The sequence below is a fragment of the Mesoplodon mirus genome, assembly GCF_964341445.2.
Source record: "Mesoplodon mirus genome assembly, chromosome: 2".
Lineage (NCBI taxonomy): Eukaryota > Metazoa > Chordata > Mammalia > Artiodactyla > Ziphiidae > Mesoplodon > Mesoplodon mirus.
The window spans coordinates 32846793-33135150 of record NC_138977.1 but is presented as its reverse complement, the minus strand read 5'-3'; the positions used below and the strand labels follow the sequence as shown (position 1 = coordinate 33135150).

At 39.9% G+C, this 288358-nt stretch overlaps 1 protein-coding gene and 1 long non-coding RNA gene across 4 annotated transcripts; one reads left to right on the top strand and one right to left on the bottom strand.

The window, feature by feature from the left end:
* Positions 1–50076: 50076 nt before the first annotated feature.
* On the bottom strand, positions 50077–260406 carry PDGFC (platelet derived growth factor C). 3 transcript variants are annotated; one of them, XM_082611653.1, is made up of 7 exons: positions 259823–259909; positions 153357–153417; positions 141400–141595; positions 105356–105536; positions 64319–64526; positions 59446–59663; positions 50077–52210 (listed from the first exon to the last, which is right to left on the bottom strand). In XM_082611653.1, exons 3-7 carry the CDS (start codon positions 141501–141503, stop codon positions 52094–52096), a joined length of 828 nt encoding a protein of 275 aa, XP_082467779.1. In that variant the 5' UTR covers positions 141504–141595; positions 153357–153417; positions 259823–259909; the 3' UTR covers positions 50077–52093. The 3 variants fall into 3 exon arrangements, with proteins under 3 accessions (XP_082467779.1, XP_082467780.1, XP_082467778.1); XM_082611654.1 differs by lacking the exon at positions 259823–259909 and adding an exon at positions 259421–259663; XM_082611652.1 differs by lacking the exon at positions 153357–153417 and having other exon boundaries at positions 259823–260406.
* Positions 260044–268590, top strand: LOC309798914. Its single transcript, XR_014293252.1, has 3 exons — positions 260044–260132; positions 261169–261344; positions 267196–268590. It is a non-coding gene; the product is annotated as an uncharacterized lncRNA (long non-coding RNA).
* The last annotated feature ends 19768 nt before the right edge of the window (positions 268591–288358 follow it).

The following is a 288358-nucleotide window of genomic DNA, read 5'->3' as shown; positions in this document are numbered from 1 at the left end:
TTTGTTTTAGAAAATAAGCAAAACTTCCTTTCACTTTTTTTCCAGTAACATTTTAATATACAGTGTTTTGGAAATTGGATGTCAAACATCTTGGCATTTTAAAACGTAGAAAATTGTAGTCAATGTAAAAGAATGCCTTTTATTTCAATTTGAATAGGGCATACTCAGAATTTAAACCTAAAACTTCCCGTTCACCATTAAATTAAAAAAAAAAAAACTGTAAGACATAAAGTCGACTTAGTCAGACAAAACAGGAACTCTAGCTGTTATGTGAGTAGCTAAGAGGATGTGGGCCTCACATACCAGTTCGGGATCCCCATGCAAAAGCACGTTTAGAGCACATAATTATCATTGCAGCACTGTATTACTTGGTGACACATATGACATTACCAGAAAGAATTTACTAAAATTCTGAGTCAGAAATTTAAGCCACAGATATGTATTTGATAATAATATTTTGGTTTTGTATGGGGAGCTATTAAAAGAGTGCATGGATTATGCTCTAAATTTTTGAGAAGTTGAATTAACATGAATTTGTGTCAAAAAAAGTTTTGAAATTTGGATTGAATACGAAAAAATATGCCCTAGTGGAGAAAGAAAATTCAGGCTTTAATTTCATGAAAACTGAGTTGATGAGAGAAAATGATTTTACATGCTAAATAACATGATATGCCCACCTCTAAGAGCACAGGAATTTAGAAGTGGAGAAAGTAGTCTTTGAAATTGTTAATATAGAAGCTATTTTTTTAAATCACATTAATTCACTTTGGGATAATAGTCAGATCATGCCTTGTTCGAATTATCCACAGACTTGTTAATGGATAAGTAGGAGAGGGCTCTGTTGCCACTCTTTAAAATATGTGGGTCTTAATTTAATACTGAAAATATTCCCCAAGTTATTCTGGTTTATAAATGACCTGAATGTTATCTCCACCTGTCTCAGATTGCGTCCCATGGAAACGGTCTGTGAGATCCAGAGGGGCATGTGGAAATTTACTAGGGAAGCTTTCAGAAAAAGGGAGGAGGGCAGGTTTGGCAGAAGGAGACACTGAGGACACCACAGCTTTAACTGAGACCTTGGACAATCCTACCAGGAGCTGTGTAGCTTCAGTGGTCCTTCTGAGTGTCCCAAATTGAGGCAAGGGGTCTGGTTTTTTATGCCCACCATTCGCCAGTAGTGCCCCCAACCTGCCCCAAGGAAAGAGTGTAACTGGAGATGAGGCAGCTCCTTGGGGCTGAGCAGAAAGACTGGGTTGTGAGAAACCAGGAGCTGATACAACAAGGAGCACATTAGCCCTAAAGATGGGTCTGAGTCAATGATATCTCAATAACACTGAAGAAAGAAATAGGGAAAGAAAGAAAGTGTGAGAGAGGAGAGAGAGAAAGGAAGGAAGGAGGGAAGGAAGGATGGGAAAGAGAAGAAGGGCAGGAAGGAGGGAGGGAGAGAGGGAAGGAAGGAAGGAAGGAGGGACGGAAGGCGGGACGGAAGGATGGGAAAGAGAAGAAGGGCAGGAAGGAGGGAGGGAGGGAGGGAAGGAAGGAAGGAAGGAAGGGAGAGGAGGAGGGAGGGAGGGAAGGAAGGAAGGAGGAAGGAGGGATGGATGGAGGGAAGAAAGGAAGGAAGGAAGTAGGAAGGAAGGAAGGAGGGAGGGAGGGAAGGAAGGAAGGAAGGATGGAGGGAAGGAAGTAGGAAGGAAGGAAGGAGGGAGGGAGGGAAGGAAGGAAGGAGGGAGGGGGAAGGAAGGAAGGAAGGATGGAGGGAAGGAAGGAAGGAGGGAGAGAGGGAAGGAAGGAGGGAGGGAGGGAAGGAAGGAAGGAGGGAGGGAGGGAAGGAAGGAAGGAAGGATGGAGGGAAGGAAGGAAGGAGGGAGAGAGGGAACTAAGGAAGGATGGAGGGAAGGAAGGAAGGAGAGAATGAAGGGAGAGGAGGAGGGAGGGAGGGAAGGAAGGAAGGAGGAAGGAGGGATGGGTGGAGGGAAGGAAGGAAGGAAGGATAGAGGGAAGGAAGGAAGGATAGAGGGAAGGAAGAAAGGAAGGAGGAAGGAAAGAAGGATGGAGGGAGGGAAGGAAGGAGGGAGGTAGGGAAGGAAGGATGGAGGGAAGGAAGGAAGGAAGGAGGGAAGGAAGGAGGGAAGGAAGGAAGAAGGGATGGAAGGATGGGAAAGAGAAGAAGGGCAGGAAGGAGGGAGGGAGGGAGGGAAGGAAGGAAGGAAGGAAGGAAGGAAGGGGAGGAGGGAGGGAGGGAAAGAAGGATGGAGGGAAGGAAGGAAGGAAGAATGGAGGGAAGGAAGGAAGGATGGAGGGAAGGAAGGAAGGAGGAAAGGAAGGAGGGACGGAAGGGAGGGATCTGGGCAGAGCAGGATTGTACAGCTGGACTCCCTACAACCCACCCTGGCACTACTTCTTGGAGGGAGTCAGAGTATGTCTGCCTCCCGGGAAGAGCCCCTGGGCACTTAGATGAAATGGGTCCAGCCCAGGCACAGCAGCTGATTTCCAGGTCTACCTCTCAGCACCCTCCTCCACCACTCACTCTGAACGTCCCTCATGCTGGGCTGGCAATGCATGTTGTCTTGCATCAGTGAATCTGAGCCCCTCCTCAGGCCATGGAGGCTCTGCTGTCCATTTACCCCTAAAGTGCACATGAAACACCACAGGAGGCCCCAGGGGTCCCCTGGCAGCAAGCATCCTCCACACACCATTGTGTCATGGTGGCCCAACTTTCTCTTGATAACCTAGTTTTCAATAGCCGATGCCAGTAGGATCATCCATTTCCTTGCCTGCTGGTCCTTTGGCACAAGAAGCCTGGAGATAAGGCAACATATTTTGCTTAAAGTTGAATGAGACTCTTCCTGTGTAGGCAGGACCTGTAGACACACAGAGCCTCAGGACCACAGGAAGCCGATAATGGGTCACGAAAAGGAATGATACCATTCGCGCTTCCACTCTTGTTTCCTGGATCCACGTACTCTACTTCTGGGGGCACAGCATCGTGTAAATGTCCATCTTCTCCGAGTCTCACCTCACAGCTGGTGACAGGTGCCCCCTCAACAGACCGTCCTCTTTCTCCATCAGGACTGTAACTTACGGGTGGTGAAGGATGTGGTAGGTTTCTGTTTCTGCTGTACTTCCTTTGCCCTAAAGTCGGTTCCTTGGTAAAATGCGATGTTTTGGGTGATCTTCTGTTGGCAGATCAAAGAATCTACAAGCCCACCAATACTTCCATTGGCTGAGACCCTGTGTGCAAAACAAGCAGACTCATACTCAGAAGAGGTGTCAATCCAATCAAGATGCTTACGGCCCCTCCAGGTGGGAGGGTCCAGTACTGTTTGCACCAGTGGCTGGTTGGTCTCAGAAGGTTCTGTTCAGGGGCTAAGTGCTGGTCCCTACAGCTGGCAGCTTGAATGCTGAGCAGCAGCAATGGCCAGATTAGACTCGGCGAGTGGAGTCCAGGCTGTCAGGCTCCATTGCCACCCCCCTGACGCCTCTCCAGCCCTTATTCCAGCACGGGAGTTGTCACTGACACAGGCTAACTGGCCAGGTCATTCAGTCTACTTGTGTGTTTAATGTCTTTTCAATGGTGGGTGCTTTCCAGTGAGCGTTTAGTCTGATCCCAGCACAGGCGTCAGGACAAGAACTTGTTGCTGCCTAAGCATCCCTCAAGATCCATCCCCATGCCTTTTCCCCAGACCTCCTGGACCAGATCTTCCAATCTTCCCTATTCAGGCCCCTGTTTGATCAGCACCAACACCCATGGTCTGTGCATATTCTTACGTTGCTCAGCTTGTCTGTTCATATGCAGTCGATGGCTAAGGGGCACCTCTCAGAACCCCACCCAGTGGGAGGGTTTCCCCTCACCATGCTTTTCAGGGCCATCCTGGGTGAGACTGCAGTAAGTGGCAGTTCCTTCTGGGCTATCACTGATATGCTGAGCACGCTGATGAATGAACCGAGTCAGCCTCTTCCTCCTCATCAGACGGTCATAAGGGACCTCAGTTGCCACAGGAAGCCAGAGGGGAGAGGTGGCAGATGGGATGGGAAGGGGGTTGCCCCACCTGCTTGCACAGCTCATTTGTGTCATCTGGCCCCACCTGTGCCTGGGGCTTGTGGCATCACTTCCTTCTTACACTGGAGCCCTGCTGGGCTTGCTGGATCTTGGTGGTTCAGCATCATCTTGTTCAAGATGAAGGTCTTTGACCACATGAGGCTAGTCACTTGATGTTCCATGGTCAGTTCTCTACAAAAGACCAATGACATTCCAGTTGCTGCTTTCTGAATGATGTATCATTTGTTGCTGCTGCCTAGGTCTGCTGCAGACCTCTTTCCTGCCTGGGGCCCTGAGGAAAGCTGGCAGCTTTTCACATAACCAGTTTAGTTGTTAGAAGAGGATTTCCAAAAGTAGACTATGTTGTATCCAGAACCTGAAAGAAATTAACCTAGAGTTGTACTTATTCGTGGTGGGAAGTGAGTTATGCCAGAGTTTGTCCTTCACTTTGGAAAGGATGTCCTGAATTCCCCAGGCCACTAACCTCCCTACACACTTGGTTGATGTGGTAACCCCTGAACCTTCATGGGGTTTGTCTCCCACCCGACGGGGTTCACGCGTCTCAACACAATGCACACACTTTGTGCTCATCTGGTCCTGTTAGCTTGTGGTCTTTAATACAGCAGACCAACATGACACCACAGAATGTCAAGCCCAGGTCCCCTTTGACTGTACTGTCACAGAGAGTAGAAGACGTAACATAGACCTAGAGCAACACAGTAAACGTCTGTCCTAAGTAAGGTTCAAACAATTCCTATCCTCTTTTGCAATATGGATGGAAAGGAAGGCATTCATCAGGTCAATGGCAGCCTAGCAGAGGGCAGAGTTTTGTTAATCTGTACCAGCAAAGGTACCACATCCAGCATAACAACTGCAATGAAGGCTCCTATTTGATTCAGTTTGTGGAATTCCACTGTCATCCATCATAGTTCTGTAAAAACAAGACTGGTTAACTTAATGGGAATATGATGGAGACCCCCTTGGATTCTGTGAGCAGGACACTCATCCCTGCTGTTCACTCCTAAGACACAGGATGGATTTGCTGTCTTGAGAAGGGGGCAGTTTTCCTGGCTTCTACTTCCCACTATGATAGTCCTTACATCAAAGATCAAGAACCAGCTAAGGCTTCTGTCAACTACCAGGGAAGTCCCACCACCGAACTTTTTTAAGTTCTCAGGTGCACTGGAAAGTTAGTAAAACCTTGTGGAATCTGCATTAAGGCAAGAAATGAGATTTTATGATGAAAGCTGAGATAGTCCTGAAATGAATACACATATGCAAAGAACGATAATGATATCAACATCACAGACTGTGGATGAAATCAAACGTGGCATTTTTCTTGGGCAATGCAATTAGGGCATCACGGAAAGTAGAAACTTATGAGGTCATTTAGGTCATTTTTTTTTTTTTTTACCATGGAAACCACTATTAGATTATTCCAGGTGGGCTATAATCCCTAGTGTTTTCCCAAATTTCAAGTGCACACCACCAGCACTATAGTGGATTGTATGATGAAGGCCACAGAACACTGAAGTTTCATCTTGGAATGCAGGAGCCTGAAATTAATCAGGTAGCAACAAGCTAAGCCTCTTCTATTACAGAGTTGCTTTATATTAATTCCAAATTACTCTGGTGGAAATATAGGTAGAAAAAAATATTAAGAACCTCTTTGATAAATATTTTCTTTTAGAATCATATTTGCTTATTTTTCACTCAGAATTTTTAGGAAAGTGAAAAATATTAGAGTTAGGCAGGTAATCTAATAAACTTCATCTTACACGTGAAAAATCTGGGGCCCTAAGGTCTGCCTTAAATCAGATGTGTCTCATGCAAAAGATTCATTATTCCCAATGAGATATGCAATTTTGAGTTTTCTTTCTCAAAAAGATGTGAAATTGACATTCTGACATTCTGACATTCTAAGATGGTAAATGACTTTATTACACTATACCATGTTTTTAATGATTTCTCAGATATCCCAAGAAACCATGTCACAGTTTTCTTAAAATTTCAGAATTTAATTCAATGTCAGCCTAATTAAGGAGCACTTACGCCTAAGCCAAGAGTGAGGAAAATGGGGTCCTATGTTTTAGAAACTATATTTTTAGAAAATAATGGTTCCCTGATAAAAACATAAGATCAAATATTAGAATTTTACTAAATATATAGCCTCATTACATATCAGTCTTCTATTCCCTTATAACTGTGAATAACTTTCAATTATCAAAGAAGATAAAGTAAGGTAACTCCTTTTGGCTTTTGAAAAAATAATGTGTTATATTAGCCTATGTTCTGAAATTTGCTTTTAAAATATACTTGGTATCAATTTACCTCAAAATTTACTTGTCTGGAATATTTCAGAATACACAGTCCTTGAACTGGTTTTTAAAGTTTCTCAATAACAAAAGAGTATAAGAGCCCACTAACCTAATTTCATGTACTCTGTACTACACATTTGGAATTCTTCTGTAAATTACACGACAAAAATTCACAATAGTACTTTCAAATGAAGGAATAGAAACTCTACCAAACAAAAGAAGAGAAAGTAAATCTCCAGTTGTCATCTTCAAGGGATTTAAAATGAGATTGATTTTCTTAATTTTATACTTCGACCTCACTTTAGATTCACATTTGATCAGAATTCTTTTGATAACTCAGTAGCTACAGAATCCTAGGGTGAGAAACACAAGCTACTCATTGCCCCTATTTTAGCCAGAAGCATTAGGAACCCAAGCAAGACGATTCTCTTAAAAACATCAGTCAGAGTGTGTGTTTTTGCTGGCTTCTCTAATAAAAGTGATTCTGAAACCAGAGGCCTTAGGTGGTGACATGTTGATAAACAGAAACAATTATCCAAGTACTGATAACTCATTTTTTAATGTGAAAGTAAATACTCACTACATGCTAACAAATTCACGCAGGAATCTAAATCCTAAAGACAAAACCTGGTTCCAAAAACACTCAAAAAGGGCTTCCCTGGTGGCACAGTCATTAAGAATCCACCTGCCAATTCAGGAGACACAGGTTCGAGCCCTGGTCCAGGAAGATCCCACATACCATGGAGCAACTAAGCCCGTGCACCACAACAACTCAGCCTGCACTCTAGAGCCTACGAGCCACCACTACTGAGCCTACATGCCACAACTACTGAAGCCCACGCACCTAGAGCCCGTGCTATGCAACAAGAAAAGCCACCACAACGAGAAGCCCATGCACCACAAGGAAGAGTAGCCCCCGCTTGCCACAAATAGAGAAAGCCTGTGAGCAGCAACGAAGACCCAACACAGCCAAAAATAAATAAATAAATTTATAAAAAACAAAAACAAACAAACAAACCCCTAAAACTAGTAGATCAGAAAATGAACTCATGGCTTCAAGCATTAGCAGCAAACTCATTCTTTGGAAGTGACGATCTGTAAAATGGGAGGGAGAGAACAGGGTGAAAGATAGAAACCACAGCTCCAAGTACCATGACAGCTGAAACGGACGTGAGGGAAACATGATTCTCAGGACTGAAAGCTGCATTAACTTCTTTCTTCAACACTCACTTTGCTTCTTTAATAATACTAATTTTTAAATTTTTATTTTATATTGAAATATAATTGTTTTACAATGTTGTGTTAATTTCAGGGGTACAGCACAGTGAACCAGTTATATATACATGTATCTATGTTCTGTTTTAGACTATTTTCCCATACAGGTTATTATAGAATATTGAGTAGAGTTCCCTGTACTATAGAGTAGGTGCTTGTTGTTTATCTGCTTTATACACAGTAGTGTGCATATACACAGTAGTGTGTTTATCTGCTTTATACACAGTAGTGTCCAATCTCCTAATTTATCCCTCCCCTAATAATATGAATTTTTTTAATTTTTATTTTATATTGAAGTATAATTGATTTACAATGTTGTGTTAGTTTCAGGTGTACAAAACAGTGAACCAGTTATATATACATGTATCTATGTTCTTCTTTAGGTTCTTTTCCCATATAGGTTATTATAGAGTATTGAGTAGCGTTCCCTGTGCTTTAGAGTAGGTGCTTGTTGTTTTTCTGCTTTATATACAGTAGTGTGTATAGGTCAATCACAATCTCCTAATTTATCCCTCCCATAATAATATTAATTTTTTAAAGGTGATCTCCTGGGAATCGTTATTCATGAGATAATTGCTCCTGTGCTGTTTGCAAAGTCTCCTTTCCCATAAAAAGCCAAGAACGTAAGCAAGGTAAAGAAGAGGTTGGAGAGACTGGAGTGTGTCCTGGGACAGCGAGGCCGAGCTCACAGGAAATGATCCCAGGAAGAGCCCGGGCCTCAATTGTGATGCTCCACACCCCAGAGGTCACAGGGCAAGGGCCAAGGCCATCGTCAGTGACTGCCTTCCTCTGTCACCAAAATGAGGACCAGGCAGAGAGGTCACAGGGAATAACTCCAGCGAGCGTTCCTAAGGGCTTAGGCTGGCACATGAACTTTTATGTTAAAAACATTAATATGTTTGATTTTCTCAACAACGCTCATGAGATTTAGAGGTGAGGAAACCGCTTTGCAGAAAGGTGAAATAATGCATCCAACTGGCCCAGGTAGTTGGTAGCAGGGTCAGGATTTAAACTCCAGGAGTCTGGCCCTAGACCTGCACTCTTATCCACTATGGCAATACGTCTCAGGAAAGTGTGGTGTCCTAGAAACAAAGGAACAGGTAGACAAAGAAATAATTGGTGAATCAGTCTGGCAAGGGGTGTGTCTATGTGTGTGTGTCTGAGTGTTCATACACATGCTCACATACATACACACATGTACGTATAAAAAATACATGTCCACTAAGACGTTGGTTAATTCTCTGTTATATTTCAGTGGGCAGGTACTGGTTGAAGAGAGCATACAAGTTTAGATTTCATAGTTTCTAACTCTAGTTTGAGAGAATCCTAAATTTAGATCCAATTTAATATCTTCTCTAAATCCGCATTCTTTCTATTGCATGAGACATCATTTAATCAAATCCCTCAAGTAACTCGGTGAAATTAGCAATTACTCCACAACTCCAGGTGAAAAGTCAGTTAACTCTGAATTTAAATCTAGAATGGGTTACATAGCACATTGTCCAAGTGGAACCATCTTTGTGTCTGGTCTGTAGACAAGCCTTTTCAGTAGCCCCCTGGTCTGCTGAAAGCATGGCTTCCTCGTGGCTGGTAGGACCCTTTCAACCCTCTCAGCCCCTCTTGTTTGTGATGGGAAACTGTTACTCAACAGTTTTGTGTGATCTCGTGTGATCTTGTGTGATCTTGGGGACCTCAGAGCCCCCCACAGAGCTCCACCAGGTTCCCTGCCTTTGACCATCCAGGCTACCATGCTCTGCTCTCTCACATCTGGGAAGAGGGCTGGTAGGGACTTCTTTGGGAGACCAGTACCCCCATCTTCAACCTAGTAGTGAGACCTTGGGTGCCCACCACAATATCTGGGAGATAATCTCCTCTCCTTTACCACCTGGCAGAGCTGACCAGAGTAGCACTGTTTTTTTCTGAGGCCACACCAACATCTGCCCCTGCAGTGGTTATCTTTTCTCTTATCCCCCCTCCTCTCCCAAACAGTAAAATTTTATCTCCTTTTGGGAAAAAGTTCCCTCTTATATTATGATTTGAATTCTACTCAAATTTGTAGGCTATAGATAAACTATATGTTTTGAGTCCTTCATGCTTTTAATCTTTGAAAACACAAAAATTTGATTTCTCTCAAAAGACGGTCTCTTTCCGGGAGAGCAAAACTGCTTTGGCAAATTTAACTCTGAAGCTAGACTGTCTGTCCCTCTCTAGCTGTGAGGTATTAGGTCAGTTGCTTAAATGTTCTGGAACTCAGTTTCCTCATCTTAAAAAGATAATAATTACCTAACTAATAATATTACCTAACTCATAATCACTTGACAAGGATTCAGTGACTCAGACATGTAAAGCATTTGTAACACAGTAGGTACATAAAAGTATTAACTAATATTATTATTATTACTATTATTTTATCATTATTGTTATTTTTATTAAGCAAAGAGGAAGAATCTCAGATCCAGAAAAATGCAGGGAAGAAAAGGCTGACTCAGTTCTATCCTGACTCTATTAGCTGACTCTAATAATTCTATCCTGGCACAAATTTTTCTCGCTTACTCAGAGTAGCTTTGTAAAGCAGAAGAAAGATTGTTTATTCTCCAGGAAAAAAAGAAGTAGACAAATTTTAAGAGATTTACAGATGTTGTCAATGTCACTAATCTAGAGAAAGACAAATATTAATTCAATTCCTTGATTTCAAGTCCACTCTTATTGTCAACTAATCTATGAGTAGGCAAGGGGAAAACTTTCTAGACTCAATTGGATAAAAGGAAGGAGATTTTATAATGCTATACAAACTAAGCCTAGTGAATATTCAATTTTTTGACAAATATTTCCTAGGAGTCTTACTGTGTACAGCTCTATGCTAGACCTGCTGGGACGTGTCTAGCATAAAGCTAAACATGGGACATGCTAAAATGAAGATATATTACACTTTATCCTCTAGGAGTTTACAACATAAAGAGATAAACAGATATAGGCACAACTAACTACTCTTTAGCATAAAAAGCTCTTCTAGGAGTCCCAGCTTGCTATGGGAAACAGAGGGTGCATTTCATACTGATTTAGGCAAGATCCAAAAAGACTTCATGAAGGATGTAGCATTTGACTAGGGACTTAAAAGAAAGATATATGCAAAAGAGTGCTGGTAAATTTTTAACAACTAGTTCTCTAGAAAAAAAGAATAAATATATATGTGTGTGTCTGTACATAATTTTATTATAAAAATAAATGATATGGTATAACTGAATCACTTTGATGTACACCTGAAACTAACACAATGTTGTAAATCAACTACACTCCAATAATTTTTTTTAAAAAAATGAATGATATAGATATACATAGCCCACAATTAACAAAGAATGACTTGAGTAATCCTCTTTATTGTAATTTCCATATAGAATGTTCTCACTTCCATTGATTTTTGCTATACTTTTGTGTCCGTAGATGACCAATGTTTGCAATTAATGAATGAGTGTAATTGCAAATGTCCTATGTTGGAACTTCAATAGTTTGTCAATGATGTGAGCAACTTTGCAGGATTAGTAATAGTTTTTATATTTCTTCAATCTTTCATGCTATTCATTATGCAAGAACATGACACACTTTTAAGCTTAATCCACATTCTTGACATTTTCTTCAATATTTTCTTAAGTCTAGAGACAACCAACAAAATGATCAATCAGACTCTGATTTTTCATGCTTGCTGATTTCCATGGTATGAACACTTCACCATGTCTGATCTCAAGCTACCGAACTACATGAAGTCAGTGAAAACAGAGTTGAGAAGATATTTGTGCTTGCACAACATTACGTTATAGACTTAAGGGGCAGAGAAACCAGAAAATGGGAAAATGTAGTAAAATAATTGGGAAGTGATAAGTTCTGAGTATTGCTTGCCTTTGGTTTTCTATATAATATGATTCTTTTAACAGCTGTGTTAAGAACGGTCCCATAAGACTCTTGCAAGTTATGACTCCACCACCCCAGTTCTACAGGGGCTCTAGCACCCACTGGATGTCTTGTTTAGAGAATACGTATATGCCTGGATCTTAACCCTAATTTATAGATGAAAAAAGAGGGGATCAGGAAAGTAACATGTCAGGGTCATTCAAGAACTAAGTGGTGGTGGTCAGACTTAATCCAGATCTGTCTGATTTTCCAGGAGTTTTGGTGGTCCAGGAATTCATGGGGTTGTGTCCAAAAGAGTTCTTACTTTTCTTTAGAATCCTGGCCCCTGCAGGATCACCCCAAGGATATGCTTTTCCCACATCATGCCATGAGCCAGATTGTTTTGATGTCTGTAGTTTACAGAGAATGACATAAAAATGGGGTCTTTGGCCACTCTAGGCAAAACCCCACCTTCTAGGACTGTTCAGCCAGCCCTGTTCCAGGAAGGGCAGACTCACAGTCGGCCACCACAAATGCTCCATCATTGCCGTCTTAATCAATACTACACATTTTGCTAAGTAAAGAAGTGAATATCAGGAAAGCAGTATTGTATTAGCATATGGATGGAAGGTGTGTGATGTCATAGTTGAGATGGTGTGGGTTAGCTACATGTGGGCCCTCCCTGCTCTTGGGTGAACCAGGTGTAAGGCCACCACGGTGCCCAGTGTGGCTTCTCTGCCGTCCTCTGCTCCGATGGATTTCTGGAGCCTTCCTGCTACTCTACACAGAGCAGAACCTGTGCTGGGACACTGCTGTCCTTGCCTTGAGGGAACTTTTCTTGCAAGATGGCAGTTGGAGCACTGCCCTAGAGACGGGATATGCATGTACTGTTTCATAACTCCTTGCTAACCAGTGTGTGTGTGTGTGTGTGTGTGTGTGTGTGTGTGTGTGTGTTAAGTGTATGTGAGGGACAGCATTTAGTCTGAGACTTGTGTTCTTTAAAGTCTGGACGTGGTATGGGTGGGTGACATCTGACCATCTTTCACCCTATGGCTTGTGCTAGCTCTGTAAAAGAACAAACAAGTTGGCTTCAATTAGTTCTCAACAATGAGCTTCAGAATTGTGATCAACAGGGAAAGAAGAATTTCACAAAGAGGAAACCAATTCTGCCAGAGTCCGGAGGTGCCCAGGGGAAGCAAGGAACAAGCCAGCGTGCCTCGAAGAGTCTGTGCCCTCTTTGGGGGAGAGCTTGTCACCTGTCAGGGGAGGCAAGGACCCAGGACATTCAAGGGGATTCTCCCAGGCCAGGCGAAGCCTAAATGCTGGTTTGTAGCAAACCACTTAATTCAGTTCTTTTCAATGTGTGAAAGTATTCTCCTGTTTTTTGGTAAACAGGGAATTCGCAGGCGTGTCTCCAAAAGAACTGTTTTTCACTAGGACCTTGGCCATTGAATGTCACCCTGGGCTTTCTATTCTAACTCATCTGTCACTTTGCTTCCCAAAGAACATCCCTGCTGGGGCTGTGCCGTCAACCACTTCATGCAGCTGCTTTTTCATCTGTTCCACTGAGTTTCTCAGACATCAAATAGGGTGACCCCTCCCTAGATCCTAAAGCCAGTGAATCTTAAGAGCCCCTTTGTCCAGCACCTGTTTTCATCTGATAACCAACCCCTTTCTTCTGGCCAAGGATGGAAAACCAGGGACTACAGGGCAGCTTTAACCTTTCCTCCTCCATTCAGACTTGTTCGAATTTTACTTTCATTAGCAAATTTATTCCTCAATGAATTAGATTTCCTTCTCTGAGAGCTTGCTGAAGGCCTGGACCCCATGGGAGCACAGAAGGCTCTCCAGTGGAACGACATGACCAAGCTGGATTTCAGAGACAATTAGGATGGCAGCATGACCCATGCTTTGGAGAAATTGGAGGCAGAGTTGGGGTCAAAGGGCTGATTCAACAGTTCAGAGTGACAATGATGAGGGCTGAGCTAGTGTCATAATACTGCATCTGGAATGAGGGGCGAATAACAATATTTGAGATTCATTCTGCAGTAGACAGTCAAGGGCTCCGGGATTGATTTAGAGTGGGATGAAGCCGCTGAAGCAATTAAGGGGTGAAGCCAGGGCACAGAGGAAGGAGCTGGTGTGCATCACAGGAGAGATGGGTGCAGGTACCGCGTGTGTGTGGAAGTGGCAAACAATACCTTGAAAAAGCAGATCTGGTAAAAATAGAAATGGAACTGAATGGGAAGGAATTAATTTTTTTCTTTTTTTTTTAGTGCAGTAGTGTAGTCATCTCCAGCTGAGAGGAAATTATTGGTATTTTAGGAAGACCTCTAATGGTTGCCTAGTCCATCCTCAATATGTAGTAAACTAAATGAAACATTTGTAGGGACACAGGGATGTGTCTAGAGGAAGGAGAAATGAATGTGACCCCATCAGGGTCACTGAGAGACTGAGAAGGTCACTAACAATGATATTGAAGTTCAGAAAATCTTTGCATCTTGTTACTGTTTTTGATACCAAAACTTTGAACAAAACGAACCTGTTAGGATTATAGCTTTAATTATCCTTGACGTAAATTGAATCATCTCATCTTTCTGCTCAGAATTCATTAACTGTGTTCCATCACCCACTGCAAAAATCTAAACCCCTTAGCACTTCCTACAAGACCATTCTTGATCCCGTCCCTGTCAGCCAGTCCCACTTCTCCACCCACAAAGCCCCTTGAAGGGCTGCGGAGCATCAGGTACAAATCTGTCTTCAAGGATTAACCCATGAAGGAGGTTCTAAGTTCCTCATTTTCTTACCCGGTGGCTTGTTCATACTCAGGCTCAGAAGCATGCTGAATGAAAAAGAATTAGAAGGAATAAAAGAGAGAACAAATGAGCATTTTGGTAAACGAAGCCAAAAAGATAAATCCTTTTGCTGAGCTACAGAAGAATAAGAGGAAATTAACTATCAGCACTTTAAAAAAAGAAGGAAAGATGGGGCTCTGATGTCTAAGGCAGAACCACTGCAGGCATCATCCCCACTTGAGGTGCTCTATTTGCTAGCTCTCAGCCCTTCTTGTGGAGGGTGAGAGCAATTAAAAATAGAAAGTTGGGAGTTTCTGATTAGATGCAAACTATTATATACAGGATGGATAAATAACAAGGTCCTACTGTATAGCACAGGGAACTATAATCAATATCCTGTGATAAACCATTATGGAAATGAATATGAAAAAGAATGTATATATATGATTCAGATATATATATATATATATATATATATATATATATATATCACTGTGCTGAATCACTGTGTGGTATACCTGAAACTAACATGACATTATAAATCAAATATATGCAATAAAATATTTTTTTTAAAAAAAGGACTCAAAAAAATTAGAAAGTCAACAATCTTTCTTCTGAGAGAACTTTTAGTTTGGTAAATAATGTTGAAATAAATGTATTCTAGTTTTGTGAAGTCTTTGAAGAGTCACATATTAATAATGGGGAGAAGTAAAAAGCCAATGACCATTAAAAAATGACTGACAATAAATAAATAGTGATTATTTATTATCAATAGTAATTGATAATAATTAATTAGTTAATCGGGCTTTTTTTTTTTTTTGCTTCAAATGTTGTTTTCTAACAAACCATTAAAAAGTTTATAATTCTGAGTGGTAAAGTCGCCAGGCCACTTGGTAACACCAATTAAACCCCCTACTTGTAGACTCTAGTTTCTTCTTGGACAGTCTACTCTCATCAAAGAAGAGTTTTATTACCAGAAACAGAAAGAAGAATGATTTTTAAGTTAATAAGAAAATACAAAGTTCCTAATGTTGATGTCAATTTTTATTGCTGTGGAGTTTGATTTTCCATGGTTGGAAGAAAAGAAACAAACTCTACCTCCCTCTAAGTGGACTCTATTAAAATTCTCTCACTTAATTTTCACCCCATGATTGTTCTCATTTCTTAGAACAAGGAAACAGAGGCTTCAAGATGTTACTGTCCAAGATCAGACAGCCGGTAAGTAGTAAAACTTGTTTTGAACCCTGTTTTAATCCTTAAAAATCTACCTCCAAAGTCCATGTTATTTATTTCCAAATAACTTTACTTCCAAAAACTACTTTGAATAAAAGAAGCTAGCAGAAGATGGATAGAGAATGCAGCTAAAATAATGTCTCCCTGAAGGGTAGGATTTCTGATAACCCCAACATTATAATTTAAGTGATTTCCAGTCATTTATACATTTTTTACACAAACTTTACTAAATTAATTTTTCTAAGGTGATGACAGAGTCTAGGATCCATTCGGCTGCACATTTTTTAAAGACACTAACTCTTTGTGGGGGTGTGCCATCCCATCCCAAGCTGAAGCCAGGTTCCACCCCGCGGCCTCTCCAGAAACTGCCCTCTGCTGAAATGGGCAGTATTACTTCCTGGGGGCGGCCACACCTAATGGCTGTTGATTCAGTGCAGGAGAATATGAGCCTGGTCTTAATGTAAGTCTGCTCTGAAGGGCCATCTCCCCTCCAGAGCTTCCCGCAGAGTGGGCTGGGGTCTCTGTTGAGTCTGCCCGGAATGCAGCGCCCTCTGTCCAGTCCTGCTTCCTTCCCTTCCCCTTAGGTGTTGAGCCCAAGAACTCTCCACAGTAAACTTCCTGCATGTCTGTCTCTCTGGGAATCTGCACTCCAGGGACCAGACCTCCAATATAAGTCAATCTAAAATACCCAGTAAATGAATACTTTTGCTGGTAACGTTACTCTAGCAAGAAGAGTTAATATCACTTTCAAAAACATTCACCAAAAAAGAAGTTTAATGAGAAAATTTAAGCTTATTTATTTTAAATTATGTAATAAATAGAGAGATACATTTGGCAAGTTTAAGAAACTCTGGATCAGAGAGATAGTTAAGACAAGAGTCAAAATTTCAAGTGTTCTTTTCCACTATGGTTTATCCCAGGATATTGAATATAGATCCCTGCACTATACAGTAGGGCTTTTCTGTTTATTCATTCTATATGTAATAATTTGCATTTACTAACACCAAACCATATATATGTGTATTACTGAGTCCCTTTGCTGTACAGCAGAAAATAATCAACTGTTGTAAATCAATTATACTTCAATTTAAAAAAATTAAATTCAAATACACGCAAAAATATCTTAACTTTTATAGTGACCATTATTTTTAGACCAGAATAAATCGGTTGATTATTTTAAAACAAAACCTGAATATTAAAGTATTCTTTGAAAACAGGATTATAAAAGAGGGAGATGTCAAATCATTAAAAAAAAAAAACTACACTTTTTGGAGAAGGAGGATGTGAAGAATTGCCACACAAAATGCCAATCTTGTCTCTGTTGGTAAGTAACCTGTTATCACTGAGGAAGAAAACGTGCCATGTTTCAGTTGAAACCTGTTGCATTTGCAGATTGAGAACAGACTTACAGACTTAGAGGACAAACTTATGGTTACGGGGGGGGGGAAGTGGTGGGAGGGATAGATTGGGAGTTTGGGAACGGCATGTACACACTGCTATATCTAAAATGGATAACCCACAAGGACCTACTGTATAGCACAGGGAACTCTGTTCAACATTATATAACTACCTAAATGGAAAAAGAATTTGAAAAAGAATAGAAACAAGTATATGTATAACTGAATCACTTTGCTGTACACCTAAAACTAACACAATATTGTTAGTCAATTGTACTCCAATATAAAATAAAAATGTTTTAAGACAGAGCAGTCCTGACGGGGGAGCATAGCTGTGGACATGAGCTCACCCATCCCGTCCAGGACCGGTCACGACCTGGATCTTGGCAAATCCTTTCTGTTCTCATCTGTCTCAACTGCAAACACCGCCCTACGATGCAGAGAAGTCAATTAATTTGTTTTCATGCAACATACTACTTCACAGAATATCCCATTTCCTAAATTTAACTCCAAAACAAAGAAATTAACCACAAAGATATGCAATTCTATTTCTCAATTCTGATTCAATATTCAGCAAAATCTTTACTACGTTCATTGAGATTTCCAAATAATTGTCCTCAGTGAAACTGCTGTAAGCAGTGACATAAGCAAACTAAGATATTTGGGTCTCAGAAGAGCCCAACTTTCACTTAATTTTATTTTATTTTTTAAATCCAGTCCAAAATCTTTATTTGATATAACAGAAACACACTTGGAAGTCCCAAAGTATAAAATGGATGCCCTCTGGTATTTGCCATTTTAGCAAAAATACATAAATGATTAAAATGTAAATATATATTTATGCCAATGAATTAATGCTGGAAAAAGAACTTAGGCTCAAAACATATTTACCAATTTCTGCAAATGTTTCCTTCTCACAAATAATCTTTGGTGTTGATTTATGCTAATTCAGAACTGAGAAAGTACCAAGTAAATTTATGTCATTTTCTGACTTAATCTTCCAGAGAATCTACCACCATGGCCTAGATGCATCCACAGGTCCAGGCTTCTGAAAACATGCTCTTCCTGAGACAGAAACCTGGGTGACAAGGGGAGTGACAGGGGCTCTGCCAGGTGGCCCAACCTTCCAGGAATTATTTCTCAAACTATAATGACCTTAAGAGAATTTAGAAATGACTTAAAGCTAAACATTATTTTAACTAGTTTAGACTAACTAGAAAGTTTTTCAAAAATACTATTACAAACGTGGTACAGAGCACGATCGATTTACACAAAGGCAGGCAGAAGTGTCCACTTACTGGCTGTTATTTGAGGAGGTGAAAAGCTCCTTCTCTCTCCTGTCCTCTCCCCCGAGGTTTGAAGGGCCTTATTAAAATGCAAATATTCTCTGAGTGGATCATCTTTCTCAGAAAAGCCTTGAGGCCAAAGGAAAACAAGTGGCTGAAAGAGCTAAACTGTCTATCTTCTATTTCAAGCAGGGAATTTCATAAGCCCATCTCCATCCCAAAAGGAAATATCTGAAAAAACTACAACAGCAATAATATCATTTACGTACGGATTGCAGTGTGCCAGAGATCGTGCTAATGCTTTATGTAATCTCTCATTTATTCCTAACAGTACCCCACCCGTATAGGTATGTAGCTGCAGGTCTGGGAAGCTCTGAAATGTAGAAAGGTGAGTATTCTGCCCACAGTCACAGGAAAGACAAAGAAGTAGCAGGAAAGACAGTGAATGAACTCCACTTCAGTGACATCGACCATGACACAAGCTGCCAGTCAAGACATGCCTTCATCTTCTCTTTGTTCTCTCCTGACTCAGAGGGAAAGACACCAACATGTTTCCTCTCCAGTGGCCATCTCCACTTCCCATCCCATCCTTCTGACCTACAATGGGATAATCATCCTGTATCTCTTGAATTTCCCCTCCTCACTCCATTATACTAATTCAGTACCTTCAACTGATCCTGTGAACACCTCCCTCCTCTCTGCTTTATAGACCAGCAAACATACACACTCACCTCCACTGTCTCTCCATTTTTATGAATTTTATTGAAGTATAGATGACTTAAAATGTTGTGTTAATTTCTGCTGTACAGCCAAGTGATTCGGTTGCACATATATATATTCCTTTTCATATTTTTTTCATTATGGTTTATAACAGGATATTGAATAGAGTTCCCTGTGCTATACAGTAGGATCTTGTTTATCCATCCTGTATATAATAGTTTGCATCTGCTAATCCAAAACTCCTTTTTTTATTAATTTTTATTGGGGTACAGTTGCTTTACAATGCTGTGTTAGTTTCTGCTGTACAGCAAAGTGAATCAGAGCTATAGGTATACATATATCCCCTCCTTTTTGTATTTCCTTCCTATTTAAGTCACCAAGCTAATCTCAAACTCCTAATTTATCCCTTCCCCACCCCTCCCCCTTTGGCAACCACCAGTCTGTTCTCTATGTCTGTGAGTCTGTTTTTGTTTCCCAAATAAGTTACTTTGTGTCATATTTTAGATTCCACATATAAGTGATATCATATGGTATTTGTCTTTCTCTGTCTGACTTACTTCACTCTGTATGACAATCTCTAGGTCCATCCATGTTGCTGCAAATGGCCTTACTTCATTCTTTTTTATGGCTGAGTAATATTCCATTGTATATATGTACCACATCTTCTTTATCCGTTCCTCTGTTTACGGACACTTAGGTTGCTTCCATGTCCTGGCTGTTGTCTTTTACAGCCACCTTCCTATTTCTGTACTTATTTCCTTTGATGATTTCTCATATAAGTATTCTAAAAATGTAATCTCCATTTCTCATGGAAGTTTAAATGGTTTACAGAGTGATTTCCAGTGACGGCGGAAAGTAAGGCTGAGCCCTTACTGATGATTCTTGACTCCTAGTGAGTCGGCTGCAGACGATCGGGAACCATGGTCTCCATCATTTCCTTCATAAGCACTGCTTCCCTTTATTTCTGCTGTGGTTACTGGCCTTAATGTGTTGCAGCTGAGTTTCCATCTCAGCCTTTAATGGTGCTTCTGCATCTTGTCTTTTCCACTTCCAACACATATATAACACCTCTGCAGAATGTGACCCCCTAGAATAGCACTTTGCTCACCTATCTGCCTTGTATCTGAACTTGCCATGTACTCGTGTGGCCTCAGGACAATGTAGAAACTCTTCCACCAAATCCCCAAAGCTGTCAAAGTGTGAACTCCGGCTCCATGTTGCTTTTCCTTTCCTTCTTTCCTTCTACTAAGCTCCTCTTCTCAAAGTGCTCCTTCTCTCCTGGTTTCTTCCACCCAGGAGGACACCTCCACCTTTCCTGGTCTTGTGCTCAGACCCCTGTGTGCTCCACATGGTGTCACTTCCTCAGCATTGTTCATGTCCCTTCTGCCACCTCACCTCCCCTCTGCCACTCCACCTCCCATGCAACTTGCTTTCCTCTGAGGAGTGTTGCCTCAGTATTTCATCTAGCTGGCTTTCCAACATCAGACTTTTACAATTCATTCAACATTTTTTAAATTTCCTGTTATCACGTGGTCATGAGTATATATCTTGCCTCTTGAACCAAGAGGCAAGTTAAAATGCTAACCAGACTTAGCATTTTCTTGAGAGTATTGTAGGATGTGGGCCATTTCCTTTATGTCTCTGTCTCTACCCCATAGTGTTGAATACAAAGTTTTGTCCAAAACTATGTATTAGGTGAACAAATGGTAGGCAATATTTAGTCAGGATTTTATGCTAACTCACTAAAGAAGTGGCAACCATCTATCAATGGAATTCTTTAACAAGAAAAATCAACTTCTTATTAAAATACTTTTCAGGTTACAAATGGTTGGATTTGCTCCATCTTCCTCACCCCCACCAAATATGGTGTGTTTCTTTCTTTTCCCACATGTGCACTTTATCAGGAGACCTTCTGGGAGCTTAGTCTCTGGTAAACAACTTACTGCAATATTAATAAAAGGAAACAGATTCAGATTGCTAGAAAATTAAAAGTCTCAGTTACCTCAAAGATGACTCCACTCTGGTAGTAAAAATAAAATAAAATGCAAACCTATAAACTTGTTCCATGAAGGCTTATATGAATACAAGAAACAATGGTCTAAAAGTGAAGCATGAAGCCAATTTCTCCAAAGATAGGTTAATACTCTTACAAATGTTTCCACTTGTTCCTTAAATAGTTCTTCATTTCATGAACTGAGGTGTCCAAGTGCTAACATCACTCCATCATAACAGTGCCAACTTACTCTTGGCATGGTTAGAGCTTAATTTTTGAAAGACTGCATTTTATATGCTCCATTTGTAAGGTGAATTTAGACAAAATTAGGATATGAAAATTAGCACAATGAAGAAGAATATGAAGAATAAGAGATCTGTGCATTCAAAGAGCTGCAATAGATCCACAGGTATTACTTCTCAAAATGAGTTAAACTGGACCAAAGAGTAGAATTCTGGATGGAACTCTGGATGAAAAATTAGGAGCTGTTTTCTAGATTTTCAGCTCACCGTGAGCTCATGAGGAGATTTACTCCTTGTAAATCACTCTTAGGAGAGTGTTAGAGAACTTGAAATAGAGTCAAACATTACCACAAGTAGGGATGTGTCCAATGAGACCATCAATTCTTTTCAGGCAAGTACATTAACATTAAGTCTTACAGAGTAGTGGGACCACTGGCTTCTTTGACTGAATGATCTATATTGGTTCTGCAAATTATAACAAGTATATTAGATAACTATTCAAACTTTACTAGTAATTGGCATAAAATAGAAAGAAATATTAAAGTACTCATGATTAAATAATTAAGATCATCATTTTTATTGAAAAAAGTTTTTTCTGACTTCTGCTTCTGGAAAGATGGAGTACATATAATTTCTCAATTCCTCCCAGTAAGTAGAAGTAATAATAATGGATATTGTATATAAACAAATATAAGAGTACTCTGAAAGGTGGAGAGAAGAAAGCAAAGTAGATTAGGACATCGGAGTCTGAAGAATGACACAGTGGTGAGTGCCCTGGATTCTCTTTTTGCCTAGAGTCCCTTAGATGGGGTCTATGAGGTACTGGAGAAGCAGACAACATGGAAATGCCAACAGGGACAGATCAGAAAAGCCCAAGCAAAGCCTGCTCTCAGCAAAGGAGTAGGAAAAGGACATCCCAGAAAGATGGAGATCTTCTATAACATAACCACTCTGCTCCAGGCAAAACCAGAGAAAAAACTGTGGCCCTTCCCCATCCCTGTCATCACAGTCCACATGGGGAGTCTAGACTCCACCCTCACCAGACTCTAACAAGAATCCTTCTCCCCACCTCCCAGTGTGGTGTCAGAGAAGCAGGGAGCCTGGAATCCCATCCACCATTACTAATGAGGTGCCCCCTCATCCTCACCAGGTGAGCACAGGAGGCCCAATGGAGAGTCAGGACCTCAACCACAACCCAGTGGTGAGGTGATGGAACCTCCCTCCACAGTGTAGGGGACCATGTGAAAAGGGTCATGAGGCGTCCCCTCCTTCCCAGCCAGTGTGTTACAAATGGAAGCCCCTGGAAAATGTGATAGCCCACCTCCTTCCAGCAGTAGAAGGAGCCCCCTTATCCAGGTGTCAGTGGAAGCAAGTGGAGGACCTAGATGTCCACTCCAACCTGGCAGTCCTGAAGCAGCACCCTCTTCCTTGCCGAAGAGGACTCCGGAGAGGTCTGCTAAAACACATGATTTAAATAAGACCCAGACTCTCATAACATTATACCAAAATTATCCAGATTCTAATCAAATGACTCATCTTACCAGGAACCAGGAAGATCTCCACTTGAATGAGGTAAGGTAATCAATAGATACTAAAACTCAAGTGACACAGGTGTTAGAATCATTTGGCAAGGATTCCCAACAGCCATCATAAAAACACTTCCAGAACTACTTATGAACATGCTTGAAACAAATTTAAAAAACAGAAAGTTTTAACAAAGAATTAGAAGATATAAGGAAGAACAAATTTGAAATTTTAGAATTGAAAAATACAAAACTAAAATAAAAACTCTCAAAACAAAAATGGAAATTACCCAATCTGAGAAACAGAGATCAAATCAACTGAAAAAAAAAAAAATGAACAGGGGCATGGGAGACTATAACAAAAATTCTAACTTTTATGTCATCTGCGTCCCTGAAGGAAAGAAAATAGAGGATAGGGTTGAAAAAGTATTCAAGTAAAAAGTGGCTGAAAACTTCCCAGGTTTGGCAAAAGACATAAGACTACAGATTCAAGAAGCTGAACAAACACTAAATAAGATAAACCCAAGGAAACACACACCAAGATGTATAATAGGCAAACTTCCAAAAACTAAAGACAAAGAAAAAATCTTAAAAATAGAAAGAAATTACTCATTAACACATAGGGTAAAAGCAATCTGAAGGATAGCAGATTTCTCTTGTGAAAGCATGAAACCAGAAGGAAATAGTATAGCCTTTTCCAAGCACTGAAAGAAAAGAACTGTCCACAGGAATTCTACATCCTCTGAGATTGTCCTTCAGAAATGAAGGATAAATCAAGACAGTCTTAGATGAAAGAAAACTAGGAACCAAAAGTAAAACCATCAATAGCAGACCTACCCTAAAAGAATGCCTAAAGGAAACTCTCTAACCAGGAATAAAATGATAAAGGAGGAATCTTGGAAAACCAGGAAGAAAAACAGAACCACAGAAGGAGTGAAAATATTTCATTCTCATGAGTTTTCTAAATTGTATTTGATGGTTGAAGCAAAACGTATAACACTGTCTAATGCCTCAATGTATGTGGAAGGAATACTTAAGACAATTATACTATAAATGGAGGAAGTAAAGGGATGTAAAGACAAGTAGATTTCTACCCTTCTCTTGAACTGAAAAATGTTGACACCAATAAGCCATGATAAGGTATATATATAATAACCTACAGTAACCTAGAGCAAAAAAAAAATTGCTTAGAGCAACAGTTATACAGATAAATACTATAGATTTTCTATAGTAGAAATACTATAGAAATACTCGAAAATACTATAGATCTCCAAATGTCAAAATCATATAGATGGAGAACAGATTAGTTGCTGCCAGGAGCAGGGAGCTGATGGAGAGGTGTGGTGGGGTGACCATGAAAGGGGAGAAGGAGAGAGGGCTCAAGGGGATGGAATAGTTCTCTACCTTGACTGCAGTAGTGTTTGTGTGGATCACCACGTGTAATACAGTGACATCAAACTAAGCGCACACATTGTGTCAATGCATTTTCTGGGTTTATACCGAATTCTAATTATGAAAGGTGTAGCCATTGGGAGACCCTGGGACAGTGTATATGGGACCTTTCTCTAGTTTTGCTACTTCCTGTGTGTGTATAATTATTTCAAAATAAAAAGGGTTTTATAAAGGACAAAGTTATACAAGACAAGCTAAATCAGAACTAACTGGCTACAAAATAATAATAATAATAATAATAATAATAATAATAATAATAATAATAACAATAAAAGAGGTTAAAGCCAAAAAAATGAACAAAAATTTGTTGCAACTATTTAATTCTTACAGCAACACACATGTGTAAAACTTCATAATGGTAGCTTGAATGTTAATGACACTGGCAAATGTACCTAGAAAACCATAATTTTTTATTCTGTAAGACTGCCATTAATTAGAAAGTGCCTTTGTGAATAAGCTTTTGATTCCTGTTCCTCTGTAATATCATCAATCCCTACTTACTACCTTGCGTCTGTCAGGATAGGCTAGGTTATGTTGCTGTTATAAGCAGACCCCAAATTTCACTGCCCCAAAGGTACAAATATTTCTCTCTCTTTCATGTTACCATAGACACTGGGTTGCCTGGCATCATCCTCCTGACACATCTTGCTGATGTAGAAACAAGGTTCTCTAGTGCTGCTGGTCATTCTGACAGAGGGAACCAGAGGGGAAGGTCACCAGTGTCTGTGGCCCAGGCAAAGCTTTGGCTTGAAGCCGTTTGTAAGCACTATCACCAATGCCCACCACTAAGCCCTGTGTTAATTTCATCCTCTGTTTGTTTCTATGCCGACTACTGTTGCTGGGGAAATAGAATAATCAGGGTCCATCCTGGGAGGTATGATTGATATCACTTCCAACCAAACCTTAAAATGTAGATGAGGAAAGCCCGTCCCCCAGCATAAATCCAAGGTACTCTTACCATAAAGAAGGGGGGATTAATTCTAGAGAGTAAGTAACAGGTGTTCACTGCATCAAAGAACTACGGTGAATATTACATTGCAGAGGGATATCTCTTCCAATAGAATAGGAGGCCCTCTATACCTGAAACAGTGAGGTGTTTACTTATGTTTCCCAGGATAGATCTCAAGTCTGTACATAGTAGGTAACCAAGAAGTCTTTGTTGAAGGGTTGACTGAGTGAAGTAAGGAATGGAAGGAGGGAAGGAAGGGAGGGAGGGAGGAAGGAAAGAAGGAGGGAAGGATGGAAGGAAAGAATGGAGGGAGGGGACTTCCCTGGTGGCACAGTGGTTAAGAATCCTCCTGCCAATGCAGGGGACATGGGTTCGAGCCCTGGCCCGGGAAGATCCCACATGCCGTGGAGTAGCTAAGCCCATGCACCACAACTACTGAGCATGCATGCCACAACTACTGAGCCCATGCTTTAGAGCCCGTGCTCCACAACAAGAGAAGCCACAACAATGAGAAGGCTGCATGCCGCAATGGAGACCAACACAGCCCAAAATAAATAAATAAATAAACTTACTTTTTAAAAAAAAGAATGGTGGGGGGAAGAAGTATAAAAGGGAGGGGAAAACTGACAATAATTCACAACTGAATTAGAATTGAATTTTTATTTTTCTACTTTTATCATCTTTTATGTCTAATTTTATAAAACAAAAAATATTAAAACAATGTTAGTAGAAAACAGAAAACATAACAAGAAATACATGTTAAAAATTAATTTCATTTGAAATTAATCCACTAAGACATATAATTTGTGTGTTACATCATATGTTTAAGGTAATAATTATCAGGATACTATTCATTTAAAAAATGAGGCTTAAATAAGCAAATAAATAAAGCATCACGTTTGCAGGATGGAATACTTGGAATCCTTTAACCCTTGGATTTTGCATGCAACAGTTGCTCTAATATCACAAATACAATTAAAATAAGTATCAAAGTTAATAACTCAAATACGCTTTTTTTAAAAAATTGGTACCACCCAGTAGAGGCTACCTGCAGAGGAAAAGGTAACAGTGACACAAGCAGAGAAGAAAAGAACATGAATCTTTGGCCCTTGAAGAGGGTTCATGAACAACCTAATATCCTTTGGTTCGATCCTTTTCTGCTTACACTAGTCAAAAAGGATTCTGTGGTTTGTAAGGAAGAATCTTGTGGGACACAGAGCCTCCGTGAGCTCTGAGAACACACGGGGCCGGGCCACTCCCAGTGCACCTGGACCACCTTGGTTGTGCACGTGCTAGTGCTAGTGTTTTACATCCTTGCTTCTCTTTTTTCCCTCCTGAGAAGGAGAATGAGTCAAGTACATGGAAAGTATACCTTCCAGGCATCATCTGTAAACCCTTTTGTGTTTACAATCATTTAAACCTCAGCTACCACACTGAAGACAGTTTCCAAACTCCGGCCCCATGATGGAGTGTTGTTTTTATAGCTGTGACATGTCAATGCTGGTGCCACGGAGCAAAATATTTATGCAGTGAGTCTTGTTCGTGGCTTTTGTGTGGAAGGAACGCTGCCCTTACTTCTTTAAGGACCATCTCAAAATGCCCGGGAAGGGAATTACGCTGTACTTTAAACAAACATCGTGCTTTACATTTTCAGAGGGGCAAACATATGCATTCGTATGTTTTAAAGGGCAAGCACCAAAGGGACTGTTTTAAATTAAAGAGTCTTTTTATCTCAGATCAGTAAAGCATGCTTTGACTTATGTGGATTTAACTCAAGTGTGCGATTATAGGGTGATTAGTGTAGAGGCCGACTTTGCACCTCTTTCCATGCCCTAAATGTGCAGAACTCCAGGCAGGTCTCACTCTGTTGTATACATATAATGACTCTCAAAGCATCTTGCAACAATTATTTGTCCTTCCTAAACTATTTTCTGACTTTCCATCAGACCTGTCACAAACCTTATTGGCTACCGTTTCTTTCCTTCCCCACCTGGAGAGATCTTGAGAGACTGGTCTTCCAAGAGACCTCTCCAGTCTCCCTTCTCTGGGACCAAGATGTGTAACCACCTGAGTGCTGATAGGCGGAGGTCCCGGGTCCGCCTCACGCAGGTTGGGCTACCGGCGGGGCATCTGCTCTGGACCTGCGTTGGTGGGCGCTCTGGTGAAGCACCAGATCCACAGCCTCAAGACTGAGGCTTGGCTGAGTCCTCACCCTGTGCTTGTTGGGAACTAGAGAGCCATCCCCAAGAGCACCCCTCCCTGCCCTGCACCCCTAAGATATGGGGCATGAAAGCTCAGGCCCCTGGTGCCAACTCAGGACAGCTGGGAGGGCACCCCAGGTCTAGGGTTCCCAGAAGGGAGGCTGAAGCTTTGACCATGACTGTCTCACAGCCTGACCCTCCCCTCTGCCCAGCGCTGCTGCTTCCTAATTCTCAGAGCTGTTGAACCACCTGCCAATGAGCCACATTTTATGAATCTCTGTCTCCCAGTTTGCTTCCTGGAACATGATTGAATGAATCGCTGACTTGGGTGGTCTGATTTCACATAGAATCTAACCTTATTGGGATGTTTGTGTCTTGGGAATTTAAAACAAGAAACAAAGCAGGAAATAAGGAATCTGTGATGGACCAGAGAGTTTATGAATATAGAGAAAGGCATGGGGACAGCTGCACTGAACCACGTTTTAGAAAAATAAGCTGAAGAATCATTTGAGGAAAAAGAAAAAGGATGGACTGGATCCACCAAGAGAGACAGTGATGGGAGAAGTCATGTGTCCCCAAGACATACACTACTAAATGTAAGGTAGATAGCTAGTGGGAAGCAGCCGCATAGCACAGGGAGATCAGCTCGGTGCTTTGTGACCGCCTGGAGGGGTGGGATAGGGAGGGTGGGAGGGAGACGCAAAAGGGAGGGGATATGGGAACATATGTATATGTATAACTGATTAAATTTGTTAAATAAATAAATAAATAAATAAATTTTTTTTAAAAAATGTATCTTCCCCTTTACGTCCCTGGGATTCCAGGATAATATTACATATTTTTTTCAAGAAATACCTGTGAGTTCCTGTAACTACATAACTCCTTTTCTTCACTTGAGCTTGCTTGAATCCTTTTTTTAAAGAAACTTTCAACCAAAGTAACTTTGAGTAAAATACTATCCATATATAAATATTGAGTTTAAAATTTTTGCAAAGCTCAGGGCAAAGAAAACATTCCATGCTCTCTTTTGGGGTCAAAAATTAACTGAAACAATGATTCTGGTGCAGGTAATTTATGAAGGACCATCTCTCAGGAGAACCAGTCCAGGAGGGAATGAAGAGGATACAAAAGAGGAAAAAGCCACACAAAGGGGCGATTTTAGATGAAGCCCTGGCTGTAGCCTGAGCTCAAAGGGTAGAAATATACCATAAAGTTTATTTTGCCAGTGGCCACAGATTGCGTGTGTGTGCGTGTGTGTGCATGTTGGTGTGCATGTGTGTGTGCGTGCTTGTCACATGAAGAGACTTCCTCTGGCACCCTGGCTTTCTGTATGTGTGAGTTCAGTGACCAAACATGGCAAGTGAGAGCCTTCAGCAGCAAAATGGGAGCTGGGAATGATGCACAAAACTAGGAAAAGGGGTCTGAGGGGTTCTGGGTGGGGCTTCAAGAATGGAGCTGTTTTTCTAGTAAAACAAGACACCAGACACAATGCTCAGAACTGGAGGGACCTCTCTGTCGTTTTTTTAAAAATATGTTTACAGTTGTTGCTATTCCTTCCTTCAAGAAGTGAAGTCTGGTGTTGCCATGTATATGGAAAAAGGGACATTCTGTTCCACAAACATCTTCATAGTCAAGCCAGAAAGTATTGGTTTGGCCAAAAAGTTCATTCAGGTTAATGAAAATAAAATACACATTTTTCATTTTTACCAAGAACTTCATTGAACAACGTAGTCACTAACTGAAAGAACTTTTTGGCCAACCCAATATATTCTCCAAAGCTACCCGGTCCTGGTCTGTCCTAACCAGACACCAATCTGGGCCAAGTCACCAAGATGGCAACCATGTTTCACCTCATAAACCAACTGTAATTCATTGGTATGGGTGTCTGAGCTATTCTGGGAAGCTGTGCTGGGAAGGATCTTGAGGCCACATTTTGTGGGGTGGGAGGAGTGTTGTGATCTCTTAGTAGTACCTTCCAAGGGGATTGAGCATGACAGATGTGCCCAGTTGCTTGCACTACCTGGGGAAAATGAGAGGGATGCTGTGGAGGAAGTGTGATCCCTGAGCAAGGAAAACAAGGGCAGACATAGAAGCCTGGAAAAGTGTCAAGTTCAGATGACCTGTCTTCAAACCACACACGTGTTCTTTGGTGGCTCCCAATATGAGTCACAGTCTTATTCTTTCTGCTATTAGCTTCTCTATAAAAGCTCTCTTTCCCTTCCGAACTTTCTCCAAACCAAGGCATTCGTTCACATGCAAATCATCTTGTTATCCTTACCATTAAACCTGACAGTCTTAAAATTCAAAAAAGAAAAAAAAGGGGGGGGGGAGCTTAATTCTCTTTTCTGAGTCTGAGTATGGCTGGAACTGGCCACTCTGTTCTAGAAAATACAACAAGGCAGAAGTGATGGTTTGTGATTTGGGGTTGAGGCCACAAAAGGCAAAAATGACTTCCTATGGTCATTCTCTCTCTCTCTCTATCTCTCCCTCTCTCCCTCTCTCTCTCGGATTATTTGCTCTGGGGAAGCCAGCTATCATGTCATGGTCAAGAGAGGCCCCGTGGTGAGGTGCTGATGACTCCATGAGGATGAGCTGGGAAGTGAACTCTCCAGGCCATTCACACTCAGACTCGGCCTGTGTCCTGACCGAAAACTTGCAGACACCCAAAGTCAAAACCTCCCAGCCAAGACACTCCGGAATTCCTGACCCCCAGAGACTTTTTGAAACCACAAATGTTCATTGTTTTCAGATGCTAAGTTTTGGGGGAATTTCTTCTACAGGAAGAACTAATACAGCCTCTTAGTATCTTCTTGGTAGGTCTGGCTTTCTTTAGGTCAAGGCAATGGCTAGGTCATTTGTTTTCAAATAAAATGCAGCAGAGCTGCAAGAATAGGCTGAATATTAAAAAAATGCAAATAACTCTAGCTCCTCTCATACCTGAGAGTCAAAAACTACCGCCTGCACCTAAACATCCCGAGTAGGTAATGTCAGGCATTAAGCGCTGTCAGGAAGAGGAGAGAAAGTACAAGGCCACAGAGTTACCTCCAAGCACATGGAAATGAGAGAGAAGAAGTAAGATTTGACATCTGTCAGTGTCGCCTCTCTGGTGACAAAACAGCTGGACTTGAGGTTGAAAGGTCTGTGTTGGGAGGAGTCCTGCCTGCCGTGCTGCTCAGTACCATCCTTTGATCACTTTCTCTGTTCCTCAGTTATCTCCCCTGCCAAATGGGACTCAGAAGACCAGGCTGCTAGGCAGCTGTGAAGGTTAGAAGTGTCGATGGTTCGCACGGGAATCTGAGGGCATTCGGCCAAGGTGTGGTGGCGGGTTTTGTCGACAACATGACTAGGGGAGCCCTGCCGACTTTTAGTGGAAAGAGCCACGGGTGGTGGCCCTTCAGCAGGGGCAGGAGAGGGCCCTGCAGGGCAGCTGGTAGACTTGGTCAAGGTCCACAGGGATCCAGCCTCCTGCTGCCCCATTCACGTGGAGAGAAAGTCACCGTATAATTATCTGACCTTAGAACAACTTCCATTTTACATACCCTTGCAAAGAAGTCTTAATAGATTCATGAAATACTAAATTGTTCAGGAAAACAGTTATTATAAAAATTATACATAAATATATTTTTTAAAGGAATTTTACCAAGGGTTGTTTGGTATTTTGGAAATCGTGCCCCCTTGGGAACATCGTTCTAAGCGTGTCTATAACCAATAAAACATCTTTTTTCTGTCTACATTTGCAGCTGGCACAAACATAGTGATTCTAACCATTTGAGCAGGTATCAGACTACTCATTGTATTTTGTAATGGGGTAGAGTCTAAACATTTACATGTTGTTACATATATTCATTTATTATGCATTTATTTCCTTTTATTTCTGCCCTATACGTTTGGCCATTGCATTGATTTTTAAAAAAATATTCCTGTAGAGAGATGTATTATCCATGCTTTATTTCAGACGTGTAAAGAGAATATTATAAAGTAATCATATTAGAAAAGAGTCACTATCTACTAAAACGGAGACATGATGATTCTGGGGGGAAAAGATTTTAAAACAAGAAAAAGCTATGCGAAGAATCTATTACAAGAAAAAAATCTGAAACCCAGAGGACTTTTTAAATTCATTAAATTCCCAAAACCTGACTTGAACATAGCTTAATGGGTAGAAACACATAACCTGAGGTGACATTTGGTTATTTAGAGAATTTATTTATTTATTATGTACTTTTTCATACATTTTGCTACAGAAATTTTAGCACAGGCTCTGGACGCGCAGGCTCAGCGGCCATGGCTTATGGGCCTAGCCGCTCCGCGGCATGTGGGATCTTCCCGGACCGGGGTACAAACCCGTGTCCCCTGCATCGGCAGGCGGACTCTCAACCATTGCGCCACCAGGGAAGCCCTGCTGCAGAAATTTTAAAGTATTTGAGTCTGGTGCGGAATATTTCTCACCAATTTGCCTTCCAAAAATCTAAAATATTATGAATTCCAAAACATGATGGGCTCCTCGTATTTCAGAAAAGAGATTGTACAAGTTGCTAAGGTGCTGCCTGGCTTTCCTGTGTAGGTTTTTACCGACAAGATGTAATGCTGAATTTAATTCTAACTTGATGACCTAATTAGAGAATATCTAGAGTACCTGACATCTTGAACAAAGCTCCTCAACAGCTTGCAGGAATGGAACATATTCAAAAGATAATGATAGACGTAGCTAAATTGTTGGTATATTAAGATCGTAAATTAGAAAGGTACATTTTCCATAATTTAATGAGTAAATAAACCACAGTGTGATTTCAGAGTTTTTCTTTCTGTTTTGTTTTCCCAACCAACTCTCTATTATGTGTCAGGCCCTGGGGACCAGGTCCTGGGAATAAGACCTAGAAATCATTTCGAGAAGCTTTTAATCTATAAGGGATGCATCACAAAAACAAATGCCTGCCCTTGGATATGCTCAAGGAAAACATGGGTCAGGTAGGTCACGAGCTGGTGCATCCTGGAAAAGCAAAGGACCAGGTAACTTAAAACACACGATTCTCATCCAGAAAAAAATGTAGATTGCTTTTCTTCAGTTTGAATCCTTATTTTTGGAAATAAGCCTTTTTGACATTTTAATACATCCTAAAGATTTCTTTTATGCATCCTAGTTAAAGAAATTCCCTGTTCCAGAAACCATCTATAGTTCAGTATTAGAAAAGTAATAAGATGTAAGGTTAAAAGTGGGGATTTTTTGGGCTTCCCTGGTGGCGCAGTGGTTGAGAGTCTGTCTGCTGATGCAGGGGACACGGGTTTGTGCCCCAGTCCGGGAAGATCCCACATGCCGCGGAGTGGCTGGGCCCGTGAGCCATGGCCGCTGAGCCTGCGCGTCCGGAGCCTGTGCTCCGCAACGGGAGAGGCCACAGCAGTAAGAGGCCCGCGTACCGCAATAAATAAATAAATAAATAAATAAAGTGGGGATTTTTCAAACTGGCTCTGAGAACGTAAAGGTTCTCAGGGAAACCTACCGTGGTGTGATTGGTAATGCGACCAACCCCTGTGCTTTGTACGTCTCTGCCTGGCTTTCTCGGAGGCCACAGCCAGATTCCTCCTCATGTAGTGGTCCTGAAACAATTGTCCAGGGCTCTCGAGGATGTGACTGCATTTTTTTCCCTCCTTTTCCTTTTGGCTTTCCTTTTCCTTCCCAACAGATGTGCTTGTACCCATATCTTGCGAGCATCAGGCCTCATTCCTCTATTCAAATTACCCCATGGCTTGTCTCCCTCCAACATGACTTAGAGCTCTATGGCCACTTGGAACAGAGTTGATTATAAACCAAGATTAGAAGAAGGCGTCTAAAACCCTAGAATGAAGGCTCAGGTGTGTTGAACTTTCACCTTCCTATCGACCATAGAGAGCTGAGATGTGGGTACACAGGTCATCATCTGTGGTCAGAAGAAGCCCCTCCAGGGATGGGTGAACAGGAAGCACCTGCATTATACGCACCAGAGCCCCAGGAGGAGATCTGCAGTTGACCGGAAGGAGAGCAAGTATGAGAACCTACAACCCTAAGGATAACACTCTAAGAAAAGACAGAGTAAAGGCAGCAATTTGAATCCAATTAATAACAAGATAATAATAATAAACTATCATTCTATCATCATATAATTATTGTAGTAAATACATACATTTTGCATAATTATATACTAATTATGAGAAGAATAATCGCTCATGTTTACTGTCTGTGTAACAGCATTCCAGGCACTCAGTGTTTCTCATGAGTGTTCTCATTTAGTCCTTAAACGAATTGGAAAGGTAGGTATTGTTGCTACTCCTCTCCTCTTCTTAGTTGAGGACTCTGAGATGAAAGAGGTGAGGTGAGCTTCCTGAGGTAACCTGGCTGGTAAGTGGTGTAGCTCGTTCTAAACCAATTCTCTTTGGTCCTTGAGCCCTAACTATAAGCCTCTATGCCTGTGGCCTTTCATGATAAGTCACTGGAAATATCTGCTTGGGATGCAGAAATGACTACAGGAAACATATTTTCAGAAACACAACAATGAAATAGTAATGCATAGACAGAAGCCAGAAATCACTTTTATGGAAATCAGACAGAAGTGAGCAAGACAGTGAATGCAATTCCACCCTGAAAGTGCATTAAGAAGGTAGCTTCGTATATGAAATGCAGATTTCAGAGCTCAAAACTGTTTTAACAGAGACTCTTTCTTGCTTCCAGATTTTTCTTAAGGGAAATGAAGCAATCCTATTTCTCATTTAGGTACAAAGGAGCAAAGGAAATTCTCTTAGAAATACAATATTAACAGTTTGACTCCCTATGGTAATATGTAGTAATGAACTGCTATAATGGAAAAAAAAAGTATCCATTTTTTTCTAGTTAGAGAGAGTTCCTCCCCAAACTAGAGCACTGAGAATCGAGAGTAAAAGGAGTTAAGTGGGTCCAAAACTTGAAAAATGTCTCTCTTAGGTCTTAGAATGTGCCAGCAGGATTTAAGATAGGATATAAACACATTACAGGAAAGAATGTGAGATCTAGTGGGAGACGACAATATGAAAAATGCCAAAGAGATAAATCTTGGATGCAAAGTGAATCTCAAACACTTGATCTAATCTGTGCGTTTGATCCAGGGCAAAATTTAGTTACTTAAGATAAAACACAGATTCTAGAGGGTTTTGTCAAGGACACATAAAATATGAATGTTTTACAGCATTAAATTTATTTACTTTGGGTATTTGCATTTTTTTATTTTGTTAACAGTTTTTCGAGGTGTAATTGATGTACGAGAAAATTGCACAGGGTTAATATATACAACCTGATGGGACTGAACAGATGTATATGCTGAGGAAACCATCGCCACGATTAAAGTGATAAACATATACATCAACTCCAGAAGTTTACTCCTGCCTTCCCATTTTTTTTAAAGGCGAATACTTGAGATCATTAAATTTACTTGCCTTGGGTATTTAAATATTTAAACTTTTATAATATTCTTCATTTATGTTCATATTTTAATTTACTTATTCGATTATTTATTCAATGACACATACTCATTAAGTGTCAGACACAGTTCCAAGATGTATTCAGCACTTTTAGAAAACAATGTTCCATATGGAATCCCTTCTTTCTAAACTTCACAGTATGTACCTTTTGCTATCGTGTACACGTATGTGCAAGCAGTGTGTATATGTGAGCATGTATGTGCACATGTGTGTGTCTGGTCAGGTTCTATGCATGGAATGTTAATAAATTCACAAGGTCATGATGCAGTTCTTATTCCTCACTGCTGCTTCTTCAAAATACTGAGATTTCCTTGGCATGAAAAACATAACAGTGTGTGAGTGCAAAGTTGCCAAGAATTTTGAAGGGAGTTTTTCACAGCCAGCGCCTGTTTCTCATTGTGGTTGAAACCCTCTTTCCCCTCACTCTCTTTGAGGTTTTACAGTTCGTCTCTGTTAAGCTCTGATAGACCTTTTAAGTGTAAGTTGTGGGTCTTTAGTATAACTGGCTAGATTAGGTCTATCCATTGCTACAAAAGCTACACAAATACAGAATTAATTCCTTGTATGACACAGAAGGCGAAGAAAGCATCTTCAATAAACTAGGGAGAATACAGGTAGTTTTACTCCTGTATTAATGGAACAGTGTCATGAAAAGGTCATATTGCCAGATAATTTAATTTACCCGATTTTATTAAAATAAGAGTAAAATGATATAAAGGAACACACAACAGAAATAGACCCACAGACATAGAGAAAAAACTTATGGTTACCAAAGGGGAAAGGAGGGGAGGGATAAATTAAGAGTTGGAGATTAACATACACACTACTCTATATAAAATAGATAACTAACAAGGACCTACTGTATGGCACAGGAAACTATACTCAATATTTTGTAATAACCTATAAGGGAAAAGAATCTGAAAAGAATATATATATATATATGTGTGTGTGTGTGTGTGTGTGTGTGTGTGTGTGTGTCTGTATATATATACACACACACATATATATATACAACTGAATACTGTACTCTACACCTGAAACCAACACATTGTAAATCAACTATACTTCAATTTTAAAAGAAGAATGAAGATGTGAACCCTAAAAAATGTAATAATAAAAATCATCGAGCTGAACAGACAGCAAAATCAATCTAAAGCTCATTTTCTAAGAGACAAAAAAAGGAAATCATGTATCTGGGTTAACACTCTGCATACAAGAAACATACAGATTATTAAAATTTAAAATTATTAATAATAATTAATAATAATTTTAATAATCTTATTAAAATTTATTTAAAAAATTAACTTCCCATATAGATGGAATCTTTGTGCAAAAAAGATCCTCACAAAAGATCAGACATATATACACTAATAAGTATAAAATGGATGACTAATAAGAACCTGCTGTATAAAAAAATAAATAAAATTAAATTCAAAAATTTTAAAAAAGGGGCTTCCCTGGTGGCGCAGTGGTTGAGAGTCCACCTGCCGATGCAGGGGACACGGGTTCGTGCCCCTGTCCGGGAAGATCCCACATGCCGCAGAGCGGCTGGGCCCGTTAACCATGGCCTCTGAGCCAGCGCGTCTCGAGCCTATGCTCCGCAACGGGAGAGGCCACAACAGTGAGAGGCCCACGTACTGCAAAAAAATAAAAAATAAAAAAGAGATCAGACCACTTTATTTTATTACCTCCTTGATATTGTGCTGATATTGTGCACAATTCAAACTGTAGAAAAAGGGATTCTGCCCATGAGTAGCTTGGACTGAAAAAAGAGTCATAGAAGATACCCTCCCCTCCAAAAAGGTAACTGGATTATTTGTTTCATTATTACTACCAATAAATCACACACGTAAGTTTTGATATAACTTATTTATAATGGATTTAAAATCCAACCACTATCATATTTTTCATAGGAATAAATTCACCAGCAGACTCAAAGATGCTTACCTAACACAAAAAGTTACAAATAAAATTTTAATGGAAGGAGAAGATATCACTAAATTTTGGTGTATCCCTGCATTGGAATATGATGAAACCATTCCCTTAAATTATGAAACTCTGATGACATGGGAAAAATGTTCATCATACAATATTACAAGCAAAAAGTACGGGGAACATGTATTAACATTATGAGACTGAATTTATAAGACATGAAAATAATTACGCCCAAAGATACCATTAGGAAAAATAGTTTGTTAATAAAATCTAGCCAACACTTCTGAAATTTTATCAAGGGAAACTCTTCTCGCCGTTGTCATGTTCGCTTCACATGTTGAAAAATGAAGTATCACCTGTAAATTTTATGATTCAATGGTTTTGAAGGATGTGTGTGTAATTTTTGAAACAAATATGAAACCAAATTCTAACTGGGATAATATCACATCAAGGACACAGCTTACTTAGGATTAAGAACCCTACTGGTGTCATGCTCCAGGCAGGAATTCTTTTCCTATGTTACCCTATTGTAAATCAGGGCTATGTTGCTTGGGCCGTATGCTTTTTCTCTGAGCACCCGGTGAGGGTTACTTTCTTAGGGTTTTGGAGGCTGGGAGGGGAGGGTCTCGACATCTGAACATGTGCGCATTAGGTGGTCACAGTGCTGGAGGTGAGTCCAAAATCGACCAGAGGTTAATGTGCTTAAGCTTTTGGTGTCCTCTGTCATCTTTCCCATAATTTCCCCCAAGAAGGTTCTGTTTTCTTTCTGAGTAATTATCACTGACATACATCTGGCAACTTAATCCATGAGAGTCTTTTTGTAGTTGTGTAAGTCAAATTCACCTTACACTGAAGCATCCTTGAACTTTAAATGTTAGACGTAGTCAGGCTGTGAGCCTGGTTCCCACGGGCTCTGATTTGTAGGACAGCTTTCACGGGTGCTAAATACAAGTTAACAACTGCAGTGCTGATAAAAGAGACGATCTCTAAGTAAAACATCCCACCTCCCCCTGTGTGGCCTTTTCCAACAGATCGAGTTTACCGCATGTTTTACCCACAGATTCCGGCTTAGTCCCGCCAGCCACTCTTCTGCAGAAACTGAGCAGTGTAAAAATCATCACCACATTGTCTTCCAACTCCCTCGGTGATGTCATTGATACTTAACCTTTTTTGGATCAAGTCCTCTGATAGAGTACGTGTGTTTACAAACTGTCCACATATAGCACCACGAAGTTCACAGGGAATTTTAAGTGCATTCATGGACCTCAGTCTAAGCTTTTGCTCTAAGCACTAAAATATATAACCAGATTTCTGTAGTAGACGCTTGGAATAAGGACTCTTTCCAGTTGAGAACTCTGTTGATTTTCTGAGAAAATTCTATTACTGAATTCTATTTTCCCACTGATTTACATTGTTATTTCAGTGATGCATATCTAAATAACTTGTTTTTACGGAAAGATATAATAAAAGGAACTCAGACACAAGCATCCCTGAGAAACAGGGACTTTCCAATATCACGTGATTAATAAACAGCAAATTCTGAAATTAAAAATAACCGTTGAGATGCAGGATGAGGAAATGTATCTTAATGGAGAAATTCTCCATGGATTATTTTTAACAAAAATCAAATTTGTTCACTCTTCACCTTCATACTTCCTAGGATATCTACCTCAAAACACATCTGGATATACACCTCTCACAAGGACTGGAAGGAACTCTGGCAGGTGATGTGGCAACACCGTTAGAATAGCTTGCAGCCTGAGACAGCAGCAGATTGAATAGAATCCTTTGACAATTTCCGGTAAAGGGACACATATGCCTTAGAGGGAACGTCAGTGGAGCAAGTGCGGGGGAACACAGGTCAGAGTATCTTTTTGACTGAAACACCTGTACATGAATACAGAGAATATGACCAATAAACAAAATGAGGATTGAAATCATAAAGGACTGGGAAACACAGTTTTATGACTATGACAAAACTGAGCACAATGATGTGGATGAAAGGCACATGGAAAGGCCGGGGTATACTTTGTTTAAAGAAGCAAAAAGGAGAGTACTTGGGTGAAAAAAACAGAATGTCAAAAGGAGCACGTTGCTGGACTATGTTAAGGATGGCTGTGCCGTCTATGGTTCTGAGAATGTTCCCTCCTGTAGAGCGGTCAGGGAGCACTGAGGCAAAATGTAAGGTTGAGGGGCTCTCAGTTCAACAAATATTTACTGACTGTCTCTTCTATGGTGAGATCAGTACAAGCTGCAAATGCTGTCCATTGAGTGAGACCAGTGCCTCCCTGAGGTTGGCCCCTGACCTGCTAAGGGAGAGAAACTCAGCTATGATGGTCGCTGGTACCCAGAAGGGACAAATGACTACTCCACACCTATTGTGTACCAGCCATGTGGCATCACACCTTACTTACCTAATCTAGTTCTCAGCAGTGGTTCTCTGATCTCTGCATCACACAGGAGCAAAGGGGGAAATCAAAAACATTAATAAATGGTCTAAGGTCATGTTGGTAGGGGTGAATTGACCCCAAAGCCCTGGCAGAACAACCCAACCTCCTGCTGGATAAAGCAAGGTGTGAAGCACATATTTTTGGAAGCAGTAAAAATCTGTGAAGGCATTGCAGGGCAAGTGGCATTTGAGCTAAGTCTGGAAGGATGGATAGGATTTTGCAATAAGTGAGAAGGGGAAAGGAGTTGAAAGCAGAACAAAGGCACCTATGTAGGTAAGGAGCTGAGACAATGCATGGTGAGAGAAGCAATGGGAGAGCAGGTAGAGTGGACCGTCTGGACCAGGGTCACCAGAAAGCTGTGGGAGCTTTATCGCACCAGGTGACAGAGAAGATTTTTGAGGAGGGGACGGATCTGTGTTTTATTTAATTGCCTCTTTACAGAAATACAATGTCCTTTGTGTTTGGTGGGGGGGGGGCTGGAAAAAGAACAGAGGTACTGCAGAGAGAGAAATCATGTGCAAGAGGAAAGCTAAATTAAGAAATTGACAGTAAAACTTGAAAGACAATGGGAGTCTAGGCTGGAGCAGTGGGAGTGGATCCAGAATTAGCCGGTTCAATGGTGAAACTGGGTGGTTGATAAGATGCTGAATGGAGAGAGATACATTCAGGATGCCTCTCAAGGTAAGAACTTGGTAGGTACCACTCACTAATTAACAGAAACAAAAAAAGAGGAGGATTGGGTGAAGTGAATTCCATCTAAGTGGTACCCACAGAACATTCAGGTAGACGGTCTAGGTGACCAAAGCTCGAACTCAGAAAGAAGAGCAGGATTGGAGGTGTGGGTGTGTGAGATGACCAGTCCTTGGGGAATTGAAGTCAGGGAAGTGCAGGGGTTGGATCAGGAAAATCATATAAAGAACCAAGATGAGTGAACAGAATTCAGCACAGGAGACTGAAGGAGGTCCTGGAAGAGAACTAAGAACAAAGCATCCTGGGAAACAAGTACAGAAAGAGTGTCAAGAAAGAGAGTGGTTGGTAGCATCACATCCGTTTACTGATGGCTATAGCATTATAATGATGTAATTTCTTTTAGCACAATACAATAATATAATATATATATTTCTTTTTCACATGTTGGTTCTGTCTGTTGACCACAGCTCAGTATACACCAACACCTAGAGACCTCTACCATGTCAGTGCTTCTCAAACTTTATGTGGACGTGAATCACTGAGGAGCTCGTTAAAATACAGATCCCAACCCAATAGGTCTTCTGTGGAGACCCACTTCTGCATTTCTACAAACTCCAAGTGATTCTACTCGTGCACGAACCCCATCTGTATTTCAAGGTGCTAGACCAGCTGTTGCAAACCTAGGCTACTTTAACAAGAATGCCACAGCCAGGTCAAAGAAAGTTCTGGCCTCAACAGGCTTTGGGGATCAGGATGCAATTTTAAGACAAGTGGTCTACACACAGAACAGAATATGAAGCTGTGACATCTGAAGTTTGGTATGAGCACTGGCAAGCTTCACTTGCAAAAGGCAACTCAGAGAAAAAATTGGCAAGTTGTCTTCCAATATGTGAAGGAGAGAGCCTCAGTTTTTACAGAGGTCAAAACCTGGACTAATGGGTGGAATGTGCTGGCAAATAGATTTGTTTTTTGAACTGTCTGAAGAAATCCTGACCCAATGAGTACTGTCTTCCCTCACTGAATATTTTCAAATGAAGTTTTCTCTTTAAAAAATTTTTATTGATGTATAGTTGATTTATAGTATTGTGTTAGTTTCAGGTATACAGAAAAGTGAATCAATTATACATACATATGTATCTATTCTTTTTCAGATTCCTTTCCTTATAGGTTATTACAGAGTATTGAGTAGAGTTATTACAGAGTTGTGAGTAGGTCCTTGTTGGTTATCTATTTTACATATAGTAGTGTGTGTATGTTAATCCCAAACTCCTAGTTTATCCCTCTCCCTGACCTTTCCCTTTGGTAACCATAAATTTGATTTCTATGTTTGTGAGTCTACTTCTGTTTAGTAAATAAGTACAATTGCATCATTTTTTATTAGATTCCACATATAAGTGATATCAACTGAAGTTTTCAATGTAAGAACAGGGAGAAATCTCAGAAGGCATGTAGTTTAAACTATTCACACATTTAACTTATGAGGAAAAGCGGTAGAAGTTTATATGTAACACTCAGGTTATATTCGAACACTGGTTATTGTATTGGAGACTTGACTTCAAAGGCCATTTTTAACTGAATGATATTTTACATTCATAAGCTTGAGCAATTATGTACAGATCTTCATTCTAGGAACTAATTTTACAGTCAACTTGTTAAGCAAACAAAAAGGAAATTTAGTGGATTTTTTTTGGGGGGGTTGGGTTTCTGAGAAATATCAGGAATTTGCATCTATAATAATATCAGGACACTATCTAGGTACTTAAACATGGGTTACACGTGATTAAATAGCTGTGAATCATCTTATGGACCAACTGGAACCATGAGAGGTGATAAGAAAGTAATTTGGATATTGACTTTTAAATTTATTGCTTCAAAATTCATTGAACAAGTATCGTATGTGAGATCTTAGGGTGGTTCTTGAGGCTATTGATGAATTTACTTCTATGGCATGACTGTGGGACAGAGGGCTGCCTGTGGAACCTGTGGAGGAGAGGGCTGGGCCGTGCCCTGTCAAAGCACCTCAGAATCTTTGAGCCCAGAGTGTATCAGCTGTAACTGCAGGGTGACAAGTGGGTCCATTAAGGACTTTAGGCACCCTCATCATGTCTGATAGAAATAACGGTAGCCTACAGCAAGGTATCAGATCACACCAGTCAGAATGACCATCATCACAACGTCTACAAACAATAAATGCTGGAGAGGGTGTGGAGAAAAGGGAACCCTCCTACACTGTTGGTGGGAATGTAAATTGGTGCAACCACTATGGAGAACAGTATGGAGGTTCCTTAAAAACCTAAAAATAGAGTTACCATATGATCCAATAATCTCACTCCCGGGCATATCTCTGGAGAAAACTCTAATTCAAAAAGATGCATGCACCCCAGTGTTCATTGAGGCACTATTTACAATAGCCAAGACATGGAATCAACCTAAATGTCCATCAACAGATGAATGGATAAAGAAGATGTGGTACAAATACACAATGGAATATTAGCCATAAAAATAATGCTATTTGCAGTGACATGGATGGACCTAGAGATTTTCATACTGACTGAAGTAAGTCAGACAGAAAATGACAAATATCATATGGTATCGCTTATATATAGAATCTTAAAAAATGGTACAAATAAACTTACAAAACAGAGATACAAAGATGTAGAAAACATTGGATTGACATATATACACTAATGTGTAAATGGATAACTAATAAGAATCTGCTGTATAAAAAAATAAATAAGATAAAATTCAAAAGAAAAAGAAAACAAACTTATGGTTACCAAGGGATAAGGGGTGGGAGGGATAAATTAGGAATTAGGTATTCACAGATACACACTACCATATGTAAAATAGATAAACAACAATGACCTACTGTGTAGCACAGGGCACTGTACTCAATATCTTGTGATAGCCTATAATGGAAAAGAATCTAAAAAGAATACATATACATATGAATCACTTTGCTGTCACCTGAAACTAAGACAACATTGTAATCAGCTCTACTTCAATAAAAAAGTGATTATATAAGAACAGAAATAGCAGTAGTCTGGCGATGGAGGCACAGGGCTTCATGATCTGTTTTGATTCCAGGATTTTGCTGAGCACCCACGGTCTATGTTTTCCTAAACAGACATCGGGCAACATCTTTGATCAAGTTCAAGAGTAAAAGTGAAGCTTGTTTTACAGAGAGAAGAACACAGGTTTTGTTTATTCACAGGCTAATTTTAAAAGCAGATGCAAGTGCAGACACAATAGTTGCCTTCTCCCAGGAAGAGAAACCAAATATAGACCTCATAATTGTCTTCAAATGTTTTTACATGTCTGTGTGTGATGCCAAGTAATTATTCCGTCATGGCACATTCTCACTTCCTGACTCAATCTCCAGCTGCAAACATCAAGATGAAAAACTTTCCACAAAGGTAATCATTGCAAAGTATTGAAGTAGTTTTGGATAAAAGTTTAGAAACAAATCACTCTGATTTATTACCGTGTCAGTTGACGGCGGCAAGACATACGTCTTGTTAACAACTATTTGTTTGCCTTTATTCCACGATGATGACACAATATATTGTCAAAGCAGATATGCCTTATGCAATACAGGAAAAATTTGATTTAGCAAATCCCATACATTAAGCCATCCAAATATACGATGGCAGTCAAAAATTCATTGGTTGAATTATCACATCTTCCAGAAGACTTCTAGAAATATTCACCATAGGATTGGTCAATATGAGCCTCTTCATCTTCTGCTTTTTGCTTCTGGTCAGTTTCTTCTCAAGGTAGTCAAGTCCAGTAGCCCCTCAGGCTCCAGGGTTTCCAGGAGCTAAGCTGGAAGTGATCCCAGCTCCCTCCCTCCTGCTTCTGCTCAAATGCTGGCAAATCATGTTTTCAGATCACAGCTTTGGGACTGAAAACAAGGCACATCAAATCTGGTCAATGAATTATTCATGTATTTCCTGTTCTCTTTGTAATAGATTTCGTTCCAGATACATATGATACATAGTTGCTGATCTCTGAACACTCTGAAATTAAGACTGCCAGTCTGGAAATTTAGAAGATAAGCCCTACCACACATACTATCTTGAAGAAAATAGCATCTGCATTAGGAGATATTAACTTTATTCCTTGTGCAGGTTACTTGGAATGCATCTTATTTTCTGGATTTTTGAGGGAATTGCTCCTTAAAATTTGTCTATTGCTTATTTTTATTAAATATATAGACATTTTAGTTATACCAGAAACTAGGTTATTTCATATAAATGATATTTTATTTACATCTCTCTATCTGGGATGTCATTGGAGCTAGTTGTCTATTGGTAAGTCCATCAGGTACTTCTTTAAATAACTGTACTAAAATTGATAATTTTTTCCCCTAGGATTTCTTTTAACAGGAAACTCATATAGTGTTTAGTGGGTTGTCATGGGTTTGACTTATATTGGAGGTGTCACTTAAGGAGGTAATACTAAGCTCTTTAAACAGAGTAAAATTTTGTACTTCTTAGTAAAGTATTTACTGATTAAATGGATTGAAGACCATTACAAAATTTATAATACTTTGGCTTTTTCCTAAACAGGAGATTAAAAAACACTTGTACAGGGCTTCCCTGGTGGCGCAGTGGTTGAGAGTCCGCCTGCCAATGGAGGGGACACGGGTTCGTGCCCCAGTCTGGGAAGATCCCGCATGCCGCAGAGCGGCTGGGTCCGTGAGCCATGGCCGCTGGGCCTGCGCGTCCGGAGCCTGTGCTCCGCAACGGGAGAGGCCGCAATGGTGAGAGGTCTGCGTACCGCAAAACAACAACAACAACAAACACTTGTACAGAATTTCAATTTAACTTAGAAAATAGTTGTATTTTTTTTCTACCTGACTTCTGTGGAAGACCTTGAAATTAGAACAGTGTAATATCTCAGTCTTTCTGAACAAATGGGCAAAATATCCCACCCACCTAGTACTGAGTAGCATTAATAATTTTAAAAATTAAATCTGCAGCAAGATTTAAAGACAGAGTTCAAAAGCTTTCACATTTCATAGTCATATAATATTTAGTTTCTACATATAAAATGGAAATAGCTTATTTCGGTAGCAAAAAATATTTAGGCAAAAATTAAATGATCATTAGAGTCACGATAATTTATGGTATTAAAACAGTTTCTAACACCAGGATAATAACAGTTAAGGGGAGCTTAATCTCAGAAACAAAATTCCAACAAAAAGTTCAGTTGCTAGTAGCATCCAAGAAAGGGATATATTCCTGCTACATGAATGAGAATTTAAGAGTGAAAGAGGAGTTTATGGTGAGGCTTAGTATAATCTCCATTCCAACCCCTCTTTCCAGATACAGGACTGAGGTAAAATTCTAAGCATCCTCACAAATATGGCTAACTTTATAGAGAAGCAGTCAGAGGAGGTAGCATTATATTTTCTCTGTTGTGAGTATAAGGGCAAGGAGCAATGTTTTCTGGGGAGGCAGATGAAACATGGAAATCGGAGAGTGGGGGCTGATGCCCTCAGGCAAAAGGAGAGACTCAAAGTCTTTGCATGAGACTTGAATACGATCTGAAAACTTCCTCTCTCCTTTCCCCACTCCATGAAGAGTGGATGCTTTTCCCAGAGTGAATCCCAGCATGAGATATTTTACGAGGGAGCTGAGCAGAATTCTTTCATCAATACCACACTGTTTTGATTACTGTAGCTTTGTACTACTGTCTGACGTCTGGGAGGGTTATTCCTCCTGCTTTGTTCTTTTTCCTCAGGATTGCTTTGGCAATTCTGGACCTTTTATGGTTCCATATAAATTTTGGGATTATTTATTCTAGTTCTGTGAAAAATGTCATGGGTAATTTGATAGGGATTGCATTAAATCTGTAGATAGCTTTGGGTAGTATGGCCGTTTTAACAACATTAATTCTTCCAATCGAAGAGCAAGGGATATCTTTCCATTTCTTTGAATCGTCTTTAATTTCCTTTTTTAATGTCATGTAGTTCTCAGCATATACACCTTTCACCTCCTTGGTGAGTTTTATTCCTAAGTATTTTATTTTATATTTTGATGCAATTTTAAAAAGGATTTTTAATTTACATTCCCTTTCTGATGCCATCAAAAAGAATGAAATAATGCCATTTTCAGCAACATGGATGGACCTAGAGGTTATCATACTAAGCGAAGTAAGTCAGAAAGAGATATACAAATAACATATGATGTCACATATGTGGAATCAAAAATATGATACAAATCAACATATCTATGAAACAAAAATAAGACTCACAAATATAGAGAACAGACTTGTGGTCACCAAGGGGGAAGGGAGTAGGGGAGGGGTGGACTGGGAGTTTGGGATTAGCATATGTAAACTGTTATATACTGGGTGGATAAACACAATGTCCTACTGTATAGCACAGGGAACAATATTCAATATCCTGCGATAAACCATCATGGAAAAGAATATGGAAAAGAATGTATATCTGTGTATAACTGAATCACTCTGCTGTACAGCAGAAATTAACACATTGTAAATCAATTATACTTACTTAAAAAAAATCTGCACATTTCTCCAAATGCTTTCGACCTCCTTCCTCCACAAGAAAAAGAAAATTAAATAGAATATAATACCTAATCCTCAGACTGTAGTTCTGGTTGGCAAACAAGTTGTAGAAAAGTAAAAAAGGAGTCAAGAATTTACCCTTCCCACACAGAGTAAACAGTATTCTGGACGTAAACTATACATATGTAAATAATCAGAAAAGAATTAAAGGCATGGAGATTATATAAATAACCTAATGTTTTATAAAGAAAGAGGAAGGAAGGAAGGAAGGAAGGATGGAGAGTGAGAGAGAAAGTTTGTAAAGAAAAATAACCTAAAGAACAGAAGAAAATTTCCCAAGAGGCTTTAAATTATACAAGAGCTTATTAAAAATAGAAACATTAAACATTATTATTAAATGTTTCAATGTTTTGTATTAGTTAAATGTTTATTAAAACATAACATAAATAATAAACTACAGTGAGAATGGTTACTGAAGAGGTGGACCACATTGTCCAAGAGCTTATTTCCTCTTCTTAACAGCAAAATGATAGATGCTGACTGAACTAGAAGCAAGTGCTTTGCAAGTGATTCTATGTTTTTAACGTTTTCAAGAACATTTTTTCACAACTTTAGTGGGATTGTTTAAGCAGATTATATCTTGTGTTGATGAAACATTTTCCAAAGTACATATTTTTCTGTCCCATTTCAATTTTCTGTCCATAAGTTTCAAGTGAAGGTATACAGGAAAGTTTCACTAAAAAACAGCAAGTATGATATGACCTCCTTTTAAATGAAATACCTATTAGTCACTCTCGCCAAATAACGTTGCATAACAAACACCCTCAAGACCCCAGCAGCTTACAGCAAGAATTGTTCGTTTCTCACCCAAGTGCATGTGGGTTGCCTGGGCTCAGCAGGACTTGACCCCATGGCAGGGACTGGGTTCAGAAAAGCAGCAGGAGTTCTGGTCCAGGGTGCTCTCTGGAGCACACTCTTCTCCTGGTGTTGGCAGCAAAGACAGCAAACCATCTGCGCCAGCACATGGCACCTGTCATAGGTACTTTCCTCCTGTAGGTTAGAGCAAGACATGGCAAAGACCAAATTCAAATGGGAACATATAGCCATGGCAAAGGTACAGACATCGGCCACTACTACTGGGGACACAACTGAGTCCAGTAATCCCCTCATTCCACCCATTCACTTATCTATGCACTGACAGGCATAGATAGAAATGGTGTGGCCTAGGGTGATAGATTTTTTTTTTTTGAAGGGGGACTTTATTTCTTAAATGCTGCAGTATATAATTTTAAAAAAATACTGCACTTGTAATTAAAAAATAACTTAATTGAGATATAATTTGAACACAAAAATTTCACCCTTTTGAAGTGTATAACTCAGTGGTTTTTAGTATATTCAAATAACTATCACCACTATCAAATTTCAGAATATTTTCATCACTCCAAAGAGAAAACCTGTACTCACCAATAGTAACTGCCCTTTTACCCCCTTCCACTAGCCACTGGGAAAACACTAGTCCACTTTCTTTATGTATAGATCTGTCAATCCCGAACATTGCATATAGATGGAATTATACATTTTATGGCCTTTTGTGAATGGCTTCTTCTCCCTAACATAATGTTTTCAGGGTTCATCCAAGCTGTAGCCTGTATCAGTACTTCTTTGCTTTTTATTGCGTAATAATATTCCATTGTATGGATACACAACATTTTGTTTATCTGTTTATTAGCTGATGGACATTTGGGTGGTTTCTATTTTTTGACTATTATGAAAGATGTTGTTATGAACTGTCACGTGCAAGACTTTCAATTTTCTTGAGTATATACCCAGGAGTGGAGTTACTGAGTCATATATTAGGTTTGGGTTTAAGGTTTTGAAGAATTGCATCACTGTTTTCCGACGTGGCCACACAATTTTACAATTTGACCAGCAATGAATAAAGCTCCAATTTCTCCACGTCCTCACCAACACCTATTACTGTCTGTCTTTTTGATTCTCACCTTTCCAGGGGTGTAATGTGGTTATCTCATGATTTTAATTTGCATTTCCCTAATGACAAATAAAGTTAGCTATCTTTCTATGTGCTTCTTGGCCATTTGTGTATATATATATATTTTTTGAGAAATGTGTATTCAAGCCCTTTGCTCATTTTTCTATTGAATTATCTTTTTATTGTTGAGTTGTGAGAGTTCTTTATACATTTTAAATGTAAGACCCTAATCAGATATATAAATTGCAAACATTTTTTCACATTATGTGGTTTTTCTTTTCATATTCTTTACGATGTCCTTTGAAGCACAAAAGTTTTTAATTTGATAATGCCCAGTTTATTTTTTTGTCACGTGTGCTTTTGGCATCATATCTGATACATGATCACCTAAATCTAAGGCCCTCAGAATTTTCTCCTATATGTCTTTCTTAAGAGTGTCATATTTCACCTCTTACATTTAGGTCTTTGATTCACTTTGAGTTAATTTCTGTATATGGTGTGAGGTAAGGGTCCAAATTTATTCTTTTGTATGTGGATACCCAGTGGTCCTAGCACCATTTGCTGAAAAAAGAATACCCTTTCACCATTGTATTGTCTTGGCAGCCTGGCCAAAATCAATTGACCATAAATGTAAGGGTATACTTCTGGGCTCTCAATTTTCTGCATGTCTAAATTTATTAGACTTACCACACTATTTCTATAGCTTTGTAGTAAGTTTCAAAGTTGGGAAGTGTGAGTCCTCTAAATTTGTAGTTCTTTTTCAAGATTTCTTAGCTATTTTCTGTCCCTTGAATTTTCATATGCATTTTAGGATCAGCTTTCCTATTTGTTAAAAAAAAAAAAAGCTAGCTGGGATTGCATTTATAATCTTTTAAAATAATGAAGTTATTAATGTTAAAAGCTATATTTCCTACCAAAATACTAAATTTCTTCCTCAAATTTTATATAGATTTAAACTGAATAAAAATTACTATAATGCCTTAGGAGTTACTAAAGAAATTGGATTTGGTGTAGGTGGCTGTTCAAATGCTTTCTGAAGCAGAGTGCAAAAGTGTATAATGAACATTTTAATACACATAGGAGGAAATTATTGAACTAGATGAGTGCAGAACTATTGTTCCGTAAAGAGTGCTAGCACACGAAACAGAAAGACTCACAGACATAGAGAACAGACTTGTGGTTGCCAAGGGGGAGGGGGAGAGGGGAGGGATGGATCGGGAGTTTGGGGTTAGCAGATGCAAACTATTATATATAAGATGGATAAACAACAAGGTCCTACTGTATAGCACAGGGAACTATGTTCAATATCCTGGGATAAACCATAATGGAAAAGAATATGAAAAAGAATGTATTGATACACATATGTATAACTGAATCATGCTGCAGTACAGCAGAAACCAACACACCATTGTAAATCAACTCTACTTCAATAAAATAAATTAAAAACAAACAGTTGGAAATGCTGGATTGAACACAGTTCCACCGATCACTGCTCTTAGATTTCAGAGCCTCTTGACTATGCTAATGAGAGTTGTCAACTGCCCAGAGGGAGAGGCAGTGTAGACCTTCCAGGGGAGCAGTTGGGCTGTATCTAATCAGCCTCCAGGGGGCTGCAACAAAACTATGAAAATAAGTCAATAAGACAGAGCATGTATTTTCACTTTTTATTTGTCTTCCACATGGTTGGCCGCAGGGTAGGACTGCCTGGTGGAAAAGTGCCGGAAAGGGTATTGCCTTGGAAGAAGAGTCTGGGACCTAGATGGCTCCCGGGCAAGTTCAAAGGCAGGGGTCAGGTGTTGAAGATACCAGCCTGCATAGAGATCTACCTCTGAAACTGAGGCCGCCACCTGGAGGAGTGTCGTGTAAATTGTGTGGATCCACATGCCACATGGACCTGGGCTCAGCCCCTCTAGTATCAGCCATTGGAAGTGAAGACAAGAGTGGAAAGTTACAGGATCCCCGCCCACTGTCAGTTTCATACTACCATATAAGTTATCATCAAGCATTTCATTAACCACACGCAACTCCAAGCCATCTGCAATTTAATTTACCAACAATTACTATCAAGATGACTGGGAAAAAGAAAACTACTGCTCAAAAGCACTGGAGTCCAGGGGCAGGAAAGTCTCACCAGAAATGGTCACTTTTCTGCCTGTCTTTTCAATTGATACCAGCTTTTGCATAATAAAAATCATGGTAACACAAAAGTCTGTCGCTTTTATTTTCTTGGCATTTAGAGACAAATCTTTCAAACACACACTCAGTTTCTCCCCGAAACAGCCGCATTCTTTTATTTGGTGATTCAACACATTTTTAATTCAAATAGTCACCACTTAACCTAGGCACAATATTAAGCATTTTACAAGCAAAGGATCTGACTGATTTTCTTTTTAATTGCCAAAGAGTATAATAAGTGAATCGGTTAAAGGATATACTTCTGTACATAAAAATATTCATGTATTTATACAAGTGTATGGAACAGAGTTTAAAGACAATCTAACCGGGACATCACAATAAATAGGATGTGGTCCTGCAGGACAGCCAAGCATGCTTTGTCAGGAGGCTGTCAAGTCTCTTTTTTCAAGGTGCTTTATGTTCTACTGAGCTAGGCTCACATTTCCCAGAATAAGGGTTAGGGGTTAGTAATTCCTGGATCTGGATGCCTACGGGAATATGCTGCTTCTCGCTGGCGTCTCCAATAAGAGGAGTGGAAGATGACATATTTATTTATTTTCCAAGAGTCTTTGCAACTTATCAAATTCTATCCATTTCCCATGTCAATATTTTAAAATGCAGACTGATCTAAGCTCTAGCACCATACAAGAAGGAAATACATGTATTTTTTTTTCAGAGCAACAATATTTTATATCATCTTTGTCCCTCTGGCTATAACCATTCTGTTTAGAAAAATTTACCAAGCTAAAAATAGTTGATCTAGGTTGTCATAAAAAAGAATATTAAATACCTTTGGTAAAAATAGATATATTTAACAAGATTAGAAAAGCAAACAGTTATAATGTCAAAAGGAGACTATAAAAATGTACACAATAACACAAATAAACCAACTTATAAAGTGAAGATAAGGCCACTCTTCTTCTCAGGTTTTGTCTGTTCCAAACCGTGGATGGAGGTCTGTTCTTCTAAATGGTAGATATCTGAGTAAGAAATAGGGAAAAATCCAGTCTTTCCTATCAGTGTGACACAAGTTTAATTCATGGCAACACAGTTCTTTTTTAAAACCCACGTTGGTAGAACTTAGAACACTCTGGCTTATGCATGTGAATATGAGAAACAATCCCAGATTTCTGTGATTGTAGGCCCAGAGCAGGGGGCTTTAGAGTTAAGCAAGGTGACAGAACCAGGGGCTTAGGGGCAGTGTTTCCTGTGCTGACATGAACCTAGGCCACATCCAGACAAGAGACACAGACGCAGCCAAGGGCCCACGTGAGGACTTTGCCACTAACTAGGAATCTACAAGTTTCATCCTTTCACCGGTAAGGACTTTTCTCCTGTCGTGGGGCCTCTCCTCCAAAGGGCCGTTGCACAACCCCTAATTCTGCGTGGTATCTCCTCTCTCAGAACACGCTGTAAATCCTGAAGATGAAAGGGCCCTGGAAGCAACAGCCAGCCGGGATTGTGGATGGAGATAAGGCACGAGTTCTGTCGCAGTGGCAGCCCTGAGCCACCGCGAGGCATTATCCCCCGGGGTTCCCCCTGCACACGCAGTCACACTCTTCATGGTGCTCCAGGGCCACGTCCGTGAGCGACTTATGCAGCCCCCGGACGCCCGTCTTCGGTCTCAACTGAAGGACCTGAAAGGGAACGATGGAAACCACCTTTAAAATCAGGCCACGTCTGCAACTTCTAATTTCACGGACAAGGTCAATTTCAGACCAGAATCTTGGGGCCCAACAGCGACCTACACATTTTAATTTTTAACTACTGAAGGCAGGATGAACATACTCCCCCACCCCTCAGAGAAATCAGAAATGATCGTCATCACTGTATGAAAGGAAGGACCTTTTAATACCAACGATTTGGAAGGAGGCTGCTCAGAATAAAGAACAGTCCTTACACAGAGAACGGACTTGTGGTTGCCAAGGGGGAGGGGGTGGAGGAGGGATGGAGTGGGAGTTTGGGGTTAGCAGAGGCCAACTATTACATACAGAATGCATAAACACCAAGGTCCTACTGCAGAGCACAGGGAACTATATTCAGTATCCTGGGATAAACCATCATGGAAAAGAATATGAAAAAGAACGTATATATGTGTATAACTGGATCACTTTGCTGTACAGCAGAAATTAACACAATGTTGTGAATCAACTATACTTCAATAAAATCAACTAAAAAAAAAAAGAGCCGTCCTTAAATCAAAGACCCACCATGCCATGTCCTCTTTCCTTTATGCACCTAACTGTATTAGAAAGAATTTCACCTTGGTTAGGTGTCTTGGAACCACTAACACGCAATTCATTTTTCTGTTTGTTGGTTTCTTTCACTCATTCATTTATTCACACACTTAGCAAATATTTATCCTTGAAGTAAGGCAGGCAAGTACTGCGATGCTGTGAAAAGAAACATGGTCTGTAGCTGAGTCTGAGTCAATTATGCCGCTCATTAATGCCCTTGGCTAAAGGTCAAGTCCTCCATCAACTTGATGAGACGGATTACATGTACTTGGTAGACATCAGCCTCGGTCACAGCTAACTTTCTTCAGCTGGGTCCTAGTGCACTGTAGACGGTTTGGCAATAATAACAAGAATGTCTCTATTAAATGAAGTTATTTGCAGTTTGGATGGTTGAGATTCTTAACCAGAAATATAGCACAACGGACACTGATACTAAACACACCCTTTTCACACTGTGATGGAAGGACATGGCTATGTACTCTATAAGAGACTATCTGACGTATCTGATAAGAACTAACTACTCAATGAGTATTATTACATTTTAGGTCTTAGGACAGAAATGGTAAAGTTTTAGAAATTATGTGGCTTTGGCTATGAACAAAGCCTAGAACAGAATAGCACAGAATAATATGAAGTTGTCCAGTTTCTCTGCTCTCTGGGTCTGACACGGATAACCTCATAGAGCAACTTCTAAAAGATATCATTGCTGGAAATATCCATTAATCCAAAAAGGCAAAGGTCAGGTTTTATGACTGTCTTACTTGAAGATTTAAAAAAGAAAAACAGAGACTGGTCCCTCATTTGGAGTACGTGGTCATATCGAAGGTTAATTAGCTAACATTTTTTGAATGCTTATGGGTGCCAGGCGCTCTAATAATGTTTTTACATACTTTAACTCACAAGAATTCTATGAAGTAATTTACAATTATTACCCCTATTTTACATGTGAGTGAACAGAAGCTTAGAGAGAATGAGTGACACAGCCAGTATCTGTACTTTTGCCAAACAGAAATGATTAAAGTAGCAGTGATGGATACTAATTTCATCAAGACTCAGAATATTACTAGTCATACACTCTATTTATTTAGTAACTTTCTTCCTAGAGAGATAAACTGCAAAATCTTATGATAACAATGAGAAACAGTAAACTTTTAAAGATTTTCTATTACATTTACAATTCCAGAATAAAAATTACTAAGACTATTATGTTAATGTGAAACTGAACCCAATGAGTATTGAATATAGATCATGGGTTGGTACTGATTTCTTGTTTTTGACCAACATAAGGCAGTGTCAAAACCAACTTTTCTTAAGATGCTGGTGCTATACCTTAGTAGCACACTCGTGCTACAAATGGCTTCTGGAATGAGGTTGGGTGGAGATACACTGTGATATTGGCATAGATAATGTCTTTAATTCCTATGTCCACCTGTATACATTTTCCCAGTTGGCAGGGGAAAAATAACTATGAAAGGTAATGGTTAGAGAGGCCGCCATATACAGCCCTGACAGTCAGTGACACCAGGCTGCAATCCTACAGTCTTTCCTTCCTCTGCAGTGCTTATATAACATGCATTCACCAAATAAACGTCCCCTCCCCATGCCCAGTTGTCATCCACTGATACCTGTGGATATTTACAAATAGCAGAAGAATCTCATAATGTTCCAGTGATGTTAAGGTCTTCTACGTGGTGTGGAGGGGTGGGTGATTATTAGTGTTTTCTCTCTTAATTCCCTTTGAAAGTTTGGATTTTGGGAGACAAAGAGAGACTTGGAAGATGACCAGCAGGTCCCAGATAATGTTGAAGAAGAGAATTTGGTTTTTAGGACATAGCTTATGACACAGAAAAGAAACAAGGTAGAAGCACATCTCACAAAAATGTTGAGGAAGAGGTTCAAACTAAAATTACGAGTCCATGAAAAAATAATCCAGGGGAAAGCTAAAACCGGAGACTGCGGACAGAACAGATCAGGCACAGAAAGACCCATCAAGGAATGATGCCCAAAATTCTGGGCAGCATAGAACCTTGAATGATGGGACTCACTACTAGAATAAGGCAATTGAGTGGTATGTTTATTTCCCCCAAACAAAGAGATCTAAGCAAGAAAACACTACGTGTTAAGGAAAGAAGTGAAACTAAATATACGAGGATATAAATAAGGTGAAACTCATCATGCTGATTCAGAATGGAAAAAAGAAGCAAATATGTGTCTTTTGTCAGAGTCTCCTATAGATCTTTTTGCCAGAAAGGGAATGCCTTCCTAACTCTGGGCAAATTCATTAAATCTTTATTGATCATTTGCCATACTTTAATGAGGCTAGAACAGGGAGGAAGTAAAGATGAGTGAGACAATCACTAGCATATACTGAGGGCTTGAAATATGCCAGACCTCCTTCTAAGCCTTATTCATAATAAGGCGCGAGGGGTGACAGCTCACTTAACAGATGGAGAAATCGAGGCCCAGGGGACGAAGTAATTTGCTCCAAGTCACACAGTTAACAAACGTCAGATTCAAACTCTGGATGCCCAGCCTTGGAGTCCCTGCTCTTGAGTGCTACACTGTGATGGGATCTTTACTCTTAGTTCTCAATTTGGGAGAAACAAATACAAATAAATAATTATGAAATAATAAAAGTTATCTTATAGAGATATCTTTAAAGTCCTACACATTCACAGCGGAGGAATGAGTTATGCTGGGATTGGCAGGAAACTCAAAAGTGTTTCAAGGAAGAGGTAACATCTAAGTTTATACATATGTAAAGCTCCTGTCTTGCTTTTTTAAGAATTCCTATTTGGGAGACTGGGAAATTAAGAAAAAACATTTTTTTGTTTTTGGCTAAAATGGCTTCCAATAAAGAGTATCTGGTGACTGATACAAAGAATCAATCTTAATGATACTATTATGCTATAATATTATACGAAAACACTACTACAGTAATATCATTATATTTTATGAGAATTTTAAGTCTGTAAACTTATTTTTGATACAATGGTTGAACAAAACGCAAGGAAAATGCTAAAGGAAAGCAAAAGAGGGAATAACTCAGTTATATTTGTAGTGATACAAATGGATACACCTCAGCTTAATATGCAGGGAAACTGGTATAATAGAGCTGGATGGAAGAGAGAAAAATTAAAACTCCTAAGCTCTATCTTTGCTTCTGCCTTGTCCATGAAGTGAGATAATCTTTAAACTGAAAATTGGAGCAATGATAATTAAAAAGAATTAAAGCCCAAGATGGGCTTAACTTTGAATGAGTTAAATCTCTAGATCCAGATTAATAGTTTTCGATGACTTAAGAACTATTTTGAGTTATGTTTTCAAAAAATTTCACTTATTTAGGAGTAGTACCAGACTCAGAACTTACTTCCAAAATATAAGACTGAGAAAAAGCTAGGCCTCAGAAATCATGAATTACACCAAACAAGGAATCATTTTGTCATAGGGTAATTTGATGGTTAACAGAATAACTATCACAGAAAAATTTATAATTCCCATAGAAGAGAACTGAGATGATTGGATTGGAGATGTCTATGAGAAATATGGAATAGGTAACCATGTATATTTCTGCACACACACATTAGGGATATTTGTGGGAAACTTGCACTACATGGACATACAATTAGATAAGCACCTGAAGTTGTAAGTGTGGACATGCAGATAATACATATAATCAACCCCACCTGAAGACTGGAGAGGCTAAATCAATACCATTCTGGAAGAAGGTCAGTGAGTGTCCAAGCACTGACCATGGCCTTTCCCTGCACAAGAACTTTATCTCAGACTTTAAAACAGATACTGCACATTCTGGGGCAACTTTCTGGAGAACCCTAAAACTAATGGTATTTGAAAAGAAATTTACAAGTATAGGATGGGGGAGGATACACTTGATCTGAGGACTGATTCAGCTGCCCCAGAAGCATGATACCAACTCAGTATCTGATAAACTTGTTTAGAAAAGCTCTGGGTTTTACAGGTCATAGCAAGGTGAGTCATAAACCCAAGACTTGTTGGCTAAATCAGGTCCCCAAATACACCTTGCTTAGTAAGTCCCTGCTTTAGAAAGTTCAAAATGAAATGATTTTAGGTGGGGAAAGATCACCCCCGCTTAATTCCTACTCTCACCCTATTCTTTTACATTATGCCAACCAACTCTAAGATCTGCCTACCCTTTAAGGCCTTTTAACTTTCATGCGCTTTAGGGATGTCACTGAGCTGGACCCTGGGAGGCCTTCCCAGAGCAGACCTCCTGGCCTGCCTGGCCGCATGTCCTCTGCCTGTCTTTTGTCTGTAGAAAAACTCTAGTCATTTAATCAGAGAAATGAGAAAACGCAGAAAGAAAGGAAAACAGTATGGCAAGACAAAATAATAACAGTTTAGCCATTAAGCAAAGTCAAGGACCTTTAGTTCCTCCTCACGGGCTACAGATGATTTTCTGAGTCAGGTCCCTAGAGCTGTTTTGCAGATACTGAAACCACCACCAGGTGGAAGAAGTTAACTGCATGCTGCACACAAGCATGTAGACCCCAGCCTGGTTGGAACCAGAAGGTTGATGATGTGGACTCTTGATGACCTCACCACCAACCAATCGGAAGAGTGTCCACCAGCTGATCACACACCTCACCCTGTCTTTAAAAACCTGTCCCTGAAAGCCTTTGAGGAGTTTGGGTCTTTTAAGCACTAGCTTCCTCATCTCCTTGATTGGCACCTGCAACGAATACTGCACTTTCCTTCACCACGACCTGGTTCAGCAGCTTTACTGCCCCAGCAAGCAGACCCGAGTTTGGTTCGGTAACAAAACTACCACGTTAAGGGTTTCTTCTTGACTAGACTCCCAGTTCTCAGAGTAGCAACAAGCCGTCCTCTGGGCAGAGTGGAGCTGGGGCTCCTGCAAGCTCACGAGGACCTCCTCCTGAACAGGAGTGCAGGCCGTTCCCAGCACAAGGATCTTTAGACGTGTGTGGTGTAGAAACGAAAGTGGAGTATGAGGATGGCAGTCAACAGTCCTACTTTTATCCCAGACTGCCAGTTTTGGATGTCATTTTCTAAAAATTGCCATCTAACAATTGTCAGAGAATAACACCTTTAGGAAAAACCTGAGAGATTATCATAGTTTGCACATATTTTACAAAGGTTAAGTGTCCTGTGGATGGTTACAAGTTAATGGTAGATCTAGGATGGAAACAGGGACCTTGTCTGGAATCCACTGTTTTTCTCTCACTTAATCAACTGCCAACACAATATTGGGGAAGAGATGGGCAATCATGTCACATGAGTGCAGCTACCTGTTCAGATTACACAACAGATGAGGGTTTCACCGACATCTTCACTCACAGGAAAAATCATTTCATTTATTAAGTGGGTATTTAGTTTGTGTTATTCTTTTATTTAGCAGAAAAAAAATGAAAATGAATGAAGCCATATCCAAATGAAGTCGGGAGGTAGATTTTGGTTTGGTTTTGTGAAAATTAAAGTTTGTAAAAAACATTTTGTAAAAATTGAAGGTGAGCCATCAAGAAGGGATTGTTTCTGGATGTATGAAAGCTAGGTGCTTCTGGGGAGGACTGGAGGGGGGTGGGTATCACCGGGGATAATGAAAATTTGAAATGTATAAACTCTAAGTCCCCAAGGCTCTGAAAAACAATAATTACTAACATTTAATATTGTATTTTCCTTACTTCCATGGAATAAAGGGAAGGATGAAGAATCCATAAAAAGCTTAACATACTATTTGGGGCACCATGAATAAGAGAAAGTTATAAATGATGAAATAACAGGAAGTATAATTATGAATATGTCCCTTGGAATTTATGTGCCCACATTGCCCCAAATGGAAAAATAAATATTAAAGATCTTTATTTTCTCCAAAATAGACCATAATTTACCTCCAAGTTTGTCTTTAAAATATTTTCCCTTCATATTTTGAAGAGGTGAAAAGTTTCACCCATGTTCCCCCCTGGAAAAACACAGTTTCTTTTTTGTATGAGACAGAAAACCTCCACTGAGTACCCATGATGTGCTATCAGAGGACAAGCTTTCTAAATCCTTGATGTCTGGTTCCCTGAGTCAAGGTCCTAACTAAAAAACAGGGACTTCCCTGGTGGCGCAGTGGTTAAGAATCCGCCTGCCAATGCAGGGGACACGGGTTCGAGCCCTGGTCTGGGAAGATCCCACATGCCACGGAGCAATGAAGCCCATGCGCCACAACTACTGAGCCTGCACTCTAGAGTCCATGAACCACAACTATTGAGCCTGCACTCTAGAGCCCACGAGCCACAACTACTGAGCCCGTGCGCCACAACTACTGAAACCCACGTGCCTAGAGCCCGTGTTCCGCATCAAGAGAAGCCACCGCAATGAGAAGCCTGAGCACCGCAATGAAGAGTAGCCCCCGCTTGCCACAACTAGAGAAAGCCTGCGCGCAGCAATGAAGACCTAATGCAGCCAAAAAATAAAAAATAAATAAAATAAATAAATTTAAAATAATAATAATGAATGAAAACTTGAGCTCTTTGGTAAACCTTGGTTTTGTCTGCTCTGGTTTTCATGAAGACGACATCTCCCTTCTAAACCAAAATCCACTTCAGAGAGGCTGGTCTGTCATCTTTCGGGAAGGGAAAGGCTGTCCGTACCTCGTGATACTTCTTGGTGACTTTGCTGGGGACACACTGACACTCGCTGCAGGTATGCAGGCAGCACGCGCAGTTCCCGCCGCAGCGCTTCACCAAGAGACAGCCTGGCCAGAAGACGGTGTCGGTCCTCTTGAGCTCCTCCCGGATGGACACGGAGAAGTTGCGAGGCGTGCAGCTATAGAGCCGCACCTCCTCCTTGAGCAGGTTCAGGCCCAGCACTGCACAGCACACAGGGGAGCAGAGGAAGAGGCGGTCACGCTCTGAGCCTTGCGATTTCACCAAGTGCCCTCGCTCTCTCTCTCTCATACAGAAAGCTAGACATCTCCCGAACAATCGCCCCAATAAGAACCCTGATTATTTAACTAGGTCTTAGGGACATGCAGCTCGCAGGCTGGGCTTTCCGTTTTATGGCAAACAGAGCTTCCTTGTGACCCAGGGACGGATGAAGGGATGGCATTGTGCAGTGTTGAGGACGGAGCCTACAGAAGAGTTACCAGCTACAAACAGGAAACTTTCTAGAGAAAAAGGGGGCTACACCTTTTAACCTTTGGAAAAAAGTAAATGGGGGGGGCGTGGGAGGGAAGAATAGAATGTAAAACGAAAGCTTTGATGAAAAAGCAGATGCGATTTTTAGAAGGATGACAAGCTCCCGCAATGAATGAAGAACAACATACAAACACTTGTTGACAGAACCTTCTATAATCTTCCTGGCAACAAGAATCATAGAGTGTGAAAAGGAAATGAAGCAAATTAATTTCTGAAGACGGCTGAGTAGACCAGGAGTGGGGAAAAGGGCACGTTTTAAAGGAGCAGAAGTTGTTGGAAAGCACTGCTTCTGGCGTGTTGAGAAATTTTTGGACTTGGAAATTGAGCTTAACTAGACTCCTTTTCAGATTTCAATTCTCCTGGAGGGCAGAAGAAATGTCTAATTTATAACCACTGTCTCTATTCTTTTAGTAACTTGCTTAACTATGCTGTGTTTTATTCTTTAAGAGAGTACCTACATGTGAAGACCAAACCAAATATCCTTTCATTAGATTGTTGCAGTATATTCTAAAGGACCATTGTTATTAACTATAAAATGACACTGACTCAGTTAAATTATATCTAAATAACACATCATGTTTCACATGAGCTTATATAACATATGAAGTAGCTGATAATTATTAGGATAAGCAATTCTAATATGATTTTAATTTCTGCTTTATAGCTTTGTCTTTTTTCCCCTAGAAATATTCAAATCAAAGCAATTCCAATAAAAGTGAAGTTTTGAATAACATATAATTCATCAGAGCTTTCTTCCTTCAAAAACAAAGTTTTTATTAAAATTTAGGAGTACTATCTAAAATATACTAAATCTGGTTAAATACCTTTTCAGTAATATTGGCAACATTATAAATAATATTTTCTGGTTAAAGATAGCTTCAGATAATAATAATCACTACATAACCCAGTCTTAAAAATTAAGTGCCAACATTTTTAAATACTTTTAAAGTGACAATGTAATTAGGAATCAAATGCTTGTTTTCTTAGCTAGGTTCTTCTTGGGTATGTGGTCAAGTTTTTCTAAAATGTCAAAGGAAGCCAATGTAAGTATTTTCAAGAAATATATTACAGCTTATGCAAATGCAATTGTCAATTACAAGCACACATAAACCATATGGTTGAATAAAACCTTGGTCAAGTAAGGGAAACATGGAGGAAATGCTAATTCAATAAGTTCATTTCAACATCTTATTCAGCTAGAAATTATTTTTTCCAACTCAAGAGAAAATCACTGTTTTATTTGAGTATCTAAAGATTTCCCTTTCATCTGAAAAATGACCCTGTGACAGTAAAGCTTTTAAATATTTAAGAGGAAAAGAGTTCATTCTTTCGAGGGCCATTAAAGTGAAGCTTATCTCTAATAAAATTAATGAGATAATTAGGTTAAATGATGTCACGTATTTTACCTCATTTCATTTTGCCGAACCCTAACCTATGTCTATATACGTACTGCTGTTTCACTGTCAAAGCTGTATATGAGCTTCTTTGAATCTTTTCACTAGAAGTTAACATCTAGGCAAGGAGAGAGAAAACCTAAAACAAGCACACACATACAAAAGCCAGTTGCCAAAGTTTTTAATGCTTATTTAAGATTTATACTTCTTTAGAATGTGAATGAAGCTCTTAGCTTTCAAAGGATATTCATCTACCTTAAAGAGTTTTAAACATACTATTTCATGAAACTAGAAAATGAGTCTGTATATGTTAGCTTTAAAGTGTTTACTTAACCACAATAAAAGGTTAGATGGATTTCCCAAGTGAACCAAGTTATGATACCTGCTACAATGTGAAAATTTAAACAGACTTTCAACTTAGCTTCCACTCATCTATCATGTTTGACACAAAAGTCAAAAGCCCTTTTTAAGTACTAGTTAAGCCTGACTTAAAAAATATGGGTTTTTCTTTTCTGTAGTAGTAAGGTATGAATGAACATGCTGAACCAGAGGAAGAAAGGGAAAATAAAGAAAAGGAAAGACATTAACACAGTCCCCTCTGGGCTAAAAATACAAGTAAGGACTTTACATTTAGCATATGTTATTTGAAATTTATGCTTCCTACTTCTAGGGCTTCAAACACATCTAAGCATCATTAGAATAAGTCACGTGACTATGATTGGTGTCACAAATTCTCCAAACATTGGGTAGAACATCTAGTCAAAAAACAAAGAGAGAGAGAGATAGATCATGCACCAACATATACATTTTAATAACTTAACTGTAATAATGTGGAAGTTTCCCTCTGCAAAACATTTGTGAAGTAAACTTAGCCTTCAGATGCTTTATTTCCTTTTCATAACAACCTCCTAAGACAATACATGCATTAGCTTGTCTTTCTAAAGAATGAAGATTTGAAGCCTGTCGTCAATAAAAATTGTTTTTCTAATGCCTATTTTCTTGTTCAGATTCATAAACATTGCAAGTTTTCCTAAAGAGAGTAATACTGATTGAAAAAAAATTATGATCACATTTTACTTTGTCAGTGTTCATTCTTTTCAGAAACTTAGCCCAAGGATATTCTATTAACGTAATGCAATCTGAGGGTGGTCTTTCTAAGATGAATGTGGTAATGCTGTGATATGTTTATTCTGTGGAAAATCTATCTCAATCTCTAATTAGAAGCTTTTAAATGTTTTACTCCTCCTTCCCTTGTAGAAAGACTCTTGGGGGGGGGTTGGTTTTGTCTATAGAGATATTATCCCACACCTGCATTTTAGTTTATGTAGAGTTCCAAAAATATACACTGCTTTGCTCACACTTATTTTACGCTTAAAAAGTTAATAGTTTTGGCAAACTGCAAAGGGCTTCAATTTGGAAAGCGTTAAATGAATATTTGAAAGATCTGGTTCAGAGCTGGGCCTTTTAAATACACCCTAGCCTCTGGCCAAATCTTCACTGAGCACCATGTAAGAGGTTCAGGCATAAAGGCAGGGATAGAGGGGAGATTTTCAGGCTCGTATCATAAGATCGGCTGTCAAAAAACTAGATCTGAGCTCAAGCCAGTTGACTCCCTCTGCTTCTTACGGATCCACGGGATAATCTACCTCAAATTTGCTAACAAAGGCTCTATTCAGGGGCATTTCAGCCAGCCTTGCAAATCTTCATCTTCCCGTTCCTAAGTGGGAGGGAAAGGAAGTGTTGTTGTTGGTGAGTTATTTATCACGATCACATCCTATAAATATGTAACTGTTTTCAGCATCTGGACAAGATTCAGCTGCCTCTGGACAAGAACAGTGATTTCCAATATCGCTGAGAGGAAACCAGGGCTGCTGGTCCAGCAGAATACCATGCTGGGCAAGTCCAAACATGATCTGCTGAGATGTAAGTCCTGATCAGAAGGGCTGCAACTCTTAGCAGGAGAGGGCAGGAATCGGGTTTCTTTCTGACCAGTCTGATGCAATCTGCCCCTGTGAGTCGCTCAAATTAACTAAAGACTGTGCTTTCTACAGACTTTCTGCAGACTGTCCTCCATTCTCTAAAGGGACCCTGGGTAGATTTCAAAGTTTCTGACAGACTGAAACAGATTGTCTGAGAGCTTTATAACTACCCAGTTACATTTTCATTTGTGTTTGAGAGGGATGATTTCTAAGTTTAGGGTGACTAGGAAAGTTACCTGACCTGAGAACAGATTCAGCGAACATTATTTCCAATCTCTTGACCATGTGGAATTAAGTTTAATTATCAACACTTTCACTCTTGAAGGGAGATGTGCTCATAGAATCAAAAGTGATCATTTCAGAAGCATATTTACATAGAAAACATTATCATGGTGTGAGTTCCTTTAGAGCATTATTTTCTCACAGTGACTTCTGTCTTGGAAACTACAGTTCTGTTTTCTGGGGAGCCATTGTTATTTTTCATATTATTTAGAAAAGTTTCTAGGCTTAGGAAATGGAAATTGATATAATCCTGACTCATGGGGTCATGGCGGATACGGATTTTAATAGAGCTTCCCCCTTTTCTAGCCCTAAACCTGGTTTAGCAGCTACGATAATCTCTCTTGAATCTCTGAATCAATATACCCCAAGTACTAAGTTTGAATAAGCAATGTTTCTTGTGAAATGTAGCCCAGGACTTCATCAAAATGATATTTCTGAATGAAAGAAATAACAGGAGTTTTCAACAAAAGCATCTCTTTTAATCTTCCAAACCCTCCTTTTATTTGTATTCTTACTTAATATGTAAATATGCTCAAATGTTAAGAAGGTGGATTATTTAAATTTATCGGGGAAGAATTTTAAACTCTCCTCATTAGAAGATATGGCAGAAGAATCTGAAACATTAGCTGCTAAGAAACTTAAATGAGGTTCTAACCTGAAGAGAGAGCTTACCTCTGGATTTTCTTCCAAACACAAAAGCCTTGCCCAGCAGTTGCCAAGTGGGCCTGTATAGATCTTCTAAGTCCAGCTGCCATCTATCTGGTTCAAGATACCGAATAAGATCTTCCAAGGTGCTAAAGGCAGTTACAGCGTTGTTAAGCAGGTCCAGAGGCAAAGCTGCAGCGGGCAGCACGGAAGGACTCACAGCTTCTGTCAACTGCTGAAAGTAAAACGAATCCAGTGTCAGACGGCAACCGTTTGAAAAAAGACGTGTTCCTTCTGGACTCACGCACGAGGTTAGATATAGGCAGACTAAGGCCGCAAACACCTGGAAGTGAAATTGTATTCAACCCCAGTGAGGAGTAAACTACTCTGCAAAGACTTCATGCAGATGAACTTGGACGGAGTTTCTGTGGGAAAAGATTTTCAATGGGCAAGACATTCACTTTCGTTACCACAAACCATGGTTGGTGTGGGTATCTGTTGTTTACACAAAACAGAAGATGCCTCTGTGGTTCAGTTATGGACTTAACAACGGAAACCTTAAGAGAGTTTCCCAAATTTTTCTTTTGTTTTCAACTTTTCATCCTCCTCATTCTGGAAAATCACCTGGGAGTTATACAAATGTGTGTCAGAGGAATTAAAATTTTAATGTAAAGTAATTAACCCATAAAGAATAAGAAAAAAAGAATATAAGTGAAAAGCTAAAGCATTTGACGTTGGAGAAGAAGTTGTTAATCAAGGTAGAAAACACCCAAACCATAAAAGAGAACTTTGATAAATTTGCCTAAATTTTTTGTAATAAACAGTTAAATACAGACACTGGGAGAACACCTTGGCAAACCATATACCTGTCACAGGACAGAGTATACGGAAAAAAACAAACTCAATAGAAAATGGACAAATTCCAGACAAGAAGCTTGAATGGCCACTAGACATATGAAAACATGCTAAAATTCATTAGTTATCAGAGAAATGCAAAACAAAATGTGATATTTCACATACAAAGAAAGAGATACTATTTCACTTATAGGAGATTGGTGAGCATTGAAAGGAAAGGATTGCCAAGGATGTGGGTAAATTAGAAGTTTTCTGGTCTGCCTGCAGAAGTGAGAATATGTTGGTATCACTGTAGTTGATGTAACTGATGTACACAGGATACTAAAGTTGAAGATGGATATGTCCCATGTCCCTGTAATTCACTTTTGAGGTTATAGCCTTTTATTTGTGCACATGGAAATATGTGCACATGAATATCAATTCATCACAGTGTTGAAAGGGAGAAACACCTTGTTCAACACAGTGTTGAAAGGGAGAAAACCACCTAAATGCTCAGGTATAGAGCAATGGATTAAAGTACACTATTTTAAAAGGCAAGCACCAAAAGGAGGTAATAATTTCAGGAAAAGTTCATTAAGAAACACCCTCCTCCCCTCCCCGATTTTCAAAGTGGACTAAAAGTGGGGAGTGGTAGATTAGAACTGAAATCAAAACCGGCAAAATAAATCCAGGAACAAATGCTCCACTTAATTTTTAAAATTTATCTATTTGCTTATCTGCAGAAGAAGAAGAAAAGGGAATAGTATGGAATAAAAGATTTATGTTGACTGATGTTTATTATAGTAATGTTTATAATAACAGAAAGTTGGTCACAATCTAAATTTACAGTAGTGGAATAGTTAATGACCCTGCAGTCATAAACTGAAATAGTGGGACAGGCATTAAAAACGAGGCCCTCTAGCAAGATGTGGAGCAACCTAAATGTCCATCGACAGATGAATGAATAAAGAACATGTGGTACATATATACGATGGAATATTACTCAGCCATAAACAAGAATGAAATAATGCCATTTGTGGCAACATGGACGGACCTAGAGATTGTCATAGTGAGTGAAGTCAGTCAGAAAGAGAAAGACGAAAACCATATGACATCACTTATATGTGGAATCTAAAATATGACACAAATGAACTTATTTACAAAAGAGAAACAGACTCACAGACGTAGAGAACAAACTTATGATTACCAAAGTGGAAAGCAGGCTGGAGGGGGAGGATAAATTAGGAGTTCGGGATTAACATATACAGGATATTAGATATAAAATAGATTAACCAACAAGGACCTACTGTATAGCACAGGGAACTCTATTCGATACCCTGTATTAAACTATAATGGAAAATAATCTGAAAAAAGAAGATGTATATATATGTATTACTGAATCACTTTGCTGTACAGCAGAAATTAACACAACATCATAAATCAACTATACTGCAATAAAAAAAATGAGGTCTTCTAGGATTTTTTTATTAAAAAAGAAATGCCTAATATGTAGTAAATGACAAGAAATTCAAGCTATGTAAACATAGCATTATTATACCATGATTTCAAAATACATACATTGAAACAAAACAAAGAAAAATCAACAGCACCTAAAATGTGGAGTGTTCATCTATGGTTTTAATGAGAATGGGTGATTTTCACTTTCTTCCTTATACCTATCCATATTTTCAGCATTTTCTATAATAAGTATGGATTCTTTCTGAGATCAGGTAAAAATGATAACATTTGCTATAATTAAAAAAAAAACTATCATATCAGCTCTTCCTTTTCATCCTCATTACTCAGATACAGGGCAGACACTGAAAACAATGGACTATATTTAGCAGTCTCTAACTTTGTCTCCCTGCCTTTACTCTTTCTTATTCCTTTTATTCTATGCTGCATAACCCTGGGTTAATCTACCTAAAATAAGTTATCGCTGATCACGGGATGAATTTGGACAAATGCCTAGAGTGATTTCTCATCTGGAAGATAAAATCCAAATTCCTTACCCTGCACTCAGGATCCTCACCACCTGACCTTCGCTCACCTTTTGCATCTAATCCTCCACTCATCAAAGACAGGCACATTTTGTCCCAATCAATCTAGTCTCCTCACTGGCTGCTGCACATGTCATATTCCTCTGACCTTGACCTTGCACTTCTCCCCATGCTAATGTTGCTGCCCCACTCCCATGGGCAAAACTCTCCATCTTGTGATCCGCATAATAAATCTTTACCATTTTTAACAGCCTTTCTTGAAACCCAATCCATCCATGAAACCTTCCCGTGTAACAGGGCCATTGCTTCCCCAAACACCTCAGTTGGGTCAATTTGGAAAAGACCCTCTCCAGACTCTCCTGTGGGCACATGGCTTGAAAAGCAGAGGCTATTTGCTTTTCAGAAAAAAATCAGAAAGAAAGGACATCCATTCTCTGGGGCAGACACAGCCCCTGCTGGGACTCATGGCTTTGTGGGTCCCGAGCCCCTCTTGCCCATGGTGGTAGTGGGGCTTATAGAGGATAATCAGCAGAAATGAATGTGGCAGCTTTGGTCAACACTGATTTCATTCTTATTTTAAAGATCTACTTTCAAGAATGTCAAGATTCTGGCTAAAATATTAGCACTAAGATGTTTTTCCATTATTCTATCCAACTTTTAAGAGTAGAAAGCACATTTAATATATTCCTCTTTACTACCAGAATGTTTTTAATTGTCCAAGAAATGCAATATTGCTTTGATAGAGAGTACTATGATGACTGATAAGTATAGTTTGGATATAAATAAGCAATTCTCTAATAAAAGTGTTCATTACTAATTTAACCAATTTGGTTAATATTGATTAAATTTATAATGTGAAAAACTTGATGCAACGGTTTTGCAAATTTTTAAACTATAAGCCAAAATGTGTATGTTTATGTAAAGCAAAAAGAGTCAGTATTATTCAAAGGATAACTGAGTTATGACCGTGATGATACAAAACAAATCAAATGTGTCAATCTGCACACAGAGGGTAAGTGTATAGAAAGCCTATACAAAAAGTATACAGTATTCATTAAAGTATCAGAGTGCAGATGTATATTGTAGGCATGATATCAAATTGTTATTTATGCTCTGGGGTTGGCTTAATTTTGCTTCCACTTCTGTTGGAAATGTATAGAGCATTCCTTCAAGAACAATGAAAGTTCCAACTGAAATGAGGATCCCTGAGATAAAGTTTAAAGTAGTTACACAGAAAAAGAAAACAAAATAAGTCTGTAACGTTGGACAAACAGAATATGCCCATCTTGGGTTCAATGAAGTATCAGAATATCAATCCCCTCAAATGACAAGGGGAAAAAAAAAACAACTTGGCAAATGTTACTGCATGCAGATAATTGGCTGATGTTATAAATCTCCACACTTTTAAATATTTCAATTAAAATAAGACAATGCTTTAAAAAGATAACCCCATACACACATACACACAGGCGCACACACAGCAGTCCCCACCCAAAAGAAACAGGAGGGGAGAATTAACTCACTTCCTCTGGATTCAAAGATTCAATCCCGGGACAGAACAGAGGAAGCAGTGCTTTTCTTTTTTAAGGGCTTCCTCATGACTGTCACCCACCCACTGGTTCAAGGAACAATCAAGTTGTTCACTTTTGAAGTTCTGCTTTTCTAAATTGTCTAAAGGGATTTTTCAGAGAAAAGGGGGGCCTTGGAAAAAAAAAGTTAGAGGGAAAAATATCTTCTACTTTTTTTAAGCCTTAATTTCTCCTCTAACTAAGAACTCCTCTTTCTGGTACAAGCCTAGAGGCTTTGCTCTCATATTTAGTGTCTAGAAAAGTCTACCGATATCTTTGCTGTGTAAAAGTACTTACGATTGGGCTAAGTGCCTCGAATTGAATTGGATTTGCCTATTCCCCACTCCCCAGCTCTCTCAGTTGCCATGAAAATAGATGCTTATCACTAAGCTATGGGTTGTGCTGGCTATATAGTGGCTGCCAATGTTCAGGAAAAAAAAGCAGTGTTTCTTGGCTTCTGTAATGTACATAGCTAACTAAATCAATACCCCTGCTTCAGTAAGCCAGAGAAAAGCTTTTCTGCTATTCTCTTCAGTGCAGCAGCAATAACCTGGGTGGATAACCTAATCCTAGTCTAGACCCTTTTGGCTATATGACTTGGTAAGGACAGATCCTGAAAGAGGAGAAAAGAGCTGTGAAATCTCTATGCAATGAGTTGTCCTGTCAAACAATTTCTAGAATGTCAGGACCGTGTGTAATGATCCTATACAAGATGAGGTCTTTTTAATTCCTTGGTGAGGATCATTCTGAGTGCCAGCATGACACGAGTGAAGAGCCCTGATCAGGAGTCGGGGAGCCTGCACTTACCCCTGAAGCTACTACATCAGGAGAGGGAATTTCAGCAAATACTGTAACCCATGTGAGTCTCAGTTTTCCCCTCTGTGAAGCAGGGCTGCTTAAACCCAGTGACCTGTAAGATTCTCTCCATCTTTTACATTTAAGAATTCCATGTAACTGTGGGATACAAGAGGGTCCGTTTTCTCCACACCCTCGCCAGCACCTGCTATCTCTTGTCTCCTTGCTGACGGCCATCCTAACAGGTGTGAGGACATATCTCACTGCGGTTTTGATCTGCATTTCCCTGATGATGAGTGATGTTGAGCATCTTTTTCATGTACTGTTGGCCATTTGTACACCTTCTTTAGAAAAATGTCTGTTAAGTTTCTCTGCCCATTTTATAATTGGATGTTTGTTTTGTTTGGTGGGTTATTGAGTTGTATAAGTTCTTTATACAGTTTGGATATCAACCCTTGTCCAGTACTTGGTTTGCATACATTTTGTCCCATTTCACAGGTTGCCTTTTCATTTTGTTGAGTGCTTCTTTTGATGTGCAGAAGCTTTTTTAGTTTGATGAAGTCCTACTTGTTTGATTTTGCTTTGGTTGCTGGGCTTTTGGTGTCATTTCCAAAAAGTCCTTATGAACCATTAGTGGGAATGTAACTTTGTTTAGCCACTATGGAAAACAGTATGGAAAGTCAGCAACAAATGAAAAATAGAGCTACCATCTGATCCAGTAATCCCAGTTCTGGGCTTGTAAGAAGAAGAAATTTGTAAGAAGAGGTCCTTGAAAAAAGAGGAAATTTGGACACAGATACGCACAGAGGAAAGACCACATGAAGACACAGGGAGAAGGTGTTCGTCTACAAGCCAAGGAGAGAGGCCTCAGAAGAAAGCAATCCTGCTGACACCATGATCTCCAACTTGCAGCCTCCAGAACTGTGAGAAAATGAATTTTGTTGTGCAAGCCACCCAGCCTGTGGTACTTTGTAACAGCAGCCCTGGCAAACTAAAACATGCTGTCATGGAATTCCCAACTTCATATCGACCAGAGCAGCAAACGAAGGTTAATATTATACCGTGTCCATTAAGTCATTTTACAAACATTTATTAAAAAGCCCATCATGTGGGTGCTGTGAGAAAACCGACCAAAATTCTTGCCCTTGGGAAGCTTAACCTTTACAAACCAAGTATTTTGTTTCACAGGAGAGACTTTTTCCCTTTGCCAAAACAAAGCCAAACTGAGAATTTGCTGTTACGAATCACATAAGCAACTCAGCAAGGATCAAACAAATCCTGGTGAGTGTGGACCATAAAAAGGGAACTTAATATGAAAGAAAAACTGAAAAACAAACATATTTCTACTTTTATTATTGAAACATAATGGGCAGCCCATGTGTTTGGACAAAGTAAAGGCCAGGGTGAATCGGTGTTACAAGCTCAAGACAGCAAGTAAGTTTCTCTGTTGACTTCTCCAGGTTCATTTAAAAAATCATTAGTGGTTTTGTATTTTCTTACGGCTACGTAGACACCTTATGCATTAATTATCATCTTCTTTTTTAGAAAAAGAAAAGCTGACTTCCTATTTGGAATAGTACTACCCGAACTGCTTATAATTCCACAATAAATACCCAGCTTGAGAAAACCGCAGCTTGTCTTTCTATTAGTATTTCTGCGGTGAGTGCAAATTTAAAAATATAACATTGACAATGAAACTTCCCTGGACAAATACACACACACCAATGTTTACCTTGAGTAGCATAGCAACTGCTGCAAAATGTTTAGGGCCTACGGAGATTTATGCTGCAGCTTTCCTAGCCAAGGCATACAGGACATGTCAAACTGATAAGGGGGCTTCACTTCATTCATACCTAACAGAAGGGTTAGGAATGCGGATTAGGTTTTACTGTTGTAGTTATTGAAAACAAAAGAACAACAAAGCAATCACCCAGGTGTGGGAAGAGAAGAAAAAAGAAAAGTTCAGCCTTGCAGCCTTGCTTTACATCACTTTGAAAGGTGTCTCCAGTCTCCGTTACACCATGTCAAGCTGATATATTGAATATAGGGCTGCCTTTTAAAGAGCTTAAGAAGCAGACAGGGCCTGCAGACAAAAATTTCTGCCAGGAACGACTGACGGGCAGTGCTGTAAAGACACAAGAATGCTCTGGAACAATTCATTTAAACACGCTTCTTCCTCCATTCCCCCTGCTCTTATCTGAATCTGTCCCAAAAGTTATCTGGGTTATGTTTTTAAATGATTTTAAAGCCAGCAAAGAAAATCAGATGCTTGCATTACTACTCCAGAGCAGATGTTTTAATACTGTGTGGGTGAGGCAGATTATATATTTAAGTGAGAAATCCTAGGGAAAGTGGCCAAGTGTATTCATGTCGTGTCTTAACACTGAGTGGCGCTTACTCAGAGAGCATGGCAATGGAATAAACCTTGATTTGTCTACACAGCTGATCCCAGCGACCGTCCAGGCTGAAAAGGGAACTATGTTTACCCTCCAGCACTTAAAAGCTGTCACGTCAAGGCTCAAACCTGAAGCTGACCTTCCCGGAGTTTCAGGGTTTCAGGCGAACCCTGAGTAGCAGCTGTGTTCTGTCTGGGCCCAAATATGGGGAAAGAGATGGCTAGCTTTGTTAAAAATTTCAAAAGAAAAAAAAAAAAGACGAATGGTTATGTTATAAGCACAGTTTCTTACTAAATTAGTGGATGAGACTGTTACTGGCCCAGAGTTCCTTTCAGTGCGAAACTTGAGATCCACTGCCATCTGACTAGACTGTACAAATTACAACACCATTACCCAAACTCCTGCCCACCTAAAGTTCCTGGCCTGAGGTCACCCCATTTAAAGGGTGGAAGGTCTCCTGGAAACCAGCGCTTTCCCGGGACAGCTGACTGCGGGCTGGTGAATCAGAGTCAACACACACAGTTTTCCACTTCCTAGGTAAAACTGTGAATTAGCAGTAATGATCCAGACTGAAAGCTAGGATTCCATGGGACCAACTAAATAACACGGCACCAAGGACTCTTTCCACAGTGGCATCTGCAGGTGAAGCCAAAATGAAGGGTTCTTTCCTACTGAGATTGTTGAAAGGATTCCTCTGAATCAAAAAATGTGACAGGCCCTAAAAAGCTACTAGCGTTTGACGACAAAGCACCACGCGACTTTTTCCTTAATCTTGTTGTATTGAATGCTTGCGGATTTGCTTTGTTTCAGTGCTCAAGAAAGGACCGACAGGAAGGCACTTCACAGGAGACAGAAGGTGAGCTAAGAACTGTTAGAAGAAAAACACGCCTTCCTCGAAACACTAGAATTAATGTGCACCTCAAACCATAAGATTAAGGCTCTTTCTTACAGAAATTTCTCTTGCAGCTCCATATTTATTCAATGCATCATTTAACAGCCATTAAGGGAAATTTTCGGAATGCTGGGAATCTAGCTGAGAAATGGCGCCTGTATTGGTTGATATTTTCAATTGTCTATTCAGTAAGCTTAATAGTCAGAGAAGACCCTCAACCTCATTCAGATTTTATATGGGTGGAAGACTTTATTTGGGGCAAGAAACAATAGTATAAGTTATTTATTTTAAAATGGCTTGTCAATATAAAGAGTGTGAGCAAGTAGCTGAAACTGGGAATAGTAATAAAAAATCCCTAAGAAAGTTACTTTGAGGGGAACAATAAGATAATCTAATGGAAATAATTACCATGTACATAAAGTACGAAGGTCCCCGATGATGCCTCACACCTCAAGGCTGAATCTAACAGTCCATTTTCTGTCTTCAAGCTGACACCAGGCTCTGCAGACTTGCTTCCCACTTGGACAGATGCTTCTCCTTAGCTGTGCTTGCTGGGTCCACCCCACCTCCAGTCTGTCCATGCTTGGACCTCATGTATCTTCTGTCTGCGTTCCTTCCTTTAGTGACCTCAGAGTTTCGAGGCACTCCCTCCAGCTTACACTCTACCACCATCCCCCTCTCTGTAACCTGTACCCTGTGCTTCCTCAGTAAATGGACCCCATTGTGTGGAGTTGGTCTTTGCTCCTCTCCTGTGCCTTCACCCCACATCCCACCTTATCTCGGCTCTACCATCAGACTAGGGCTAGAATCTGTGATCATCTGATTTATTGTAAGAAATATGGATTTGGTCTTCATCCTGCTTCTTCAGAGTTCCTAAAGCCCTTGGAATTGCTGAAGTGATGAGAGCAATAAGGGTGTCTTTTGTGGTGTTAAGGAGATGACTCTTGACTGCACCTAAGGATGGGGGCTGGTTGCCAGGAGAACCAATCAGGTGAGAGGGGTTTGAACTTTCAAGTCTCTGGTCACCCCTCCTGCCCCCTTATCCACCACCCCCCCCATGCCCCGTCAAGGAGGCAAGAGGACCAGGTGGGTGAATCCAATGCCAATGGCCAATGATTTGACCAATCAAGCCTATGTAATGAAGCCTCCATGAAAACACAAAAGGATGGGGTTCAGAGAGCTTCTGGGTTGGTGAACAGGTGGAGATTTGGGGAGAGTCGTGCCTGTATGGGGCACAGAAGCCTGGAGCCCTTTCCCCATATCCTGCCCTGTGCATCCATCTGCCTGTTCTGAGTGATATCCTTTTAAAAATAAACTGATAATCTAGTAAGTAAAATACTTCTCTGAGTTCTCTGAGCCATTCCAGCAAATTAATGGAATCTGAGGAGGGGGTCATGGGTCAGAGCACAGGTAGCAATCTGGATTCATGACTGTCAGCCGGAATTGGAGGGGATTGTTGGAACCTCCCATGTGTAGCTGGTGGGTCAGAAGCCCAGGTAACAGCCGGGGCTTGTGCCTGGTCTCTGAGGCCGGGAGGAAAGCAGTCTTGTAGGACTGAGCTCTTAACCTGAGGGGTCTGAGTTGAGTGGAAGGTGGTTCCCCCAGCTGGTGTTGGGACACTGCTGCCAACACTGAACTTGGTCTTGGGACCCCCCGAAGAGGATCTGAGCGCTTTTCACCACTTCTACTGCTGCCATCCTATCATCCAAACCACCACCTGCAATAGCCTTCTAGCTGGCCTCCCTGTTTTCTTTTGCCTTTCCCTTTGCTGACTGAATTTACACAATTCTACACCAGATGGTCCGTAGGGTATAGTAAAAATACTAATTTTTAATTTTCCAGAAATATATATCTGCTTTTAAACATTATACTTTTACAGAACAGCCTTGTTTGAGAGATGCAATAGATTACTCACAGTGGAGCCCAACGGGAGAGGTTTGTACAGATTCCATAAACCTCTGTACACTCCTTACGCCTCCTGAAATCTGCCCCTCCCCTCCCCTCCCCTGGCATCCTTCCTTCCATCGGGTGGAAGGCACTCCCCAGCCCTCCTGCAGAGAGTAGATGATGGAAAAGATGGTCTCTTCTTCAAAGGAGGGGAGCCATACCCACCGACCAAAGAAAATGGAGCATTTGCGTAAATTACACAATGAACACTTCCTTTATGTGTTTCTCTGTAGGGGTCAATGTTTCAAGCAGGGATGATACTACCTACCTCAGAAAGTTGTTTAAGAATTAAGTAAAACAGTATCACTAAAAATTTTAATAAACAATTAAGCCTTGTACAGACTTAAGAATTATCATGTACATTTTAACTGTATATTTCATCATCCCCACTATGTCAGTTTTACTCAAGATAAATAATTATCTTTAAAAGTTTAGTTCCTGGGGACTTCCCTGGTGGCTCAGTGTTTAAGAATCCACCTGCCAATGCAGGGGACACGGGTTTGAGCCCTGGTCCAGGAAGATCCCACATGCCGCAGAACAATGAAAAACGTGCGCCACAACTACTGAGCCCACGTGCCACAACTACTGAAGCCCGTGAGCCTAGAGCCCATGCTCCACAACAAGAGAAGCCACCGCAGTGAGAACTGCACACAACGAAGAGTAGTCCCGGTTCACCGCAACTAGAGAAAGCCTGCAGGCAGCAACGAAGACCCAATGCAGCCAAAAATCAATCAATAAATCAATAATTAAATTATAAAATTTAGTTCCTGATTTATGTTGTTTTGTGCTGTATGGAGTGACATTAGCTATTTAGTCCATGTTCATTGATACCCAGCCCAACACTCTTATAACACTGACACGGCTTGCCCTGCACCACAGGGAAAACCTTTGCTCAAACTTCTTTCTCTCCTAAAACAGATTTATATTCAGTAGCTGTTCTGGGGAGTGAAATGGACATTTTAGAACAACAAGTTCAGTAAATGCACGTCTAGGTATGTTCATGGCCATGAAAAACTCTATGCTGAGAAACTTTAAAAAAATGCATAATAATGTTCGTAAGTAACATCTCTAGTTTTCAGTTTTCTGAATTCATATTCCTTGCCGAAAAACTCTTTATATGAAATGAGACAAATAGAAACCCCACGAAAAGCACAGGATTTCACTAGTCAGGCCCACCGTGTAACAGTATCTTAACTACAGTGTATGGCCTTGTATTAAAACAAACTTCTATAAAGTAACTAGTCAGCATGCAGTGTTCATGTCAGCCATGGAGGAACATGAAGAACAATTATTTTATCGAGTGTGAAGTCATTGTCTTTCGCAATTTTAATCACTCCGTGACATTCCTATTATGCTACAGTCTTCAGTGACTGTTCACACATCCCAACATCTCCCAAAAATAAAAGTATAAGCAGTTATATGTTCTTTCATCATATTCTTTAGCGTTGGTCACTGCACTAAAATGAAATTGTGTCACGTGGTCAGCATTCTGGGCAGGTCAAAAAAAGAATCACACAAGGCGAAAAAAAAATTGTGAAAAGTTGCTACCATCATCCCCAAATACACCTGAGATGCCTTTTCCTTCTGTTGATATAAGCAAGACATAGCTTTGAAAATAGGGGCAGATGAAAGTAACATCATTCTGCAAACTTGACTGTACGACTCAGGTGATTTCAGGAAGTGATGAAAACGAACAGCCACGGAGCTTCTGATGGGCAAACCTACGTCTGTGCGTAAGGACTGCAACACCATTTAAAAACTAAGTGCCAACATATATACAGTGGAATATTACTCAGCCATAAAAAGAAACGAAATTGAGCTATTTGTAATGAGGTGGATAGACCTACAGTCTGTCATACAGAGTGAAGTAAGTCAGAAAGAGAAAGACAAATACTGTATGCTAACACATATATATGGAATTTAAGAACAAAAAAAATGTCATGAAGAACCTAGGGGTAAGACAGGAATAAAGACACAGACTTACTAGAGAATGGACTTGAGGATATGGGGAGGGGGAAGGGTAAGCTGTGACAAAGCGAGAGAGAGGCATGGACGTATATACACTACCAAATGTAAAATAGATAGCTAGTGGGAAGCAGCCGCATAGCACAGGGAGATCAGATCGGTGCTTTGTGACCACCTGGAGGGTGGGAGGGTGGGAGGGAGGGAGATGCAAGAGATATGGGAACATATATATATATATATATATATATATATATATATATATATATATATATATATATATATTTATATATATATATGTATGTATAACTGATTCACTTTGTTATAAAGCAGAAACTAACACATCATTGTAAAGCAATTATACTCCAATAAAGATATATAAAAAAAAACAAACTAAGTGCCAAGAGAGCAACTGACTCTGCCCGAAAAAATCAGGGGAGACTACAAAGAAGAGATGAAAGTTAACCTAGAGCTCAAAGAACAAGAAAGCACTCAGACGAGGAGGAGGAACACTTCGGATATTTACAAAGAACCTGAACTGGGAAACCGAAAGGTGTTGGGTTAAAAGGAAGAGGAGGGCAGCAGAGGCACTGCCGTCGGGTGGGAGAGCAGGTGGTGGAGGGTGGAGAGACAGACCGAAGTCTGATCAGGACGCCTCTGTGTGAGCCAAGCACCACAAGCAGCAGGAGAGTGAGAGACACTGTAAGAAAGGTGGGATACGGTCACGTTTTTTTTTCTTGGTTTTTCTATGTGAGGAGGTGCCCTAGATTGGGGGAAAGGGCGTGTAGAGTCTGGCGGAGCCATAAACAAGGCTTCGGGCTTGAAGCTCTGCCCATGCTGCTTTCCCGCGATGGGAATTGCCTTGTTCCCTTCTGCACCTGGCTCCCCACTGTTCATCCATGAAGACTCAGCTCATCCAGGAGGCTGTCACCAGCCAGACTTCTCTCTCCATCCACTATCGCTGGGCTACCTGCCCTTCTCATATCCCATGTCTCTAGCACCACACTGACTTGAAACGATTGCACATCTCCTTCAGGGCAGAGGACAAGCCTCATGTCTCCTGGATAATGTTTTGGTTTTATTTTCATTAATTAATTAATTAATTTATTTATTTTTGGCTGTGTCGGGTCTTTGTTGCTGTGCGTGGGCTTTCTCTAGTTGCAGTGAGCAGGGGCTACTCTTCATTGCAGTGTGCTGGCTTATCATTGTGGTGGCTTCTCTTGTTGTGGAGTACAGGCTCTAGGCATGCGGGCTTCAGTAGTTGTGGTTCGCAGGCTCTAGAGTGCAGGCTCAGTAGTTGTGGCTCGCAGGCTCTAGAGTGCAGGCTCAGTAGGTGTGGCTCGTTGGCTCCGTAGTTGTGGTGCACAGGCTCAGTAGTTGTGGCTCGTGGGCTCTAGAGCACAGGCTCTGTAGTTGTGGTGCACGGGCTTCAGTAGTTGTGGCTCATGGCTTCAGTAGTTGTGGCTCGTGGGCTCTAGAGTGCAGGCTCAGTAGTCGTGGTGCACAGGCTTAGTTGCTCCGCGGCATGTGGGATCTTCCTAGACCAGGGCTTGAACCCATGTCCCCTGCATTGGCAGGCGGATTCTTAACCACTGCGCCCCCAGGGAAGTCCCTCTTCTGGATAATGTTGATCCCTAATGGCTTTTAGGGTCTGGCAGAAATATATCAACGGAACGCCAAAGAAAGAGTATATGCTATGAACTGATACCCACTGTGAGGAAGGGAAAGAAGGGTGTCAAAGCACTTGACTGTGGTTGCATCAACGGGATCTGATAGCTGATGGAGTAGAGGGAAAGGGGGGAAAGGGTCCTGCATGACCTCAAGTACTTCCAGCTTCAGAGAGTGGGCTGCCCATGACATACCTATCCAGGGTACACAAAACAGGTAAGGATGGAAGAAACAAAATGTTCAGGTTGGGGCATTTGATGGAGAGGATTGGTGGGGTGTGGACACAGCCACCTCTCCCTGACATCACATATGCAGGACTGGCCATCGATGGAAACTGACAGTTATTCACAGGTATATGTTGGTTACAGCCATGGACTAAGAGTGCAAGAAAAATGAGAAGACTAACAAGGGGAGGACATCGGGATTTCCCAGCACTTCCCCACTGTGATGCTGAGGCAGGGGAGCTGGCACTGGTTCCCAGAATACAGGCGTCAAAGGGGCTGAAGGGGGCCTGAGGCACCAGTGGTTCTGCGGCGAGAGAAGAGAGATTTGACAAGTGAGGTGGGCAACATTAAAGTGACGGAAGGCCAAGGAGAGGGATGCTGACAGGCCACTGTAGTCGCTAAATAGGTGGCCTTCTGTGTCCTCGGATTTACTGACCTTTCACTGAAGGAGGTAAGGAAGAGAGAGGGCCTTCCAGGGAAAGGAGCATCGGTTCAGGAAGTGAGGAGAACTGGGGTCAGTTGGACAGTGAGAAAGAAGAAGAAAGAATAGTGGATTTATGGGAAGGTTGATTACAAGGCTTAATAGAATAAGGGGATTAATCTGTTGTATTTCCAATCAGAATACAAGAGGCCTAATGAAGAAGAGCAACTTGAAGACAGAAGAATTCATATCCACTGCAGGTAGAGAGAGGGCAAGAATATTCTTCCCAGAAACCACAGGGAAACAGAGTAAAATGTCACAGCATCTCTGAAGGACAATTGGATGGTATTTTCTAAAATCTTATAAGTTTATATTCAGAAATTTATCCTAAGGAAATAATCAGAGGTATAATCCAAGGATATATTTTGTAGCAATAGGATTAGGGAAGAGTAAAATTAAAATGAAATAAAAACTTAAATGTTCACCAAAGGAAGATTGTTAAAAATGGGATTATACTGTATGTATGAACAACGGTCCTCCATACTGTCAATACTTTTCAGCGTACATATAACAGTGTAGAAATGATCTCTAACAGCATAGGGATAAGATTGCCCCTGTGAGTTAAACTATAAAGCAAACAACAAGTGACATCACACATAGGCTGAGAGAGAACAGGAAGCCTGAGATCTCCTTCGTTGTTCCCTAATTTCAGATTAATAAACATCTAAAAGTAGACTCTCTGGGGACTTCCCTGGTGATCCAGTGGTTGAGAATCTGCCTTCCAATGTAGGGGGTGAGGGTTCGATCCCTGATCAGGGAACTAAGATCCCACATGTCGCGGGGCAACGAAGCCCGTGCGCGGCAACTACTGAGCTCGCACATTCTGGAGCCTGCACGCCGCAATGAAGAGCCCGCGCTGCAATGAAAGATCCCCCATGCTGCAACTAAGATCTGACGCAGCCAAATAAATAAGGAAAGAAATAAAAAGAATCCTTAAAAAATAGCAGACTCCCCGGTCATCACCCTGATAAGCAGGGCACCTCCTGGATGCATGTATCTTCCTGAACGGAAGCAGGGGCATTGAAGGAAGGGGGTTACTGGACAGATTTGTCTGTAAGTGAGAGGGCTTAAGAGTGTGATTCTCAAAAGTGCAACAATCACACGTATAAAGAAGGTAAAACTCTTCCCACCAGAGTCAACTAACGGGGTTACTAAAACAACCAGCAGATTTCTGCACTAGAATTTCTAGACTACTCAGGAGAGGCCAAGTCACAGTTGAGTTTATTAAAGTTCAAGGTAAATGTATAGATATCCTCCCACATTTTTTTCTTTGTCTTGTCCTTACCCTGCAACTCTGCTCTACCGACCTTTGCCCTAAGCATCCTGTGGTCTGGAACCATCTTTACACCCCTCACCCCTACCTTGCTCCCTAAAAATCCTCATTATTTCAGCTGATTTCAGAGAGAGGACTGAGGGACTAAAACATGTAAAAGTGTTAGTAAAAGCTAACACTTTTACTCTATAAAAAGTAGATACAACCACAATTAATAGCATCTTAATTATGCAATTAGGATAATACATATACTCATTCAATTATTTTTATTTGCTAATTTAGGCAGCCCTAGTTGGAGAGTTTCAAGCAAAGGCATGTTATTATTTGAATATGTTTGAAAAGGGTCATACCCAATGCTGTGCTGAAAGCAGACTTCAGGAAGGCACTTAGCAGGTAATGCCAGTAAAATCCGAATGGAAACATTGAGGAGGCATGCGGATGTTCAAAAAAGGGTTTTAGCTGAGACACAGGGGCTGGATGTATAAATTTCGGAGCCAATGGCTTCTGGATTGTATGAAAAGCCATGCGATGGGCTGAGCTTGCTGAATGAGTGAGTTTTGATGAGGAAGAGGTAAGTATCATGGCTTCCAAGCCTGGATAGAGAGGTCCTGATTAAAAAAAGGGGCATGACCCTAGGGATACTCCCATAATTCTATGTCCAAGGAAGAAGGGGGAAGCAGTAGAGGGAACTGAGTTAGGAGGAAACTGGAACGGGTATGACGATCTAGAAAGCAGGAGAAAAAGTGTTCAGCAGGAAAAGATAAAGGATCAGCTGTGTCCAGCACTGATGACAGGTCTGATCAGAGAATCGGACACTCGATCTAGCAATGCCTGTACGACAGCATTGTACATGGGGCACTCCAGCATCCTCAGATTTTGGTCCCCAAGGGGGTCCTGGAAGAAATCGCCCTAGACCCTGAGGGACGACTGCGTGTGTTCTTTGGAGACTTTTCAGGTGTGATTTTGGTAGAGGGAGGGGGTGAGAAGCTTGAGGAGGGTGAGTTGCGGAGAGAATAAAAACAGAGACAGCAAACACAAAGGGCAGTTGAGAGGCGCTGCTGGCCGGAGAACAGACGACAGGATTGGTAGTGGGATGGGGACATGGGATCAGGAGAAGGACTTCTTCTTAATACAGGAGAAATAACAGCCTACTTGTATGCTGAGGGACGTGGGCCAATAAAAGGTCAAAAACATTAAGATGTTGCAAGAGAGAGAGGGGGGTGCTGGAACCCCCCCAGTAGATGCAGATAAGAGGGAGGGGTCAGGCAGGCATAGGTTCCCCAAGGTTCCCCCAAGGCTGCAGGAAGGAGGGCCAGGTGGGTAAAGAGCAGGCTGAAAGCTTGTGATCTCTGATATTCTCCTTGTGAAACAGGAAGCAGAAGCATCTGAGAGCGGGGAAAGAGGAAAAGATGCTCAAGGTTTTAAAAGAAGGTATTGTCCAGTGGAGTCGTGGAGAGTGGGACGGAGGGCGGACAAAGCAGGTGTAGAATGATTGCCCAGCAACACAAGAGAATGTGTGAATCTAACCTAAATGCAGAGATTATCGTACTGAGTGAAGTCACTCAGAAAGAGAAAGACAAATACCACATGACATCACTCACATGTGGAACCTAAAATATGACACAAATGAACTTATCTGCGAGACAGAAACAGACTTACAGACACAGAGAGCAGACTTGTGGTTGCCATGGGGGAGGAGGATGGGGGAGGGATGGATTGGGAGTTTGGGGTTAGCAGATGCAAACTAGTACATATAGGATGGATAACAACCAAGGTCCTACTGTAGAGCACAGGGAACTATATTCAGTATTCGGTGACAAACCGTAATGGAAAAGAATATGAAAAAGAATATATATGTATAACTGAATCACTTTGCTGCACAGCAGAAATTAGCACAACACTGTAAATCAACTATACTTCAATAGAATATTAAAATAAAATAAAATAAAATAAAATAAAAGCACCATCAGTCAGAATGACAACAGGGTTTCCTTCCTGGACTCCATGAAGGGTGTGGGGCATGATCTTGGGGTTGGGTGTTTCCAGAGCTTACTTACGTCAGGTGCATTTGCCAAAAGTCACCAGTAAGGGGTCAAAAGTAGGCACACACTGGGCTGATACGGGTGGAGACCAGCCCGGAGCAAACGCTGAGCAGAGAGGACACAAAGAAATGGTTAACTCAGGGAAGAATGTCACGGGTCCAGAATCACTGCACCCTCCCAGGTGCCCTGAGCTTCAGAATGCTGTTGCTGAGGCCCTTTAAGAACTTGACTAAGATTCAACAAGAGTCGACGCTTATCTATTTTAGAGATTTTTAATGACAAACTGATACAAGAAGTTTTTATGAAAACATTCATTTCAGTATCAGAAACTCAGCCAGGCCCAGACTCCTTAATTGAATTGAGCATCTGGCTAATTTAGTCATCACTGTGAATTCAACGTTACCTCTTATTCAATGTGAAAAAATGCTGAAATTCCATTTCTAATTTTAATCATTTTCTAAGCAATGCACTTCAAAGAAGGGTATCTGGTTAAAAGTATTAACTTCATGGCAAACTTGAAACTTTGCACATAAGCAGTATAATTTGAGATAAATCAGCTTTAAAGACTTTCACTTAAGTCCGATCACATGAATATTCATGCAGTGAACATGATGCCACTTTTTCTGTGTTTCACAAATGGTTACTTTAAAATGATTTATCTTTCTAAATGTCTTTCCTAGTCACTGATGTGGAAATACTTTCCTGCTTCTGATGATTTTATGCAGAATATATGGAAATAATTATATAGTGGTCCCAGCAAAACTGTGGTTTATATGCTCTGATCAGCTGTCATTTCAGCTTTGCTACTGCGACTCACAGGAAGTGGTTAGTTTTGTTCTGGGGTTGAAAGTATAGAATTATATATTATATATTTGTTGATGCTGGGCTAACCTCTTTCTTTGATATTCAGAGCATGGCATAATCCTGTATCCACTGAGTAAAGCAGTTTCTCAGAGAACTTTGGAAATACTTGGGTTTTACTGAGTGTACAACTGCCACCTGAAAGCACTGATTTCCTGTGCTAGCCAAGCTGGATGAAGTTGGTCTGATGTGAGGTTTTCCCTCTAACCCAACATACAGTGCGGACAGAAAAATGTAGGAATCTTAAACAGCAGTCCAGAAAAGAAGTTTTTCTGATTTCACTAAAGAGTAATGTACAAAATAAGGGTAAGGCCCATACTTCTTCACTTGAAAACTATGTACTCTGAAATGGTCAATGATGTACACATTGGCTTCTTAAAATATTTATATAAAATTTTACATAAGACAAGAGACTCAGAGAAACCAAAAGTATCTACGTGGGATGGGGGTAAAAAGGTTGATTATGAGTACAAAATACATTACGACCACCAGAAGGCTGTGGGCTTTTTGCAAGCTCTTCATGGACATAAGTACACACACACGCACACCATCTAGAACCACTGACATTTCTCTCACTGAAAATTAGGTCACTTGAGGCATGGCTAACAAACAGAGAAACTGAAGAAGCTGAGGGTTTATAGCATCTGGAGCAGTGAATATAATTTGTTATAAAGCAAAAAAATAAATAAAAAATAAAGATGGAAAAAAATAATAATAAAAAAAAGAAAAAAGAAAAAGACTGGAAAAGATATTTTGAGGCAACACAGCATCATGGAAAGAACATGGAATTTTGAATTCAAAAATCTAGGCATGGACCTGGATCCACCCTGTATTATTGGTGGGTGTGATCATTAGCAAATCATTTATTTTCTCTGTGTTTTAGAGTATTTGTCTATGTGCCAGGGATAATAATAATACATAAGCCACCTAATTTGCTGGGTTGTTTTGAAGCTCAAATCAGATAATGTGCATAAATATATTTCATAATCTAACAGGTGATTATGCATTACTAGTGATGGAGAAAGTCATAAAATTATTGCACGCGGTTTCAAAGGAAAGATTAGGACCAGTAAGAGGGAGTTAAGAGAACAAAGATTTTTGCTTAATATAAAAAAGAAATTTCTAAAAACAACACTGTTTAAAAGCAGAGTGTCCTCAACAGCTTAAAAGACAATGAATTCATAAGTTTTGCATCAAAGTCACAAAGTCATTTTGTTTGGGAAACAAAACATTTTTGAACCAGATGGAAGTTACGCAAAATTAATATATAGGGGTCTTCCACGTTTGAAACTCTATGAACTTGGTTAGACTAAAAATATTCAAATATTAATAATACAAAGAATCTTTGCCCTAAGTCGGCCACCAGGAGCCATTGCTTTGTGTCCTGCAAATCCTACCCATCCCAAACTTTCTAAATAAAAATACTAATTTCAAGAAGTAAGCACAGGAATTTGCACCAATTATTTATTGAGATTTTAAAAATCAGTTACCTGTGTTAAAATAAACATGTTAATGCATGTAAAAGTATTGTGTGACTGGAAACTTACATGATATTAACCTAGGTATAGATACTATGGTGCTTTACTGAGAAATGAGCAATTCAGTTAATTAACAGGGTAGGAACTTGGACATTTTTATATTACTTCATATAGCCTGAATCTTTTTTCCTGTCTCGCTTTTAAACTTTAGTTCCTAAGTAAGCATCAGTCTCACACCTTGAAAGTGACAGTGATTTCTTGGGCAAACCACCAAGGTTTTTCCCAGGATCAGCATTCTGAATGGGCCCAGGGCTATGCCTCCCTGGCTTCATGCTCCAGGACTTGATTTATTTACAACAGAATACAGAGGCTGGCATCTTTCCAGCCAGTGCTACTTATGACAGTGCTACTGGCTATCATTGGAACACCTGCCTGCCACCAGAACACCCATGAAAGATGTACTTATCACTCATTCATCTGCTTAAAATTTTGGAGTGTTTTCTATGAGCCAGGTACCCTGCTAGGAAGTGAGACTATAATAGCGACTAAGACAGTTGTGCAGGGCAAGGCATTTAGATGAACTGTAGTGATCCCTGAAAAAAAATAAAAGTATAATTATTATGGTTTATGTTCAATTTGTGATACCGTAAAAATTAATAAACAGAAAACTCAATTAAAATAGAGTCACAAGGCCAGAAGAAGGAAGTCTCATGCCCTACAACTAGCCTAGCCCCACAGGAAGAAAAAGTCTATTTGTTTTAGATCAACAAAACATTTATAAGGAACTTTGAGATTTAAAAATGACCACATTGAGCTTGACGTGCCTTTAAAACATCCAAGCCAAGAGGCCTCGAAAATGAATTTTCTTTTTTATCAAGAGTATAGTAACAACAGTTTTAGGAAAGCAAAAAGCAAAACAGGAAATAATGTGAAAAATGAAACTAAATGATGTAATAAGTAAGGGTTATTTAAAATAAGGCTTGAGTTCTGAAGAATTGACTCACATGTTGACTGGGGGAAAGTCTCCTAAATAAAAAGCAGTGCCAACAAAGATTTTATAGCAGTTGAATAAATCTTAAAAACAAAGATTTATGTATTAATTATTTAGCTTTAATTATTAACTATTATGTAATGCCCAATAGAATTGTTCTAAAAGTAGTAAAATATGTTAGTAACAGTAACTTTACACAGATGCAATACAAAGGCAAATCTTAAAACAAATTAAAAATGTGCATTCACTACATGGTACATATAGCTACGGTAGAAACAATGTAATACCCTGTCTGTCTTGGGCCTGAAAGCCTAATCTACATTTGGCCATCAACTTTCAAATCTATTCTAGGAAGGCCTGGAAACTCTGTATGCCTAATGAAACCCTCCCGTTTATTATTCGTAGAGATCAAAAGGGGTATGTGAAAAGCAGTTTCACCATGGTTAACATCTGTAAATATTTCCTCTCAATCCCAAGGGTCAAGAAAAAAAGTCTAGCATCTTTGCCCATACTTAAAACAAATGTGACAAGAGACTGAAATTCTTAATGTTCTCAAAAGTAGAGCATTGATAGGAAAATGATTCAGTAAGTATTAATATCTGTATGATTTAGATATGGATAAAAGATTGAAAAAATGCAGATTTCATTGGAGCCATAATCCAAATATATAAAGAAAAATACAATTGTTATGAATACAACTTAGAGTAAGAATAAAATGGCAATGTTGTGGGATGCTTGAGACAATTTGGAATTGAATTAAGACCTAAAAGTCACACTCCATGCAAAATATTTTGCTTTACTTATTTAGCATTACATAGGACATTGTTCTAAGAGTAATAAAAGATGTTAGTAGCAGTCACCTTATACCGATGCAAGACAAAGGTAAAAAACACAGAGCAGAAGACTTAAAAACAAAAACCAGCACATCAAAATTAGAAAAACTCAGATAAGCAGGGAAACAGAAGAGCACACATGAGCAGAGAAATATTTTGAAACTAAAGCATCTTCCAAGCAAAATGTCTCAACTGAGTGACAAGTTATTTTTACTGAAAGTGCTTTATCTTCAAGCAGAAGTGTCATTAATACACAGAGAGTAAATACCATGAAAGGCCCCATTTCATGTCATGTGCACAGCTCAGGAAGCCCAGAGACCTGTCTAAACCATGAAAAACGGTGCTTTCCAAAACCTTTCATCTGTGTTTCCAGTTGGACCGTGGACGGCACAGAGAACTAATTCAAGCCCCATCTTCATGAGTTGGCCCTGAGACAGCTTCCCATCCCAGCTCCAGCCTCTGCTCTAGTGTCACTGAAAACTCACAGAGAACTGCAGTGTGTGCAAGAAGCCATGTCCTTCCCCCGTGCTGATGGCTGTCGGCACCAAACAGTCGCAGGGGACAGGTGGGCCCTGGACTGATGATTCAGAAACTGCTAATTGAACCCTAAATTCCTGCACTAGAAGATTGATGAGCTCTTCAAAAGCCAAGCGTGGAAGCAAACTAAGCCAATAGTGCATCATCGCAAAAAAGCTGTGCATTTAAATACCATAGACTACAGGGAGGCATTCAATCCATAGTTCCTATCATCATTCAGGTGTCAGTACAATCCTGAGAGGTCACCATCAAGCACAAGCTCCCAAAGGAGTAACTTTTCAATGGGTCAACACTGATGAAAGACCTTGAGTCTCCGTTTCCCAAACTCCATGGTACATTTTGCAGGGGATCATGGAAAGCGTTCTTTAACATCAATTTTGGGGATTTTAAGAATGAATTCTTACATATTTTAGCATAATATGGTACTTTCCCAGGAAGGTGAGTAAAATGGTCCAAAGCCCTACTCTTCCATCTACAAATGATGCATCTTTTAAAATTGAGGTCAGATTTCTCCAACTCAAGTTGTGACGTGTTTAGTGGGTTGTGAAACTGATCTAGTACATTTAACTAGCATTCTTTAAAAAAAAAAAGAAATGGAAGACCAAAAAGTCGGGTTAACTTACAGAAGAGTTGAAAAACAAAATGAAACAACAACAACAAAATGGCAGCTTCCCAAGTGAGGAAAGGGTGAGAAAGTATAGACAAAATTCTGTAATACTAACTTTGAAAATAACAAAAGTCAAGCAGTTGTTTAAGGTAAGGAGCATTTAGGAAGTGGAAAGAAAGAAAGAGAGAGAGAGAGAGAAAGAAGGAAAGAAAGGAAGAAAGAAAGAAAAAGAGAAAGAAAGAAATAAAGAAAGAAAGAAAGAAAGAAGGAAAGAAGGAAAGAAGGAAAGAAGGAAAGAAAGACAGAAAAAGGAAGGAAGGAGGGAGGGAGGAAAAGGAAAGCCTGCTCCACTATTACTTTGGTAAATATCTAATATTTTTCATAAGCTATTTTACGTTTTCAGTAAGATAAAAACATCTCTTCCTAAATCTTCATCGGGAGTTCTCTATAAAGGATATTATAGGAGAACTCTATAAAGTTCCCTATAAAGGATATTCCGAGTGAGTCGGAAACTCACTCCTTCAAACTAGGTAACTTCCAGATGCCATGCTCTTCTCTGCACCTTGAAAAACAGCAAAGCTAAATCACAGGGAAAATTATGGAAGAGAATAAAAATGCGTTAAATGTCTAATTTGTGCCAGGAGTGTTGTTCCCACTCTGACAGCCATACGAAGACACAGTTATCACCTACATTTCTACTGGCCACACTCATTTAATTTACAATTTCCCAATGACACACTATCAGGCAGTGTCAATATCAAAACTGAACAAAGGATGAGAGTCCTTATCTTAACTGACCTTCACTCAACTGGCCTCCCGGTTTAGGTAGCTTTGCTATTACGCAAAGCACACTGACTGATGACGCCGACAACTAACTGAACGCTGCTGACATCCCTTCTGCTCTTTCCAGTTGGATTCTACACCTACCAAGAGACAGTTGTATTGTTCCCCAAACTACTTCTATCAGTAGTGCCTGTTACTGTAATGCTCCTTATTTAAATATTATGTAAACCAATCAAACAGAGCAGTTGTCTCTGAAAACTTAGGTAATTGGGAAGGATTCCATCCAAAATGAGTTACTATACAAAGTTGCTATTCAAGTAGGTATGAGAGAGAAAACGAACATTTAGGAGGGAAAACCTCACAACAGCTTAGTGGAATTCTGCACTTAGATTGCATTGAAAGCTACCATTGACTTCTCATTTTTTACTTAAAGACATACAGACTGAAAATCAATATTAAGGCATTACAGCGATGATTTTTGAAAGAAATACAACAAGTTTCCAAGTAGCATATCCTTACTTAAATAAAAGGTCTTGGCTTAAATAAAAAGTAGTGAAGTTAAAATTAAATGCTTACAGGATAAACAGAAAGGTCCTACTGTATAGTACAGGGAACTATATTCAATGTCCTGTGATAAACCATAATGGAAAAGAATAGGAAAAATAATATGAAGAAGTTATACATCTATATCTACATATCTATATGTATAACTGAATTACTTTGCTGTACACCAGAAACTAACAGAACATTGTAAATCAACTATACTTCAATAAGATAAATTTTAAAAAGTTTAAAAATTTAGAAAATTAAATGCTTACAGAATATGTGTATCATTGTTAGGACTCTCCTTCTGAACTCTCTATCAACTAATGGACGGGCTATCAGCCCCCAAAGCATTCAGGAGCTGCATTCCACAGAATTCTAAAATTAAAAAGTACCTGGAAAATATCACATGTTACTATATTTTGCTTTCGTAATAGTTTAACTTTTACATATTGTACAGTTACATTTACTATGTAAATACTCCCACATACCATACCTGTTGGAACCTCATTATACAGATTTCGCATGAGAAGAGACCTAGTAGCACTGAAGTCATCAATCTCTTCTGGAGAGATGAAGGGCTTTTAAAGCAATCAGTTCTGAATCTTGACATCAGTTTAAAGCTATAGATTATATCTTGAGCTCTCAGCATCCTAAAACTTCATTAATCTCTGTCTCAGAGGCAGCAGACCCTTATTCATGGATTTATTTATAGTGACTATTTACGTTTCATACGTTCACTCTGAATCCCACATCCAGACGGGTGATTTGTGGTATTACTTTTGATTTTATAAGCTTTAATCTATGATAGATGTTCCACTCTAAAATGCTGCAAAAACGATTCTGCACCACACTACAGAATTTCAGATGAAGATTATAAGATCACCTAGCTCGGGACAGAAATTCTTCTCATGACCAAAGCTGATGTTCTGAAGCCATTTTGTGATACAAAAATATGTGCTCTTTCTTGATTGAACCATTTTAAAAACTGTCTATTAATCAAATGTCCTTTTTTTTTTTTTTTTGCAGTACGCGGGCCTCTTACTGCTGTGGTCTCTCCCGTTGCAGAGCGCAGGCTCAGCGGCCATGGCTCACGGGCCCAGCCGCTCCGCGGCATGTGGGATCTTCCCGGACCGGGGCACAAACCCGTGTCTCCTGCATAGGCAGGTGGACTCTCAACCACTGCGCCACCAGGGAAGCCCTAATCAAATGTCCTTTTAGCTTTTATTTCTAAAGGTCTTTTCATATAGCACTTTCATGTAATACCTACTACGGTGTTGTGTATTTTCAGTCAAAAATTTCTTCTTGAGGTCGGTGGGCTGTAACAGTGTCACTTGCTAAGTTGTGATATTGTTCTATGTACGGTCATGCACGAAGTTACCCTTGGGGAAAACCAGGTGAAGGGTATACAGGACCTTTCTTACAGATGAATGTCAATTTACAATTATCTCAAAATAAAATGTTAAAAAAGTTCTTATTGAGCAAAAGTTGATTAGGGGATATCACGTACTATGGTTGAAATTCATGGTTTGACTATCATTTTTTCCTGTTTATTTGCTCTGAACCTTAGACAAGCTGCATTCTTTCTGGGCATGCTTCCTCACAGGTAAAATGGGAATCATTTCCCATAGTTATTATAAAGAATAAATGAGGGAATTCCCTGGTGGTCCAGTGGTTAGGACTCGGTGCTTTCACTGCTGGGGTCTGGCTTCCACCCCTGGTTGGGGAACTAAGATCCCTCAAGCTATGGTGCACAGCCAAAAAAAAAAAAGAAACGAGATGACATATATCAAGAATCCAATACATTAGCAGATGTTACAGAAATGGTTCGTACTACGATTGTTCATGTTGGTAGACTGGAGTTTTTTAAATCAGCTTGATAAAAAATTACAGTTAAAATACAAAATTCCATTTACCTTCAAGTCAAATGACTGAACCCTTTTACTTAAGCTAAATTGCCACACCTCACAATATAAAGAAGTGAAAACCAGATGCATGAGGGCCCCAACGGAAGGTCCAAGGCGATGCTTTCAAAGAGTTAAATTTCCTTAAATTGCTCAAGCATGGAATGATGCCACACCATTTATGCCATTTATGGCAAACCAGGGGCAACAGTGAAGGCTTTTTATGTAACAAGGAATTTTATTGGAAGAGAAAACATCACCTGAGGATAAACAAAAAGCATGATCCCAAGATTTGGGGAGACCAATTTAAATATGCAGTATGAACGGACAATTCTCAATCAGTATCATCACCATTATAGACTTCAGTCAAATGTACCCTTCTTGACATCGAGTCACAAAATATGAAACTTTTTTTGGAGTTCCACGAGGTGACTGAGCAGCATGCAAACATTAAATTCAGGGCAAAGTCAGTTCCCTGCAGAAACCAAGTCTGAAAGGGATCCCCCAACTTTAAAACAAAACACTGCAGGCCTGGGTGGATTCAGGAGTTCTTTTTATTACTTTAACCAGTAATGGGATTAGAATACCACAGAGCATCACTCATCATATTCCAAAAAGAAAGGAAAATATTTCTGTCAGAATGTTTGAGATGACTTCTAAAGAATCTTATCCAAAAGATGTGTCATATATTTTCACATTGCCTCTCTCGAGCACTGGAAGTCAAGTTTTGGCATGCAGTGTCTTTCTGTTTCTGGAACAATTCTGTGTATTTCACATGTCTTCTCCTAAAACTACTAATTATACTTAATGCTATTTCATTAACTTATACCCGGCGGGAACATGTCTTTTTCTTCAAGCTGTATCAGAATGTTATTCTTCTGGAAAAAGGCATTTCCTCTTTAGCGACCGTGTGAAATTTAAAAGCACAATTTAAGAGACAGTATTAAGACACTTGCACAGGCTGATCTGGAGCTATCCACACTTACTTCCTATTCCTATCTCAGATTTTATTTTAGAGTCTTAAGATAATTGCCACTTCAATGCCTTTTCTATTATTCTTCCAAAGGAAAAAAAAAATAAAGTTTTTAATACACACCTTAGCTTTCTTAAGCAAACCTGCTTTGGGAGTACTTAAAATAATTCATATAGTATTTTAAGGCAGATGACAACATTAATCCAGCTTCTGAATAACTACCTGCAGTGGAAAAACACAGGGAAACGTACGAGGCAGGTATTTCCATAATAGTGGAAGTTTTACTTCCACTAAAGTAAAGTAAATAGTGTTAGTTTTACTCACACTAAAACAAAAGCTGCCTTACTTTTTAAAAAACTTTTTATGTTATATTGGAGTATAGTTGATTAAAAATGTTGTGTTAGTTTCAGGTGTACAGCAAAGTGATTCAGTCATACATATATATGTATCTATTCTTTTTCAAATTATTTTCTCATTTAGCTTATTACAGAATATTGAGCAGAGGTCCCCGTGCTATACAGTAGGTCCCATTTTAAATATAGCAGTGTGTACAGTGTGTACTTCAATTTATCTTATTGAAGTATAGCTGATTTACAATGTTGTGTTAATTCCTGTCGTACAGGAAAGTGATTCAGTTATGCACATATATTCATTCTTCTTCATATTCTTTTCCATTATCATTTAAAAACTGACTCACTTCTCTAAAGTGGAAATACATAGGCAGATGCAGGACCTCTGTTCTGGGGCCAAGACATCAAGACATTTAGGTGCCTGAATTTCCTCTCTGTTCACCGGGGCTTTGGTGGCCTCCAAGTAGCCACCCGGCAGACAGCTGCGAAATGGCATGCCCTATGCATATTAGTGCTTACATGAGCGTTTCCTCTTCCATTCATTTCAAATCTTACCAAACGTCTGCTGTATTTCAGACACTGTGCACAAACTGCAAAATTTCAAACTAAAAATCCTCTGGGTCTTTTTTATTTCAGTGGGATTCACTGAGTAGGTGCTTCATAGGAGACTTTCAGTGGCATCTCGTTCACCTTGTTATGCTTGTTTTCCAACTTTATTTTCCTATTTCTTTGTATCAATTTTAGCCTTCAATGTTTCCTTCATGATGAAATCCTGAAAAATTCTTTGGAGCCGAAAAGATTGCTAGGGTACTTACGGGCAACTGTAATTTTTCAATAGCAATTGAATTTGATGGATAAGTGAAATTATTAACTCCATCGGCATTTTTACCTTTTTTTTTTTTGTAACATTGCCTTTACTTTGAAAGTGACTTTTAAAGGAGCTTATATGTCTTGTTTTCATTTTAAAGGTAAGTGTGTGGAGAAAGTACAATAACCCTCAATATTGATTACCACTATCATTTTTACAACATTGGCAAATTCTAATTTAGTTCACCAGATTCTCAAAGTTCCTAAACAAGCCATGACATTGAAATCAGCAGAAATAAAACTTAGGTGTTTTAACAGGAATACATTTGCTCTTCCCTCCTCAGTGATCTTCCTAATATATTTCCCAAACCAGCGCAGAAGCAGCCTGGCTTTAACTAGAGTGAGGAAAACCCCATTTAACATCCTCACTTCTCTGAGTCATAATCTGTAATGTAAAGTGGTGGTACTACCGCAGTATGGGGATTCAATGACATAAAAGCGCCCATCAAGCCATCAACATGTGTTCATTCTCTTCTGCCTGATTCAACTCCTCCCAAGATGACATCCTTGAGCACCTCCTTTCCAAAATATGTTTAAAATATACTTGACTTTCAAAAATTAACTTCTGCACAGGGAACTACACTTGATATTTTATAAGAATAAGGGAAAAGAATCTGAAAAAGGATACACACACACACACACACACACGTATAACTGAATCACTGCGCTGTACACCTGAAACTAGCACGACATTGTAAATCAACTATACTTCAATTAAAAAAAAATCGACCTCTTCAGAAGTACATAACACTAATCACACTGACCCTTTAGTTTTGTTCTAACACTGTCAGAGGATGTAAAATTTGAAGGTTATATGATATATAAAATCAGGTTCATGTGGCTTTAAAGTAATCTTCAATAAATAACAATACAAGTATGTCATCTTAGTTAAAGGAACAGGTAAAAATTTTAAAGTTCTGGGTTTAATGTTTGAAGCATTCAAATACTTTAATAGCATAACTCAAATAAGTGAATATTTGAAGACTCTTCTTCATGATAGCATTTTCTCAAATGTATGGATCCTATGAGCTGTTTGGTTAAACCTGACACGTATAAAGAATGAATCACGTCTTCTTTATCCATTCATCTCTCGTTGGACATTTAGGTTGCTTCCATGTCCTGGCTATTGTAAATAGTGCTGCAATGAACACTGGGGTACATGTGTCCTTTTGAATTATGATTTTCTCAGGGTATATGTCCAGTAGTGGGATTGCTGGGTCGTATGGTAGTTCTATTTTTAGTTTTTTAAGGAACCTCCATACTGTTCTCCATAGCGGCTGTATCAATTTACATTCCCACCAACAGGGCAAGAGGGTTCCCTTTTCTCCACACCCTATCCAGCATTTATGGTTTGTAGATTTTTTGATGATGGCCATTCTGACTGGTGTGAGGTGATACCTCATTTCTCTAATAATTAGTGATGTTGAGTACTTTTTCATGTGCCTCTTGGCCATCTGTATGTGTTCTTTGGAGAAATGTCTATTTAGGATGAATTGGGCAATTAGGATTGACGTATATACACTACCATGTGTAAAACAGACAGCTAGTGGGAACCTGCTGTATAGTGCAGGAGGCTCAGCTCGGTGCTCTGTGATGACCTAGATGGGTGGGATGGTGGGGGGATGGAGATCCAAGAGGGAGGGGATATGTATATACATATAGCTGATTCACTTCATTATACAGCAGAAACTAACACAACATTGTAAAGCAATTATACTCCAATTAAAAAAAGAAAAAGAATGAATCACGGTTGGTGTCCTAGTGGTTACTACTAGACAGGACACTAATACTGAAACATAGTTCAGGAAAAGTTAAATATCTGAACAAGTCCTCTCTGCCTGTCCAACTTAAAAAGGTAAACGTAATATTAGCATAATCATGCAAAGCGTCTTCTATATGGGCTTATTTTATCTGGCCTGGGAGGATAACTGAGAATCATTCTGTAATAGGGAAGAAGATATCTGACTCCATATTGGATCTGTTTCTTTTACTTTAATCTTTGTATTTTGTTGCTTTTGCTACAAGTTAAGAATGCTTACAGCCTGAAATATACAGGACAGCCCATTCTCAAGGCTCTGACCTTTAAGGGTATAACACTTTTCATTCATCTGAGACAAAAAGTTGCAGAACAGAGAATAACATTCATCTTGTCGGAGGCTTATAGAAACATCATGACCTGACCTACATGGACAGCTGCAAGAACAAAGGAGGCTGCTACCAAGAAGTCTGCAACAACCGACCACGTCCCTCCCTGACCTGGCCTTTAAAATGCTTTGCTGAAACCCTTGGGGGAGTTCGGGGACTTTTGGGCACCAGCCACCCGTCTCCTTGCATGGCCCTGCAATAAACTTTTCTCTGCTCCAAACACCAGTGTTTTGGTTTGCTTTGTCTCACTGTGCATTGGGCCCAAACACTTGTGTTTGGTAACAATTCCTGAAAGCCAATTACAGAGCATGGCACCTGGCACACAGTGTGTCCTCCGTAGTGTGCAGAGTTTCTGAATATTTTCTTAAGCAAATAACAACTTAGCCTTTAATAAGGACATTGCTATATAAATAAAAGAAAAAATGAAAAGATGGTGATTTCAGCTCTGTTCTAAAGGTATTTTTTAAGTGCATAATCATTAAGGCCAAAGAAAACTGGAAAGGAGCCTACTGCGGTAACATTCTGAAACCAACATGCAGGTGGATGTGTAGTACTTGCAGTGGTGGGCCTGCAGGAGACAAAGCCAAGAAGCAACCTGACTGACACAGAAGAACCATGCAAAAGCTCTGGTATGGGGGGCGTCAGGTCCCTATGGGCATGGTAACGACAGGGAGGCTGCATGTAGGGGGATGAGTTGGAGATCTCAAAGCCGTCAGGCACCCCAGAAAGACTTCCCCACTGGGGCAGAGAGGGACATATTCCCTGCTCGGAGTTGTACCCTGAACAGGATAAAACTGAGCATTTATGGCCTGGGGAACCCAAGCATAGAAGGGAGCAGCAAAGTTATTCTGAATGTGGGGTGAGGAGGAGGCTGAATAAAAACCTTTATACTTAATGCTGTTGACTCTCAGCTCTGAGTCCGTAGAGCTGGGAGCCAGGACTACACCCTCAGCTAAGAGGCAAGGAGAATCTGGGGGTTTTCAAGGAACTGACCCACCTTTACTCACAGGACAGTCAACACTCTCATCAGCAAGCCCATCACATGCACAGAATGTCCAGTCAGCTTCGAAGGGGTCAACTCACATTCTAGACTGAGCTAAGAACTTAAGTTTGAGGGTTAAATCAAGGCATTTTCAGTTATGCGAGGTCACAAAATCTTTCTCTGTGATACTCCTTTTTCTCAGTAAATTCATGGGGGTTTTACTCCCTTCCCAAATAAGGAAGTAAACTAAGAGAGAAGAAGACAAAATATGGTACAAACAAGGGATCTAATTCAGGACAACCGCAAAGGGGATGCTCAGGGCAGGGATGCAGGGAGACCCCAAGGATGATGGTTGTGCAGCAGGTAAAGGTCAACCAGCCCAGAGGGAAGCAGACAGTTTCTGCAGGTATTTCTTCCCAAAGATGAAATGATTAGGAAACCTAATGCATCTGACTGCACTGAGAGGAGATTCACACAATCTGAGGAATGATTGGGGGATGAATCAGTGATAAATACACAGAAAGCTCAGCAAACCGCAAAATGACCCAAGTCTAGGGAGAATAAAACAAAACAGAGGTCAGGAAAGGAAATGTAGTCACAGCATACTTCATGGCTCAGCTGTGAGAAATGGCTGCGCGGCCACCAGGAGGCACGGGGTGCATTTGGATCTTGATATAATTAGGATCTAACGGAGGATGGGGGGATGGATAGGAAGGGGTCTGTGAAGGCAGGAGAGTGAAAAAGAGTGAAGGTCTCACCTCCCAGAGCGTGACATCAATGACGTCCACAGACAATTCTTAAAACCAAAGAAGCCAGAAGTAGCGACAAAAGACTTTTTGACCTGAAGGTCTGAAGGTCAATTCTAAGAGCATCAGTTAAAAGAACCAGAAGTACCTGCCGCCAAAGGACAACAGTCGGGACAGAGGAAGGGGGCAGCAGGGGGCAACTGCTATGTCTGTAACTGGCCTAAAAAAAAGAGTCGCCTTTCAAAGCTATGTGCAAGTGTAACTCTGAGAAAAATTAAAATTACATGTTAAAAAAACATAGTGAGGAGAATGAAAGAACACTTCTTGATGGCTAGAACTGTCTTGTTTTACTGACAGTGGCTCATCACACCCATCACAACCAACAACAAAAGAATACGTTGTCTGGAATGGTGCCTCACTGCTGGACCTTGGCCACCTGTGAATTACCAGACAAGCTGGTGTTGACCAAGAAAAGACGGCGGGTGGTCACGTATCCTAGTTCCACGGGGAACAAACACTGACAATTGACAGAATGGATAGGTTTTAATCTACAGCTTAGAAAAGTCGGTACAATAAATGCAAGTACTGCAAACTGAAATCATAAAAAAGTAAAATAAAATTCTCACTGGAATAATTTGAAAAAAAATCTGAAATCTATCCATCTAAAAGTAAGTCCCACTCTTTTCTGCAGTCCTGAAAAATAGAGAACGCATGGGCATGTTAGCTATAAAATACACAAGCAGGGTCTCCAATCTGTTCCATAAAATATTCATGCTAGTTTGAATATAAAAAAATATTTCCCCAGCATCTTTATTAAAACTCTCTGTATCCTGCTCAGTTTATAGTTTAGAGAAATTTCTTCCCCCTAATTCAATGTGAGAATGTCTTGGAGCATAATATAGAAGCACATTTGATGAAAATGCAGATAACTGGGCACCACTCCAGAACTAGAGAGTCATAATCTCTGACATCTGAAAACATACATTTTAATAAGCTCTTGAGAGGTATTTATCATACAGTTGTTATCGAATTTATACTAGGTAACTCCCAGGGTTTTTGTTTGCTTGTTTAGTTTTTTTCTCTTTAATCTAAGAGTTATGACATCCTCTGCTCTCAACAATTGCCTCTCTTCCTTCTCAAAATCTTTCCAAACCACTTATACGACACACTGACACACTGTATTTGTATAGGTATACAGTATGTATCTCTTCTCCAGAACAAGTGAGGTTCTTAGAAACATAGGGCAATACCATATACACCTCTGAATTTTCCCATAACAAAATACCTCATCACATGTTCAACAAATGTTGAAAGAATTAACAGGAACATGGATGGGGATATTGAAGAAAAAGTATTTCTTTTATCATTTTAAATTGTAACAAACTTATTTCTAGAGAGCAGTTCTCTCCATTGGGTTTAGGTTGCTGTATTAACCCTAAACTTCCAAAACTTTGTGGCTTTCGATGTAAAATATGAACCAAACTTCAAACTTTTAATTCACCTAAATTCTAATTTACAGCCCACTTGCACATCGACTTAAAATGATCTGCCTGCCTTTTACCATTCCCGTAGTTGTAACAACTGCCTTTTTCTTTCCAACTACAAATCATTCTATCTGTGAAATTCCTTCTTAGATAGCTAGGAATTAAATGGAACAAAAAGAATCAGCAGAAATGGAAGACAGCCCATGCCCTTCACATGAAAGGGAGCTCTGTGTCCATGGAGTAGAGGGTGGGTAGAAAAATATATTTAACAGCTCTTAGGCAAGTAAGAGTTTAGTCTCTGAAGCAATTGTATAATTTCTTTGATGCAAGAAAATACTGTCACCTCAAGACTCCCTGCATAAATATACAAGTACATTGTATATTTTAATAAAATTCAAATCATTCCAACGTGTTTCAGACTCCAGTATAGACATACAATACTTGAAATACTTCCTCTATTCTCTGCTAGAGAAAAAATTCTAAGAACACATTTTTTTTCTCTTAATTCTCTCTTAAGGTAAATAGAATTTTATTCTGAAAGGTTTAAACCTAATTTTTCCTTGTTCAAATCGGTTAATACAATAACATAGGAATGCAATGCAGTTTGTTACAAAGATTTACGATTTTTAAAAATCCTGAATACATTCTGACATTATTTTCCTAAGGCATTTGTGTTAGGATAGTGTTCTAAGTATTTTTATCCCAGCCCCGCTGCTCTTTTCCCAAAGAAAGTGAACCAATGAATTTGATGCCTTGTTTGAGAGTTAGCTGGAATTTTTCCTAACCTGAACATAAAAGCAAATCTGGCCTTCTGGTGAGACATTCCTTAACAAGATAGTAACAGTGATAAACCTACTGGCATATCCAGAAGGGAAGGAAACCCCCCGTCCTTTCTGCCCCGGAGCCAATGTTCACTGCGCTGCTTTGTTCTCTGCATCCTGCATAATTAATAACTCTTTGGCGATCAGTCATGCATTCCTCAATGGCACCTCGGGCTTCCAGTGTCCTCTGAGCCTGCCCCATGGAAGCCCCTGCTACTGCACGGCCGCCCATTCACTCCCCACACGTGCTTCACAAGAAGGCCACTCAGGAGAACACACGGTGGTGTCACAAAGTGGCCGCCATACTTTCTCTCTCTCTCTCTCTCTCTCTCTCTCTCTCATATTTTCCTCTCCAGGTATGATTTTACTAATAAGAATAAAAAAATACGTGCTATCCAACAGGTGCCAGCGAGTATACATATTGAAAAAGCAACACAGGGAACTAGATTCAATATTCTGTGATAAACCATAATGGAAAAGAATATATTAAAAAACTATACATACGTGTGTGTAACTGAATCACTTTGCTGTAGGGCAGTAATTAACACAACATTGTAAATCAACTGTATGTCAATTAAAAATGTAAAAAGATTAAAAAACTAATTTTGGATATTCAAAAAAAGAAACATTAAAATCATACAAATAATAGAACAAATGTGGAAGTAACTTAGAAGAGCTGCACGGGATTGTTGGGTATTAAAGGAGCCTTCAGTTCATTCAGCCCCGCACTCTCCCCTTTTCAGGCAATAAAGTAAAGAAGATCAAAATACATGGAGTCAAGTGGTATGGTAGCGCTAATGTCCATTTATTTTCATCTAAACTGATCCAGTCATTAAACTGAAAATGAGAGCAAATAAATTGTTGAAAATATTGTTACTACTTCTGATCAGAAAGCTTAAATTAAAGCTGAATAAAAATATAATATTCAATAAAACCATCCTGAAAGAAAGCGGCAATAGTTTAATCACCCTTCAAAATGTTAACCAGTTTGGAGAAAAAGAAAATCCTCAAATCTTATAACCATTTTAAAAAATATGGATTACAAGTAATATTATACTCAAGAAGAAGAGTTCTCTATATAAAGAATAAAACCACTAAAAATATCAGATCTGGATTTGTGCAGTTTATCTCAAAAATAGGTATGGTTTTGTGAAGTAACTGCCTGACAAAAATATGCAGTATATTTTACATTAAGGCTGAGATTTTTAAAAAAATAAAACACTTTTAACAACGTTTTTTGATATGAGAAAAGATGTTGTTATTCAGCCTTTGTAGCTTCTTAACGTTTTAAAATAATGGCGCTTATACTACAGTATGCAGGGTGAAACACACATACTCTATTATAAATTACTCCAAAATTAAACAAGAAATTTTCTTTTCTTTCTAAGAGATCTGAAATGTGCGCTGACACTCACTGTGTGTGGCCTCCAAACAGAAACAGGCTTGCACTGTTTTATTTCAGTTTTGCTTCATTTCTTCCCAAACAATCTCTCACTGCTAATCTACCAGGCCTCTTTTTTCCTCTTCTAGCATAAAGGAAACAAAAATCAAAGACATTATTAACTCCTTATGCCCCATCAGAAAGCTGGATATATATTGTTTGGCGTCCATTTGCCTGGATTTCTTTTCCATTATGTATTAATGGAGCATGATTGGGGAATATACATTTCCATAAATAATTCTTGAAAACAGCATGAAAATTCTATAAGTTTTAATTGATGTAGTCAATCTGGTACTACTTTTTTAAAAGCTACAAAGAACTAGCTCTAATTTCAGGTAAACATCCTATGCTACGTTTTCTTTCTAAACTAACAGTCTATAATATCAACTTAAAAGAGCAAAATGGAAAGATAAATGTTATTCATGTCTTAGTCTAAGGTACCTGGGAATCAAGAAAATGGTACTGAAAACATAATATTACAAAGGAAAGCATATCTCTATATAAAACACGTATGAACTATATTAGATCAGCATCACTTTGTCCGAAATAGTAAGGGATCCCTTGTTTAACTATACGCTCTCTCATTCACTGGTGGAGGGAAAAAGAGTGGGTAAATCATCTTTCAAAGGTGAACCCAATTTTTAATGGCAACACGAGTAACAAAAACTGTTTCTGAGAATTTTAACTAATGCATTAAAACTCTCCTGCTAAGATGTATGGTAATTAGAACCACAGAGTCTTAAAGCTTGACTGAAATAAATGTTCATTCAAGCTCCCAAAGAGGGGTACGGAGTTCACTCTCTTATTTGTGAAATATAAAGGATATTAAAATAAACTTTCTCTATAATGGTCCCAGAAAAAAATGTGATTAAACACAACATTTTTTTTCTATGTGTCGATAGATGCAAAATATTCGTTCTGATCGTTATAAAAAAGCAGGTAAGGATGATTAGACCCATCAATGCGTATGATGTCATAAGTAGGCACTAATTTCTTTACCCCACGGGGGTGCTCCAGTCCCCAACAACAACAAGAAAAAGAAGGAAAGAAAAGAAAAGATTCCAGTTCCATTCTTTCTTTAAGGAGGGCAAGAATGTATCCTTGGCCATACAGCCTAATACACCAGGACCAGGAGAGTATGTCACATCATTACTGCGATTCTTCAGTTTTCTGGTTTATGAATCATCACTACTCTGTCACATACAGTAAGTGAGATAGCTCCATGGGGGGTTCATACCCCCCCCAGGGGTGATGGCAGATGAGGTAACACTGAACAGCTGCACAGCGACAAACCTCAAGGCAGGAAGTTCACAGTCCACTCAGGGCCTGTGCTGAATAGCATTTTATCATTACAAAATTAAGAAGCCATCGGGCCAGTGGCCCCTCAGTCCTACTGTGCAGCAGGGGGTTTGCAGTCAGGGAGACCATGGCCTCTGGGGAGCTGAGTGTGTTAGTTATGAAGTTCATCTCTGGGGAAAAAAGAAAAAAAAAAAGTGTGAGCGAGGATCCAGGGGCTTGGAGGGGCACTTGCCCCTGAGCAAATGCCGCAGAACTTTAAAGCCTCCTCTCCAAAAGGCAAATTTTCTTCCCTGAGGCTTTCCTTCGCTGGTGCACAGATAAGACTGATGGATGATGCCCTGCTGGCAGGGATGCTGGGGGAGAGGGTCAGGCAGGGAGGGGTGCCTTTGAGCAATGTACACTGATAATTCAGGACACTCTGGGAGGCTAGAGAGCAAAATCACTCACCGATTTTCATTCACCAACTTGGGGCAGTTGTTGAGAGCAGAATGAGTGTGGGCTGCATGGAGAGAGCCACGGCTACATGGGATCAGGGCAAAGGGTAAGTGAGGGAATGGCAGGTAAACTGTCAAAGTAAACTCACACCCTGAAGAGTCAAAGCTTGTGAGACAGTACAACTCATGTATCAGTGATCACTCCAGAAAGCCATCTGGCAAGATTAAAATCACCAGGTCACACGTGTTAAGCAAGGCATGAACCTACTGTCCTCTTCTCTTGCTTCTTCTGGCCCCAGCCTGACGGTTTCCTAAGGATAATGCAAACTGTTTCCCCAGGCAGCCATCACAGGGCAACTAGTTACTAAGAAGTTAGTTACCAAGAAAGACACGTTCAACAGAGCTCAAGAGAGTGTCAATCCAAAGTCCATATTGACAATTTATCCAACTATTTCAGTAATGATCTAAAAACAACTTAATTTTGATGATGCAAACAGAAATACCCTCTTCACCCAAAGTCTCCCAGATGCAGTTTCTGGTTTTAGTCACAGTGAATCCCTGGTAAAAGGTCAAACCCAGGGGGCAGGGTCTTTCCCAGTCCAGAGGATGGGTGGTACTTACAGCAGATCTTTATGGGTCTTTATCTCATCTCCAGGCTCAGGAATCTGACACACACATACATATGGAAACACAAGTGTCAGTGAATCCACTGTTAGTTAAGCTGGGGTGACTGAGTTGTATGGTCGACTCAGTATTCAACTACTTATTGAAAAACTACAATGGGGCCAGAACTAAGCAAGGCACTGTACATTTCCTGTGTTTTTGTCTTTACATATTTTATTTCTTCCACACCACTCCGTGGGTTATACAACCAGACAACCTATGAGACCATAAAATCAGAGGAAGGCAACACTTGGTGTCAGCATATATATGTTTTTGTTTTCATGTCTTATTCTGTGGGATGATGATAGATTGCTATTAATATAATGTGAAGACACTAGTTCATTTAAAATACTGTACAAATAGCTTCTCAGTTTCAAGTTTATTTTTGTCACAGGTTTGGGATAAATCAAACCTTTGCTATGATACAAGACCTACCATTATGTTTTACAGTAAAATTTGATTGTTTCATATTTAAATATTTAAGAACATTAGATGTGCTAAATCCAAACTGGAAAATATGGACTGTATAACTTTGTGAAAGTGTAGCTTGGGTTCCCAAGGGCATTTTAGGCTTAAAACAAATATTAAACTCATAAATTCTGTGAAGCAGCATACTGTGAAAGGGTGATAAACAGATTCTTAGTGGCTTCATTCAAGCAAATAGCCACAGTATCAAAAGGTTTTTAAATAAGTTCATCCTTGTCTAATATTAACACTTTTCTAGGTGAAATTATTAAATTATATTAAATTTAAATAAAAAATGTTAAAGTTAAATTAAGAAAAATTTTGGAAATTAACAAAGGACATGGTAGAGAATCTATACTGTGCAAAGTATTTCATAATGGAAGAGAGATACAAATATCTCAAATAATCTATATCAGGAAATTGATCAAGATTCACAATGTAAATTCACAGCATATTTTAGAGGTACCTCTCTTAACTTCAATCGTACACAGTAAATGATTCTGTTAATAAATAAATAAATTATCCTTTTTCCAACTTCAGTTTATATTCTGTTGTTTCTTTTCAGCTGTATCTCAAACAATACTTAAATTTCATAATTTAGTCAGTTGCTTAAATACTATTCCACGGAATTGAGTTTGGGCAATCAAAAAAAGGGAAATTCCTGCTTAATGTTATAATATGAATAATATATAATTATTCACAATGTTTAAAAATTATTATATAATAAAATATAATATAATATTATAATAATATAATATATGAATAATGTATAATCATTCATAATATTTATGTTAATGTATAATTATTCATGATATTAATATAATATATAATTACCATAATTATATATTCTAATTGTAATTATAATTATAATAATTATATAATAATATATAAAGTTAAATATTAATCCCATATTTTCTAATTGGCCTCATGAATTGTTAGTGTGCTGGATGCATTATTTTTATACGTGGTTAGAATATACATGTTAATTAATGCATGTAGCCCACACCATTTCATGTTCCCAGTGTGCATACTGATTTGCTAAATCTGTCAAAATCATTAATGATATCAATTTTGTATTCTTTTAAATGGTGATACTCATCATATTTGAAAAGTATGCTAGGTGACACCATATTTGTATAAATAGTTCTGAATTACCATTTTAAGCAGAATGTGATAAACAGCCAGAAGGTTTTCAATATTTTTGTTGCAGCGCAACAAATAGATACAAATGTTTGAAATAATACATAAAATAAAGGGAATAAACAATTGCAATACAAATAAAAATATATTTCCTAAATTCCTGTGAGAATTTCAAAACTTCCTCTTTGGGGTACAAAGGCCATAATATTATTTAATCAGGACAGATATTAAGATAAATAGGAAAACTGAGATAACTACTTTTTAAAATATATTTTACTAAAACACTGATTTGAAAAGAGTAGTTAATAAGTTTACCTTTCCCCCCAAAAAAGATAAAATGACACATCTAAAAAATCAACTTTTGGTGGGTACAGAAAGGAAAGATAACACATTAATGGGGGGAAAATTAAAACATCACATAAAAGCGTGGACTTTTAAGGTGATAGAGACACTAATAATCTATAGTGAATAAATTATAGTTATAGTGATAACCATAGTGACATTTATGAAAAAAAAATCAAGCTAAGGAAAGGTTTTTGGTTCTTGATTTTCCTAAATCTCTTGTTTAAAAGGAGAAAAAGAAGTGACTAAACAACTGATCCAGATACAGAAGGGCATCTCTAAGTGGTACTTACTGGCATGACAATGTTGTAGTGGATGCAGAACCCAGGTTCAGAAGGAAAATATTCATCAGACACAAACCGTATCCTGATCTGATTGCCTTTAGAAATCTGCTTTCCCGGCACAGTGCCAGACCCACACCAGCGCCCTAATACGGCTCCATCGCTGGGTTCCTCAACCTCTACAAAATCATACCTGCAAGAGACCAAGACAAAAGAGACATCAAACCATGGTCTGTTATTTTAGGAATTCAAAGTCCATGTCCATGGAGACAATGAGACCCTGCAGACCACAGGTGTGAGTTCATCCCAAATTTAATTGCATAAATAGAATAAAATCTTCTAAAGAAGAGACACAACTGAAAATGCATTCCCAATTAAAGAAATACAAGTCTTCTATTCTAAGCCCTCCAGTTTTACTGGTAACGAACTTCAAATTCATTTAAAGAGCCATGTCAAAACTTAAATATTTTGTACAGAGTGACCATATCTGACATTCATGAATTATTCAATTTAATCTCCATTTGGATATGACAGTTTTGCTCCAATCTTAATTTCCATGATCACTGCCCATCCCTTTCCGGCGCTCACTCCTTCACCCCAGTCAGGCTCCTTGGCCCCCTTTCCTCATCTGTGTTCCAAGATTTTCTAGAGCCACTTTTTTATAGACACGTCCTCCAAATCTCACTCTGTACTGTGCTGCCGCTGTGAGACCTTTCTGGCTGTTCTCAGCTCACCGCCATCTTTCTCTTCCTGATAAACACATACTTTTAACTACGTCTATGCAAGTGATCCATTTTGTTAGCTAGGCTGTTAAACCCTTGAAGAAAGGAATCAATTCTTACATACTTCTGGTTTACACTGTGCTACACACAGTATCTTAAACCTATGGAATGAATGCTTAATACTTTTCTAACCAATGTTAACTTGGGCTTGAAAGTTTCAATAAGTGGCACTCATGGAGAGCAGGGCTGCCCCTTAAGAGAATTGTGAGAAATGTGTAGGGGCATTTTACATTGTCTCAATGATGGGGGGTGGTTGAAGAGGGAAAGGTCCGTGGACACCCAACATGGGACAGTCCTAAAAATGGGTGTTTGCTCCACACCCTCCAGGCCTTTCAAACAGTTTGCTGGACACTCACGTAGGCAATATTTCTGCTATCGTCCATCTGAGTCTGGAAGATAATACTGTCACATAGAAACACAAATATGTTTTGCAGATTTAGTTTAAGCCAAATTTTCTAGAAGTAGAACTATCACGTTAAGTTGAAGGAAGTTTCTATACTTTGGAACAACAGCTACTACTTTGGAAAATCAAATCACTAATAGGAACATTGCTTATACTCTGCATCACAGTGAAAACCAGAAAACATACCCATTTACTCTGAGTCTGCTGCTAAAAATGTACAAACATCTGACTACTTCATTTTCCGCTTCTTGTAATGGTGCATGTGTATTTTAATATAAATTACTGTTATTATTTCAGCTTTACAGAGCATGTAGGCCATTATATTTATTTTTTAAACAACTGCACATATAAATAGATGATCGCTGTTATGAATTGCGTTTCACAATAGTAAAGAGGACATTGCCAAACTTTTCTTAAGGGAGGTCTGACATGGATGAAAACAACTGGTTGATGTTTTTAAAAATCTAAATTCAGTAGATACCAGACAACTAAAATTAATATACCTTGTACGGTATTGAATTTACAGAAGAAAAAAACTGATGAAAAAGCACAAAGTGCATAATGAACCAATTGTACTTATGCATCTTTGTCCTCAAGCAGTAGCCAGAACTCTCCTATGATGTGTAACTTAACCTGTTCCAGCCTCGTTTTTCTAGTCCTTAAAATGAGGAGAATGCTACCTGACTCACTGGGATGTTTTAAGAGAGGGAAGGCTGGGCAGCACACGCGCGGCGCCTAGACGTCGCTGGCACAGAGGTCCCACTCAACAGTTTGCCCTTTCTCTCTACCCAGCACCCCTTTGCCCCCGCCCGGCACCTACTTTAATGTGACCCTGCGAGTGTGAAAGCAACAAATAAGAAAACCCAGATACCAGAGGAGAGCATAGTTCTGCTCGATCACGCCACTAGCCTGGGTGATAAGTTATAAATGCACAAGGCAGCCAGTACAAACTTCCCAGGAGTCTTGCTGTGAAAGGGACCAGGAAGAGGGGCGGGGGTAGGAGGATTTGGGTAAAACAGACTGAGTGGTTATTTCAGACATTACGTGGTATAAAAGTTGATAACTAACATTTTAAATCAAAGAATAATTTTTATACCGAGATTGTTTACAGGTGGAACAAAGTTGCTTTTCACAGAGTATGTCTGTTCTGTGTTTGGGAGGTGAAGTTATCTGATATGGGTTACCATCAGGACTAGTTTGCAGACAGCTGATTTCAGGCCTGGTCAGTCATTCCACGAGTACCTGTGAAGCACTGTCCTGGCACAAAGTGCCAGCCCACAAAGTGCTGGGCTAGATTCTCAGGATACAGAGATGAAACCATAGCTTCTATGGCCTAGGGTCCATTAAACAGTGCTGAGTGATCTAATGAGAGTGCTTAGGAAAAACGGGCAGTGCGGAGCATTGGCAAAGTGAGGGAAACCCTATACAGTGAGATGAGGGTCAGCCTTCAAAGGAGCATCTGGGCTGTCAGTGAGTCCTGACTGATCAGGGGGACAGGGAGAATAGAAATGCATTCTAGCGAGAATCACAATCCTGAGGATGTAACAGAGGAAACCAGGGGCCTGGGGTGGTCCCTTGTGAACAGAGGATGGAGCTCAAGCTGGAAGAACAGGTGTAGGTACAAAGGCCTTGAAATTTCAGAGTCAGATGTTAGAAAAGTAATTTGGAGACCAATGTTCCAAATAGGTAAGCACAGTTTGAAGAGTTTCTACCCTTCTTTAAAATATTTGTCGACATTTAATTAATCAATTAAGTTTTTAGGTGCTACCTGTATTTTTTATTATTTTTTATTGAACTATAGTTAATTTATAATGTTGTATTAGTTTCAAGTGTACAGCAAAGTGATTCAGTTATCCATATACATATATATATATTTTTTCAGATTCTTTTCCATTATAGGTCATTACAGGACACTGAATATAGTTCCCTGGGCTGTACAGTAGGTCCTTACTGTCTATGTATTTTTTATATAGTAGCATGTATATGTTAATTCCAAACTCTTAATTTACCTCCCACCATCCCCCTCCCCCCCCTTTCCCCTTTGGTAACCATAAGTTTGTTACGTCTGTGAGTCTATTTCTGTTTTGTAAATATGTTCATTTATATTATTTTTTTCAGATTCCACACATAAGTGATATCATATGATATCTGTCTGTAAATCAACATTTTAAAAAGTCAAATTTCACAGAAAAATCTGGATTTCAGGCCCTTTTAAAACAAATTTGAACATCTGGTCATACTAAATATTATTAGCCCTGGTGTTACTCCTTGTGTTACTCAGATCTGCAGAACCGGCTTCAGCTCCAGGAGAGGAGGGGCCTTTGTCCTCCTCATGGCCTCACCCGAGCAGCTGGGTGCCAGGCACGGAGAGTGTTTACTGCATGAGGTCAGTATGGCCTTCACTCCTTCATGTAAACTGAGGCTGGGCCAGGTGGAAAGGGCTTTAGATGAGAAATCCTCCTTCCAGTTTTTAAAAATCCTTGTCTGTTTCCTATGCTGCTTTATTATGTTTTTTTCTTAATAACCAGATCTTCATTTATTTCCATCACTTGCCCACATGGGCATCTGAGTTTGCTTCCCTTGCAGACTATGGGGCACCTACAGGAGTTTTTCAATGAGGCAGCAGCATAGACACAGGATCACAACACATCTGAGGGTGCCAGGAAACAACAGCATCTCGAGTGTGGGGAGAGAGAAAGCCCTTGTAACAAAAACATCCTGGAAAGGAGCCCTCAGGGAAGCAGGATGGCACAGAACGAAGGAAAGAGGGAGGGAGAGTGTCCATCCAAGCAGAACTGGGACCGCTGTCACTGCCAGAGAAAGACCAAAGGAGATGAAAGCCAAGAAGCATCCCGTGGGCCTGGCAATTATGAAGTCATTTTCAATAAACTGGTTGGGTGAACACATAGTGTCAAAAACTTTCTTCAGATCATTTTACTATAATTTTATTTTCTAATTTTTAAAAATTGAAGTAAATTTGATTTACAATGTTGTGTTAGTTTCAGGTATACAGCAAAGTGACCCAGTTAAACATATATATGTTCTTTTTCAGATTCTTTTCCCTTATAGGTTATTACAAGATATTGAGTAGAGTTCCCTGTGCTGTACAGCAGGTCCTTGTTGGTTATCTCTTTTATGTACAGTAGTGTGTATATGTTAATCCCAAACTCCTAACTTATTCCCTCCTCCAGACCATTTGCAAAACAACTATTATAATCTTTCTAATAGAAACATCTCAAGAGGAAAGAATACCATTTGCAAGGAACCTAAAACTAACAACTCACATAACTATTATTATTATACATATTTCCTTTTGATTTCTGTTAAAAAAAGAAACACCAGGGACTTCCCTGGCTGTCCAGTGGTTAAGACTCTGTGCTTCCACTACAGGGGGCACAGGTTCAATCCCTGGTCTGGGATCTAAGATCCTGCATGCCGCCGGTGTGGCCAAAAAAAAAGAAGCACCATATTTGTTAATCCGATGTGTAAGCTCTTTATATTTAAAAGGTGTTTTTATGGGCTTCTCTGGTGGCGCAGTGGTGAGGAATCCACCTGCCAATGCAGGGGACATGGGTTCGAGCCCTGGTCCGGGAAGATCCCACATGCCATGGAGCAACTAAGCCCGTGAGCCACAACTACTGAGCCTGTGCTCTAGAGCCTGCAAGCCACAACTACTGAGCCCGCGTGCCACAACTACTGAAGCCTGTGTGCTTAGAGCCTGTGCTCTGCAACAAGAGAAGCCACCTCAATGAGAAGCCCGCACACTGCAATGAAGACCCAATGCAGCCAAAAATATTTAAAAAAATAAAATATAAAAAGAAAAAGAAAGATCTTACTGGCCTTAATTCAGCAACTCACGACAGCACACAATTTAGAAAAATAAAAAATAAAAACAAAAGGAGTTTTTAAACACACTCAGAAATATCTAGATGATCAGTGTTAACGTATTAAGGGACAAATAAGTCTTAAACTTTGCCATATCTAACTTGTATCCTGAGACAAAAATCACTGTCCTGCAGATAAGAGTGACAAGTAGATTATTACTTGTTTCATGAAGATTTGCTACTGAATTTGATGCCATAAAAAGAAAACCCATAACCCTAATCTTTATAACAACTTTTGGATTTGCAGTTAGATAGCTGGTAATTAATTCTCACAAGCTCATACAAGTCTGGTGCATACATAAATTTATCATCATGTTTTAAAGACCTACATAGTTTTTCATTACATGAAGTTAAATGAAATGAACATCTAAAAAGTGCTCTGTTCTTTGCCTTTCAGAAGTAGAACTTAAATTATACTACTAACTGTTTCATAGTAAATTTGGTATTTTAGGATTTTTTTTCAAAAACAGTGTCGTTATGATAATATAATGCTAAGTTTCATCCAATTATTCCACATTAATTTTGTGAATCAAAACAGGAAATCCTCTTGCTAAAAATAGCATTCTTATATTTAAATCATATTCAAGTCGTCTAAAACAGACCCAGTGACAATCTACCTGAGACATATTACCATGCCTCATGGCTGCTTCCTAACCTTCAAAATAGAAACAAAACAAAACACAAATCACTGCCACTTGATTCCATATTTTCCTCTAACTTGTTTATAGAGTGTGGTTGGAAAAGAACTAAAGTATTCAATCCAATTATCTTCCCCAATACTTCGAAATTTTTCTTCTTTCTCATAGAATGCCATGTAGAGAATATGGGACTCATTGCATAAATTGGTTGGCTAACACACTACAACACAGCTCAAAACATCAAGAAGAAAAGGAAGAGAGAAAACAATGATAAAAGATTATCTGCAGGCCTCAGCCAAATGAATGGGAGAAAATAAAACTAAGCAACGTCTGACCCATGAAAGTGAAATTACAAAACAGAATCATCCTCAGATTCAGAAATCTACACATGCCCAGGTGACTTTTCTGGAGACATGCTAATCCTATAACACACTCTCAGGTATTAATTTCCCACGTGCACAATTGCTCACATCAGTATTTAAGGGATTTACTAAACCTATTTTAGGGGCCAATCAAACATCACTTTCTCACGGAAACATGACACAGAACACACAGCGCTAAGTGGTTTATAATGAGCACTCCCTTTCTCTATCATACCCCTGGGGACCCACGGAGGATTTATGTTCTTTTATGTTTAACAAACAAGTCTGGTATTGTAGACAAAATTTTCGTTCTCACATGGGAATTTAAAAACTGAAGATAGGAGAGCTGCTGAGGACTAAACCAAAGAAATAAATTCACTTGTAAACACAATTGTCCTACACCCAGCTTCCTTCCATGAAAATAAACCAACCCTGCAAAACAGGCTGTTTCTAGTTCACACTAACTAAAACCCTGTCAATTAAATCTACCCCGTGAATGATCGAACCTGAGGGTGGTGTGAAACTCTACCAACAAATAGACATGCATCTTCAGAAGGCCTCATTCTGCATGTGTGGACGGGAGCCTGGGCTTGTTGGGGAAGGTAATAAACTTAACAAGATGACAGTTATCCAGCAGTGCTCGCTGGCTTACACTTCGGTTTAACAGAAGACAACCCAGACACAGAGTAAAAGTTTTAAATCCCTATTTGGGCACCAGAATGGTCATCCATACTTTACCTTATAATGAAAATAAATTTTAATAATTATGCATGTTGGTGGGAATGCAAATTGATACAGCCACTATGGAGAACAGTATGGAGGCTACTTAAAAAACTAAAAATAGAGCTACCATATGACACAGCAATCCCATTCCTGGGCTTATATCCAGAGAAAACTGTAATTCAAAAGGATGCATGCACCCCAATGTTCATTGCAGCACTATTTACAACAGCCAGGACATAGAAGCAACCTAAGTGTCCATCGACAGATGAATGAATAAAGAAGATGTGATACATACATCCAATGGAATATTATTCAGCCATAAAAAGGAATAAAATAATGCCATTTGCATAGATGTGGATGGACCTAGAGACTGTCACACAGAGTGAAGTCAGAAAGACAAAAACAAATATCATATGATATCATTTATATGTGGAATATAGAAAAATGGTACAGATTAACTTATTGGCAAAGCAGAAATAGAGATGCAGATGTAGAGGACAAACGTATGGATACCAAGGGGGGAAGTGGGGTGGTGGTGGAATGAATTGGGAGATTGGGATTGACATATATACACTACTGATACTATAAATAAAATAGACCACTAAGGAGAACCTACTGTATAGCAAAGGGAACCCTACTCAGTGTTCTGTGGTGACCTAAATGGGAAGAAAATCCAAAAAAGGGGATGTATGTATACGTATAGCTGATTCACTTTGCTGTACAGCAGAGGCTAACACAACACTGTGAAGTAACTATACTCCAATAACATTTTTTTAAATTACATGTTACACATAGTCATTGCTCTTTATACATTACTTTGATCCTCACAAAAATCATAAAAGGTTAATATTGTTATTTTGCCCATTTTACAGATTATAAAATACGGAAAAGCTAAGTACCCAGCCAAGGTCACATAGCAACTAAGTGTAGAGTGAAGACTTCAGTTTGGGGAGCTGAACTCCAAAGCACATGCTCTGAAGAGCAAAGCTGTACTGACTATTATATTTAAAATAGTCCTACATAATTATATTTCCTCTATTCTGAGGCTTAACAGTATAGAATTTATGTGTCTTTGTTCAGATTGGCCAAATGAACTTCAGTGGCTGGAGAACCATTAACAGTCATTCAAATAAATTGATCAGTCAACTTGATAATCTGGGCATATACATTTACAGGTATTTATTTTAACTGACTCAGGACTGTTTACTTTTAAGCACTCAAAATTCGTTATGGAGAATTTTAAACCTACACAGGAAATGCATAAGTCAAACCAAAGAGCATGCTTCAGAGGGAGGACAACATACGATGGAGTAATTCTCAGGAAAATATGAGAGTTCTACATGTAAAAAGTGGGGATGTTGACTGTACATGGTAGGAAGTGAAGATTTTTAAATTATCTTATTACTAAATAAAAATACTGCAAATATATAAGCCATGAACCCAATCTACAAAGCTAGAAAAAATAAAGAAAAAAGAAAACCAAGAGAGTATAAAGTGAAAAAAAGTGAAGACTAAAACTCTAAAAGATATATTCAAATACCAAATTAGGATTAAAAATTAAAACCAAGAGCTGGTTCTCAGAAAGGAGTTGGGGGGGGAGAGAGAGTTCTCAAGAATTTCCATGCATAGGAGTAAAGAAGATGTAATCACAGATAAAAATGGATTTCACATCTGTAAGTATGTTTTAGGCAACACTATTGCCAATTAAATCTGAAAAGCTAAATGACATGGATGCCTTACTAGGAAAACGTAAATTACAAAGGTTGACTGAAAAAGTGGAAAAAGTGAACAGACTAATAACTCCAGAAGAAATTGAAAACATTTATCAATAAAAAAAGATGCAATGGCATGGGATTTATAGAAGAGTTCTGTTTGATATTAAACGTATGTATAATTTCAATGTTATGTAAGCAATTGTAAAAAAAAAATGGAACATGACCAGATATTCACTCAATTAATAATAATAAAAGCTAGCCTAAATCTTACGAATATAGTTAATAATACTGTATCATATACTTGAAAGTTGCTAAGAGAATGGATCTTAAATGTAGAAGTAGAATGACATGGTATGAAGGGGCTGTTAGCTAATGCCACAGTGGTAATCATACTGTAATATATAAGTGTTTCAAATCAACAGGTTGTACATCTTAAACTTACACAATGTTACATGTCAACTATATCTCAATAAAGTTGGAAAATATATCAAATATGTAAAATGAAGACCAAGTTCACTCATAAATGGAGGGAAATGCAAAAATTCTAAATAAAATTTAATCAAATATCGTTCATTAGTGGGTTAAACACATACTTCTTGACAGAATATGGATTTGCACCATAAACTTGAGGATTAATGTAATGATGACCTTTTAGAATATTCAAAGGAGAAAAATTATATGTTCATATTAATAAATGCTGAAAAAACATAATAAAGTCAATTATACTTAGATAAAAACAGAGTCAACCATGAAGAGCAGGAAACTTTCAAATCATGTTAAAATTACATAACAGAAATTAACTGCAAGTATTACATTTAATAAAATCAAAGTCATTCTCATTAAAGTTAGAACAAAGACAGGACTGGCCATTCTCACTACTATTTTCAGCATTTTGGGGGGAAGCTCAAGCTAATTTAATAAGAGAGGAAAGCAAATAAATGTAATAGAAGCAGGAGAAAAACGATCCTTAGTTGATAACAGATCCCTTAAGAACAGACAGCAGTCGGATAAGCACAGAGACTGGACATGCTTCACCATCATCCAGGTGGGTGGCTTGAGCATGGGGGGGGAGGTAGGGGTAAAGAATGGGCTCCAGGCTGTGAATAGTCTGAAGATCTGATAGGAGATGGTCTGGGTGTGAGAGAAAAACAGGTATCAAAGATGACTTCAAAGTTTTTGGCTTTTAAAAACCACCTGGAACTAAAATAGAATTTAGTAAAGTGACTAACTATGAGATCAATATACAAGCATCAATAGTTTTTCCTTATGACAGTAAAAAAAAAAAAAAAAAAGAAAGAGAAAAAAAACAAGTTAGAAACCGAATAGGGAAAAAGGTCTTTCAGTGAACTATAAAAATGTGTAGTAATAAAAGTAACAAATAAATATAAACACTCTGTGAAGAAAGGCAAACAATATTATTGAATGACAAAAAGGCATGCGTTTATGATAACTTTTACCAAAATCCCAAGTCTTCTAGAATATCTGTGCAAAATAATAACCACAATAATAAAGCAAACAATATGGAGTACATACTGTACACAGATACTTTATAAATATTAAGTGATTCAATCTTCAAACACAATCCTATCTGTAGCTCCTATTATTATAACCATATTAGAGATGGGAAACTGAGCTATAAAGAGGTAACAAAGCAAGTCATACAGCAAAGAGTCATGGGGAGGGAGCTCCTTGCTCTGGGCTTCAGAGCCCATATTCTTAGCCATTACATGATACTGTCTCTAGCAAAACAGGACACAATGGAGCCTCCCTAGATTGTCTTCTCTCCAATGAGGATAATATTCATTAACTCTCAAGGCTGTTGTGAAGGGTCAATGAGAGAATGTATGTATATGAAGTAATGAGAACGATGCCTAAGGAGTAAACTGCTCAATAAGTGTTTTTTTTTTTTTTTTTTTTTTTTTTTTTTTTTTTTTTTTAGTAGCTGCTATCGTCACAACCCCACATGCAATACCCTGCTCTGAGAAACAGCGGACCCCCGAGCTCCTCATCCGGCCACAAGCTGCAGGAATCATTACTTCTGGCTCAAGGCAGACCTCAGAACCAGCCCCCCTGGCCCTTCTTTCTGAAGCCTACCTGCCTAGAACAACACAAGCACACATGCCTTGCTGTTAATTATTATTACCGGTTGCTCTTTTCACTGTAGTAGAAGACACACTCATGAATGCAGTGGGCAAATACCGAATTCTTAAATTTTGTGTCTGTATTTTACATCCTACAAAACAGGCACAGGAACAGGATCCACTCGATGGCTGTTGTGGGAATGAAATGAGTTAATGTAAAAAAAAAAAAAAAAAGCACCCACCTACCTGCCCAGCATCCTTTCCAAGACTCACCAGCCCTTGAAACGTATTACCCCTACCCTCAGCCAACTACTACGTGGGTGATGGATGTACTGTTACAGAAACATCACCTTGTACCATTGTGCCATTCCTGAAACTACGACGAGATTCAGGCAGCTCCCGTTACCAGGTCAACTCAGAGGTCCCTCGTGAGACAAGCTTCCTCTCTGCTCTGAGGACCACTTTTAATCATCATTACTATCAGGTAATTATTCTTACAATAACACCTCACTAACACTTAGGGCTGCCTAGTGTGATGCTTTGTGGTGTGTGGCTGTTTATTAACCATCTATTGACTGAGTCACTATTAAGCTAGTAAAAATTAAGTAACGATTATATAAATGATAGACAATATAACTTTGCTACATGTGCCAACTACTAAACCACTGTAGTACGGACAGAAACTGGAGAGACTAAATTGAAGAAGTGAAATTAACATTCTCCTGAGACTTAAGCAAAGTTTTTCTCTCATGGATTATCATCTTGTTTGTTTTTCCTTCTACTTTCAATACATAGCGTAAGGATACAGCAGAATTGGCCTGTAGAAAAGGTAGATATAGGAAAAAAGGACTTCCTGTAATGCATTCCAACTCTTGAGTTTAGGATACTAGGAATATTGAAATGGGAATGCACGTGTCAAGGCTTACTTAAAGGGCCTCAAAATTTAAGGGAAGAGGGCTTCCCTGGTGGCGCAGTGGTTGAGAATCCGCCTGCCAATTCAGGGGACATGGGTTCGTGCCCTGGTCTGGGAAGATCCCACATGCCGCGGAGCGGCTGGGCCCGTGAGCCATGGCCGCTGAGCCTGCACGTCCGGAGCCTGTGCTCCGCAATGGGAGAGGCCACAGCAGTGAGAGGCCTACGTACTGCAAAAAAATAAAATAAAATAAAATAAAAAATTTAAGGGAAGAAAGGCCTACGGATATACTCTTGTCCACCCAATATCAAGACCATTCCAGGCATAGGAAGCCCACAATTAACCATCACCCAAAGGCATCCTACGGACTGCTCCTTCTGTATGCTGTTTACCTACCAACCAAATAGATTCTTTGAAGAGCTGAATTCCATTGCTTAAACATATTAGCAAAAGGCCATAACATCATTAATCAAGACATTTGCAAAGGATTGCTGTTGGTTAGGTTGGTTCATTTTTTACCTATGCTGTAATGTCCCTACACTTGCACAGACAGACCAAGGTGTACTAGATATGGCTTTATCTAAAGCTGAGAGGATTATTTAAGTAGTGTGATAATAAAATTTGGACCAGATTCATGCAATGCTTATCAAAGCATTATCATGACGTCAGGCCCTGATTTTAAAAGAAAATATTTAAATGGCTGATCAGGAGCATAAGGGATTTTAAAAGGCTCATCTGTTTAGATACACAAATTTACCTTTTGGTGATAAAGTCTGTGCAAATGGCAAAATACGTTTGTTTTAAAATACACCAAAGTGAAATAAAAATATTCTTCCTCTTGGGATACTAGAGAATTTCAGGCATAGTCCTGAACATGAGTGTTTTTTTTTTAAACTTGAGGTACTTATTTTGAGCATTTATATTTATTAAAATTTGTTTCATGATGGAATGATTTCTGAGAAAAAATACTCTGAAAAATATACTCTCAGAGTTTAAAACAAATTTCAGGCCATCCAGCATAATTCATTATTCAAAGTTTTAAAATCACTAAGAACAGACCCATAGCCTAGTACTTTAACAAACACAAACATGTGCAGAGCCCTTCAATCTTGAGTCATGAACTCCTTATTTTAAGGAAATAGCTGTTCAGTATTAACCGGCTCTAGACATCATGTCCCTCTTGGCAAAATGAAGCACCAAACTAGACAGTCCAGAAGGCATTTTTAAAAATCTTAGCTTTTTTTTTTTTCTGGTTTAAGATCCAAATCACATTTCCTTCGATGTGTATAGTCATGCCAAAAAAAAAAAAAAAAAAAAAGCAGCTTAAACACAGAGCATATGACTAGAAAACACTCACTACTACATTTTTCTGGAATATTTTATTATTTCCCAAGGTCTATGTGGCACTGCTATCACCAGATATCATCATTTTCTACAGACAATATCCATGGAAACCAACTTGTAAATATCAGTGTATTATGAAGCCAGAGAAAAACATACAGTCCTGGAGGGGCTGATGCACTGAGCAGATGTGCCAACAAGGAGCCCCGTGCTGTGCACGGCCCACTCCCTAACCAGGAAGCCCGGGGTTAGGGGCTCCACGCCCCCCAGGAGTGAAGGCCCCTCCCCTCCTCCTAACCAAGGCACTTTCACAAAACTCTTCCAAGTGCCGACTAGTCCACTTGGAAACCTAGGGCTCCAAGACTGCAGAGCTGTCTAGCAGCACAAAATCCTTTTTCTTACATGCTGTGCAGCACAAATCACACCTTAAAAGGTCACCCTTATGGAGAAAGAACCTAAAAAAGAGTGGATATATGTATATTTATAACTGATTCACTTTGCTGTACAGTAGAAACTAACACAACACTGTAAATCAACTATACACCAATAAAAAATAAAAAAGAAAAAAGAAAGGTCATCCTTTGGAACACAAAAGCAGATTTTGTAATTCATGTGACACAGTCTCCATATGACTCTTCTGAAGAGAAATGATCCCTCATCCTTCCTCAGATACACCAAAGAGTGATTCCAAGAGGTACCCATAGGATGGGATCTGGCAATAAAGAAAATGCTTAATTAATGGAAGTTTTTATTATAGAATGAAAATTCTATTAGTTTCCTACACCTTCTCATTTCTCATTCACCTGTGTTGTCCAAGTCATAAAAATGGAATTTTACTGCTATTTTGTTTGCTTTTTCTACTTTGTCTTCAGTGATCACTCTACAGAATACAGGTATATATTTGTGTGTGTATATACCCCCATGCATATGTAAATATACCCACACATATACACACATATATGCATGTGTGTCTTTAGGGTATAAATATGTAGAGTATAAGTAGAATAGGTAAAATTCTACTCATATCACTTTGATTTTTATATCACCCCCTAAGTACCTATGTATTTACTTTAAGCATGTTCATTATCAAGCTATTCATATATATATTTCATACATATGTGAAATCCAGAAACTGAATTAGGTAAAGCTGGAATAATTTTTATTAAAGTTTACTGAGCAATTCTGAAAAGAATCAATCTTCACTTTGAGTTTTTCTAAGATCATCACTTTTATTTCTAATGCCAAAAGGTTTATGGGATATATGGGATTATATTTTCCTCGGAACCTGACTACAGAATGAGGCAGAAGAAAAAAAAAAAAAAAGGACTGTCATTTCTCAAGAAATGAAACAAAACAAAAATCTTCATATTAAAGAAAACATTGCATTTTGCTAGGTGATTTGACCACTCTGGTAAGTCCAGCTAAGGCGATTACTTCATATTTTGTGGCATGAAAAGAGACATAAATGCTAGGCTTCGTGTGCACCTGGCTCAACCCACCTTCCTGGGCAGTATCCCTGGGCCAGGTTTGTTTTGGCCCTAGGATTGTTTTATTTTCCTCTTCTCACTTTAAAAATTTTCCTCTTGCTCTGTATTTCTTTCCTCGTCCTGTTAAAATTACCCCTTCAAGGGGCTTTGATATCCAGGACTCTTACCATAGCCTTTAATAGATTCCTGGGCTACCAGAAAATTCAGCTTCTTTTAACAGTTTTCTTAGGTTCTTCACCCCTTGACCAAGGGGTAGAATAGCTTTTTTTCTTTTTTTAATGATCTCCTGACTTCTATTCATATATTCAGAAATTTTTATCTACCTACTTGTTCTACTAAGCCTCAATGTCCTCTCTGAAAATGACAGGAATCAATCATGCATGTCACTTCTTAATTTTATTAATCTTATAGGTAAACAAGAAAACAATATAACTAAAGTAGAAGAGTACCAAATCATGTGCCATATAGGCATAACTGAAGTCTAACAGGAGCCACTTGCAGCACCTTATGTACTCTGGTTTCAATTACAAAGCTGTTCATATTTTCATTTAAACTAGAGTTTAAAATATGAGAAAAAATACACATGTAAATGTCTTTCTAATACTGTATTAGCACAGGATATAAGCTTAGAATATCAGCTCTTATTAGGCAGGGGCTGCATTTCTTTTCTTTTCTTTTCTTTTCTTTTTTTCATCTCCACGTCCCCAGCCTCTAACTACTATCTGACACCAAGGCACAAACACTGACCCATTCATGCCATTTAGCTGACAGGCGAACCGAAGTGCTTCAAACCACACAGGAAAGTGAAAGATAAGGCAACATGCATCCTCTCCCTGCCCCCGCCCTCCGCAAACTTCAGTTCAGGGATCTGATGAGACACAGACAACTTTCCCGTCTACTTGTGGGCTTTTGGGCAACTGAGTAATTGTGGGCTACTCAGGGTTTTAGTCATCTTGAACCTCAACCTGGGCGAGACAGCACAGCTCACCAGATGGCGAACAGGACCCCAGTTCTCAATACAGCAGCTCCAGCGATAATATTCCTGTCATAGGTCAAGAACGCACTATATCACCAATTATGACTCATGGGTTCCAAGCACACAGGGCAGGACATTTCACTGGATCTACTTAGAAGCTGTCTGATGGCAACTTTTAAAATACTGAGCATGGAATCCTTTAGAACAATGGATCCCATGCTCAACCCTTTAAAAGTTGACCGATTAAGTCCTGCACGACTAATAGTATTTGCTCTATCATTTCACTTGGCACAGCTATGTGTACCCTTCACATTTCAGCTGAATGTCATCTTCTCAGAGGCATCGCCTGTGAATCCCACAGGCAAAGAGGTTGCAACCTTCCCCAGCAAAGTCCACACTACACACATGACTGTTTTCTTACTATTCAATGCTTTCTAGAGGCCAGGGGCCCATCTAATAATCTTTTTATTCCCAATGTTTAGCATGGTCTTTGGTCCATACATAGCAAGGACTAAATGACTGGTGAGTGGGATGGATGGATGGATGGGTGGATGGATGGACAGATGGATGAGTTTACACATGAATATATGTTAACATATATATTTATATACAAACATAAGTAGAGTAGGCAACCAAACAGTCATGATTACACATGTGGTCTTGAAATATTCCTATATAACTAACATTTATACTCTTGAACATTTTTTTCTTCTTTCTCTAATTCTGCCTATTCACGTTAAACACAAGCATAACTTTCTCAAAAATAATTGCAAGTGGCTTTTAAAACACGAGGACTCTAGACTTTACTCAGAGTAATAAATTAAGACCTTTTTTTTTTTTTTTGGCCATGCTGTGGCTTGTGGGATCTTACCTCCCCGACCAGGGATTGAACCCATGCCCTCAGCAGTGAGAGCACAAAGTCCTAACCACTGGACTGCCAGGGAAGTCCCAAATTAGACACTATTTTTTAGAAATTTATTATAAAGTTATTCCTCCTTCATTTCCTCACATGCTAATCATTACCACGGTGAGCTCTCTGATTTGCTGTATACACCTTGGCACGCTAGCTGAATACTAGTTATGCAACTTGCTGTCTTTCAATGCTATGGTCTAGGTATCCGGTTGTTTCTTTTTCAAATCGTCCCCCAAGTAGGGACCCATGCTTGTACATCTCAACCTCACCAGTGTTTCTATACTGAATAAATGCTTGTGAAAGCAGTATTAATTACATATTCTCAAACCTCAAGGCTTCTTGTTATCATCAATCATTCTCTTTTTAAAATTTTTATTGAAATATAGTCGATTTAAATAAAATGTTGTTAGTTTCAGGTTGACAGCAAAGTGATTCAGTTATACGTATATGTATACATATATATTCTTTTTTTTACATTCTCTTCCATTATAGGTTATTACAAGATAACTGCATGTAGTTCCCTGTGCTATACAGTAGGTCCCTGTTGGTTATCTATTTTATATATAGTAGTGTGCATATTTCAACCATTCTCTTTGACTAAACATTTTACCTCTTTCAAGGAAGTAACAAGCAGGACTGTAGCTAAGTTTTTCTAACTCTCCTCACCTGCTTTGTTAAACAGATTAATGAATTATGAAGTGCTTTATGACTAATGCTTCCTTATCACACACGACCCAGCCCATGAATTGTTAGTGCAAATATTTTTGTTTATTTCAAAATATTTTTGCCTATTTCCTCTCTCTGTACTGAAATCCCATGATTTCAGGCCCTGGTTAACATAATCCAGATGATTCTAGTAGCCGACCCTAATCCATACTTTCTTCCCCTCCTTCTCCACGCTGTGAGGCTTACCCACCTTCAGGACTGGCCTGTTCCCTACAACACACACTGGAGCACATGCCACAAGCACCACATACAAAACCACGAGTGGTGATTTATCTGCTTCTTTGTCAAATCAGAACCTCGGACATTATATTTTTCATTTAAACTGAATACATTTAATTCTGGTTTACAGGTTGATATTTTGACAGTTTGCTTCACCTAAGCCTGGCCTTCAGAAGCTGGTTCAATGTGCTCTTCAAGCCAAATTTTGGATCATCTCAGGTAAAGGCCACCTTCCGATGGTGAGTTCATGATGGTAAATACCAACTTCTGACATCTCCTGGCAGCTACCCTGCTTGTGACTTTCTCAGGATGTTCATTTCTGTTCAGACTTCCCCACTTTGAGAATCTTATTCTATTCTTCACAATTTAGCATTCAATTTCACATGATCTTGTGTCTTTCAAGCACTGGCATCTCTGGCTAGTTTAGATGTTCCCCGAGGGCAGGGATTATGCTAATGCTCCTACTCTGTCCCTTACACTAGTGGGCCTTCACTAAGCACATAATTAATCTCTGGTCCTAGGAGGGAACGCTCACATCACCTTACTGAAGCAGAGTAAACCAGAGCATCAGCGAACCTGAACTTTGCACCGATTGTAAACATCTGATGAACATACATTCCTATTATTAGCAAACAGTCTGAGGATGGAATTATGAGTTGTAAACCAGTGACTACTTAATTATCAAAATCTTCGGATAGTAAGTACATTTCCTATCGATGTGATCGTGACTATTACTTAATGATTTAAGCTACCAGGTGTTATTTGTATTTAGTTTTATGATGAACAAGAAAGATACATAATGATGTTTTTCTTGCCTAGCAAATGATACAACAGTTAGTACAGACAGGTATAATTCTATTCTTAGATAATGCTTTAACTTGGAGCAAAGGTATGAATACAATCTTTACCATTTTCCAGCTCTGTCTGTTTGGACAGTGTTTACATCCTCTTTCACCTGTATCCTCTTTTGTAAAATAAGGATAATGCCTCCTGTGAAGGACTGCTGAAAGATTAGAGCTCACGTGAGTAACTAACATAATTTGTTTTGCAAACCTAGTTTGCTTTGCAAACAGTAGGCGCTCGGTAAGTGGTGCTATTTGTCACATAGCTCCCATCTGCTAGGGTTCTCTGCCCAGGCCCTCGGAGACCTGACAGCATCAGAAAAGGAGTGTAGTCTGCAAATAGCCGGCAGCAAATGGAGTATCTTCCTCTCTCCCTCCCTCTCTTCTTTTTTTCCTTCCCTTCCCTTTTTCTTTCTTTTTTTTCTTTGCAGGCTGCATGAAAAACTTTGAATTGTTTTTTTAAACGTTCCTTTTTATCTCCTAAAAAATTCCTCATATTCAAGTTCTTGAGAGATATAAACAAGAATCTGAAGTTTGCTAAGCATAAAAGAGCAGTGTCACACTTTGGAGAATGATGTTGAACTATTACCGTCACGCTTTTGGACATCCTTAACCTAGATAAATAGTAGGGAAACTGCAATTAGAGAGTTTCGGGGGGCAAAATGCTCTCAGATAACATACAGTGCAGGCCTCATTTCTGCCGAGATTAACCCCGATGACCCAGCAAAAACAGTGCCTACCACAATCCCATGAAATAATTTTAGAAGCGATGAATTAGGACTGGTTCCATTTACACAAATATTTTGATACCATGAACTGGCTCACTTATTCAGACAGAAGGGCAGAGATGGAGAGCCACAGATAGGAATGTCGAGAAGTGGGTGATTGAAGTCAGTGCACGGGGTTTCTGCTGAGAAAGAGTCGGGGGTTAAGTCAGCTTCCATATGGGGAAACGATCTGGGTTTCTCGGCAGATAGGGAGCATGGTCTACTTGACTGTTGACAGTGTATATTCAGACATGTGTCCAAGTGCTGGAAACAGCTATTGAGGAATCACTCTAGGGGAGAAATCTTTGAGCAATGAGGTTTCAACATGTACTGTATGCAATGCATAAGTCCTTTACTACCACCTCACTGTCAGCAGTGTGTTCACCAGAGCTGTTGGTTCCATTACATTTAGGGATTTGTCATGGGCTTGGGTCATATGGTTAAGAGTTTGAAAATGACAACAGAAACAACTAAGCCCCTGAGAGATTTCTGGGCAGTGAAATTTCTGTCCCATTAAATTAAATGTAAAGGAATCTAAAATATGATACAAATGAACTTATTTACGAAACAGAAACAGACTCACACACATAGAGAACAGCTTTACGGTTACCAAAGGGGAGGGTGGGAGAGGGACAAATTAGGAGTTTGGGATTAGCGGATGCAAACTATTGTATATAGGATGGATAAACAACAAGGTCCTACTGTACAGCACAGGGAACTATGTTCAATATCTTGTGATAAGCCATAATGAAAAAGAATATATATATATTTTATATATATTTATAAAAGAATATATATGTGTATATAAATCAAGTATATTTTTAAAAAATCAATATTAATGCAAAGGTTCATATATAAAACTACAGTTTAAGAAATATGAAGTGGGGCTTCCCTAGTGGTGCAGTGGTTCAGAATCCGCCTGCCAATGCAGGGGACACGGGTTCGAGCCCTGGTCCAGGAGGATCCCACATGCTGTGGAGCAACTAAGCCCATGTGCCACAACTACTGAGTCTGTGCTCTATTGGCCACGAGCCACAACTACTGAGTCCATGTGCCACAACTACTGAAGCCTGCATGTTCTAGGGCCTGTGCTCTGCAACGAGAAGCCACCACAATGAGAAGCACGCACACCACAAGAAAGAGCAGCCTCCGCTCGCCGCAGCTAGAGAAAACCCGCGTGCAGCAACGAAGACCCAACGCAGCCAAAACTAAAATGAATAAATAAATTTATTAAAAAAAAGAAATATGAAGGGATTTTGTTCCCAGAGGAACAGAAAAGTTATAATATTATCCTATACTTTAATATTTTCAAAGAACTTTTATAAAACATTACTATATAAAGGCAAAACAAATGTGTGTGGATAGTCCAAGGAAACAGATCTTTCAGTGGTGGAAGAGACTTGAATCTTCGTCTGGGACTCAATCCCCTTACTTTATCTTATTTAAAGAATATAATGATAAAACAGGCTCAGTCTTTTAACCAAAACCGTGTAACTAATAGTAAAGGACAGAGCTGAATCTGAAACACACCAGGCATTCCAAGCCATTGTTCTTCCATGTACATAACAGTACTCTCATCATAATTCTCTCAAGTACATAAGTGGCCAATTCATCCTACTAAAAAATCTAAGTCATTAATATGGTACCTGGAGCAAAGTATGGAATTTCTTCATTTCCCAAACTAGTAGCCCTAATACTGTGAGTACTGAAAAATGCATTCAGAATTTCACCTGGATGCGTGCGGAAGAATCTACTCTACTCACGGTCTCCTGTGGGATTTTATTTATTTATTTATTTATGGCTGCGCTGGGTCTTTGTTTCTGCGTGAGGGCTTTCTCTAGTTGCGGCAAGCGGGGGCCACTCTTCATCGCGGTGCAAGGGCCTCTCACTAACACGGCCTCTCTTGTTGCGGAGCACAGGCTCCAGACACGCAGGCTCAGTAATTGTGGCTCACAGGCCCAGCTGCTCTGCGGCACGTGGGATCTTCCCAAACCAGGGCTCGAACCCGTGTCCCCTGCACTGGCAGGCAGGTTCTCAACCACTGCACCACCAGGGAAGCCCTCCTGTGGGATTTTAAAAAGAGGGTAGGAACATACAGCTCTCTGCACCAGTAACCTGACGGTTTGTATGGACAGAAATTAAAGAAGGTGTACATTACTGTGGGCAAGAGCATCTTTCTATATCTACATAAGAAGAAGCATCTCCCTGAGATTACTAACACTGCATGTGCTCTGAGCCAAAGTCCCCAGAGTCTACTCCCTGGGGCAGGACTCCTTCCACACGGCCCTCCTCTGAGTGGGCATCTATGAACACACAGGTCTCCCCAGTTGTTCTTAAGCCAGGTGGCAGCTTATACAACATGCATCGTCACCAATATTCAATTGCATCTCATCTGAAGGCAAGTCACAACTACCACAAACCCTACCTCTAGAGGGTGAGGCTCCCTTGATTTCATTGAATGAAATGTTAAAGTGAGGTCCTCTCCACAGCATTTTCCTTTAAATATTGTAATCCAGTAGAAGAACTTTCTCCTTGATTTTATGATATCCTCTATATACCAACAGAAAATCCCCTTTCCCCCGTTCTTTTTGTAAGTTTCAGTGACTAATCAAAGTTGGGTCTGCCTGCACAGAATCAGTCCACTGGGCTCACAGCGAGTCTGCCTCACCTGCATGGTGATAATATTCATACACATATACTGTTCATATCCTTATAATATTCATATTATAATACCCATATATTATTCATATCATTATGCTATTCATATACTATTCATATTATTATAATGCCCATATACTATTCATATCTTTATAATATTCATATACATATACTATTCACATCCTTATAATATACATATACTATTCGTACCCTTATATCATATACATATACTATTCGTATCAGAATATTCATATACTATTCATATCTTTATAATACCCATATACTATTTGTATCATTATACTATTCATATACATATACTATTCACACCATTATATTATCCATATACATACACTATTCATATCATTGTAATGTTCATACACCTATACTGTTTGTATCATTATAATATTCATATACTATTCATATCATTATAATACCGATATACTATTCGTATCCTTATACTACCCATATACTATTTGTATCCTTATACTATTCATATACATATACTATTCATATCCTTATAATATTCATATACATATACTATTCCTATCCTTATATTCATATACATATACTATTCGTATCATTATAATATTCATATACATATACTATTCACATCATTATACTATCCATATACATACACTATTCATATCATTATAATATTGTATACCTATACTATTTGTATCATTATAACACTCATACACTATTCATATCATTATAATACCCATATACTATTCGCATCATTATAATATTCATACACATATACTATTCACATCATTATACTATTCATATACATACACTATTCATATCATAATATTCATATACCTATACTATTTGTATCATTATAAAATTCATATACATACAATATTCATATCATTATGATATTCATATCCATATATTGGGTTGGCCAAAAAGTTCGTTTAGGTTTTTCAAAAACCCGAAAGAACTTTTGGCCAAACCAATACTATTCATATCATCATAATGTTCATATCCATGTACTATTCATATCATGTTCATGGTCCAGGAGATAATATTCACATCATTCCTTCTACTGAAAACAGAGGTGTAAGCACAACCGACATGGCCAAGGAAGCTGGGAAGGGGGTCCTTAACTTCTACCTTCTACCTTCACATGTGAATTAGGTGCAATGACATCTTTTAAGCTTAACTTCAGAGGGTTTTGTGAAATACCTTAATTTAACCTCTGTTAACTGCATAGCAAAACAATAATCCTTTTGTGAAAGTTATGTGTTTTGATTCATTCTGTCAAAAACCTTAGAGGGGAAATCAAAGAATACTTAGAAATAATTCCATGAGTGAATTAGAAATAAAACCTCAGTCAGCATCTCCCTGTTCTATGAAAGCCAAAGGAGGTGGCCTATTTAAAGACTGCTTCTTTAGAAAGTAGTCTGTACTCTAAGGAGAGCTGAGCACAGCCTAGCTCCCCGAGAGTCATGACCAGGGGAACTGAGGAAAGTGTGCCATTTGAAAGCTCAAACAGCAAAAAGATACTAATACTTTAATACTGGAGATACAACTACATAAAATATTGAATAAGCTGAGAAAAGAAAGGCCTGTGCAGTATATTTAAGACTTTTATATGTAGAAGTCTTTTATTCTTAATGATTGGTGCTGTATTGCTCTTGCTTGGTTTTTCTTTGGGGGTAAAATTATATAGATGGATAACTAGCTAGCTAGCTGGTAATACGGGCGTTTCGTTGGTCGCAGAAGTTGTCCAAGTGTAAGTCGCTGTGCCAGTTGGACAAACAGGAGGTGGCATCATCACCCCAAGGGAAGACATGGCAGGAACTGAAAGTAAAGGCTTGGCACAGAGAAGGGCACTGAGATATGCCCCAAATCCTCATGGAGTGCAAACGGTCAGAATCTTTCTGAGTAACCGCGGGAAAGGGATAACTGGGCAATAAACGGGGAAGATGGGGGAAGGAAAGCCAAGAAGAGAGGGAGGTGTTGGGGGTAAAAGGGGGGATACGATGGGGACAAAGGTACAGACAGGGCTGGAGACAGACAAGCACGGGGAGACCGACACGGGTTCTGGGAGTTACGGGATTCATTCTTTCTCTGCTGGAATGTTGATTTTGTACATTTCAAAACATAAAACCAAAACATCTCATTAGCCAAGGGCACAGTCCCTTGATCTCAGACTTGGTCAGGTCCCTACCCTTCATTTTAAGCCCTCTTGGGAATGATTTTTTTTTTAAGTTACAAAAGTAATTGCTACAGAGGTCAAAGGATAACAAAGCTATAAATTATGCCATCAAGCTCACTATACTCAAGAGCGGCTGGAAAGGGCTCTGGTAAAACCTTCACTCTAAAGAGAACTTTATTCTGGCCAGAAGTGGAGGAAGGGAAAGAAATGAGTGTACAGTTGAAAGCTGCATGTAAGTCCTTTTGGGTCTTAACACCAAGAGTGGAGACGGTTATCTCTGCCCCATTGGCACCTCTTCCTCTTTCTGATGGAAAGGGAAAGTTTTGTTTTCAGGAACCATTTCTCCAGCAATACAAACCGTCACTTAACTTCAGGATGGGCAAGGAGCCCAAATCTTGCCAAGCATGGTAACAGCTGCTCCTAGCTCCCCCTATAGTAACTGGTCCAGGGATGGATACTTGGCTCAAAGCTGGCCAATCAAAACTCTTCCGAACAGACGTGTGGTTGCCAAGGGGGAGGGATGGATTGGGAGTTTGTGGTTAGCAGATGCGAACCATTATACATACAGGATGGATAAACAACAAGGTCCTGCTGTAGAGCACAGGGAACTACATTCAATACACTGTGATAAACCATCATGGGAAAGAACATGAAAAGAATATATATATATATATATATATATATATATATATATATATATATATATATATATATATAACTGAGTCATTTGGCTATACAGCAGAAACTAACACAACATTGTAAACCAACTATACTTCAATGAAATTACAAAACAAAAAGAAACTTTTCCAAAAATTTTTGCAGGAAGAGTTCCTGTCTCCTTCGAAGATGGCAAGTGCTAAAATCTTGGCACCTGCCTGGTTTCCTCTGCGATTTTATGAAGACAAATTGATTGAGAGTGAAGTCCACCACAAGAAAGCAAGTCTATGGAAGCAGAGAAAGAGGCAGAGTCGGTGGCATCATTCAAAACCCGGATGAAGCCCATCCTTGAAATGTTCAGGGACAGATCCGAATATTTCCTTTTTCAGTTGGTTACTTGAAGCTAAAAGGATCTTAAAGTTACTCTTTCTTGCGTGAATCCCACTATCTTTCAACCAAAGCCATTACCTATTAGGGACATCTCTTCTGTCCTGGCACACCTGTAGCAGAATTGCAGTAGTATCCCCAGACTCTATGCAATACTGGTTTGTATTGTGGTTCTTCTCAGGGCCCACGGAGGCCTGGCTTAACCCATGGAGAAGTGAGGAAGGCCATCTCTTTTCTATAACAAAGGGGCCATTTAACATTCTAAGCAATTCCCTGGTTTGTCTTTAATATAAATATTTCTATTGTCGGCAATGTTGAAATTGGTCGTTTTCTTCCTCCCCAAATTTGTGCCCTGGGGCAAAGGGGAACATAGCTTTGAAATACAAAGCATTGATCCCACTGTAGAGGTTCTTTCTTTTTTTAAAAAAATTTTATTGGAATACAATTGATTTACAATGTCATGTTAGTTTCAGATGTACAATGAAGTGAGTCAATTATAGATATACATATTATCTACTCTTTTTTAGATTCTCTTCCCATATACGTTCTTGCAGAGTATTGAGTAGAGTTCCCTGTGCTCACTAGTTATCTATTTTATATATAGCAGTGTGTATCTGTCAATCCCAATCTCCCAATTTATCCCTCCCCCGCTTCCCCCGGCAACTATACATCTGTTCTCTGTGAGTCTGTTTCTGTTTTGTAGATAAGGTCATCTGCACCATTTGTTTTAAATTCCACACATAAGTGACATCATATGGTATCTGTCCTTCTTTGCGCTCACGTGCATGGGCACACCGCCCCTCACCGGCCCCTCCACTCACACGGAGCTTTAACAAGGAAGGAGGAGAATGGAAGAGAGGAAGAGGCTATCTGTTATTAGATCAGGCAGAAAATAATTGGCCAAGGGTAGGTCTGAGAAAATCTCTAATGGAAGAGTTTTGTGTCTGAAAATAACACAATTCCTTCAACTATGTACCTTTAAATTCTTCTCCAATCCATTTTGCATGGCTTCTGGCAGTATTTTCTTGGTAAACTATAGACTGGTCCATGTTCCCTTCTGCAAGGAAACCCTCAGCTTCTGAGAGCAGAAGAAGGGAGACCAAATCCATCACTGGGGGTTCACAGTTGGACCCTGCCCACCGGGACAGCCTCACCTCGAGGGTATCACGTGCTCCAGGGGAAATCATCGTTCACACATTCTTCCCCTTTAACCCACCTATCTTTTTATGTTAGCTAGCTCTTACTGAATACCTGATAGGTGCTTGTCAGTACTGACGTCTCACCTATTCTTCAAGGCGGAACACGATTTGTGTCTCCATCCTTCTGAATCATCACTCATCACTTCCCAGTTGTGACAGGTGCTGGAGGAGACCCTACCTTTGCCCTCATGGCCTCCTCCTGTGCTCCCTCCCCTTCTGCCCTAAAACACCGGTGACCTGTGTAGGCAACCAGCCTGCATATGCCTAGCACAGACAGGCCCTTCAGGAAGGTCTCGGGGATGGATAATAAATGCCCCAAGCCCACCTGAGCCCCCTACCCCTTGCCAGTGGTGGAGGTGGATGCCAAGCAAGTGGCCATGCTGTCACCTGTGACAGCAGGCACAACTCCTCTGGTCTCACAGCAAGGCTCCCACAGGGCACCTTCAAAAGGCACTGAGCTTTCTGTCTCACCTAAGCTTTTTTTGCCGTCCTGAACAGGACTGGAATGCTGAGTGAGAGGCCCACACCCAGCTACATGATCTGAGCCCCAGTTCTTCAGACTCAGGCTGGGGCTTCATGGGATGCCTTTGGACCTTCCAGGGATAAAATTTAAGATCACTTATGCCAAATAGTGTCTAATGCCGCCTTGTCCTTCCCTTCACTATTTTAAGGGGCTCACGAAAACATTTTGCTTGAAAAATAAATTCTTAGGATGAACTTATGGGTCTCCAAGGTCATTAGCAGCTCAATAATACTGTCTTTTTTTCAGTTGTATGGCAATAAAACTAAGAAATATCTTTATTCCTTTCCACAAAACAACTTTTTCCTTAAAATTGTATCTCCTAGAGCTTGCACTCTAGTTGTAAAAGTGATATAAGAAATATATCCTAGGCTTGAAAGTTACATCTACTAGAGGGAAACACAGAAAATGAGTATTTGAGTTTCTGAGGTCTGCGTGGGAGGGTTAATTTGTGCACCCCATGTCTCCACAATAAATTAATAACAATTATTTATAGGCTGTTGCTGGTAAGATACGCAGTTACAGTCTGAATTAGAAAATGGTCAACAAAGCAATCTAAACACAATCAGTTACAGTCATAACTGTACTCTCTACTTACCGTCTTCTGGGACCTGTGGCCTTTCTATTTTAATTGTCTGTTTACTTGTCTGCTTCTGACCAGACTCTGAGTTACTTGAGGGCAGAGACGACTCCTCTTCACCACTGTCTCCCCGTACCCCCATGGGGCTCAGCAAGTGCCCACTGGACTTACAGTAAATACACGAGCAAAAACCAAGGCCATGTTAATTCTATGATAAACAGCAGGAAGGGAGGACAATGTCCAAAAGATTTTCTTCATTTGGAAGAAAAACTAACAATTTTGATCATCTTCAATTCCAAGTATTAAAAAATGTGTTTCTTTCGCCTAGCAGATTTAGCATTTGTATCATCCAACGTTTTCCACGCTGGACCAAAGACAGCATTTCCTCCAAAAGAAACTCAGCTGTTTCGGTGAAAAAGAGGCACTATTTTATTTTTTTTAAATTGAAGTAGAGTTGATTTACAATGTTGTGTTAATTTATGCTGCACAGCAAAGTGATTCAGTTATACAGAAGCACTACTGAACAGCCCATTCTGTTCCACACACTGTCATTTATGGTCTTTCTCTTTGTAAAATATAATATATAATAAGTAAATTTATTTATGTCAGAGAGGAGCAAACAAACAAACAAACAAAAAAATGAAGACTTTTCCATTAAAAAGTGCCCTCTTAAGGACACCATATGTCACACACATAAGAGCCACACGTGCACAGAGAACATTGAAAAACAAGACATATTTTGGCCCTTTTTACACTAATGTGTGTACACACACACACACACACACACACACACACTCCATCCTTCCATTCCTGTCCCACACCAATACCCTCCACCACATTGCCTGCACATCTTCTCAGGCTGGAAAAGCAACAAAACCGAACTCGCCTCTGACTTGTTTTGCTCTTTGTAATAATGTCAACCTCACAGCATAAAAACACAACTCCCTCTGTCTGTTTCTTTATAAAAGATGATTTGAGAAGCCAGCAAGGCCACGGGGGTAAAAGTCAGACATCTCACTTGAGTCTGCCCTCTTTTGAGGACGCCGCTAAAACAGTGAATCACATTTTCTGGACTCTTCTATGTTTCAGACTTGAGAAAATATTGACACTGGGGCAGCTTAAATTCCGAAGATGCATTTTATCGGGGACACATCTGTATTTAAGTTCTCCAGCCTTGTCATGGAAAAGAGTCCATCTGGCCATTTTTAAAAATCAACTTTAAACTTGAACTTGAGAACACTAAGTCTTGTTAGAAGGAACCTGGTTTTGCTTGAAACAGTGTAGCTTCCAGCCACATGGTGGACAAAATTAGGCAGAGAAACCCCTCTTGGTACGTTACAACAAAAATTGCTGAATAAACGAGTAAAAGAAAACCTTTGTTTTTCATGCAATACTGAACTGTCAGGAAAATAAGAGAATTCTCTGGAGGATAGACAAGAAAAGGAACCAATATTCCAGTGAGGTGACTATGCTCTGGGCCCTGCGGGCATCTGCTGAGCCTCCACGTGCAAGGGCGGGCTGGGGATGGACGGTTAATGGGCCACAGGTGGTCCAGGAGCTGCGTGGGGCTGCATCCTAGCTCCATCCTTCCCTTTCTACCCTGCGGCCCACACACGTCACTTGTGAAATGTACCCCTTGATGGGATACGTCAACAATTAACCGGACGACTAACTTCTCAACAGCCATAGACAGTGGATGGAGTCTTCACATAATTGAGAAAAACATAAACACACAACTGAAAATCCTATATCCCGTCTGAACAACTTCCAAGAATGAAGATGAACTAGAGAAATGTTCAAATAAATAAGACCTGAGTATTTACTATCCACAGGCTTTCACTTAAGAGACTTTTAAAGACTATACTGAAAGAAGTAAAATGATCCTACCCCCAAAATTCTGAAGTGCAAGAAGAAATCGTTAGCATCAAAAGTAAGCCTGTAGGGACGGCTAAAGAAACATCGATCATACAAAACAATAACGACACATGTTTCACTTGTGAAGGTAAAGAATACAAAACTAAAATCCTCAGAAACTCACACCTATCAGGAATGGGAGCAACTGTGGTGAGAACCAAGCCGGCTTGGACAAGAAGGATGAAACCACCCAGTTATGTGGTTATAGTAACAGAACATGACTATTTTACTGTCTTCATTATTTTCCCAGGCAAATACCTTTACTGTTAATTACAGGAACTTCCTCCAAAGAACCATTAACTCCTTCAACAAAGCATCAGCCGTTTACTATCTAGCACTGCGGAACCCATGCCTGAAAATTCCTGCCTTGTTTCCACGAGTTCTGAACTATCATGTCCTAATTCATACCCAACCCTTAGTCCAGTCTCAGACTGAAGATCCATTTTAAACCAAACTTCAAATCCTCAACGAAGTCTGGTTTTGCCTTTCCTCCCCAGACGCTGCTCGAGCTGCCAAGGTGGCCATCCCTGTCACCATGGTGAGCAATAAACTCAGCTCTGTCTTATCAGCTCGGTGAGCTGAGAGCTGGGATTCAGCATTCCAGGGAAGTTCAAAGGTTCTCAGGTAATTTTCTATTTGGAGAAGGTGAGTAAACATGAACGAGCTTTCTATATGGAGTCCCATATACATTTCTAAGGTAGCCATTTAAACACAGAACTTGATGTACACTTTCTAAATTAGTAGAAAAGAAAAATAGGATGAGAAGACAAACTGAATGCATGCAAAAATGGAAAGGAAGAGATAGAAAAATGAGTAGAAATGGAATGTACAAAAGAAATAGTAGCAGGCTTCCCTGGTGGCGCAGTGGTTAAGAATCCGCCTGCCAATGCAGGGGACACGGGTTCGAGCCCTGGTCCGGGAAGATCCCACATGCTGCGGAGCAACTAAGCCCGTGCGCCACAGCTACTGAGCCTGCGCTCTAGAGCCCACAAGCCACAACTACCGAGCCTGTGTTATAGAGCCCATGTGCCACAACTACTGAGCCCATGTGCCACAGCTACTGAAGCCCATACGCCTAGAGCCCGTGCTCCACAACAAGAGAAGCCACGGCAATGAGAAGCCCGCGCACCGCAATGAAGAGTAGCTCCCACTCACTGCAATGAGAGAAAGGCCACGTGCAGCAATGAAGACCCAGTGCAGCCAAAAATAAATAAATTAATTTAAAAAGAAAATAAAAAAGAAATAGTAGCACTGAACCTAAAAAAGGCATAATCAGAACCAATGTGCTAAATTAAGTTCCTAAGTATAACATGAAGATTTTTAACTGAATTTTTCTTTTTAATGTTACTCATGTTCCTCTCACAAGGGATAACACACACACACACACACACACACCCCTAAGGACACAGGAAAGCTCAAAGTAAAAAAATGGAAAGAATGCCAGGCAAATAACCAGCCCAATTACCTGGCACATCTATATCAATATTAGGCACAATATACTTTGAAGTCAAAACAAAACATTAATAAAGACTAAACAAGATCAGGTCCCTGAGCCTGCCTGCACCAACTGGGACAATTTAAAAACATATAAAAACAAAAGTGGACCGTCCTACAAGATGAAACTGACAAATATGTGTATACTATATTAGGAGTATTTGACACGTATCTCTCAGGACTTGTTACATCAAGAAGAAAACAAAATCAGGGAAGACCCTGATGTTGTGACCAGCACAGCTACAAAACTTGCCATGATGTACATACATGCAGTGCTGCACCCATAACTGAAGGAGAGCACATCTGGAAACTTAAAAAACTTGAAGCAAGTGAAGCCAAGTATTAAATTTTGAACAATCACAGACAAACGGGCCATATTCTTTATCCAAAATACAACTAATTTAGAAATCTATAATAAAAAATGCATTTAAAAAACCTTATGCATTTAACATAGAAAATGAACAATATGCTTCTATATGACCCGTGTGGCTTAAAAGAAGAAAACAATCCATGTTATAAAAATCACCAAATGAACAAAAATAAAAATACCACATTATCAAAATTGGCAAGATGCATTGAACACTGGATTGAGAAAGCAAGTTCGTGTCATGGAAATGCAATAAATGAGCAGGGGACTTCCCTGGTGGCACAGTGGTTAAGAATCTGCCTGCTAATGCAGGGGATACGGGTTTGAGCCCTGGTCCGGGAAGATCCCACATGCCGCGGAGCAGCTAAGCCTGTGCGCCACAACTACTGAGCATGCACTCTAGAGCCCATGAGCCACAACTGCTGAGCCCATGTGCCACAACTGCTGAGCCTGTGCTCTAGAGTCCGTGGGCCACAGCTGCTGGGCCTGCGGCAGGAGAGGCCACTGCGGTGAGGGACCCTCGCGCTGAGGTGGGGAGTGGCCCCCCCGCTCACTGCAGCTGGGGAGCACCTACATGCAATTGTGAAGGCCCAATGCAGCCATAAATAAATATATAAATAAATAAATTTTATTAATAAATAAATAGATGTTCAAATAAATAAAAAAATGAGCAGTATGAGCAGTCTGAGGTAGTCATTGCATAGAGAACATTCTGGCCAGCATCTTTCAGCAGGACTTAATTATGAAGACACACTCAGAAATGAAATTGAGAGACATTCCACAGAACAAACGGGCTGGATAGTTCACAAATATCAGTGTCATGAAAGCGAAGAAAAGGCAAGAAAAGAGTTACAATAACCAACTTCAATCAATGATTGATTACAGAATCAAAACATAACAAGAAAAAAAAGTAAATAATGAAGTGATAACATATTGGGATCATGAGAAACATTGGAAAATGAACTCTATATAATAGTTTCATGTTAATGTTACATTTCTTACAGGTGATACTGGTTTTCAAAACACAAAGGAAATATCCTAGCTCTTAGGTGATACATAGTGAGGTATAAAGTGTCATTATCTCTGTAACTTATTTTTAAAAGCCAAATTAAATGAATACAAAAATGTCTCCCAAAGGGGGAAAAGTCCTCTTAGAAATGTAAAGAAACAAAACAAAACAAAACAAAGTACTTCAAATATTATAAGAAAATCTTCATCAATCATCATATTCAATATCGATGTGTTAACAGCAAACCTTGTACTTCCAGTGGCCAAAGATGAAACGATTTCAACAACAAAGTAAACAACAATAGCACTGAGTTATAACACAGGGCATAAAATAAATCTCCGTGAGTCTATACTGATACAAATGATTGAAGAAATAAAGGAAGGAAGGAAGGAGGGAAGGAATGAAGGAAGGAGGGAAGGAAGGAAAGAAAGAAGGAAGGAAGGAAGAAAAGAGGGAAGAAAAGGCACAAATTTTCTTTACTGAAGAATTCCCAATAATATACGTATATATTCCCCCCTCTAGGAGGTGTAACTTAATCACTATCTCCTAGAGCGTGGACTCGACTTAGTCACGTACCTCCAAATAATATAGCATATGAAAGGGAAATGTATTTCCTCAGCAGAGGAGCAGCCCACCTGACCTGAGTGATTACTGTTAACACCATCAGTGATGATGGTGGTTGGTAGTATGTACCCTCTGCCACCATATGAGGGGAAGAGCAGCTCACCTATTTGGAACACTTCCCCCAAACCAATAACCTCAGTGTAATCATGAGGAAACATCTGAAGAACCTAAACTGAGGCCTCTTCTACAAATTACCTGACCACTACTCTTCAAAACTGTCAAGGCCATGAAAGATCAAAAAGAGAAACTCACAGATGGGAGGAGACTAAGGAGGCTTGAGGACTAAATGCAAGGCTCATCCTGGAAAGGATCCTGAACCAGAAAAAGCACATGGAGTGACCGCACTGCTGACATCTGAGTAAAGCCTGTAGTTCAGTGAGTGGCATTGTATGAATGCTGGAGTCTTAGTTACGCAAATAGGTGGTGGTGATGGAAGACATAACATGGGAGGAACCTGGGAATATGGAAACTGTACCATCTTTGCAACATTCTGTAAATCTAAAGTTATTCCAAAGTTTCAACTTTATTTTTTTTTAAAGAAGCAAACTCTAAATTCAGGAAGCCAGAGACACCTCCTCATGCAATCCACAACTTAATAAGAAATAGAAAAGAGTAAAAAGGACTGATTGGAAGAAAGAAGTCTTTTTCATGAACCATATCTTTTTTTGCACAAATTCAAAATAATTGCCAGACAATTATTAAAATAAAGAGCTTAGCGAGTTTGCTAGATATAAGATCGATACTAAAAAATTGATTGCCTTTCTATATACTAGCAATATACAATTAGAAATGTAATTTTCAAAAAGGGATTTTAGTAAGAGACCATAGAAAGAAATCTAAATAATGATGCATCACATCTTTATAAAGAATAGTTTAAAATTGTACAGACAATAAAGAAGACCCAAATAATCGGAGAAGCATAAAGTTCGCAAGTACAGGAAGGTCATTACAATAAGGATGTCAATTCTTCTCAGAATGATCTATACATGCAATGCTATTTCAATAAAAAATCACAACAGGAGTTTTCAAGGAACTTGGTAACCTATTTCTAAAAACATATATTGAAAAGTAAAATGGTGAGGATGCTCGAAAAGGAGAGGAAAACAAGGCAACTTCCCTACCACACAGCTTCTGTAATGCTACAGTAATTGAGACAGGGTCAATTTGGTACACAGGGGGGCACAGTAAACCCAAGGAACAGAACAGAGAACCGAGAAACTGGCCAGATCAGATACAAAAATCTGACCTGTAAGTTAGCCGGCTTTGTGCATCATTGGAAGAAAGTGTGACTATTCAATAAATGATGTCAGGACTCTATGGGATACCCTAGTGAAAAACCTCACATCGATAGATAAATTGCAGATGAATCAAGGACTTAAATGTGGAAACCAAAGTTTAAATAGCCAAAGATCCCAGTAAAAACTGGGCAAAAGACATAAGCAGGCATTTCGCGGCAAAGGATATCTGAGTAGCCAATAACAATATGAAAATTTTCAAGCTCACTGCTAATAAGAAGAAACAAATAGGAATTAACATTAAGGTACAATTCTACCCTTAACCTAATACCCAGAATTAAAAGAATGCCAAATCAAAAGGTTGGGGAGAATGCAGAAAATCAAAATTTTGTATATTGTTGGTAGAACTGTAAATTGGTCACTTTTAAGAATAAATTAACTCTACCTCATGAAGTTGAAAATATTAATTTCTTAAGACAGCAACACCATTCTCAGCTATAGATTCAAAGAAAGTTTTCTTGCACTTTGGACAAGGAGAGTTGGAAATAAGCCAGACATTCATCAAAGCGGAAAAGACAAGAAAGGTTGCCTATTTATACAATGGAGTACGGTCCGTCACAGAAAGCAATGGATCCAAGCTCTCTGCATCCACATGAACTCGAAAAACATCATACTGCCTCAAGTCACAGGAGTAAGCACGTAGTATTATCCCACTGATATATACTTCAAAAGAGGCAAAACATAATTTTTACAGGCTAGTTCACAGGGAGATGTGTACATGTGGTAAAATTACAGAGAAAATCGGGAGGTTGAGGAAAAACAGAAAAAACTTAAGACAATGATTATATGTGCAGGAATAATAGGAAGGTAAATCAAGGAAGCACAAAAAGAAGGGCTTTCAGAACTATTGGAAGAGTCACTTTTCTCGAGTCTCATATGGTGAGTGAAGTTGAGCCACAGAATGCTATGGTAGGCATTATGGATAATGGTTTGTCTTCTGTGATCTAACTAATCACATGCATCACACACACACGCGTGCACACACGCATGCACACAGGACGCTGCCTGTCCCGTCACACGTCCAGCCAGGCGTGCAGGTGTCACGTGGCCCTGCTGGCACTGACCTGTGGGAACAGAACTCCTGTCACTGCCACTGCTGTCACTGATCCTTTGTCTCGGACCCGGGAGCCTCCTGTCTGCAATCAGCATCCATGAAACTGTGGTAGGTTAACTTGCTACTTTGCAAGGAGGGCCAAACCTTAAACCCTCTGCAGTTTTTACAACATTATGTAATCCTCCATATGAAAAGAAGGCAAGAGGTGTAGAACAGCATGGTGAAAAACCATCTCTACGAGGGTTAGAAAAATGGATTTTAGTACGTGTTGAGTTATAAAACATGAATGAGACCTAAGGCAGCTACTTTACTTGTCGGGCTGGTTTGCTTATCTATAAAATGAAGGGTTGAATAACACCATCTCCAAAAATAGCTAGAATAACTGATCCTTCTCAAAGCCTAAAATTAGAGATGGAAGGGAAAAAATAACCCGAAACACATAGCCACAGAAAGAAGAACTTGGAAAAAAAATGTAACTATACATAAATGTTAAAGATACAAATTGTGATGACAGCAAGTATAAAGTTTATCTTATCTGTATTGAAATATTTATCTGTAATATACCACAAAGAGAAAATTCTCTTTTAACTTGTATATCAAAGGGAAAATAAAGAACCCCACAAAGAAGCTCAAGTAAAATATTTTCATGATATACAAATGCCATTGAAGTGAAAAATCTTCCATGAGACCACCCAACCTTGACAAGTATATTCACATAGGATTTAAAGACTAATATTTGTATGACATACGGTAGGTGGTCTTTTGCGTGGTTGAAATACTCCAGCTGACTTTGGTTCATGAAAGCTTCTAGGAGAATTATGATAAATTTCTACCTGGCCAACTATAATGTTAGCCTAAATGTCTAACTCTGCTTTCAGAACTGTATTTCTTCCTTGTAATGAAATATTCAAATTTCTTAGTTCTGGGTGTATGTATGTATCTATTTGTGTAGCTATGGATACTGGATACTATGGATAATATGTATGCATGGACACTGCTCTTTCTTTTTATAGCTTACTATTTATCTTATTGATTTGGCTATAAGGAAGCACAAAGGTAAAAGTTTTGGAACTAGTGGTAACTCTGGCACAACCTACATTCCTTTACTTGGCTTTTTATTCTCTATTCCTTATTTTATAAATTGTTTTACTCTATATGTAATGTTTTATTTTTTACCATATATTACCTCAAATTACTTTCAGATGTAGATAGAAACAGAGCTTAAATAAGGTTGTAAATTTCTTGGATCATCAGAAAAACATAAGAGAACAAAAGATGCCATTTAAAATCACAGCCTCAAAATGAAGCAACTTGAAAGACTGTAACAGTTGTTACACTGTTGGAATTTCAAGTATGATCACTTACTTGCATATGTCATCTTCTGGGTCTTCAAGCCCAAATCTCTCATCAAATGTGAGCTGTATCCATACATTTTCCTCTACTGCTACTAATCTCCATACCAAGACCATATTTCTTGGATAAGTATGAGGAAACCTCGGGCTGTGAATACTTCCATTAGTAGACACAGTAATAATTCTCTCATGCTGGGGATCTTGTACTCCTGAAAGTAAAAACATAAGCATAGACACACACTTAGAACAGACATTTCAAAAATTATAGGTTTCAAAATAACTTCTGAAAAAAAGGTAACCAATATAAGCCCAAAGTTTCCCATGAACTGTAATTACTAAATGATGTCAACCCTTAAATGACGTCGAAAAATGAAATGAGGTCAAAGCAATGGTATCAATTTCTTGTTGTAAGGAAACTAACAGCAGTCTATGAAGATATGAAATTATAAGAAATGTTGCAGGACTTCTCAGTGTCTTTAAAAGGCTAACATGAATTTTAAATTTCTAAGCGGAGAATACAGTATAAAATAGCTTCCAAGTTTATTAGGCATGGCAACATTTTACACGGTGAAATGCCAAAATACATTGTTATTAATATCTTTTTCTTTTGCTTAGATTGTTGGGGGGAGAGATGAGGGGACGGGCAAATTCAGACAATTTGTTGAGACAAAAGTGTTCTTTTTTTTATTGAAGGATAGTTGACTTACAGTGTTTCAGGTGTACAGCAACATGATTCATTTATATATAGATTTTTTTTCAGATTCTTTTCCATTATAGGTCATTACAAGATATTGAATATAGTTTCCTGTGCTATACAGTAGGTCCCAGTTGTTTATCTATTTTACACACAGTAGTGTAGAGACAAAAGTGTTCTTATATCCACCCAACTGAGAGTTCATAATGAGAGGAAACAAATAATTGGTATTTGGAAAAGGAGCAGCTGTTTACCTACACAAAGAAAATCTAAGAAGTAAGACAGTTACACTTTTTCAGGCCATGAAAATCCAATCCATTAAGTTTGCTAAATCCCAGCTTAAAAAAGAAAACTTTTAAAGACTCTTTTATTCAATTTCTAAAACAATTTAAAAGTCCTAAACTGCACCTTGAACACATGAAGTAATGTGCATAACACCTGACACGTTTTTTGTTCAACTTTGATATACTCATAACATCAGGACAACAATATTACACTGTACCAATACCTCATTAGTTTTCATGATTTAGAGATTTGCTTCATAAGACTGAACTTTGTATTTGCAGTATTACACAGAGAGAAGAATATCATTACTTTATAAGCACGATTTTTCTTTTATTTGCCCATTTCCCAACGTCCAATCTCAATATATGCATAGTTACTTTCAGAAATATGAAAAAAAATTCTCATTTTATTGACTTCTTTTAGGTACATCCCATCAAACTGTGCAATATAGAGTTGTCTAAGGCCTATTAAATCATTGACATTTTATACTAAACTACATTTTTCTTCTCTCTTTTTTTTTCTTTCTATTATGGTTTTCTGCCTTTTCCTCTTCAATTCTTTCACTCCTATACCCTACTTCCCTTTTTTTAATTGAAACATAATTGATTTACAGTATTGTGTTAGCTTCAGGTGTACAGAAAAGTGATTCAGTGATACATACATATGTATCTATTTTTTTCAGATTCTTTTCCATTATAGGTCATTACAAGACACTGAGTACAGTTCCCTGTGCTCTACAGTGGGTCCTTGTTGGTTATCTGTTTTATCGACAGTAGTGTGGATCTGTGAATTCCTTTTTGACCAATGGACTACTTCGTGCCAAGTTTGCCTGCTAAGTATTTCAACTCCACGTGCTCTCTCCATGAGTTTACACCAATGACCTTGCTTCCCGCTCTGGAAGGCAGACTCTGAGGCTACCCCCAATGTCCCTCATGCGTCAGGAGTCCCTGCCTTGAGTGGGTGGAAGCTGTGACAAGGATGGGGTATTACTCCCATGATCAGGTCAGTTAACTCTGAGTTAATCAAAAGTTAGATTATAGGAGAAGCCTAACCTAATAGGGTGAACACTTAACAGAAGCTGGCCCTTCTTGATCTTAGAAATTCCAAGTGTGAAAGAGACTCAATGGGGAGAATTCTGTGTGGTGGCCTTGGAAGGGGAGCAGGTTGTGTGCTCAGGATGTGGGTGGCTGAGAGGTACCAAGAAAGAGGGGGTTTTATCCTGAAACCTCAAGAGACCTCAATGAATCGGAGGCAGACTCTTCACCAGCCTCCAGAAAGGAATCGAATCTCGCTCATACCTTGATTTTAGTCTTGTAAAAACTTGGAGCAAAAGCCCAGTCTCCCAGGCCTGGATTTCTGAGCTCCAGAGCTGAGAGCAAACAGGGTGTTTAAAACTGCGGGTTCGTGGTGATTTCTTACCTAACAGTAGACAATTAATATACCTTCTGTTGTGCACAAAGCTATTTGATTTGCAAGTATGTCTTTTTGCCCTTCGTTCTTCAACGGCACTTAGAGTAATTGTAGCAACTTTTCATTTACTATTTATGTGACGCAAAATACATATCTCACACTGATAAAATGCAACTTAAGAATATGCTCTAAGAAACTTCTTGAATTCAAAAACAATGTTAAGGGTTATTTATTAGTGAGAATATGGTTAGGGTTAAAGAATACCTGTTTTATTGTTAAAACACCCCAAATAATTTTAACAAGGTGTAGTTATGGTTCTTAAAGCAGCTTTTTCATTCTCTTAAACTCAGCTGTTTCAACAATGAGTCTGTTAAGTATGATTTTATATTGTCCAAGACAAGATAAAGACAAACATAATTTCCTTTGAATATATACAGTTCATATAATGGGGAATATCATCATATTAGTAAATATGCCTTAAGTGCCATAGGATGTTTAAATTAAATAATTATTATTTATAATTATAACTTGTGCAAAAGCATGTTCCCTCTTATTGGGGGCTAATGTTTGATATGGCCATTGGTTATATTAACATATATCAATAATCAATACCTCTCCTGTGCACATAATTTAGCACCAGTATATCTCATAAGGACACAGAAGGATCTATAAAGTTAGATGAATTCGCCTCTATACTGACAATTTTTTAAAGAAAATGATCATAATCTACTATTAAAATTAAGTTAATATATTGTCTGCTTTCAAAGATTTCTTTTAAAAATGAGATATTTCCCCATTATCTAAATTTTAATACAATAGCCTACATATTTCAGAGGTATTTTAGAGCAGTAGCTCATATCAAGAGTCCTTCTCATTTTGGCAGCTAATATTTTTTAATGAATTATTTTTTTCCAATCAAATTTATTAAAATATATTATTTGCCCCATTCTGTCTCAAAAAAGAAAAAAAAAAGAGTGCCTTATATCATCCACAGCACTGTTTACAAATATAACAGTGTTTACGCTTTCATATATGTAAACTACATGGTTACTAAAAGACCTGAATTCTATTTTTATATCTTCAGTCAAAAAAAGCTCATGGCTAAAACGTATATACTTAGATTGTGTTTACATCTTTATTTTTTCCTTTATAGTTCACAATTCCATTAAACTATAATTAAGCATAATTTAAAGGATGAAAATCTAGGCCTTATTTGTGGTAAAAGAATTGTAAATTTCCTTTTAAGTTAAATTGCTGCTCCCCCAAAATCATCTCAGAACGCAGTGAGGTTTGCCACCAAATACATATGGTTTGCACATGACTGTCAACGTTACATGTAGATCTCAAACAACGAGGCCTATAATCCAAAAGAAAAAAAAAAAAAGAAGCAACAAAGAGTAGGATCTACCAAAATAAGACTTCGCGTTCATAGTTCAGTTGCTTAACAAATCATCTTTCCAAACACAGAACTTTACTAGGATTTTAGGGATGAGACAAGTACCTATTTTGTGACTACTTTATTGAACGTTTGCTTTTCCTAAACAATGGACAGTACACTCAAAGAAAGTACCAAAGAAATGAAACAAATGTTTGTCAGCAATCATTAACGTATTTACAACATGCTCCTTGCAATGCATCCTCAACAAGAATAAGTCTTGTTCGTCCAGGTGAGGCAGGATTAAAAGTGAAAATATATATATAAACACTAAATTTTAAAAATTAAAATTAACACCATCATTTCATATTATCCTTCCCAACCCTCCTTGAGGTCAGAGTATTGAAAACTAACATAAAATAACAATAGAAAATGAAAAGAAGGGAGATTAATAATGTGAAGACTCTAAAATTGTTGACTATATATGTTCACATACAATTCAGTTATGAAGAATCATTACACATCTGTGTGTATTCAATAAGTTAACAGTAAAACCAAAGCAACTTCATAATATTTGCCATGCATTTCAGACTGTTAGCCCCTTTAAAAGTATATTTATTGGGCTTCCCTGGTGGCACAGTGGTTGAGAGTCCGCCTGCCGATGCAGGGAACACGGGTTCGTGCCCCGGTCCAGGAAGATCCCACATGCCGCGGAGCGGCTGGGCCCGTGAGCCATGGCCACTAAGCCTGCGCGTCCGGAGCCTGTGCTCTGCAACGGGAGAGCCCACAACAGTGAGAGGCCCATGTACCGCAAAAAAAAAAAAAGTATATTTATTAAGAACGAAAGAGGGAAGGAGTAAGAGAATCATGAAAAGCAATAAAAAAAAATTAATGCTTGAAAAGCTCTCTTATTTAAAAAGATAACATCAAAAAAGAAGTTTTGTAGGGACTTCCCTGGTGGACCAGTGGGCAAGACTCTGCACTCCCAATGCAGGGGGCCTAGGTTCCATCCCTGGCCAGGGAACTAGATCCCACATGCATGCCGCAACTAAGACCCGGAGCACCAAAATAAATACATAAATAAACATGAAAAAAAAAAAAAAACTCTGTGGACAAGATATAATTCCTAAAGAAAGAGAAACCATCCATGTCCTTCTCCATGTTAATGCTTTAAGTTGGCAATAGCAGAAAAGACCTGGAGGACTAAGAATGAGGTAAAATGAAAGGCCTCCAGTTTTGGTTTAGCTTTAAGTTCTGAAGAATTCCAGTTCCTGTTCACATAGGGAGGGCGTAGGGATGTGTCCCCATAAACTGGTAGATTTCACAGGTGTCTTATGAGATCTTTGATGCATTTACTTCCAAATATATGTTATCTTCAAATTGTGTTAGAAAAGGTATTTCTGTAATAGTCAGGTGCACCTATTTCTAAATCCTTCCTTGATGCATACACATACTCACTGGTCTTATTTGGGCTTTGGTCTGCTCACTATTTTCTTTTTTTTTGCCTGTGATAATCCTTCTTTATCTTAATCTTGCTAGTTTTTTATATGGCTATGTCCATTTTCAGTCTCATTAAATCTTAATTAGCAAATTTCACTTTTAACAAAAGTTAGTTAAAATTATTTAACATATATATACATGCACACACACACACACACACACACATATATATATATATATATATATATATATATATATATGTATTTGTTGCTAGTTTCACTGGATCCATAAATTGGCACTTTTTGCCTAGAAAATCCAGAGTAATCTCACCTAATCTTACTTGATTCTGTAGAGAGAACGTATACTTGAACTCCACAGCACAAACAAATCTCTCTCCATAAATTCCAAACTATATAGAAGTACCTTGTTTTCATGCTTAATATTTTAAATTCAGACTAAACACAAAAGTACAATAATACTTAATACAATAAAACGAAAAAAACTGAGACTCAAGTTTTTGTTTTCTTATTGGCTCCATCTACTGTTTCCCATACTTTAAAACAACAGCAAAATAAAACAAAAACAATCAAAAAAAGTTAGTGTTGTCTACCTCAAACTGTTTACAAATTGCAAAAAAAAAATGTTCACTAAGGAAAAATAAAAGAAGAGATTGCTATATTAAGTAAGCCACAAAGAAAAATGCAATTATTTAAAATATGCCTAATTGAAGTTCTTGAATTTCTTCCAAAAGATAATCATTTTATTCCTCAAGGGAATGAATAGTCAAAAATCATATATTGAGAACCTATTATGTTTCATGTGCTGTACCAAGGGCTTGGGACATCAGAACAAGACAAAGCCTTGTCCTCTTAATGTGACAACTTCTAGGACTGTAATTTAGTATCATTCCTAGACTAGGTATTCTAGTAAATACATATTCAATTATCAAAACCCACTTCAGATGTCACCTTTTATGGAATGTAATCCTTAATTCCCTTTGTACATTCCTTTAGGGCTGCATTTTTTAAACTTTATTTTATTGAAGTATAGTTGATTTACAACATTGTGTTAATTTCTGCTGTGCAGCAAAGTGATTCAGTTATACATATATATACATTCTTTTTTATATTCTTTTCCGTTATGGTTTAACTCCAGGAGATTGGAGATAGTTCCCTGTGCTATACAGTAGGACCCTGTGGTTTATCCTTCCTATATAATAGTTTTCATCTGCTAATCCCAAACTCCCAGTCCATCCCTCTCCCACCCCCTCTCCCTTGGCAACCACAAGTCTGTTCTCTATGTAGGATGACATACTTTAATCATCACATGTGGGCTGACATTTCTTTCTTTTCTGCCACACGCTGAACTTCTAGTGAGGTAGAAAATCTTCTAGGCAAAACTGATTTTGAAGTCTGTAACCAGTATCTAGCTCTGTGCCTGGCACATGGCACCACATAGTACATATTGTTAGTATAAAGAAACTTGATATCTTGGAACTTGGCAATAAAACAGTTTCAACACTCCATCCTTCATTCATAAGTTTCCAGAGACTATACATATGAGAATAAGAAGCTTTTACAATGTACATTCCTCCCCAATTAAAGTCCCTTAATTCATATTTACTCGAAGTTCATCTATTATAACCTACATATATATTTCAGCTGAAGGTGACAGATTACTCATTACTGAGATTTGCCATTTTCTTAACATACTAACTCATTTTAAAATAAAACGTGTTTTATAATTTTATCACACTGAGAATGCCACAATTGTTGTCATTATTTTATCTTAACTCTGAACTATGAATCAGTTGATAATAAAAATCTGTTATTTTGTGACTTCTCTGGTGGTGCAGTGGTTAAGAATCTTCTAGCCAATGCAGGGGACGTGGGTTCGAGCCCTGGTCTGGGAAGATCCCACGTGCCGTGGAGCAACTAAGCCTGTGCACTGCAACTACTGAGCCTGCGCTCTAGAGCCCGCGAGCCACGCCAAAGACCCAATGCAGCCAAAAATAGAGTAATGAATTAATTTTAAAAAATCTGTTATTTTAGGCAAGACACTTGATATCAGGGTTTATTTTTTTATAAACTAGAGATAATTAGAGACTGTTTTAAATTTCATATGAAACGATGCTCATATAAACTAACCATCTTGATAATTACAAATCAGTATGTATGTGAAGGAGAAACTTTGTCCATCATATTTGGCCTAATTCAAACACAGTGAGAAAGAAAATTTATTATCAGGTATCCAGTTTTTCTGATGTTAGTAAATAGAAGATTGCTATGGAAGATAATGCAAAATTGGTCAATATGTATAAAGAATCCAATTTCACAAAGATCAAACTGATGAAGCAAGAAGCAGTAATTTTTCAGCAGTGATACAAATTTCTGATTCCCTTCTACAGGTTGATTTAAGAAGGAGGAAAGAGGATAACTTTGTAGAAATTATGCCATTTCTTTGACTTGGCACTATCTTTAAAAAGAGGTTTGAATTATTTTGTATCTAAAAAGAAGTAAAAGAATTCACCCATAAGCTTCCTACCTACCTATGAACAATGGTAAGAAACGAGGGCCCATGTTCAGAAGTTCATAGCAAAACTTCCAAATGCAATGAGGGAAAGTTTATACATGAGCATCCTCATAGCATCCCTCCCCCTTCCCACCAGCACTGTGAAGCAGCCCTGGTTGACTCTACCCAGAAATATGCCTGGAAAATCAACATGAGTCCATTTCCCTCATTGCATGGATGGCTCTAAGGGGCCAGAGTGAATCCAATGGCTTTTTTTTTTCCCCCTCAACAGTTGGGGATTAGACCATGTTGGGTGCAGAAATAAGGTCCAGAGCTGCTGTAGCCAATAAGCTGTCATATTAGAATCCAGTCTGATGGAAAAGTCAATGCACAGAAGTAGACAGAGACACACAGCAGTACAGCAAAGTGGAGCCAGATCCCAGCTCAAACCACAGAGTGAATTCAGCCCAGCTCTGGGCTTCTCGGGTACATGACTAAACAAATCACTCTTACTATTATTCAAGTTAGAGTTAAGATTTTTACGCATGTGACCAAAATCAAAATGGGCCGTGGTTCAGGACCATTATCCTGGCGTGATTATTACTGGTGTTCCCTGTTCATGCTTGAAAATATCTGGATTAATGTTACAAAGGACATGGCAAGTAAGATCCATAAAGTTCTTCTGCTGTTGAGGCACGAGATATAGAAATGGTAATGATTTGACAGCATGTTATTTTAGCCTTAAGGTAGTGATAAAAATAACCTACTTGGGTTTTATACAATGGGGTATGACATAACATTTTCAGTGAAGGCTCAATTATGGGAGACACACTGGCAATAATCTTCTTACCTCTTATGCTGCAGGATAAATTGCCAAGTATATAAACACAGAATCTCCTTAAAGCCTTTACTGCACACCAATTAGTAACGAATATAATTGTATACACACACATTACACACACCATTACACAGAAACATGTTTGAGCAATGCTATTAGTTTTTATTCTGCATTAAATTGTACATTATTTTACATACCACAAGGTGGCTAAAACCAGAATATAGAACAGAGACAAATGAGGAATAGAAGAAACATTCACTTTAAAGATTCACTATTGATTTCATTTTTTCAATATTTAATTGACTCTCCTGTTGAATTAAAACTATTGTTCAGTGTAGAATTCATATTAAATTATTAAATTATTCATATTAAATTATTATTCATATTAAATACCAGGAGTTCTGAAATATTTTAAGCAGCGAAATGTATTTATGTGAAATATTATGACACACGATTAAGTGCAAATTCATATTACTTAACCTCTAAACAAACAAATATGCTTATTTAAGAAAAGATATGCCCAATAAAGAACCTAATCCATTTGGAGACTCAGGATCTGTCAGTGTATTGTATCTGCACTGGATGTATAATTTACAACATTCAGATGGAATTTACCAGCAATTTCAAATGTGGAAAGCAGTGACCGATTTCTTTGTGAACACACAATGTCTAGACACAGTAGTGACATTTTGATGGGAAGATGTTTAAAATGCATCAAGGAAAATAATAATGAAACAGTAATCAGTACAAACTTACTAATTAAATAAGGCCATTCGTATATGACTTAAGTGAATTTTTAAAGTATGCTTAAAATTCTCTCTTATGTTAAACTCTGAATTAGGCAAAATAAATGATTTTTAAGAAACAATAAAATAGGAACCTGTTTCAGCCTTAATATATTCAACCATCATCAGTGTTGAAAGATGAGACTTGGTTGCTTCCTACTTATATTTATCATTAAAGATGAATGCGTATAATTTATAGGTAATAAGCCTATGAGTTTCTTATGAATAACATCTAAAGACAGGAAAAATAATAAATTTGGTCACTTCTATACAAATCGTGTCCTCCCACCTTATGTTTTAAATGTTATTAATTAAACACTCTCAATAATGGAGAGGGTTTGGGTTTGCATCTCTTTCCATAAGCAACATTTGAGATTTGCAAGTTACATCTGCAGCAGGATCTTTGGTTTCAGTAGTAATTCCACATCAAGATAGCAGGAATAAGTGAGGAGCAGTTACACTGGCCATGATTGCCCTTCACAGGCCACGTTTAAGCCGACTTATGCTCATGAACATTCTAACCATTCTGCCCTGCTAGAAAACATCACCTCCCTACCCCACCCTCCAAAACCAACAACTGTCCTCAATCATCAAGTGATGTTAGAATGTGTATAAAACACAACTGTGAGACTTTTAAAAGAAGTGGAAGTCGCAAATTAATAATATCAATAAACACATAATTTTGGTGGGGAAATAGATTACTTAAATTTTATTTCTCAAAGCAAAGGCATTTTTTATAATGACCAGGAGATACCAAATCATGCCAAGCTATTTCAGCTCAGCTTATGTTATTTTATCATCTAGTTGGGCTATTATAAGGGAGAAAATAAGCACAAACATGAAGGTGTCGAATAATTGGCCTGAATATAACCGCTAGCAGAATTCTTCAACAACAGCTAGTTTTATGACAATACTTTTAAAATCAAACCAAAGATCCAGAGTCGAGCAGTCTAAAAAGAGGAGCTGAAACACAGGATGGGACAGAGTCAAGAAGACACCTATTTTGAACTTTGAACACAATTTCAAAGCAGGAACTGAACTGAACTTTACAGAGTCCACTGGAAGTTTCATGTGTGAGGAGGGATGATTCTCTGACACTCCTTATCACTGGTTCCTTCAACATTATTCAAAAATACCTACTCCCTTAGCTTCTGATCTCAGGGAAGATTCTGAGGATACGTCTGTCAGATTGGACGGTGTCAGATGCCACAAGAAGATTAAGAATCCTTCTGCATGGTATTTGCACTGTTTACGTGAGTGTAATCCCCAGCCAGCAAATGGACCAGCTGCATTTGTGACCTCCCAGCAAGGGAACAGACCTGTCTCAACAGAGCATTTCCTTGAAAATTCTTGCCCATGAAATCTGATTTTGAGGCTGAAAACTCTCCACCCATGTTTCCTATAAATCCATCCATTCCTCTTCTGAAAGAAATTGAACATTGTACAAAGACATGGAACAAAGTTATGGAAATACATGCCCAGAGAGTGAGGGGACGCAGGAGAAAACTGGCAGGAGAAAAAGTACAAATTGTACTTAGTTTAATTACAGCAACTGTAGTAATACTGATTGTCTTGACATGTGGCTATCTATCACTCTTAGTTTCCAGTAGAGATCAGGCTTTTTAAAGAAAGATATCCATAACAGAAGCCTGAAGAACAGCTCTACTGATCACTTAAAACACATGATTTAGGGGCCTCCCTGGTGGCGCAGTGGTTGAGAGTCCGCCTGCCGATGCAGGGGACACGGGTTCGTGCCCCGGTCCGGGAAGATCCCACATGCCGTGGAGCGGCTGGGCCCGTGAGCCGTGGCCGCTGAGCCTGCACGTTCGGAGCCTGTGCTCCGCAACGGAAGAGGCCACAGCAGTGAGAGGCCCGCGTACCGCAAAAAAAAAAAAAACAAAAAAAAAACAAAACACACATGATTTAAATTTACAGAGATCTATTCCTGCACAGCCACACAAACCGTCAAAATATTTATTTGATAGCAGTCATCATACTTTCAAATTTGATTGCAATGTTGTAATCCTGTTAAAAGTCATCCAGAACAAAAGATTTATGATGGGGAAGCAACATACCAAGAAAAAAGCCCCTGATATAAAAAAATGTATTAAGACTTTTACTCAGGAATTAACAAGGACCTTTTATTCAGTAAGTTCTGCGAAAGAAAGTTAAGTATCAGTGAAGGATGGAAAAAATACTCTAAGAAACACCAGAATAATCAATTACACTTTGAGAAACATCCTGCTACTCTCTCTACACCATAACAGCCAAAACAATAAGCCAGGGGACGTTACCTTGAACATATCAGAGAATACACAATTGAGAACAGAGATGTTTCAGTAAGCATGCTGCAGTTTGCAGATTATTAGGAATATGAAAACAAGCCCTGAAGCACTGGCACAACTGGCCAGACATTTAGAAGTACAAGGATGTGAGGACTCCCACTATGAAAAGAAAACAGTCAAGTCTACACTTGCTCATGTCGAAGAATCAGGTAAGAATGTGATCCAACCTAAAGAAACTCTCTGCTTTAATAGGGTTCATTGTATAAACCTTAATCACGTGAGATTATGTCAAGCGTGTATAAGAAAAGTTTAAAATGGAGAGTAAATAAAATATATGTTTTGCTTACCTTTTAAATGTTCTTTCTCCTCTTTTCTATGCCAGTCCAGATGCTTGGGGATAGTTCCTCCCTGCCAGTAGATGGAGATAGTAAAATTGAGTCTTTTGGTGACCTCAAATCCTAATCTAGGGGGTTCAGAATCTTCAGTTTCAGATTTTGGAAGTAAAAATAGTTTGAATGATTGAGAAGACACACACAGCTTGTAATAAGTGTAATCTGAGTCAGTCAAATGAACTTGTATTCATGGTCATTCATAACAATCTATAAGGGAGAGGTCTTGGCTGGCATAGAAAAAAATTAAAGAAAGAGCATTATTTTGTAGGATATATTCCCTTGATGCTTCATTCTTCCCAGATCTTGCGCATTTACTCAACTAGTATTTATTAAGCAGCTACTCAAAATTTCAGGTTACAGACCCGATGTTTCCATATACATTATCTCTTTAATATTTTTAACAACCCTGTGAAGTAGTAATAACTATCCCCTAATATCTTGTCCCAGAAACTGTGTTTTTGAAAGTTCCAAATGGTGAGCTGACTTGCTTGCCAAGGTTCTGTGGTCCACACGATGCTTAGTTAATGGCTTCTCAGATTTAGGCAGAATTAAGTTTCTCCTTCCTACTGATAAAGGGACCTTGAATCTACCACTTATCCTCTTCACAAGTAAAATCTAGGTTTCAATATTCTTCATTGTCCGGTTGTGCCTCGATTTCAACATAACATATTCTGGGAAACTAGGGCATTACACAACCACTTAAACAAGAGTAATACCAAATTTGTTTGAGAATGACTGACTAAAATAAAATAAAACCACTCTCTGTATACAAGTCACTATAGTCTTCCTGCCTAAATGAATACACTAATGTTTATATACCTCTTTCTAGTTCTTATAAATGATGTTCAGATTACAAAATGTTTTCTCATACACAGGTTTCTTCTGGCTACCTCAACAGCCTGAAAGACTAAATGTATTATGCAAACTTTATTATTGTAAAAATAGAGTTGGTCATCACAGTAAGTTGGCCATATAATTTCTTGTCCAAACCAACACATTTTTAAGCCTGAAAGAGGGCAGTATTATTTACTGTGTCAGGACCACAGATATAAACCAGGACGGTCCCCAGACAACCTGGGCACATGGTTACCCTAATGACAAATGACAGCATTAACCTTCAATCCAGGTCTTTTGTGTCTAAATCAGGAAATCTTTCACCCTGAACATTTGTGTGATGAATTCTTAAGTGTATGATTTCCTCTTAGCATCTTTAGTCAACTCAGCACACCAAGTAGAACTTTTTGTTTTCATAAACTTGGTAATATCTATTACTTTCACAATACTTTATTTCAAGGTAAGTTAAAACAACAAAACAGCAAAAATCACAATCCTAATAACTTTCTCTGTTTAACTACTTTTTAACGGGTTATTTGTGAAGTCTTTCTAATACTACCAAGGAATCGGGAGACATTTTTACCAATTATTGCTGATTTGCTGGATTCTGGTTCCATTCCAGTGCTTGGACCAATTAGTTTGACATTAATTCTACCTCTAACTATAAACAGCTTCCAGAGTTTGGTACTCCTTAACAAATGATATATTCCTTATTAATTGGGAGAAGATAAAATATCATTTAAAAGGTACTTTAGTCCATCGACTGATGAATGGATAAAGAAGATATGGCACATATATACAATGGAATATTACTCAGCCATATAAAGAAATGACGTTGAGTTATTTGAAGTGAGGTGGATGGACCTAGAGTCTGTCATACAGAGTGAAGTAAGTCAGAAAGGGAAAAACAAATACTGTATGCTAACATGTATATATGGAATCTAAAAAAAAAATAGTTATGAAGTACCTAAGGACAGGACGGTAATAAAGACGCATACCTACGAGAGAATGGAGTTGAGGACAAGGGGAGGGGGAAGGGTAAGCTTGGACAAAGTGAGAGAGTGGCACGGACATATATACACTACCAAATGTAAAATAGATAGCTAGTGGGAAGCAGCCACATAACACAGGGAGATTAGCTCGGTGCTTTGTGACCACCTAGAGGGGTTAGATAGGAGGGTGAGAGGGAGACCCAAGAGGGAAGAGATATGGGGATATATGTATATGTATAGCTGATTCACTTTGTTATAAAGCAGAAACTAACACACCATTGTAAAGCAATTATACTCCAATAAAGATGTTAAAAAAAAAAGATAGTGCTTGGACTGGTTTAAAAGTTTAGCTCTTAATTCTCGTAATTTTTCACTCAGGGAAATGGACAGTGTAGTTTACTATGGACCCAAAAATAAAATAAAATTTAAGTCAAAATATAAAAATAAAAATAAATAAATGACAAATGACAGCATTAACCTTCAGTCCAGGTCTTTTGGGTCTAAATCAGGAAATCCTTCACCCTGAACATCTGTGTGATGAATTCTTAAGTGTATGTTTTCCTTTAATTAGGGTTAAAAACTATAGAAAAATGAAGCTATACTAAAAGTAAAAACTGCTTACCTTTCACAGTGAGTGCTGTCTCACGTATATGATCATTTACTTACTTGATTATTTAATTTTTAAAGTATCTGTGTGTAATTTCATTAACAAACTCCAAAAGATCATGGATTTTGTTTAGGTTTTTGTTTTGCTTTGTTTTCATTGTTTGTTTTTTTTCCTAAGGTATCCCCCCACCAAAATAACATAGCACCTCACCCAAAACAGACACTTAATAAATATGTGTTGACTGGCTGAGCTGTCAGGGAAGGCCCATGTTGCAGCTGCAAACACATTTACAAAGGAAGTTCAGCAGTTAAAAAGGATGGAATGTGGGCAGACTCCTGGCATATTGCTGCTTTCTGAAGATCTCTGGCCTTAAGAAGAATCAACCAAAACCCCTCACATTATATGCAATGACACCAGCAATCTACTGCCACGCCATCAAAGCTGTTTCTATGGAATTGAGTTATACTAAATTCATATTTGGAATGACTTCACTGTATCTCTGAGATCTCTAAAAGAAACCTTCAAGCAACTGTAAGATTTCATCCAGAGAGCATCATATTCAGGGAAGAAACTCTTTTTCCCTTTCTGAGATCAAAAGTCAAGTACCTATTTTAAAAAATAAAATCCTCATTCTCTTGGTCAGACTTTAGAAACACATGTATACGAAACACTGACAAAGTTGAGATTTTCACTTCACAATTCCCTTTCTTACACGATTCCAAGATCAAAACATGTTTTAGTTAGCCTTATGCTTTTATTTTTCTGTGCCAGATGAGAGGTATAAAAGGTAATGTTAAGAATTGATTGTGAGCATTATGGGATAGGGGGATAATACAATAGCACCATTATGGTGAAGGGCATGATATAGGCTGGTCTATACAGAATATAATAATGTAGGAAGTTGTTGAGACAAAAAACAAACCTTGATATAATTTGTTAAATAATGCCTATAATCCTCTGTTCCTTTATAATTGCTCCAATTATAAAACTAGGATTCCTCAAGAACGTTGAACTGATGAGCCAAGTATAACAAGAGCTATTTTTTGATCCTTTTAAACAGTGGCTTGAGAAAGTCTTGAGAATCTGATGAAAGATATGACTGTTCAAGTCAGAAAATTATATATCTAAATACAGACTTTCATAATTTTCACAAAATAGCATATAATTTCAGAGTATCCATCCAGCCCCTAGAAACTATCCATGCACCTTTTATCTATGAACTCAAGGCCAAGAAGGCTTTGCTCAAAAATAACTTGTCCATTATAAAGCAAAACGAACACAGAACCATTTTGGTAAAACAGCATCAGTGCAAAAAAATAAACAATTTAGCAATCAGGGATTAAAAAGGAAAATTATTCTGGAAGACTAACTTGAGTTTTGGAGTAAATAAAATATATACGTATGTATATACATACATACACACACATATATACATACATACACACACATATATACATATATACACACACATACACATATAGTAAGTGTAGCATGTTTTTTACATAAAAATAATGACAATATTTCAGACTTCCAGTGCAACTGTATAAAAGTGTTTAAACATTTCCTGGAAAAATGTATCTAAAATGTGTAATTTAGAACAATCTAAGAATTCCTTACATTCACTTTTCAGTGATATTCTTCAAATATTCTCTTTTCTGGAGAAATTTTAAAGATTTATTATCAAGAAATGTATACAAAAACAGAAATAGACTCACAGACATAGAAAACACATTATGGTTACCAGAGGGGATAGTGAAGGGGTGGGGAAGATAATTAGTTTGGGAGGAACACACACACACTACTAGGTATAAAATAGATAAACAAGGTCCCACTATATAGCACAGGGAACTATATTCAATATCTTACAATAACTTCTAATGGAAAAGAATTGGGAAAAGAACACATATATGTAAAAGAAATGTATATATAAAATAATACAAGATAGTTTTTTAACAAGAAGGATTGTTTACTATAATAGTTTATAAGTGCAAAGGACAGAGCAGTTACTAGTGTTTGAGCACTAATTGTGGACAAGTAATGGTCAGGCACTCACGTGAACTGTCCTACAGGAATACTGTTAGGGAGTTAGTAGAAGGAAAGAAATCATAAAGATCAGAGCAGAAATAAATGACATAGAGACAAAGAAAACAATAGCAAAGATCAATGAAACCCAAAGCTGGTTCTCTGAGAAGACAAACAAAATTGATAAACTTTTAGCCAGATCCATCAAGAAAAAAAGGAGAGGACTCAAATCAATCAAATTAGAAATGAAAAAGGAGAAGTTACAACTGACACCACAGAAATACAAAGGATCACAAGAGACTACTACAAGCAACTGTACACCAAAATGGACAACCTGGAAGAAATGGACAAATCCTTAGAAAGATACAACCTTCCTAGACTGAAACAGGAAGAAATACTGTTAGGGAGACTCTGGTATCACTGCTCCACCAAGGAGAACACTTCTAACAACACATCATGAGCACAGAGAATAAAAAAATGGTATTTATAAACGTGTCCCCCCTGCCCCCCAGGGAAGATGCTCCCAGCTGCAGGCATGGATTGATAACAAAGCTTCCTTCTTCTGGGGCAGCTGTAACTGTACCCTTAGGGTGGGTAGTAACAGGAGTTCACATATTTTGAAATGCACTGTGGTCCTCCTGAGCCATGCAGGGGGTCAGATAGCATGAAACAGATCTAATTCAATACTAATTCTTTGGTGACCGAATTGATAGTGATTCATTTTCAGAAGATACTTAAGACAGCATTAGAAATGTTCATCTACTTTTGGTTTTAACAACCCAAAAGCCCATTCAGTCAGGCTGAAAAGCAGTAACACAAAGAATGCATATGCTATAATTTTTTGCTTTTTAAAGAAGTATTATAATGTAATTAAAATCTTTCACCAGACTTTCTATTGCATTAGGGAGATTAGAGAAAGTTTAAAAACACAATAGTACTGTATATATTTAAGTCCTCTGTAGGCAGTTGAATATTTTACTCAATAATATTAACTAAAACAGTTTTTGCTTGACAAACGTACAGTAGGTAGGTTCTTTCTTTAGTGAGCATGGTACAGAAAATGTATGGGAAAACAGTGCACAGTGAGTACAAATTAAATCAGCATTGGATTCAGGCTCATGTAAGGCTCTGGAATCATCATCTTTCTCTACTTGTCCCTGTCGAGTGTAAGTGAGGGGGAGAAGAGACTTCAGTAACTGTGATCTCCTTCGTATCTTTCATATTCTCCTACTCCATAAAAAGTATAGCACGCAGTAGGGTATAAACAGTCCAATATAATAAAAGTCCTAAAAAGCAGTTCAATTATAATCTTTAAAATGTCTTCACCCCCAAATTTCATGTTTTAGTCAAGAATAAAATATCTTAGAACACATATGAAGCTGACATGTTTAGTAAATCATGGACAGAACATATTCTAAGTAGAATTAGACTTCAGAGCTATGCCTAAATGTTGAAGTCATCAAATACTCATTGACTGTCCACTGAGTGCAGGGCGTAAGACAGGAGCCGGGCTACTGCAGCCTGGTGCGCCCAGGCTCACTGCTCCACACTCGGGTGTCACTTACTTGAAGCACAAAGAGCTAAGCAACAATGCTAGGTGAGCTTTCTACCTCTTGAACTAAGTGACTTTGAAAGGCATATCCTAATTCTCCATAGTCACTTAAGGTCTTCAGGAGACAGTGGTGGCTGGTGATGGTCCAGATGGAAGTTGGCAGAAGCGCTACATGGACATCACGGCCAAGGCCAAGTGCACGTGCCTATCAGTTCAAGTGAACCTAGCCACCAAGCGTCCCACAGCTGGCTCTGACCTTAAGAAAAGCAGTAAATCATCTAGAGAAGGTTTAGAGAATTTACAAGTGCTCACTATAACCTCAGGGGGGTCCTGTTTTAAGTGATATGTCTCTCTTGCTGTTCACAAGCATGTGATTATAGCTAGTTTTAATATTTTAATCAGACTTCTTAAAATTAAAACCATAAACTCCCAATATGAAAGAACTGATGCAGAGCTAAGAATCTATGGAAGTGTCAAAGAAAAATGTGAAAGTTAAATTCAAGCCCAAAAGACCAAATCATGGGATTCACTGACAAAGTAATGTCATGTGAAGAAACTGCATGGATAAATATTTTGTGGCAATAAAGGCAGGATATTAAATACTATGAATGTCATGCAACTCCCAGCCATACCTGTCATTAAAAAGAAAAAGGAGTATTTTGAAAGTTCAAACGGAATATTTTTAGCTAACGTAAAACTAATTCTTGAGCTGGGAACTTAATTATTTCATAGGTCATTTTAAAATCAAATAAAATTTTATTACTACAAAAACAAATTTTTCTCAAAATGATTCCTGTGGAAACACTGCTATTTAAGGATTATCTGTCACCAGCTTTGAAAATGTAAGTGCATCTGTTAAAGAATCAATTTAATAATGTTTTACAATGAACAAAAAACACCCAAGGAAAAAATGGATATATAAAAATAACTCTCCAAAATTAGAAGCATACTATTTTTTCATACATTTTCAGAGACTGATTTTATAATAGTTTGCTACCGACCACCAATGGGACGATACGACAGTTACCGACTGCTCTTTTAACTGCTTCATTTTATTGTGCTCTCTGGCACCACTTTCTACTTCCTTTCCTACTTTAGATATCTTAGATGCTACAGAACTGCATCCTCTTCTACCTAGAGTTCCTTCTTCTCCAAGAATTTGTCCTCAGATTCTATGTTCTCAAATCCTTGGCGACCTTACTTCTTGGAATGAAGTCAGTATCTTCCAGAAGCATGTTCTTTGAATCTAGAGCAGTAGCTCAGAACTCGCTCCCAAGTCACAAAATCACATTCCCAAGTGTCTGACCAGTCCTGTAAATCAATATATCCTACTCCAAACTTATGTATAAGGTCCAGATCCTCTTCTACTTTTTTCTTCTAATTTCTCTAAATGGAATCACCATTTCACCAGCCAGTTAGCCTCCAAATCTCCTTAGTTTTTACTTTAACTTTTGTTTATGACACTACATGGCCAATTTAATATGATTGAGATGATTTTAAAATAAAACGTGGCCTAGGACATGGTTAGTGCTCAATACATACTGGTTACTGTTGTGTCTGCAACTGTCTTCAGTATGGATTACTCAGTTTGATCAGACAGCAACCTTCCTCTTCCTGTTCTGTGACCAGAGTTTTGCCACCTGAGAGTAACAGCATATTTGTGTACTACTTGGACGTACCTATAAGTGAAACAAATCTTCTATATTAAAATCAATACTGATAATCCCATACCTCCTTAAGGAATAAACTTAGGAAGTAAATATATTTCACCAAATATGCCTATTCATGTCTGGTTTTACCAGAGTGAATTTTTAAGTGAACACAATTAAGAGGGAAGCTGTTTCTGATTTTTTTAAAAACGTTGGTATGGTTTTTTCACACACACATACACAAAAGTTTAATATTAGTAGTCAAATTTTGAGTCTTTCATGTCTTATTTAAGGAACTATATCTTATAAGGTCAAAGGGATATTCTTTTATATTTCACCCCTGAATGTTTCTTAAAAAAGATTTCTGTGTATGGTATGAATCATGCTTAATTTCTCATATGGATGGTCAATATTCTAAACATTTCTGTATTCTCTGTCTCGCAAATCAAATTGCTATATGTATATAAATCAATTTCTGGTTTTTTTGTTCTTTTTCATTGTACCATGTGCCTATTCTTGTACAAAAACACCATATGGTTATTATGTCTTTATAATACGCTTTAATGCCTTGGCTACTTACTCATGGCCCTTTACATTTTTACATCAGTTTTCAGATTAGCTAATCAAGTTCCATGAAATTCTACAAGAATTTCATTGAAATTATGCTGAATTTATAAAATTATGGGAGGATGCTTTACATAACTGTAATGTTAAATTCGCCCACCAGTAAGCATGATATTTCTCTCTTCTTTTATTTACAGTTTATGTATTTCTCTCTTTTTAAGACTATTTGAACAACTCCAAAGACAGCTACAGAAAATGTAAGGAGCAAGTATAAAACTGCTGATGAGTGTGCTCCTGTCAGCTAGGAAATGCCAACATCAGATTTGTGACAACATCCCAAAGCCAAATCCAAGGGTAGGGAATAAAAACAGATGCACAGTGGAGAAAGTAACCACTGCATATAGCCCTCAAAACTGTCAGCTGTCAAAGTGTTCTAAATCTTGGCTGGCTCCCATCACCAGAAGAGACACTGTCTCACTTAATCCACCTGCACAGCATTAACTGTTCTCCAGCTACTATTTCAATACAATTTCAATTATCTTCACAAAGGTCTCATACACCTTCTTTCAGATGAACTGAAAGGCAGCAGTTGTGTAGTTGTCATGAATGGGAGTTTTTCATGCTATTTACAATGGGTTCTTCATCATGCTGCTTTCAGTTTTTTCCTCAGTACTTAATCTGAAATCATCTTATGTAACATGCATTTGCTTCACTGCCCTTTTCTCCCTACTAGAAGGTGGGTCCCTTGAAAACTGGCATCCTGTCTGGACTGTTTATTGCTACATTTCCAGCAACTAGAGTAATAATACATTGTCCATAGGAAGTGCACAATATGTATCTGTTGAATTAATAAATTCATATTCCTCTAACAATATGCCTTAAATGTAACTATACAATAGTCAGACTGTTTGTCTTAACAGTTTTATAGTTTTGTGATCCTGTTGTCCATTAAGAGGATACCAAAAGAACTGGAGTCATAGCCAAACCAGGAGAGTCTACTAAACAAAAATGATTGACTTATTCCCTAGTTCAGGCTTCCTCCTATTTCTTATTCCCTTCACTTTTTTCTACCCATATATTACACTTTAAAGAGCCTTTTTTTCTCTCTCTCATTTTACCTTAATAGGATTTTCTTTTTCCTCTCCCCATTTATCTCATCCAAAGGAATTTCATTAGAACAAAAGTTTACAGTGTTTCAGACAAATATCATAGTGTTATAAAGACACAAGGCTGAAGTGAACTTAAAGAAATGTTTTTGTCTTAAATATGGAATGAAAAGATGAGCATGACACATAATTATCTTCTGCTTCTAAGAACTTTCCTCTCCAGTACGCTGTCTCTGTGAAACTCACTCTTCCCCATAATCTTCTTGAAGAAGATGTTATCCCTGCCGTATTTAAATGGCTTTTATTTTCTTCACTTATAAATAAATTGATATTACAAAGTTGTTTCCACAAGGCTTATTACAAACTTATTTTTTTTAGAGAGAAATATGGAATGAGTGCTTCAAAAGAATGCTCAGTCCCTATGCTGCTGATACATAAACACCATGAAGATTAAGAAATCCTTAATACAGAACCACTTCCTATGAGGAACTAAATGACTTTCTCACCCGTCCATGTTCACACAGTATTCCAAAGTCTAGCCCAATTTTAATGCCATTTATTTGTATATTCTATCTTGCTATCGTTACATGACAACAAAAGCTATGCTTTATAAAATGGTCGCAAAGTTTCTTTGAAGAAACTGGACAAAGGAAACAGTAAAGGGGAAAAGATCATAGAAAACACTGAATGCTGAGTGATTCAAAATACGAAAAGTCAACGTGGAGGAAAATCCTGTAGGTCAACAGAATAACGCTTCATAGGCAGAAGCTTTTTTGTGTCGAGAGTACGGTGCAAAGAGAACCAACGTGGGGCGGAAAAGGCCATAATGCTCAGTATTCCTTCCAATAAACTGCTCAGTCTGTAGTAGCAGCTGCAAATTCTCTTAGGGAGATGCCAACGCGAGAGTTTTAATCAGCTGAGGATGGGAAGTGTGTAAGAAATTCCTTGCAAATAGGAGCACGATGAGGATGGGAAGTGTGTAAGAAATTCCTTGCAAATAGGAGCACGAAGAAAAGAGACAAACGGAAGGAACTGGAACAAATCTAGGCAATTTATAGACGAAAAGGCCTAAAAAGGATTAGATTTAAAACTATTTTCCTGGTCAAGACTGTAAATCATGAAAACAAACAAGCAATCACAAGCACCCAGTAAGGCTAAACAAGAAGTTACTGTGTCATTCTGAGTTTTTGTTTTACACTTTTGGTTGAAGGTAGGAAATGATGCAGGTATAATAATTTTTAAAAAGTGAATGAAGGGCTTCCCTGGTGGCGCAGTGGTTGGGAGTCTGCCTGCTAGTGCAGGGGACACGGGTTCGAGCCCTGGTCTGGGAGGATCCCACATGCCGTGGAGCGACTAAGACCGTGAGCCACAACTACTGAGCCTGCGCGTCTGGAGCCTGTGCTCCACAACAAGAGAGGCCGTGATAGTGAGAGGACCGCGCACTGCGATGAAGAGTGGCCCCCACTTGCCACAACTAGAGAAGGCCCTCGCGCGGAAATGAGGACCCAACACAGCCCAAAATAAATAAATAAAAATTAATAAATTAAAAAAAAACAATAGGGACTGGCGACTACGTCATTATTAAAAAAAAAGTGAATGAAGAAATTGACTCTTAATGGGCCATGCATAAGAGAACTCATCTGTTACAACTGTCTTCTATTTTAAAACTTTCAAATATTTTTGCTCAATACCTATATATTTAGGTGTTTGTTTATGGATTAATATAAAGTGCGTTTAAATATTTATTTCAAGTGAAAATGAGTTAAGACACACTCCAGGAAAATTTATTAAAGAGAATATACTGCTTGAGTACTTTAGCCACAAGCTTAAATAGAAGTTACTTTTTAAAAAGTTATAGGCTAGGCAATAACACTTCAGTATTATTGTAAATGAACATCGGAATCTTGATCCTGTGTGTCCACAGAAAGATAAAGGTGTCACCAAAAATGTATCAATTGCAGGGTTTTAACTTACGCACCTGTGCCTGTCCTATAACGCTGGGATCTAGTTCTCAAATAGTTTTTCTGATAAATCTACACTTTTTTGGTTCTCAATAATCAAATGGCATATTTTAAAGGAAAAAAATGAATGAAAGAATAAATAACAAAAAAAACTAACAAGATTATAAAAATAAACCTCTTTTAAAAACCACACATAAGATCACTAAACCTCTATTTACCACTTAGATTAAAAATAATAGTTTTGTCCACTCTGGTTATACCTGGGGACCCCTTTAACACAATAGTCATAGCTGCTGTCCTTTACCATGTTTGTCATAAATATGATAATATACTGAAATTTATCTGTACATACACAATACGTATACACACACGCACCCACATCACTAAACCCAAATGTAAACAACGTGCCACAGGTGTGGATTTCTGGGAAAGCAGAGCAATGAGTCTGTGGCCTGAAAAAAGTGCACACAAGGCTAGGTCTTCAAATCTCAAAACCTGATTAAGGATTTGTTTTTTCTAGCACACACATTAGCAGACGTTTCTGGTGGCACCACTTTGATGAGCTCCAACTGGAATAACTCTGTTGACTCAGAGCTTCAAAGGGCCAGAGGCAGAGTCGGACCAGCACACAGCCCTGGACCCATCATGCACAATGACCTCATCCCCTCTGAGCGCCCGGGGCACATCAGTCAGACACACATTCTGCAGTTTAAGCTTGGAGGCCTTCACTGTTCTTTACTTGGAGGATATGTTGAAGTTTTATCTCCTTAACTAGACTGGTGATTACTTCAGGCCACAAAATATACTTTAGTGTGTTTTCCTTTTCAACATTCCACGCTAATGTGACTGAATATAGAATTTCAGATGATTCCATCTTTGACAAGGATTGTCCTGCACACAGTAAGCAATTAAACATATGCATCTTAGGATGGCTGTGAATGACAACATTCATTTGGACTGTTAGCCTTTTGTTAAAAAAAAAAAAACTCTTACACTGAAAGAAAGTATATATAATGCTAAATGCACCATGATATTGACAAAATACACAAAACATTTACTATTTATTATAACTGCCTCCTGCCAAGACTAGGTTTATCCAACTACTTTTCACCCATCAATATCAGCAGCTCACTAGGCATGGACTGAGGAAAAATAGTTTGACCACAGCTCTCACCTCTTCACCCCCAACTCCCAGAATGAGCATGACAGTCAGCTTCCTTCCTGGTGATCCAGTTCGGAACCCTTGCTCTGGACCACTGTTTCTGAAAGCGTGGTAAATGTACCACTAGTAGTTCTCAGTACGATTTTCATTAGTACATTAAAAAGGCATGTTCTTTATTTAACAGTTGATAACTCACTTTAATAGATATTAACTATACATAAATTATATTTTGTTTCCATGGATATTTCCTACTGCTTCTTTTAAAGATCTATTCAATTAAGAGAACAGGTGCTCATGGGACTTCCCTGGCCGTCCAGTGGTTAAGATTTTGCCTTCCAATGCAGGGAGTGAGGGTTCGATCCCTGGTCAGGGAGCTAAGATCCCACATGCCTCAGGGCCAAAAACCCAAAACATAAAACAGAAGCAATATTGTAGCAAATTCAATAAAGACTTTAAAAATGGTCCACATCAAAAAATCTTTAAAAAAAAAGAGAAAAGTTGCTCAATGTAAGAAAAAAATATTTAGGGAATATTTGAGTAAATAATTTAGTAAGTAACAGGTGAGTAAAACCTTGGTAGAAACTGTGAACGGGTGTAATGCAGTGTCAAGTCTGGAATAAAGGCTGTAAGGTCATGAGGATGGAACCAAAGCTGATGTGTTCATTGTTTTATATGAAGGGCCTAGCACATTCTTTGGACTTATTATGCCCTTAATAAACATTTTTGGAAAGCATATAATGCATAGGTAGGTCTTGTCGCTTGATAAAAAAAGAAAAATGTCAGGTTTGAGCAAACAACAGCAAAATTAAATATGCAAAGTAATTCAATGAATACTAAAGTCCCAGTGCTGCAAAGATCTTTTCTTACTTTTACTAAATTGTTTGAAACTATCATAAGTCATTCCTGGTCAGAAACATGAAAGCCCATGCTCGTCCATGGATTACAATGATATAACAGATTAGATATTTACTGTTATATATGCATATATTATCACTTGCAGAAGTAGAGATCAGGAGATTTTTAAGGCTGAAGAGAGTGTGGCATGACCAAATTCCAGACACGAAGTATCTTCTGTATTAAAATCGAAATCACCATCAAGAAATCTAGAAACAATAAATGCTGGGGAGGGTGTGGAGAAAAGGGAACACTCTTGCACTGCTGGTGGGAATGTGAATTGGTACAGCCACTATGGAGAACAGTATGGAGGTTCCTTAAAAAACTACAAATAGAACTACCATATGACCCAGCAATCCCACTACGAGGCATATACCCTGAGAAAACCATAATTCAAAAAGAGACATGTACCAAAATGTTCATTGCAGCTCTATTCACAATAGCCCAGAGATGGAAACAACCTAAGTGTCCATCATCGGATGAATGGATAAAGAAGATGTGGCACATATATACAATGGAATATTACTCAGCCATAAAAAGAAATGAAACTGAGCTATTTGTAATGAGGTGGATAGACCTAGAGTCTGTCATACAGAGTGAAGTAAGTAAGAAAGAGAAAGACAAACACCGTACGCTAACACATATATATGGAATTTAAAAAATGTCATGAAGAACCTAGGGGTAAAACGGGAATAAAGACACAGACCTACTTGAGAATGGACTTGAGGATATGGGGAGGGGGAAGGGTAAGCTGTGACAAAGCGAAAGAGCGGCATGGACATATATACACTACCAAACGTAATGTAGATAGATAGTGGGAAGCAGCCGCAGAGCACAGAGAGATCAGCTCGGTGCTTTGTGACCGCCTGGAGGGGTGGGATGGGGAGGGTGGGAGGGAGGGAGGTGCATGAGGGAAGGGATGTGGGAACAGATGTATATGTATGACTGATTCACTTTGTTATAAAGCAGAAACTAATAAAAAAAAAGTAAAAAAACTACAAAATCGAAATCAACAGCCTAATAGCCCTTTGGACATTAGCTCTAATATGAGACATTAAATTACAAGATGTTCAAAAAATGTTGTAAGAATTGTGTAACTGCCCAGTTGTATAATTGTAAACATGTACAGCTGTGTATTATATAGTTAATAAACTGTCTTAACTGTCATAAATGTGGACAGAAAATTTAATATACCGTAAAGATGACCATTTTTAAAGAATCAAAAAAGTAAAATTATAGATCACAGACCGTATATCAGTTTTTTTAAATATTTAAAACATTTATTAAACATTCAGTTTGAAGACTGAAACATAAGAACAACTTTAGTTTAAGGTGGTTTCTAAGACAGACCCTGGAGAACAAAGAAGACTCAAATACAACAAAAACTATGACTAGCGAAACAGATCTCACATAATCTGGGGAGAATTTACATGTATGATATAGTCAAGGCAGCTGACACAAAAAATAAATCAGTAGTTTACCTATGATTCAGCTCAAGAAATTTAAAAAGCCTACCCACCTGAATAAAAAAAGAAGGAAGATACTGCATCTTCCCTACAGCTGCCTCTTGGTCAAAAACTTTGGATACATGCCAGACAAAATAAACATTTCTCTATTTGATAACTTACTTTTGAAATGGCCAACATCATTTTAGGTGTATGTACTGCTTTTTATGTGCATGACCATGTAGGTATTGCAATTATCAGAAAACAAATTGATGAATGTGAGAAGAATTAAGACCGATGTCAGGGGTTAAAACTGCCATCAGAAGTTCATTTGTATTTTTTTTTTTTTAGATTTCACATGTTAGTGATATCATATGATATTTGTCTTTCTCTGTCTGACTTACTCCACTTAGTATGAGAATCTCTAGGTCCATCCATGTTGCTGCAGATGGCATTATTCCATTTCTTTTTATGGTCGAGTAATATTTCATTGTATATATGTGCCACATCTTCTTTATCCATTCCTCTGTTGGTGGACACTCAGGTTGCTTCCATGTCCTGGCTATTGTAAACAGTGCTGCTGTGGTCACCGGGGTACATGTGTCTTTTCAGAATGCTATGATGTTCCGAGCAGAGTGCATCCAAGAACACAGCTGGTAAGTGCATGCAGTGGAACTTACAAATGTCAGTAATGTCCTCCTTCTGATCAGAATAACAGAATCAAAGGAAGTAATGATTAAGGGTAGCCCAGATCACTGGGAATTGGGCTGGATCTAATGCTTATTAACCTTCCTTCTATTTACAGAGTTGAAGAGGGAATGTGACCATCATTCAGGTGGACACTGAGCCCTTAACAATCCACACACCCTGACCTCCAGCAAAACCCAGGTCTACCAGATGTCCCTTCACTCAGTCAAGCTGAGCAGTAAAATAAATCTATGGAGACTATGATAAAATCACTGCAGCCCAGGCAAAAGGTAATATTAGCCTGACAGATTAGAGGAAAAAGCATCTCAAAAGTGACTAAGCACAGAAATGTGACGAAATAATTTTGAAACTGTTTTACATGTTTGTAAAATGAAAAATGGAATCCTGCGGAACCATTACCCCTGAGCTGTGGGAGAAGTTAGTAGACAGAGAACACAAAGGATGGAGAATCAACCTAAGAATGATAGAGGCTCCTGAGGAAGAAAACATAAAGTTGGAACAGAAACAGAATCAAACACGAATGCTTGGCTGTGCAGAGAAAAAGAAAACAAAGCAATGATATGAGTAAGAAGATAACAAGTCTCCCCGTGCATGCACTTTACAAACTGAATGAAAGACAATCTATTCCTAATCATTTCCCCACAATACTTTAAATTATAAAAATATAGGGAAAAATCCTAAACTTCAGATTACTTATGCTGTCTACTCTTCCCAACACACCTTTGAAATAACTACTGTATAGTCTCCCATTTAATAGCTGAGCAAACTGAATCACAGAGAATTACACATGACTCTGGCAGGTTTTGCAGATGGCACTAAGAGAAGAAAAACTGAGGCGGCCTCTAAAATGGGAATCATGGTTCACACTGCTGAGGGTCTTGGCTGCCATGATTTTTCCTGATTTCACTGCATAACTCTTTTAAATATGAGACCGTAACTGAGATTATGATCCTTTCTTCATAATATAGAATTTCTGGTGAGAACTTTGGAATATGCTGAAAATGTAAATATATGTTATTTATCATACTATGCTGGGATAAGAGTAGCTTTATTAAAATTATAAAACTTTGAATTTTTTCTCATCATTAACAGCATATCTTCATTTGCTGGAACACCATCAATGCAAAAAATGCCAGTATAATACCTAAGCACAATACCCTGTCCTCTTATAAGAGTATAAGTTAAGACATATATCTTCAATTCACAGATCAAATGTATCTCTATTATGCTTTTCAACAGTCAAAAACAACACCTAATCTAAAAAAGAGTAGCCCACTTATTTAAATGTCTCAAGTTAATCATTTCAATATCACCTAACAATGATATACCGTCTACATACTCTTCTAGGTATGAAAGAAATAGTTTCATTTTTTGATATTGTTCTCTTTTAATCTAAAAATTACTTATGACAGGGACTTCCCTGGTGGCACAGTGGTTAAGACTCCACACTCCCAATCCAGGGGGCCCGGGTTTGATCCCTGGTCAGGGAACTAGATCCCACATGCATGCTGCAACTAAGAGTTCACATGCCACAACTAAGGAGCCAGTGAGCCGCAGCTGAGGAGCCAGTGAGCCGCAGCTAAGAAGCCATTGAGCCACAACTGAGGAGCCCATGAGCCAAAGCTGAGGAGCCCGTGAGCTGCAGCTGAGGAGCTGGCACAACCAAATAAATATAAATAAATAAATATAATAAATCTTTTTCAAAAATTATTTATGACAAATTTTACATGGCACATTCAAATGACCATAACTTAATCATTCTAAGTAAATGATAAAGTTATAATAGGGTTAGTGATGCATGGTGTAGGTTATTTTTATAAAAGTTCTTTCTTCCTTCTGGACTCCATTCCACATCTTGCCGAAACTGTATATTGTAATCAAGTGTCTGCTGAGCAAATACTCTAAGGCAAGCATTGTTGGGGAGTAAAAACAGAAATCCCAGTGCTGTACAGGTGCACAGTCAGGGTGGGCGGCAAAGCAGAATACCCTACTTCATGCTTGTATTCAGTGCAAACTAACGCTGGTTACAAACCCTGAGTGCTAAGAAATTCAGAAGAAGCAAAAGCAGAATAAGTGGACTATGCTGTTTCCTCCCCTGACACCCTCCCTTTGGGGGTCCTCAAGCCACCCTACCCCTCCATCCACATCCAAATCTTCTTGCTTAGTTAATTCTATTCATCCTTCAGCTCTCCTCTGCCCACGGAGACTGTCCCTGATTCTCCAGGGTGGGACAGGACCCCTCTCGGAGCACGCGATACTGAGCACGTCTTTCTTTCACAACACATACGGGAAGTGCACCTGGACTTGTCAGCTCTTTCCTGCCCACCAACCCAACCAGGAGGTAAGTTCCTCTGGCACAGAATGGCGCTGGCCCTACCATAGCTCACTCCAAGACGTACCCCTGGGCCCCGTGCGGGTAAAGCACTTAAATATTTGTGTATGAGCAAAGGGGTGGGATGGGTAGACAGTTACCTGGGATTCAGATCGGGGAAAGGAGAGGAGATGAAACTGCCTTTGGTTGGAGAGGGCGGGACGGGGAAGTGGGTACTCTGATCCAGTCATCACGGATTGGCTGGGAAAAATAGGATGCAACCAAAATACGGCAGAAGTGATTCTACCAGACATGAAATTCACCACAAAAATGATTTAAAATTAGAGTTCACAAATCTGTTTAAATAATATCATTTTTTAAAAAACTGAAGTAGAGTTGATTTACAGTGTTGTGTTAATTTCTGCTGTACAGCAAAGTGACTTATACATATATACATTATTTTTCATATTCTTTTCCATGGTGGTTTATTACAGGGTATTCAATACAGTTCCCTGTGCTACACAGTAGGACCTTGTTGTTTATCCATTCTCTATATAATAGTTTGCATCTGCTAATCCCAATCCATCCCTCCCCCACCCCTCCCCCTTGGCAACCACAAGTCTGTTCTCTATGTCTGTGAGTCTGTTTCTATTTCCTAGATAAATTCGTTTGTATCCTATTCTAGATTCCACATATAAGTGATGTTATATGGTATTTGTCCTTCTCTGTCTGACTGACTTCACTTAGAATGATCATCTCTAGGTCCATCCATGTTGCTGCAAATGGCATTATTTCATTCTTTTTTATGGCTGAGTAATATTCCAACCAATAATATTCTACGGCTCAAAAATATTTGTGGCTTCCTAGTGCAGACTAAAGCAGTAGAAAATCACTGGTCTAGTATTCAAAAGCTTTCTGACTTCCATTCCCTCTAACTGGGATAGAATCTTTGCACAGCCCATAAGTTCCATCTCCAATACTATTCTGTAATAAATGAATAGAGAGGGAACTTCAGAATTAAAGAATGATAACTCACCACCAGAAGGAATTCCTGCAAAGCATTTCTATGTTTCCTTTCTCTTTGCATTTCCTAACACACTGCTTGACACCTTATAGATCCTAAACACTTGAGATGTGTCTGACTCCGAACCTCCTCAAGCATTGGCTTAACGACGCGATCATGACTAATTTATATAACATCTCTGTGCCCCAGATAATTTGTCTGTAAATGTAGATAACATCAGTTGCCTTATAGAGTGTTTTCTACATAATATACGTTCAAAAATGAGTTCCCTCTTTTTCCCATTCTTCTTCCTTCTGGAAGTTTCCTTATGGCTCTTCACTGAAAAGCCTTGATAAGCCTTAGAAGTTTAGTCTGAAAAACACAACAACAGTCAACCCTTAAATCACTCTCTCTTCAGATGTCACAATAAGGAAAGCTTTGTCCCTGCTAGTTGATGAGAGTAACTAATTTTTATTATCTTCACAAATTATTTGAAAGATTCACTTTCACACTTACAGATAACAAAAATCTACCAAAATATGGCCTCAACCATCTAATCCCATCTAGCAAAGGCAGAGGTGAGGGGAGAAAGTAAAGCACTTTAGATTTTCTTTCCTTGTTTCCTCTTTTAAGTTGCTTACTTTCTTAAAGCCCTCCCCTTAGAATATAGCCTAACAGTGACATAGATAACAAAAAATGAATTCTCCAAAGGGACAAGAAAACCAAACTACTCAGTGTAACTAAAAATAGAGTACATTAATAATAAAGAACAAAGCTTTTGATCAGTCTTTAAGCCGTTACACAAACATGGGGCATTTATTCCAAATTCCAGTATTCTTAACCATGATTTATGGACAGTTTTTAGCTACTGAGTAGAACATGCAGATTTTCATTGTTTTGATCTTAAACAATAACACATTATTTTCCTCTCCTGAAGTATAGTTCTTTCAAAGCCTCCAGTAATCTCCAAAGTAAAATTATCAATTAGTTTTATGACCCTATGTTACCAGGCAGACTTTCCAAACTAGATATTTATATCTCAAATAGTAATAAGTCTTCCAAGTCTTATGTATCCAACTGTTTCATTATTCCACGACTGAAAAATCTATTTTTTATTTACTTTGACAATTGAGTCTTCAATCTTTGCCATTCACTGTCTGTCTTTTTTTTTTTTTTTTTTTTTTATGGTACACACAGGCCTCTCACTGCTGTGGCCTCTCCTGTTGCGGAGCACAGGCGCTGGACGCGCAGGCTCAGCGGCCATGGCTCACGGGTCCAGCTGCTCCGCGGCACGTGGGATCTTCCCGGACTGGGGCACGAACCCGTGTCCCCTGCATCAGCAGGTGGACTCTCAACCACTGCGCCACCAGGGAAGCCCCACTGTCTGTCTTTTAATCCCTTTTTAAATTGTAATCAAGGAATTTTCTGACAAAAATATTTTAGGGAAAACAAACTGCATCAAGACTCAAAAACCTATTTCCAATAAGTCATAATAATACAAAAATATAACACTGTATAATTCACTTAATGTGAAGAACTATTAAGGAACTTATCCTTAAATGAGCATTTAATGCCCCAAATATAAGACAACCTAAAAAGACTCCAGAACCATACTGTAAGATATTTAAAATTACCATCTTAAATATATAAACACACAGGGTTCAGAAGGCTAAAAGATGCCACACATAATGTTTACAATTATAGAAAGTTGTGTGTTGATAAAGATTATTCTTCCCTCTTCTTAAAAAGCTAAAATTTGATTCAGTGGAGATCAGCAGTAGATTTTGAAATAGATTTCCATAAAGCCATTTTAAGCTCAAATTTAAATGAACTGCTACTGCATTGTTAAGATATCTGCAGCCTTCAGGACCACAATATAACAGAGGAAATGCCACCCAGTAACTCTGGCTTGACATCATCATTGTTCTAATATTCCTATGCACTTTTCTTGTCTTTGCTACATCAAACAAGACTGCATGCTTTTATATACTGTTGTATTTCCCTATTATTTCAGAATATTGTACAGTTGGAAAAGACCTACGAGGTCCTCAGGTCCAACTCTTTAATTTACAGATGAGAACTATGTAACTAAGCACCATGATATGATAGGATCAAAGTCACTGGATGAAAGCCATTTGGGTTTTTCAGAGGCTGGAACTGAAAACACACCCAGGTGATCTTCAGACCCTCGGTCTTCGTCTCATCCTAGCCTGCCGCATTACCCTCTCTTTCCAATTAGCCTACCCCAAGAACGATCAATTTCAGGGGCAGGGGCTATGTTAACTCTTTTAGTGAAATGCTTTTAAAATGAAAACTTTCAGGGACTTCCCTGGTAGCACAGTGGTTAAGAGTCCGTCTGCTAATGCAGGGGACACGGGTATGAGCCCTGGTCCGGGAAGATCCCACGTGCCGCGGAGCAACGAAACCCGTGTGCCACAACTACTGAGCCTGCGTTTAGAGCCCTCGAGCCACAACTACTGAGCCCACAGACCGCAAATACTGAAGCCCATGCTCCTAGAGCCCGTGCTCCGCAACAAGAGAAGCCACCGCAATGAGAAGCCCGTGCACCGCAATGAAGAGTAGCCCCCGCTCACCGCAACTAGAGAAAGCCAGCTTGCAGCAACAAAGACTCAACGCAACCAAAAGATAAATTAAAAGAAAAAAAATGCAAACATTCAAATATAATTGCCTTGATTGATTACACTGCCCATTTACCTTATGCAGAAGAAAACAAATTAGCTAGAATAATTCCAATGACCCTCAATTATAGCGGTCTTATGTGTATTCTGAACTTTCTTCTTGATGAGGATAAGGGCATCTGTAGTGATCCGGGACTTTCTTTTCTCCCTCTCAGTATCTTAAAGAAAACTCAAGTAGCTGCTTATCTAAATTGCTATTTTCTAAATTGTTATTTCTATTCACTGAAAACTTAATTAACAATATCATCAGAGCTGATAGGGGCCCTTTATTTAGGCTTTCACTTTTACTGAGTATCTACCTAAATCCAAGCACACCCACAAGATACCTTGGCAAACAACGCTCATGCACCAGTTTTGAGGGGAAGTTAAGGATGTCCACCTCTTACAGACCACTTAGAATTAATCCACCCTGACTTTCAGCAGAAGAATTAAAGGCATGTATTCCACTGTGGGTCCCTAAGCACCACTTCCCCTCTTTTTTTGGAGATTGCCTCCAAGAAAAATAGCGAAGCAAGATTAGGAGGAAACCCATGGGAAAGCAAACCCGGCAACCAGCTTTTACATTCAAATATGTTTAGATTCCACAACAACGTCACATTCACACGATGCCATAGTAATGCTTTATATTAGTTAGATAAAATCAGCTGACATAATGTATATTTAACGTTTGTGAGGTTTGAAAGATTGTTCATCCTTACTTTCCCCCTTTTCCTTGTAATAGAAATAGGTCATGAAACCACAGACTCATAATTATTTAAAATGCATATACTTTTAGGAAAATATAAATACACTAGGCTATATTTTTATTGGGCTTACGCACTGGTTTCTGGAGCTGATTTAAATATATACATATATCTTTATGGATATAATTGTTAATATCAGAAATCTGTCATCTACAGAGAGTCTGTGTTTGTATTGAGAGAATGACGATTGCAGATGGCTTTGTTCTGTTTTGTACAAGCTCTGTAAGCTACACAATGTCTATTTCAGATCAATTTAAAAGTTCCAGTTTTCTTGGAAAATGAGCGACAGCACCCACTGACGCTAAACAATCATGCTGAGTTAATAAGTACATTCAAGTAGCTGTTAGGGGTAAAGAGACTCTTATCTGACCCAAACCTCAAATGCAGAGAAGCTGAGGCTTAACAGACAGGGACCTCAGATTCTGCGCAGCAAATATCTTACGTGAAAGTGATTTTACACACGTACAAAAGGATCACCTTGCTCTCACGAGCCACACTAAATCCCCTAATGAATTCTACAAAAGTAGAATCTTATCAATCTTTTCTTAGAAAAGAATGACACGATCTGTAGGCTTCAAGTTGCTGGGAGTTCAGGTTGGCTTAGGCAAACCTCTCCCAAAAAGAATCTTTGCAGTCCCTACATGTGCATTATAAACCTTTAGATGAAAGACATTTTCATATTATTACTGGCACTGTTGCTTCAGGTACTGCATATTTGGAGAGGCCATAATACTAATATTTCTTCTGTTAGACATTTCAGAACGAATGTCCTAACCTAACCAGAAATAGAATATGAGAAAAAAAAGGACTCACATCTACACATGTGCATATGTATGTGTCTGTGTGTGTGTGGACACACAGAAACACACACATAACCCATCCTTACATAAACATTTAATATCTAAATATTTTACCAACAGTTCTACTCCACAAACAGAAGGTTTATGTGGGCTTATTGTATCTTACTTCTTCCATGTTAATAGCATCCAGTGAAATCTTGCGTTACATGTATGTCCTAATACAAGTGATGGCATTACATTCAATAAAGAGATCAGTGAAAATGTAAGTTTCAAAATTTTCTAGGCTGAAAAACTTAAATTAATTAAAATGCATTCAATAAGGCTTAGAGTACCTGTGAACCCTTTCAAAGCCACATGTGTGGTTTTAAGACTTTACATTTCTAACAGTTTAAATATGAATGTCATATAAAAATGGAAATTTCAACTGATAATTTGAAGTAAGCACTCATTAACTGTCAAATTGCTGCCATTTCATTTTGTGTCATAAGATGTAGGCATCTACATTCCTTATTTTTCAGCTTCCAGTATAACAAAATAATTTTGGCAATTCTTTTAGTATTCTAGCACACTTAGAGGAATATTTAAGAGTACACTACAGGGGGCTTCCCTGGTGGTGCAGTGGTTGGGGGTCCGCCTGCTGATGCAGGGGACACGGGTTCATGCCCCGGTCCGGGCAGATCCCACATGCCGCAGAGCGGCTGGGCCCGTGAGCCATGGCCGCTGAGCCTGCGCATCCGGAACCTGTGCTCTGCAACGGGAGAGGCCACAAGCCTGCGTACCGGAAAAAAAAAAAAAAAGAGTACACTATATTTCTCCTGGGTTGATCATTATCACCTCGAATTCTGTTCAATTATTAAAATGTTGCACTGCAAAGCCAATTTAGCAGGAAACAAGACTTGGGGGTGGGTGGAAATGAAATCACAGATGGGGATAAGAATTGGGGGAGGTTATAAACAAAACAAGAGTAACTCATAGCCAAGTCTCTTACATAAAATCATAACTATTGATCTAAGTATAGGTGGGGGTCATTTTTTAGAGGCTTCACTTATGTGTCAATAAAATGCCAACGTATTACAAACAATCCATAGATGACCAAGAGGTTAATGGCGCCTTCATCCTTGATGATCGTTCCCACAAGACTTGCAGCTCTAGTTGGGACATTTTTTAAACTCTGTGCTAAAAATAAAATTAAAGTAGTTTTATACTGTGAATTAGTATTTGGTAGACACCGTTCTGTAAATGCTCCCATTGTCATCCCACACTCACTATACTCTGTTAATGGAATCTTGATTTTTTTTTCTCTCTTCTCCAAGGGGTCAGGTCCTTCACAGGAAGCGGATCACCTCCCCAGCCCAGCAGGGACTCAGAAATGACCTAATACAATGAACTGTGGTCTCCTTGCCCTGTGGCCGGTGACTTCTAGACAGAGGCCTGAGACCCAGTTCCGGCCAATGAAGGAAAAGTTGCAGTTCTAAACGAGGTAGCTGAGTTGAAGCTTCCTTTTCTGTGTCTGGACACAGCTCCGTGAGGAGGTGATACTGGGAAGAGCCTAAGGTCTGATGTCTACAGGCTGAGGATGATGGAGAAACAAGTTTAATGAGCCTGGTGACAATGACACTGAGCCCTGGAACTAAGGAAGCCCGAGCCTGCCCGAACTCCAGACGTCTTGTTATAAGAGACAATAAACATAACATGTAAGCTATGAGTTGAGTGTTTTGTTACAGGCAGTTATTAGCATCCTACATGATGACCTTATATTAGAAATCATGTGTGTATATACACAAATATGCATCCAAAAATATAGCCATACGACCTACTGTTATGAATCTTATTTCTGCATTCAAACACTTTAGATCATATACTCATTAGAATATGAGGAAGAAGAGATCACCATGAATGCTTCATAGCATCCCAGTTTAGTGTAGGTGTGAAAATCTGATTTAGGAATGCATTTATACCAATTGCTTATTTAAAAGTCTGATGTCAATCTGTTAGAAAGACTCCCTCTAGGTCTGTTTAGTCATTTGACTAAACACGGAACACAAAGAACTCATTTCAGTGCAACTGTCCATTCTCCACTCATGATCCTCTCATTTCTTTCAGGAATAAGGACAGATTTCGTGTGTTATCATCAAATAGGAAGATTATAATTGTGCCTGAGGTCACATCGTTTACCTGAACTCTTTCTTATTAATGGGTTAACTGACAACATCACAGAAGGAATAACTTCTTAAAAAAAAAAAAAAGAAAGAAAGCAATTTTTAAAGAAAATCTGGGAGTCCATGTTGGTTTCAGGCCAAGGAGACCGGAAAAGTTCATGTTCAAGATTACTGCTAGCATAGAGAAAGCAGAAACTGATACCTTAGTCCCATAACAGTTCAAAGAGTTTTCTATTAGGAATCTCCCTTAAAATAATAGACTTCTTTTACTCTCCTCTTGATAAATATCCACAGAAAATTAAAGCATGTTTACCATGCGACTGTGTAAGCAGTCTCCAGGTCAAGCAGTCCTAAGAGGTTACTCATCCTGGTATCTGAATAACATAAAGAGGAGAAAAGCTGACCACTGTGACATGTCATTTAAGGTTGCAGTTAGTTACATGGTCACCTCACAAGCATCGTCTTACAATTCAACTTTGTGCGCATTTATACCATCTACATATTTATCACCTAATTTAGTTCAAGAAATCCCTTAAAGAGACAAGACCTTTACTGACCATAATTTCAGGTATAAAATTAGGTGTGAGATGAAAATATTCTCCAAAGAACACCTCCACTTGGGTCACATGATGCTGCTTCTTCCTGGCTCATCACCCAGAAATCCATCCCCAGAAGGCCCTTTCCTGCATATTCTGCCTAACTTTTTTGATTTATTTTACTTGTTGCTTTGGTTTCTTCTCACGTGACTCAGTCTTGCTCCATCTTTTGTTTATTTGCAATTCACATCATTCTTTGTGTTTCACCCCTTTTTTCTCCAACAATAGTGTATATTTATCATTTATCAATTTTGCATCCTTTACCAAATGGTGTTGGAGGCTCAGCAGCTGCCTGCACGAAGTATTCACAACACACTGGAAGAAAAGGGCACATACAACTCTCACATAATTAGAGGCGGGAACCGTTTATCCAAGAACTACAGGCTTGAGAAAAAAACTGTTTTTTCAAAGTCAATCTGTTAAATGCCTTGAGTTACTCTTTAGGGCTAATGTACTGTTGCACTGCATGGCGTGTAATGATTCCTTTGTGAACTGCCCTCAGAACTCTGAGAGAACGAACACATTGTGTATCTACCACTGGGATGAAGAATCCAGACACTCACTATTCTGTGTGATTACAAACCTCCCATTTTTCACTCAAAGTTATTATCTTCAGAAATCTAGTTTTTGTGCCCAGACACAGGCCTATTCTCCCCTCAGCCATGATTTCTTAACTCTATTCACCGTTATTACTCTTTTCCTCCTGTTTTCATGTACTCAAATACCCAGTTGTGTCTGCAAAGTCTCACATATAGATCTGGTAGTTTCTCTAAACATCACACCTTCCTATTGACCATGGGCCATTGGTTCCAGGACCCTCCAAAATCTACAGATGCTCCAGTCCTTTATATAAAATAATATAGTATTTGCATACAACCTACACACATCCTCCTGTATACTTTAAATCATCTTTAGATAACTTACAATCCACAATACAATGTAAATGCCATGTAAATTGTCGAGGTGTACAGCAAATTCAAGTTTTGCTTTCAGGAAAGTTCTGGAATTTTTTTCTCTGAATTTTTTTTAAATTTATTTTTCATTTTTGGCTGCATTGGGTCTTCTTTGCTGCACGCGGGCTTTCTCTAGTTGAGGCAAGCAGGGGCTACTCTTCGTTGTGGTACACAGGCTTCTCATTGCGGTGGCTTCTCTTGTTGGGAGCACGAGCTCTAGGTGCGCGGGCTTCAGCAGTTGTGGCACGCGGGCCCGGTAGTTGTGGCACGTGGACTCAGCAGTTGTGGTGCACGGGCTTAGTTGCTCCGCGGCATGTGGGATCTTCCCGGACCAGGGCTCGAACCCATGTCCCCTGCATTGGCAGGTGGATTCCTAACCACTGTGCCACCAGGGAAGCTCTCTCTGAATATTTTTGGTCTACAGTTGGTTGAGTCCGTGGGTGTGGAGGCCTGCCTATATTTAAGATGTCATGTGATCCACAGAGCGTCCCGGGGTTATGGAGAAGGGACAGACACTGTTGCTACAGTCCATGCGAGGATACTCAGCCCTAATAGATTTAAGTCACCTGCCCAATTGTTAGAACTGGGATTTCAACGTGCACAACTTTCAAGGCCAAAGCTCTTAAGTGCCACACACCTGTCCAGGTGTCTACAACGCCGATTCTGTAACGTGGATTTCACGTGTGAAGTCCCTCTCCAGCATTTGTTGTTTGTAGACTTTGTGATGATGGCCATTCCGACTAGTGTGAGGTGATACCTCACTGTGGTTTGATTTGCATGTCCCTGATGATGAGCGATGTTGAGCATCTTTTCATGTACCTGTCGGCCATGTGCATGTCTTCTCTGGGAAAATGTTCAGGTCTCTGCCCCTTTTTAATTAGGTATTTGTGTATTTTTTGGTGTCGAGCTGCTGAAAGATAGGGTTCCCTCTTCTCCATGCTACCAAAGCACATGCACCCCTCTTGTTTACTTGTCTTTGTCACTAAACTGAGATCTCCCTGAAGCAGGAGCAAAGATCTCTGGCCTCTCTTTACTCGCTTTAAAACACAGAGTAAAACAGACACTCAATGAATGTGTTGAATAAAAGGCTAAGGAAAAAAACAAAACGAAACCTTAATAAACTGTACAATGTAAATTTTGCTATGGCAACACAGTGGCCAAATATAAATGTAAACAATATCCTTTACAAACCGAATACTCCCTAAATGTATCATTTCAATGTTTAAATTTTTCTGTTCCCCATGACATATATCAAGTTGGTAACACATAGGCATATATATTACATTTTCACCACAGACAGAGTCTTATGACATCAAGCCTCAGAGAGGAATAGTGATCTCCACCTGGGCAGTGGCCAAAGACAAACAGAAATGACCTCAGATTAACCTTTCGGCAAACTTCTCGAGTGTTCAGTTAAATAAGTTAAGTGCAGACTCGAGCAAACAATATCAAACCTTTCCCCCTTCCCTACCACGTGTGCTAAGACACTGTGGTGAGTACAGGCACTGGCTTTATGGCTGAATAATTCACCAATCATTTCTACCAAAGGGAGAGCTTCCATGAAAAGTCTGATCATTTCCCACGAGAAATGAAGTGCCTAACAGCCTCAATGCACAGTTAAGATTTTTATAATTGAAAAACTTGAACACAAGCACAAACTTATCCTGTAACTCTGAATGACATTAGTGTGATGAGTAGGGTGTTCTATTTTACCTAGATGTGGAGTCCTTGCTGACTGTCACCCAGACGGCAATTTCTGAGCCCTGTGGTGTTGAGTCTCGCACAAGCTCTCAGCACAGTCAAGATTGGCTCCGTCCTAGCTTCACCAGCTATATAACCTGGAACAATTAAAATCCCTGACCTTGGAGGTCCTTATCTATAAAATAGGAGAAAAGAACATCTACCTAGTAAGGCAGATGATAAAACAAAATAGGTAAGGCGCCAGAAATGCCGGAAACCACTGAGACATCAGTAGCGGCAGGTACGGTACAATAATGAATATAGTGACTCTCTTTATGTAGATTACACCCTACGGGAGGCATAATTAACAAAAGTGACATGTTTCTCAACTCAGCTTTGAGGTCCTAGGAGCTACTAAAATGCAACACATTTAAAGCAGAAGGAATGCTCTCCTCCCCAGAATCAGTTCTTAGACACAGTATACTTATTTTTTTATTTTTGTTGTTGTGATTTCTTTGATTACTTTTTAGTTTTCTGATGGCACCATCATTTTTCTTACCACAAGTCTCAGACAAAAATGAAATATAATCATAACAGAATGTTGTCCTAACCTTTGATGAATGGCCAATTGGGAATCCAAAAAAGGATTTACAAGTCCTGAGAGATTATTATGAAGAAAGTTGGAGAAAAGTATAAATATATAATCCATTATAATACGGGTGGGCCTTTAAATGTGCTTTTGTTACATAAACTATGCAGCCGAAGAATTTCAGCTGAATTTATAATTTCTCAGTAAATGACACTGATGATGGAAAATGACCTGCACAATCACACTGGACCACAATATTGTTTGCTAAGTGTTGGCACACACAATGTTTATCACCCCAGCTACTTACTGACTGAGTCAGTACCCTAAGGCAGGGGTCCCCGCTCCGTGGCCTGTTAGGAGCCAGACCGCATAGCGGTAGGTGAGTGGCGGGGGAGCGAGCGAAGCTTCATCTGTATTTACAGCCCCTCCCCATCGCTCACATTATCGCCTGAGCTCCGCCTCCCGTCAGCATTATGGTGAGTTGTATAAATATGTCATTATTTATTACAGTGTAATAATAATAGAAATAAAGTGCACAATAAATGTAATGCGCTTGAATCATCCCCAAAACATCCCCTCCCCCTCCCCCGTCCGTGGAAAACCTGTCTTCCCCGAGACAGGTCCCTGGTGCCAAAAAGGATGGGGACTGCAGCCCCAAGGCAGGGAGGGCCCTGGGCTCGCACAGCTGTGTGCCTGCTGCTGTGTTTGGAGGACCTGACTTCCTACTAAGTGCTCTGGAGTCAACTATGCAGATACCTGGCACATGCTGGGCTATGTCCTCACCACCCCCACACCACACAGATTTATTTTTTTTTAATTTTTATGTTATATTGGAGCATAGTTGCATAACAGTGTTGTGTTGGTTTCAGGTGTAAGCAAAGTAACATCAGGTGAATATTACAAACATCTATAACATCCTTTCCTAATATTTTGTATTGCAATACTGTTCCTTTGGAAACAGGATAACAGCATTTGTCACAATCCTTTTAAAATATGTTGCAAGTCGACAAAAGAACTGCAGTGGAAAAAAAAGGTTAAGATGAGAGTCTATTTTCTTTTTTAAGCATTTTTATTGAAGTATAGTTGATTTTAGTTGATTTGCAATGTTGTGTTAGTTTCAAGTGTACAGCAAAGTGATTCAGTTATATATATATATATATATATATATATATATACACACACACACACACACACACACATATATATATACACATATGTGTGTGTGTGTGTATATATATCAATTCTTTTTCAGATTCTTTTCCATTATAGGTTATTATAAGATATTGAGTAGAGTTCCCTGTGCTATACAGTAGGTCCTTGTTGTTTACCTATTTTACATTTAGTAGTGTGTATATGTTAATCCCTAACTCCTAATTTATCCTTTTTCCCCCTTTCCCCTTTGGTAAGCAGAAGTTTGTTTTCTATGTCTGTGAGTCAATTTTTGTTTTTTTTAAATAAGTTCAGGTGTATCACTTTTTTAGACTCCACATATAAGTGATATTACATTTGTCTGAGAGCCTAGTTTTCTTAATGTGAAAAGAGCTATTCTGTTCATTCTATACAACAGTAGCAATACACGATTTCAACTTCAGTCCTGTCATTTATGGTGAGAAGGCACCCAGGGACACAACAGGTAAAAAGAGCTCTGCTGGATCTATTTATGAACTCATTCATCACCATTAAAAAAAAAACTTAATGATGAAGTAACAGTGGGGACAATTACTGCACACATTGGTCTGCTGGTTTCCATGCTTGGTTAACCAGCAGTGAGGTACACTAACTAGTTCAAGGGGCAAGCAAAACAAATATAATTTAGAAACTCAGAATGATTTAACGTCTTAAGGTGGAAAATATATATAAATATTATATTTCAAAGTCCTCCATGAAAATCATGCCAGAGGTTAATTTTTTTCTCTTTAGTAATTTTTTTCTCTCACAGACTAGACCTTGAGGCCTCCCTTTAGATCATGTGTTTCCTGTAAGTGATACACAACTAAGGTATTATTCACCTCTTATTCCTAACATCTTCCAAGGTGCCAGATATACAATAGGTGCTCAAAAACAATTGTTTAATTAATTATGTATTCACATCTTTTATTCCATGGTTAAAAGAACATTCATGCCCCCATTTATTACCTTATCACCACAAATATATTAGCAAAAATTCTGCTGTATTAACTCCCTTTTTACAATTTTGATGAACTATATTTTACTTTACTAAATTTGACTTTTTTATTAGAGGCTATTTTAAAATCTTTGGAGAAATAAGAAGCCTAATTATAGTCTAAACATATAATGTAAAATTTCATAACTTACATTATCACTCTAAGTTCCTAACTGGGCAAGTTAAGTATCCAGTTCTCCCCCAAATTCATGCTAAAGCCAAGGATTTAAGTCTCTCCATAAAGGAGTTATAGATCCTTTAAAAAGTATGTTATAGTTCTGCTTTTTATGAACAATCTGATCCAGCAGGGTTGGTCTCATCACTACTGTAATGAACACAATAGGTATTTAAACATATTAAAAAAATTCAGCCACTAATCAGTTAATACAAGCAAATATATGGCAATAATTCAACCTCCGAAATCTTGTATTCAAAACGAATTCATTCTCTCGTTCAGAGGCAGGTTGTAAACAGGAAATATGTTACACAGAAGATAAAATACAGCATCAACAAGGACCTACTCTACAGCACAGGGAACTCTGCTCCATATTCTATAATAACCTATAAGGGAAAAGAATTTGAAAAAGAATAGAGAAATGTGTATGTATAACCGAATCACTTTTCTGTACACCTGAAACTAACACAACATTGTAAATCGACTGTACTCCAATATAAAATTTAAAATTAAAAAACAGTTAATTATACCTTCAAAAAGTGGTATAGAATAATTGGGATTCCACCAAATAGGAAATGAAAGGACTCAGTGGTTAATAATCCAGAAGATAGACATCCTGTCTGAGAAGTTAACAGAAAAATGAATAAAAACCAAGCCATAGGCTCTTCAATCATTTGGCCCCTTTTCTAGATTTTGACCCATCCCTGTATTCTCGACCGTCTCTTGTTATGACCACCCTTGGGGACCTTCTCAGCCACTGGACAGGCAACTCAGCAGTGCTGCGTGCAACCCAGTGTGCAATTACATCCTATTATGAACTGTCCACTTTTCATGTGTTCATCTTGCCTCTGCAGGTAGAGTCCTGTGAATTCAGATGACATGTTATATTTCTTTGTCCCCTCACAGGCCCTGCCACTAAGAGTGCCATGTAGGGACCACTCCACAGGAGGACCACAGAATAACTGTCCAACAGAGAACTCTTCTTAGTGAACGGGGGCCCTAGTCCTGATGAGAATGCAGACCCAACCGGCATGAGGGTCCACTTAGTTCTCTAAATCTTCTATTTCTACAAAACAGTGTTAACACAAAAGTGCTGTAAATTATACAAAACTTTAAATGCTTTGATACCTAATTTGGGGTTAACAATCTATAGAAAAAACACAGGTTTCATAAAAGTGATAAATTCTACCTTATTTCCTCGAAGAGAGATAAACTCTATGGATATATCTATACGTCTGTGTATTTATAGTACAATATATATGCAAAACACTTAAGTGGGTTTTTGTTTTCTTTTAATTTATTTAGTTATTTATTTTTGGCCGCATTGGTCTTCATTGCTGCGCGTGGGTTTTCTCTAGTTGTGGCGAGCGGGGGCTGCTCTTCGTTGTGGTACATGGGCTTCTCATTGTGGTGGCTTCTCTTGTTGTGGAGCATGGGCTCTAGGCACATGGGCTTCAGTAGTTGTGGCATGTGGGCTCAGTAGTTGTGGTGCACGGACTTAGTTTCTCCACAGCACGTGGGATCTTCCTGGACCAGGGCTCGAGCCCGTGTCCCCTGAATTGGCAGGCAGATTCTTAACCAGTGTACCACCATGAAAGCCCACTTCAGTGGTTTTAAACAAAAGCATGAGGCTAAAGTTAATGGCACAGAAAGGCAGAAGACAGTAAGTAAACAGGGAAGGATGAAATGGAGACAGAAAAGTTAGCAAAGTAACAGAAGAACTGAAAAGGTTGATTTACTAGGAAAACAAACATGACTAATACATTAAACATTAGCATTGCTACAATAATAATTAATCCACTTCCACTGAGTGAATCAAAAGAAGACAACTTAGTCAAATCTCGATAAAAATTAAGTAAGATTAGAAATGATTATAGCATTTCAACTACAGATTACAAAGGAAATGAATAATAATTGAGACCTGATATCAGGATTAAGGAAATCTGATTAATTACATATTAAAGCAATTAACGTATGAAACATGATGAAACTTTTTACCTAATACACAATTCAGAAATATATAGGGAATAATTTGCAGCAACACAGATGCACCTAGACATGATCATACTAAGTGAAGTCAGCCAGACAAAGACAAATATTATATGATATCACATGATATCACTTACATGCAGAATCTAAAAAAATGATACAAATGAACTTATTTACAGAACAGAAACAGACTCAAAGACATAGAAAACACACTAAAGGTAACCAAAGAGGAAAAGCAGGGGGAGGGATAAATTAGAAGATTGTGATTAACATATACACACTACTATATATAAAATAGAGAACCAACAAGGACCTACTGTATAGCATAGGGAACTCTACTCAATATCTTCTAATAACCTATAAGGGAAAATAATATGAAAAAGAACACACACACACACACATATGTATGTGTGTAACTGAATCACTTTGCTGTATACCTGAAACTAACACAACATTGCAAATCAACTATACTTCAATATTTTTTTTAATTTAAAGAAAATGGGAATAATAATTTTAAATAAAAGAAATATAGAAGGCATAATTTAATCTTTATTAGCATAATTCAAAAATACCTCATAACCTTACAGTGTGTAAAGATTAGCTATACAAATCCTTGCAGTCTTGAAGAAGTTTCTGAGGTTCAACAACTGTCTACCAATGTCTACGAGTATCTGATCGATGACTGGGAAAGTGCTAGCTGCTTTCATACTCTCATTCACTCCCCACAACGACGCTGAGAGGTAAGTGACATCCTCATTCTACAGGTTAGAAATGTGAAGAGCAAGTAGTTTACAAGCCCCTAGACAGACAGGTCTATAGGTTGGACTAAGAAATGCCATCTGATGTGGATCCCTCCAGCCCTGAATCATAGCTACTGCTTTCCAACTTTCATCACAATTTTAAACTGATGCATATTAATTAACAGATTGATATCACATAGAATATCAACAAATCAAAATTTTAGTTATATATTTGGAAAAGTCATGCATGTAACACATTAAATGTGCACTAAGTGGTGGAAATACAGAGAAAACTATGCAGATCCTGCTGTGCAATCTCAGCAGCAAGTTACTATAGCAACCCAAGTAGTCAGAAGGTAGAAAGTTATTCAGCCATCCAGGTACAGGAAGCTCAGAAACAAGCCACTGAAAGATGCTTTACGGAAAACTGTAAGCTTTAAGGACCACCAAGTACCATATCTGGAAATAGATTTTTTATTTTTTATTTTTTGAAGAAGGAAATCTTCTATTAAGATTTGAAATTGACCCAAGAAGAGACTGACTCTGTGTCTCTGGACCATCTGCTAAAACAATGGCATCGCTTTGGGCAGAAAAGATCTCACTCACTTTATGAGGAGTATAATTTAATATGTACAATGAAGAAGCCCAGTCAATACCCCTCTGCAGCAATAAAGAAATCTTTAGATGTGCAGGCCTCCATGCGTAATAAGAGAGACAACAGAAACTTATGTGGGGATTTAAAGCAGTGAGATTAATTGGTAAGGCTTTATTGAGGTAAACAGGAAGGCACTGGACTCAAACATAAAGGGAGGGGCTTCCCTGGTGGTGCAGTGGTTGGGGGTCCACCTGCCGGTGCAGGGGACATGGGTTTGTGCCCTGGTCTGGGAAGATCCCACATGCCGCGGAGCGGCTGGGCCCGTGAGCCATGGCCACTGAGCCTGCGCGTCCAGAGCCTGTGCTCCGCAACGGGAGAGGCCACGACAGTGAGAGGCCCGTGTACCTCAAAAAATAAACAAACAAACAAACAAATAAATAAATAAATGGAGGAGATCTCATTTTTTTTAGTTATCTGAAAACTACATTTTCTTTGATAATTCCACACAGGAAATTGTTCGAGGTAACAGTATTATAGCCAAAATCATTCTTTCAAACTCAACACACATTAGGTCAGCCTTCTTATACTTTTTATTCTGCTCTCTCTGCTCCTTGCACATACACACATTTTCTGGCCCCCAAATTAGGTGACTCTTTGCCCACAGGAAAAGGACTGAATGAGCTCTACCTGACCTATCAGGAGAGAGCCTAGCCAGGATGCAGAATCATTTCTTTTTCTACATTAAATATGAATTGAAAATATGAGAAAAAATATGAGACAATTACAGCTCCATGATCTACATAGATTTCCAGAAAGCTCACTATCAATATTCACATTCATGAACATTCATGTCTGGGTAGACACATGTTACTTACAATTGAGGTTATTGCCACTTTTGAGCTGTGTATGAGCAAACTCATTCACCAAGCAGAAGAGACTGGCTCATGCATAAGACTCATGAAACTCACTTTCCAAAGAGATATGCTTTAACCCTTCATCACGATTGAGACTTCAAGTAATAAATGTTGGCTTTACAATAAAACAAAATTGTGAGCTTCACACCACAGAAATGTTACTGTGCTTGAGAAGGATGAGATGAAGCTCTATGGTGTCTTAACTAACAAGCTACGTGCACTAGTAAAAGTTATCAACACCCACCATGGAGGATCAGATGATGAGTTTGGTGTGCACAGACCTTCCAGATCTCTCTCTCACCTCTGCATAAGCACGCCTCCAAATGGAGCCTGCATTTCCTCTTTCCTTTTTGCTCCCAAGGAAGAGGCATGTGTCCCCCTACTCAAGTCAGTGTTCTTCTACTTCTGCCCAGAATAACCCACATTCTTGATACCAACAGTATCCAATCCTTCTTGCTTCTAAGGCACTTTTCTTTTTCTAGGAATTCTATCTCTTGGGCAATTCCACATGCTCAAGTTACACCCATTGTAACTGAAACCAACAAAACAAAACCAGTCAAATGCATGATTGCCTTGCTGCCCTACTGCCCTTGTCTGAAGCTTCTTGAACACGGAGTTGATTCTCATCAATGCATCTCCACTGGCCATTCACTTACTAATCCAATGGCTTCCACTCCCACTGCCCCCATTAAAATGGCTTTTCTTATGGTACCTATTGATGTCCTAATTGCAAAATCCAAAAGATAACTTTCAATCCCCTCAACTCACTGGACCTTTCTGCAGCATTTGTCATGGCTGAGCACTGCTGCTCTCCATAAAATCTCCACCCTGCTGCTAGTCCTACTATGTGTTTACTCCTTCTCTGAAGCCCTGATTCTCAGTTTCACTTTAGTATTGGCATTCTCTATCATTTATATCCTATGCTTTCTATTCTTTCCTCTAAATGATAATCACTTCACTTCAACTACCCCAGCTTGGCTGATGTCTTCCAAATAGTTCACTTCTAGACTTAAGATCATGAGTCTGTACCCCTAGATAAATATCAGTCATCTTTATTAAATAAATAAACAGAAAACTTGAACCAAATATGTGCAAAACAGAAAGCCTCATCCTTTCCACCCACCTGGCTGCAGCCCTGAGATGTTAGTTGTCTCTACCTTCATCAAATGCAAATCTCCAATCTTCATCTCCTCTATAATCTAATTTTATAAATTCCTGCTAGAATTCAACGTGGCCAGTTTTGTTCTCTTTTTCATAAATCTCTTAAGTGACCAACCGAAAATGCAGGCTCAAAAGGCAGAGCTGATTCCCGTCACCTTTAAAGCAGTGCTATTGATTTAACAATCTTTTTAGAAGGCCCCTCTTATGCCAGATCCCTTGCTGTGTGTTATCTAAACAAGACTCCCACAGCCTCAGGACCAGTACCACTTAAAGGAAGGGAAGGTTTGAGAAACTAGGATAAGTAGCTTGAGAGACAGAAATTTGTGGAGTCGAGGGAGGGAAACAGGTAAGACTTTGAGATGCTAGTGTGTTGAGTCTTAAAGTGTGAGCAAGACTGAACGAACCAAAGGACAGGGCAGGGAAGTGAGTGTGGAAGCACGGATGAAACAGACAATGCTGATGAGTGAGGAATAAGCTTTCCACACCCAGCTCCAGAGCTGGTCTTTTATCTAATAGAGTGATGATTCTCAGATTGTATGATGCATATAAAACATTTGGGCTGTTTCTTATAAATACTCATCTGAGACCCACGCCTAGAGACTCTTAGTCATCAGGTTAGAGTCTGTGCCAGGGAACTTGCCTTTTTAACAAGAACCACAGGTGGCTTTGATTCCAGGGCCTCCATGGATCACACAAATGACCTTAGAGAGCCTGTAGGGTCCTGAAAGTGTTCTCAGCAAGCACAGGGAATGGTCAGACTGGATTTGAGTGGGTCTCTCTAGAAAGTAGGTGAAGGATTGGGAAGCAGAGTGAGCCCAAAGGGCCACAAGCAAGGACACCACAGCAAACCAGGACAGAGGGACCAGGGGGCCAGACTCAGTTGATGATGGAAGAGAAGAAAGAGAATCATAAGACAAATCCATGGCAGATGAGACAGGTAGAAGCAGGTGAACCATTATATCATGGTGGTGAGTGAGAGATGAGAATAATGGTGAGGTATCTAGAATAAAGTAGAAGACGTCTAGTCTGGGGTGTGTTATATCCACAGTGCTACCAGGATAAGGGTGGTGGGACACATAAATCCGACATGCAGAGGAGGAGGCTGGGTTGGGTTGAGCTCAAGGATTTCAGACTCATCAACCAAAAGATGAGTAACAAAAACCATAATAGTGGATACATTCACGGCAAATCCAAAATTTAGCAATGACACATCAAACACCTTCCAATCTAACTCCTGGCTACTCCTTCAATCTTCTTATTCTTTAACTGCTGTCTACTACTGTATCTTGTTACAAAATATGTTTGTGATTTAGAGTTCAGAAAATCTTATAATGAAAACTTAGTATCTACTCCCCAACTTTAACAAGTCTTAATATTCTGGCAAAATTGCTTCAGAATTTTCAAAAGAAATTCATTATTGAGGACAGAGTTGAAGACTCTGTGTTCCCTTTCATAATCCCATTTTCCTCCTTGCCTCCCTGGAGAAAACTTTTGTGCTAAATTTAGTTTTAGTTATTTCTTGTATGGTTTTACACTATCCCTAATATGTGTATATCCAATTGCTTTGCATGTTTCCACACTTTACGTAAGTTCTATCAAACTATAAGGACCATCTATAATTTACTTTTCTTAATTCAATGCTATATCTCTGAATGCATTCAGGTAAAATAGGCTCTAAACTATTTAATCACTGTATAGTATGTTGTATAAATTCACCATAGTTTATTCATGAAATTACATCTTGATGGGCTTGCAGGTAGTTAACAATACATCTGCAGTCTATACCCCAGGCAAACAACAACCTGTGGTCCTGAACAGCTGGCCTTGGTTCATTTCATATCCACCTGAAATATCCTTCCCAGAATCAGTATATTAACAAACAGTATTTTTTTCCTCTCTGGCTTACTTCAAACTTCTCAGTCTTCAACTATACAGAGCAAAAAAACAGGCACTCAGTAATTGTTTACTGGATGAATCAAGTATCTAGTTGCTGAAGATTTATTTACAGAGCTCCTACTATGTTTCACTTGTTAGAATAACATACAGTGGTTTCAAATACTTCCTACTCTCCTGGCTCTGATGGTGAAGAAAGAAAGCAACAACAAAGCAACAATGACAAGAAGTGTTTGTGTGTATGTGTGTGTAATACAGTGTGAGAGGGCAGTTACTTAAAGAAGTCTTAATTTTCTAATGAGATGAAATCTTCAAGCTACAAACCCGTAAGGGGGATATGTTTATGAAATAAAATGATTTATGGAACAAATTAAGCAGCAACTTTCTATGATAAAATGATGCACTGATGAGCTACATCATGTATGTGTATTTGTCCATTTAAGTCTTCATAGGGGAACACAGACTCAATAAAAACAACAGTTAGGAGACCACAGCAAAGTAAGCAAAGGTGATAAAAGAGCTTATCAGAAGAATTTATAGTGTTCCCAGATGATAAAATTAAGTACCACTTCTACATGTATACTTATTTTTATGCACTAGCAACAGACATATCAGTTTTCACCTATGAACAGTGAAAACTACACCCAAAATATAAAACTAAAAAATAACACACAGCAAGTTCAGAAACAGATATTTTTGCTTTATAAATTTATTTATTTATTTTATATTTTATTTTTGGCTGCATTGGGTCTTTGCTGCTGCACACAGGCTTTCTCTATTTCCGGCGAGTGGGAGTTACTCTTTGTCGTTGCGGTGTATGGGCTTAATGCGGTGGCTTCTCTTGTTGCGGAGCACGGGCTCTAGGCACACAGGCTTCAGTTGTTGTGGCACTCAGGCTCAGTAGTTGTGGCTCATGGGCTCAGTAATTGTGGCTCACAGGCTCTAGAGTGCAGGCTCAGTAGTTGTGGCTCATGGGCTTAGTTGCTCTGCCACATGTGGGATGTTTCCAGACCAGGGCTTGAACCCGTGCCCTCTGCATTGGCAGGTGGATTATTAACTACTGCGCCACCAGGGAAGTTCCAGAAACAGATATTAAAAATAAAAGTGACTCCAAAATGAAAGACTGAATGTTGACTGATAAGACTGAATGCTGACTGGAAAGGCATGGCAATTCAAGACAACACTCTTGTCAAATTATCAGAAATAGAGATAAATCCATATGTGCAAATAGCGTGACTTACCAAACACCAGCACACAGACCACACAATCCATTTTTGTAGGACAAACAATTGTTTGGATCTTGTCATAATTTCAAGATTAAATTTATAATATAGCAAAGTATACGTAGAGAAATAAACAAATACACAGATTTGACCAGAAGAGGAAGGAAAAGGAGACTCTGAACTCAAAGAAGGTTTTGAAAGGTGAAAAACTCTGAAAGGTTTTTCTCTTAACAACCAATTTTAACCTCACTAGTCTGATCTAATGTTCAGAATGACACCTGCCTTTAAGCTGGTAAATCATACCTCATTAAAAATCCAAAACCAGGTTAACTATAAACTTCAAATAACTACACGAAATGTAATAATCGACTTTGTCAATGAAAATGAATTTAGGGGCTTCCCTGGTGGCACAGTGGTTAAGAATCCGCTTGCCAATGCAGAGGACACGGGTTCAAGCCCTGGTCCGGGAAGACCTCACATGCCATGGAGCAACTAAGCCTGTGCATCACAACTACTGAGCCCACAAGCCACAACTACTGAGCCTGTGCGCCACAACTACTGAGCCCACAAGCCACAACTACTGAGCCTGTGCACCTAGAGCCTGTGCTCCACAAGAGAAGACAGTGCAATGAGAAGCCTGCACACTGCAATGAAGAGTAGCCCCCGCTCACCGCAACTAGAGAAAGCCCATGCACAGCAACAAAGACCCAACGCAGCCAAAAATAAATAAATAAAATAAATTTAAAAAAAAAGAAAGAAAATGAATTTGCCTGTCATACTGTTGCAATGAAATCACAACATACCAGTTACAGGCAAAATTAGATTAAATCGGGATTAAAATGGAACGGTGGAGCTGAGGGAGGATCATTAGTCTTTACTTGAACAGAGAACTGAGAACCTTATCACCTGACTTAGATTTTCAGCCTTTCATGGCTCCTAATTTATCACGTGAAGTAATGGATGAAAGCTCACACAACGGAAAGAGATCATGACTGAAATCCTTTTTCCATCAGCCATTAATAGTGTGTGACTTCAGGCAAATTACTTAATTTTATTGAGCCTCGATCACCTCTAAAACAGAGCTAATTATACCTTATTTAACCATTGTGAACATTAAGTAAAATAACACACAGAAAGTGTGCTGCATTTATTAGTTCCCTTACCAATAAAAACTCAGCATTTCCTTCATAAAAAACCACACCCTTTATCCACCTCTCGAAACACTAGTTCCATCCTTTATAAGATCCAAAGCAGAACTAATTACCTCTTAAGATGTTTGTGTGACATAAATTTCAGGAGATATAAGCAAGCTTTAAGAAACTTTCACTCGTGTACACATGTGTGTTACAGTTATTCCAACCATTTACTCTACCCTGAAGCTCAAAAGCACCTCCTCTGTGGGGTCTTCCCTGGTTACTAAAATAGCACCTGCCAACAGGCACACCTGTCTCTCTAGTCCCCTAGACTAGTCTCCTGTTTTGTTTTCCTTCTTAGCACTCCTCATAACCTGACATATCTTATAAGTTTACTGGTTGTCTATCCTCACTGGTTTGAAAGCTCCATGGGAACAGACACTTCCTCTGTATTTTTACTGCATAATTGCTGGCATAATAGGTGCCCAATAAGTATTTGACGAATAAAAACTTGAGTTAAAAAGAAAACTACCTTCAGGGCAGATTCAACATCGGAAGAGGAAAATCACCCTGGCTTTAATGCATGTATCTTAGCAGCAGGAGTATCTGGGCACTTCCGGTGGATCTGGGTTCTGCACATCCCTTACACAGAAGTGAAGTGAGTATCAGACAAAGACAAATGTCATGTGACACCACTTACATGTGGGATCTAAAATATGACACAAATGAACTTATTTACAAATCAGAAATAGAGTTGCAGACATAGAGAACAAACTTATGGTTACCAAAGGGGAAAGGGCGGGAGGGAGGGATACATTGGGAGATTGGGATGGACATATACACACTATTGTATATAAAATAGACAATCAACAAGGACCTGCTGTACAGTACAGGGAACCCTACTCAGTACTCTGTAATGATGTAAATGGAAAAAGAATCTGAAAAAGAATAAATACATGTATGTGTATAACTAAGTCACTTTGCTGGACACCTGAAACTAACACAACATTGTAAATCAACTCTCCTCCAATAAAAATTTTTAAAAAGACAAACAAAATAAAGAAAGAAAGAATGGTGATGCTGCTGGTGGTAATGTCTAGGGACAGGCCTAGACCCAGAAATAGACACTGACCCCAAAAGTAACCCCCAAACTCCACTGAATGAATTCATCAGCATTTCTGAGAGAATAAGAATACAGCAATCTGAGAGCACGGCTGCAGAATGAGGACCCGTCTACCAAAAGCCAGGCATTGTTGTAGATATGTTACGTTTATGATTTCATTGAATCCTCACTAAACCCATGTATGGCTTCAGTGTCATTCTTGAATTCTGACTACATGCCAGACACGTTGCAAAGGTATTTCACACAATCGTTTATGTTCACTTTGTTTCTCAAAGATAAGACAGTTGCCCATAACGTGCAGATGTGTAAACTGAAATGTGACTCAAAGAGATTAGTAAAATCTACCCAAATAACACAGAGATTTAGGTACCAGGACCTGGATTCACACTCCAGCCTAACACTTCAAAGTTTCTTATTCTGTCTAAAATACTACATGATCACTCCAAATTTTTATAAAACAGATCTTCTAAACTGTCAAGTGGTTCAACTTGGAATAGAAAATATGTATCTACTTCTCCCCTCTCAGTCAACCATTTAGAAATCCTGGCATCCAATCTCTGATTCATTCCCAAAGAAAGACTATTTCCTCAGACACCAAAGTAAATCTATTTAGAGTTTAAAGAGCTCAGCTTTCTTTTAATTCCATTAGAAAAGCCTTTATGTATTACCCACGGGGCACTCAAAGCATGCATTCTATCTCCAAAATGGAATAAAGGAACATAATTGTCCTATACTGTCTCACATTTAATGTACTGCAGAAACAATATCTCAGGCATACATATGAGCTCTGCTTACATGTCCCTTATGCAAATGTGTCAGGGACCAGAAGTAAAATATGAAACCCAGTATTATCGGGAGAAAGATGCTCCCCTGCTTTGTCAGCTCGTGTTGTGGTGTGTGTATACGTGTGTGTGTAAATATATAGAGAGACATACATTTATAATCTACACATATGCATTTAATGTTTCTGTTTGTATGTACACATGTAATATATATATGAAATACATTTTACACACTGGCTCTTCTGGAGTTATAAGGTCGGAAATTTTTTAAAGATTCAAGAGAGGATTTCATATGATCATTACACCCAAACAAATACAAACCACTTAAAAATACTCCTGACTTAGATTTCTTAATATCCTAACTTTTTTTTTTGGGGGGGGGGCAGGTAAAGACTGCATTTATTAGCATAGTAATATCCTAACTTGTGAAAATGGAAATTTTAAGCTTTTTCTGCTCTTCCTTTTCATTAAAATTATATCCATTATTAAAGATAGCAAATGAAAAAAAAAAAAAAAAAAAAAAGATAGCAAATGAAATTCAATTTTTTTGTTTTTTACCAGTTTTATTGAGGTGTAGTTATTTACAATGTCGTGTTAGTTTCAGGTATATAGCGTAGTGATTCAGTTATATGTACATATTATTTTCATATTATTTTCCATTACAGTTTATTACAGGATATTGAATATAGTTCCCTGTGCTCTACAGTCAGACCTTGTTGTTTATCTCTTCAATTTCTATTTCCTTGCTTAAATTCTAGAATGTTTACGGTTCCTGGTGAGAGGTGGTTTGGCCTCCTCTTTTGTAGGAATAATCACTTTCTCACTTTGATTTACTATATTTTTTATCATCACCTGTAAAACATGTGATACAGTGGAATGTAAAACTATATTCTTGAGAGTAGACAGATGTGTAATGGGAGCTGACTTCCTGCTTCTTCCCTGTGGTGTAATTAGGAATTCTTGGATGGTAGCTTAGGGGGACAGTTTCCAAAAAAAATTAAAAGATTTATGATGTACTTTGAAGAAATGCTGAGCATGGACAAAGGTTTCTCTTTGAAGTTTGGGAATATAATTAAAGTGGAAATAGACTTGGGATTCATAAAGCTCTTATAATTTCCTCTTTGCAGACTCGGTTTCTGGCTACCCCTCGGTGTTGTCTCAGGGCGTCTCAAGGTGAGGAAAGGGGCGTGCACAGTGGACTTTATTTGTAGCTCAGTGGCATTTGGCAACTGGGACTTTTTCCCCTCAATTACATGTAATGACATGTAGTTTTTAAATAAACTTTTTATTTTAGAAAAGTTTGGGATTTACAGAAAAATTGTGAAGATAGTACAGAGTATCCATTAACCCTAAACCTTGTTCCCCATCATTAATATTTTAATGTTCCTATGGTACATTTGTCCTAATTAAACAACCAATATTGATACACTGCCATTGACAAAGGTCAAAAATTTATTCACGCTTCCTTAGTTTTTGCCTACGGTCCCTTTTCTGTTCCAGGACATCACATTTACATGTAGTTATTGAATTACCTTAGGGTTCCCTTTACTGTGACAACTTCTCAGACATTGCTTTTTTTTTTGCTGACCTTAAACAGCTTTGAGGCATACCCGTCAGGCATTTCGTTGAATGGCCCTTAACTGCGATTTGACTGATGTTTTCCTCATGATTAGATTCAGGTTATGGATTATTAGGCGTGAGACCACAGAGGAAAAAGTCATCCCTATCACATCCTATCAAAAGTGTATACTATCAACATGACATATCGCTGCTGACATTAACCTTGATCACCTGGCTGACATAGTACCTTTCAAGTTTCTCCACTATAAAATTACTCTTTCCCCCCGTTTTACTGTATTCTTTGGAAGGAAATCATGATGCACAGCTCACACTTAAGTGGTGGGGAGTTATGTTCTACCTCTTGGAGGGCAAAGTAGCTACATAAGTTTTTTTGGTTTCATCTGCATGGGAAAATGTGTCTATACTCCTCATTTATTTATTCAATAATTTATTTACATCAGTATAGACATGTGGATATTAGTTAAAACATTAGGTTATTTTTTAAAGTCATTTCTACTTCAGGCAATTCTAATCTATTGGAGACTATGCTTTTTAATTAAAAAAAAAACAAAAAACAAAAAAACAGTGAATACCCAAACTTTCAATATTGTCCACTATTTAACCTATACCCAAAAACCTGGTAGAAAGCTTCATTCTAAAAGAAGAAACAACTTGCATTAAAAACTTTTAAAAAAATGATGAATCTCATGTAATTTAAATAAAGTCCATCCTAAGCTATTCCATGAAGAGAATATTAATAATATAAACAACTACATAAAAATTAAGTCAAACTTCTAGCATCAATGACTTTTACTTTAATTAGTGATGATGGTATCTACCAAACAAAAATCAAATATTAAAACGGATACAAATACATTTCCATAAGAACATAGGAAACCTATAAATTTAAAGATCTCACCAAATATAATACTCAAAAAAGGGGAAATAATATTTAAGACGCTAATGATTAGAGGCATAAAAACCTCTCCAACTTCCTGAAATTTTGCTAACATAAAGCAAAATTTATTAAGGCATACTTATATAACTCTTCCATAATTACTTTTGTGTATACACATAATACGTGCATATAACTTAAGGTAAGTTTTTGGAGATATCGGCAATTCAGTGTAACTCAATAATTTAAAAGTTGAAGTACCAAAGGGTACTTTACTGACATTTAAATAGTGTATTAATAAAATGTTTCCATTTGTAACGAAGTTCAAGGGAAAAAAAAAGCAATGATGATAAAAGTCAAAAGAGTGGTTACAGCAGGGATAAATTCTGACTGACTGGGTACATACATGTAAAAATTTACCAGCCTGTAGACTTCAGATTAACACTTTTGCACTTTGTTCCATGTATTTATTCTCTTCCTTGAAAATAAGGAGGGGTAGTGCATCCCCAAATCCATCACCATAGCTATGCCATGACGCATGTGGACCTTACAAATGGCTCCTGGCATTCTCCAAACATTCATAGCAGTCATTGTCTCTGCCATTTATCATAAATTGTCTCAAATTTGTGGGGCAATCTGCGAAGAAGTGTTTTTTCTTCAACCAAGTATAACTGACTGAGGCCCTGGGTTATATATTAAGCTTCCCATATGTCTAGTTTGCTTCTGTCATCTCTGCCAATAATCTCACCAGGTTGGCCAAACTATACTGTATTAGAAACTGTATTTTATTTGAGGCAGATAGGATTTTTAGGTAAACCAGTGAGGGGAAAGAAAGTAAATGCTTTGACAAAGAAACACAATCAAACTCACCTGGATTTCCTTAAAAACCGTACAGCGATGATCTTACTACAAGGGATTTAATTATTGATGTTTTCTTCATGTTACAAAAGATATCAAAGATATTCCTGAATGTATATATCATTGCAATTTGATAATGTTTATTTTGGGTAGCAGTCATATTACAAAAGAGTTGTATGCAAAATAGGACTTTTAAAAGTTAATCATGCTTTTCCCTTAATTTCTAGGATAATTTCTAACATGCTTTAATTTTATAATCACTTCCAAAGAGACCTGTCTGGAAACAGGAAGCCTGGTTTGAGCTGGTGCTGTGGACTGAATTGTGTCCCCTCCAAAATTCTTGTGTTGAAGCCTTGACCCCAATGTAATGGTAACTGGAGGTGGGGCATTCAGAAGGTGATGAGGTTTAGATGACCCCATGATGGGACTGGTGTTCTTAGCGCTTTCTTGGCCACGTGAGGACACAGTGAGAAGGCAGGTGTCTGCAAGCCAGGTAGAGAGCTCTCACCCAGGATTAAATCTACAGGCACCTTGATCTTGGACGTCCAGCCTCCAGAACTATGAGAAACAAACTCCTGTTGCTTAAGCTGCCCCAGTCTGTGGAACTTTGTTGTGGCAGCCTGAGCAGACTAAGAGGGCTGGGTATCAATTCTGTCCCATCCGCTACATATGAGTCAATAAAATGATGCAGATGTAGCCAAATATGTTTCATGATAGAAATTAAATCTTTACTGTCATGAAAAATGCACTTTTGTAACGGTCATGTTGTTCATTACTTGCATTTACGCTGCCCAGAGCACATGCGTATTTGGAGCCCAGGATCCATCCTACATTGAGAATTTACTACCACAAAGACTTAAAAATAAAAATGGGCCAAAAAGAGATTAACAATAATTTTTAAAGAGACTTTTTAAGAGATTAAGAAATGCCTGATTTAAGTTAACACCTGTCTTTAATATTTTGGTAATATGAAAAATAAAACTACTTTATCTTTCTACACAGCCTGATTTTTTCACCAGATTTTCTTAACTTAACACCTAATTCTAATCATAAACTATACATTTGCTTGTATTTGAGTGAAGTTATGTAATATAAAATGTAAGCCAAAAAAGCAAACAAAAGAAAATCCAAGCATGCCTAACGATGACTTTTGGAATTTGCACCAAGAAATGGAACATAAAAGTCTAGAGATCTGGTACTCTACAATGGATGAAATGAAGTCTTTCTTCTTCTTCCTTTGCATCTTTTAATTAATCTCAGTGTCTGAAGACTTCATTTCTTGTATCTCTTTTCACAAAATAAAGCTTAGCTTTAAGGGAATAAGAAAATATCGATTGATCAATAATAAAAAAATTAAGAGATTTATAGTACCTTGTCATGACAACACTATTCTAATTACGTAGAATAGTTGGTGAAATATATAACATTTCACTAAAGGCAACTTACTAAACAATTTAACTCTCTTAATACTCTTCATTTATTTAAAAATAATTATTTCAGGTTTCCCTAGTGGCACAGTGGTTGAGAGTCCACCTGCCGATGCAGGGGACACAGGTTCGTGCCCTGATTTGGGAAGATCCCACATGCCGTGGAGTGGTTGGGACCATGAGCCATGGCCGCTGAGCCTGCGTGTCTGGAGCCTGTGCTCTGCAATGGGAGAGGCCACAGCAGTGAGAAGCCCGCGTACTGCAAAAAAAAAAAAAAAAAAAAAATGTGGTGGATAGATACAATGGAATATTACTCAGACATAAAAAGAATGTATTAAAGTCATCTGCAGCTACATGGATGGACTTAGAGATCATCATACTAAGCAAAGTCAGTCAGAAAGAGAAAGACAAATATCATATGGTATCACTTATATGTGGAATCTAAAATATGATGCAGATGAACTTATCTGCAAAACATAAACAGACTCACAGACATAGAGAACAGACACGTGGTCTCCAAGGTGGGGTGGGGGAGGGATGGAGTGGGAGTTTGGGATTAGCAGATGCCAACTATTATATAGAGAATGGATAAACAACAAGGTCCTACTGTAGAGCACAGGGAACTACATTCAATGTCCTGTGATAAACCATCATGGAAAAGAATATGAAAAAGAATATATATGCTTATGTATAACTGAATCACTTTGCTATAGAGCAGAAATTAATACAACATTCTAAATCAACTATGCTTCAATAAAATAAATGTTTTTAAAAAAGAACTCAGTCCATGTGCCATGGTAGATATTCAAAGCTCACATGTCTGTTGATCATGGTCTCTAATGATTCAGAAGTCCTTACTGCACTCAAAGCAAATGGCCTTAGAAAATTCTTCTCTCCCCCTCCCTCTGCCCCTTTCTCTCTCCCTCCTTCCCTCCTTCCTTCTTTCTGGCAGGTGAGAAAATAATACGGAAGGCAAAGCCAAAATCTATCCCTAAATTCTGATCAACAGCACTGGCCTCATTTGTCAACTTTAATGAGATTTCACAATTTTAATGAAATGAATCGATCTTAATCTTAAGGAGAAATAAAAGAGGCAAACTCAAGAAGTATGTAAGTACACTGTCAATATTATATACATATTTACAATGTTGTCTACTTTGGAGGTAAGTAAGTAGGATGTCACATAGTCCACACACATATATACCTTTTAATCTTTTTTTTTTTAATTACTTTATTTTTTGGCCACATTGGGTCTTCGTTGCTGCACCCGGGCTTTCTATAGTTGCTGTGAGCAGGGGCTACCCTTCATTGCGGTGCACGGGCTTCTCATTGCAGTGGCTTCTCTTGTTGCAGAGCACGGGCTCTAGGTGTGCGGGCTTCAGTAGTTGTGGCACCTGGGCTCAGTAGTTGTTGCTCACAGGCTCTAGAGTGCAGGCTCAGTAATTGTGGAGCATGGGCTCTAGGCGCGTGGGATCAGTAGTTGTGGTTCGTGGGCTCAGTAGTTGTGGCTCGTGGGCTCAGTAGTTGTGGTGCACGGTCTCAGTAGTTATGGCACACAGGCTTAGTTGCTCCGTGGCATGTGGGATCTTCCTAGACCAGGGCTCGAACCTGTGTCCCCTGCACTGGCAGGTGGATTCTTAACCACTGTGTCACCAGGGAAGTCCCACACATATATATATATATATTTAAAATTACAGGCTATAAAATAAAAAGAATGCTGCTCAAAAAGCTGGAGGGATTTAAAATTTTAACAGGTGTTTTCCCCTTCGTTTCTCCAATTACAGTCTTTTGAGACACAGTCCACACCCATCCTCACGTTCTGGACAGAGGCTTCCAGCTGGGAAGTTGATGCCTACGACCCGTTAACAGAAAGACTCAAATGCAAAGTTCAGGTTAAAAAAAGTCTGCCTTTCAACAGCCAGTTCCCTGTGTCTCCTTTCTCTTCAAAGAGTAGAGATCCTGGAAGATTTCTTACACACCCTGGGCATCACTGGCACATAGTTATACAGGCAAACATTCCCATCCTTCAGCTAAGAACCGGACCACCTAGATCCCGTGGGTCAATAGTTTACTTTATTGAGATATAATTCACAACCACATAATTCACCCATAAGAAGTTTATAATTCAATGGTAAAACACAAGCACTGTAGTAAAGGTTCCTGTAAACATAATATGAAGAGCACTTTTCAATCACTTTACTGCTGTCACACTTGTATACCAGCTATGCTAAAAATGTCAATGTAAGCAACTATACTCTGATAAAAATTTTAAAAAATTAAAAATTTAAAAAGAAATGTAAGGTAAAAAGTTCTACTTAAGCCTTGAGTCTGATTTTCACTTACATATTAAAATACTAGATATTAAAAAAAAAGAGAATTTCCTGAATGGGGTTGTAAAATAGAAGCTCTAAAATGCTTATTTTGCAAAATCTTTAACAAATTAAGTTAATCCAACTGTAACTTATCTAATTTACATGAGTTATATTCAATGGAATATTTTGCCTATATGGGGTTTTTAGCTTTCAAGCTTTCAGAATTTTAAAAAATAATTCTGCATGAATGGTAAATAATGCTTTATTTTGTTTTCATTCCTTTCTCAAGTAGATCCATACTTAAAACCACTCCTCTCTTCCAATGTTCAAAAGAGTTTTGTTTCAAATCTAATTAAATTCCATTAGTGAGAAAAAACACTTTTTAAGTTTTAAATGTATGCTTAAGTGCATTTAGTTTTCGATAGTGATCTCTTTACAAACTTGACATTGCACAGTAAATCACTTCTACCACATCATCTTTAACTCATAATTGAAGACATTTCATTGTTTTTTGTCTTACGGGCATTTTTTTTCTTTGTTTTTTTTTTTTTTTAATGGGCACTTTTAAAATTTGCTTATTCTTAAACTATTGTTTTTCCTTAGAAATAAGTATTCTTGGGGAATTTACTCTAAGAAATCATAATGATTTGAATACTGAAGATAAGCTATGTATATGGAGTTAAACAGAGTATATACTCCATTTAGGAAAAATAAAGGAGAAAAAACAGGCATTGAAAAGGTTGTATCTATAAGACCACGTCCCTTAGATAGGTACGGAGTATTTTTACTAACTGTTATACCAAACATCCTTGAGAAGTGAAATTCATGAAGTTATCAAAAGAGATATTATCAAATTTCCTAAAAGGACTTTCTTTGAATGTATAGCTTGTAATGGTTTCTAGTATTGTATTAGGTTGTAGGATAATAAAGATTCTGCCAAAGAAGTAAAGTGATTCTACAATATGACTTACTAAATATGGACATATTTCCAGTGCTATTTACTAAGTACCCTCTTTTCAGGCCTAGAAAGACATTCACTTGTTTCCAAATGTGCTTTCAATCTGATTTATATGAGTATGTAAATACAGAAATATAAAGTACACCATTCAAAAATTGTTCATATCAGGATATCTGAGAAAAGTTAAGCAAAGCATTATCTTTTAAGGCAGGCTGGCTTCACAAATCGTATTTTCTCACTAATCTCCCTACAAACTAAAAAAGGAAAACTAAAAATTCATTACTGAAAAGTGCATGTACCTTATTCTACATGCAGGTAAACCATAACCTTCCTAAATGGCCCCCACATTTCATAATCTTCATCTGAGTGGAAAATTTACTGGGATAGAAAGTGGAGCAGACCAAAGAACTTATGGAAAGTTGTCTGAAACTCCCGACTGAAAACAGAGCGATTCCAGAGAAGGAAACCATTCAGCCCAGAGGACGACCTGGACCCATCACCTCATGAGCATCCTGGTCTATTCCTCTGCATCTGCGTGTCCCTCAGTTTCCATGGATCAGACCATGAATGACCCTCAGGCGGCTGCCCACCTGGGCTCTGTCCTCTGGTGGAAGCAAAGCGGATGGAAACGAAGCTGAGGACCAGGGAGAAGGCCCCCAGGATGTGTCCCAGACCCCAGGTGACGGGCACACAGATGCCACCGGTACCCGAGGCCGGCTGTCAGCTGTGATCTCCACAGTCATTTGAATAACAACAGGACGATATGAATTTGGACAGAGTTACCGGCATGAACCTTTTCTTACGCATTTTTAAATTAATTTTTATTGGAGTTTGGTTGCTTTACGATGTTGTGTTAGCCTCCACCAAACTGCACACCAAAATGAATCAGCCATACACAGACATTTATCTCCTCCCTTTTGGACTTCCATCCCATTTAGATTACCACCGTGCATTAGGTACAGTTCCCTGTGCTATACAGTGTGTTCCCATCAGTTGTCTATTTTATGCATAGTATCAATAACATATATGGGTCAATCCTAGTCTCCTAATTCCTCCCACCTACCCCTTTCCCCCTTGGTGTCCATACATTTGTGGTCTACATCTGTGTCTCTATTCCTGCCCTGCAAATAAGATCATCTGTACCATTTTTCTATGTTTCACATATATGCGTTACTATATGATAGTTGCTTTTCTCTTTCTGACTTATTTCACTCTGTATAACAGCCTCTAGGTCCATCCATGTCTCTACAACCGGCATGAAACTTAATTGGAATTTCAAAATATCTTAGCTCTCTAAAAACAGAACTATTCTTATTAATGTATAAGCCTGTGGTCAACTTCCCTGTCTTGAATTTTTAATACAGCTAAGAGGTACCTCACGTGGGCAACCAGGCCACTGCTTAAACCTTGTCTCATTTAGTCCCTTTAACAATTCTGTGAGGTGGACACTGCCATCATCTTTACAGATGGAAACCACTGAGGCCACAGACTGAAGAACTGAAAGTGGTAGATGATGTTTTGAATGCAGAAGAGTTGGCTCCAAATTCTATACTCTCCCCAAACTTCTGCCCTACCTCAAGAAAAATGTCCTCAGTCTGGGCTTCCCTGGTAGCGCAGTGGTTGAGAGTCCGCCTGCTGATGCAGGGGACACGGGTTCGTGCCCCGGTCCGGGAAGATCCCGCATGCCGCGGAGTGTCTGGGCCCGTGAGCCATGGCCGCTGAGCCTGCACATCCGGAGCCCGTGCTCCGCAATGGGAGAGGCCACAACAGTGAGAGTCCCGCGTACCACAAAAAAAATAAAATAAAATAAAAATAAAAGCTCTTGTAGGTGGATTTTAGGCTTTCAAGGTGATTGCCTGAAGGTATCCCTGTCCTTTTCCATTGGAACTTCCTGGGATGATAGGAATGTTTTCACAGCCAAGTGCCACTAGCCATACGTGGTGACCGACTTCCAAGTGACTACAGCAACTGAGAAAATGAATTTTTAATTTAAGCTTATTTAGCTTTAATTCATTTAAATGTGCACAGTTACATGTGGCTAGTGGCTACCATGCTCATCAGCACCATCAGGCCACAGCTGTGGTCCTAACACTGGTTAATAGAGGCTGATGTGTGAGAAATGATATCACTGCCTTCGTTTCCACCAGCACTGGAATGAGAATTTCCCCCAACCCAGAATGACAGTTAAACTAGTATAGTCTTTGGTTAAATTAATTAATTAATTTTTTATTGATGTATAGTTGATTTACAATATGTTAGTTTCAGGTGTACAGCAAGGTGGTTCAGCTATATATATATATATATATATATATATATATATATATGATATACTAAATGAATATATATATATATATATATATATATATATATATTTTTTTCAGATTATTTTCCTATATAGGTTATTACAAGATATTGAGTAGAGTGCCCTGTGCTATACAGGCACTGTATAGCTGTTTACCTATTTTAAATACAGTTGTGTGTATATGTTACTCCCAAATTCTTCTTTCTAAAGGGTTAGGTAATCAACACTATTCCTGAAGTCCCCTTATTCTACTCATAAATGTATTAGCTGTTTGACTGTCAATAACTCTTATCATTTCTCTGGACCTCAGCTGCCTTACGAGTAAAATAAATGACTGGAACTAGGAAGCCATTTGCTACCTGAAGGGCTTTTCCATATCAAATATATATGATTTAAATCAGTATACTTCACACTTTGAAAGAGCTATTCTTTGTAGGTAAATAATATGCCTAAAACGTCATCGACCTGAAGATGCATCATTGATTTAATAACAGCTCTGAAGAAAAAAGAGAACAGTAAATGTATTCCAAGGTCTACTACAACTTCAGCAACAGAAATTTGTAAAAACTGTGCATCTTGGGGTCAAGGACCTACAAATATTCAATACAGATATAATAAATTATTATAACACATCAGCAGTTTTCATTTTCTTAACTTAATCAAATACTACTTTTTTAACATCTTTATTGGAGTATATTCACTTTACAATGGTGTGTTAGTTTCTGCTTTATAACAAAGTGAATTAGCTATACATATACATATATCCCCATATCCCCTCCCTCTTGCGTCTCCCTCCTACCCTCCCTATCCCACCCCTCTAGGTGATCACAAAGCACCGAGCTGATCTCCCTGTGCTATGTGGCTGCTTCCCACTAGCTATCAATTTTACATCTGGTAGTGTATATATGTCCTTGCCACTCTATCACTTCATCCCAGCTTGCACTTCCCATTCCCCATGTCCTCAACTCCATTCTTTTGTAGGTCTGCGTCTTTATTACCGTCCTGCCCCTAGGTTCTTCATAACCTTTTTTTGTTTTTTTAGATTCCATATATATGTGTTAGCATACAGTATTTGTTTTTCTCTTTCTGACTTACTTCACTCTGTATGACAGACTCTAGGTCCAACCACCTCACTACAAATAACTCAATTTCATTTCTTTTTATGGTTGAATAATATTCCATTGTATATATGTGCCGTGTCTTCTTTATCCATTCATCGGTCGATGGACACTTAGTTTGCTTCCATGTCCTGGCTATTGTGAATAGTGTTGCAATGAACATTGGGGTGCATGTGTCTTTTTGAATTATGGTTTTCGCAGGGTATATGCCCAGTAGTGGGACTGCCGGGTCATATGGTAGTTCTATCTTTAGTTTTTTAAGGAACCTCTTTACTGTTCTCCAAATTGATACAGATAGTACTCTTATAATAAAAAAAAAAAGTACAGAAATACCATATTAACCCCATGCCAATAACATCCAGCAAAAGCAACAAATAACATACACAATAAACATATAAAAAGAGTAACTGGAAATTCCCTGGCTGTCCAGTGGTTAGGACTCTAAGCTCCCACTGCAGGGGGCCCCGGGTTCAATCCCTGGTCTGGGAACTAAGATCCTGCAAGCCTCGAGGCACGGCCAAAAAAATAAAAATAAAAATAAAAATAAAAATAAAATAAAGAGTAATGTCGTCCATATCATGGTCTACCCATTTTATTTTTCTTAATCATGGCTTAAGTTAAAGTTAGTCCACAAGAGTGGCGTCTGTTAGCGATGAAGTGTCAAACTGAGCTTTGAATTTCCTAGCTTTTTACATATAAAAGCCTCTAAGAGTGGCTTAAGGATGGCGGTAATATTGTACATTAGACATGAATTCCAGGCCATTGTTACCTGCTTTCAGATTGTAAGACCTGTGTTTAAAGCATCCCAAAATATATTTATTCTGTTGGTCTTTAAGTAATTATTTTGGCTGAAAGAATTCCGGAGTAATTAATTTCTTCCTTATATAAACTTTAAATTTATGAGAAAAATGAACATATATTCATAGTCAGGTATAATTATTAATTCATTATGTCTGCATCTCACATCCTCTTACAATTATAGTAAACTATTAAAATGTTTTTTTAATAGTTTACTATAATTGTATACCAGCTGGTTATATACCAGCTAGATGTAAATGAAGATTATTTCAAATCTATGGATCAAACTCAATGCTCTGTAAGCCTTAAAAAAAAAAAAAAAAAAAAAAAGCTAAAAAAAGTATCTCAAAAACAATAAAAAGAAAATAAGCAAGCTATTCAACTTTATTCAATGAGTAGAGTTGGAAAATCAGGACTGGAAGTGGTTACTAATTATTTTTAAATACTTTTAATTACTAGCACTAAAGGGAAATGCTGCAGAAAGCAATTTGTAAATAAACAAAGAAGGAGTTTCAAAGAAAACTCAGAAGCCATTTTCTTCAAGCCACCTTTTTAAATGAACTATCAAAGAAAAGACTCCTTTTTCAAATTCCATTCAATGACATTAGAAGGACCGATGATTGCTAGTAGTGACTTTTAAAATAACCTGTAAAATTCTCAAAAAGGGGCCATACGACACATAAACCCACCTTCCAAGAGACACAGCATCGAATCGGTCAGCAAATATTTGTTCATCATTGACTAATACATGCAAGGAATAGGGGACAAAGAGGTTAAAAAAAATCACTTCCTGCAATTCTGCAGCTCATGGTCTGGAGAACATACAAGACAGAAAGGTAGCAAACACGGATGGAGGTGCGGATAGAGAGGCCAACGGGAAGACAGGTGTCTGTGTGGTGAGGTTGAGGGAATATGAAAGATGGACAGTGTGGAGCTGCTGATGCTTATTCCTAGAAGGAAATATCGCCCCCCTGCCCATACCCCCTGCCTCACTACATCAGTGGAAATATTATTCTTTCAAGGCTCTGCTTAATGAGCAGCCCCAGCCAAGCATCCTGGTCTAAAAGGCACAGAGGAGGCACTCAATAAACGTGGGCCAAATGAATAGCCCTTTTTTGGTCTCTGCAAAGCTGGGTCATGTAAAAGTTTAAAACTTCATTACGTGCAGTCAAGTGTCCATTCAGGGGCAGCTGAACGGTCTTACCCTACAATCTGCATTATTGAAATCAGGCTCTCTTTTTCTGTGTAAACTCATTACCTCTTCCATCAATCATTTACAGAGTGTTTGGGATACACAGAGCATCCTTTAGTTGCTGGTGTACTGACATGAGAAAAATACCTGCTCTTAAGTCCCAGCGGGAATAAAAACTTTTTAAAATAAATGTTGTCTAAAATAACAACAAAAATATCAGACAGTGATGTGTGCTACACAGAGAATTAAAATGGTGTGATGTGACAGAGACAGGGTGGGTCCTCTGGTGGCCTCAGGTGTCTTAGTTCTGACATCCCCAGAAGTAGACCTTGGGACAAGGACTCAGGTGCAAAACGTTTATTCGAAATGTGGAAGAAACATCAGTGGGGGTGGCGGTCTGAGACCAGGAGATCAAGTAGCCAGTAGAAGCTTCTTTATCAGGACAGTCACCGCCATGAGCAGCATCACCTAATCCCTGGTGTTAATTGTCTGGGCAAACCCTGGGACCCTATGGACATACACATGCTTCCGAGTTTCCCAATTCTGAGGGGTGGGGAGCTGGGGTATTTATACACCAAGTCCTATCAGTCATTGGTTGAGAGCCGATGGGGAGGGAGTATCAATTCCCTGGCACTTCTGTCCTTCTGGGCCATAAGGGAGGCTCAAGTGAGGTGTAGATGCCACAGGTCTGCAGGGATGTAGCAGGTAGGGTGCAGGGCTGTGCCTGCAGGGGGCCTCCTGGACCAGGAGACAGGTGTGCTGGGGTCTAGATGGAGGGAAGGATCCAGGGTAAAAGACTCCCAGATGGAAGGAACTGCTAGTACAGGATCAAGCTTGGAGTGCTCATCCAAGTTCACCCAGATAGAATGTCTGAAGCAAAGTGGATGACAATATCACATCAGACCACAGAGGGCTCTGGTTGCCAGAGTAAAGTTCCTGGGAGACATCAGTGGGAAATACGGGCTCGACAGGATCTTACGTGCATTTTCTCCTTCTTTTTTTACTTATATGTGTGTGTGTGCATATATATATATATATTATATATATATATATATATAATATATATATATATAATATATATATTCTTTTTCAGATTCTTTTCCATTATAGGTTATTACAAAATATTGAGTAGAGTTCCCTGTGCTATACAGTAGGACCTTTTTGGTTATCTATTTCATATATAGTAGTGTGTATATGTCAATCCCAAACTCCTAATTTACCCCCCTTGCCCCGCCTTCCCCTTTGGTAACCATAAGTTTGTTCTTTAAGTCTGTGAGTCTATTCTTTTTTTTGTAAATAAGTTCATTTGTATCATGATTTTAGATTCCACATATAAGTGATATCATATGGTATTTGTCTTTGTCTGACTTACTTCACTTAGTATGATAATCTCAAGGTCCATCGATGTTGCTGCAAATGGCATTATTTCATTCTTTTTATGGCAGAGTAATATTCCACTCTGTGTGTGTGTGTGTGTGCGCGCGCACGCACACACGCGCGTGTGCACGTGTACCAAATCTTCTTTATCCATTCCTCTATAATTTCAATTTTCAAAAGATGACTGGTGCAAATGAGTAGCGGAGTCCTGAGTGGAAGCAGGAAAGTCAGGACGCTGCTACAGAGGCAGACTCATGGCGGGGGTGGGGCAGGAGCAGCCAGACCAAAAACCCTGCGTGCGTTCTTCTTTAGGGATTCTGTGTCCGGTAGTGTCAGTGTGACCTTTTACTAAGAAGGAAGAAGACTAGAGGCGAAGTATATTTGAGGAAAGAAATGAAGTGGTTGTTTCAGTTACGTTAAAGTTAAGATGCCTACAAGATATTTGCAGATGGAGAAAAAAGACAAGTTTGAAATCAGAGAAACATCAGAACTAGAGATCAATATTAGAGTCATCTACACGCATACTGCATTTGAAGTCAAGAGATTATATAAAGAAGAAATGGGTTCCAAAGAAAGACCGTTATCTTGCAAATAATAGTTTCATGTCAGTAATCTTTTACTGTATCTGTAAAACGTACCTCAGTAATCACAGGTGAGTCATTCATTATTTATTGAATATACAATTCCCCTGAAACTATCACAACATTGTAAATCAACTATATACCTCAATAAAAATTACTTATTGAATACAAAAGAGACGTGTGTCATTACACTGAGAACTGTATGAAATTAAAAATATATCATATATTAATCCTCATTTTTAAGATCTAAGGTCTACAAACCCTTAAAGATTAAAGATTGACCACAGTAATTGTCCCAAGAGATAGAGAAAAAGGACCACAGAAACTCAGGAGAGAGAGATTACTTCCACCTGGCAAAATCATAAAAGGTTTTGAGTAGAAAGTAGCATTTAAGCTGGGGCTTAAAGCCTTTTCAAATTTGTAGAACTTGCCCTGTAAACACTTAGAAAGTGGATGCATTTCAAGAGTTAGAGATTTAAAGAACAAAATCACAGAGACGGGACATTGGAGGGAGCATAATTCTGGAGTTCATTAAGTAGCTCAATTTGCAAGATGATAAAATATATGAATGGGATATAGGTGGTGAATATTTCTAGAATACAGAGTTATTAAATTCATTTCTCAAATATTCCATGTAAGTAAATAATTCACTTTCCATGGTGTTAGATACATATTTGGTCGGGTTTAAGAAAAAATTTTAAAAGACATATTTCATTTCACCTCCATTTTATAGAACATTATTTTCCACTATACTCAGCTACTATGAACAATCATTATGCACTTAGAAATTTGGTTCTCACTTTCATTGTCCATTCTGGTTATACTGTTCCCACATTGTAGATAATTTCCCATCTATCTGTCTATCTGATTTTATGTTTAAAGACTGAAAATCTGTGCATTAAAATTGGATCTGTAAGGTGGGATTACTAATTACTGGTCAGTAGAAAGGGAAAGGAAAAGACCTGGGCTGGGTAAAAAGAAGATGGAAAAGGCGCAGAACAGTGAAGTACAGGGGACATGCCCCAGTGACCGATGGAGGGGACAGGATGTGTGGACCACAGAGAGGGTGTCACCAGTTCCACACCCTGCACTTGTCTCTAGACAGCCTTCATTTTAGACCCACCAGTTCAGCTCCTTTTTGCCATTCTTTAGGAGACCATGAGAAACATCCTTTTATGGTGGCATTTGAAGACTTCTTACTTCACAGTTCCCCCAAAACAAAAACGTAGCCATAAAGGACTTTCTGAAAAACACTGCGCATGAGAGATTGCACATTTTCTCATATTGTTTGTTGTAAGAATAAAGTTTATAATCACTGAAGGACCAAGTGTTTATCTCTATGGTGGGTCTCAAGAAGACTATCATGCTAACAATACGTGACTGCACGTACAGGAAAGTGAAACCAAGCTACAAATTAGAAAACGCAACAGGCAAAGAAGTGATAAACTCAAAGAATATGCCTGAACTCTTTCCAAGAGAAAGGTGAGTAGAAACAATTGCAATAAGTGAATCCGTAAGGGGCACCTCGGGAGGATGGGCTGGAAGCAAGTGACAAAGGAGCAGTGACCCCCCTGCATGGACTGGGCCTTAAGACTCAATAACTTAGAAACCCTTAGTTAAAAAAATGTGCAAAATGACAACTACCAAAAAGACGCCACATACAAATCAGTCAACGCTTATAGAAAATGATGGAATAATACTATTACTGTGTAAATAACATGTTAATTCAACATTTAAATACCTGTGTACTTTCAAAGAAAATTTAACATCATCTGCTCAACCCAGAAATTATGAAAATATAATATATTCTATGTCCTGAGCTATCTAGGTAAGATACCCATTGGGGAGAAAAGAGGGAAAAAAGGAAAGAAAGAGGAGAAAAAGTAAATCTATCTTATAAAAATAAATTTTATAGTTCATAAAGTGAATTTTCCAGAGTAAAAAAGGGCAATAAAATATAGAACTACTCTCCAGTTAAAAAACAAAACTAATTTTGCCCCCCAGCACGTGCACATGTAATTTCTATTATTCCAGCCTTCCGGAAAGCATCAAAAATACAACAGAATGACCCAAAGAGACAAAATCTTTCTTCCTCCCCCTCCTCCTTCAGTGAATGATTTATTGTTCAACAAGGGTTAACTCAGGTCAGCTTAAGGAAAAAAAGAAAAAAAAGAAAGAAAGAAAAAAGAGGGAGCTGGTACTCAGACTTTACAGAATGAAAAATATTCCCTGGTTATTTACCCTTCAGTGGGATACAAGGCACAGTTGATAACATTTTTAAATACTTGGGTTCACATCAAGTTACCTCTCCTACTTTCAAATGGTCCTTTCAAGATATCTGTGTTGACAGGCCCGAACTTGCAGTGCCCTGCCCAGAAGGCCCACCCAAGTAGAATGTTGAAAAAATCCTCCGGCTCACAGATGGTAATATACCAGATGCTGGAAAACACCAAGTGGGTTGCCATTTGAGTTTGGGTCTAAACTAAGTGAGCTGGGTTACTAACTGGATTAATTTGTCATTAGACTCACCTTTCTAACCTCCAAATAGCACATTTTCATTGTGACCTCGCCTGCATGCCTTTGTGGGAATAACGGGTAACTTACATACACTGTATGCAAGTATCTCTTAAAATGGCAAGCAATAATCTTGTTCAACAACAGATTTAAAGGAAAAAAATTCTCTATAGTTCGCCCTTATTGCTATACGAATTTTCCAGGTAGCCTCATGGAAAAAGAATTTCGGGCACTGGGAAAAGCGTGTGCAAAATCGTGCAAAAATCAAACTGTGGGGAATCGTAAGGATTGCAGAAAAGCTGAGACTTAAGACATCAGAGGTGATGGCTGAGGGCAATAAGGAGTTTGAGCTTGATCCATGGAGGATTTGTAAAATAGGAAATCCTGTTTTTAGATTTTGAAAGGCAATAACGTACAGAACAATTTGTTTACATGATCTGAAAAGAGTCTTTAAATAAGGCATTACCACAAAAGTCATATAATTGTAAACAAAAATGAAATCCCATTATAAAGCTGAGACTACTTGTAATAAAGGCCAAAATGAAGAATCTAGGTTTACGTGTTTATTACACGCGAAATTCAGCCTGGCTTCTTTCCCTTTCCCACATCGGTGGGAAATTATCATCGGTGCTAATTTCCCTGCCCTGTAATCCCACAATGTATTTTAACTTTCTTTCCCTGCTACCTACCAACTGGGGAGAGAGAGAGAGCCTGCAAAGTGTGGAATGCAGCCAAGTCGACCTGAACAGACAAAACTGACAAGAACTGTGAAAGCAAAGGATGTGTGACAGCCTCAGAATTCTGACCTTTAGAAGAGGAAGCCCAAGGTACGACTCAGCTCCCCAATCTGCATGCTTTCTTTTGTATCAGGGGTAACAGGGCACAGATTTCCTGTTATTAAAGCATTTGTGGATTACCTTCCCAAGGGTCATGAGAGCTTCTGAACAGATAACTGCACGGGGACAATGAGAAGACCGTTAAGAGGGCCCGTCAGCTAGGGGACAGGAGTATCATATTTCTACTGAGAAGAGCACTTAAATCATAGGCAAAGATCCATGAAGGCTTGAGTTGCCTGGGATCACGGTCACCTCTGTGGTCAGTGCATGTGCTCAGGGACACGTGATGATCGCAGGGTTGGCTTGCTCGGGGAAGAAGGACAGGGGGATCACCTTTCCTTGCTATCCAGGAAAAACAGCCCAAGGTAATCTGGAAGCACCTCACACCTCACGTGTGGATCACAGCTGGGACAGGAAGGCCAGGGCAGTGGACAAAGGCAAGCTGTCAGCACTGGCCCCGACTCCCCAGAAGACTCACGTCCCAGGAGACCCCAGACCACCCAGACATGCGCTATGCTAACCGTCATCTTAAACTGAAGTGGAGATATTTATTCAGAATTATGGTTTATACTTATTTTTGTGTGGATTTTAAACATCACAGTTATAGGAGTTTGTTGGGTTTTTTAAAATCTACATCTGTTGAACAGAAAAGTCTCAGGTAGTACCGTCTGCTTTACTTTTATTTTAGAATCTCCTTTCCTTTGAAAATTGTTCCATACATTCTTCCTAAAAAGTATATTATGGCAACACTGAAAAGGCACGCAATACCTGGTCATGACATTTATAGGATATGAGTTGGCTTTAAAATAGCTCCAAGTTTTAGAAAACTTATAAATAAAAGGAGTGAGGGGGGCTTTTTCCTTACCAATGTAAGGTTAATTTAATCTATTATTAGGAACTTTTAATATGCCAAAGACTCTGTCTTGATCAGGAGTCTGACTGTGTCCGTTTCCTCCTCAGGTTTCCTGCAGTTTACATTTCTAAGGGCAACATTGCAAAAACTTTTAAGAATGAAGGCACTTAGGTTTACCTTTCAGAAATCCAGGAAGGTATAATATTTACTCTCTCTGGTTAAAGGAAGTAAACCCAGAAATACCACCCTGTATTTGTGCTCAAAGAGGGAACAAAAAAAAGTGGGGAGAGAGAGTTAATATTTAATCACGAGCATCACCGGCGGGGTCAGACAGGCCTGTTGAGAAGCCGACCGTAAGCCCTCAGGTTCCAGAACTTCTCAGAGTCTGAGCTGCCTCACCTCAACCAGCAAAGCCAGCTAACGCACAGGTTTACTTAAAGACCCACCGGAAAGAAAGCTAAGGAACTCCTGGCCACAGCAGACATTAGTAGACTTTCGCTGCACATCCTTCTCATAAAGGAAATGCTGCTCACCTGTTTCATACACAGTCAAACTCCCTACAGCAGATTCTCACTACTTGTGGGCTCCATGTTTGCAAAGTCCAACCAGGCGAAACGGTCCTGCTGGTTTCAGTCCCTTCCTGAGAACGAGTTTCCTTTCCACAGCGTATTTAGCGCTGCACGTTCCTCGTCTTTGTGTTTCTGGGGAGAGTTCACTGTTTTCAACGGCCCCAAGCTGGTACTGATGTGCTGGCTTGCATCCCTGCCATGCCCTTTATGGGTGTGAGATAAGCTTTGTTCAGACATGAGTTATATGCCACTGGCCATGAGTTCAGTTGTCCTGAATCAACAATACAGATCAAATAAGGTGTCTTTAAACAGAAACACACATAAAGCCGGGTATATGAGGTGATGGGCTGAAGGAAATGTGACCAGGGGCTCACGGGAACCTGATCCTACGTTTCCTGTAGGAGCAATGGTTTGGTATTCACTAATGCACGTTTGCAGTGACTTCACACAACATAACTACCACGGATGACGAGAATTGACCATATGTATACACTAGATCTCATGTTAAGCAACGCAGTGCACAATTAAAGAACACAGCCCCTCGCTCTCAAGGAAATTAAAATGTCAAGTACACACTTCGTAAAACATTAAAATACAAACTAAATTTGTGTCATTCTTTTTCAAATTATGTAAAATACACAAACATCCTGTCATTGGAGGTTAATATTAAAATATAAATTACCAGTCTCTGGCTGGAATCAGGCAACACTCGTTTGCTTGCTATACAATTCCTTAGCACAGCCTGATGTGTCTAGTAGTTAAATCCATCATGTGGCCCATCACCTCCATAGGCTGAGTTTCAAAAAGTATCTTTGTTTTGTTCAGGATGTGAACTGTTTTCCTTGACGGTATTTCAACTTTGAGCCTTGACTGCATCTCAAGAATAAGTCAGAATGTGGCCAGTGGAGCCCTTCAAAGACGATTTCCACCCCCACTTCAGGTCTTGATACCGAGCAGGACCCCATGGGGCTCCTGGGCACAAAAGCCTCTCCGTGTCCCCTGTTTCCTTGATGAAAGGAAAGAGGCTTCATCCAGCCTCCAGGACCTTCCCTGGGTTCCAGCGGGCAAGTTCAGAAAGTCGCTAATCAGGGAAGGGAGGGGATGCAGCCGAGAAACAATGGTGCAGCCTCGGGGCAGGGTCCCGGTTCCCCCTCTGGGGATGCACAGAACAATATTTTGAGCCGTTCTGCAGATACTGAGACGCCCACCAGGTGGGAGAAGTTAACAGGTAACACAGCATGCTGCCCGTAAGCACGCAGACCCCAGACCAGCTGGAACCGGAAGGTTGATGAGGCCGACTCCCACTTACCTGACTACCAACCAATCAGAAGAACGTCCACGAGCTGACCACGCCCTCTTTGAACCACGATGATAAACCTCCGCACTACCCCTGCAGGTCCTGACACACGGTTTTGAGGGTAGCAGCCCACTACAGCCCCCTCTGCCTGGCAAAGCAATAAAGCTGTTCTTCTCTACTTCAGCCAAAACTCTGTCTCCGAGATTTGGTTCGGGTACAGAAGCCAGATTCGACATCAGCCTTTCTCTTCCCCACCCGCCCCTTCGACTCATTCCCTTTGGGGAAGGGAAGGCATTAATAGCCTTAAGGGAGCCACTAAGCCACTAAGGGAGGGGAAGGCTCTAATACTATGAATTTCCCTCATAAGTGTCTTACTGTGTCTTTAAAACAAAACCAACAAACAGCTTCCGGCCTCTCTCTGTGACCTAGGAAGGCCAGCCCTGAGCCCTTTTGCTCTTTTCTCCTTATTTTCTCCTCTGGTGCAGCAAGCAAAGAAAGGCAGGGGATGCACTGGCTCTCCTCCCTCACAGTGCACCCTTTCCGCCCTGTCCTGTGCCCTCCCTCGGGTGCTGACCTGCATAGGCCACCAGGCCAGGCGCCCCTGCCCTCCAGCATCTGGCTGGGTTTGGTCAACTAGGCACTGGCCCAAGTTCAGAGGGCAGAAGGAGGAAAAGGCTGAGCCCTTTATTTCCTCTCGTCCCTGCCTTGAAGTTCAAGTCCTGGCTGTGCATTTGTTCTCTGATCCACCACACCCCTGCCCTCAAATTAGAGGCTCACTACATGTGGTCCAGGCACCCCTTCATGTCCCCAAGGGCGTTTCAAGGGTTCATGAGCTCAAGATTATTTTCATAATCATATTAACATGCAGTCTGCCTTTTTCACACTCACTCTGTCTCCCGTGTGCATTGAAGTCTGCCAACGGCAACGGGACCTGATACCACAACCTACTGAGTGCAGACACGGATATGAACACCCAGCTGTCTTCCAACAGGCCAGATGTTAAAGAAATCGGCAAAAACATGACAGAATTCTAGCACTATCAATAAAATTTTTCTTTGGGAAATGCAACTTTATGATTCATAAAATTACGTTTTTTAGGTTAACATAGAATGGGTTTGTTGTTATATTTAAAGTTTCCATCTGTTTCCTGCCAGGATCCTTCCAGCCACAGGGGCATCTCCTTCCAAACCCTTTCCACAAAGGCCCACCTCCCTGACTTGGTAGGTTAAACAGGTCAGGCTGTTTAAGGAACCAGTGATGGATGCAAAAATTCTATTTCGGTCTCAAGTGCAAATCCCGTTCTCCAACATAATTTGTCTGAATCCCTGCACTTGGCAGAGTTATTGGATGGGCGCCCAGCCTTCACCAAAGCTGTTATTTGGCCATGACTAGGCTGTCCGCTCTTGGGGCACAAGTTCTGTCAGTCAGGGACGATGACGGGGGGTAAAAGAATGTCTTAGGTCCAAAAGCACTTATGAGAGAAGGTTTCAGGAGTTGCTGTCTCAAAGCAGGTGATGAATCCAGCGGCCCCCCTGAACTTCATTTATCCCTTCAACAAAGTACTCTGGCTCAATTATAGTAGTTTTATGTATAGTCATAACCATTTTACTTACCAAATGCTTGTAACTAAAAATAAAACCTTTCAAATGCAGAAAGCCTCCGTTCTTGCCTTCAGGAACAGTAAAGGAAGAAAAATTGGGGGGTTAAATTCCAACAGGTCATTCAGTGCAGCCAGTCTGGTGGAGCAACAAACCCCAAAGACCAAGAGGCCAATGGTCTCCCCAAGAACAGAGAGAAAAGCAGAGTCTTCAGCCAAAAAGAAACACGGGTAAGGAGCCTGACATGGGTTTAGTACAAACAGCATCGTCAGCTTTGATTCCTGAATAAAAGGAACCTGATGTTTTATTCATATTTCAAACACAGAAAAAAAGATAAACGCCATTGTTAAAAAGATCTCTTCAATTACCTGTTTTTTACCTTATGCGCACAAATTGAAAAGCAAACTGTAAGCAGGAGAACATATTCACTAGAGAGGTGTCAATGCATTAAACTCTTTATTGTAAACATATTCTTATGCATAATGAAAAAAAGAAATTGACCAACACAAAAATAGACCCAGGGTATGAAGATGTAGTCACCAAGAGAGAAATGCAGATGACCACAAATTAAACTTAAAGGAAAGAAAAAAACATTCAACTTTACCAGTACTAAAATTACGCCACGGAAAATGAGAAATTGCTTTTAAGTGTTTTGAAAGAAGATGGAGGGCTTCCCTGGTGGCGCAGTGGTTGAGAGTCCGCCTGCCGATGCAGGGGACGCGGGTTCGTGCCCCGGTCCGGGAAGATCCCACATGCCGCGGAGTGGCTGGGACCATGAACCATGGCCGCTGAGCCTGCACGTCCGGAGCCTGTGCTCCGCAACGGGAGAGGCCACAACAGTGAGAGGCCCGTGTACAGGAAAAAAAAAAAAAAAAAGATGGAGCTAAAAAGGATAATCATCCCATCACTGCTTACAGAGAAACCAAAAATTGGGTCAAAATTTTTCAACAGAAAACTGGCTAAAGGAATTATAAAACATGAATTGAAAGGGCCAGTATATCGTGAACAAAATAATACTGTCAACTAATATTTTATATCCATGGTATTTTATTATTTCGTGAAAAAACATACTATAAAGCAGCTGGATCCTAATAGTCCATTTTTTGTGAAAACTGATCTGTAAATATGCACAATAAAAAAATGGAAGGTGACACACCAAAATTAACTTTAGTAACCAGGTGGCCAATATTCATGAAAGCAAGGAGAAGCAGGTAACATAGCTAAAACGTTCCGGGGAGGCTCCCTGGACCAGGAAATGCAGAACTGTGGGCTATTGTGAAAGCATCTCAGGGAAGAGGGCAGAGCTTGGGAGGAGATAGGACTTCTCCCTCTCCGCTGTGTGATTCGTGGGTAGGACCAACAGCTAAATGCCAGGTGGGGAGCGAAAGAGAAAAGACTAGATTGAAAGATTTGAAGTCCGGGCTAAGGAATATGGATTCTCTCCAAAAGGCAAAAGGGAGATGTGTTAGAAGGCAGATGGACTAGATACATCAGTGGGAGGAGAACGGCAGGTCAGAGGTCACTGCCCTCACCCAGAATGCTGTGACCCTGTCTGCGACTCAGCCTCAGATGACGCTGGCTTCTCTCTCAGCCTCTGGATCAATAAAGTCTAGGCCTGCTTTATGAATTAACTGAAGATCTTTTTATATTTAATTCACATATCTTTATTCTTTAGGCTCAAAGGTATGCCCAGCCACACACCACAGTCCAACCTATATCACCACTTGAAAGCTATGCTTTTTCTGGTCCAAATATTATCTTAAATTATATTCTACAACATGTGTGTAAACTTGTAATGGTGACATCATGAACAAAGTGAATTCAGTAGAAAAATAACTCAGTGAGTCAGACATAGAAACAAGAAATAACAAGCAAGTTCATCTCTACATGAAAGAAAACCCTATCATTGGCAAGGCCTACTCTCACTCCTGGAATTTCTCTCATAAACCTGAAAAATAAAATTGGCTCATAAAAAGAGGGCTTGAAAAGATGAGTCTATATAAATCTCCAAGATAAGAAAACACATTTTTCATTTACATGGGAATGAGGAATTCACTTCAGAATTGTATTATGAGCCAAAGAGAATATACAAAGAAAATTTATTATTGTGGCATAGTTAAATCATGGCTTGTTTAAATAATATACCTTACAAAAACATAAGATGCTCAACATTGCTAATTATTAGAGAAACGCAAATCAAAACTACAACGAGGTATCACCTAACACCAGTCAGAACGGCCATCACCAAAAAGTGTACAAATAATAAATGCTGGAGAGGGTGTGGAGAAAAGGGAACCCTCCTACACCGTTGGTGGAAATGTAAACTGGTGAAGCCACTGTGAAACACAGTATGGAGGTTCCTTAAAATACTAAAAATAGAATTACCATATGATCCAGCAATTCCACTCCTGGGCATATATCCACATATCCGGAGAAAACCATAATCTGAAAGGATACATGCACCTCAGTGTTCACTGCAGCATTATTTATAACAGCCAAGACATGGAAGCAACCTAAATGTCCATCAACAGATGAATGCATACAGAAGATGTGGTGTGTGTGTGTGTGTGTGTGTATTACTCAGGCATAAAAAACAACGAAATAAAACCATTTGCGTAACAAGGATGGAACTAAAGATTATCATAGTAAGTGTAGTAAGTCAGACAGAGAAAAAGAAATATCATATGATATCACTTATATGTGAAATCTAAAAAAAAAAAAATCATAGAAATGAACTTATTTACAAAACAGGAACAGACTCACAGACACAGAAAACAAACATGGTTACCAAAGGGGAAAGGGTGGGGAGGGATAAATTGGGAGATTGGGATTGACATATACACACTACTATATATAAAACAGAGAACCAACAAGGACCTTCTGCATAGCACAGGGAACTCTACTCAATATTTTGTAATAACCTATATGGGAAAAGAATCTGCAAAAGAATATATACTTGTATATGTATAACTGAATCACTTTGCTGTACGCATGAAAGTAACACAACATTGTAAATCCACTGTACACCAATAAAAATTAAATTAAAAAAACATATTATGACACTGATGTATCATCAGAAGAAATCAGATTAACATATTCTTCTAAGACGTATTACTTCTAAGCACGTCTTATAGTAATTTTGATTCCTAACTTTGATCCTTCCCCTACAAACTACTTCTTAGATATTGCCCTTGTGATAGAAAACTGTCAACTGGATACCAGTTTCACGTTCACTGGACACAGAATAAAGATGGAACTATACCAAGAGGGTTTACAATATATGAAACTGTCAGTGACTTACTGGAAAGAAAGTCTTGGAAACTGGTAACCAGTTGTACCAGTGTCACTGCACAACACTGTACAGCTTTTTACTGACAATCACATGCAAAAAAAAAAAAAAAAAAAAAAGGAAGAGCTGAGTTTCTAATTTCCTCATGATATCCGAACCAAGTAATAATAATTCAGGTAGATTCTTCACAGATGAAAGGTTTTTATAATGCTGAACAATGTGAACTACCAGAAATATATATTTAAAGACCCAAACTACTGGCTGTAGGCAAGGAACTATAAAGAAAACCATTTATTATTACATAAAATCAATTATTTTCAAACTTGAAAATAGCATTTCCTTCCTAAGTACTTTAGTGCCGTTGAATCTTGAACACAGCGGGGGTTAGGGACCCCAACCCTCTGTGAAGTTGAAAATCCACGGATAACTTGCGGTCAGCCCTCCGAACCCCCAGTTCTTTAGGGTTATTCCATATCCTCAGATTCAACCAACCTTGGATTGTGTAGTACTGTCTATTTACTATGGAAAAAATCCGTGTATAAGTGGACCTGTGCAGTACAAACCTGTGTCGTTCAAGGGTCAACTAACTCTATCTATTTCCAAGTATCCTGAAAAGTTTAAAAAGTATAGCACTTCATCCAGGGAGATTTAAGCCAGCCTGCTCTAAGATCTGGGGTCATGGCTATACTAGTAGAACACATGCCCTAAATATGGGGTTAGAAAGTGTACATTCAACACCATAAACAGTTGATTTTATCCACTCACCCCATAAATGTTTAATAATAAAATAAACCCATAAGTGAGAATCAAAAACAAGAAGTCTTTTTGGAGACTTCACTGTAGTGGGAGAATGAAAAATAATAATTAAAAAGAAAAATTGCACCTACTATGAAAATAAACTGTACTTAGGTCCACAAAAGCCAAGACTAGAGTCTCTTTTTGTGTACCAGTCTATACCTGCGGCTGACACAGAGGTCCTCAAAGTGTGCTCTAGGAACCTTTGAGGGGTCTGTGAGATCAAAGTTATCTTCCTACAAATGTGCAGTCGTATTTTCCTGAGGTTATTTCCTGAGTCATATTTTCCTGATGCACAATATCTCAATGGATTGAGTACAGAAGCAGATATGAGAATTCACCTATCTTCCCTCAAGCCAGACACTAGATTTTTTAAAAATGTAAAACAACAACACACTTCCTACTCATTGTGTTTGCTTTGGAAAAACTATGATTTTTTTCATAAAATATGTTCACGTTAATATTTATCACTGTTACTTCTAAATGAATAAGTATGTTGAAGCTTCCTCAGTTTAATTTCGAATCTGATCAGTATCAATAGGTGTAACCCCTTCAAACAAAAGCTCTTTGGCATCGTCAATAGTTTTCACATGGAGATGAGGACCTTAAGACCAAGAAGTCAGAGAACCAATGGTTCAGCATACAGTTGGCACTCAGTAAGTACTGAATCGTGAACTAAGAGGGAAGGCCAAGCAGACACAGGGATAGCTGAACTGGGATCTGAAGGGTGGCACAGATCTATGAGGTGAGCACAAGACAAGAGGGGGTAGAACTTTTCTATAACAATGTACACAGTTTATAAGTCGTGCTATTTAAAATGTTTTCCTAGCCGTTGAGCAACTTGTAGACAATGATTAAAAATGAAGTGGTCCCTTACAAATGAGAAACTGGACAGGATGAAGGAGACACAGCCATGGATGTTTACTGTCTCTCCACAGACTCTATGCTGTAATTCTAGGGAACATCTTGAATTTAAAGCTGGACATGCAACCATCTTTCCTAGGACAACTGTGCTGAGGGAAAGAGTGTGGTTTCTTGTTTGTTCTATCATTTTCGAGGATGCATCAGTTTTTAAATAATGTTATTATGATCTATGTTAATATTATTTCCCTTTAAAAAATAATGTCAAATCCAAAGAAAATATCAAATATGTGTTTGCGCAATAGTGTTTCCTAAAATCGCTCACCCTTTGTCCTTTCAGGCCAGTTAGTAATCTCCTTGGGTGTAGAATACACGAGATTCCTCCTCAAAGACAAAAGTGGATGTTACTTAAGGGACAAAGTAATACCATCTAGGGACTTCCCTGGTGGCCCAGAGGTTAAGAATCCACCTGTCAATGCAGGGGACACGGGTTTGAGTCCTAGTCCGGGAAGATCTCACATGCCACGGAGCAACTAAGCCCATGTGCCACAACTACTAAGCCTGTGCTCTAGAGCCCACGAGCCACAACTACTGAGCCTGCATGCCACAACTACTGAAGCCCACGCGCCTAGAGCCCGTGCTCTGCAACAAGAGAAGCCACTGCCATGAGAAGCCCGTGCACCACAATGAAGACCCAACGCAGCCAAAATTAAATAAATAAAATAATTTTTTAAAAAAAGCAATACCATCTATTCCTGGAAGGAATACTAGCCATTCTGAACAGAACAAGTTACGATTAAAATAATAAGGTGACACTGCCTATTTTGTAAGCAGAACCTATTAACAAAGCTAAAAATTGAACAGGAAGAGAGGTGAGTTTGAAAAAAACAAAAATAAAAAACGTTGTTCTTTTGCATAAATCCCTTCATTCGTTCCAGATGACCTATCAGCTAACAAAGGCAAGCATCACAAGGCCATTTCTAAGATTTTATAAAAGGGAACCAGCTTGTGAAACCGTTCCTACGGATGGTATCAGAAATACACTCCAGCTCCTAGCCCCATTGTCTGCCTGAAGGCCAGAGGGAAAACCCCTGGTTGACCATAAAAGGGCTGCCTGCATGTGCCCAGGGCAGAGTATACAGGATCTTATTTACACGAGTATAAATACATGCCATTCCCGTGTGCTCACTGGTGCTCCTGAAGCCTGGCCAGAAGAGGTGGGTCCCGGGTGCAATGCAAACAGGATTCAAAAAGTCTGTGACGTTTTCCCAACGTCTTATGTACTTTATTTTTCTAGCTTATCTTCTCTCCTGAGAAAAATATCTACAAAGCATAAGATCACTATCATTTAACAGGTGACAGCTCCAGAAATACTTGAAAATAAGGCTTTAAGATTCAGCAGGAGAGAAAACACACTTCCCATAAATAGGCACTTTTTTCTAGTAACAGTACAGCTGTGTGAAAACTGAGGAATAAAGAAGGTATTTCTGTTCCATCACAATGGGCTATCCATTTATATTTCTAGAAGGCTAAAGTTTGAAAACTTCTGAGAAACATTAAGTGCACACATTACCATGATGTAAACCTGGCAAAAAATACTGGTAACAATAAATTAAAGGCACAGCAGGCACATGATACTTGGGTGGGGGGGGGTGTAACTACAACACTGTGATCACAGAGCAAACATGTGGATATGACTATGAATAGTTTCCATTTAAAACTCTTAGGAAACTCTGAGATTTCAGTTTAGTAACTTGTGTTAAAGAGACATGGTACAGATCTCAGAGTACCGCTTTCAGCTGGAATTAGTGTCTGATTTAAAGTCCCATCACAAGGCTACAGTGAATATTGACAGTATCTCATCTGATCATCTTCGCAGTGAGTGAATTCCCACTAAAACGTCTGTGCTTGCCGGTCTCACTGTCCAGAGAGACTCAAACTATCTCTGCCAACAACGCTTAAAGGCTCCACCGCTTCTAGGCGAGGTTACCCTGTACCAGTGGGTCAGGTGAGGTGTGAGTCTGGCTCAACCCCCAGAGCATCAGAAGTGACTGGGGAAAGGTCCCCTGGGATACAGCTCACCTCACCTCTGAGATACTCCAGGAGAATGTCTTCCTGATATCGACCTGAAGATCAACCAGTATCACTTCCCATGTACTTCATAAACCTATTTTGATAAGTCCTTGCTAGCCATGAAACTGAGCAGGACGCTGCGGGGCCCTCCTGGGTACAAACCCCCTCCATGTCCCCTGTTTCTTGTTTGTAGAAAAAGGCTTTAGTCTCCTAGACCTTCCTTGAGTTCCAAAGAGCAGACTCAAGTGGTTACTAATTAGGGAAGGGAGGGCATGCAGAAACAAAAGTAAAGCAGTGAAACAAGAAAAGTAATGCTAGCTTAAACAATAGTTGAGTGATCAGAGTCCGAGTTGCTCCCCAAGGGATATACAGAACAATCTGACACATATCTTTGAGCTGTGCTGCAGAAACTAAGACCCCTACCCAGGTGGTGAATGGTGACTACATGCTGACAGCAAGCACTAGACCCCAGACTGGTTGGAACCAGAAGGCTGATGATGAAGATTCTGGAAACACCACCCTGTGACCTCACCGCCAGCCAATCAGAGGAAAGGCATGCACCCCGCAGCCCTCACCCCAAATGCTGCCTTTAAAAACCCTTCCCTGAAAGCCATTGGGGAGTTCAGGTCTTTTGAGCATGAGCTGCCCACTCTCCTTGCCTGGTGCCCTGCAATAAACGCTGTACTTTCCTTGGCCACATCTGGGTGTCAGTAGCTTGGCTTTGCAGCGAGGTGAGCAAGGGGACCCAGCTTTGGCTTGGTAACGGGCAGAGTGCGGTCCCCAGACCACCAGCACCAGCATCCCTTCAGCTTTTTAGAAACGCAGAATCTCAGGCCCCACCCCAAGACTGCTGAAGCAGAATTTGTATTTTATCAAGATCCCAGAGGGTTCAAAGGAGCATTCCAGTCTGAGGAGCACTGAGCTGAGCAAATGCATGCATTATTTCTTTACTGTCCTGCTGTGGGGCTGCACTGCATTGTTCCACTAGCCTCCTCCATCAGGCTCTTTTTCTCCATTCTATCCAACCTGTTTTTGGAAACCCCTATATTCATTTTCAGCCTCTCTAGCCTGGAAGATGGGCAGAGGAAGTCAAACGTGTTAACTGGACCAGACATTTTGCTACTTTTCATTACTCTACTCTGTGAGGTAGTTCTTAATTTTAAAATTTTACAAACAGGAGACCTGGGAACTCAGAAAGGTGAGGCAATGAATGGAAGAAGTAACAAGTGGGTAAACCAGGATTCGAGCTCAGTTCCAGGCTCCACTGAGTCATACTTCCACCCTTTCCTTCTTCTATGGGCTCTTTTCACCCCAAATGTCCAGGCCTTCCCAAAAACAAGAATGTGATGATGGAGAGAAAAACCTCCAGGGTATTCAGGGCCCCCAGTGCCTTCTAGACATTGAAGAAGTGGAACCACATTATTTCATTCTTTTTTATGGCTGCGTAATATTCCGATGTATACAAGTGTCACATCTTCTTTATCCATGCCTCTGTCGATGGGCGTTTGGTTGCTTCCACGTCCTAGCTGTTGTAAACAGTGCTGCAGTGAACACTGACATACACACACTGCTATGTATAAAACAAATAACTAATAAGGACCTACTGTATAGCACAAGGACTCTGCAATGGCCTATATGGGAAAAGAATCTTAAAAAGAGTGTATCTATGTATACGTACAACTGAATCACTTTGCTGTGCACCTGAAATTAACACAACATTGTAAATCATCGACACTCCAATAAATGTTTTAAATAAAGTGGAACCACATGTGAGCAAGTCTGCTCAGCTCTTAACCAAATTCGAGGTCTCGTTCCAACACAGCAGGGTGGCGATCAGGGACCGGGTGATGCAGTGGTTAAGGGCAGGCACCCTGGGACCAGGCTGCCTTGCTTGGAGCCCCTGACCCTGGGCAAGTGGCTTACACCCTCCTCAAATTGGGAATAATCCTAGCCATCGCCCCCAGAGGTTTTTGTAAAGATTAAAGGAGTCAAAGTATGTAAATCATGCATTAACACATGGTGTATAGTAAGCACTCGGTAACGGTTAAGTATATTTATTATTAGATGGAATTTATTCCAGTACAACCCGCCTCTGGTTACAATAAAAAGGTCCAGTCTTCCACCTAGTAAGCAGCTGGTAATATTCTTCCAAATCAATATGACGTTGCTTTCTTCTCTTTTGTTGCTCTTAAACTCACACCCATTGATCGCTTATCATTATTAAATATGAACAATGAAACCCATCACCAACTTGTATCTTTTACATCCTTTCAGGGTCACAATCAAGCCATGTGTCCGGGGTACCCAGAAGAGCAACTGACAAGTCGCCTGAAGCCTTGAAGACATAAACACGGGCCGCAGATCTACATGCCAGTCTGGCCCGTGGGCCAGAGCTTCAAGCTTCCTCCTTAGAACTGACTCCCAGCACCCAACAATTCTAACAGCCCTAATTTCAGAACGGAGCCAAATCTGAGCCCCGACCCCCTTCACTGTGGTCTAAGTCACCCTTTTCTAGCCCCCTGCCCTGCAGAAGTAACAAGCCCTGCAGAAAGCGCCACCACTCAGCTCAGCCCGCTACAGCCAGCCCCCAACCCCCGCTGTCCCCAGGCATCCGGCACAGGCACACTCCCTGCGTCTGCCAGGCCTTCTCACCACGCCCTCAGATCCAAGCTCAACGCCATCCTGCAGAGGCCCCCGCAACCTGTTCTCAACTGCGGGAACGTGACCTGGGCACTCTGCCCATCCTCCAGTACCAGCCCCGATCTAGCCCCTGAGTGCCAGCAGCTTCCTTCTGTGTGTGCGTGTCACCTTCTCTCCGCACCAGACTGCAAAGTCCACCAGGTCATAGTGGTACCGACCGGGGTCCTCGGGCTCTCTGTAATTCATAGAAATTGATCAGAGGCCAGACAAGGAATCCACGCAGGGCTTTATTGGGGTCCCCGGCTGCAGCAGGCAGGAATGAAAACAAGTAACAGGTGCCCTTGCTCGCTCCCCACAGGGCGCGGGGGGCAGGCTGGTCCCTTATCTGGGATGAGGGTGGAGGCAGATCCGAGGGTCAGGGCTAGAGGGGCAGCTTAGGTGGTCTGCCCGCCCCCTGGGTGGTGCTGTGTGCAGGGATCCTGCTCAGGACCTGCTTTTGCTCCTGGGGGCCTCAGGAGCGGCAGTTGGCTTGTGGCCTTTCTGTATCTTGTTCATACTCTGCCCCCCTGCTCAGGCCTGCAGTTATGTTTAGTCCCTTGTAGTTTCTTTGTGTCTGTTGCCACAGGAGATGTCTGTCCAGGTGCCAGCACTGCAGCAAAGGGTCCCAGGTCCCAGCCTGTCTCAAGAGGATTTGGACATTCTGTTCATCACTGTATCACCTGCGTCTAGTATCTTGTCTATGTAATAAATGCTCAGGAAATATGCATTGAAAGAATAAATGAATAGGGGGTATTCTTTTCCCATCCCATTCACCCCTAGATTCATGAATAGTCTAGAGATCTCCTAATATTTCAAGACAGAAATATATGTATGTATCAATATATATATAATCTTAGTAGCAAAAACTTAAGACAGCAATACACCTCCTGCACAAAAATCTAAATCAAAACCCAAAGATTTGAAAGAAAAAAATGAAAGAAAAAACCTAAACTCTATTTTTTTAATTGATCGATTTTATTACATAAAAATTAAAAAAAAAAAACTTTTGCATGGCAAAAAAGCACCATAAGAAAAAAGACAAATGACAAGGTAGAAAAAAAATATTTGCAAGTTATTTGTAAACAATGGGTTAATATCCTTAACTCTTTAATATAGAGAGACTTTCCCTCATCAACTTCCCTTCATCATAAACTCTAATATTTAGAAGCTAAACAACCACTGTCTCATTTCCCAAAGCAAGGGGATAAAAACAACAAATGTATAAGTCTGTGAATTAAAGAACTTGCCCCCTCTCAGTTAAAGAGGCCACTCTCCCTGAATGTGATGGTTTTGCTTGGGAGGTGGAGGCGATGACCTTGCACGAATGAAACCGCAGGACCGACTGACAGAGCCACTCATGCGGCTCATGTGGCCAAGATGCTGGCTAACAACTCATAATCTTGGGAAAAGGGGGATTGTAATGACCATCCAGATTCAGCAGTTTAGTTTCCATTCTAATCTGAAAAGTATCCAGTTATGTATCCATCTCTCTATTGTGATACCTACTCATGGGTTCAATATGGCTCCTGCATCACCTGGCCAGTCATCAGGAGGACTCCGGCCCTCTGCTCACACACCCAGTAACCCCACCTTCTCCAAACCAGCTGCTAAGAATGAAGGGATTAGAGAATCAGAACTCATATTCTGTCTTCTTCTCGTATTTGGTTTGGTCATATTTATCATCCCAACAACAGGATGCTTTAGCCTTGATATGTCTTCTTGTAAACTACAGAGTGTGTATTATTTATGAAAAATGGATAAAAGTAGGTTGTGTCCTGCCTATTAAAGCAACCTACAGAATATGAAAAGAGGAGAAGAGTAAGCCCTGTAGAAAGCACTACTTATTAATATCATTCACATGGACAGAGGAGATACAAAGAAACTAATTTTAAAAGTCAAGGAATTTAAGGTGAAATTCTGCAATGTCTCCTTAACCTGCCACCTAGAATATGGAGTATGTACCCAGGTCAAGGCAGAAATAACTGCTCTGGTTTCAAAGGATACAGTGACGACCTAACCAGAGACACAAAATGTATAAATCAGAAAAAGAGACCAACCCATTTAAAAGTATATTATACAATATTTCACGTGAGATGATTTCATTGATTTATCCATGAAAATTATAAACAAATATGTCAGAGCAAGGTTTTGACCTGTTCTGAAAAACGGATTTGGTATCATTTCTTCATTTAATGAGCATGGCATTTTTTTATAGCCCCTTTTCTGAGGCAACAGTGACCTCAGATGTGCCCAGGTCACTGGAAGGAAGAGCCCCGGTCTTTTCTCGGGAGGTCACCTACTGTCATCAGGACAACCCGAACCGAGGGCAGGTCAGGATGTGGCCCACCAGCCAGGGCAAGAGCCAGCCTCTGCTCCGGTCCTTCCATCAAGGCCTCCATGACTCAGGACATGACTTCACCTCCCAGACAAGGAGGGGCCCCTGACAGCATCTCACCCACTCCCAGGGCCTGTTCCTGGATCCTATCATCCGGGAAATATCCAGAACAGAAGCATTAAAAAGACATCCTCAAGTCTATTTCAGAATGTTGAAATAATATTCTGAGCTACTCTGGTGGAGAAGGCTGAGGCCCAGAGAGCTCTCCGCGTTTCAAGGCTGGGAGCATGGCCGTCACCATGGCTCAGACAGCCCAGCCCCTCGGCGGGGATGAGTCACCATACATGTCTCCAGCCACAGAAGCAAGGAGGTCCGCAGGATGCACAAACGCATCTCTCTCTGATCTCCTAAGACTCTCGCCACGAGGAAGTCAACTGGATGGAAGACCAAAGGGGAAAATAGCAGCAGCGCATACAGGGCCCTGCCTGGCAACCTGCAACTCAGACCCTGTGTACACACGGCTGCACCCACCCTGCACCCCAGATGCCCCGACCCTTCACTGCTTACAGAGGGTCCCTGAGGCACTTTTCCCCATGCAGAAGCCTGAATCTACTTCCCCACTCAAAACTCCCTTTTCATTGAGGATTCTCCCCTGAGCTGGCGAGTCGCAGAGCTCAGTGCACTTGGAGGGGTTCCAGCCTCTGCAGACAGAATCTTTCACTGTCATCACAGAACCATAAGAATTCAACCTCAAAATGAAGGCGCGGCCATGAAGTATGAGGGCAGCAGGAAAAAGTGAGAGCCAAAAACACCAATCATTTGTGTAATATCTTTGTTATTTTGGGTTTTTGTTTCTTTGAATTCTTTTATTGATTACCAGTGTCACTGCTTACGTGATAGATGAACCTCTGAGTGAGGATATCACAAAATAAGCACCTTAGTTGAGGTGTAACTTCACCCACAGGCACAAAAAACCAAGTCATCACTATGAGTCTTTTTTTTTCTCATTCCCTAAACTCAACCTGCAGTGTCCTAAGTACAAACTGTAGGGTTTCTTCCAAAAAAGTATTCCCCAGAGCAGAGTTTTCTTTGTGCTTTACACCTGGAGTTTGAAATAATTTTGAGTCTTGAATTTCTAAAAAGGCAGTCACAGATTGAGTATCATATGACATCACTTATATGTGGAATCCAAAATACAACACATATGAACAAATCTACAAAACAGAAACAGACTCACACAGAGAGAAGGTTTGCAGTTGCCAAGGGGGAGGGGTGGAGTGGGAGGGTGGGATTAGCAGATGCAAATGATTATACAGAGAAAGGATAAACAACAAGGTCCTACTGTAGAGCACAGGGAACTGTATTCAATATCCTGGGATAAACCATCATGGAAAACAATCTGAAAAAGAATGTAGATATACGTATAACTGAATCACTTTGCTGTACAGCAGAAATTAACACAACATTGTAAATCAACTATACTTCAATAAAATAAACTTTTTAGAAAATGAAAAAAAGAAAACTAAAGTGTGAGAGCCTGTGGCCTCAGGGCAGCACAGCCCTGATGGAAGCTGCCTGACCCCAGTAGGGGACCAGGACCTGGTCCATCGGAAGGACCTGCTGTGCTTAGAAGGGCGAGTCCCATGTGTTTCTCAGTCTACCAGTCTGGGCGAACGGGAAGGGCGGGATTCTGCGGTCCATACAGACCTGGGATCACGTGAGCCATAGGATGCAGCTGTAGGAGGTCTTTTTTTTTTTTTAATGATGGTTTATCTCACACACTTGTTTGTAAATAAAATCCATGGTATGCAACCTAGTGGCACGTTCCAGATGTTTCCAACAAGTGTGCAAAAAGCCCCACCATACTGTTTTGCTCTTTAAGGCTTAAGAGCAGGGTGCACAGACTACGCACTAAGCTCGGGAAAAACAAAAAAAGGAGAAAGCAGAAATCCCCGTATGGTACCAGATGATCTCTCCTCTCTTCCTGGACAAAACTCTTAGGTCTTATGAAAACAACATTTCTTGTAAAGGGCCAAAAACAACACAGATCATTATCGTGATGGCTTGCCCTTGCCAACTGCTGCAGCCATGTCCAGCCTCCGGGGGAAAACTTAAGAGCCAAGTTCAGCTCTCAACCCTGCTGGGCCACGTTCGAGATGCCACCTCCTCCTGGCTTCTAAAACAAGGCTTGCATTTTAGGTGCTTTCCTTCAGAAGAGGAGAAAATGCTACTGTTTGAATCTGTCCCCCTTTCATTTAAATCTGGTTTCCACAATTAGTACAGCGTGGTTTCAACTCTAATAGTAATACAAGCGTATTACAGGAAATTTTAGAACTATTAAATGTATTGCAGGAAGGAAAATAGCAGCAGCCCCCCTGCTTCGTTGGAGCCCTTGTTGATAAAATACTAAGAACATGTGAGGATGTTTCATTCTACTCTTCTGCAACCATGGAAGGATGTATGTGGGCATATGTACAAGTATCTTAAAATCCAACTTTCACCCTGCCTTTCCTGTTAACACGATAGTGTAAGCATTTTCCCAGGGTCAGACAGCATTTTGATCCCCACCCCTTATTCCCTGAGTAATGACAGCTTTGGATAATTCACAGCACTCTGTGAAGCTGAAACCGGAGAAAGGTGAGAATGTGTTATAGTGCACATGATGGGATCCCACCTCGGAACACATGCAGCTCCGGGGGGTGGAGGGGGGGTCTCTTTAAGAGACTACAAAGATACGATTTATAAGAGAGATTAACCCACAAGGACCTGCTGTACAGCACAGGGAACTCTACTCAATACTCTGGGATCACCTATATGGGAAAAGAATCTGAAAAAGAATAGATACATGTATATGTATAACTGAATCGCTTTGCTGTACACCTGAAACTAACACAACATTGTAAATCAACTCTACTCCAATAAAATTAAAAAATAGGTAAACAAATAAAACCTTTCCAACAACCCCTGCCAAAAAAAAAAAAAAGAAACTAGAAAGAACCTCTTTTTCTGAAGAACCCAGAAGAGACAAATGTATTCTGTGGTGTCCTAACATTACAAAGCCTTTGAAAGATTCACGATTTTTCCTTTAAATACTCAAGCCATTGAGATGTGCGTACAATATAGAAAATGAGGCATTTAATGTGAATCACGTAGAGAAGTTAAGAAGCATTCATTATCTTCTGCCTGAGGCTATGATCTCCATAATTAACATGCAAACTAAAGGCGGAAGTATCTAATGCTCACTTATTATTTTCCTACAGAGCATTAATATCATTTGAGTTGATCATTAAGGAGTCATCACACACACAGACACACACACACACGCAACTCACACACACACTGTCTGTGCTGCAATGTTCCTTTATAACAAACCAGCCTCAGGAAATTATTAATGAGGGGTTAGGAGGTTACACAGCAGCTAAGTCCAGAAGAATGTCTGAGCAAAGAGAAAACTACCTATTCAGAGGGAAGAGAACAGCTCACAGCTCGGGAGGATGGGCAGCTGGAAAGGAATTCCTTCCCAGCCAAGAAAGTTTCTATACTGCGCAAAGCCAACACGCAATGAGTCAGAACACTTCACATTTCCTAGCTGTGTGTTGCTAGAACGACCTCTGAATTTTTACAGAAATCCAGGATGGCACAAATGAGGCTGGAGAATTGCTTCTCCTTCACTCACCCTCCTGCCTACGCATTGTAGAGAATATCTGAGGTCATATGGACCTAGTCCTGGCAGAAGCTAAACTAAGAACTAGATGCCATATTATTTGTAACTTACGGCTTTTACAAGATAAGTAAGGAGTGTACCAGAAAATAACAGTGGCTTTACACAGAGGTACACATGTACCAGCATCGCCAGCCGCCAGCAGCCCACTTATGACCCTTTTTCTAGGCTACGTGTACTATTAGCAAAAGCCAAATGGTGTAACCAATAGTTAGGGGTGCAGAATATGCCACCCCCAAGATATGCCACTTTCGCACAAGGACTATTTTGAGCAGAAGGCAGTGAAGAATCAACAGATGCAGGAAAAGTTCTCTGCTCTTTCCTTATCTGCCTAAAAACAGAGCATAAATTTCCCTTTGGGAAGGTGGCATAAATTTCTCCCCCAACCCCAGTACCTGGGTAAGTAGAGCTACCCATATCCTTGGAGACAGAGAGCCAGCATGGAGATGAATATGCAGAAACAGACCCCACTAAAATGAAAATAACCCTTATCTTCCATTAATTTCCTCCATATATTTCCTAGTCACTTTCACACAATTTATAGCACTTTGTTAAAGTGGTATATAAGCCTCCTGAGTCTAACTGCTTCTTTGGATTTTTCATCCCTTTCTGTGAAGACTGTGCACATAAAATTAAAAATATTAACAAAATTTGTATGCTTTTCTCCTGTTAATGTGTCTTTTGTCAGTTTAATTTACACACAGCAAGGACTGAATGTAAGAGTGTAGAGAAAATGTCCCCCTCCTTCTATAATTCAACAGGCAGTTTGAAAAGCAGTGCTGAGTTAGAAAAATCCTACTAACACTTACAAATACATAGATCTCCAAAATGTCTATAATTGTTGAAGTGCTAAGTGACTATAAATTTGTGAAGTGCAAACATTTATAAATTAATAAAAATTGGCGAAAATGGCAAAATAAAAATGCCAATTGATATGTTTGTAACAAATAAAATCAGCAGTTCACATTTTTGTAGTTTTTAAAATTCACTTATTCATTCTTTCAATATTTGAGTGCCCACCACAATCAACGTAGGCAAACAGTTTAAAGAGGATGCACAATATACACATTTCTGTATTTCTATATGTTTGCTTGTGAGTACGCCAACACCAGACTATTTGTCTTCAATTTTGAAATCACTATTAACCTTGCAAGTTTTGATTAGTAGTTGTGATTAGGTTCTCTATGTTTTGGTTTCTTGCTGAACTATCTGTTGAAAGGGCAGTTTCTCCTATGAGACTGTCTCAGGGGCAAAAGTTAACCAGGACTCCTGAGTGTCTTCGTGTTCAAGGTCATGATACCAACCCATCAAAGACAACTCAAATGGCAAATGACAATGAAAAGAAGGCAACTGCTGCTTCTGTGCCAGAGCCAGCCTTAGTCTTGTCATACTAATCTATCCAGAGAAACGTCTTTCTCAAGTTAGCCAAAATCTGAGCCTGGAGATCCACATTCCATGTGGCTGGAAAGATGAAAATCCTTGTTTTCTAATGCAGACCAACTGCACAAAAGGTCAACGTTAGTCATTCCTAAACCCACAATGTACTCAGGCCCCCAAAATGTTCCACATTTAAAATTTCTAAAAAGAGCTTCCCTGGTGGCGCAGTGGTTGAGAGTCTGCCTGCCGATGCGGGGGACGCGGGTTCGTGCCCCGGTCCAGGAAGATCCCACATGCCACGGAGCGGCTGGGCCCGTGAGCCATGGCCACTGAGCCTGTGCGTCCGGAGCCTGTGCTCCACAACGGGAGAGACCACAGCAGTGAGAGGCCCGTGTACCGTAAAAAAAAAAAAAAAAAGTCTAAACCATTTCAAGAATAAATTTTAGTGGCAAAGAAACTGATAGTGAAGTGTCTAAATTGGTAGAAAAGAAACCAAATCCCTCCTCTAGGAATATTCTTCTGCTTCAGACTTCCCTCCCCCAAAACAGTAAAAATGACAACTGTTGGTCACATTATCTTATTTGTGGCATAACCTCTTTCATATGTACAATGAAATGAAACATGTCCTGTTTATAACCTATGACAACATATTTAACCAAAAGGATGACTCTGCTGGATTTTTAAATATTGGGTGTTTCAAATAAGCAAAACTTCTTTCTAGAGCTTTTACTAAATATCTGATTTTACCAACACCCTCTGTCCATTTAAATAAATAAGGTATTTTCCATAAAATTTAAAAGGACTCAAGAAACAGGCAGAAGCAAAAATTTCAAGTCACAAAATAATGACGGAGTTAACCTAAATTATGGGTTACTTACTACACAGAGACATACCATGATACAGTCAAGTTTCTTAGGAAATGGAATACTTATTTACTTCCTGTCAGTTACCACTGAGGTAGATATCAGTACTTATTACCATGTAGAAAATCAAATAGAAATCTTCAGTTCTTTAATTCTTCAATTCTCTAAATCTACATTTTAAATATACACACAAAAGAATGTGTTTTTTCTTTTTTTTTGCAGGACGCGGGCCTCTCACTGTCATGGTCTCTCCCGTTGTGGAGCACAGGCTCCGGACACGCAGGTTCAGTGGCCATGCCTCACGGGCCCATCCACTCCGTGGCATGTGGGATCTTCCCGGACCGGGGCACAAACCCGCGTCCCCTGCATCAGCAGGTGGACTCTCAACCACTGAGCCACCAGGGAAGACCAAGAATGTGTTTTTATTAGCCACTAAAACCACTGACAGCACTGGAACTTAATCTATTAATGTTTTAAGATATGAACCATTCTTTAACCTGCCATCTATTCCACTACAAAGACCTAAGTTGCAAACGAAGTGGGGAAAATCATTGTTAGCAGCTGGACAAGAATGTAAATAGCACAGGCCAAGTATCCCCAGGCCCACAACACTGCCTGTAAATGACACACTTAACACTAAACATTCAATAGACTGAAGTACTAAAGGACTGCAAAAGCCAGTGATCTTCCTCAACATTCTAATATAGAACCAAGGAAAGTTCCTTGGTATTTTTTATTAATCTGCACAGGATTCAAACACCCACAGTAATCAGTACAGTTTTTTTTTTTTTTTCAGCACCAAAATAAGATTTTAAAGATCAGTAAAAAATCTGTGATCATTTTAAAATTCTTGGGCATAAAAACAATTGAATATTTCATCTGAAAAAAAAAATGGTAAAGGAAAGTTTGTTTTCTGTTTTGTTTATTTTTAAGACAATTATTTACAATGAAAACTGAATTTTGTCTTTTTAAGGAAACACTAAGGGAAATCTCAAGGATCAATGTCTGGACTACCAAAAAAGATCCTAAGCACAATGTTTAAATTACTGAACTCAAAAAAAAACAAAATAGCTTCTTAAATATCTTGGATCCTATTCCATCGTAAAAGAAGGATTTACATAGTCAAGCTTCATTTGCTCACAGGGAAGTTACTCTTTAAAAACTTCTTTTATCCTACAAATGAGAAAGCCTCCCCCTTGCAGAATAGATGGCCACTTGTGGTCACCAACTATTGTGAAAAACTTTCGCTTGACACTGACTTATAGGACCATCTCCCCAAGAGTCAAAGAGCCAAACTCTAAAGAGGTCTACTAATCTGGTTCCTGTCCAGATTTTTTTCTAGACTAGAGTGCTAGAATCTGAAGGAATCTGGCAAGAACCTAGGACTTTCAAAAAGACCATTATGAAAAAAAAAAAAAAAAGACCATTATGGATGCATTCATATGCAAATGTCATATCCACCAGCAAAGGTGATAGCCTGTTTTCTACAGAACCGTATTCCAATCATATCCCTGCAGTTTTGTACTACCTTTGTCACTTTGAATGCTGTACAGGTGCCTAGCAGTGTGATTATAACTTAAATTACCAGATTTCTTGGTCTTGTAAAAATAGAAAAGATGGAGTCCCAATAAGGCTTCTGACATTTTACTGTTCTTAAAAATTTACCAGATGGTAATGCATTCAAAGTTGTTGTAAAAAGACAGAAACTATGTCTTCTTACCAAAAATATGCTTGGAATTTTTCTTTTTCCAAACTGGTGTAATCCAGGTCCTCTACTAGCAGAAATAAGACACTATATAGTAAAGATGGGGACCTACCCATCTAATCTAAGAAGCCATCCATAGACAACCAACAAGGACCTACTGTACAGCACAGGGAACTCTGTTCAATACTCTGTAATCACCTAAACAGGAAAATAATTTGAAAATGAACAGATACTTTTATATGTATAACTGAATCACTTTGCTGTACACCTGAAACTAACACAACATTATTAATCAACTATGCTCCAATATAAAATAAAAATTGAAAAAAAGAAAAGAAGTAAATTTAAAAAAATAAATAAAATAAAAAGAGGTTCTATTCCATACCAGGGAATGTCTATACAGGTAGATAAGCTTTCTTTTATATCCATCAAAGCTCTAAAGTATTTTCTATATATTTCTTGATAAATTTATTTCTAATTGTTATATACCTCTGTTGCAATTTTAAATGAGATCTTCATTATATTTTATTATTTTTTTCCTCAGTATAGAGATAGCTTTAAAAAATTATTTTAAAACATATGGCCATTTCAAAAAATTTTTGGAACAGTAAAGTAAAAATCACTCGAAATCTTAAGAAAAACAAATATGAAGCTGTCCATGTTCATGATAAGTAAGCAGCACATCTAACTCCCCCCAGCCCGCAAGTGAGCAGACCAGGGTGTAACTATCTGAATGCATCACGTGGGAAAGCACAAAGCCAGTTTTCACCTCTGCTAAATGCAAGCCCTTCAGAAAGAACAGAAGTGAAGACAATTCACTCTGCCTCACAGAGCAAAATCAAAAGGATGTGAAGATAAAGAGTCTGGTCCCTAAGAGCCCTGAGCATCTGTACTGCCTTAGATTTACTCAGAAACACGGGCACAAACTTGTCCAGTCTGGGGGCTGCACTTCTGAGGGTATGGTTTTAATTTGGATGTGACACCATACACACTGGCACACAGAGCGTGTGCTCCCTGCCATGGATTCTGAACTTCCCTCTCCAGGGTCTGCTTCTGTTTTGTCCACATGCCAGAACGAAAGACTACTTGCCCATAATCTCATATGATCAGGGCTGAGAAATTCCACTGTATTTCCAAGAAAATAAAATACATTCTTTGAGTGACTTTCTAAAATAAGGATTTTTTCAAGATTTTTGCCTTCCAGGGAATAAATCACAGTTGTCAATCTCAAAGAAAAAAAGAAATCCAAACTAAAAATAAAAAAGTACACATTTTATGTTAACTAGAAAACAGAAGGGGGGAATAATCCCAAACAAAAACAAGTGAAATCTCTTGAAAATGGATTTTTGATAGTCATGTTTTTCTTAGAATAAACTGATGGCAATCAACGTTATCACAAAGTTCCCTGTCTAAAAATAAGTTTCCTGGAAATGATATGTTTCTTTTTCTTGTGAAGGAAATCACATTCTAAGCAGTCATCATTATAATTTTGCCAGTGAGGTTCTTTGCACATTCATTTTGCTCAGTCTAAGCAGAAAGATTAAGATGCACTCCAGTGCATCCCCTTTTAGTTCCTCAAAATGAAGCCAGACATTAGCTGCATCCTTGGTTGTGAAATAAGGCAGATGACTTCTTAGAGCCATCAGCCATGACCCATGAGACCAGAGGTCCACACTGACAGGACGGGCTGCCCTGGGTCAAGGGGGCTGCTTTCGCTTCACTTCAAAGATCTGCCATCCAATGGGGCTCCAAGTTCAAGACTCTTCCATATCTTACTCTGACACTTGACAAGTATGGGAGATAAGGCACATGTATAATTACAATCTCAGGTAGAAAGTGGTGGATTCTGCAATATTCTGGGAGTTTGGAGAAGGTAGACATGCCAGCCTGAGAAACAGGAAGGCCAGGCCTTGAATACCTGCAGGCTCTGAACAAGCAGAGTAACGGATAAGCGGTGTGGACCTGCCCCTGTCCCGGGCAGGGGATATCCGACATCTGAACTGTTACCAATGCCTTCAAACTGAGGTCTAGCTTCTGCTTCTAGCTTCTCTGTCCTTTACAGTCATCCTGATGTACATTTTTTTTGAAAGCAAAAAACAAAACCAAATAAAAACAAAACAAACAAAAAACAAATCTGACCATTCAGTGGATAGTTACTGATCTGTTATAGTGTAAGAATATGAAAACAGAGGGAAAGACAGGCCTTAATGATTAGGACCTACAGCCTCCCCCTGCATCATCCAATAGGTCCAAACATGTCAGACAGAGCTCTTTACATTTAATGAATCACTTTTTCAGTCATATTTCCCACCAAACAGAGCTGACTTTTACAGAGACTGTGGTCTCTCCCAAGTCTACGCTGTCTGCTCAGAACCCTCCTCCTTTTCTAGTGAATTCTCTTCATTCTTGAAGACCCAACTTGTACAGCAGCCTACTGTGGAGTCTTTCATGACTGGGAAATGGAGCTTCCTTGGTTTCTTGTGGGTTCTGAGGACTCCTCTGGTGTGTCACAAGCCACATGACTGCTAACATCAAGGACCTTAAGAGCCGCACTTTGTTTATCCGTCTTCAGGATGTGATATGGTGCCTTGAACACAAGGTGCTCGATGCTCACCAGATGGACCTGGATTACTTGGTTAAAAGAGTTGCAACAACAGTGGTCCAGGGTTCTCTCTGTGCTGAACAGAGATGGGCTTTGTGCAACCGTTTTATTAGAAAGATAATAAAAATATGATGAGATCACAGCAGACCTTGGAACATGGGGAGAGCCCTCATGACTCAAAGTTTGGTCCTCATACCAGCATCACCAGTGCACTCACGGCATCCCCATCCAACCCACAACATCAGAGTACGTTTTACTAAGATTTCCCATGTGATGTGTACATACACCAGAGTGTGAGAAGCACTGACCCAAGCGACACAGGAGTAACAGCCAGAATTCTACTACAGGAAGACTGTCGGCTATCAATCTCCTACATAAGATCAGTTGCTTGCAGGAGGGTATGAAGAAAGCCTGGATGCAGACGGAAGAGAAAGGATACTTCTGCCACCATTGAGGTAGCCAGCACCTGACCTGGGGTGATGACAGCGAGAAAGCAGAAATTACAAACATACTGGCTTTACCTAAAAATAGAAATGTTAATATTCACCCATTAGCTTAACAATAACTCTGTGCTTGATTAATGTACTGTATTGTAAACAATAATTCTATGCTTGTTTGATCTATTATATTACACATTTTGAATTTTGGTTAAGTAATGATATTTATTTTTATATTTTTCATTTATTTTTGGCTGCATTGGGTCTTCATTGCTGAGTGCAGGCTTTCTCTAGTTGCAGTGAGCGGGGGCTACTCTTCGTTGTGGTGTGCGGGCTTCTCATCACGGTGGCTTCTCTTGCTGTGGAGCACGGGCTCTAGGTGCGCAGGCTTCAGTAGATGTGGCTCGCGGGCTATAGAGCACAGGCTCAGTAGTCGTGGCGCATGGGCTTAGTTGCTCCACGGCATGTGGGATCTTCCCGGACCAGGGCTCAAACCCGTGTCCCCTGCGTTGGCAGGCGGATTCCGAACCACTGTGCCACCAGGCAGCAAGCCCCAAGGAATGATATTTAAACAGAACAAAAGCTGTTAGTTTTAGGTTGCACTCTCAGACTTGCAGTTGTAAGAGCAAGCCCAATAGGAGGGATAGGAAATCCTGTAATCATGTGTGTAACTGGATGCTCTAATGGGACTCAGGTGCAGATGAACAGGTACCAGATACCAAAGCGACAGTAAGACAGATGCCGCCATATGCAGAGTTTCAAGGAAAATGGCCAGAAGCCTTCCCTAAATGTGTAATCCCCCTGCTCCTCCATCCCACTTCCTTTTCCAAACAGGGTCCCACTAAGAAGCAGGCCTAGGTAGGGGGTGAAGAGATCCAGAGCTCTCACATTTAGAGTTTTATTTATTCCAAAGGACTGGGCAATCTCATTGGTAAATTGTATGGGTGTTTACATTTGAAGTCACTCTAGAACTCTGTGCCTCTTAGGAGTGAGCTGATAAAAACACCGTCTTGCAGAAATATCTATACTTGGATAGGGGAAGATTTCCCTGCTCAGTAAGAGTCAGGAGCAACACAAATAACATCGTATTTTAATCAAGACCCAAGAGTCATGATCATAAACAAACCAATTCCCAACAGCATGATGCCAAGGACCACGGGGACATAAAGAAGGACACCCAGGACAGGAGCACAGAGAATCCCTGCAGAAAATGTACTCTGCAGACGTACATAGAAAACAGCCCTCTTTGGAGGGCATGGGAAACACATAGCAAGATATATTCTTCTCTTGAGCAAACAACTGCCATAACTTGAACCCACACCCAATAAATTTCTATGTGGCTTCAATAACTGTTAAAAAATAAATCAGAACAAATCTGTGTAGTGCTTACAGCTGATGCTAAAGATGCCACAGCAAAGAACCCAGAAGGCTTGCCCAGGTGTTCTCCTACCTTTTATGTCGTGTGGGTACATTTTTAAGAGCATCAGAACCAGAAAAATCAAGTAAAAATCATTAAAGAGGTCACTGAATTTAGAGATCTTCACACTAAGTGAAGAAGGTAAGACAGAGAAAGACAAATACCATATAATATAGCTCATATGTGGAATCTAAAAAACTTGGTACAAATGAACTTATTTACAAAACAGAAGCAGACTCACAGACTTTGAGAACGAACTATGGTTACCAGGGGGGAAGGGTGGGGAGGAGGGATAGACTGGGAGTTTGGGATTGACATGTACACACTGCTGTATTTAAAAGAGGTAACCAACAAGGACCTACTGTATAGCACAAGGAACTCTGCTCAGTATTCTCTAATAACCTAAATGGGAAAAGAATGTGAAAGGGAATAGATACATGTAAGCAGAAGCAAGAAGAGCTACAATCCTGCAGCCTGTGGAACGAAAACCACATTCACAGAAAGACAGACAAAATGAAAAGGCAGAAGACTAGGTACCAGATGAAGGAACAAGATAAAACCACAGAAAAACAAGTAAATGAAGTGGAGATAGGCAACCTTCCAGAAAAAGAATTCAGAATAATGATAGTGAACATGATCCAGGACCTCGGAAAAAGAAAGGAGTCAAGGATTGAGAAGACACAAGAAATGCTTAACAAAGACCTAGAAGAATTAAAGAACAAACAACTAGAAAAATTAAAGAACAATCAAAAAAGGATGAACATACAATAACTGAAATGAGAAACACATTAGAAGGAATCAATAGCAGAATAACTGAGACAGAAAAAAAGATAAGTAACGTGGAAGACAGAATGGTGGAATTCACTGCCATGGAACATAATAAAGAAAAAAGAATGAAAAGAAATGAATACAGCCTAAGTGACCACCGGGACAACATTAAATGCACCAACATTCGCATTATAGGGGTCCCAGAAGGAGAAGAGAGAAAGAAAATATTTGAAGAGATTATAGTCGAAAATGTCCCTAACATGGGAAAGGAAATAGCCACCCAAGTCCAAGAAGCACAGAGAGTCTCAGGCAGCATAAACCCGAGGAGAAATATGGCGAGACAACAGTAATCAAACTGACCGAAATTAAAGACAAAGAAAATTTATTAAAAGCAACAAGGGAAAAATGACAAATAACATACAAGGGAACTCCCATAAGGTCAACAGCCGATCTCTCAGCAGAAACTCTACAAGCCAGAAGGGAGTGGCATGATATATTTAAAGTGATGAAAGGGAAGAACCTACAACCAAGATTACTCTACCCGGCAAGGATCTCATTCAGATTCGAGAGAGAAATCAAAAGCTTTACAGACAAGCAAAAGCTAACAGAATTCAGCACCACCAAACCAGCACTACAACAAATGCTAAAGGAACTTCTCTAAGTGGGAAACATAAGAGAAGAAAAGGATCTACAAAAACAAACCCCAAACAATTAAGAAAATGGTAATACGAATAAACATATTGATAATTACCTTAAATGTGAATGGATTAAATGCTCAAACCAAAAGACACAGGCTTGCTGGATGTATACAAAAACAAGAACCATATATATGCTGTTTACAAGAGACCCACTTCAGACCTAGGGACATATACACACTGAAAGTGAAGGGATGGAAAAAGATATTCCATGCAAATGGATATCAAAAGAAAGCTGGAGTAGCAATACTCATTTCAGATGACATAGACTTTAAAATAAGGAATATTATAAGAGACAAGGACACTACAAAATGATCAAGGGATTAATGCAAGAAGAAGATATAACAATTATAAATATTTATGCACCCAACATAGGAGCACCTCAATACATAAGGCAAATGGTAACAGCTATAAAAGAGAAAATCGACAGCAGCACAATAATAGTGGGGTACTTTAACACCCCACTTACACCAATGGACAGATCATCCAGACAGAAAATTAATAAGGAAACACAAGCTATAAATGACACAATAGACCAGATAGATTTAATTGATATTTATAGAATATTTATAGGCTATTAAAGGAAACCATAAACAAGACAAAAAGACAACCCTCAGAATGGGAGAAGATCTTTGCAAACGAATCAACAGACAAAGGATTAATCTCCAAAGTATATAAATAGCTCATGCAGCTCAATATTAAAAAAAAAAATCAACAAATGGGCAGAGACCTAAATAGACATTTCTCCAAAGAAGACATACAGATGGCCAAGAAGCACATGAAAAGCTGCTCAACATCACTAATTATTAGAGAAACGCAAATCAAAACTACAATGAGGTATCACCTCACACCAGTTAGAATGGGCTTCATCAGAAAATCTACAAAGAACAAATTCAGGAGAGGGTTCAGAGAAAAGAGAACCCTCTTGCACTGTTGGAGGGAATGTAAATTGGTACAGCCACTATGGAGAACAATATGGAGGTTCCTTAAAAAACCAAAAATAGAACTACCATTTGACCCAGCAATCCCACTACTGGGCATATAACTTGAGAAAACCATAATTCAAAAGGACACATGTACCACAATGTTCACTGCAGCTCTATTTACAATAGCCAGGACATGGAAGCAACCTAGGTGTCCATCGACAGACAAAGACAATGGAATATTACTCAACCATAAAAAGAAACGAAATTGGGTCATTTGTAGAGATGTGGATGCACCTAGAGACTGTCATACAGAGTGAAGTAAGTCAGAAAAAGAACAAATATCATATACTAAGGCATATATGTGGAATCTAGACAAACAGTACAGATGAACCAGTTTGCAAGGCAGAAATAGAGACACAGATGTAGAGAACAAACGTATGGACACCAAGCGGGGAAAGGGGGTGTCTTCCTGGTCCTGGACCGCAAAGGTGGGACTGCCTTTTCCTTCCACTTTAGTGTTCCCTGTCGAGCAGCTCCACTCCTGTCCCTATCTGCCACACACCACGAGGACTCAGATGTACGTCTGGGCCAAGGATCAGACTTAAAAGCAGATCTTGGATTTTTCCTAGACGTAAGGCCATCTAGCCCTAAGTTATTCATTAAAAGGTGGGTGGGAGAAAGGAAATAGCAAGTCACACATTACACAGAAACTATAATATCCACCATTGTCCCTTGTTTTTCAGGCCCATGGAGCTGGAGCAGTTCTTTCTGCTGCCAAACCTCCAGCAGCAACATGTGAAAGCTACCAGTATGGTGTGATGCCACCAATTTTCAGAACTTAGAAAGGCTCATTGATTTTTACTGCAGTTTCTTACACAATCCACTTCCTCTCAGGCCAAGCAAGCCAACCCTGATGGAGAGAAGTTACAGGATGAATAAATGTTATGGTATCGACATGGAAATTATTTACTTTCCTTTCCTCACTTCAATTTCCAAATTTATTTCTGGCTTCCTCCCGCTAGCCATCACCAGCTATGTGCAGGACCACGCATTCTTACGATCCCCCTGCCCGCGCCCCCCTTTATTGGACAATTCTGGCACAGCCCTCATGCCAATGTTAGGGGAGGTCAATTAATATTCTAATGCAATAAAGCAACTCTTTAAAGCAAGACAACTTGGGAAAGGAGTTTTTACCTACGCCTCAAGTAAGAGGAATGAATGTCACAGTAGGTTGATATAATAGCGGTTTTACTACATGAGCGGCAGAGTTACAGTTCCTGTAAATCAGAACTTTGGTTGGCTTTCTACTTTACATAGTTATAATTATGAGTCCACTCTTGCTATCCAGAACAATTATTTTACAATTAGTTGGGACATGTCTGAGCCCAGAAGGAAAACTTCAATTTCAGTCATCTTATTTTCCTTGAATAGAACCCAGTGCTACCAAAACTCAGGTCAACTCAACTTTTCACACAAGGGTTTCTCACCGTTTTCTGAAGCTGAACCAACATAAATGTAAATGCTCAGAATTTTAAGTACTTTTTCAAGCTGCCATATAAAATAGCAATAATGGGTCTCCACGTACCAAAGAAAAACAAACACACAAACAAACCAAAACACTAAGCTTGTAACTTCATTTTCAAGGTGGAACATGGTCAGAGCCTATAAAACATAATACCTAACCCTGAATTTGGACTGCAAATCTATCACTGAAACATCTAGTAAATGACTCAATGTGTTTACACAGCTCTGTACCTTTTTACGGCCTTTCCATAAAGAAGTCATTACATCCTTTCCCTTTATTTTGTTTAAGAGTGTTTGAATGAACCTCCGAACCACAAGCCAGTTAAACAAGCTCTCCTTAGATGGACGTGGTCTCATATAATTCACCACTACCGGGGAAGTTTTCAAAACAATGTTTGTAGTTTGGAAACAACACACACTCCCACACTCCCAAAGTACTTCCTGTGCTTTATGCAGTTTTAAACGTCCAGCAGATATATTAAATAAGTCCTCCTTTTCCATTTTTCCAAGTAAAAAGTGTGGCATTTGCACTTCCTCCAGAGGATTTGCACCTCTGAGTGTTTTGCTAGGGTAGTTTGGGTGTTTGGAAATGACTGCAAAGGAAGATTGCAAGGAAATGTGGGATCCAGACACCTTAATTTATTTCCGAGGACGTAAATGTTAGTTCTCAAAGGAAACCATTCTAAAGCAGTTAGCTTAATGGGGTGCCCAACCGGTGCCCATCAAAAGTTATCAGTACGGGACTTCCCTGGTGGTGCAGTGGTTGAGAATCCGCCTGTCAATGCAGGGGACACGGGTTCGAGCCCAGGTCCGGGAAGATCCCACATGCCGCGGAGCAATGAAACCCGTGCGCCACAACTACTGAGCCTGTGTTCTAGAGCCCACGAGCCATAACTACTGAGCCCACGTGCCAAAACTACTGAAGCCTGCACTCTAGAGCCCGTGCTCCACAACAAGAGAAGCCACCGCGATGAGAAGCCCGCACACCACAACAGAGAGTAGCCCCCGCTCGCCGCAACTAGAGAAAGCCAGTGTGCAGCAATGAAGACCCAACGCAGCCAATAAAAAGTTATCAGTACAGATTAAAGATAAATTTTCTACCATGACAGAACAAGTGCTTTCTTAAAACAAACACACAGATTATCTAATTCTTAATTTTACATTCTTAATCGTGCCTGTAAACGCCAAGCCTGTTAATTTTCTCAAGAAAACAGAGGTTAGAACCAGTTTTTCAAGGGTTACCATTTATCAGTGAGGTATCTAGAGTCAACATCCTGGCCAGATTTTGACCAGGAACACCTGCTAGTTTTTGATTGTGGATTCTTCTACAGCCAGACAGTTTTGTGACTAACACAAAATGCAGATACAGCTGAGGCCATACATATCTCTAATATACAGGAAACTGCATTCTGAAACTGTAAAAACATAGTATGCTATGAGATCTAGTCACCTGTATCACAGAGGCCATCCACTGTCATGTGGACCTCCAGAAACAGAGTGTAGTTTAGTTTAGAGATAAAAGTAAAGCAAGTCAGGAAACATACACATTGAGACATCGCTGCTTATCTAACAGGAAGCCTCCCCGATAACTTTTATTACCCACAACATAACCCTATTACCAGCAGGGGAGACCCGCCTCCAGGACACCCCATCTCTGGCCCTCGATGTGCCCTAGCCAATTCGGTTTCTCGTTTTTATGGCGTTCATCCTCCTTTGAATGGCTAAGCAGATGGCAAGTCACACTCTAGTAAGAAGGAGTCTAGTCTATTTCCAAAGAAAAACATGAAAATGCTGGAAGTTACTGTGTTCTTAAACCATTTGCACCCTACCACCACCATGCCTCAGGTTTAAAGTCAGATACATCAGAAATGAACCCTGCAGGTTCCCGTTTTTTTCCAAACCCAGGAAGACATTTCCAGTAAGGAACTGAATACTTTTTTGTTCTCATCTGTTCCCATCTTAATCACATTTTAAGCAAACATTCCTTCTTCATACATGGATTTTAAACATCACTTGTTGCCACAGAAAGAGACATTATAATGCTTTAATGACTCCCAATTTTCATTTCTCATCACCTCAGCCTATGGCTGTGTGTGGCAACACAGGAAACAAGCTGTGATTCATTCCTCAGTCGGAAAAAAAAAAAGATAAATAATAGGACTCTTTAAAAGACAGATGTCCTTATAAACACCCAGCAAAAACAACTGCCAGAAACAACACAAGGTGAGCCCCTCGCAAGCCCAGCTTCTATCGTGCATGGCTGCTGATCTCTGCAGTGACTCTCAAGGCAGGTGCAGGAGCCAGCTGGGCAGTCGAGCACAGAAGCCCAACCCCATCTGGCAAACACCGAGAAGCTTAAAATAGTACACACTCACGAACAAGGCTTTCCTGGAATGCAAATGGCCTGGCTTCGAAAAAAATAGCATGGCATCCACATCACATCGAATGCATTCATTTCATATCCTTAAATACCTCAAAATATTTCTAGCCTTGGGTCCAGGGAACCAGGACGAACCTCCCCAGAGGTTACTCAATGCAAACTAACCTCACAGGAATTAATTTTCCAGGAAATTCAAAATCCTTTCCCTTAAAAGTACAAAGGCCGTTTTCCTCCCTCCTTGCAAGGGAATAGCTTCATCACACTGATTCTATGTGCGCTGCCCCTTTATCACATCCTGTCCCACACCCAGCCTCCTTCTGCATGCCATCCGTTTTGTGAATGAAGTGTGAAATTAGCACTTTGTTTACATAAAGCAGGCAGCAGAGATGGTGTGGACACAGGCTTAGCTTATCTGAGTGTCACTGAGGCTGTGCAGCCTGAGCTCGGACCCGTTCAGAACCTCCCAAGAAAACCCCAATAAGCCCTTAGCCGCTCAAACCAAAGTGGAACTGCTACCTGCCTGCCTAGAAAGCAACTGGAAAGAAAAGGTTTGACTCAATCTTAAACATGAAGACAACCTTTCCTTTTTTAAAATGAAAGCTGATTTACAATGTTGTGTTAGTTTCAAGTGTACAGCAAAGTGATTTAGTTACACACACACACATATATATCTATATCTATGATTTTTCAGATACTTTTCCCTTCTAGGTTATTACAAAATACTGAGTGGAGCTCCCTGTGCTCTACAGTAGGTCCTTGTTGGTTCTCTATTTTATACACAGTGGTGTGTATCTGCTAATCGCAACCTCCTAATTTATCCCTCCTCCACTTTCCCCTTTGGTAACCTTCAGCTGTTTTTCTATGTCTGTGAGTCTGAGTCTGTTTTGTAAGTGAGTTCACCTCTATCATTTTTTATATGGAATCAATAGATTCCACATATAAGTGATATCACATGATATTTGTCTTTCTGTGTCTGACTTACTTCATTCTGTATGACAGACTCTAGCTCTATCCATCTCACTGCAAATGGCATTATTTCATTCTTTTTAATGGCTGGGTAATATTCCATTGTATATATGCACCACATCTTCTTTAGCCATTCACCTGTCGATGGACATTTAGGTTGCTTCCATGTCCTGGCTATTGTAAACAGAGCTGCCATGAACATTGTGAATTATGTTTTAAATTAAGTAATTTTATCATAAAAAAGTACTCTTTTTGAATTATGGTTTTCTCAGGGTTTATGCCCAGGAGTGGGATTGCTGGGTCATATGGTGGTTCTATTTTTAGTTTTTTAAGAAACCTCCATACTGTTCTCCATAGTGGCTGTATCAATTTATATTCCCACCAACAGTGCAGCAGGGTTCCCTTTTCTCCATCCCCTCTCCAGCATTTCTTGTTTGCAGAGTAAAGACAACCTCCCCCTGCATTGTTTCTGAGCTGCCCTGCACACGGCACCGGGGCCTTGCATCTCCCCTGCCTCTGCTCATCCTCAGCCCCAGACTTGCTTCCATCCTGGGCTGCAGGCTGTCCCCTCGGCCTAGAACACTTTGCTCTTCTCCCTTCTCAAGCCCACTTCAAAGTATGTCATCTCCCCCGTGGGAGCTTGTCTCCATGCACTTCTTTTCCGGGCGGAATCCACCACCTGGTCAATCAGCAGAGGATCTGGGGGGTACGGTAAAGCCCTCTGCATTCCCACAGCTCCTGGAGCCCAGAACTAACAGACCTGGAGATAAACTCCAGAGCTGCCACGCTCCTTGGACAGCGCTTCGCAAGGGCAAGGGCTGCATCTCCTTCTCTGTGTACCCGGCACCTCGGGCAGAGCTCAGCACAGAACACAAGCTCATAAATTGCTGTTTAAAAACAATGTTCTAATAAAACGTTAGACCATTAACTCATGACGGGGGAGGCGCGTGGCTGAGTCCTGGCTTGGAGTCAGAGCCAGGTCCAAACATTCACCAGCTGCGCGACCTTGGCTACTTGGCCAGCCTAGCCTCGGTGTTCCTCCCAATAGCGCACGGGGTGTGTGTGTGGCGAGGGTGGGGGGGTTACAGAGATGAATCAGCGCCGCACCCAGCAGGTTCTCGGGGAGTCATCATCAACATCACAAAACCAGAGACCCACCAGGGACCCTTTGGTCCCACTGAATCGAGCCCCGTTGCGGCATCCAAATATTGCCTTTCCCGGGAGCGCATCCCGGTTTCTCATGAGCGCTCAGCATATACAGGTGCAATGCAGAGCCACGTCCTTGCACACTGGTTACCATCGACGGGCCTCGTGCTGTCTGGGAATGGTGTTTTCTCTCAAGGAGCCAGACACCCGCTTTGCCTGCCCCCCAGACACTGCAACAACCCGACACACCATCCCCTAGTTGAGAGATGGTTCAACTACTCTTCAATGGGGAAAATGCCAAATCCGAAAAAAAAGAAAAAAATCACAGTTTGAAAATAAAAAGGAATTAAGCCTAACACCACGAAAGCAAAATTAGTGAAGCTTGCCTGGCAAAGATGGTTTGGCTTTGCAACAAGGCGGATGTCCAAGGGGGCGGCTGCCCCGTCACCAGGGGACTGGGAATAACCACTTGAAGGTGGGGCAGAAAGCCCGACGTGAAGGCAGATGGCAGATAAGAGGAGCTGAACTCCATGTGAAATGGATCCTCCCGACCTAAACCACAGAGTGAGCTCATGCTACCAAAAACATCACGCTTACGAACTTGGCTTTAAGGATCAACGTAATTAACATAACTCCTCTTTATAACTGTAGCTCATTTGTTCTCAGATTTTGAGCTCTGTAAACAAAATTTTTTTAAAAAGGTAAATGAATCCTGTTTTAGGCAAGCCGTTCGAGTCCACAGCTACGAATTTATTTCCTTGATGCTCTTGACTTTAAGAGCAGTCTGAACCTCTGAATAGAATGCCCTGTATAATATAGTGTAAATAAAGGCTAAAGTCACTCATTACATCCATTGCAAAAGAATAACAGGCTGTGTGTTCTAGAGCTCACTACACCATGCTTATTTACTCACTTCTACGGTACTTCACCACTGAGACACCCTGATAAATAAAATGTTCAAAATTGTTAAAAAAAAAAAGAAAAGAAAAGAAAAGAAAGAAAGAAAAGAAAAGAAAACCTCCCAGTGGAACCAAGCTTTCCCATGTCAGCCTTCCCCCTCAGCATCATCAAGAAATATGGCAAAATATGCCAATAAACATTGTTCATCCACGGACCCACTGAAAATTCGATCCCAGCACGTCACGTAACAATTCTAAAGGAAGTATTTCAAGTCATTTGCCAAACTGTCAGATTTCTACCCCAACAGAGGTGTTACCGTAGACCTTAGCCAGAGTATCTGCTCTGCATCGTTAATAGGATTATTCCAAGATTGCTGTCTTTAGCGTGCCTGTAAAGAATGTTTCAGGATCAAGGGAGCCCAAGCTGCCCTTACAACCCCCAAAGCATGAAACCTCCTAAAACAGTAAAGAAATGCATTTATGCCAAGTGTTGGAATTTTGAAACTAGAACGCCATTTGACTCACTGGTTCCCATGGAAGGAAAACATTATCAGCCCATAAGCCATTGAACCCGGCTACCCTCCAGCGCAACCTTGACAAAGTCACCTCGGTGGTCTAGGCCTCACTGTACACATCGCTGTGGACGGACTCCTGGGACCCATCCGGCCCTGACATTCCACCTGCCAGATTTACTGCGGATTTCTAGCCTGTGCTCGTTCTCCGTGAGCCACAAGCAGAAGGTGGGAAGTACACTGATGCTGGAGTGTGTCGGCCATTCAATCTCACCATTCTGCACAGTCCTGGGCCCAGATCACATGCATGAGACCCAGCTGCAGCACTACAGAGGTGCACACCCCCGTGGCACTTTTAAGAGAGTAACGAGCACCATTTCTAGAAAACCTACCCACCGGCTTGGTATACACACTCCTGGTCATGTGGTACATTTACCAAGATGACAAAGGAGAACTCTCACTGGTGGCTCCCATCCCAACCCATAAGCAAGTGAATCTTCCTTTGCAAAAAGTCAAGCAATGGTGAAAGTTCCAGAATCAAAAAGCCACCTTCCAAGACGGGCGGCTATTCCAGGCAACACCAGAGTCCTGCTTGAGCAAGGTGCTACACCCAGAACCGTCTAACAAATATTTACGCTATGCCACCCTAGTTCCAGGTGCTGACGCACCCACAAAGGGCAAGTCAGACAAGGCCACGCTCTCAGGGACCTTACAATCTACAGGGGTGGCAGGGAGACAATAAATAAACCAATAAACAAGCGTAATACCACAGTGGTAAGTGTTATGCGGTGAATTACACTTGACGTGATCAACAGGGGTGGTTAATGAAAGTGGTCAGGAAAAAGACCTCGCAGAGAAGGTGGTCTCTTTAACCCAGATGGCAGGAAGGTGGTACCCAGGCCAAAGAAGCTGCCCGGTGTTGCCTGGGAAACCAGGAACAGGCACCTGAGGGCTGCAATCTCACGCCACGCGTGCCACGTCCCCTGACGCATCTCAGCCCCAGGCCTCCACCCTTGACAGGCTCGAAGCAAAGAAGCTGCAGGAAGGAGGCTTGAAGGAGGCTGTACCCTTTCTTCTCTCCAGGTCCTTCAAGCTGCAGGTGGGTCGGGCCTGAGGGCCCAGCAATGGGGAGAAGAGACAGGAGTTTTAACTCCCCTGTGAACTAAACTGTCCATAGCTGAAAGTGTCAAAAGGCTTAAGCATCAGTGTGGCAGGTGCACAGATCCGTCAGGAAGGAGGCCAGCAGGGTTGGAGCAGTGTCCCCGATGTCCCCAGCTGTGCCGGGCATTAACGCTGTGGCTTCTGCTCAAAGATGCTCCATCTGTCCTGGAGGAGTGGCCAGGCTCCTTCTCAACCCACTGGGGATGTTTCAGTATTTCCACAATGGGTTTAGTCGTACCCCGTGCTTACCAGCCAAAAATCAACCACTAGACGTATCCTCAGGAGACAGAGAAAGGGGATGCAAGGGAAAAAAATCACAGGTGGAGGCAGTGGTAGAGAAAAATAATTCACAGAGACTGTTTAACCAATGAGTGTACAGAAATTATATAGCGTCATACAGAGATATTCTGGCTACGGATAACACTTGCAAATAAAACCATCAGAGGCATCAAAAGCAGACCAAGTAAATGAAGGGACTTTTATTACGACTTCTACCATGTTGGTTGATACAAACAGAAACCTCCCCTCTGCTCAGTGTTCTGGAATAACCTAAATGGGAAAAGAATTTGAGAAAGAATAGATATATGTATACGTACGACTGAATCACTTTGCTGGACACCTGAAACTAACACAACATTGTTAACCAACTATACTCCGATATAAAATAAAATATTTTTTTAAAAAAAAGAAAAGAAAAGAAACATCTAGGGAAATGTTTAGCAGTCTTGGGAACATTTCGGGGGGAAGGTGGACATTCCAAATGCACTAATTCAATTATTCTTTATTTAACACACATCACATTATCATTAGATTTCTATTTCTACAAAAAGTGTGCAAGTTTATAGATAAAACAATTTTTGCACCAAAATGTTGAAAAAAACATTTAGTATTAGAGAATGTCAAGAAGATATGTAAGGAATAGGTTTCAGGAAGGATGAACTAAGAATAAACCAAGCTAAGACGTTGGTGCCCGACACAGGGCACTACAAAATACACCAAGGAGGAAAAGTGTAGGGTCGGCCCCCAGCATCTATTTACAACTATTCAAAAAATGATATATAGTCCCTGAGGCTTCATACAGACCTTTGTACTTTCTAATTACCTTTCAGAGGTAAACACCAAGTTTATAAGGTTAAGGGTAGAAGGTAACAGCTGGGAGAAGAGGAAAAGTCACCATAAAATAGCAGGGGGATTTTTTTGTCACCTATGGTGAAAAGCAATATTCATCATTACATAATGGTACTTCACTTCTCCAACTTCCTCAACTACCCCAAACAGAGCAGAGAACCAGGAGGAAGTTAAAAAAAAAAAAAACCCTCTAGATAACAAAAATAAATGTCACAAAGGTCACGCACGACAACTTATAGACTAACAGGAAAGTCCCCTGGGTCCTCGGGCAGAGCTATGTACTCTTGGACACTGTTCTAAAGGTTGTGACAATCTGTCTTGCAGTCAAATACAGCTTTGAAGCTGCTACATAGGGCAGAGGGGAGTGGAGTGGATATGGGCACACTGCAATGGGAGGAGGGGTAAGCTGGCACTGAAAGAGACGCACTGAAAAGCCGTAAACACAAGGCACACGTACTGAGCGAGGCATCACCAGGGGACCATCTGTCCCCAGAGTAAATGGCCGCACAGGCCACAGAAGCCCTTGAGGACAAGTGCACAAACAATAAAGGATGTTCAGTGGGGAAAGGGAAGGGGGAGGGGCAATCTGGGGGAGGGGTACGCTATTATTATGCTGAAAATAAACTACGAGAATATATTACACCACACAGGAACATAGCCAATATTTTACAGTAACTATAAACGGAGTATAACTTTTAATAATCGTGAATCACTATATTGTACACCTGTAACTTACATGATATTATACATCAACTGCACTTAAATTTTTAAAAATAATATTCGTAAGGAAAACCCTAGTCAACAGAGACATATCCCAAATCTACACTCACCACAGTTAATAGGAGAACAGTCAGAAACATGTTTCAGGGCTATGGGTAAATTAAAATCCCTTCCCAGTGACACAAGGTGGGTGAGGCCTCATCCCACCGACAACCTTGTGACTGGTGTCTAGTGGGGCTAAACACACGCGATAAACAAAGTAAGCTATGTTCCGTTTCACTTGAGATGCACCTGATTCCCTCTGCTACAGCCTGGAAGCGGCATCCCAGAACTCACCCATTTCCTGGGAGGAGGCGTCTCCTAAAAGGAGTGCATGCAGACCACAGTCATTTCCCCATGACCGTACAGCGCGTCCAGGCCAGAAACCCTACCTGCGTCAGCATTCTGATCTTTCATCTCCCTCTCTACGTTAAATCTGGGGGCAGATCCTTGGTGGATATGTGAGACTTCATTGTCAGCAGTCAGATTAAGAATGAAAGACACAAAGGTGGGAGTTCCCTGGTGGTCCAGCGGTTAGTTAGGGCTCCGCGCTTTCACTCATGGAGCCCAGGTTCAATGCTTGGTCTGGGAACTAAGTTCCCACAAGCTGAGCAACGAGGCCAAAAAAAAGACACAAAGACACCTCATAGTACTGGAGGATAAGACTATTTTTCCAGTAAAGTGGCAAGAACTGCAACAGAGTTTTGAGGAGAGAAACAAGTAACTAAAACAGGGTAAGTGACACTGAGCCCTCACACCTAATTTTGAAGTGCCTCCCTTGCCCCAGTCTAAATCCAAGTGCCCAGCATCGGTTAGAGCAATCAATTTCCACATATGACAGGGCTCAGGACACCCAGTTGATTTTGAAACTGAGCAGGCCTGGGGATCTGATGGAGTCAACCCCACAGGAGACTCTGGAATTCTCCAGGGAAGACAGTAACCATCCATCGGGGAGGGGGGCGGTCCATGGTAGACAGAATGATCTCCAACTGTCACAACAGATCAATTTGGACATGTCACATTTAGCACTTCTTCGAAGACCTTTCTGAATATGACGCAGTGCACAGACTGGGCGAATGGCGTTTTCTATGTGGTACCCTCAGGTGGGTCTGTACAGGGGGAATCAGACTCTCATCTACATTGAGAGGGGCAACAGGGCAATCAGAAACCAATCATAATTCAGTAAGAGGGCAAAAAAAAAATGCCCACATGACGGAGTGGAAAAGTTGAAAGCCACAAAAAGAGGGGAAATTTCCAGCAAAGCCGCTCACTTTCCCGGGGGATCTTCCTTAGCACCCACCTGTTACCCTCGCATCCTGGAACCTTCCATGCGCGGGAAGATAGCTCTACACCGCCCCCTAGCGCTGGCCGCCCCGCTTCTCAGGCTGAGCACCGCAAGGTGAGCGGTTCCTCCACCTCCACTTACTTCCGGCTGCCAACCCTCCCAAAGGCTAAACATAGACCAGTCCTCTGCACACAGATTAGGAAACCACCCGGCTATTTTTAGCATCATGCATCTTAGGAATGGAAATGGCTCAGCCTCTGCCGGCAACACAATGTGTGTGGCCTGGCTTCACGAACCCACTTCTCAGGAGCGTGGTGAATCGACCCCGGAAAGTGGCCAAAGGCCCCGGTGAAAGTTCTGGGCCTCGTTACAAAGCGATGATGGCACGTGGACCACAAGAAAGAATGACAAGGAAAGGACAATGACAAGTACACGTCGCGAAGGGACTCGGGAAGATGAGAGATGCCAGGACAGGCCTGATAAATAAGTCAGAGCATTAGGAGAAAGGACCTGGGATGGAACAAAAAGAAAAAAAAAAACAGAAACCAGGAGCCAGGGTTACGGTGCATGGCCATTTGGGGAAACTTGGTCCAGTAAGAAGCGATATTTTGAACTGGGCATTTATTTTACGTCATAAAGAACAGAGGTTGGTCTGATCCATCTCCTGCCAGGGTACAAGTGGCTGTGGCTTCTCTGATCCCCCCCTCGCCCCCCGCCCCGGCCCCGTGCCCCCGGCCCTCTGCAGTCCCCGTGATTGGAGGTGGATCCCTTTGATCAGCAGCTCAAGCAGCCTGCAGGTGCCTCGTCCCATCACATCACCAAGTCGTAAGAAGCAACCACAGTACTATCAGCTGATAAATGTGATGCCTTGTCTTGCTGCCCAAACACCGAGTACAGATAATGGCTACAAAGGTCCCAGGAATCCTTATTTTCTCTCTTTTTGGACTCTAGAACTTGCTGTGCTTTCTTAAAGGTGAACACGCTGGAGAGTTTCAATCCAAACTTGAAGCTCTGAGACACCCCCCCAAAACCGACAAAAAGTTGCTTGTGACTTAAAAAACACAGTACAGGGCATTCTGATCTCCTAGGCATGCTGCTCATGTTCGTTTCGCACGGTTCATGAAGTGACAGCCTTCTTGCATTCTGAACAGATGGCATACAAAGCAGTAAAAACATGTACATTTCTTTTCAAATAACACCAAGAGCCGCCACTTGTAAACAGGGTGTTTAATATTCTAATTTTAGACAGCCTGCATTGACATTGTGGTTTCATGCGCAGTATAAAATTTCTATTTACAAAGTAGTCTCAAAAATGACTTCATAATGTTAGATCAAGAGCAAAAGGGTTTAGAAATTGAATGATGTAAATCATATGGGGTTCAGAGGCTAAGCAAATTACACACCCTGAAGCAGCCCTGGCTTTATGAAAGGAGCCTTTCTCCGGCTCTGTGCGATCCCAGCCCAAGGGAACTTGCATCTGAGAGTTTTCTAAACATTTCAGGTACACTTGAAAGGTGAAAGTAATTCTCATTTCCTATGCAGGATTAAGTCGTTTCCAGCACACACAAAATAGCAGTCACTCACCATCGCATATAAAAACACACCACCAGAACGGTAAGGGCTTCAGCAGTACAAAGGCACATTTAAAAAAAAAAAAAAAAAAAAAGAGCACAAGAGAAATACATTTTTTTAATTCCCCCCTGCACACGTCCACGGGGCCCCTCGACCTCTTGGCTTGCTATCTACTTACTGATTAATTGATGCCTTTCCACCGCGAGCGCTTCAATTAATGCGGCTGACACACGTCCTGGGACACCCCTCCCCAGGGCAAAAAGCTCGAAGGAGAGCTAAACATGCCAGGACGCGTTCGTGTCGGACTCGGGTCTAGAGGCAGTTCTCGAACTTAGGACTCCGGCGACGAGAGGTCTTGCGAGCGCGCTGGCCCTGACGCCCCCCAGGGCTCCCAGCATGTCCGCGCTGAGGCGGCGCCTGCGGGGACACTCAGGCTGCCCCGCTGGAGCCCGGCGGCCGCTGCCTCAGCCGCAGGCTGCGCGGAAGCTCCGCGAACGCGGCGCGCGGGCCGGGGTGCGTCCCGCCCGGGAGCGCCGGGCGGCGCGGGCGGCGCAGCAGGGGACGGAGCGGGGGCACTCACCGTTCTGCTCCTTGGTGCTAGCGAGCTGGAGCTTGCTGCTCAGGCTGGACTCAGCCCGGGTCCCGGGTCTCTGGCCGGCCAGGGCGGATGTCAGCAGCAGGAGCACGAAGAGGAGCATTGGGCTGAGCGGGCGGGCGCGCGGGCGGCGGGCACTGGGGCGGCGGGGCTGCGGGCCGGGCTCAGCGCCGCCGAGCCCCGCGGGCTCCTTCCCACATCCTCCCATCCAAGGCTTTCTCCGAGGGCCCTCTTCGGCGTCTCCAGTTTGCGCCGAGGATCAAAGCAGAACCTGGACCTGAACCAGTTCCCCGAGGTCTGAACAGATCCTGCGCCGCGCCGCGGCGGCAGGGGGGGGGGGGATGGGGGCGAAGGCGAGGGGGAGGGGGGGACGCGGGGGCCGCGCGCGCCGCCGAGTCCCCGGCCAGGGCCCCGAGCACCTGTCAGCCGGCCGACGGCCCGGCGGCGGGTCGGGGGTCGCGCGGGGCCGCGCGGGGCCGGCCTGTAGCCCGCGGGGCGGCCGGCACCTTCCGATCGATCACAGAGCTGCCGGTCGGGGCGCTCTCCGGGCGCCGCGGCCGCCCCGCCCCCAGCCCGAGGGGGAGGGGAGGCCCAGGCGCGGGAGCGGCGCCGGGGCCGGGGGGGTCCCGAGCGGGGCCGGGGTCCCGGCCGAGGCCGCCCCGGGCCGGGCGCACGGAGGCCGCGGGACGCGCTGCCCGGCTGGCGCGCGGCGCGGATCGAGCACCTGGAGGCGGTCCCGCGCGCCCGCCCCGCGCAGCGCTGGAGGTCGGGCAGGGGTCGCGCAGGGGCTGCTCGAGAGTCCCCTTCCCCGCGCTCGGGTGGCGCGGCGAGCGGGCCCCAGGCGCGGAGCAGGCCGGCGCGGACCTCGCGTGTCCCCTCCCCTTCCCGACCTTCCCGGCGCCGCGGGGGGTGGCCGGGGTCCCGCGCGCCCGGGCGGTCCGGCAGGTGCCGGCGCGCGCGCGGGGTGCCGCGGGGCCCCGGCGGGGGGATGCGGCCCGGGCTCCCCGGGCGCCACGCGACGAGCCGGCTGGGCGCGGCGGGCGCTGCCGGAGCCGGGGGACGAGGGAAGAACTTCCTGCGCCTCCCCGCCTCCCCGCGGCCCTCCCCCTCCGGGCCGGGGCTCCTCGTTCCTTCCCGAGGGCATCCCCATCCCCAGGCCCGGCTGGGACCCTCGGCCAGGCTTTCTGCGTCCGAGGAAGGAGGGAAGCCGGAACGCAGGGAGGTCTTTGCCTCCAGCTTCCAGCCCTCTGAAGCAGGGAGTGGAAAAAAGTAAAAGTAAAGACAAATGGCCGGGATAAGAACACCATTTATTCCTTTAACAAACACTGTAGGGACCGAATGCCTCCTGAGTCCGGGCACTGTTCTAGGGCTGCAGACATGAAACCAAGCAAAAGTCTCTGCCCTCGTGAAACCTGCCTCAAATTAGGTGTCAAGCAAGTGCCAGGGCAGGCAAAGCACAAAGTGCGCCCACCTCCTGTCAAAGAGCCAAGGCGAACGACAGGACCAGGTAAGGCCGGGGGAAGGATGGAGCCCCAGGGGGTGAGCTGAAATACAGGCAGACTTTCAGGGCTCCTGCCAAGGGAGCCAGCCGCCCTTCCCAGCCCGGCTAGGCCCTTGGTGAGTACGGAGGGGACCCGCCCTGGGAAAGGTCCAGGGACGCTCGGGCGGGGACGCCCCCACCGTGGACCCAACTAGGGGCGGAGCCTTCCCCCTGAACGTGGCAAGCCCCCTTCCTCTGCTCGGATGCCCACCGAGCCCAGCCAAGTTGACCTCTCTGCTTGTAACATCCTAGTTCTCTTCTCTTTTTTCCCCTCTTAAAATTCTCCGTGGCTCAACTCCCCTTTGAGGCCTTTGCTCACCTCTCCCATGGGTTCATTCTTGCTGCTTCACCACTTCTGTCTTCAGAGGGCAGGATGTTAAGGCCGATAAGGAAAGCCCAGTCTCTGACCATGAAGACGCCGCAGTTTAGCAGACACAGGCCTTGATAGTGTCTTCACTTGAGCAGCCCCTCAAGGCCAGTGTGAATCCATATTTGCGCAGGAAATATGTTCTAAACGTGGTCTGTAGATCTGGGGGAGAGTTCCCAGTTTTAATAGCTTAAGGAGACTCGTTATGTAAAAGACATGCTTTATGAACACACTCTAATCTATTTGTCTTGAAACTAATCGCTCCCCGGTTTTTCGAATTCGGTACTTTTAATTTCCTAATCAGGATTTTTCTAAATGTCGCTGTTATATGTCTATATCGTTGAGTTTGATGACCACCCACATAGAGTGTGTGTATGTGTGTGTGTGCAGATTTAATCCATTTGCTCTCACGAGGTTATAAAGGTGATGACTACCCTTTCTTTTGTATCGTTTCATATTGGCTAGAAGAGTGCCTGGCCCAGGGAGCTCATAAAGAAACACTCGTGACTGACTGGCAGGTTTCTTGACTGGAGTCACTTACATTCGCCCTGGAATTTCAGCATGGAGGTTGTATTTGAAAAGTTACACACGATCTAGAATAATCCTCCACCTCTGCGTTTCACCTCATCCATAGTCTGCAGATTGCTTTGGCACTGGCCTTATAAATAAAGCCAGCCAGGTGCCCCTGCAGGACTCCGGACCAAATCCGCCCACATCGCTATTGCCTGGGTTCCCTTCCGTGGCCTTGCACTAGTGTCTCTTGAACTGCTCTTGCCCTTGGCAAGGTTGATTATTTTAACACTGGATCATCCTCTGCTCCATTCTGCTTATAAACCCTTCCTAGGAAAGTAGGATCCTTGCATCGAAAGTAAATTTTATATAACCTGGAGTCTGCAGTTACTAAACAATAGATTCTGAATGAATATGGCTTTGTTTTGGCCTAAAGCATTTTCCTTGAGGAAAGGCATCTGTTCCGCCCACCAGGAGAAAATAATTGGGAACATTCTTTGTGGTTTTCGTGTTTTCTTAAAGCTTCAGCAGGCGTGCCCACTCCGGCTGAATATATGTAGTGTGCCACCTACAAATTCCTGATGAGGAACATGCCGGAAGGTACTCGGTTCTTAGCAATGATCATTTTTGGGGGAAGGGAGGGTGGATGTCGCTACTAACTTTTTTTTGAAATGAAATAAGACTTAAAGCCAACTATCCATTCAACTAATCACTTAACACTCAGGAGGGCAGGAACCATGGGGCCGTATATTTTGCCCAGAAAATCAAATATTACAAGTTTTCTTGCTCTTCTTCTGATTCGGTCCTAACACACACACGCACACACACACACACACACATACACACACACACACAGGGACACATGCAAAACAATTTTGACTTTTCCCAGAACTTTTCAGTATTTTAGTGGCAGATGACTGAGCAGGAGTTTCTGAAGTTCAGAGCGCTATGAACCGAAGTGTCCACTACTTTCTAGAATGACTAACTAGCAACCTAAGTGTCCACTACTTTCTAGAATGACTAACTAGCAATACTTCTTTTTTCTTTTTTTTAAATAAATTTATTTATTTATTTTTGGCCGCATTGGGTCTTCGTTGCTGCACGCGGGCTTCTCATTGCAGTGGCTTCTCTTGTTGTGGAGCATGGGCTCTAGGTGCACAGGCTTCAGTCGCTGTGGCTCGCGGGCTCGGTAGTTGTGGCGCGTGGGCTTAGTTGCTCCGTGGTATGTGGGATCTTCCCGGACCAGAGCTCGAACCCATGTCCCCTGCATTGGCAGGTGGATTCTTAACCACTGCGCCACCAGGGAAGTCCAGCAACACTTCTATACACATTTAAATGAGGCTGAGAGCTGGGGGTGTCATTAGTAAGCAAAGTGAATGCCCACAGATCACAGCAGGAATAAAGACTGTTCTGGGGGAAAGAAGAAGTGCAGTAAAATCTCTCTCAGAATCATGCTTTTCTTTCTCCACTCTCTCCAATTACCCCGAGAAACACATGACCTCGCTCTCTTCAGAGATCTCAGGATATATTAATACTGTGTTTTTCCACCCTAAAAACAGAAAATACACTTTTCCTTATATTTTGTTTATCTAGATCGGTCACCCCTTACCTCCCCGTGTGCAGCTGGAATCAGAAAGGCTTGCTTGCCGAGGCAAACGGTAGAGGCTTGTGTGGGGGCCCCGCTCTCAGAGGAGCAGATGTACTTTCTCATTGTGGCCTTTTGAGGGAGGGGAGTCCAGAGGTGAGAAGCTAAAGGTGTGTGACCCAGAGAAACGGGAGATAAGGACAGGCCTTGAGGTGGCTTTGCCCATTGAACTCAAGCTGCTGTTTCCTTCTGGATATCACGGTTGAGTATGCAAAGGTTTTTTTGTCAGAATCTCATAAGTGCTTGTCTGACTCAGAACCCAGAGCGAGTAAGGAGCCAGAAACAGCCCCAAAGAAAGAGGAACCCTGGCCAACTCAGAGCCACCACATCGAAAGATTGTTTCACCGGGAGACGGGAGACCCCGGACTTAGGCTGGCTTCACTACTAACAAACAGCACAACCTTGATCTAGAATCCTCTCTGCCCCTTTTCCTTACAGGAGACACTTACAGTGGAGTCTGTCTCCATCCTCTTACTGCTTTAGAATTCTTCCGTTCTCTAAGCTACGACAGGTAGTGATGTCAATTCTTTTTCAACTTAATTGTGCTTCTGTGATGATACGGGACTAGCACCAGTTTCCTGGCCTTAACTCAGAGGTGCCTGGAGGCTGGCAAGAGAGGACGAGCAGGTGCTTCTCCCCAGGTCCATCCCATCCTGGTAGTTCTCTTTTACCTGTTATGATCCTGGTTGGGAAAGAGAAATTCTACCGATAACCAAAAAGAAGGGGAGAAAAAAGAGTTTGGAAATCACTGACTAAGGCAAGTGTCAGGAATTGTATTGAATTCAGGAAAACAATAAATTATGTGTGGATAGCCACCTTTTAATGTTTAATATCTGTGTGGTATCATCAAAAGATTCCAAGTGTGGTTCCGAGGTAAAGAAAAATAGTACAGTACATAAGTGAGCTGTAAATCATAAGGAAATTCTGTCGTCATTAGCCAAGCACGGACATCCGATCTGCTATTCCACAGAGTCCCACGGGGGGCATCCGGAACAATCCTGAGATCGGGGCACCCCCTGAAAATTCGGAAAACCACCAAACACTGTTTGATCATATCCCGTAGTCAATAAATGTCATTTTTCTCTCCCCCGAAATCATGTGTAGGCTATGCAGGCTTCTGTCCACGTGGTGACAAATTGTAGTAAAAAACTCAAGACACGACCACGGATCTTCCTTTCTCAGACAGTGAGCCCCTTCTTTCAGAGGTCATGAGAGAAGGACCCTCTCACTTTGTGATCATTGTTTCAAGGGCAGTCTTTCCTTGGCTGTCAGCCTTTGTAAAAGGGGCCCAGAGCCTCAGTATGCAACTTCACGAATGTGAAAAGAGTGCTGTTTGTTAGCAGGCAGGGAAAGAGAGCTTAACTCATCTCACATCAAGGTTCCCTCAATTGCTTTTGAAGTTCAGGATAGTTCAAAGATTTGTCATAACCCTTTTCTACTGTGATTACTAATCTCAGCCGTCTGTCATCTTTATGGTCAGAAAAGTGCCTGCTCTCTTCTCTCCTAAAACAGCCCTGTGACATCCTAAGGCATCGTTTTATTTTCCCAAATTTTATTTCTATGGGCACAGTTGGCTTTGATGCTTTCCCCATCTTCCCGGACCACAGTCTCTCCTTGCTCATTGTCTGGATTACCTTTTACTGGTCCTTCATGATATTAGGAGGGTAAAAAGCATGTCTTTCCCTGCAGATTGCTAGTTAAACAGAAGGCAACCAGGGAAAGTAAAAGTGAGGAGAGAATCATTCAGATTCAGATTTACTTTGTGAAGCACCTGTCATGTCCCAGGAACTGTTAGATACCTCGAAATATATTTTCTCATTTCATCTTCCCACCAATCCTTTGAGGAAAGCCGGAGTTTCCCCCATGTTACTGCAGAGAGTTGGAGAATTCATGGATAATTTGCCTGGGGTGACACTACCGGTGACAGGTACATGTCACCTTTGTCTCCCGACTCCCCTTAGACTCCAGTGCGTTTCATTCGACACTTTGAGGCCCTGGATTTTGGAGCAAAGCGTTCCCACGTGAAGCTTTTGCATGTGTCCCAAAGTTTTCTTCATGATGACTACCCTCCCCATCTTTGATCTGGGGTAGACCTTGGCATACATAGACAAACTTTCGCACGTGTTCAAGAGCACAGCGCCGAGACAGCTAGCATCTTTCTGGAACAGCCTAAATAAAAGATGTGAGCCAGACTGAATCTGGGTCCCTGGAGGTAGGGTGGTGACTAAGGCATTGGAAAGCTGGCCTGGGGTCGAAGCCCACCCAAGGCGTGGGCCAGCAGGAGCATCCTGTTTACCCTGGCCAAGTTAGTCATCCAGGGAATGCCTCAGCCTGCACCATCTGTGGGCAGTTATGTCAAAGAATCTATCTCCTTGTCTTTGAGGACAAAGGGGAAGGAGTTCTCATTCCTCTCTTGCTGTTCATGATTGCTACCGAATTACAGCATGAGGGCTGGGAAGAAATACACTCTTTTCCCAGTTGTTCCCTTGGAAGAATCAATTTATGATGAACTCTAGGTGTTGGAGTCTAGGCTTCTTTCACGCCTACCATTCCTATGTGTATCTCTCCACGTGTTTCTAATTCAAAATTCCTGGTCTCCAGTGTTTTTTTAAAGCCCTATGGCAAGGCAAATTTGCATCTGCATTGATAATTTTATGAAGGTATTTTTAGATAGGCTGGAGTTATTCAAAGCCCAAAGGTAAGAACTAACCAGCGACCTGTTAAGCCCTCAGGCGAGCAAAAGTCTTCAAATGAAACTAATTCCTGAAATGAATTCCGTTTGTATCTGAAGGGATATATGAGTGGAAAAGACACTCATGTTATCAATTTTTGTCCCATCGGACAGTTAGTGTGGAAAAAAATTCATTCTTTCTTTTCTTTCTTGAATGACTTTTTAGACACACATAAAACCAAACAAAAATGTGAGCATCAGCCAATTATTCTAGCCACTCTTTTTCACACTTACTGAGGCAAATGATTATACTTTGGGTCTGTTAAAAAACACTATTTTAGGGCTTCCCTGGTGGCACAATGGTTGAGAGTCTGCCTGCTGATGCAGGGGACACGGGTTCGTGCCCCGGTCTGGGAAGATCCCACATGCTGTGGAGCGGTTGGGCCCGTGAGCCATGGCCGCTGAGCCTGCGTGTCCGGAGCCTGTGCTCCGCAATGGGAGAGGCCACAGCAGTGAGAGGCCCGCGTACCGCAAAAAAAAAAAAACACAAAAAACATAAAACAAAAAACAAAACACTATTTTAAGAATTCAGAGCACTTCCTAATACCTCTTTCTTCCTACCTAGATTTCTGTTTGAAGATGATTATCACTGTGTACACCCACGTTCAGCATTCTCAGCCCTGAAGGGGGAAGAAATGTCCCAGCTCTCAGAATCTGTGTGGTCTGGTACATGACTCGACTGTCACCTAGTCTGTGAAGTATAGTAGCCTATTTTCATTTTACATCTTGCAGAGCTGTTATCACATTACTACCTTTTTGATTGAAATGTCCACAATGAAGTACTCTACAATGGAGTTTCTACAAATGATGGATAAATTAATTAATGACAACTCTGTGCATAACTATTAATACAATCCCCATTTTAAAGATGAGAAACTGAGCCCCAGGAAGGCTTTGTAACTTGACCAGAGTCACATGTTTGTGAGTAGCAAAACCAAGCAGGACCCTGCGGGGCTACTGGTCTCGGAAGCCTTTCCGTCCCCCATTTCTTGTTTGTAGGTAGCAGGCTCCAGCGTCCATGGCCTTCCCATGGAGGTTCAAACAGTTGCTAATCAGGGAAGGGAGGGGATGCAGAGACAAAGGAAGATCAGTCAAGAAACAATGGTGCAGCCTTGGGGCAGGGTCCCGGTTCCCTCTCCAGGGATGCACAGAACAATGTCTTTGAGTTGTTTACAGAACTAAAACCCCCATCAAATGGAAGATGAAGCATTCTTCATTCTAGAAGACAGGAAGCACAGAAGCTCATCAGGAGACCTCCTGAGGCTGGATTAAAGGAGCACAGGCCCTGCACACACCCTGGTTCTTATCAGCAACCCCACCCTGGAGCCATTGCTATAAAACTCCTCACCAAATCCTCCCGGGTTGGGACACACAGTTTTCAAAGGCAGGAACCTGCTGTGTCCCCCTTTGCCTGGAAAAGTATTAAAGCTCTTCTTTTCTACTTCACCCAGCTGTGTCTCCAAGATTCCATTCAGCACCGGTGCACAGAGGCGGAGTTTTCTGCATCAGTATTGAAGCCAGAATTGGAATGCGGGTACTTGGTTCCGGTGCTGGCACTTTAAACCATCACGTTTTCATTCCTCCATGAGTGTCTCCAAAAAGACATTTCAGACTTATGAAATGTACATTTATATTAAGCACTTGGTGTTTATTTTATGACTCCACACCGTTTTAGTCATAAATATGTAACTTAAAAATTCTACTGCCAACAACAAACATACATCATTTTGATTCTGGGCTCACATCAAAAGGACAGTGCCCCAAGCCTACAGGAACTAGGCACTCAGTCAATGAAACCATCACGGTGTCTTAGATGGAATACCCTTTTTAGTGGCTATAGAAATGTTGAATCTTCTGAAACCATCCAAAGGGAAAAGGGTCAGTTGCCCTGATTCTTAGCGAGAAGACTTTTTGCCATAAAATCTCCATTACTGTGTTCCTGGGTCTGACAACCTGTGATGAAGGATTTCAGAAACTGATTTGAAGGATTATTATTTGATAAGTGCAGTATGTTAAGTATTGGGATTCAATTTGTATTCAAATCAGTTTCTGAAGGACAGAAGTAGGAAAAAGCAAAGGCAGTGATGTGACTAACTTGTTTCTGGGGAAAGGTGAACGTTCTAAGTAGGAGACAAGAGTTTCTGTTACCGCTAACCTTGAGATCATCATGGACTTGACCAAGACGGCAGTCTTGTCGGGAGATTTGATGCATGCATGCTGCTGGACCCAAGAAGCTACAAGGTAACTAAAAGGCATTATTGTTGCCCTCAATGAGTTCCCCCTGATTTGGGGGCATCCAATCATCTTCAAGTGTGTTTGTTTCCACCTGTGATGTGACCTGTCCTCTTGCATTATCTACAGTCTGCAGAAAGCCCTGCAGACTGCACTCTGCCTGGTCCACTCTTAATGTTCCCAAAAGCTGTCCTCAGGTTACCAGCTTCATCTGTTTAAACACAAAGCTGATCACAGCCTGATCCCTGCTCTAAAAGTCTGAGCCTCCCCCTTGACTGCAGGAGAAAAAAAAACGTTCCCCTTGGGTGTGATCTTCTCTTCCTTACCCACTGGGTCTCACACTCCCCATGCACCACAGTTCCTGTACTCACACTTGCTGGTCTTTGCTTCTTTTCTTATGCTCACTCCACAGTTATAGATAGCTCAATCTGGGACTTCTTCTATTCTGTTTTACTATTCTTATCAGCTTCTTTTTTCCCAATACTTAACATACTGCACTTATCAAATAATAATCTCTAACTCTACTCTGTGCCAGGCACCATTCTAAAGATTTCATGTATACTCACATCTTCATTCTCACTGCAAACATACAAGGTGGGTGTATTACTTTTTAATTTATTTTATTGAAGTATAGTTGACTTTCAGTGTTCCGTGAGTTTCTGCTGTACAGCAAAGTGACTCAGTTATACACATGTATACATTCTTTTTCATATTCTTTTCCATGATGGTTTATCACAGGATATTGAATATAGTTCCCTATGCTATACAGTAGGACTTGGTTGTTTATCCATTCTCTATATAATAGTTTGCATCTGCTAACCCCAAACTCCCAATCCATCACCCCCCCAACCTCCTCCTCCTTGGCTACCACAAGTCTGTTCTCTATGTCCGTGAGTCTGTTTCATATATAAGTTCATCTGTGTCATATTTTAGATTCCACGTATAAGTGATACCACATGGTATTTGTCTTTCTCTGTCTGAGATGGGTGTACTCAATAGGATTTACAGAGAAGTAGAGTAAGAACCGAGAGGCCAAACAATTTACCTAAGACCACTCAGGCTGTAGGTGGCAGAGCCAGGTCTTGAACTTGGTAAGTCTAATTCTCGAGTCCCTGCTTTTGACCATCACTCTGCCTCTAACAGAAGGTGTCCAACCAGTACAGGAGGCCATGTAGATGCCCAGTCACCATCTAAGCATTGAAGTCAGAGGTACAAGCTAGCATCTTTTTTTTTTTCTCTCCAAAAGGCTGTTATTAATTCAGTGGAGGATTTTATCATTAATGGTGTCTTAAAATAAAGATAACATTAAGTAATTTTTTTGGCTGAATAAAGAAGTCTTTCCCTAACTTCTCTCCTTTTCTCACCATCACTGAGTCATCACCAGGGTAAGTCTCATCCTTCCAAAAACTTTCTAGGACAAATCCTTAGCCCCACTGCCGCCAAATTAATGATAATATCCTTTAGTTTTGCTGATGCACCCTCCCTGAAATTGACTGTAAATGCTTTGATGGCAGAAATCGTGCCTTCTCTCTCTTTCTTGTTTTCAATCTAACCACCCCTGGACCGCCTGCCCACCACAGCACTTAACTCTGCATGTGTGCACTTCCATGTTGAACACATCTTTTAATAGCTGGTGAGTGAAATTAACAAAAGTATGAAGTAGCCAAATGCAGTTACACCCATGATAAATCTTCATGGAAGAAAAATGAATGAGGAGCAGCTCCTTCTGACATAGTGACGGAGACTGGAGCCATGTGGAGTTCATTTTCTTGCTTGGCTGTCAGTCAGAGTTGCGGAGCTTGTAAACGGAAGAGCTAAATTATGGAAAACAGGAGTCAAAATGTACAAATCTCTAGGCTCACACCTAAGTGAAAATTATTCATATAATTTTATTTATTTGATGAGCTGAAAGAAGACCAGGTGAGCACTTTCCAAAATGGAAGCAATGCAGAATCTGTCTTTTCAGAAGTCCTATGGTAATACTCATTCCAATATTACAAGGTTATTTCTAAAGCCTGGCAAACAGCCCAATTCATATTGCCTGTATGGTTTAAATAGAGTTATGATAGAAAAATCTTATGTAACAGATGGTTCACAAGACTCTAATAGCCAATCTGTTATAGCCAAGATGTCATCATTTTGAAAAAATAACTTCTATGAAAGTATCTTCTTCATATTTTGAAAGTATGATGTCAAATGAAATCTTTTGTTTTTTTAATTTTAGATTTTAAATTTGTGTGTTACAATTTAAAACATGTATGTGTGTGAAAGCATGTGGTTTTGAAATAATAATTGCTGACTGTTGCTGCCTGGAGAGAAGAAATTTCAAGAGCCACCGAGCTAAAATGGGAAATGAAGGGTCGCTGTTTATGAAGATTCATATGTAAAGTAATTTAATGAAATGACAATTCACTTTGCATCTCCTGTGCTTTGGGCAGTTAATTTTACTGTGAAATATTAGACTTCAGCTCTGAGTTAATATCTTACAAAATAAAGAAACTGACGTGGACTGAGCCAAACGTGCCACTTCATGATTTTTTGTCTTATCTGGCACCAATTCATTACTTTAAAAACAACATATAGGGAACTATACTCAATATTTTTAACACCTATAAGGAAAAGAATCTGAAAACGGATATATGTGTGTGTGTGTGTGTGTGTGTGTGTATAACTGAATCACTTTGCTGTATACCTGAAATTAACACAACATTTTAAATCAACTATATTTCAATAAAAAAACAATTTTTTAAAAAAACATATGCTGAGATTTTATTCTTAGAAATAAATTAATTCATAACACAGTAATGAAAAAAACTTCCTTAATGAGCTTAGGTAAAATATAATTACTCTCATGATGCTTTAAGTTCATGAAAATTGATTCTATTTATTGTGACCTAAAAATACTGTTTATAAATGGAGTATCGTCTATAAAAAAAATTGAATCACTGTGTTGTACACCTGAAACTAATGTAACATTGTAAATCAACTATAGTTCAATAAAAATAAATAAATAAAAATGCTTTCTATGATACTTTCCTTGTTCCTTTCACCACAGATGCTGAAATGATGCATTTGCAGCTGACATGGTATGGAGTTTCCAAGCACTGCCTCATGTAAATGTCCCTCGTGAAGTTGATCAGGCACAAAACTTCACAGGAGAAAGGTAGCATATATTTCTGAAACTAGGAATGAGCTTTCATTAGTAATTTAATTTTGAAAGAGTTTAAAATGTTTTACAATATACCAAATGTTGATGCAGGATATTAATTTATTGTAGGACATCATGTTACGATGAGAAGTACACACAATTGGAAGTTCTGTGTTCTACCACAGTTAGATCTGTGACTTTAACAGCAAGGAAAAGTTAACTTGTCTGGTCCTTAGTTTCTACAACTACAAAAATGAAAGTTTATCTGGTTGATTTCAAGATTCTGTTTCCAACAATTTCTGATTCAATATACACTTAGTTTCTTTTTTACTGGAAAAAATATCTTTTCTCATAGTCTTTCTTGTGTGGAAACAATTACATCTTAAAGGATCTCCTTTATTTTTCTTTAAAGGGAAACAACCTGTGTCCAGAAAGCTCCTACTTAGCTGGACATCACATCAGAGCAGTCATGGTTTCTTAGAGATCTGCCTGCCTTGACCTTAAAGACTTTTCTGACCAGAGGCAGTATATAGATCACTCTAAAAATTTTTAAATGTTTAAAACAACAGAAAAACAAACAAAATATTACTGGGTTGGGGGGGGGAGAATGTGCAATCTAAAAAAAAGAAGAAAGGAAAAAAAAAAACTCCCAAGGGAGAAAGATAAGGATCCTATAATCAAAATTTCCATGTGTTTAGAAAAAACTATTATTCAAATTATTCTTCAAGTGTTTAACAGTTTAGGATTTTTATTCTGCCTTTTGGTCATTATCTTTTCATATGAATATGAGTTACAAAGTGACAGTAGCCAATTTCCGCTTTGGCTTCTGCTGGTGGTTCTGCAGTGGCAAGCCTGTGATGTTTGAACTCCATGGAGCAATATAAAAGGATATTGTTTGATGGCTCTGTCTTCTATACATATGCAAATTGTGTTTGCATTAATATTAATATTGTCTAGATACAAAAGGAAACATTTCCTTTATCATTATATCATAATAATGAATATTAATATCTTCTAGACTTCAATGTAAATTAAAAACACTACAGTTATTAAAACTTATCTCCCGACATTCTGCTATGGATTTGTTCTTTGCCTTCCTCTGAATCTAATATCGTGTGGTTATTCACATCGAAAACACCAGGAGGCACATACAGGAGACTCTGTATCTGTTACTATGGTGACTCTTGGACATATTTTGAAAGAAAAAGCAACCATTATTATGCATAAATTTAAATACTACTGTCCACCTTTTTTAGAATTGCTGTTGGAAATTAGACATCGCATTTCAAAAATTGTTTAAAGTCGTATGCTTCCTATCTTTCTTCTCAAGGAAAATATAGCTAGTTGGAACAACACAAACAAATAGCTGAGTTTTTAAGGAGAGTAACCTACAACTTTTGTTCTCCTCTAAAGATGCTGACACATTATTCTGTACGTAGGCTCTAGAGACAGTCTGATCTGGCTCAAATCATAGCTCTGTCACTTATTGGATGTTTATTTCCCTCTGTAACATAAAAGGAACCATAAAGAGGAATTGGAATGCATTATGGATAAATCTGATTTGAATATGCAGACCAAAATCACTTTTAGGGTGAACGGACAGAGAAATAAATGTACAATATCTTATAGTATTTACTGATTTAAAGTGCCATGATTAGCATCTTCGAGACTCTTTTGCAGATCATGCATCATAATACTGTAATTGATACAGGTGTATTCTAAAGTTGTATTTTCAGTATTTTATTTTCACCTTTTTCCAAAAAAGTATTGACTATGAGTATCGGGCACTGTGCTAGGTCCTGGGAGACAATTGACAGTAGCCAGGATGAAGCCCTGAGAATCTCTAATACGTAGACTCTGGGTCGAGAAGAACAATTGAGAAAAGGGGTCTAAGAAGAGCCAGGCTTGTTATGTGTAACAAACACAAGACATGTCAGGAGAGCTGGGGAAAGAGTACACGTTCAGTTGTTAGAGGTAAGGAATGTGGTTACTGGGTAGCAACTGTGGGAACTATTAGATAAAGAGCACATTGGATTTGGGACCATAGAAGTTATTGCTGATCTTGACAAGAGCCGTTTTAGTGGTAAGGCAATGACAGTAGCTAGAATGGGATGAGTGGAAGATTTAATTGCAGATTGGTTTTTAATTTAAATAATCCATTGTATTATCATTTATATACAATTAATTTGTGCATTTTAAGTGTACACTTTGGTAAGGTTTGCCCCACGTAGACACTGATAGGGAACTGATGGGATGACCATGTGAAGACACAGCAAGAAGGCAGCCACGTGTAAGCCAAGGAGAGAGTCCTCGAAGAAGTCAAGAATGCTCCCGCCTTGATCTTGGACTTCTAACCACCAGAACTGTGAGAACATAAACCTCTCTTGTCCAAGCCACCCAGGCTATGGTACTTTGGGCTCTTTGCTGGGGCTATGGCAGCCCTAGCAAACGAACACAAGTGTCTGCTCCCCACCACCTTGGGCAACTTGTCTTCTTATTAAATGATGAGAGTTCTCTCTATATTCAAGATACGTCTTTGTCAGATATGTCTTTTGTCTTTTCTCATATTAATTGAGAACATTTTCTCCCACTCCATGGTTAGCCTTCTTAGGTGCTTAATGGTATCTTTCAAAAAGAAAATATTTTAATTTAGATAGAATCCGAGTTATCGTGTTTATTTCAGGGTTTGTGAAGTTTCTTATATCCTACCTAAGAAATCTTTACCTACTCAAATTTATACGATTTTCTCCTATGTTTTCTTCTGGAATTTTTATAGTTTTTGTCCATGATCCATTTCAAGTTAACATTTGGGTATGGAGGAAAGTGAAAAAAATTACATTTTTCCCCATTATGCATATCTAATTGTTCCAAGACTCTTTGTTGCCAAGATTTTACTTTTCCCAATGAATTAATTTGGCACCTTGGTTGATAATCAGTTGAGCACATTTATGGGTCCACATCTGAACACTTCGTTCAGTTCTCTAGATCTGTATTTCTCTTTTTCTGCCAATTCTGTGCCTTCTGAACTATTGTAGCTTTAGAGTAAGCCTTGAAATCAAGCAATATGAGTCCTCCAGGTTGGTTCTTTTTTTTTTTTTAATTGCTTTGACTATAGATAATTTGAATCAGTTTGTCAACTTCTACCCAAAAATCCTGCTGGAATTTTTATTAAGATTACTTTAAATCTATAGATAAATTTAGGGAGAATTGACCTCCTAATAATATCAAGGCTCTCAGTCTGTGAACATATTCTGACCCATATCCCTCATTTATTTAGGTCTTCAGTTACTCTCAGCAATGTTTGGTAGTTTTCAGTAGACACATTTTGTACATAATTTGTGAAATTCACAACATAAACTTTTCTTGTTTTTAAACCATATTATAAGTGGAATTGTATCTTTTTACTTCTTTTTCCAGTTGTGTGTTCCTAGTGAATAGAAATAATATCAATTTTTGTATTAATATATTGATCTCATTGATCTGCCTAAATTCACTTACTAATTCGAATAGATCTTTTGTGGATTCCTTATAATTTTCTACATACACAATCATGTCATCTTATTATGGGTTGAAAGTCTCCCCTCAAGTCTCCCCTCAAATGACATGTTGCAGTTCTAATGCCCAGTACATGTGAATGTGGCCTTATTTTTAAAATAGGTCTTTGCAGATTTAATTGTCATAAGATGAGGTCATTAGGATGGACCTTAATCCAAAAGGATTGATGTCTTTATAGGAAGATGGCTGAGTGCAGACACAGATGCACAAAGAGAGCACCCTGTGAAGATTAGGGCAGGTTATGGAGTTAAATAGCTACAAGGCAAGGAATATTAGGAATTGACAGCCTCACCAGAAGATGGGAAGAGACAGGGAAGGTCTTCCCTCTAGAAGTTTCAGAGGGATCATGGCCCTTCCAAAGCCTTGATTTTAGACTTCTAGCTCCCAGAAATTACTTAGTTGTGTTTAGCCACCTTGTTTGAGCTATTTATTATGGCAGCCCAAGGAAACTGCAAATACAGAGTTTTGTTTCTTTCTTTTGAACCTCTATGTCATTTATTTCTTCTTCCTGCTATGTTACAGTAGCTAGTATAACCAGTAAGATGTGGATTACAAGTGAGGAGAATGTGCATCCTTGCCTCCATCCTGATCCCAGAGAATTATGGATCTAGACTTTCACCTCACAGCTGATGTTGGCTGTGGGTTTTTATCAGGTTGAGAGAGTTTCCTTCTACTGGTAGTTTTCTTAGTTTCCTTGGTTATATTCAGTTTACTAATACTGGATTTATTAAAGATTTTTGTGTCTAGGGTCTGTAGTTTTCTTTATTTGGAATGTGTTGTTCTAGAGTTTGTATTGATGTAACACTGACCTCATAAAAGGTTTAACTGGGTAATTGTTCAAATTTGAAAAGACTCTATGTTTGCAGTTATTGGTTAAGGTGATTCATAGTGTCATTCAGATCTTCTATATCCTTACTGTTTTCTTTATTTTCTTTCTTTATTTATTTTTATCTAATTCTTCTAGTAAAAGCTCACTGTGTCTGGTTTACTAACATCCTACAAAACATCACCTCAGTCCAAAGGACCTTTCTCAAAGTAAAACAGGTGAGACAATGGGCATGTGATAATAGAATCCACTGATCTTATCGTATGTATACTGACCTAGATGCTCTTGGTCTGACAGAATGTTGGAATAGCCTCAGAGAAAAGTAAATAAGGTGCCAACTGAAAGATGATAACCTGTAGAGTTGAGGCTCTGACCTTCAGGATGTGATATATACCTTAGACCTATGGCCATTCTATGGAGCTGTGTCCCTGGTAGTGAAAATATATGGTTTCAGAATCAAGGGTAGAAGGAAGGGAGGTTCTAGTAAACTCGTGGTCTTCATCCTGGGCTTTGGGGGAGAGCAGCTACCAGAGGCAATATTGATGCTATGAAAGCATCACTCCCTTCTGGTCCTTTTGGGCTGACCATGCCCACATTCCAAGAGTAAAGGAAAGGAGTTTCCTGTATTCACTGGAGGAATTGAGTGGCATTCATCATCTTATGGAGATAAGATTGCTGTGTCCTAATGGAGCGTGAAGGACCGAGTCTGAATCTCAGAAGATAACTTCAGTGTTCTTCGTCACTCCCACAGCCCGCCCTAGCAGTGAGCGGGCAATCGCCCCATTTCACAAGGCATAATAACCAGAGGCTCCAACCTCGCAACAGGGAGGTTTGTGTTACTCCACTGGGAAAGCGAACTGGACCACCAGACGTGATGGCCATGCTCGAGCAGTATCTTGAGTGATGTGTTGAACCACTGAGCCCAAAAGATGCGGCAGGGACGATACCTCGTTCCACAAATCTTCCTACTAGAATCTTTCCATCGGAAGTGCTGATCAGACACCACCTTGAAGAAGCAGTTAGGGGAACGGATGAGCTGATCAAGGGCCATAAGTGAATCTGGATAGTACCCCATCCTCATCCCAGCCTTCCCAGGGCTGACTTCTGACTGCCGGCACATGCGCCTTTTGACTGAGTGCTTTCTTTTATTTTCTGTTTATATATAAAGTCTTTTTTGTTTTTGCCTAATGATAGTAGTTAAGTTATAAACCTAAAAAATAGATCTGCCATAACACCTGCCCACATCATAATCACTGCTGTGTTGTCATTGTGCTAACAATGGCTGATAGGCATGCTACTTATTGGATTATCCAGCATTGCAGTGCAAAGCAGACATGAGCACAGTGGCCATATGCAACATCAGTATTTGTATTTGTATTTGGAGGGAAGACAATTTCATTGTAAGAAAAGCAATCTATGATGTGGAATAAGAGACAAAATAGAATTTAGTGTGTAGAACAGACATATAATTTGGAACTGAACTCATGAAAAGCTAGTAGCTTCTGGAAGTCATTGTTTGAACTGGGGTCCGACACTTGCACAATGGTACCAGGTATGTGGATAGTTAACAGTGGAGTTGAACAAATAGGGTAGGCAACAAATAAGATACACTTGTAAACCAATTGGTCCATATATCATTTAACAAGTTCTGGTAACTAGCATTTTAAAAAGCAGGATTCTTTTATACACGATTCCAAAAATCTTGACAGTGTTTTGTTGGTGACCAGAACTGCACGGAGACCAGAAGTACTGAGGAATCAGCTCTCCATGGTTAGTTCTTAACCAGTCTCTAGTGGAAGCTGATGTATAAATATCCCAGCTCCTTTGTCCCTCAAGTGGATCAACACTGAGTTCAAGCCTCGTTGGCTGCTAGAATCCCCAAGAGATTAAGTTCCACTTACACAGTGGTAATCTGCTTGTAAAATATTCTTATTTGGTTTAACTTTCCTATTTCCCTATCGGTGCTCATTGAGATCACTTTTTAAACTTCAGCGTCTGGTCCCCGCAAGACCAAACAAGATGTATTTCCTCCTTCACATCAGGCTCTTTCTTGCCTTCATACTTTTGCTTACAATGTTTTCTTCACTTTTTCCTCCCTGGCTAATGTCCATGTACCTGTGAGGGCACAGCTCTAACACCATTTCCCTCTGGAAACCTGGAAACCTCCGTGCTGAGTTATGTGACTCTCCCCTGGGATCCTGGAATGGGTGAGCATCTCCGTGACTCCACTGACTGCACTGGGTTATGAGTGTTAATTCATAGGTGTTCACCATGGGCCCCCTCCCCAGATTCTTGAGACAGGAGTTGTGTCACAAAATCAGGCCCATTATGTTCATTAAACGTTTGCTAAAGAAATACATGCCTGTGCATCTGAGCATAACACAAAAATATAACATGCTTTAAAAACTGTATTTTGAGCAATGCCAGCCCTATTGGTTTTCATGACTGGTATCCTAAAAATTCTTTTGAGTACAAAAAAGTACTTTGGGATAGATGTTTGTTAAAAACAAAATTAGCTGTATTAATTATGGATATAGTTATATCAGAAGTGTAAATAAAAAAGTAAGTTATTGTGATATCATGAAGCTGCTAGCAAAGCATTTCTCGATGCCACATGTGACAAATTTGCAAATTGGAGCCATCCCCATGTAGCCAAAGCAAAAACTGTCAAGAACGGTTTTGATCAAATCGCCATAAGTTTTCAGCAATTGGTAGGCTCCACTCACACGAACAGGAGAAGACTAAAAATATGGGGTTTTTGGAAGTCCATGGCATCAAGTCAAATGCTAATAGGCTGAGCCCTGTGAATGTATCCACAATTGAACAGATTCCAAATAGGAAATGTATATCATTTGATCTGCATGTCCCTGTTTCCAGATGCACAGCAATGTACAGAAAACAACATTATTTAAGTTTTTGATGGTAAAAAGATTTTATTTAAAAATATATACTAATATACTCACGAAAACTCAAACACATTTTCTTTTTAAGTGTTAAGTAAAGAATTATTATTGCTCATTAGGCATGTATTAAGAGATCAAGAATGCAGTGAATTCATATTTGTTAAGTGTGATTAATGATTTCTTTTCCCCAGCTGTTCCTTCTCCTCAATTAAAAGGTGTATAAAAGACAAGATGTTGCTAACATCACAAAATAAAACTGATAGACGGGGCTTCCCTGGTGGCGCAGTGGTTGAGAATCTGCCTGCCAATGCAGGGAACACGGGTTCAAGTCCTGGTCTGGGAAGATCCCACATGTCGCAGAGCAACTAAGCCCGCTCGCCACAACTACTGAGCCTGCGTGTCTGGAGCCTGTGCCCTGCAACAAGGGAGGCCGTGATAGTGAAAGGCCCGCGCCCCGCGTTGAAGAGTGGCCCCCGCTCGCCGCAAATAGAGAAAGCCCTCGCACAGAAACAAAGACCCAACACAGCCAAATAAATAAATAAATAGATAGATAGATAGATAGATAGATAGATAGATAGATAATCCTTCCCTCTACTAAAAAAAAAAAAAACTGTTAGACGGACATGTAATCCTGTTGTTACGTATTTGTCTGACCTGGTTCATAGCAAGGGTTTTATCAAGTAAAAATCTGTAGTAACATAGGTCAGCCACTAGAGGGATCACACTCCTGAGAGGATTAATTTCCCTAAGACAGTCCATCAAACATTAGCAAAGACTGTCGAATGCCTGCAGTGCGGTAATCCAATACCCAAACGGAGGAAATATGTCCTTTCTCATGAGTTGAGAGCCTGCTGGGGAACACACTCATCCAAAATTTTTATAATAAAAAAGAGAAGTTCTGTAAGAGAGAACCATACACAACTTCAGGAACACAGACGAAGGTCCTTGGAGCTGATCAAATGACTCCTGGGATCAAACTCTAGAATTGTTGGGAAACCGACACCGGTTCTGTTTCAGAAGACAAGGATCTCAATTATTTTCTTTCTTTCTTTTTTTCTTTTTTTTTTTTTTTGCAGTACGCGGGCCTCTCACTGTTGTGGCCTCTCCCGCTGCGGAGCACAGGCTCTGGATGCGCAGGCTCAGCGGCCATGGCTCATGGGCCCAGTCGCTCCGCGGCACATGGGATCTTCCTGGACCGGGGCATGAACCCGTGTCCCCTGCGTCGGCAGGCGGACTCTCAACCACTGCGCCACCAGGGAAGCTCAGTACCTCAATTCTTGATTTTAGTTTCAACAGTCAAATGTCGTGTCTTCCAGTAAACTTTACTTTCCAGCCATTCCCTGAAAGCTTGACAGTTTACTGAGCACCTCACTGGTGCCAGGCATGTGCAAGGTTCTGAGGACCAACCAGTGACCAAAGCTCTGCTGTCACCGAGTCCGAGGGTGGACAGGCCCAGACACAAGGCCATTCAGCACAAGGTACCAAAGAGCAGGCATCTCCAGGACACACAGGAAACTTAGCCTGGCCTGGGGGGCAGAGAGGCTGTCCCAGCGGGAGGTGCTTCTGAGCAGAGCTATTATAGGAGATATTCAGGTGACTGTGGGATGGGAGAACATTCTCATCAGAACAGAAGGGTCACATGCAAAGCCCTAGAAGCCAGAGGGAGCGTGGCTCATTGAGGGAACTGGGACAAAGGCATGCGGTGTTACTGGCTCCTGAGAGCTAGGGAAAGGGAGAGGTCAACGCTGAGGGTGGGGAAGGGAACTCCAAGGCCTCCTCCAGACTTGGTCCCGAGGTGAGAGGAGGAAGAGAAGGAGATGCATTGATTCCAATGGTGTTTAGGAAGATACTGCTGTTGCAGCATGGAGACTGAATTAGAGGTGGGTCAGGAAGGAAGGCAGGTAGGTATTTGGGGCCGTGCACTGCCCAAGGAAAGCCAAAGGTTTTGAGAGCTTCAGTTTTTCCCCATCATTCCCAGTTCTGTTTCCAGACTTGGGCTTCTGTTTACAGCAAGTCCTGCCATGACCCTCCCTTTCAGTGCCCCCCCCCATCCCTCAAGTCCTCTGAATTACCACCCGAGCAGCCCTCCTGGTCCTCTTGTCCTTCCCCTCTCCCTCCCTGTCCTCTCAGCATGCAGGAGAAGGACCAGAAAGAGGAGGGGGTGTCCAGGAGCTGCAGCAGGAGAATGTGCTAGACCCGGGCATCTCAAAATCGCCTAGCCTCCAGATGGACTGTTTAAGAGAAAATCAGATCTTAGACGTAAAATTTAACTTCAGGTTAGGACACCTCCTACCACGTGTGGCACCTGCGTCATGTTAAACCAGTGTCAATCTCTCCCTTCACCATCAATTTCTTTCTTTAAATACCCTTTTAAGATATGAGAAATGGAATATTTCCTGCCCTATCAGTACGCAAATGATGTCACCGTCATCAGCGATTGCAGCCACCAGCCAGTGGTGAGCCCGTGAGCCCCGAGGGAACTCAGGAACGAAAGAATACCTGCCATCTAGCAGCCATCAGACTGCAGCCACCCCCGAGGGTGCACCCCAAGGAAACTCAGGATGAGAAAACACAGGATGCTGGCCACAGATGGCTGAGGTGCACATCAAAGGAATGATTTCAGTGAGCCCAGACTCTTGCATCTTCCCAAACATAGAAAAGTGCTAAATTCCTTGAGATCTCTGTTTTTCCTTAACTAACAATAATCTTTTAATGCTCAGACTACCTGCCCTTTGTTGCAAAATCTCCTATATAACCTGGCCCCCTCCTCGGAGCCCTTTTTCAGGGTTACTTGAGATGCTGCCTCCCGGGCTGAAGTCCTAAGGAGGTCCCCCGAATAAAACATCATGCTCAACTATTAGGTTGTGCATATTTCTTTAAGTTGATAGATATTACTTTTTCCCTCCGCCCCCCTGTTTTTGTCCCAGGCTGCCAGTGGGTAGAGAGCGGGGTGTCATTGGTGAAGGATGTGGTTGAGGAGAAAATATCCTTCAGCCACACAGCAACATGAGAGTTCAACTAATGTTCTCAAATGACTAATGCCTAAAACATATGACAGCTGTAATTCAAGGACATCAGCAGAGGCAAACTATGACATATAGGATGGGTAAACAACAAGGTCCTACTGTAGAGCACAGGGAACTATATTCAGTATCCTGTGACAAGCCATCATGGAAAAGAATATGAAAAAGAATATATATGTTTATAAACTGAGTCACTTTGCTGCACAGCAGAAATTAACACAACATTGTAAATGAACTATACTTCAATAAAGTTCAAAAATTAAACAAAATTTAAAAAGACAGGGAAGTAGTAAAAGTGGCAGTGCAGTTTTACATGTGTTAAATGATAAAGAAGTGTGTAAGTCCTGCAGTAAATGCAACCATTTACCACCCTGCGATATCTCTTATATGTAGAATTTAAAATATGGCACAAATGAGCTTATCTATGAAACAGAAACAGACTCATAGACATAGAGAACAGATTTGTAGTTGTCAAGGGTGAAGGAGGGAAGGGAGGGAAGGATTGGGAGATTGGGATGAGCAGGTGCAAACTAGTATATATAGGACGGATAAATAACAAGGTCCTACGGTAGAGCACAGGGAACTATATTCAATATCCTGTGATAAACCATAATAAAAAGGAATATGAAAAAGAATATATATGTTTATAACTGAGTCACTTTGCTGCACAGCAGAAATTAACACAGCACTGTACATGAACTATACTTCAGTAAAATTCAAAAATAAAATAAAATAAAAAACAAAGACAAGAAAGAGGGAAAGCTTGAGTGTCTTACTAGTCCATGAAAAGAAGAAATTCTGCAACAATTGAAATCTGGTAGCTGTTAACTGATACACAGTTTGAATCATAACATGGGCCACTGCATCACCAGATCTGCGCAGAATTGTGAAGAGTGCCCAAGAAAGAGAGGCTCGCATGTGGACAGGAAATGTCTCCATGACAACTGAAAGAAGTTCATAAAATTAGGCATAGGTGGTGAGGTGCAAGCTGAAACGACTTTTTGCCATCCACCTCTGCTTTACAAGTCTGCCTTTGGGCCCCTCTCTCCTGCTTCTGTAACAATATCTTGGTCAAAGGCCCCAGCCTTGAAGTGCCTTTTAGGTATTAGCACAGTGTCATTTTTTAGTTATTCAAGTGTTGCTCCAACCTAATGTCCCAACTTCAGTCTCCCAAAGCTTTTTCCTTGTTCCAGCTCCTACCCAGCTCATGAGCTCTGCCATGGGGGCCAGACCCTGGCAGGTTGTCTCTCTTTCCTCTTTCCCCAGCTGGCTTCTCCAAAAGCCCTCCTCTCTCCATGCTGCTGATGCTCCGAGGATGAAGAAAGTGAGCCGGGGAGAGAGGAAAGGCGGGGTTCTCCAGGGACTGGTGCTCTTGCCATATGTATGTGGGCCTCTGCCGTAGCAAATGTCCTGGCCATACTTCTCTCCTATTCACTTTGGGACTCCCCTCCCCGTTTCCCATCCACTTCTCCAACACTGCACGTTTTCCTAACTCAAGCAGTGGATTTTCTGGCTAACATTTTCCTTAACATTTGCCACTCAACCATAGCCCCGAGGGTATTCACCTAGAAGAAACGCTGATGTCACATTCTTTCCCCATGAGTCACCCTGGCTGCCTTCCAGGCTATGGCCTCTGGCTTTGGGAAATGTTATACTTATTTGCCCACCGAAATCTTTAGGGACCACTCCGCTGGCCGCTGCAATCTTTGCTCTGATTTTCAAGTAACTCCAATCCTAGACTTTGACTCTCCCAGGGAAGAATCAGTCACCACGTGGAGTGGAGTCTCGGCCTACCACCCACCCCCAAGCCCCAGGGATCACAAACTTCCAAGGACATTGCCACTGTTCGGAAGCCTGAGTTTCTGCAGCTTCGTGAGCACCCAGCTGGGTACAGAGATGTATTTCCAGATGTTTCTGGAAAGCTCGTTAGCTCTCCATTGGCAACTGACTGTTTCAAATCATCCACATCAAGGGTTCTTAACATACCTTGTCCTCAGCTTTGGGGCCTGAGCTGAAGCTCCCAGGAGGAAAGCCTCACCTTAACATCCTGCTACAAAAAGATGACTCATCGCAACTCTAGAAGAGGGCATCTAGGGTGGCACTAGGGTTCCAGTAGAGTCAATCCACATACACGACGAGGATTGAATTGAATCAGGAAATTGATGCCAAAAACTTGGCCTCTGAGCACCGCTGCTGAATCAAATCTCAGAGACAGAGTTTAGGGTGAAGTAGAAAAGAATAGGTTTATTGCTTTGCCAGGCAAAGGGGGACACAGTGGGCTTGTGCCCTCCAAAACCTGTGGGGTGTCCCAACCCGGGAGGATTTGGTGAGGAGTTTTGTAGCAATGGTTCAGGGTGGGGTTACTGATAAGGACCAGGATGTACCAGGGCCTGTGCTCCTTTAATCTGGCCTCAGGAGGTCTCCTGATGAGATTCTGTCTTCCTGTCATCTGGAATGAAGAATACTTCATCTTCCATTTGATGGGGGTTTCAGTATCTGCAAAACAGCTCAATGATGTTTTTCTGTGCATCCCTGAATGAGGAACCGGACCCTGCCCCAAGGCTGCACCATTGTTTCTTGGCTGCCCCTCCCTTTTCTCTGCATCCTCTCCCTTTCCTGATGAGCAACTGTTCAAATATGCCCTTTGGAATTCAGGGAAGGTCACAGAGGCTGGTGTCTATTCCCTACAAATAAGAAATGGGGGACATAGAAAGGCTTCCATGCCCAGGAGCCCCACAGGGTCCTGCTCGGTTTCAAAATTAGTAACTCTGGGTTGAAATCTTCCATGAAGCATCTAGTCCAATTCTATAAACAATAGTTTAATCAATAGTAAAAGAATCCTAATAAGATTTTGTCCAAACTCTGCTTGAATACCTCTGGAGACAAGAACATTTCTGCATCTCAAAGCTGACCACACCATTTCTGTACAGTTCTAATTGTCAGCAACTTTGGATTTCCACTGAGTCAGAATTTCTGTTTGTAAATTTTACCCAATTTTTCAGATTCAATCTGCAAAAACTCATAAAATCTGACCAGTCACTTTTCTGCATGGTACCCCTTTAGGTTTTTTGGAAACAATGATCATTTCCCTTTTAGATTACTCTGGTCCAACCTAAACTTCCCCAATTTTTTCCAAGTGTTCTTTCTATAGTAGGTTTCAAGTTTTCCTTACTACTTTGGCCACCCTTATGTTATTGTTTTCCAGTTTACCCAATGCCCTACTTACAGTATGGTAGCCAGGATTTAAAACAACACCAGGAAAAATGAAACAGGGACTCATTTCTGTAAAACGTTAATATCCAAAAAGGGTACAATCATAACTCTCATGTGGTTGCAAAATAAATATATGTTGAAGATTCATTAAGGTCATAATCAACAAGGAAACCAGACAGAGGTTATAATTGGTTGAAAAGAACCCAAAGAATGGACACACTGGTAGGTCAGGAATATTGAAATATTTGTGCAAGGGAGGCACAACTGTTTACCCCATGAGGGTAGGGGATTGTCAGTTACACCTCCACAGACAGGGCAGAATTTGCATGTATATAGAGAAAAGTGATCTTGCATTACTATCTGATCTACAATTCATCGTCAGTGCAATAGCTTTCAGAGCTTCTGAAGACTCAGAATCAGATCACCCAGAGAGTATCTACTCCTCTTGCTCCAAATATTCTATTTCTTTGAATTCAACAAAATAATGATTGTGCATAGAAGCCAACACCTACATAGTTATAAAACTGCCCCACATCTTTTTCAAAAGTTTCTTCACATTTATAAGGATTAGTAGATTATTCCAATAAACACTAAGGTTAGCCTTAGGTTACTTAAGGAAAAAAAAAAAAAAGGCATTGAAAGCATGTTTGCCCTTCCCTGGGTATATCTGAAAGGAAGCTGATGTCATTGGTTTGCTAACTGTGCCTCACCCTTCAAGTTTCCCACCTCCCAAGAGTCTGGATTTATCATTACCAAATCAGTTAACAAATCAAATTAATTCAAAAAATGCCAACTGAATTTACAAATCTGCTGTATGCATGAGAAAAAAACAATAAGTAAAAGTATAGATTTGCTTGCAGATAAATCATATTTCAGTTGGACAGGGCAAGGGGAAGACATGTATAAATAAATTACAAAATGAAATATAACTTACTGGCAAAAAAATAAGCTATTGGAATTTTTAAATGAGCTAATATTTTAGATCAAAAAAATCAGAAACAACTTAATGGGAAAATTGCACTTCCTTAAATTGTATCAGGATACAAGAGATACTCCTGGAAAAGGAACCAGAAAGAATGGATCCTAGATTAGAAGTGTTGGAAATATTGCTGGGTCATCTGAGGGTCTTGAACATCAAGCTGAAGAATTTTTATGCAACCCCTAAGCAGAGGAGAGTCATGGGAATTTTTGAAACTTTTATTTACAGGATAAGAGCAAGACTGAAAGATCCCAGCAGAGCTGTGAAGAAGACTATAAAAGGCAAAGACTGAGGGGAGGGTACCTCTCGGAAGTAAACCTGATGGACCTGGCAGCAGTGTTCTGGCAATGAATCTAGCAGGGGTGGGTGTGGGCTGGGAGAGAAAGAAATGAGGATGATTCCAAGTTCTCCAGTTTAGGGTAAAGTCTGTATTAGTTTCCTAGTGCTGCTGTAACAAATTACCACAAACTTGGTGGGCTTAAACAATAGAAATTTATTCTCCCACAGTTCTGGAAGTTGGATATCCTGTGCCCTCTGGAGGCTCTGGGGTGGCATCCTGACTAGCCTCTTCCCGGCTTCTGGTAGCTCTCGACATCCTTGGCCCCATGGCTTGTGGGTGCATCACTCCAACCTCCATTTCTTTCTCCACATCGCCTTCCTCCCATGTCTCTGTGTGTCTTCTCTTCTCATAATGACACCGGTTATTGGATTTTAGGGCTCAGCCGTACCCAGTCTGATCTCTTGATCCTTAACTCTTTGCAAAAAATTCATTTCCAAATAAAGTGACTTTCTGAGGTTCTAGGTGGACATGAACTTTTAGGAGACACTCTTCAACCCACTACAAGTAACTTGGAAAAAAGCGGGATTATTAATGCAAATAAGTGTTCCACTGCCTGTCCTGCTGGAAAAGCAGTTTTCTGTGAAGGTAGATTCAGGTTGGAGTTCTGACAGCCAGATATATGAGTGGTAGAAGCTGGAGTAGACTGACTCCTGGCTATAAAGTGTAGAGCCAAGGATGACAATCATTATCATAATTAATAATAATAATAATAGATGAAGTCAGCAGCAAAATGAAAATTATGAAAAGATAAGACATTTTTTAGCCAGTAAAAGCTACTTTTTTTTTATTGGAGTAGAGTGGATTTGCAATGCTGTGTTAGTTTCAGGTGCACAGCAAAATGATTCAGTCATATATTTCTGCATATATATATATTCCTTTTCAGATTCTTTTCCCATATAAGTTATCACAGAATATTGAGTGGAGTTCCCTGTGCTGTACAGCAGGTCCTTGCTGTTTATCTACTTTATATGTAGTGGTATGTGTATGTCAATCCTGAACTCCTAATGTATCCCTCCCCCCATTTCCCCTCTGGTAACCATAAGTGTGTTCTCTATGTCTGTGAGTCTTTCTGTTTTGTCAATAAGTTCATTGTGTCATTTTGTGGGACTTCCTAAAACGAGCTGTGTCGGTAGCACAAAGCCTAGCGCTTGCTTACGGGGTAAGGAAGACAGCGCCTTCAGGGACCTTTGTACTGTCTCCAAGTGGGAGGAGGGAAGGCAGCATCGATTGACAGGGGAGTGTGATTTAAGGCAGAGTTTTCCACGCAGGGACTTGATTAGGGTTGGGTAAGAATCACATGTGAGAGTTCCGTGAGGAGAGGAAGTCAAAGAATCTGAGGGCCTGAGCTAGTGATGCTCTCCACTGGAAAATGGATGGGGCTTTCAGAAAGTTCTTGTCATGAACAAGCACATCGGTAAGCGTCTCCAGCAAAGTAAAGACAGGAGGCTAGCAGATGGCTAGGAGGGAGATACCGTTGGCAGGGAGCTGGGGTTCCTGTTCTCAGCATCC

Bases quoted from the DNA above. Each gene is read 5' to 3' on its own strand.
- PDGFC (XM_082611652.1), bottom strand. From the start codon at position 260,045: ATGGGAGGATGTGGGAAGGAGCCCGCGGGGCTCGGCGGCGCTGAGCCC. The intron at 59,664-64,318 runs GTAAGCTCTCTC...TGTGCTGTGCAG, and splicing joins GTTTGGAAGAAAATCCAGAG to TGCTGGGCCTGAACCTGCTC. The intron at 52,211-59,445 runs GTACGGACAGCC...GTTCCCTTTCAG, and splicing joins TCACCAAGAAGTATCACGAG to GTCCTTCAGTTGAGACCGAA.